General features: G+C 39.9%; 1 protein-coding gene across 1 annotated transcript; it reads right to left on the bottom strand.

Annotated features, from left to right (window-relative positions):
• Positions 1–22236: 22236 nt before the first annotated feature.
• TTC29 (tetratricopeptide repeat domain 29) lies at positions 22237–224185 on the bottom strand. The gene is made up of 10 exons (XM_077816149.1): positions 224094–224185; positions 217924–218007; positions 180910–181133; positions 154221–154406; positions 133421–133633; positions 129582–129667; positions 109651–109742; positions 101984–102107; positions 96213–96444; positions 22237–22358 (listed from the first exon to the last, which is right to left on the bottom strand). The coding sequence occupies exons 1-10, from the start codon at positions 224183–224185 to the stop codon at positions 22237–22239; spliced, it is 1455 nt and encodes a 484-aa protein (XP_077672275.1).
• Between the last annotated feature and the right edge of the window lie 64173 nt (positions 224186–288358).

Consider the following 288358-nt stretch of genomic DNA (forward strand, 5'->3'; position numbering starts at 1 on the left):
CTGGGCTTGCATCGAAGACACTGTTCGTCATACAGAATGTGGCCACAACGCATATCCTGTACTGTACACACTTCCATTGTCTGACACACTCTCCCCTTACGCAAAGATTGGGTCTCGCGTGTGCAGGGGTGATGTCTGTGTTATTGTGTTGTAGAGCAGGGCTTCCTGAGCCAGATACTGCTCATTCCAGCAGGGCAGTCCCTAAGCTTGCACTTTGTCTAGTTATTGAGTTTGGGTTTTGGTTTTTACATCATCTCTTCCCCCCTTCCCTCCCCCCAGTTAATGTGGAGGGATGAAGTGAAGTGAAGCCCTCAGCTGCGGGGAGGGACATACTACGGAGCTGAACCTAATTTGACTGGGGTACAGTAAACCCGCTTAATTATGTACATATTATTACGTTATCTATCAACCACTCCATCAGACGAGCATAAAGACCAATAAATCACCTGTTATTTAGCTAAAAAATCCACATACGCTGTCCTTTTCTTTCTGGAGGAGATTCTGGCAGTGTAACACAATAAAGAAAAACCATTAGCACAGGCAGAAAAGTGTGAGTGCAACGAGCATTTCACTAGCAGGGATAAATAACAAATCTGCATTTGCAGCCGGCTCCCCGGATATGTTTGTATTAATTACAGGGCCTTAGTCCGGCGTTTGGATCGTTTATTTCAGGGACGTAGTGAACTGCAAGAAACTAGGGGTTTGCAAACTTTTCGTCTCTCTCTCTCTCTCTCTATTATACTTTATAAAGGAACGTAAATAAATCGCTATCTTCAATCTGTACATACGCTCTCCCCTGAATTATAGAAGCCAGATGAAGCCTCTTCAAAATTGCTAGACTGAATAGAAAATAGACTAAAAAAAACCTAACCGTTTTAGTTAAGTTTTCTACATTTCCCCCCATTGACAGATGAAAACAGGCGTGTGTGTGTGTGTGTGTGTTGGGGCGGGAGAGGACAGAGGAAATCTGGAATCCACCACAACAAAACTGCAGCTTTTTCTCCAACATTTTGTTGTGATATGATTCAGTTTGTGAAGTCCCCTCTCCCCCACACTCCCTTCCCGGGGCCAAGACAAAGGAATAATCACATCTTCCACATTTGGCTGAATATTCTGGTTTTTAACCACCTGCCCCAAAGAGTTCATTTCAGCAGGGGGAGGGGGGAAAGAGGAAGATATAATAAGATCAATTTAAGGACATATTGAGGTCATATAACAGCACAAATATTCTCAAGTGCTCTGTATAATAGGAGGTGGGGATTTGGGGCAGTTTTATTGTTGGTAGGATCCTCATCTCCACTGTTTTTTACGGGATTCCTCCAGGCTAAAGTAATAAAGCGAGTAATTAGAATGCTAAAGACAGATGTAAATAACAGGAATGAGACAGCGGTGACAGATGAGTGGCTGGGTCCGGAGCCCAGTTGGTAGAAATGACACCGCTCTTTCTGTGCCAGTGGCCTAAGGCGACAAAACTGGGGACAGCCTGGGCAAAATTACATTCAAGAGCAGCAGGGAGAGGGGACCAGACGTGCGCATATTCACCCTGCCCCATTGTTTCAACGCGAAAGCTTTTCTCTCCCATCAGCCCAGGAATTAGAGCAGCGCTTTCCCTTTTATGATCTTTCCGAAGCCATCAGAGAAACGTGTCCTGCTTTGCTGAACAGTTCTCTCGTCTCTACCATCACACGAGGCTGGAGCTGCACAGTTGCACACGACATGCTTCGTCTCTGAGGCCCTTTCATGAGGGGGATCCGCTGCTTAAGGGATGCCTAAGCCACATCCCCATTCCTGAGTGTGGCACTTTGATGTACGGAAAGGATTCTGCAAACGCTGCTTGTCATGTTGCCTCTGTTTCCCCCTGATCTGTTTGCAAAGACATCAGTTCCTAAACGCACTCGAGTTCAAAAAGAGAAAAAGCCAGAGTCGTTGGACTGTGATTTAGCCTAGCCTGGCTTTCCTCAGCTCCCAGCCGCAAAGAGCAATCCCTTGAGGGGAGACGTGGTTTTGGGACCAGAGGTGGGGATGGCGGAGGAATTTTTCCTCCCCAGAAAGAAAGCCAGTCTGGAAAATAATGGGGAATGCGTGTGTGTTGTGGTGGGGTCCTTATCCTCCGAGTGCATCTCAGCAAAACTCCACAAACAGAAAAAATCTACACACAACGCCATCCACACAAGATCAAATGTGTGTTAAACTTAGGGCACAAAGCCGGAAGCAAGGGGATATTCATCATTTGGAACAATCCACGGGACATGGATTGTTAACATTTCTTCTGCCACTAACTAGGGTTTGTTTTGTTAGTAACCAGTCACTATTTTGGGGGGGAGGGGGGGTTGCGACAGAAAGGGGGAAATACAGAATCATTCAAAAGCACCTCCTCGCTGCGGTTAATACAAGAACTGGATCCAGGCCCTTGTTGTAGGTAGGTTACACAGACAAGCCTTATCTTCCTGTCTCTCCACCCTGCTATCCCATGTGCTAAGGTCCCTGAGGTTCTCCCTGCCATTAACTCAGCGCAGAAAGGCCTGCTTTACATGCCTTCCACCAATTGCAAATCACATCAAGATCACCACTTGAATCATTAAAGCAAGCTCTCTGTCCAAAAGTGGCCTGGTCACACTGGACATAGTAGGAGGGAGGGGTCTAGCAGTTAGAAGAGGGGAGTTGCATCAGGAGCATCAGCTTCCATTCTGGGCCTGCCACCCACTTGCTGTGTGACCTCAGTCACATTTCCTAAATTCTCTGGCGTTCAATTTCTTCCTGCGGAACAAGCCAATCACTTTGTAGATGGGGGAGAAGAGAATGCTTTGAGAACATCACATGGAAGATATGCTAGGAAAGTATCATTCTCATAATGGGTGAGCCAGAAACTAAGAGCCACCTTTTCAAAGGATATAGCTTAGATTCCATGCACAAATGTGTAACCACAGTTGTGCATATACTCATTGCCAGGGAGCACAAGTGAGATAAAAGGACAAGCTGGGTGCTTAACTAGAAATTTGCATATACGTGTACTTGACTAGTAGGTCTATGTATCTGATGTGCATGTGCAAATGTGATAATTGGGTATGCAATTATTTTTGCAGGTTTCAGAGTAGCAGCCGTGTTAGTCTGTATCCGCAAAAAGAAAAGGAGTACTTGGGGCACCTTAGAGACTAACAAATTTATTTGAGCATAAGCTTTCGTGAGCTACAGCTGAGCATTGCCTGGCCCTATTTTTGAAAATTTGCCATTAACCTGTGGAAGGCCCTTTTTATTGACGTTTTCTGTGGGAAGTCCTACTACATTACCTTTGCCTTTGGGATGGGATTTTTTTGAGGGGAAGGCTAAGCGAATGAATAGGGGGAAATGTAACAGCATGCACAAAGTGCCTTGCATTTTTATTTTCTATAAAAGTGTCTTTATTTTTATCTAACAAAGACATCAAAAGGTTTCAAGTGTCAGAATTAAAAAACCAGCTGAGCAAGTAAAAAACAAGCCAGATGGTGGTTGAAAGTCTCGTGAAAGGTCTGGTTTAACAACAATTACAACAATTTATAGCAGCAGCACTTTCAACGCTGTCACAATTGATACCAATTCTTTTCATGTCACTAAAGAGCAATTCACTTTTCTGCTCTATTTTGGAGAGTGAAATGGAACTTAAAGTGGCACATAATACTTTCTCTGGAGCCTATACTGTGGTAAATTTAACCCTAGTGAATTTCTTAGGCCTGGTCTACACTAGAAAAATCCACATCCCAGAGTGGTATAGTTAAGCTGACCTCAGTCCATGTGTAGACAGTACTAGATTGACAGGAGAATTCTTCCATCAACCTGCCTCTGGGGGTGATGGATAAGCTATGGCAATTGGAGAACACCTCTCATCAGGGTAATAATGTCCACACTGAAATGCTATAGTGGTGCAGCGACAGGGCTGCAGCTGTGCCACTGTAGTGTATCCATTGTAGACAAGCCCTTACTTATAGTGATAAGAACGACAGGTCTGATCAAACTGGGCATGAAATTAAATTAAACAAGGAGTTGGCTTGGGCTTCCTTTTTAATGGAGGCAAGTTTTATCCCAAATTAAGAGGAGACATCTTTTGAGACAGGAGAAGATATTATAGGGATCATTCTTTTTATGGCATTTAAATTAGATATATCAGTCTTAATTGTAAAATTTACTTTATTTTCTGATTGTTCTTCAGCTTTTCATCTTTAAGAAAATAGATCATCCCTTCCTGTTTATTATTTTTAAATAGGTCTTTTAAAAGATTCTAATAGACATGTTTGGTGCCTTGCCTATTTGAATCTTTCAAGTTTCTTACATTTAGATGCTTTCTATTAAGAAAAATAATAAGACAAACCCTCCTTTATGGCTCTTCCTCAACAAGAACTGAAGTCTTCATGGACAGCAGGCCAGACTAACACAAAAGGAATTATGCAATGGGACTTAGTGTTTGTTTCTCACTATTTAACAAACAAATATCCTTCACTATTTGAATCTCCTTGAATAGTTGCAGGAGGACTACAGCTGAATTTCTATAGTTAACAAAAAGAAATATGTATGCTTCAAATCCATTGCTGAATCCAGAAAAATAGAGAGAAGTTGAAATCATTCCCAGGATGCTGGCCACACTACTTGAGTTCCTTGCATTCTTTTTTCCCTCCAAGATTTTAGAAGTGATTTTGGTGGATTAACAACCCTAGCAATTAAAGTCCTGTACTTATTGACCAAACATGTATGGCATGGGGAGAACCAGATTATCAACACTGACTTGGAAGGATCATATTATGAAGACAGGTGGACAGTACAAGCTCTTTTGCTCATATGATTTAACGCTTTTCAGTTGAGACTGCCAACAAGGGCAAGTGCCACTTTTGTGGTATTGACACGTGCCCTCTAGGAACGGATACTACTATTTCATTTCACATGGATCATCATCTATTCATCATTAAGACTTGTCACTTAGGTGCTGGGCTACATTTGAACAGATGACCTAGATGTGAAAGATACCACAATATGCTGAGCCAGCCAGTCCTCCCTTGAACTAGCTTCAACCCAGATAGCTTGAACAAGAAACACTTGGTGAATAAGTGTTATGAAAATATAGAAATTCAGTAATTATCACCAGAACATTTTGTCAAAAGTAGAAAATTAAAACAATTAACCCCCATTATCTATTAACTCTTATTTTCAAAATTACCCTTTTCTTAACCTTTTAATGAATTTAGACAATTGAAGGTGCTCAGAAATCACAATGATGAGCCCTGTACAAGAACCTAGATACATAGCCCAATATGGCTACTAGAATGTAGTGACAGGATTTTACTTAAACAGTTGGTAAAATGTGTATGTGTAAAAAGCCGCAGTTAAGCAACTGGTATCCTACACGATACTCATGGATGTGTTATTTTGATTCTTACCTTACTGTCTCAGAATTGTCTCATTTTGAACACTTTGATCCACACACTATCATATTGTGGCATATTTATGTAAATGACATTTCCATTTTTTTGCAAAACACATCACTTACAATGTTTTTAATGCCAGCATAGATGTGTTTTATTTAAGGAAAACATGTCCACATTTCAACAGCTGTGCGCATGAAAGCCTCATTTTACTTGTCTTGCAGGCTGTAGTCACAGGTGGTCAGCAAATTATAAAAGAAACAGTGCAAGAGAGGAAAGGAAAAATGTGTCACAGGTAAACAACATTCTATTTAGATATTACACTCATAAGCAATGTGGATCAATTTATACAGCAATGGGCTATTGGAAATGCAATTTGTATTGTTCGGAATTGGCAATTATTTTTGAATTTTCTTGTTTTTACTGTGTTTTTATACTGATTTTATTAACAGTGCTTTAAAAGTCAAAAGTCTCTCTCTCTTCTACTTCCCCTTTCTCCCTTCTTTCCTGTGTCATTTGTATCATCTGCCTAATGGGCTAATTAGCCTCTTAGTTCTCCTCAGCCTATTCCCATCCATCATTTAGACACAGCTCTTCTTAATGAGGTCTACTTTAGAGTAATTCATTAGAGTTGCAGTGATCAGAGTGCTGGCTCTGTTGCTGTTGCCCAGCACTCTGTCACACTTACACTATTTGATGCTATTTTTGATGAAGTGGAAGCTGTAGTACGAAGACAGACACTAAACGCAGTCAGATTTTACATAGCGCAACTGATATTTCATTTTTGTAATAAACATTTTGCTGCTTCTCTCAGGAGTGCCTTATATTCATGAAAAGTCACTTTGTCAAAGCAACAAATAAAAAAAGTGTTTTGTCTTCATCACATTAACATTTTGAGTTTGCTCATTTATATCATAATGGCAACAAGAGTTTTACTAAACTGAAAAGTCACTCAAATCTACTGAATAAACAGTACACACAGAGAAACCCTAATCAGAATTTCCTTTCTCACATAATCAACAAACCTCACCAGGCCTGTTTATAATCATCTCTACAATCATCCAATAGCAATGAATACACCTAATTCCATTTAAATGGACAAGCATTTATTGACCCCTTGCTCACCCATATACTCTTATTTGCTGCTACAAGTGCATTTTCTCTACCACACATGCTAAACACCACTTAGTTAGGATAACTGGGCTTCTCTTCTAGTCCTAGAGACAGATCATCCAACGAACCTTGGGGACAGTTGACCCAGTTTGCAAAGTGGGTATATTTTTCATCTGTGACAAATTTAATCTTTTCTCAGTATTGTTCATGTTATGTAAAGAAAAACAGAACCAATTTTCTTCAAACTGGCACTCTGAAATAGCTAAAGGAAATAAACATCTCAAAGCATGAATAAAATAAGCATGACAATTAACCTAGTGTAGTCTCAAAACCAGTACGTTCTGCTGTGATGAATACATTGGGTACTGCTTTCTTTGAAGCAATTAAAGAGACTAAGCCCTCGATCACATGCATAAGTGGTTTGCTGGATCAAGGCCTAAATGTGAGCAAGTAGAATGGAACAGAAATTGAGAAGTACTTCATTTTGACATAAATATCTCCCAACTTAACTGATGTACAATAATCATGTTTGGTTGGTTTTGGTGTGGCAGAACACATATTCCATGACATAAAGAGCAATATTGCCATATTGCCTAGGAAACTCGCTATAAGCAAAAAGCCGGTGTGCAACATACCTCTGATCTCCTTTAAGTCACGGATTCCTGCAACTCCAGCAGTATCACATTACCATGTCTAACAGCCAGGCTGCATAACAGAGAAACACGCTGATGCTGAAAACACTGACTGGGCAAAAAATTGCAAGTTTGTTACAGATCTTAGTACACAAAGCCATGGTGTCTTGAAATTAATACTGCCATGAGGAGTTCATTATATAACGTTGGATCATGTGAGATATTATGACATTTTTGCTAAATAGTATTAGGGATAATCCATTACTGAACAATATTTTAGATGATTTGGATCTTGATCTTTTAACAGCATAAACATAAATGTTTGTTAAATAATGCTAATTCTTGTTATGGAGGCAATCAGCTTACTTCCAGGGAAGAAAATTATGAGGGAGCCTGTTATGAATGAAATTAGATTAAAAAGAATTAGGTGTTAGTTGAACACTGATCATGTACTTCTGAAATACAGATCTACTAACTTGGCCCACAGCCAGAGCTGCAGTAAGATCAAGGTTTCTGAAAAGCAGAATCTGGTAGGCATTTGGCTGTCCTCATGGTATGCAGAAATCAATGTCATTTTTGGCTTATACATTTTCATTTTTTCCCAGAGGACATAACGTAACTTTTAGGAGCCAACTAAGTTTATACCAAAATGTAATTAGAATTAGTGCATCACGTGCTGATTTTTATTTCAGATATATCTGACATCTACAATCAGTACGTACGCAAGAAATGTGTGACTGTCACTCAGGGATATGAAAAAGCAGTTAGAAATGATAAAGTTATGATATAACAAGGCCACAGGAGTGGATAGTAAAAATTTCAGGTGAGTTTCCTATCCTGACAAATATTAGACAGCCACACATCACTTTGGTAGTAGTAGTTACTGGAGACTGTATCAATACAATCCAAATCTTATTGGCTCAACAGTTTCAGACATTGGAAACCTGTGGAAAAATGGAGTTCTTTGGTAGAAAGGTGAATGTTTCTCATGCAACTATGACCTACCTTTGGCTAACCAAGAGTTTCAGGAAGTCACAGAATTGGCATCGCGCTTCAGAGATGGTCCTAGACTATGCAGAACATGTGATTACACATGACCCCCTTTAGGCAGGTCACATGATGGATGATGTTGATCAGCTTCAGTAGAAGCTAAGCTTAATTAAAAGAAATGAGAGTGAGAGAGGACAGTCTGAGCAAATGAATGAGTGAAAGGGAGTGGATGAGGAGAGGGAAAGATAGAGGGAAGAGCAGAGAGGAAAGAATGTGAATGGGCATAATGACAGAAGAGAAAGTGAATGAATGGAGAAGGAGAAAGAGAGCACAGGAGGAGAGTCAGTCTCAAAGTCTCATCTCTACTCCAGTTTTAGACTCGCTCTGTCTCTCAAATATATTTCAGTACCCACCATAGCACGGTTGGGAGTCTCTAGAGGTTCTGCTTGACTAAAATAACTGTCCATTTGCACTGCACAAACAACAGCTTCCTGAGCATGTTAAAATAAAAAAAGTAAGCAGACAGTGATGCTGCAAACTAAAGAGTGGGACATTATTTGAACTAAATACGGTGTGATTTTGGAGAGTGTGAAACAAGTAGAATGACAAACTTCTGAAAACTTTCCCCAGAAAGAAAAGGAGTACTTGTGGCACCTTAGAGACTAACCAATTTATTTGAGCATGAGCTTTCGTGAGCCACAGCTCACTTCATCGGATGCATACCGTGGAAACTGCAGCAGACTTTATATATACACAGAGAATATGAAACAATACCTCCTCCCACCCCACTGTCCTGCTGGTAATAGCTTATCTAAAGTAATCGTCAGGTTAGGCCATTTCCAGCACAAATCCAGGTTTTCTCACCCTCCACCCCCCCACACAAATTCACTCTCCTGCTGGTGATAGCCCATCCAAAGTGACAACTCTTTACACAATGTGCATGATAATGAAGTTAGGCCATTTCCTGCACAAATCCAGGTTCTCTCACTCCCTCACCCCCCTCCAAAAACCACCCCCATACACACACAAACTCACTCTCCTGCTGGTAATAGCTCATCCAAACTGACCACTCTCCAAGTTTAAATCCAAGTTAAACCAGAACATCTGGTGGGGGGGGGGGGGTAGGAAAAAACAAGAGGAAATAGGCTACCTTGCATAATGACTTAGCCACTCCCAGTCTCTATTTAAGCCTAAATTAATAGTATCCAATTTGCAAATGAATTCCAATTCAGCAGTTTCTCGCTGGAGTCTGGATTTGAAGTTTTTTTGTTTTAAGATAGCGACCTTCATGTCTGTGATTGCGTGACCAGAGAGATTGAAGTGTTCTCCGACTGGTTTATGAATGTTATAATTCTTGACATCTGATTTGTGTCCATTTGTTCTTTTACGTAGAGACTGTCCAGTTTGACCAATGTACATGGCAGAGGGGCATTGCTGGCACATGATGGCATAAATCACATTGGTGGATGTGCAGGTGAACGAGCCTCTGATAGTGTGGCTGATGTTATTAGGCCCTGTGATGGTGTCCCCTAATAACATCAGCCACACTATCAGAGGCTCGTTCACCTGCACATCCACCAATGTGATTTATGCCATCATGTGCCAGCAATGCCCCTCTGCCATGTACATTGGTCAAACTGGACAGTCTCTACGTAAAAGAATAAATGGACACAAATCAGATGTCAAGAATTATAACATTCATAAACCAGTCGGAGAACACTTCAATCTCTCTGGTCACGCAATCACAGACATGAAGGTCGCTATCTTAAAACAAAAAAACTTCAAATCCAGACTCCAGCGAGAAACTGCTGAATTGGAATTCATTTGCAAATTGGATACTATTAATTTAGGCTTAAATAGAGACTGGGAGTGGCTAAGTCATTATGCAAGGTAGCCTATTTCCTCTTGTTTTTTCCTACCCCCCCCACCCCCCCAGATGTTCTGGTTTAACTTGGATTTAAACTTGGAGAGTGGTCAGTTTGGATGAGCTATTACCAGCAGGAGAGTGAGTTTGTGTGTGTATGGGGGTGGTTTTTGGAGGGGGGTGAGGGAGTGAGAGAACCTGGATTTGTGCAGGAAATGGCCTAACTTCATTATCATGCACATTGTGTAAAGAGTTGTCACTTTGGATGGGCTATCACCAGCAGGAGAGTGAATTTGTGTGGGGGGGTGGAGGGTGAGAAAACCTGGATTTGTGCTGGAAATGGCCTAACCTGACGATTACTTTAGATAAGCTATTACCAGCAGGACAGTGGGGTGGGAGGAGGTATTGTTTCATATTCTCTGTGTATATATAAAGTCTGCTGCAGTTTCCACGGTATGCATCTGATGAAGTGAGCTGTGGCTCACGAAAGCTCATGCTCAAATAAATTGGTTAGTCTCTAAGGTGCCACAAGTACTCCTTTTCTTTTTGCGAATACAGACTAACACGGCTGTTACTCTGAAATCTTTCCCCAGAAAATGATCAGTGAAAAAAACAGTCAAGATCATTGAGATTACTTCTGAAGAAATCTGTGGCTGTCACTCAGGGATATGAAAAAGCAGTTAGAAATGATAAAGTTATGATATAAAAACTGAACTATGGAAGAGACTTCATCACCAGGCACAATAATTTTTGTTGTATATTTGTTTTTCATACAAACTGAAAATAACGCATATATACAAATACAAAATTGTACTGAATACAAATAACAGAAACTAGTTGTGTAAAGACATCATATGCAGTGTTGGCAAGTTTCACAATTTTATTGCAAGTCTCGCAATATTTGGGGCTGTTCTTAAAGTCCTAGCTTCTGAAGTCAAGAGGTTACATGAAAATCTCAGCTGATATTTAAAAAGTAAGATTTTAGTTCTTATGGGTAGAAAAAAAAGCTTTAAAATGTGATCTAAGTGCGCCATAGAGGCTTAGAAACTAGAAGGGGAAAAACAAAGACCCACTATTTATTAGGTAAAATTATGTCATGTTTTTTTTAGAAAAAACTCATGATTTTGGGGGACTGAAATGATTTTTGAACACTTTGGGTGGCACTACTGTATATGGCGAATAAGTTAAAAGCACTTACAGGGCTATATCCACCATAAGTTCCCGTTGAGCTATTCTGGCAGTAGAAAAGAGACTTAAAGTTGCCCTACTTGGGGGGGGTGGGAAGGCTGATGATTTAACCAGGATGATGGAATTCTCGGACATCACAAGTTGCAATAGGTGGCTCTATGCCACCTCTGCAGGATGCAGTGAGCTGGCTCTGGAAATCTCCAGCTGGTGTATTTTGGCCCTGAGGCTGCTCTGAACTATGATCGGGACAGGGCTGGTATGGAAATAACCCCGTGAGTGGGCAACTGGAAATATCTTCTTTACAACTTTTCCTATCAGTAGCACCCAGAGTTCACTATGTGCACCAAAGGATGCAGGCCTAGGTTTTATATACTCTTTCAGTTGAAGACCACTATATATTTCCAGCATCTTTTTTTATTAAAAAATAGTTAACTTCACTCTCACTCACAGTCCTGAAGATATTTCACTCGTGTCTGATATTGGGAAATGTACAACAGGGGACTGCAGTACTGAATCAGAGCATATGATGGTGAGATTAAGCCCAACAGATTTCAAAGGAAGTTGTATTGCTGTGCTGATGGAATCTACACAAGAACAGCCAGTGATGTGGTTGAAGCAGATCTGGGTGAATAAGGAAAAAACATTCCTGTGAATAGGAATTCATATTTTTAAACTAACCAGTGTTAGCTACACTCAGACCTGTTTTGTGTTGGCTTTCCATAAACATTTGAGCCACCCAATTTACTGGCATACATGTTCACAGAATGTGAATTTCAAAGCAGATTTCAGCATTTGCACTTACCCAATCAGGAAACAAACAACGTGTGACTTATCTGACCAATCACAACCAGAAACACAGCTCAAATGATTATTGTCAGGATTTTTATTTTTGTACAGCCATAGAAGCACCAGTCAGTGATCAGGACCCCACACTATCAGGCATGGTACACACATTTAACCAAAAAGGTGATCCCTGTACAAAGAGTTTACAATCTACGATCATTGCTCCAAATTTAGAATATTTTCAATCAATCCAAATAATAAAACAGTTAAAAAAGATATTCAACAAATGCATTAAGACAACAAATACATTCATGGAAATAATGCTCTGTTTGCAGATAGTCCATGAGCAGAAAAAGAGACAAATCACTGAATAAACTGCTCATTGTGAATTGTTTGTTTAGCTCCAGGTAGATGCTATCATGATTGTTTCTGTATGGTGTCACTCCATGCTCTGACTTTTATTCACCCTTCTCCCAATCCTTCTCAATACACCACAAATTAATGTGTCAGCAGATTTGAAGTCTTATTCAAATTCAGGTTTCATATTATGGCGCAGGAGAGACTCCCTTCAAGGCTTATCAGGAATACTTATTATTTGGCTGGACTGGTAGCTACTGAGTCATGTGAGACAATTTGTGTCTCGATTGACAATGTTGCTTCTACAGCATTCCACAAGCTTTGGGGTTGGGTCTCATGCACAGCAGTTTAAAGAACTACCCATAGTTTAAAGAACTACCCATAGCTGGCCTACAATTATAATTTTAAGAAAGCACTTGCCTTCTGATTGCTATTATGGAATGCCATACAATCCACATATAAACACTTGAACTTTATAAGTTACCATGAAGGTGCTCCTTGATATGTGCATGTAACTTTTATTATAAATGGGAATTATGTCTGAACATGGACACCTCTCTTAGAGTGCTCCAAGAACTTTAATATAACAGGAAGGATTAGAAATGCTTACCTTTTATGATCTCAAGCAGTTCTCCAGCCACCTCCACCACATGTATGACAAAGTTTGAATGCGCTCGTGATATTGCTCTCCCACAGGGGAGTATGGGAGATGCAAAGTAAAAGCAAAGGTTCCTGATTCCTCAAAATATTCTAAAGTCACAAAGCTCCTGTGAGGAGTTCCATGTCTCACCAGACATGAAGGCTTATTTCAAATTCAGAACATAAAAACTAAAGACATTGCTGTTGCAGAGCTTAGAATCTGGGGTTCGAAACACAGGCCATGTAACACTGTATTACAAACATGGAATATTATTCTGTTGTAATTGTTACTGTGTACCTTTCGTAAGTCTGCAGGGGCAAATTGAGAGGCCAGTGCCTGTCTATGTAGATAGGCTGGGTGCTGAGGTAGAATCGTCCCCTTCGCAGAACATAGCACCCTGTGGGGTAACCTCTGATCTAGATGTACATAATGTGAAATAAATGAGATTAAAATAACTGCCTAGCCTATTACCCTGTAAAAACCTGGGACCCTGGCCATGCAGCCTTCATTCACGCTGGTGAGTATATATGCTATAGTCCAAATGACTTCAGCAAAGCTACTCAAGTTAGTGCTCACCAGCATGGATAGTTAGACCTTGCACCACTAGTTAGGTGTCCACTCAGGCTTTGTCAGAATTGGGGAGTGTGGAAGACCAGGGGTAGTTGTGTGTCCGCCCCTGAAGAAATCCTGATACCAGCTCCATGTTGTTTAACCAAAGGGTCTATGAGCTCAATTGTCCCAACTTGTCTCAGCTGTTGAGGTAAAGCACAAAGAAGGAGGGGTCTTTAAGATACTCAGGTCCTGAACCATAAAGAACTTTATAGTTTGTAACAAACACCACAACTCTGACCTAGAAAGTGCATGACAACATTTCCTGATAGACACAGGGGAAGGGAGGCCTTTTGGAGGTTTATTCTCTGCAACAAATCAAGCTCCGGGAAGCTGAAGGAATACGCTTACAAAATAAAACTGTAGAAAATGGCCAGAGTGCCCTTCATCATTCAGAGAAGATGGAAATCACACAATGCTGGGAGACATCTCTAGAGGCCCTTCTGTGAGCTAATCAAATTCTAAGAAACTTCATATTTTTAAAAAATTGCATCTATAATGAAATAAGAACAATATTCAGCTTTGGTGAATCAGACAGTCCACTACACAGAGGCTGGAGAGACTCATTACAAATAACATGGGGGAGTTGGATGGTTTAGAGGATTACTTAGCTGTGTGGACTGATGCCACATGAGACAGAACTTTACATTTCTAGGGGACTGATCCAGCAAGGTACTGAATGACACTTGTAAGGTGTTACACACCCTCAACTCTCATTTACTTCAGGACCAGGTTTTATGTCTGTAGTTCAGATCTGATGTAGGGCAGCTGTGCCTCAAAACTGCTACAATCTGACAGTTGTTTGCCATTTCTGTGAAATGAACTGACAACGCCACTCTTGACCCTAGTGAACAGACTCCCACAACACTCAAATACTTAATAAATAGTTAGCAGTCTAGGCAGAAGGTCAGGGACTTTATCTGGACACTTAACTACCCTCTCACCTGTGGAGATTAACCCCTCTAGGCTAGGATTGAGGCACATGGGAGTAGAATCTTGTGTTTTCACTACCCATGAAGTAGGATGCAATGGAAAACAATTATGGGATTAAATGGTAGATTTTCACCTAAAGGCACACCAGTGCCCTGTCTCCTCCCTTCCCCCAACCCAATGAAATCTGTATCTCCATTGAACCTTGTCCCTTTCGAAAGTTCATTTGGCGAGAAGTCTTTCTTGCCTTATATATTGTAATATTGAAACTGAATATTACAAATATAAAGAAAGAAATTAATCTTTTAATTACTAAATTCCTGTGAAATCTCTTTTACAATCACGAATGTAGTCTCCTTGACGCCCAGTGTTCTGGATATCACTCTGCAGCAGTACGGTGATGTCAACCAAAGACTTAAACACGAAGACCTTCCTCAAAAATGTTGTTATTTCACCTTCAGACACAACACAAACCTTTCAGTCGATCAATCTATCGATAGGCCAAAACATGTACATATAAAGATACATTAGCAAAACAGATGCAGATTTGCAAATATATTTTATATTCTCATTCTGTTGTTTGTGTTAGGAGTCTTTAGAAATGCTTAAACGAATTTCATGACCAGGTGTAGTCTTTAATGATTCTAAGTTGTGGTAGGCTGATGAATTTTGACCTTGGAGTGTACTGGTATGAGTCTTACCTGACAAATAGCATTGACTGTGACTATAAACCTGTGCTTTGCATTTTATTTACAAATAAGATAATATTGTGTCTTCCATTTGCTTCCTAGCAGTAACATAAAAAGTGATATTAACCACCATCTAATCTATCTATCCCTAGATAATTATATATAGTATTTCTACCACTACACTTATAGCGGACTACATTGAGATGAGTGGATTCCTTCCAGAACAGAATGACCTTTCAGTGACTCAGACAGTATTTTTCAAAATGGCTTTACAAGTAAGTGGTGAAATATTGTATATATCTCAATCTAGAGGATACAACCTATTAACTTACAGTACATTTTATTTTTTTAAATGAGAAACAGAATGATTTCAAACACACACATTTTCTTCCTAGTCATGAACTATTGTTATTTAATGTAAGATGCCATCTGTTTGATCCACAAAAATTTTATTTAAAAACTTATTCAATGAAATGGAGTCATTCCCAGGTCTTACATTATGTAACAAAACTTGCTTTTAAAGACAAAAATTTTACCATTTCAAAAAAAATGATTTGCTGCAATATTTTTGGCTAGTCTTGTTTTTGAAACTACTTTGCACAGCTAGAAACTATGGGCCAAACTCAGCTCTGATGTATCCAAAGTAAATTCCACTCACATCAACTATTATTATATATTCTTGTATAAGCTGCAGTGTCTTTACAATGTGTACTTTGATTGTCCTCAGTTTTATTTCCTGATCTTGATGTTTAGGGACTGTGGATTAGAGGCGTTCTGAAAGAGCTATGATTTTATCAAATCTCATATCATAATTAGGCCCACATCTGGTCAATGTTTGGATGGGAGATCATCAAAGAAAACCCTGATGCTGAAGGAGTTGGTAATTCAGTAGGTGGCACCATCCTTCCAAACTGTACTGAACCAATGCTCCAGCAGAGTGACAGTGGGAACTGTGTTTTTAGACGTGTCATTTTTATATGAGACTTTAAACTGAGTCCTGACCATTATCTATAGACATCAGATACCTCATAGGACTGTTTGCAAGAGTAGGGGTGTTCATCACAGAATCCTGTCAAAATTCCAGTGTAGGGAACTACATTCTGCTTCCTCTGTTTATTTGACCTGGAATACTGAAATTTCATTTCCCCTATTAAAAAAAATCTGTGAATTGTTGCTGGAGTGGGATGGTGGTTGCACTCTACCATAGAGGTGGTTGAATTAGACTGGTGGGTTAATTTTTCTCTGTAAATATGACATCCTACAATGCCTTGATTCTTTTGAAAATCATTACATATATAATATCATACATATATATGAAAATACAATTCATTATTTTCATTCAAAGCTATGTGGGTAAAAAGCATTGGCAAAAATATGTTAAAGCTATTTTCTTATATTTTGAATGTGTGGTCATTTTGTTACAAATACCTATAAAAAGTGACATCTAGTAACTAGTGTAGATTGACAAAAAGTAATGATGCTTATGAATGCTAATTAGCATATTTGCATGTTAAAGTTTGGGAGACAGAAATAAATCACATTCAATTACAAGAGGAAAGTATATCATGTTTTATAATTCTTAACATTTCTGGGAGCTACCACGTAAAAAGTCAGTGTCTGTCTGGTATACTCTTGATAATCTGTTTTTCTAAAGCATGAGTAGGTTTTTTCAACAAAAAAGGACAAATTAAAATGCTCCACTTCTTAGGATAAGTTTTTGTTAACAGCAGAATCAAATATTTGGAAATAGTGCTTTCCATTGCTCCCTTACTTACAAAGTGCAGAGGTTGACAGACCTATATAAAAGTTTTCAAATTAAACTAAAGTGATTTTCATCGATTATCTATAAAATATGTATTTTGCTTTTCTGATATTTTCAGTGTCACATTAATAATATTTATATTGAAATATAAGGGGTGCACTCTGTGGAAACCAGTTCACTTTAGCCTCAAAGGACAACAGTATTATTACTTAGCATTTAATTTATAGTTCTGTGGGTTTTTTTTAACCATTTATTAGAGAGATATATGAGACTGTATGCATATATTTATGTAGGAACAGTCCTATAAAACGTCTCAGACCTCTGAAGTGTATTCTTCTCAGACCTTCAAAATGTATTCAAGTTTTAAAATGAACATTACTGTAACAATCTTTATGCTTACAGTAAAGATTTCTGATTAAACAAATAAAATGTGTGTGTGACGTTGCACTCCATATGTTTTATGGAAATATGCTTATGAGTGTGAATATGATGTTGTGATGGGTTGGATCACAGAAACCCCCTGGGGCCTGCCACCTGATGTGCCAAGACTACTTCTGCCCTTGCTTTCCCTACCCTCCCAGCTCGGGACTTCAGTGCCCTGCCTGGTTTGAGCCAGACCCGCTAGCCTGCTGCAAACCCAGACCCAGGTCTGAACCACGTCCCCTAACAGCTGTAGGCTTAAACTGAAAGCAGCTTAAGAAGTGTTCCTGTCTTTAACGCTCAGATGCCCAACTCCCAATGGGGTCCAAACCCAAAATAAATCCGTTTTACCTTGTATAAAGCTTATACAGGGTAATCTCATAAATTGTTCACCCTCTATAACACTGATAGAGAGATATGCACAGCTGTTTACCACCCCCCCCCAGGTATTAATACTACTCTGGGCTAATTAATAAGTAAAAAGTGATTTTACTAAATACAGAAAGTAGGATTTAAGTGGTTCCAAGTAGTAACAGACAGAACAAAGTGAAATACCAAGCAAAATAAAATAGAACACGCAAGTCTGTGTCTAAGAAAACTGAATACAGATAAAACCTCACCCTCAGAGGAATTCCAGTAAGCTTCCTTTTACAGACTAGTCTCCTTCTAGTCTGGGTCCAGCAATCACTGGTAAACTGTAGTTACTGTCCTTTGTTCCAGTTTCTTTCAGGTATCCCTGGGGGTGGAGAGGCTCTCCTTTTAGCCAGCTGAAGACAAAATGGAGGGGTCTCCCATAGGCTTAAATGGGCTCTCTCTTGTGGGTGCAGACCCCCTCTTCTCTCCTATGCAAAGTCCAGCTTCAAGATGGAGTTTTGGAGTCACATGGGCAAGTCACATGTCCATGCATGACTCAGAACTTACAGGTAGCAGCCATGGCTCACATGCTAGCTTGAACGTCCTCATGTAGACTTCTTATGTGGATTGGAGCCTTCCAAGATCCATTGTCCATTAATTCCTTATTGATTGGGTATTTAACTTGCACATTCCTTTCTCAAGAAGCTGACCAAATGCTTTACTAAGGCTACTTAAAATCAAGCAAGTACACAGCCAATATTCATAACTTTGAATACAAAAATGATACATACATAGAAGTAGGATGAATAGATTCAGTAAATCATAACCTTTACACAGATATGTTACATGGCATATGTAGCATAAAACATATTCCACTTATGTCACATATATATATTCATAAGCATATTTCCATAGAGCCTTATGGGGAGCACCGTCACAGATGTAACTGGAATATGCTTTATGCAAAAGGTCTATTGTAAGGTATCATTACAAAGGTTATAACCTACTGAATATATTCCTCCTATTTGTACATACGTCTTATTCTTGTATCTGAAGCTAGAAATATGAAGTATAACTCCGAGGTCCTACTGTAATTATACGAAGTGTGGGCCATTAATAATGGTTTAGAATCTTCATGGTTCCCATTGACTAGGCAACTGGTTGTAAATGTCTCTGTTTACTTGTAAGCCGTCCTGTGTTCATGTGAGCCAGCCCAGGAAGAATGGAGGCTGGGGTCTCACAGGACATGTGAACATGTCACCTGATACCGGAATCCATCTTAAACCTGGTACGTTTCCATTTAGAAGGAGGGGTGGGGACCCAGAGAGACAAAAGATTCCCGCCTTGTGCCAAAGCTATAAAAGGGGGTGGAACAGAACAAAGGAGTCCCAGTCATGAGAAAACCCCTAGTTTCCACCTAAGATGTCTGCTGAAACTAACAAGGCAGGGAAAATGGGCTCAGAGGTAATCTCAGCACGTCAGGTGACAGTTCCAAGGGGGTCTCTGTGACCGAACTCGTCGCACTGTGTCAGATGTATTATATGTGTGTTGCATATATGCATCCTGATCAAAAATGTGCAGATGGAGTTAGAAATGTTGTATGTATTGCATTGCCTTAATAGAACAAATCCTGTTATCAGATGTTCTTAACCAGTTACACAGATTGCAGCCCTGAAGAGAACAAGTGGACAGGGTTATTGTTATGGCTAAGGCTCTCACTTTCACAGGACTGTCATAAAAACTGACCAAAGGACCTAATGGAGCCTCCTTCAGACTCTGAACCTGGGAGGCTTTGTTGTAAAGAAAAAAAATCGCAATTATTTGGACTCATAAACCTTTGTTTATTTAGATCTGAAAGAACTGGTTTTCTGAGATATGAGATATCATAGAATATCAGGGTTGGAAGGGACCTCAGGTCATCTAGTCCAACTCCTTGCTCAAAGCAGGACCAAGCCCCAGCTAAATCATCCCAGCCAGGGTTTTGTTAAGCCTAATCTTAAAAACCTCTAAGGAAGGAGATTCTACCATCTCCCTAGGTAACGCATTCCAGTGTTTCACCACCCTCCTAGTGAAAAAGATTTTCCTAATATCCAACATAAACCTCCCCCACTGCAACTTGAGACCATTACTCCTTGTTCTGTCATCTTGCTACCACTGAGAACAGTCTAGATCCATCCTCTTTGGAATCCCCTTTCAGGTAGTTGAAAGCAGCTATCAAATCCCCCCTCATTCTTCTCTTTTGCAGACTAAATAATTCCAGTTCCCACAGCCTCTCCTCATAAGTCATGTGCTCCAGCCCCCTAATAATTTTTGTTGCCCTCTGCTGGACTCTTTCCAATTTTTCCACATCCTTCTTGTAGTGTGGGGCCCAAAACTGGACACAGTACTCCAGATGAGGCCTCACCAATGCTGAATAGAGGGAAATGATCACATCCCTCGATCTGATATGTGGTAGATTGCATCAATTTTTCCAAATAAAACTCAAAGGGTCCCCAACAGTCTACTTTTTACTACATTTTCTCAGAAGGACAACCTCAATCTTTTATCCTCCTAGCTTCTATACAGGTCAAGGGTTACAGCAGCCCTGAAAATGGCCTATTGAAGTTTGCCTGCTAAGGATCATGAGGGGAATCTCCTGACAAGAAGAATTTGACCAACTCAAACTAGAATAAAATTCTCCAAGCAGACTTCACTGTACTAAAGGAATCAGAGTTTTAGATTATTAGTGGGTTATTAGCTAAAATCAGTCTCCATTGATTTTAGTTTGTTTGATTACAAGAACAAGCACCAGGTGCACTTTTAAAAGGTGTCTTGTGTAGCTTTAAACATGTCAAATACAGATTTTTAATACAACAAAAAATTTCCATGTTAAATATACCTGTTTCACTGTTATATTGGGTTATTGTTTTACTAGGAACGGTAAACAGCATTTCAAATGCTTTGTTCATATAGGGCTTTCAAGAGAGTTCAATAGTTATGCTTAAACAAACCTAGTTGTGGCTGAAGCTGGTTCGGACCAGACTGTATTATAACCTAGATCTAAACCATGCTATAGTGCACCAACCAGGCTGGATCTTTTCTAACCATGTTAAAATCCATTTGAGACACAGCTATTAAGCACTTTTGTTAAACTCAACTGAAGGCCCTGTGTAAAAGGGGTCAAAATTTAAGTGTACTGTCACAGAAATGGACAAAATGCTAGATTTTGATGTAAAATTAGCATATATGTTTAGAGCCTGATCTTACAAAATTAGCATATATGTTTAGAGCCTGATCTCGCTCAGCAACCTCAACTCCCACTCCCATTGACTTCAATGGGAGTTAAGGGTGCTCAGCACCTCACAGGAGGTACACTGTAGGATAGATTATGTAATAGGTAAATATTTTGGTTTTCCTTTATAATGCTACCATTCCTTTTGTATTTTATTTCAACATGCAGGATAGTTAAGATAAAAACCTTTGTGACACATATTGAACCTGACACCAGTCATACAAGGACCTAACGTTCCTGGGCGCTTGCACAGCAACTCTGTGCTCCTTTTAAAATTACAAACTGAAACACAAACATTTTTCTGCATGTTTTCTAACAAGGATCTTCTTGACTTCATCAAAAGGGTTCAGAACTTTTTCTCTCAGTGAACTGGAATTCTCTGTAATTAAAAATATCAAGTTATATTACTGTAAGTTTCATGTAGTGTAAGTTTGGGATTTTCTTTCCAGACTCAACAGCTTGTTAATAGATTTGTTTGTGCCTCAGAGGTTTATATCCCTGAAGTGAAAGGAGATTAACTGATCAGCAATCAAAAATTGGTTGGATGCTAACAGCAAAAAAAGTCTGAATTTATGTCTTTGTCAGTTTTGTGAGAAGAAAAAATATTGTATTTGGACAGAGCAAAACAAAAAAGACATCCAAACAGCTTGTGGAAAGTCAGAGTAAACTGTTCCCTTTGACATCACTGTGAATTTTGTGAGAGCAAGCACAGCAAATATGGGCCTGTTGACTGATGCTTTGCAGTTATGTTAAGAAAAGGAAAAATACCAGCTTCCCAAGAATTACCGGAAAAGATATGATAATCTTTGCAAGAATTAAAGTCAGGAATACTATTTTTAGCAATGCACTAACATCAACAAGTAACAGATATTTCAGTTAGCAAAATATAAAGTAAAGTAAATAAAATATATTTGATTATGTAACTGGAAAGTTAGGAAAAATACTAAAAATAAGATATGTCTGTCTGTGAAAAAAAGGAAACAATATAAATGAAACTGAAAACAAGTTGCATATAAAAGTGTCAAGCTATAAGCAAATAACAGAACCAGACAGTATCAAAATCAGACTATCGCTAGCTGCAAGGCATTCTCCAGATTGGGGTAACCTATGCCTTTCTGTTACGTTCTGAATAACAATTGCTTAATAAACTCAATCAAGCTGAGTTATCTTAGGTCTCTTTAATTATTAACTAAATTCAAACCCATAAAATATACTTCTTATTATCAATTCTTATCAATTGACTATTATTAGGTAACAGGTCTATAGAGTTTAGAATGGGGGCAAATACTATACCAGAGAGGTTCTTGAACTGGGGTCTGCAGAAATAGTTCATTGGTCTCCAGAATACCACTTGTGTCTTTAGCAAGCTCTGTTAAGAAAAATGTGAATTAATGCTTTAAACATATGACTCGCATAGTAGCATTTAAGCAAAGAAGGCTTCTGTGAACATCCTACAGTACAGTATATAGTAATAGGGGATAAAAATTCTTAGATTGTAACAAGATGGCATGCACATCACTACATGGAATACAGGAAATGCAGAACTAAATTTTTTCCCAAACCAAAGACATTAATGCACCAGCTCCTTAGCATTATAATCATGACGTTTAGAAAAATCATTGAGTCCCATCTCCACATCAGTGCCAGGTTTGGAATTGACTGAAATCAGACAGAACAGCACCTCTGACTCAATAAAAAGAAACTTTCAACATATACACTTTTGCTCACTCTCTCTTCATATTAATACTGTATCCATATCTGTATGCAACTAAAATGGAAATAACTAAATTTATGAAAAATTTTATACTATTAAACCAAACCAGATTGAGCCCCACTTTGCGCCAAGGCTGCATGTGTATTTTAGGAGGTTTGTCCAGTATTATTGAAACAATTTAGTTATTCCAGTTAAAACATTCTCAGATAGACCAGGCCTAAGTTATCAGCTCAGATTCTTTCACCAGCAGGCTGGGAATAAGTAAGCCTAAGGGAATTGTAACTGGGTATAAGGGAGTCTAACTTCACTGCCTTACATATGTAACCCTTCTGCCCATTAGAGTTGGCAGCAACAAGGGCTCGGTTCAGTATGTAGGGGTTCCATTCCAATAACACAATGCAAAACCGGCCCGAGCCCCTACCCAGTGACCTGGGACAAATATACACCACCCCTGCTGGGCGCCTCTAAGAGGCAATACTTCCCCTCTTGCAAGCACAGAATCTGAGTGTAGCAAAAGCCTTTTAATAACAGAGAGAAACAATGTGGCATTATGTTGGGGAAACACCACCAACAGGATTCATAACACAACCTATGAACCAAAACCCACCCCAAGTAAATTGGGCCGTGTCCTTTCCCTTTGGTTCTTGAGTCCAGCAACCCAAAAGTCACCCAAAGTCCCAAAAGTCCAACAACCCAAAAGTCTCTGTCCCTGGTCAGTGCAGCCCCAGAGTTCGAAAGTTTATCTGCAGAGTTTTACCTCCCAACCTGGGTGGAAATGGCGGGGGGGGGGGGTTAAGAGGCACCTTACTTGGTCTGAAGCCGACTACCCAACCTGTCCGTGGAGCTCCTCTCCTCTCTGCTCCACCAGCCACCCCACAAATTGCTCTGCTCTGCCAGCCACTCCGCTCCTCCAGCCATCCCACAAACTGCTCTGCAATACATCTTCAGCCCCCCCGCTACTTAACACAACACTCAGCAATTTCAGCTCTTAGTAATTTTAGCTCTTCAGTGATTTCAGCTTGTAGTAGGGGAGCCTCAGTGCTGGTACACCATTGGCCCAAAGTGAATTCAGCTCAGTAGCCTGCAACTAGACTCGTAGTGAAATCAAAACTAGCTCTGACATTCCACCAGGGAGAGAGGAGAAGGTGCAATTGGCATGTAAAGCCCTCATCAAGGACCCATACCACCAAGTATTACCTTTCCCCAGCCTCTCTCAATTCACTGGGTTTTGGAACCCATGACCCTTGCCTAGCGAGTGCTGCTTAGTTGATGGTGAATCCCTCCATCATTAAAAAAAGGCCAAGTACAGTCCCACTGTCCTTGATTCACATAATCAGGATAACAACAGTTTATTCTTCCTGCCCCAATAACAGAGAAACTGGGGCTCCTTCAGCAGCCAAAGTGACCATCTAGGCAGGGGGGTGTGCCTATGCAAATGAGATCAGCCCCTGAAGTTCTTTTCCATAACCCACAATTTGCCACCAGATGTCAGGATAGAGCTCATCCTAACTCTGCTTATACATTTAATAATTTTATTAAGATGATGTTGAAGTAAAAAGAAAACAGTACAGAGTTTAAGCATAGAAGTTTCTGGTTATCAGGGAATAAGGTACAGATTATCGAGGGGTGCGAAATTCGGTTTAGGAACGGGTGGCGTAAGGAATACATAATCTGCAATCTCCCCAATTGGGGATAAAAGTTTAACGGGTCAAAGTACAGACATTGAAATATGGGGGTATGTTGTTCATATAATGGCTATGTTCAGGTGTGGAGTATAATGAGTGGATACGATGACGAGGATGGATTTACCCTCATTTGGTGGGATTTAATGTTCAGTGAGTTTATGGGTCCAGTTCATATGGTCCAATGGAAAAAGTCTCTCAGTCCCTTTCCCATAGTTGATGCATGATATTGTACTGGCTCACACCTCCTGGTACTGTCAGTGGCCGGTGATGTGTTCGATGTAGATGTCCCTGGACCATCGGATGGTGTCTGAGACCATGAGGCACTGCATGAGCTGTGCATAGCGTCGACCGATCCCACAGGTCCACAGCACATGCTCATTGCAGGGGTCCCAAGCGCCCAGGGCTCAGACGATCAGGGCATCCATCTGCACCTCGTAGCCCTTTGCTCTCAGGGTGTCGGCCAGGGGGGCGTATTTTTCCAGCTTACGAGCTTGGGCTTCGCGGAAGGCTGGGGTCCTGTGCTCAAAGGAGACTATGACGTCAACGAGGATAATCTTTTTCTGGGCCTTGTCGGTGACTACCACGTCAGGTCACAACTGGCTGTCAGTCCTGGGGATGGTGCAGTTCACGGTGACCTCCCCCAGGCGTGGTGCGATGGCTTTCACCAGGCGGTTCTGGATGGCGTTGTGGCGCAGCTGCCAGGCTCAGGAGTGGGGCTTGCAGCTGCACAGGACGTGGGGCAGGGTCTCGTTGGAGTAGCCGCACTTCCTGCAATGCTTGTCTCGGTTCCTGTGGCCGACGGCTCCATTGAGCGGGATGCAGTTGAGCCACGCATGGTGGATAAACCGCCAACCAGTGAAACAGGTGAAGCCACCCCCGGCAAGGAAGTGGTTGCTTGCATCCCACTTGCTGGTCAGTTCAAAGGGTTTACCCTGGTCCAGTTTACGCTTCAGGGTTTCCATGTACAGTGAGTGGATGGCTGCCTTCAGGGTCCTCTCCAGCATGGCCCTGGCACTTGGGGTGATGATGGTGTTGTTGTCGGACCTGATCTGCGGCACCAGGACTCCCAGCTCCTGGTGCTCCTTGCACCACTCCCTGCGGCAGCCGATGTGCTTCCCCAGGCGACGCGTGGCATTGCAAGTGTGGGAATTACCTCTGAATTTGGCCTTTGAAGTCCGTATTCCCATAAGCAGCTGACAACACTGCATTGTAGGATTGAAACCAATAAAGGCCCTGATACATCACCAGGCAATGCCATTTTTATGTTGGCATAGCAGCACCACTGATTTCAATGGAATCACAATGTCGTAAAACTAGTAACAGAGTGGTGACGTGTGTGCATGTGTATATATGTGAAAATATAGATATATAGACACATATATTTACATGTATCTATTTATCTGACATACATGGATACCTACACAAGTGGTGGAGATACCCACAAGAAAAATTATGCAATTTTGTGATAAATTGCATTTTTGTACACCTTTCAAACTTTTGCCTGCATTTGTTCACTAATCTATTTCTGCCATTCTAACATTCTAAACTTCTGAGAAGCTTCAAAATATCACCAAAAAACTCCAGAACAGCCTGTCACAAATATTTGTATTTCCCAACAGCTTATCCCGTTAAACTGGGAAATAGTCAACTCTGGACTATTAACATATTCAAGGTCTTATACTGTATTTTGTGACCCATTAGGACTAGAAATAGGAGCTTTATATTATTGGAAAGCTAGGAATCCCACTGACATAGAGCCATTGTTTCTAGCCCTAGCTGGTCTTGAAATACTAGATATTTAAACTGTGACATTTTAAGTACGAAAAAAGCAATTTTAGATAATTTTTAGATGTTTCTAAAATTCATTAGAATTACAGCTATAACTTTCTTTTTCTTGAAAGCCCATACAGCCTATATGGTCAGTCCCCTGTACAGATGGAGAGATAAGAAATCTGGTAGCAATAAACTTTTAAAATACTTTCTAAAAATAATTTTAAAAACAGTTTTTTCCCCTGTAAAATATGTAACATATATGGAGACACTGATGGTGGGGGTTGGCCTGAATCTTTTACTGGCACATCTATGGGGCAATTTTCTACACAACTCAGCCATGGCTTTCCCATTTGTGAACAATGAGACTCTTTCATACTCATGTCAATAAAACCATACTATCATGTGTCAAGGTTCCTTCCCCACTCTGAACTCTAGGGTACAGATGTGGGGACCTGCATGAAAACCTCCTAAGCTTACTTTTACCAGCTTAGGTTAAAACTTCCCCAAGGTACAAATTATTTTACCCTTTGCCCTTGGACTTCCACTGCCACCACCAAACGTTTATCCGGGTTTATTTTATTAGGAAAGAGCCCGTTTGGAAACGTGTTTCCCCCCAAAAGCCTCCCAACCCTTGCACCCCACTTCCTGGGGAAGGTTTGGTAATAATCCTCACCAATTTGCATAGGTGACCACAGACCCAAACTCTTGGATCTTAAGAACAATGAAAGAAAGCATTCAGTTCTTGAAAAGAAGAATTTTAATAGAAGTAACAATAAAAAGAATTACCTCTGTAAAATCAGGATGGTAAATACCTTACAGGGTAGTTAGATTCAAAACATAGAGAATCCCTCTAGGCAAAACCTTAAGTTACAAAAAGACACACAGACAGGAATATCCATTCTATTCAAGCACAGCTTATTTTCTCAGCCATTTAAAGAAACCATAATCTAACGCATATCTAGCTAGATTACTTACTAAGTTCTAAGACTCCATTCCTGTTCTGTCCCCGGCAAAAGCATCACACAAACAGACAGAGAGAGATTTGTTTTCTCCCTCCCCCCAGCTTTTGAAAGTATCTTGTCTCCTCTGTGGTCATTTTGGTCAGGTGCCAGCGAGGTTATCCTAGCTTCTTAACCCTTTACAGGTGAAAGGATTTTTCCTCTGGCCAGGAGGGATTTTAAAGGTGTTTACCCTTCCCTTTATATTTATGACATCATGCATTCTCTATCAGTCATTGTGTGAGTGTATAAATATGGACAGATAGATATACAGATGGACAGACATGTATTTGTGTGTATGTGCATATATAATATATATAAGGCCCTTTGTTTTCAGATTTTACTGATTTTTACCTAAAATTTCCTGGGTTTTACAAAAGTTATCATTTGGGTTTTTTTAATCTATTTTTACCTAATTTTGGACTACTTAAGTACCTGAAAATACTGATTATGTGAAGCAAATCCAATCCATAACATGAGGTAGATGTGTTTTTAAATTAGTCCAAGTGTTAGTAAGTAGTTAGTCCAAGTGTTAGTAAATTAGTCCAAGTGTATCTGCAAGGCTGTTTGTTAAAGTAAGTCAATGCATTGGAAGATACACACATGTTCATGGATGTCAGTATGTGTATGTCAGTATTTGAGCCCTAAAAAAGGAAATGTGCAGAACTCCCTGGATCAGATTTCCCATTCCGGAAGGAGCAATGGCGTCTTGGTAACCTGTTGCTTTTTTTGGTCCTTCCATCCCCCAATATTAACCCCACTATTTACCCAGAAAACTGTGAAGTTAATGTTTGCACTGATTTTCATCCATTTTTAAAGTTTGTAATAAGCCCAATAAATTTCCAGGAAATTGTAAACAAAATAAAAAACTGGAAAAGAGGGGCCTTCCCTTGCATGTAAAATAAGATGTTTCTGATGTATTATAATTGCTTCTTTACTGGCAATTGTAATTACTGGGAGAAATTTTCAGAGCATCTAAGCTCTCGACAGCTCCCTTTGTCCTCAATGGCAGCTGCTAAGTGCTGAATACTTTTAAGAAATTTAGCTACTTCATTGTGTGTCGAAATGGGAACTAAGCTCTTTTGAAAATATAGCTCCTTATTTGTCTGGCACCATTAGTGTGCATGGAATTTTACAGACACAGGGTGAAATTCTGGCCCCATTGAAGTCAATGGTAAAACTCCAGTTGACTTCAGTGAGAACAAGAGTTCACCCAAACTCCATGCACTCAGAAGTTTTTAATAAAAATGAAATGTATAACATCTGTTTTTTAGACTGTACACTCTGCAGGAAAGTTGGCACTTAATGATAACTAACTAATAATAAAATGAGAACTCTTAACAGCCCTATTGTCTGATGCAGAAATCCTCCCCACAAAAAAGAAGAAAAGACATTTTTGGGGACAGGAGAGGGAGGAGGAGTGCTATTTAAAACAAATTTTATGCAAATGTTTTTATTTCAGCGGACTTGTTTGTAGCTCTACTTATAGGTAAAGAAACAAACCAAACCAAACCCCAAATTAAAAAAACAAGCTAAAAGCAACCCACAATCTGGACTATATTGGAAAGGAAATAAATAGAGGTTACTTGCATTTTGGTAGCTTTTGCTATTAATTTACACGAAGTGCTTAAAATATTCAAGTTAGTATGTCAAATAGAAATAAACAATGGTGCTATTGTATTACCTATATATACACACACACGCACAACAACATATATACATGTGTTGCTCTGTGTGTGTGTGTGTATGAATATATATATATATATATAAACAGCAGATGTTCCTGTTGTTTCTGAGTTCTTACCCCATTGCTGCATGTTATACTTACCAAAGCACTAATATAAGGCAGCATACTGCATTTTCATTATACAAGATTCAGTTTGATACAACATATTCCATATAATTTGACTCAGTATTAGCAAATATGACATTTTCTGTCAGCTATATATGTATTATAGACTCTTCATTAAACTCTTTATAAAACTTATCCATGATAGGCTATAGTATGTATATCATCAAATTGGCTTAATCCAAATGATGAGATATGACCCATTATTCTCATCTAAAAATTACTTGCCTTTTGAAAGTTCAGGAAGCTGTTCTTAGTTATATACTGTAGAATGTCGTGGTGAGGCAGAAATAAAAATACTATACCAAATAATGCCACAATCAGCAAAGTACGTGTGTCCTATACGTGCAAAAGATTTTCCAATTTTTTCCATCCCAATAAATGAAATGTAACTGAATGCTTTCTTTTTAAAAGCAGATTTGGCCTCCTCTTTTATCCATGTACTCTGAGTGGTATACTTAAAATAGAGGCAGTTGTACTTGGTGGTTTTATGAATATAAAGATTAATGAATTTGTATAATTTGGGCATGCAAAGCATTTTTATCAGGAACATTCTATTCAGAGTAAGCAACAAACCGTATATAAGGGTTGTGTCAAAGTTTACTGAATAGGGCCCTTGGTAGCTAATGTAACATTTCTCCAACAAATCAAAGGTATTGTTCTATGCTCACATGAATATACAGTAGCCATTACCTTAAATTTAAAACTCACTATGAGCAGCAAACACACTGTAGGGATATGAAGGCCATATTGTATCAGTGGAGTCTGCAGAGATTTTCCTCGTATGGCTTTGCCTTGTTGAAATATATGTTCCAGTTGAAAGCTAAAGGGATTACTTTTGAATAGTCATCACAAAGGTTGATTATATTCGTATATCATTTAGCTGGACCCTGCAGGCTATTATTCCATTAGCTATGCTGGCCCCGCACTGTCAAAAAGTTGATCATACAATGTAAAAATGCAATACATTCTCTTAAGCTATGTGAAGTGACTGTGACCATACAGCAGTCTGATAAGAGTAGTGTACCCTTATACTGAAGGTAAAGGGTATTTAAAATAAATACCTGAAAAATGGAGGATAACTTGTCATGCTTGAAATAAACACATAATTCTGTTTACCATTTTCAATTGGTGCTATGTAATTTTTATTAGGTTAATCATACCAGAGAAACAATATACAGTTATGAAAATGGTTGAAGTGTATTGTTTTTAATCTTAAAAAAACATATAGCTGACTGGAGGAGTTGTACCATAAATCAGCTGGTTTTGATATAAATATTTGCCCAAAATTGCATTTTTAGTGAAAAATGTTTGCTGATTAGGGTCTCTTTCTCTCTCTTTCATACACACACATACACGCTTTCACTGCTTAATAGAAAGGAGATTTTTATCTGCAGAGTTTCCATTTTGTGAATGCTTTAATTTTATTTTACACTAAAACCTGAACATCACATGAGACTGAAAGCATCTTACTGTTCTGCCATGCACTGTAAGCATGGAGTGTCTCTAGATGCTAACATAGGCAAATGCTTCCATGGGGGAAACAATACAAATGAGCCAGGTTAGTGAATCATAGTATTTATTAATCGTAGGTATTTTTAAGAGCCACATACGATAGAGATGAATTCTGAACATCAGAGATATTACGTGGTAGGGTGAGCAAGGGGATGGGAATTTACCCAGCTGCATTTTAGAATAAGTTTGTGGCTGAATATTTACTTTAATACAGTCAATTGTAGACCTGCCTACACATATTTCAAGCTTGGTGAGCAGGCAGAAAAAGAGAAACATCGGAGTCAGCTCAGTTAACTTAGTTTCAGATCCTCCTAGGCCAATCTGTCAAACGTAAAAATAAATAAATAAATAAATACAAGACCCTTAGGGATTCCGGCCTAGTTAGGAAGGAGACACCTCTACTTTCATTAGACAAAGTTGTTTAATTTAGATTGTAAAAATGCTTCATTTGGTTCTCTTTTGAGATTATGTATTATATGGGGCAATGAATGAGTCTTTATGAGCACCGATGGGAGCCCTAAACAAATTAGGGCAGGTATACTGAACAGGTAGGTTTATTTGATTAAAGGCTTAATAGTTTGGGGCAGGTTTATGAATTGGAAACAGAACTTACTTTATGTTCTGCTAAATGTAGACACTCTTGGGACCACGAAAACTGTAAGGAAAGCACAATTTTTTTTTATTAGGATGGGAAGGCCTAATGGGGTACAAATTTGTCCCTACTTGATAACTTCCTTTCCTCGCTTATGCATATATCCAACAGCAATCAGACAAGTTTCTCTCTTTCATGGTTGGGGCAGACATCAGACTTTTGGGCAACCTTGAAATCTTTCCAGTCCTGTAATCATCCTGAAAACTACACATAAGTGTAGCATATAGTGAGATAACACCTTCACAAAAGCCACCTGTTGAATACTCAACTCTGAATGGGCTCATCCTTAATATAGGTTGGATTGTACAGATAGCCAAAAAAAGGAAATTGTCAGGTAAGAACAAAAGAGAAAGGACAGGAGGACTGTCACTAGTGATCTGTGCAAACATAAATGAATGTTAGTGACATAAACAAGCATTGGTCCTCAAAAACACTGATAGCTTTCTAGAAGGTCCTCCTCCTGGGGGAATTGGTCCTTCCATAAAAAAAGATGCGGACAGTTGACTGTTATTATCCTAATCTTCAACCTCCTGACACTTCACCCAAATTATTCTCCTAAAATTTGAATACAGCATCTTATCTGTGGCTAGAGTCCACTCCTCTCCCCTCCCCTCCCCAAGTTTGGGAGAAGTCAAGAAAGGAATTTTTCAGATGTGATGCTTTGAAAATTTCCCATTCTTTCATTATTTCAACATTTTCCAGCTGCACAAAGCAGTTTGAAAGTCAGCTAAACCAGCTGGTTGGGGACTCCCCATTGTGTAAGGGAATCCCAGGAGGCAAAGAGCTGGCTTATTTTCACCCCCCTTCAATGCTGATGAAAGGGGTGCATCAGAGTAAGGGAGCATGGCTGGAGTGCTCTTATGCTCCCTAGATGGCAAAACAGTCCCTTGGGGGCTGTTACTAGCCAGCACAACTTAAAACAGATCTGAGGTTGCTCTAAATTCCAGTGGAAGCCAAACTGGCTCCTGGCTGGCCCCAGGATTTGGGTGAGGGGGTCAAAAAGGTGGCATAAACCACTTTTTCTCCCTCTCTGAGGACAGCTTGGCCACAGCTGAAGATTTAGCCCAAATCAGAAAGATGCTTTAAAAAAACATTTTTTAAAATAACTTTGCTCAAAGAGATGTCTTAATAATTCTGAAGAGCTTTCTCTTCAAATTTTGAAGATACTTACATTTGTTTTCACATGAATACAAAAGTATAGATGGCCTATACAGATTTTTTACAAATGCATTAATTATGTGTGCATATTTTATGTATGTAATGCATATTTTAAGAAATGTGAATAAAACATACCCATCCCATGAAGAGGCAGAGAAACCATGAGAACTCCAAGAGTTTAGACAATACAATTATCATAGCTAGTGTGGCAAGCATATTCTTGATGAATTCCTATGCAAAAAAACTGTTAATTTATAATTACTATGTATACTGCAAAACAAAACAATACACCTCACATCACCAGTACATAAATAAACTATAACAACATGGAAATCTCAAGCTAAGGTTAGAAATGCAATTCTAGCACTACCATAGCAACTAATTCACACCAATTCCAATAAATAGAAAAAGTCTTGTTCACTGTCCCCGAAATCACCTTAACTCTGGTCCTGTAACAAAACACTCCAAGCTACTGCTAATTGTAAACCAACTTTACGCATTTAATATGCAACTGTGTTTCACAGCTGTGCATGACACCTTTTAATACCTTACTCTTAACTCAAATAAATATTGTACTGAGTCTGGGCTTTTATACAATCATAAACAATTAAAGAAAAACTGATAGAGGAACAATTCAAAATTACATTAACATCTTACAATCACCATCTTTTCCTATGGAGCAAAATAATTAGAGATATATCATTAGACGCAACAAAGATTTTAAAAAATCACTAATGATTTCTGGGGTCAATTTTTGGGTGCCCAGTGTGAGATGTCTTCAAGGTCTCTGATTATCAGCAAGTGCTGAGTACCCATGTTCTGAAAATTGGGGCCTCTCTGGGGTGTCTCAAGATGACGAAGATCGCATTAGTCATTACTAAATCTTTTAACATTTGCTGTTGCTGAATTGTACTTTGTAGTGATAGATCGTCCTGCTTCAACATAAATGTCCTTGATTTGAGCTTTCTTTTGCTTTTTAATCTAGTGCTCTGTGCAGTCCAATGAGAGTTTCCTATTCTGGAAAAATTATTCTATCGTTGTTTTCTAAAATGTGGCTCTGCAGTTTGCTAGCCTCTAAAGGCCGGCCTACTCTTCTGTACAATTATATGTACTTATGCCTTTCAGGATCTTCAGTGACTACTTTGCCCAGTGGCTTCCAAACTGTTTGCCATCTGGGTATTTGGAGGACACTGTAAATTAGTGTTCTGCCTGGGAATTTGTCTTCCAAGATCTTAGCCAAAGGTATCTTCTGGGAACAGAAAACGAAGCCAGTGAAGCAAAGAAGAATTTAGCAATGCATCTGCTACAAAACAGGATGCCAGGGAGATTTTTTTGTAAGCTTTATATCTTTGAAGGAGTCTTACCATGAATGCATCAATTCAGGCTAAGAAGGTATGGAAGAAGTGGATAGAAGACGATGCTATCAAAGCAGAGGCAGAATCCCTACAATTGAACTTTATAGAAGAATCCATTTTCCTGTATCTGAGTTCTTTGCAGGCAAGAAAGTTATCCTCTGCAGTGACCCACCTTTTCCTCTAAGATTCATGCATAGATTTCCCTCCTCCTCTGTAGAAGATGGACTTACCTCCTTCAGAGCACTGGGGAACTGGGCAGCTACTAGTTGTAGAAGTCTTGACAGCAGGGAACAAATAGAACTGTGCTGCCAGGAACCTGAAGGGGAGTACAGGAGAACCTGCCTCAACTCTCCCAGTGATGACAGCCTTCATTGCCTATTTCTTACATTTTCAAACAAGCACCTAGATTCACAGATTTCAAGGCCAGAAGGGATCATTTTGATCATCTAGTCTGACCTCTTGTATAACACAGGCCTTAGAACTTTCCCCCAAATTATCCCTAAAACACATCTTTTAGAAAAACATGCAATCTTGATTTAAAAATTGCCAGTGGTAGTACAGGAGAACCCACCACAACCTTGGTAAATTGTTCCAATGGTTAATTACTCTCATTGTTAAAAATATATGCCTTATTTCCAGTCTGGACTTGTCTAGCTTCAACTTCCAGCCATTGGATCATATTATACCTTTCTCTGTTAGATTGATGAGCCTGTTATTAAATATTTGTTCCCCGTGTAGCCACTTACAGACTGTAATCAAGTCATCCCTTAATTTTCTCTTCGTTAAGCTAAACAGATTGAGTTGTTTCTTCCATGCTGTCCCTTATGTATCAGTGGAGCTCTCTGTAAACATCTGCAAGCTATCTCATTATCTTCCTTCAAATCCCTCCTTAAAACTCTCCTTTGCCTTAAAGCCTACAAAACACTTAACAACAGTTAGGCAGCTAGTGTACTGAGACCACTGCTTATCAGGCACACCAGTATTGTCTCATTGTTTCCTTGTGCTCCCTCTGTCTCCATCTATCTGTTATCTCTTGTCTTACACTTAGATTGTAAATTTCATGTGCCAGAGACTGTCATTTTGTTCTGTCTCTGTACAGTGCCTAGCACAATAAGGTCTTGGTCTATGACTTGGGGTCCTAGGTTCGATGGCAATACACACACACACATAAATAATAATGATAAATGCTGGAGACCAAGAACCATGTTTGTGGGCAGGCCCTGCATCCTCCGCCACCCAGACAGACCAGTAGGTAAGAAACCTCTGCATGGTGAACTTTGTGGGGATTTCTACCTGAAAGATTCCCTGGCTGATTTTCCCACCAGACAGTGAGATTAGACCCAATGCTTTTAATTAGACCTGACATTGCAGCATCTACTTTTAAAAAGATAGGTAAGTCCTTAGTTTAGTCTAATGGTACAGCACAGAATGTTTGGGTTTGTCTATCTAGACTTTGGGATTTAATGGGTCTGGTCTTCCAGATCAGGGTGGAGGTACATTGGTGGGACAGTGTGAGAAAGCTTACATTGTCACAGCCCATTTTTAACTCTTTCTGTGGATAAAGAGAGGACTCCAGCCTTCTGACCAGTCAATCTAGATCTTTTTATGAGAAACAGAGTCACATGAAAAAGAGTACACTGAAAAATGGAAATGGATGCTCTGTTTATTAGCAGTCAGCGTGTGGTTTGTGAGCTACTGTAGAAAGTTACAGTACTATAGAGATTTTTAAGAACATGTAAGCAAACAATAGAATTTAAAAATAAACGCTTTGCCAAAAATGTCCTTTGCTGGTGTAAAATAGTGCAGCTGTACTGAAATCAATGGAATTATATCAAATGAGGATCTGGCCCTCCATATGTTAAATTGTATCAAAAGAATTATTAGCTATTTAAAATGTATTACTCTAACAATTAACATTTTCTTTGGATTATGCCATACAAATTACATTGCTGGCGCTAGAAACATCCAGCAGGTGAATATATTTATTTAATTTAAAAGCAATGCCCACCCCTCACCACCTGTCCCATACTATAGTGAGGACAGCAGTATAGGAACTCATACAGAACACTCTGAGTGTGACAGAGGTCTGATCAGCCTGGCTGAGGAAAGAAAACCCCTGTGGTCCTGAGAGGAAGGGACTGTCTGCACTGGGGCCTTCCTCCCAGCCAGAAGTCGAACAAAAAGTGTACCTGGGTGGACAGGAAATTAGTCGGAGGAGGAGAGACTTCTCCAGCTCTACTTACTACCAGTGACTAGTGGAGGCAGGAAGGGCCTCTTGCCTGACTTGACTTGATTGCCTCCCTTTGGTGTATGTGAAACCTTCAGGGCACGCAGCAGCCATTCTGCTGCAGGTGCTGTCCCAGCCTCCCTGTCCTATATTACTTTGAACTTTATTTCCAAAAAACTGTACATCTGACCAGGTCACCAGTTTTGGGGATCAGGAAGGGATTTCTCCCTTGGGGGCAATACTGGCAAAGCGTATCAGGGCAAGATTGACAGGATTTCTCGTGAGTTTTTTCACCTTCCTTGCAGTATCCTAAAGGCCTGGTTTTAGGTTAATAAAGAGTAAGGACAGGAGTTGTGAGTGAGTTTGTAATTTCCTTGCAACTTGAACCAGTGAGGGCAAGAACCTTACAGGGGCCAATTCCCAGAGGTAAAAATGAGACCCAGGAGATAATTCACAAACTTTCTTTGCCCGAATTTGCTTGAAGAAGGAAGGAAGACCTTAAGTCTTGAAGACCAAAGTACTCCTCTTGTGTACCCTCCCTCCTTTCAGGGAGAGGGCTAGTGGATTCAGAGGTGGGTTGAACTCTAGGGATTAGTTGAAGGGGGCCAACTCTGAATATTTGTTATGTGCTATTCAGCGAACACAGGACTCAAATAAATGCATGGTGTTTTTTTTTTTTTGGGGGGGGGGGGGGGGGTTGGAATAACCCTCTTTGAAGTTAATATAGTTGCATTTTGAACTGGGCAAGGACTGGAGTTTCCGGCCCTTGAAAATTTTCTCATTTCTGGAAAAAAAAAAGAAAAGAATTTAGATTCAGAACAAGTTGTAAATGCAAAATTTCCTATGGAATGTAAACTTTAAAAAATCCTGCTTCTACCTCCTCTGTCTCCCAGGTAAGCTGCTGAGGAGCCTAGGATTCCAGGGTTCCTGGCTAGGTGAGCTGTCATGGGGCTGGGTAGGTTGGGCTGTGGAGCAATGGCAGAGGTAGGTGTGAGCTGACAAGAAACTAGGCAGGTTGCTGTTGGAACTTTGTCTGGCTTCTGTCAAAATTTTGTCATAATCGACATGTTCCTATGGAACATTTAGATTTTCATGAATTAGCATTTTCTGATGGAAAAATGGTCTGTTGGAAAATTTATGATCAGCCTTAGTTGCAGCTTTCTTCTTTAAAATCTATCCTGCGTCTGTTTCATTCTTCATCATGTCCTGATCAAACCATAATTTAACCCCATCCTGAAATTCACAAGGCAAAATAAAGTTTAATTAAAGCTTCTTTCAAATATGTCTGCTTCTGCTTTGAGGTTTGAGTGTCTCCTAGCCAGACTTGTTACAGCAGAAGTATGGATGTTTCACAGAGACAGCACTTGAAACTTACCTGTGTCCCAATTGCAAAGTCCCATTCTGATCTGCAAACACATTTATTAAAAATAAAACTAGCAATCTTACTTCCATTTCTTCTAGGTCCAGTTTGGATTTTACCCAGTGCCAGATTAGGCACCAACTAAAACAAATAGCTCAGAAGCTGTATAACATTGAAGAATTAAAATTGTAATCTCTGACAGTCCTCTTCCCAAGCTGAGTGATGTTCCCTTGTGCTGAACTCTGTGGACTGCTTTAGTGCACGGCCAGGCCAATGTACTCAGTAATATCAACAGCAGTATCTCTTACATGCATCTTAAGCAATCACATAAACTCAGTATGCAAAAAGGGAGCAAGGTGGGTCACAAGCAGGCCTGCCTAGCAGACAGAAGTGAGTTAGCAAGCTTGGAAAGGTTTATTTGCCTGACTCCAACTCTCTCTGGTGAACTGCTTGCTGTGTCTCTATCTAATTCTTAATCTTTGCTTCTCTATTTAATTTCTGGATGCTTTGGAGACCAGTTGTAATGTAGCAGCTAAAAAAAATATCCACATGTACTCATGAGCCTCCCTGAAGACCACTAACTTGACATGTAGGCCACGACAGCTGAGCTTGGACTAGTAAGAAACCTAATCCAGGGTTTCCATCATGTCAGCTGTTGCCTTTATTTCATTACACTTCGGCTCAGCCCCTAATGGATTCAGCTTCATAAAGTCAGAAAAAGAGGAAAAGAAAGCAATTTATTCATGTTTCACTAGAGCTCACTGAAGACATGAAATTTCTCTAAAAATGCAAATCATTTTGTGCCACACAAGTGAGACTGGGCAGCTAAAGCTCTTAGAGGAAGGCTCTTTCCCAGGGCTAATGTTTTTATACCCAGTGATTGAATAAATCGATTCCTTTATTATAACATCTCCTTCACTCTCTTCTCCCCCCTAGAAGAATGTAACCAAGGGTACTAAAGCACCATTTTTTACCATTAAGACAATTGATTATGCTTGTTAATTTTGTTTTTAATCCCAGATATATCAAAATAAACACCATAAACACATGTAGCAGAAATCAATATAGATCTATTCAGCTCAGGTTGGTAAAAGGAAGGATTTAGTAAGAATCCAAGATATAAAATGCTAATGTACAAACTAAGCCTTTACTTATGTAATACGCCTTTATACACGCTCAGTATAAACCTGAAAAAACTATTTCAGAAGAGCAGAAATGGTATACTTGTGCTTCATCAAAAATGACCCCATAAGACCTCCTTTACTGAGACAGTCAAGGTATTTAATGTGAACATATGTTTTTAAAAGATTTCTTGTCTTATGTCCAGTCATTCTTGTTAATTCATGGGATAACATACTGCAGATGGGCTTTTTTATGTTATATGAAGCAAAAATTACATTTAACAAGTGTGAGGCTGGTCATAAAAAATAAATAAAACTACACTCTTAAAAGCCAGGAAATCACAAAGTGAGGCTATCAGTCATCCTTACAGAGCAAGGTGAGGACAATGTGAAATAAAACATACACATCTACACACAGACATTCCTAAAATGCCACTCATAATAGCTCTTGGCCATTACTTCACATACTCTGTGGATACCCTTTAGCACACAATCTTTCTTGCCTAAGGGGAAGCCTCACTTTTGACAAGATGTGGATTTTTTGCCATTGACCTCTATTTTCACAATAATGAAATTAGATATTTTGAAGGTATTTTTAAATTTCTGTGTCTTTTGGAGGAGTGGGAAGCAAGGGTCAATTTTAATGTGTTGCTGTTTTAATTGCAATGACTAGCTCAGAGCAGCAAGAGAGGAGTTCTGACAGCACTGGTGGAGATACAGTGCAGTGACTCAGTCCATCTATTTTAAAATATCAGATCATCATCTTAGAAAGAAAGGGACTAAATTAGGTGATTGAAATTTTAGTCCATTTAGTCACACAACTGGTAAATAGTGAATTTTAGGGTCAGATTCTGCTCCTGGTTACATCTGTCACAATCTGGGTTAATTCCATTGACTTTAATGGAGTTCAAATTGACAAGAGTGTAACTATAGATTTTGTTCTATAATTATTACAAGAGACTTTATTATTAAGAGGTCTAATCACATAATAGTACTGACTGAAGATACTAGTAAAACAGGTACTGAAACAACAAAAATTCATACTATCCCATTTTCAGTAAGTCTGAAGGAGCGATTTTTGAATCAATTTAAATAACTCTTATCACCATGGTGAGCTTCATTGCTCATGGCTCCACAAGAGTCTGGGTCAAGAAATTTCTAAATTAACTTTCTGTGACAGGAAGAAGAGGAACTTTAGTGCTTCACTCTTTCTTAATTAGAATATGGATAGGATATAAACCATTAAGGTTATGACAAACTCAAACCAGATAATACTGTTAGACTCTGGTCAAAACTCTAAAATAGAAAGCAATTTCTTGTGTCAATAGCTGTTTTGTCCTAACTATTATTATAATAGTTTTTCAATGAGAGCTCTTTGTCTCACCACCCACCCTCTTGCATTCTACTTGATCCTGCAGTGAAGTCCCACTCCTTTGATTGTGACAAAATATTCTCTTACCATAGAAAAGGAGGACTTGTGGCACCTTAGAGACTAACTAATTTATTTGAGCACAAGCTTTCGTGAGCTACAGCTCACTTCATCGGATGCATACTGTGGAAAATACAGAGGATGTTTTTATACACACAAACCATGAAAAAATGGGTGTTTATCACTACTAAAGGTTTTCTCTCCCCCCACCCTGCTCTCCTGCTGGTAATAGCTTATCTAAAGTGATCACTCTCCTTACAATGTGTATGATAATCAAGGTGGGCTGTTACTCTGAAATCTTACCATAGAATAATTCCATAGAAATTGTTTTGCAGTTAAGTTTTGAACATGAAAAGTGTTATACAAGTGCTAGTGCTAACTTTTATTACTCAGTGACATATTTAACATAATGCTGCTATCAATGAAATGTCAAGTGGGGATCGCAGATGGACACTTGAGAGACTACTTTTGTTTAAACAATAAATATTTTTGATAATTAATAAAAATGACAAAGTATTACAACATGAATGATGTAATGAAAGATGTACTTGAACATTTTCTGTTCTGTAAGAGTTTTTCTTTAAAACTTTAGATGATATTTTTTACCCTGGATTCAAGCTACCACTAAAATGCAATATAATACACCAACCATATTAAAAGTAGGTTTGTACTTTTCTTCTACAGATGTAATTTTTCAGAAAAAGAAATTGAAAAAACAGCTTAAACAAACCAGGTACACAGAAAATATATGCTAGCAGAATAAATTCCCTCAGTAGTTGTTTTTTCCCAGCAAGAGCACTAGCCTACTTTTTAGCTTGACTTCACAAGAGAAATAAGTCCCAAAGCCCTGAGCATATTTACTCCCTATCTGGATTAGTCAGTGATGTTGCAAGCTATGAACCAAAGCCAGGAAAAAGTCTCACAAACATATAAGGAAAATTTACTCAAGGAGACTGAAGAGATCAAGAGAAAGTTATTAGTAGACTCATCGACACAATTCCGCTTCCAGAGAGCTTTGCCAAGATGATCACATTGAACCAAAGTTATTTGGATCTCATAGTTAACTATGGAAAATTTTTTACCAATAATTTCCTTTTGGCTCAGCATCTCTGATAATCCTAGACATCTGGGCTGCTCCCTGCACTCTGCAGCTCATGAAGGCAGATCAAAGATTTGACACCACACCCTTTTTCCTCCCACTTGCTGCAGGTGAGTTATTTCAAAGGTGTGAAAATACTTGTATAACAATATTAACAAATACTCCAGAGGTAATGAACAAAATGGGCATGTTCACTTAGTATCTGACTTTTGGCTCATAAGACATCTAGGGTGGGTGAATTGTGGGAGATGCTGCTAGCAAAAAGAAATTATCAGAAGGAAATTTTCTGTTCTGCAGACCAGTGTATTCTAGAATTCTGGACTTCTGGGAAGTAGCGAGCAGTGAATAGATGTAAGGAGGATTATGGAAGTTAGCATAGAAAGAGAAAGATTTGATGACTAGGCAGAATGCTAACACTGAAATCAGAGATCTGAAGGGATGTCAAGGCTCTCAATGTGAGCGGCAGCGGAAAGTGGTCTGACCACTGACCTGGCTGGCTGGACTACTCTAAGAAACTTTGTTACTTGGCGGTTTTCTGCCAGCAAGCCTGCAAACAGAACCCTACTAAGAGCAGACACCTGACATGCTATGGAGCTGGGCTGAAGACCTTTCTCAATGCCTTCTTGGATAAAATCCAAAATGGCTGGAATTCTTGGATTTCTGGAATTGGCATCGTGACCTTGGCACCAACTGCTGAATCTGGATCAGATAGAGGAAAACACTTTTAGTATCACCATTATCCTATAGACAAAAGCAAAGTCTTGATGACTTTGGAGTACAGGCTCACCAATACTATGGCTTCCCACTCAATAGCCAGTCTGTTAGTTGAAGTGCTGGATTTGGATGGAGAAAAGGACCTTGCAAGAGAATGTCCAGTCTCCACAGAAGCTGAAGTGGAGGATCCAATTTCAGGTCTATCTGAAAACCAATGTCTCCTTGACCAATGGGGAGTTATCAGTGTTACTGTGGCCTGCTCTCACTTCACTTCCTGGACCACCTTCCCTAGGAGTGGGAAGGGTAAGCGTAACTGAGGTCCTGAAGCCATCTGTGTGATACGACATCTGTCCCCATGGATCTGGATACTGTCTCCCTGGTGAAGTATTTGGTCTCTTTGCATTCATACGATTTGTGAACAGGTCAGTTGGAGGGAGACTGAATGTCTACATGATTAGATGAAGACCTCCTGATTCAGGCACCACTTGGGAGTTGTTGACCTTGTGCCTGCTGAGTCAGTCTGCCTTTTAGTTCAAGTCCCCTTTTATGTGAATCGCTCATAATACCACTTGTTAATGTGCTTCGCTGTGTGTGGTAAGGAAGCTGGGGAATGCCACAAAATCTTTGCAGTGAATGTGGTGAAGAAGATAGAGGGAAGTGAGGCCACTGTGATCTGCTGGGATCCTGCTTGCTCCTGCAATAAAGGCTCAGATTGAACCAGCTCAGAGGAAGCAACTTCACTATGTGTTTCCAGCCTAGTTGAGTGAGGAGGTGAGATAGCGGGAGGGTTTGGTGACTGTGTCTTGGAACGAGCTGGGAATCAAACCCTTGGAGATTGAGGGACATCACCGGGGTACCAGAAATGTCACTGAGGAAACAAATATAATATCTGTGGCCAGTAGGAAGTGGGGCATGAACCTCCTATCTGTACTGCGAGACCAAACCTCCTATCTGTACTGTGAGATCAGTACCAATGGTGATCCCCTGAAGGTCACAAGGACTTTCGAGCTTGATGTCTGGATGAAGAAGGAGAAGTGGAAGATGATGCTGAATTTGAACAGGAGGAACCCTCTAAACAATCCAAAGAAAATGGAGGAGCCATCCCTAGAGGACCTATCATACATCCTGATTAATTAGAAGCCTAGTATGTGGGTCACATTGTTACGTGATTGTGGGTCACATTGATAAACAAAGGCAAACCAGTAGGTGCCTTGGAGTACAGGCAGTGTCATAGAGGCACCACTAACAGTTGGTCCTGGAGTAGATGTTAATACAAAAATAGAGGATGGTGCCTAGGGTGACCAGATGTCCTGATTTTATAGGGACAGTCCTGATATTTGGGACTTTGTCTTATATAGGCACCTATTACCCTCCAACCCCATCCCGATTTTTCATACTTGCTGTCTGGTCACCCTAATGGTACTGTATTTATAGCGCTGTGTCGTCCCAGATCTCAATATGGTCTCCGGGGCTGAAGATGCAACTGGCACCAACAATGGATCGGTACTGACACAGAGAGAGGATTTTTTCTCTACAGCCTGATTTTTAAGTGGTGCCAGAGATAATGCCTGCAGCAGCCCATATTGTGAGGCAATCAACCCAGTTGTTCCAGGGATCGCAGAAGACATCACCACAGGAGAATCCAGCACAGTGAAGCAGAGTACATCTGTAGCTACGTGAAAAGCTGGTAGTGTTGATTTGGTCAATGGTGAGACCAATGTTGTCAGTACTGGACTCAATGGCTTTTCCCACAGATGGTACTGGAGTTGATGGTATGGTGCCTCAAATATCTTGTCTAGGTACCAGAGAACACACAGACAGCCCTGCTCTATCCTGAGTATTTGAGGAATACTGGTACCAGCCAGGACTCCTCCTAGACCTTGTCTACACGACACAGTTTTGTCAACAAAAGTTACCTTTTTTTGACAAAACAGTGGAGGTATACACACTGAAATGCTGCCCCTGGTGATGTAACTCCCCTGCTATGCTGCCATAATAAAACCACCTCAATGAGAGGTGTAGGGCTTATGTCAGTGTAGTTAGGGCAACACAGTGTCTGTGTAGACATTGCGTTCCTTAATTGGCTGTTGGCTGTCATTCTTGTCAATAAAGCTATGAAATTGACAAGAAAGCCGGCTCCCGGGTGTTGCCTGGTCTCTTCTCCAAGCCAGGCTGCCACCCAGGCTACTGGCTTGGCTGCCATCTGGGCTCCCCACTGGGAGTCCTGCTGCTCCCTGGGGTTCTGGCTCCATGCTCCCCATCAGGAGCATGGCAGGTGTCCAGACTCCCGGCATGGATCTCCCTGCCAGAGGCGAGAAGCCCCAGGGGACAGTTGGGTTCCTGGTGGGGAGCTGAGTAGAGCTGAAAGCCCTGGCTCTCAGCCCCCCACACTGCCCCTCTTTAGTTGATGGAAGCGCTCCTGGTGAGGATGTGCACCACTGACAGAAGGAGGGTAGTGTGGACATCAGCCACTGAAGTAATTAATGCGATGGCTGTAAGTTGACCTAATACAGGTCAACTTATCTTTGTAGTGTAGACATAGCCTTAAAAGAGGATGATGAATCTCCCCGAGAGTTAGAGTGACTATGGTCAGTTTTATGAGTCCTTTTTCTCAGGGGATAGAAAACAGTTTCTTCTTGGAGAAGAGTCAGTCTCACGGTGGCACTGAATTGGCCAGGTGATCTGATCTCAATACCAAACGAAGTCTCATGAATTGCAGCATCAGATGCTGCTTCAGACATAAATCTCTAGCCACCTGCATCCTCTTTTGAAGGACTTGGAAATGGAACACTCCCTTTTAATATGCCCCTCTCCCAAGCACAATAAACAACAAGTATGGAGATCACTATTGGAAATGACTACCCTACATGAGGGACAGTGCTTGAAACCTAGTGAAGGCATTATACCAGGCAAAAACAAATAATCAAACTAATGAATCTAACGCTAAGGGTACTACTAAGTATAACTATTATACTATATACAAAAAATAGAGAAAAAACACTCTGAGTTACAAGAAAAGCATGAGCTAAATACCACACAGAATGCTCTGGCTCAAACCACGGGAAGTGAGAATGAACTGAGGGGTGTTGGGGAGGTGCTGCTCTTCAGAGCTTCAGAACCTTTCTTCTGAGGAAGAGCTCTCTATCACTCCAATATTCAGATGATGAGATATTTTGTTCTGGACCAGACTGAACTTTATGGGATCATTGGAGATGGGAGACTGGCTAAAGAATGGATGGGGTATATCAAGTTATCATTTTGGCTCACTAGCTTCCTCACCCACTTGTCCATGGCTGATGTAAACCATTCCATAGATTCATAGATACTAAGGTCAGAAGGGACCATTATGATCATCTAGTCTGACCTCCTGCATAACGCAAGCCACAGAATTTCACCCACCCACTCCTGCAAAAAACCTCTCACCTACGTCTGAGCTATTGAAGTCCTCAATAGCTCTGGGAAATGGGAAAGTCCACCTCCAAACTTCAGCTCTGGATGGAGGCCTATGTGATCTTTGTCATAAACTGTCTTTGGCTGGCAGGTGGGGAGGCAGAACTTCCTCTAGGCTTTCGCCTGAACCTCAGCTACATGCCTTTCCTTTGGAAAATCTGTTGCCCCTTCGCTCTTGCCTCTGTGAGGCTGAGGGCTTAAAGGAAGCATCCCTGTTGCAAGGTAGGTCTGTATTCCCTCCTGAGAGTACTTAGTGCTCATGGGAAGGAGTACATGGATTTTGCTGCATTGTCAGTCACCACATTGTCTAGCTTTTCTCCAAAAAGGAGAGAGCCTGTGAACTTGGCCAAGCACAGGACCTACTTAGAGTGAGTATCCACCTTCTAGGGTCAGCGCCATAGGTGGCATCTGGCTACTCAACTGGAGGCTATGGCCCTGGCTGAGAACCTCATAACATCTATTGAGGTGTTAGCTACAAATGCGGTTACTAGGGAGATTTTATTTAAAATGGAGCCAAAATCAGGACGACCTCTGTTCTTTAGGGCTCTGAGATCTTCTAGCCAGGAGAGAGATGCCATTGCAAAGCAGGTAGCTGCAAGGGATGCCTTGAAGGTGGTCACATCTGCCTCAAAGTCCTTCATGAGAGTGGCCTCCACTTTTCTATCTGTTGGATCCTTATGGCAGAATGCCCCTTCTGAAGGAATGAGCATATCTGTAGCTAACAATGGTACAGTGGCATCTACCTGTGGTACCTCAGAGATAGAGGCCTTTGATTCCTGTATCTTGTAGAAGCTGATGTCATTTTTGTTAATGTACTTGCTCTTACCACTTGTTCTATTTGTCCCTGATCATGTCCTTGAAGGAGTACAGGGGGATTGCAGCTTTAGGGGAGGATTTTGATGGGAGAAATTTACTCTGAGGCTTGCTCTCGAGCACATTTGGGTTGGATTTGAATTGTGGAGACAATCTTTCCACACATGGCCTCCAACTTCTTAGGGGGGAAAAGGTCTCTGTGTTTCCTTCCAGTTTTGTTTGGATTCAGAGTCTGATAGTTTGTCTTCCCCAGTGATGGAAGTGGTAAGGAGAAAGAAGAGTCAGAGGACTCATAACTCTGTATTTTCTGTGCTTTTTCTTCCCCTTTTTACGATTTTTCAACTATTTTTGCGTGCTTTGTGGACATAAGAGCTCTATTGTGGCTTTGGTAAGGTCTTTTGCAACTTACTTTCCATAAGACCTGCAGCCCTTCAGAAAGTTCTACCTGACTCCTCCCCCTCTAGGTCTCATTCCTTCTAGGGGTGGGACTCGTGATCAGAACCCTTCTGGTTGAATTGGGAAGAAGGGTGGCTGTTTAAGAGCATGTCCTTCTTTCCCCAGGGCACTCAGACTCACTTGAAGACTTGTGGTGGGGGTGGGGGGAAGATCTGTGGACCCACAAGCCTTCCCTCTTTGTTCTCCAGGGGTCCCCTGGGATTCACCCCGAGTCAATTGGCTGGAATCCTCCACATCTTTACAGTGTTTTCCTGTAGTACGCTGAGATTCCTGGTCCTTTTCTTCCCACATTGGAAACATGGCTGCTTTGCTGGATAGGGGATCCCACGTGTCTGTCTCACTCATAGCCCCAAGACAGCATTAAGGTTGGCTGGCTGGGTACAGGCTGGGGCACAACGCACCATCTGCTGCACCCAGCAAGGCTGCCTCACAAATGGAGAACCACTTGGATTTGATCTGGTGCTTTCTTGGCTGCTCTGCCATACCTGTATAGGGGCAGAGGAACTGGCAGGTAGACGTTGCAGCAGAGGCTTAGGCTGGATTAAACCACCAGACTGGCTAAGACTGACCCAGGGAGAAGGAAAGAAGCCTGAAATATGAAAACTGCTTATCATTTCCCCCCAAAAGGGAAAAAATAGAAATAGAAGGAGCAGGAGCAGTGTAGTCTCCAACTGCCTGTCGCTGTGGAGGCAGAGAATCACTGCCATTGGTATTTGTGCTAGCTAGAATAAAGCTAGCTCAGGTAGGTCTGCACGTGCTGCAGTCACACCTCTGACTGCAGTGTACATATACCCTCAGAGAAGCCCTACATTCTCTCCCAAGCTTCACTGATGCAAAAAGGCAGTTGCAAGCCACCTTTGCAGTCCCCTCTCTCAAAGCTGCACCAGGCACCAAATGCCCTGAGGACCAGGCTATTACAATAATCAGTTGCCATTGACTTCAGTGGGCTTTGGGGCAGGCCCTAAGTATTTATCTTTTGTTGTACACATATTTTATGCTAACAAATCCAACAGAAAAATCAAAATCTAGATATTTGAAAATGTGTTTGATATTCCATTGCAATACTACTCTAAATCCCAATGATATATCTTTATCAATGTAACCATTTAATTGCTGATAATTTTAGCAGGTGAAAAGGGCACAAAGCCCACAGCACTGGGTTTTGAGAGTCCTTGCAGGGAAGGAAATGCAGAGGAAAGAATAGAGGAGATTCCCAAAGACAGGTAACAGAGGGGATAAAGAAAAAGCACGATAGGGAAGGAAGTGAAACAAAGGGCAGAAACTGATGGACATAAAGGACAGAGGATTTTCTCACTGAGCGATGAATTACACAATAATTTAGTTACTACATAAAGGCCATATTCTACCATTGATCTCTGTGAAAACTTCCCAATGAGGTCAGTGGCATTCCACTGGGCATTGTGGAGGGGACATATTCCTGAATTTATACCCCAGCTCACAGACCACAATGAAACATGGAATTTGGATTTATCCTCTGAATTTGACACCCCTGTCACAACCACTTGTAGTTTAGGTTGTCCAGGTAAGTTTTCTTTCAGCATATTTCTAATAGTGTCTCACTGTTCTCCAGATCTTCTTGCAAGTGCTGCAGTCTACTTAAGTGCCTGTATGTGGTGTGCTAGGCCGTAATCTTGAAAAGTCTGAGACTGTTTTCATTTGCTTTTAGTCAGAATGAAGATTGTTGCTTTTGTCTGGGGGTAGCATAAAGTGGAAATCCTCAAACTTCCCTGTTTTTGAGTGTTCTAAAGTTATTTAAAGGAGATTTTGTTTGTTAGCAAAACAGAGTTCTTCAGATGCTCTGTTTCCTGCTCGCCTACAGCAACTTGTTGAATGCTATTATAATTTAAGAACATCTATCTTACATTATAGCAGGGGTGGACAAACTTTTTGGCCCGACGGCCACATCTGAGTATGGAAATTGTATGGCAGGCTATGAATGCTCATGAAATTGGGGGTTGGGGTGTGGGAGGGCAGGAGGGCTCCGGCTGGAGGTGTGGGCTCTAGGGTGGGGCTGGGGATGAGGGGTTAGGGGTGCAGGAGGATGCTCCGGGCTGGGACCAAGGGATTCAGAGGGTGGGGATTAAAGCTGGGGCAGAGGGTTGGGGCATGGGACTGGGACAGGGGGGCAGGCTCCAGGCAGCACTTACCTCAAGCAGTAGGAGCCAGAGTGGGGGACATGCTGCTGTTTCCAGGAGCCGCATGGAGTGGGGCAAGCCCCTGACTCCGCTCCCTGGTGGGAGCTCAAGGTCCAGATTAAAACGCCTGGAGGGCTGGATGCAGCCCCTGGGCCGTAGTTTGCCTACCCCTGCATTATAGTAACTTCACTCGCAAGCTGCCAATGACAATGAGTTTTTATTCTGAACTCTAGTGGCAACATCTGTAATGTCAAAATCTCAGTGGTATTTTCCCACAATGCAAAGGCTGAAAGAATTCAAGGAATGGACAAGCAAATACATTTGGGCCAAATTCAGGTCTCATTAACCCTAGCTTTGTTTTATTGGGACTGTACAGCTAGAACAGGGTTCATCATAGTATGTAGGACATTTGTTCCTTTGTAGTTTGTGTGTTTAACTAAACAGCATGAGTAACTAGTAACCCTAATTGGTTATGCCTTGAAAAATTAATTTACAGAAAACTGTGACATTTTGTACTATTGTAACAATGAAACACCAAACTGTAGAGATGGGCTCAAGTTAAAACGCTGCATAAGGACCCTTCAAAGTTTGGGTTGTATGAAGTCTGGCGTAACCTCACCTGTCTTAAATGCTGTGAAAAGGTTTTGATTATTGCCTCAATTCTGTGAGTTTGGTAATCTAAAACCATCAAATTAATCTTTATATTTTCAAGGCAATAATGGTTGGTTAACTTTCCTTTAAGAATTATTGAAAAATGACAGTTTTCAAACTGTATTATTTTTTACATGATTGCCCATTTATAATTTCATCCCTAAAACTTTATTATTTTTCTCTGTTGTGCTAATGTGCAGCATCAGGTTTGTTTCATGCAACTATTGTCCACAGTTGAACATGATAGAACAGTCATAGAAGGGCTGGACATTGATCTAGCACAATGCTGTCATTTCCCCCAAGAGATAGGGTATGGGATAACTATTTGAAGAGAGAGCCTCTGCTTTATATACTGAGATTGGGAGCAAACTGCTAGTTACTGTGCTGAAACTCCCAGCCCAACCATTGATGTTAAAAACAGAAGTACAGTTTCCAAGAAAGAATGGTGTTTACAGGCTAGCCTTCAGCTTGCAGATCATGTGCACCAGCCCTGGGGGAGGATAGTTTTTATAAATAAAATATTTGTGAACAGCAGTAGTCACAGCATTATTACAAACGTCAAAAAAAGATATCAAAGGGCACCGTTACATGGGTTGAGCAACAAGTCTGGGTCTTTGTTCCTGAACTGTGGAGTACTTCAATAACATGATTGGAAAAAATGTTTTTAAGGTAACAGAGGAAGTTACATTTGATGCAGAAAATATTTTAGAAATAAAACACAAGTAATATAAGCTTAATGCACACATTGTAATCAGCTTCACATAAATCATTCTTTTCTTTATATATATTTTATATTCCTAGGAGGTGATATTCTGAGTCTTACTCAGGCCAAGACGGTCTCCTCCTGTGGTAGAACCTGAGTGAGAGCACTTTTGGGAAGGAAATCTGCTTGTCTGTCTCTTCCATTGAAAAGAGTGGGATTACATCTCCTTTCCGCAAAGAACAAAGTGCAGGGCTGTTTTCAAACTTGGCAAATCCCCTGGCTGTCCATGCTGCCACACCATTCCCAGCATTGTGGCTCAATGGAACCATGGTAGCAGCCCTCAGAATGGTGTGTTTAGGGAGGGCGAGGGAATCAGTGGGAAAGAATAAAAAGCCAGGCTGTGGAGTCTGTGAATGGCTTCCATCCCCCCTTCCTCCCTGACCCATCCAGTCTCTGTCCCCTTCCCCTGTGCAGACTTTGGATCCATGGGCTAAACTCCATGGGGCCCAGTGTTGGGGGAGCTGCTGTGGAAGCATCTGTCTCCCCTTCTATGTTGGAAAAGCAAGATCTGTATGGAAGGGTTCCCTCTATCAGACATGCGAAACCTGCAAAAAAACTCCACAGAAATTGGGCTTCTTTTTGGCTTAATTGGCTTGTGAGTTGCTTGTTGGCTAGTTTTTAGCTTGTTGCTTATTTGGCTTGTAGCTTGTTGGGCTTGTTGCTTCTTCTTTTTTTTAATCGGCTCTCGGCAAACAGAGGTAAGGGTGGGGAGAGAGTCAAGGGTGCACTGCAGGCCCATCACAGTCCCAGACTGTACGCCGGGGAGGGGGGTGGAGGAGGATCTAGTCACATAGAGTGATGGAGTTCTTAGAGATTGGTTTGTTTTGGCCTTGTTTTGAAATGGGATTAGCTTGATTTTTGGCTTAATGTGAAAGTTGGGGTGCTTATTTACCATGTGAAAGTTGGCAACTTTTGTGCCCTCTATATGCACATAGGAGGAGTGGGGATAGCCTGGCACTCAGTTTTTACTCTCACTTTACTCAGGCACCACTCCTAAGGGCTTCAAGATTTATGAGTTACAACACTGAATTTAGCAAAATTAAACATTCACTCTTTTCTATACTGTCTGCTCCAACCTCTAGCATATTATACTAACAGAAACCTATGTTTCAATGCACATGCAAAGCAATTCTGAAGATCACATATTTCCCTATATTGAAAAAAAGAGGGATGGACTGGAAATACACAGAAAGGTATGCAAAATAAATGTACAGTAATGTACCCCACAGCACTTCAGATACGAGTTCTGACAGAAACAGCAGTGGGAATGATGTGATGTGCAGCCTTAGCCCTCTGTAAACAGCATATTGTAGTGAGCTGTGCTGTGCACTGCTAATGTACAAAGCATGGACAGGCTGAATTGCCCACCATATTGCTATAACAACCACCAAGAGTATGCAGTCGAAGTAAGTATTACTACCAGACCTGCACATCATTCAGTAGTCCCTGGAAGGATTTCCTTTCCTTTCAAGTATTGTTCAATTTCCCAGACCCCAAAGATGCCATAAACACAAACAAAAATGCTCATGCTAGTCTTGCTGTCTCTGATACATAATGGCAATGGCTTGTCCTTGCTGGCAAAAAACACAGCAGAATATAGCTGATACCTGACTGTAAGTGATCACCAGACATGAGCACTATGGGCAGCAGTATCTTGTGATGAAAGTGTTGAGTTAATTTCCTCATTTTCTGAGGATAGCATACCATGTTAATGGTGACCCTTGTGCAAACCTTGTGCAAAGATTTACCCAACTATTTTAAAATTGCCAAGTTCCAAACTAAAGTTAGGCACACAAATTTCTATTTAGGTTTCAGAGTAGCAGCCGTGTTAGTCTGTATTCGCAAAAAGAAAAGGAGTACTTGTAGTACCTTAGAGACTAACCAATTTATTTGAGCCTAAGCTTTCGTGAGCTACAGCTCGCTTCATCGAATGCAATTTCAGTTTAGGCACCTAAATAAAAGTGATCTTACTTTTAAAGCTTCTGAGTACCTGTTGCTCTCATGAATGTCAGTGGAAGCTAGGGTGCCTCTGAAAATTAGGCCAGTTTTATTTAGGTGCCTACCACAACCACTCAAATATGAAAATGTTGGCCTGTATTTATGATTAAAGTGCTAGTATTCTGATGCTATCTTTGCATCATCAATTATATATATATTTAAAAAAAACATGATTATTGCTCAGTCCATCCTCTGGTCATCTTAAAATTTTCTAGCACAAATATATTCAAGTAAGCTTTCAATTCATACTTTTTGTTCATCACATGCATAATCAGTGTTGAAATAAGAGCTGCACAGAACTGGATTATATTATTCGAGGGGTGTGGGTGGGGGAGGCGGGGTCAAAGCTGTCTTGTATTCCTTTGGGTAGGATCTGGGAGTTGCAGGAGACTTTAGTTGAGCATTAGCCCTAAACAGGGTTGGTTTTATTTTTTATAAACTTGTGTCTGTTGTTCCCCTTTCACTTAATCTATTTTTGGTGTAGTGTAATATACATAATTTAAATAACCAGGGAATGTCTCTGGGCTCAAAACCACTTGCTGTCTTATATTAGCTAATTAGTGGTGATTTATCTGAGTTACTAATTTGAGTGCAGCCGATTGCCTTTAGGATTTTTTGTGAACGTTGTAAGAATTTTGATTATAATTATGCTTATTTGATGGGCAGTATACTTAAAATACTTCTTTTAAACAAATATTTGCCTGACAGCACTTTTTTTCTTTTTACTGTGCCAAACAAGTGACCTTGGTTGTTTTCTAGTTCAGATCATGTATTCAGGTAGTATGTTTACTCTGATACTCAATTTTATCTCTGTCTCTCTCATTTTCTCTCTTATATTAGGGTTTATTTGCCTAGCTTCAAAACAATGACTGCTTGAAAAATAGTACTGATCTTGAATCCACAGAGCTTAATCATTTTCACAAAAACTAATATAGTAGATTCATTTTAGCCAAACTTCTCTGTCATGCTGGCCTGATTCCCAGAGCTTGAAAGTGTGAATTTAATGGTGGTACAATGTCTGAGGAAGGAATATAATAGAAACCTCTCAGCAGTATATCTATTGGATCAGTGTAATTTCTTTTTTCTCTATTGGTCTCAATGTCTCTTAAGGCAATCTACTCTGCAGACAGCAAAGGAGGCTAGCCTTCTCTTCACTGTGATCCCAGTGCTACTTACATTAAACAAAGAATCAACTCCCTAGATAAGGTATACTGTTGAATACATAATCCTTGAGGAAAGTTTACTCTATTAACAAGTTTATTCTTTTGCTGCACATTTAAGAGAATACTGTAGATTTTAGTTTGTTGCTCAGAAAATACATCTTTTCAATTCAATTAATTACCTTTTTACTTTGTGGACAAGAAGGTTTTTTTCTTACCTCACTTTCAGGTGTTAATATGAGGATTAACACACACTTTTAAAAGTTACTAATATTAGGACTATTGGTAGATGTGTATGCTTCTGTGCACATTTATAGCGGAGTATCATACTCAGAACTACGGCAATTTACATCTTTGAAGCACTGTATAAACTTTAAGTTACGTATTTAACAAATTCTACTGTGTACCTAATTTTCACCATTACTGAGTCTACTAGCAAGCATTTTTTACATTAATTTCCTTCTATAGCAACTTATGTATCATTGGCAAAGGAAACTGCTAAAATATCCACCCAACATAAATCTCTGCCCTCCTAGATTCTTCTTTGCATAATACCCTTGGACAAAATGTTGTCCACTGGCAACAAAAGACAGAACTGGTCAAAGTTCTTCAAATCTGTGACTGGGATGGACATTACTTGGGAGTCTAAATTCATAACTTAATGCCAACATTTTTTAACTTGGTGCTTACATTTGGGCAGTTAAATCCATATCTAGACACCTATACAATCAGTGTGACTTCAACTGTGGGTGATAGGCACCTCTGAAAATCATGCCACATTAATTTAGGTGCCTACATATGGATTTAAGTACTTAACTGCAGACACCCAAATTCAGAAAATTTGGCCTTAAATTTTCAGTGAGCTCTGGTCTGCTCTTAAGTAATTCATGGTAAAGAACATATAAATAAATAAATACTAAGTTCTTGTAGCATTTCCATCTTTAGACATCAAGGCAGTTTATCAAGAAATGTGTTATTATCTTAATCTAACTAACAGATGGGAAAACAGAGGCATGGAGAGGTGAAGTGACTTGCCTAAAATCACACAGCAAGTCAGTGGCAGAGGCAAGAATAGAGTTCAGGTCTTCTGCTGCACACTCCTCAGTGCCTTCTGACCTGGACCATCTTGCTATGCATGGACTTTTCTGATTGTTGCAAACTCTCAAAACTTTTTTCATAAATCTCACAATATTTGACATTTATCTTAAAGCCCCGGCTCCTGGAGTCATGAGACTATGTGAGAATCTTAGCTTGCATTTAAAAAAACCTCAAAACTTTTATCCCTCATGGTTGCAGCAAAAAATTAGAAATGGGACCCAAGTGCATCCGAAAGGATAAGATTTAAAAAAATGTGGTGGCAAATAAGAAGAACCCAAATTAATTTCTTTTTAAAAAGATCATGGTTTTTAAGACAGACAATCTCATGATTTTTGGGCCCTGACTCAAGATTTTTGAATGTTTGCATTTGGCAATACTGGAACTACTTCTCCATATTCCTCTCAGTCACTCTCAGGATACATATTCATTGCCCAAATAGTTGTTTTTTTGTTTTTTGTTTAAACAGCAAGATAACTAATATGGATTAGTTATCTTGCTGTAAAATTCTAGGAGCTAGGGCTCATGTAGTTTTTGGTGAGGCCAGCACTGTATCTTCCCACTCGTAGTTGAGCCAGCCAAACTACATCATGGAAAAGACTACAGAGCCTTGTCTCCACCAGGATCTTACAGAGAGAAAGTTAACACATGCATTAGTTATCTCACTGTAAAAACTTACATTTTTTGGCAGTAAAGACAAAGCCTTTGTCTCTCTTCAGCTTCTCTAGAGTCTTTGATCTAATTCCTGCCCTCATTCATGTTCTGGTCTCTCTGATCTCTGTTCATCAATCTCATATACCTCTATATAATCTCCACTCATAACAACTCTAAAACAACTAGAACCTCATTCTCCATTTTTGGCAAAACATCTTGTCATAAATATAAAGGGAAGGGTAAACCCCTTTGAAATCCCTCCTGGCCAGGGGAAAGCTCCTCTCACCTGTAAAGGGTTAAGAAGCTAAAGGTAACCTCGCTGGCACCTGACTAAAATGACCAATGAGGAGACAAGATACTTTCAAAAGCTGGGAGGAGGGAGAGAAACAAAGGGTCTGTCTGTCTGTCTGTAGTCTGTCTTTGTCGGGGATAGACCAGGAATGGAGTCTTAGAACTTTTAGTAAGTAATCTAGCTAGGTATGTGTTAGATTATGATTTCTTTAAATGGCTGAGAAAAGAATTGTGCTGAATAGAATAACTATTTCTGTCTGTGTATCTTTTTTGTAACTTAAGGTTTTGCCTAGAGGGGTTCTCTATGTTTTTGAATCTAATTACCCTGTAAGATATCTACCATCCTGATTTTACAGGGGGGATTTCTTCATTTCTATTTACTTCTATTTTTATTAAAAGTCTTCTTGTAAGAAACTGAATGCTTTTTCATTGTTCTCAGATCCAAGGGTTTGGGTCTGTGGTCACCTATGCAAATTGGTGAGGCTTTTTATCCAACATTTCCCAGGAAAGGGGGGGTGCAAGTGTTGGGAGGATTGTTCATTGTTCTTAAGATCCAAGGGTCTGGGTCTGTATCACCTAGGCAAATTGGTGAGGCTTTTTACCAAATCTTGTCCAGGAAGTGGGGTGCAAGGTTTTGGGAAGTATTTTGGGGGGAAAGACGCGTCCAAACAGCTCTTCCCCAGTAACTAGTATTAGTTTGGTGGTGGTAGCGGCCAGTCCAAGGACAACGGGTGGAATATTTTGTACCTTGGGGAAGTTTTGACCTAAGCTGGTAAAGATAAAGCTTAGGAGGTTTTTCATGCAGGTCCCCACATCTGTACCCTAGAGTTCAGAGTGGGGGAGGAACCTTGACACATCTATACTCATGAAAACACAAACTCATAAAAGCTATGAAATAGAAAATGAAAAATACTCTTATTCACCTCATCTTAAGTTTAAGTATTATGTGATTTAGATTGTTCGATCAAAGGCAGCAAGTAACTGAGTTTTGCTTTGGACATTCTAAGTAAGTAATACAATGTGCTGCTGTACTTATCCGATAACTTCCTGATGTGTTTACTTACCTGACAAGTAAAAAGGCTTAACACTTTTAGTGGTTAATTGACTGAGAGGAGAAGCAACAGAAATGTGAAAACTGTGAGATATACAAGATGTCATTTTCTTTTTCTCACCATCACCAAAACTAAAATTTCAACAATTTCCATCCCACCATCAACCTCAGCCTGGACCAGTCTGCACAAGAGATCCACTTCCTGGACACTACGGTGCTCATAAGCGACGGTCACATAAACACCACCCTATACTGGAAACCTACTGACCGCTATGCCTACCTACATGCCTCCAGCTTTCATCCAAACCACACCACACAATACATTGTCTGCAGCCAAGCTCTACGATACAACCGCATTTGCTCCAACCCCTCAGACAGAGACAAACACCTACAAAATCTCTATCAAGCGTTCTTACAACTACAATACCCACCTCCTGAAAGAAGTGAAGAAAGAGATTGACAGAACCAGAAGAGTACCCAGTAGTTACCTACTACAGGACAGGCCCAAAAAGAAAATAACAGAATGCCACTAGCCATCACCTTCAGCCCCCAACTAAAACCTCCTCAACGCATCATCAAGGATCTACAACCTATCCTGAAGGATGACCCAACACTCTCACAGATCTTGGGAGACAGGCCCATCCTTGCTTACAGACAGCCCCCCAACCTGAAGCAAATACTCACCAGCAACCACACACCACACAACAAAAACACTAACTCAGGAACCTATCCTTGCAACAAAGCCCATTGCCAACTGTATCCACATATCTATTCAGGGGACACCATCATAGGGCCTAATCAGATCAGCCACACTATCAGAGGCTCGTTCACCTGCACATCTACCAATGTGATATATGCCATCATGTGCCAGCAATGCCCCTCTGCCAGGTACATTGGCCAAACTGGACAGTCTCTACGTAAAAGAATAAATGGACACAAATCAGATGTCAAGAATTATAACATTCAAAAACCAGTTGGAGAACACTTCGATCTCTTTGATCACTTGATTACAGACCTAAAAGTGGCAATTCTTCAACAAAAAAAACTTTAAAAACAGACTCCAACGAGAGACTGCTGAATTGGAATTAATTTGCAAACTGGATACAATTAACTTAGGCTTGAATAAAGACTGGGAGTGGATGGGTCATTACACAAAGTAAAACTATTTCCCCATGTTTATTTCCCCCCCTCTCCCCTACTGTTCCTCACACGTTCTTGTCAACTGCTGGAAATGGCCCACCGTGATTATCACTACAAAAGGTTCTCCCCCCACCCCTAGCTCTCTTGCTGGTAATAGCTCACCTTACCTGATCACTCTTGTTACAGTGTGTATGGTAACACCCATTGTTTCATGTTCTCTGTGTATATAAAATCTCCCCACAGTATTTTCCACTGCATGCAACCGATAAAGTGAGCTATAGCTCACGAAAGCTTATGCTCAAATAAATTGGTTAGTCTCTAAGGTGCCGCAAGTACTCCTTTTCTTTTTGTGGATTCAGACTAACACGGCTGCTACTCTGAAACAATACTAAAATGAGAACTGAAAGTGGAAGTCATATACAATGACCTCAAAGACTGCTCCACATACAGATTATATATTCAGAAAAGCAATTTTTCAGTGTGCATCTTTATTCTTTCTGAGGTATGGAAGATGAATGTTTATATGTACATTATCTGCTAACTCCCTGTTAAATTTTGTTCTAGAAACGTTACACTAACTATTGAGGTTAAATAGTATTTAGCTAGAGAGAACTGACACTATTAATACATAGCTGACTGGGATGAATTTAACTCCATCTCTCCAACCCCTTCATGACTGGCAACACAAGGGAATTGGGATTCAGAATAGGGAAAAAGGAACTGAGCCAAACTGCCCATCTGTAGAATTTAATTTGTTTAGGCTTTGTTCATCTGAATAAAGCCATACACTAAGACTGTTTGCTAATTTGAACATAGGATGCACCTTAGAAATGAACTATCTGGCATTAGAACTTATTAATCACTATATTTCAAGAGACCTTTTTATGAGAAAACACACTCCAATTCATCGATACTGTCTTGTGCAATGTACTTATTAAAAACAGCATATCCCTGTAGCCCAGAGGGCTGACAGCTTCCTCCAAAGCTGTACTGCTGCTCTAAGCTAACCTCCAGGGGCTACTCAAGAGTGATACAGCCTTCATCCTCTCCCATGGAGTCTGAATGTATCATACCCACAACACGCTCAACCTCAGCTATCCTGAGAAATGTTATTTCTGAGATGGCTACTGAACGTAAGTTCTGAGCCTAGCTGCAGTTTGCTAACCATAAAAAAAAATCACCAATAATTTTTAAAAACTGCATTTTTTTGACAGAATAAACTCATTGATTCAATGTATACAAGAACCCTTTTTCCCTCATGTTCAGACACAGGTATCATTTGCTTCTATTACATCACTTGTACTTGACTTTTTGTCTCCAAATGATAAAAATATTACAAAGAAATAAGACAGCCAGACCCTGAGTCTTATGAGTGAGTCTTATGAAAGCTCGGAGACAGCACTGAAGAACAAAAAAATGTACTGAACAAATTCAGTTCAAACAGGCTGATAATATCCTGAGGTACCACTAGAGCTTTGTTGTTGTTGTTGTTGTCGGTAAAAAGTGGCATAAAATCTGTAGAGATTTCCCCCCCAAAGATGATCTTTCTCTAGTTTACTAGATACACTGTTTTACTTTGCATGAATACCCTCTTTGACATTAAGTTCAGCCTTCAGGCTAGCATCACTTATCTCTCTTTATAAAAATTCTCATATTTGACTCTGTCAGATTTATTATGTCAGATTCTAAACCAACTACCAACGTTCTACAGGACAAAACATACAATCAAAGAATTGAAATGATTTCAGGAAGTGTTTGGGAAATATTGAATTCTATATATTTTTAACCTTAAAGTACAATTAGTGAGTTCTTTCATTTTTCAAATAGTGTGAATTTCAGAACTCTTAAATACTTGCTACCTATAGAGGCAAATAAATATGGAAAAATACTTAAATAACTTCAATATTAATTGAAATAATAAGAAAACAAATGTTTTTGCATTTATGTTAAATGCTTCATTTCTCGGTACACAATCCTTCACTATTGAGCAGAGGCAGAAAACAATGTAAAATGATAGAAGTTGTACAAAACGTATTTGACTTTTTAAATACTGATATCTAATTTCAGAATAAAAATGTGCACAACCCTGTGGCAAACTGGAAAAGTATGGTATAGCAATATACAAAAATCTAATTTTTTTAATGGAAAAACCCTTCTCAATTTTGAACAGTGTTAGCTAAAAAAAAAAAAACCAGTATGCAAATTATATGATATCAAATGATTTAACATAGGGGCTTGTGACGGAATCTCATGAAATGGTGAATCACTAGCCAGTGGAAACAAACATTTCAGTTACGGTATGTTATCATCCTGTGGGTGCCTATTATCAGAAGCTCCTGGGAAGCCAATACCATATTATACTGGTAGATTTTACTTTTACTTATGAACTAGTTTAGAATTATGCAGAGCATTAAAACATATGGTAAAAAATATGAAGACAAGACTGACTTGCAGCAACAGCAGAGTAGGGAAGCTTCCTGAAGTGAACAAAGGACCACACAGTGGGATATAAGAAAAACTAATTCTCATCTCTAAACTACTGTCAATCACAACAGGCTTGCCCTTTAAACAGGATCAGTGTGCCATTTATCCATTGTTTAGTCATTAAAATGACTTGTGCTGGAGCTCTTCCCTGGGATTGTCACAATGATCAGATTTGACGCCATTATCAGAATACCAAGTACATGCTGCCTACTCTATAGACGGGGGGCTTGAATAATTGCTGATGGCACAAGGCAGTGCGGTCTGTAGCCCCTTGCACATGTGTGCCCCAGCCAGGACTCATCTCATGAGAGGGAGATAGTGATTGCATACTGATCTCTCTTTCTCTTGGGGTGAGGATTCTGCTAGGAGAAAGCAGCAGATGCAGAAACACACATTACTCAATGCATGCACCTACGTGTACCTTCAACACATACATGTACCTGCACTGCCCATATGACCCGGGAGAAACCATTCATCTGAGGCTTTCTGAGCAACATGCTGAATCACTGCATTTCCCAGGCACTCGTCCATGTACTCTCTCTGGCCATAGTTTGGGGCACTATTGGTTGCCTTCAGGCCCAGGCAGACAGGGGTGCTGCAGGTGCAGTGTACTGCTGTAACCTCCCTCAGGACAGACTTTGCACCACTGAAGCCTGAAGCACAGGTTCTATTGACAGGGAGTGAATCAACCCAGTATATTCCCCTTGTGTTTATTTGTGTATTTGTATGTGAAAATTTCTGTATTTGCAAAAAAAGAGTGCTTCTAAGGCTATGTCTACCTTACAACGGCACAGCTGTACCAATGCAGCCGCACTGCTGTAAGATCTCTTCTGTAGCTGCTCTATGCCAAGGGGAGAGAGTTCTCCCATTGACATGTGGGGATCTCTGCATTCCCTGCACACTGTGAAGGGGATCTCTGTGCTGGCAACACACAGGCTGGCAAAGGGAAGGAGGGCTGGGCCTGGAGAGAGCTGAAAGGAGCTATGATAATGCATATTCAGTGCATGTAGCATGGAGAGGCTCGTTTGCTATTCCAGCCATAAACTGGAGTAGCAGCCATTTGAGGGGAGGGGAAGTCTGCACAACAGTCTTGAACCCTGCTTGCAGGTGGCAACAGTGAATTTCACATTTCCAATCTCCGTGGCCTTCACTCATATAAAACCTGATTACATGGGCTTTATGCAAGTGAAATAAATTCCATCCATATTGAAAAGATGTGTAAAGTATACTGTAAACACAGTCAGCATTTTTACAGTGTGTCAATGTCAGTCATCAGAGAATTTGCAACCATTTTCCCCTATGTATTTGAATACTTTCTTTTCTGCTTGCCTCAACTAGTTATAATTACAACACCTATCTCTTATACAGAGCTTTTCATCAGTAGTTTTCAAAGTGCTTTACAAAGGAGGTAAGCATCATTATCCCCATTTTACAGCTGGGGAAACTGAGGCACAGAAAAGTGCTGTGACTTGCTGAAGGGAACCCAGGAAGTCAGTGTGGCCAAGCCAGAAATAAACCCAGTCCAGCCTCTGTTCTCTGTCTACTAGGCAACACTGTTTTCTCAGTGGCACCTCAAGTCCCAGCTTTCCAGAATGCTGCTGCCTGCTTTATCACTTATACAGCAAAGTAAAACTGTATTCACTCCCAGACAATGCCACCAACTCCTCTTACAGGTTAGAATGCAGTTTAAAATGGCACCTTTTGGGTTCAATTATTGTTTCAACTGTGTATGCTCAATTCCCTTTGACTTACATGATGGAGTGAGTGGGCCCATGGTATTTTAAGCTATCATGTACTTAGTAGCCTATTGCATTATGCTGAGTGTCTGTCTCTCTTTCTCTCTTACTATTCCTCCCTTCACATAATCTCAACACTATTGTTGTGAGAACCTTCTGAAAAAGACTTCCTGTATCTCTCCGCCACACTGACTCTCATTTCACATCTTATCTGAGAGCATAACTGTTCCCTCTGTCTATATGTTCCAATGTCTCCATCCACTATGATTATTATTTACCGCTGGAAATCAGTTCACACTTCACTTAATGTGAAAAATGTTATAAAAACTAAGTTTTATTGTATATTGGTAACTCAGAATAGATCTACTCTTTTTGGCTGTGTCTACATGTGCATTTTCCCCCCTAAAATTTCCCATTGTTGTAGCTCTTCCAGAAGAAGCATTGGTGGAAGTGCTAATGCAGGCAGATGTTAATGTCCCCATTATTTTAACCAAAGCATTATCTAATCCTGCTAAGATCAGACCTAGGTGACATAATGGTAAAAACATTTCCAGGTGCCACCACATAATCTAAAACTAGTGAGCCCACCATTGCTACTGCTGGAAGAACTGACCCAGTGGAAAACTTTGGGGATAAAAGATTAGTGTATACAAGTCACAATGACCCCAGAATAAAATACATCTGCTTTAACAATCCTTATTTAGCAAGATTTTAAAAATGAACTTTTTGCAACTTCCTCACCAAGGTGAAGTATAGTATTTAAATCCCAGAAACTATTTTTTTCTGCTCCAAAATATTTATGAAAGAAGAAAAACAGTAAGCAAGGATGAAGCAAAAAGAAAGGCTTGAACTTCATAAAACTGATTTAAACACTTTGATTGGTGAAGGCACCAGTGAGTTTGAAAGAGTTAATTACTTACAGAATAAGGGTCCAATCCTTTGACCTGGATTTCAGAGGAAGTATTCATATGAAGAGGAACTACTCATATGAGCCAGAGTTACAGATGAGGCCCTATTAAATATATTGGATAACACATTTATGCTAACACAAATAGGACAGAAAAGTTTTTGTGCACAATTTAGATGTAACATGAAATGATGATGAAAGGCTTCAAAAGTATTATTATTTTCCTCACTGTTTATATCAAGTTAGAACAAACAAATAAATACTTTGCAAACCAAACAGAATTCAGCTGTGAAATGCATCTGATTTTTAATTGGTCCAAGAGAGAAAAAATAAAAAACAAAAGAAAGCAGATTATATTTTAAAATCAAGAAAAAGACAGCTGCTGACAAAAGAAATGTTTGCTTTGTACTGAACACAGATGCTGCTCAAGCAAAATTTTCAATATATTATTACAAACTGTCTGAGAAAATTTGACCTGATTTCATGAGCCCAGCAAAAGCGAAACAAAGGAAAGGATGGTGTTTGTGGGCTTTTTCCTCTAGCACAGCCATGCAAGCTGAGCTGTGAAACTGTGATGGAAATATTAGAGCTGTTGTGCCTGAAAAAAAGCAGTGATCATTTCATTCTTCCTGTCTTTTAATGCTCCAGGGTTTTGGAGACGAATAGGAGCAATAAGTTCACTTTGCAGAATTAATGCTGTAATTCTTTATCATAAGAGTAGAGCATTACCTCAATCTGATTTTTTTACAAAATGGTTCAAAGTCTATTTTTAATGATGGCCCTAATTTGTTAACACCTTTTAAATTATTAATCCCCTTTATATTCAAGTAGTTATTGCATGTCATAACAATGTATCTATGCAGGGAAATTTAATAGTATTTTCTGCATGTCAAGAAAAGGCTTGTTCGGCAAAATGCTATTAAAACTGATAATGAGCTAAATATTTGCCATAGCAAACACTGAAATTACTGTATCAATCAACATTGGGTTCTCTTATTCAATAAACAAAATTTAACCTATTAACTTTGCCTAATTTTAGGCAGCAAAATGCTTGTTTTAAGGCACATCTTGCCCTTCACTTCATATCTTTATCATCTGGTAACTACATTTTGCTGCCCAATTAAATCATTGTTTTTAACCAGATTCAGTAACATAAGCTTCCTAGTCATTTTGGAATGCACCTATATTAGTAGATCCTGAACATGATTTCCATTGCACTGAATTTAGACTACATTTTAAAAACACACATATATCAAAGCAAAATGATAAGCAATTTTCTTGAAGACTCCCTTCACATTAAAGAAAAGAAATGGAATTTATAAAGAAGGCATGATGTAAAATAAAACCTTGTATTGCAAAGTTCTAACTCTTCAAATTTCCAGCATCTCTATGGATTTTTGTACATGGCAGGATACCTGTGTTGATAATTATATTCTATGAAAATAATCTGCAAAATATGAAAACTGTGCAGTAGCATCTCAATTTGACTTCATATTTTCAGACACAGGCACAGGGATGAAGGAGTCTCCTTTTCTGAGCATCTAAAGGAATGCATAAATCTGAATACTGATTTAATACTTAACACACTATTCAGCAACCAAACAGGCAACCTCCATCTCTGAATAGTACAAATAAGCTGAAATGCTTTATTGCATAAGATAAGAGGCTTGCCTCACCAGAGTCTGCTGCTGTATGATGTGTTCATGTGTAAGTTGCTGCATCCACAGCCTCAGTTGCTTTTGTCACAGAAAATTATTGTATGATTAAGAGGGATCAAGTTGCACCCTCTAGAGGCTAAATTCAATTGTGGAGGAGGTGGGCACAATTTCTAGTCACTTCAATCTCACCTCAGCCTGCTTACACCAGTGTTAAATTTGGCCTTAGAACTCCACTTGCTAAAAGAAATTACCATAAATGTTCAGAAGCGGGGTAATTTGGGAAATGTTACAAAAGGGTCGTGGTTATGAAACAACACCCTGTATAAAATTATTGTCTTGGAGCACTGTAGGAGCACAAACATAAATAACAAATGGGATTTTCTTTGCATTGTCCAAAATGAGGGCTGCATCCTCCTCCCACTGGAGTCAATGGGAAAGGTCACATCGACTTCAATGAAACTGAGTCGAGCCCTAAATATATCCCACAAAATGGATCTAAATGGCATGCATCCCCAATGTTGAGAAAAAAAGCTTGGGTATATTTAATATTACAGTACACAGGAGAACTTTTTCAAAAACAATTTATCCTTAAAAACTATTATTGATGTAATGCTGCAGAGATGATTTTCAAATGTGAGTTAGCAGCCCTGTAAATGTCAGTTAAACAAGATAAGGCTGTCTTTAAAGGTTCCTAGTATTGAATTTGTTAATAGGTTTAAACTTTCTTGTCGGCATAGTTCCTAACATTTTAATGAATTTTCTACCTACTTTTCCATGCCATTTCACATTCTGGTACCCTACCCTGCCGTGCAATAAAACATCCAGAAAGTAGAATACTGGTATTTTTTAAATTAGGTGGGAGAGCTGTACTAAGCTATTTTCCCATTTAAATTACATGAAAAGTAGACTAAAGAAAGACAATGCCCCTTTGAATAATCCTGTCGAGTGTCTCATTATTTCAGTTTTCAAGGAGAAAATTACTCATTTAATTATGAGATTTTTTCTGTTGAACTAGATTTTATTCTTCATGGCAATTATTTTTATTAGTAGCACAGATTTTGAAATGCAACTATCTTCCCCTTTAAAAAAGTATGCAACTATACTGAACATACAGGTAACGATCAGTACTGTTTTATGATTTACTTAGATGAACAGTCTAGGACCAATTTTTCAGTTACTAGGATTTCATATACAATTGTTATTGCTCCCTAAAAAATGGGTAGGCCATGAAGGGACCAACCCCCCCCTTTTTTTTTTAAACATTCTGGTAGTTGTGTTTAGGAATAGTTCTTCCTTTCCTTCCATCTTACAAGGCAAGAGTCCTTAAAGCACGCATTATAGCTCCACTATCAGGCAGGCATAGGAGGCATATCAGAGTTATAATCAGGTTTCTCCCCTAAAGCCAACCAAAATCCCAACAGCGCTAACAATACATAGATGCATATTGCAAAGCAAGTATTAGAGAACTTGACTGGAGCCAGATAGGATAGGAGAAAAGGAAGGATTACAAAATACACACCTGCCAGTGCAAAATTTTACCTTGTTATATGTCCCATTTTCTTCCACCCCAAGCACAAGATTCCATACCACAAAAGGAAAGGGAAACAAAGATGCAAGTGACAGTGAATGTAAGAAGATACATTTCCTTAAGTGCAGCTTGGAGAACTCTATGTTCAAAATCAACCTTGTAATATGATAACAAGGGGAAAAAAATTAGGCACCAAGGACTATGTAGCAGCTAGAGCCAATACCAAAATCTGAACATATTTGTTGATTTTTTTTAAATCAAAAATGATTTTTTTGACAATTTTTTTATCCAGCTGGTCAAAAGTTATTGTGTCAAAAAAAGCAAACAAACCAAAACCTGAGCATTTTTCTCTGTAGCTGGTCAACTCCTTCACCACCAAAATTGTGTGGTTTCTTTTCCTGTCAAAAATCAATTTGTAATGAACATTTTCATTAAAATATTAAATGAATTTTTTTAAACCAGCTTGACTAGCAGCCCTGCATGCATCAACTGCACATCTATCAGGTTGGTGTTAGAACATAACTGAATAGCCATTGAAGTGTGTGGAGTGGAATTTTTTTCACCTCTTTGTAGGGCATTGGAGGACACAGTCTTTCAATCTACCAGGTAATGATCACCTTAGAAACTCTTAAACCTTTGTTTTATCCACGGAGGCTGACAGATTTTAAGACAAAAAATCTCAGTCTAGCCTAAATAAAATGCAACAGCCTCCTTAAAAGCTAGACTATGAAGTTGACTATACATTACGCAGGACTTACAAGGTCAGGAAAAAAAATTTTTTTTCTTTATCTAAATCTTATTGCTCATGCTGCAACCATCCAGCAAAGAGAGGATTCAGTGCTGGGTAGGACCACCCTCCCCACATCCTCAGAGACAACTGATTGAGAATTTTGATGGCTGGAGGAGCACCGAAGACCCAAGTGCTGCTGCAGATACTCCAGGAGAATTAATCCAAAACTCAAGCAAAAGGTGGTTAATAATTGACAAAAATATATCATTTCAAGCACAATAGGCAAAAATAGTAACAAAAGGCAGTTGCCTCTGGATTGGTGGATAGCATCATCATGAGACAGCAAAATATTCACTTAAGGAGAAAAAATATCCTCTTTCTCAAGAAAGGATCCATCCATCAATTGACCTGAGGTAAGTGACTGATTCTTTGGGACTGAATATTGTGATTTTTGGTGTAAGGGACCATCTATCAAAAAGGCAAGCTTGCCTAGGTGACAAGATAGACTGAAATACCCAAGGGGACTGTCTGTGACTCCATGGTTGGGCTGTTAAAGTGCCTGAGGAGTTTACATGTGATACTTGGTTGGTGAAATCTCAGTACAGAATTCACCATCAGTTTGGGGTTTGTGCCTTGCTTCTTAACAGTCTGCCCTGAGGTTGATACTCACACTCTTGGGCCACTCCAGACAGTTTGACATCATGCTATGTAATTTAATTCAGGACAGCTGGGGTATTCTTGCAATTGATCTTTTTGGTAAGAAACAACAGTGATTCTGCCAAATTCGTGTTCTGTTAAGCCACCAGCCTCTATTTAAATCCCTCCTGAAACCTCACTTCTTCCTTGAATATTCAAGAATGAGTATTAACCCACTTAACTTCTTTATTTTTAAACATACGGTATTTAGAAATAAAACCTAACCTACTCTGATGCTAAACTCAGTAGTGTTACACTGTATGGCTATAATCCTCAATCTTCCTCCCTAATCCCTCTACTGTCATACAACACTCTACATTTAGGTGATAAGATCTTTGGAACATGTTTTGCTTTGACTTCTGTGTGGTGCCTACCACACTTTTGTAAGTAACAAAATATTTAGTAACAAAAATATTTCACACTGGTTAGTTCTTCCTAGGAAGACCAGCTTATATAGATATTTTTACATCATATCAAAAAATTCCTTTCTTCATGTTTGTATGTTTCACTCTAGGCCATCATATTCCAGGGTGATGGAAAAGAGTAGAAATGATAGTGCCAAGGTGATTCAGGGTATCTCCAAATTAACCCTACAGGCTTTGGCACTCAGAATTGGTAAAACTGCCAGTTGTTCCTCCTATTTCCCCTAGCCTGCCTCAGATTCTCTTAATGGAAGACTGCACTGGCATCCAGTCAAAGTAAGACTGATTTCATAAGTCTGTATTAAAATGAACCATTCAAAGTCTTATGGTTCTTCAGAAACAAATGTTTTAAAACCATTTCTTAAGAAGAGCATTCCTAGGCAGAAACTTTAATTTGGCTTTGACGATCCTATGCCAATATTATTTTATGATGTTAAGAACTCAGCCCCCATTCTCTCCCCCCCCACCTCACGGATTACTATATTGAACCTTTAAATAGCTTGGATTCTTGCATCTGCTGTGATTTAGTTCATTTTAGTTTTCTCTATCAGAAAATTCTATTTCTTCATTTTCACTGTTGTATTGAGGACAGCATCCATATGTTTTGTCAAGACTATTATTAATGTTTATCAAAGCAAACCACAGAACATGGCAGTAGGAGGTGGCTGGATAGACGGTTGCAATTACTTAAAACATTTTGCCATCTACACTTGACTAGAAAGGTGTGACCTTTTCTTTACACAGCAGACCATGCTAACACCATTTTTATTTTTGTCACCTCAACACTAGACTACTGTAATGTGCTCTTCATGAGGCTGCCTATTCAGACTACCCAATGACTGAAGCTAGCATGTGATGAGGCTTCCTACTTGCTGAGCAGTGTATAGCATAGACAACATAGAACACCAATATTCCAAGAGCTGGACTGTCTTCCATTGAGCTTTCAGGTGGAGGTCAAAGTGCTGGTTTTAACATAGTAAAGCCAAGAAAGGTTTGGGACCCAGTTACCAGAGAGATCATCTTTCTCCCCACATCATATTGCCACAGCTGGATATCAGTGGAGCGACATGAGCTGGACCTCCCTTGATATAGGGCATAATCACATCAGCCACACTATCAGAGGCTCGTTCACCTGCACATCTACCAATGTGATATATGGCAACATGTACCAGCAATGCCCCTCTGCCATGTACATTGGCCAAACTGGACAGTATCTACGTAAAAGAATAAATGGACACAAATCAGATGTCAAGAATTATAACATTCATAAACCAGTCGGAGAACACTTCAATCTCTTTGGTCACTCGATTTCTGATCTCAAAGTGACTATCTTTCAACAAAAAAACTTCGAAAACAGACTCCAATGAGAGACTGCTGAATTGGAATTAATTTGCAAATGGATACAATTAACTTAGGCTTGAATAGAGACTGGGAGTGGTTGAGTCATTATATTAAGTAAAACTATTTCCCCTTGTTTATTCCCCCTCCCCCCCAACTGTTCCTCAGATGTTCTTGTTAACTCCTGGAAATGGCCCACCTTGATTATCACTTCAAAAGGTTTTCTCTCCCCCCACCCCACTCTCCTGCTGGTAATAGCTCATCTTAAGTGATCACTCTCCTTACAATGTGTATTTTTTCATGGTCTGTGTGTATATAAAATCTCCTCACTGTACTTTCCACCTTATGCATCCGATGAAGTGAGCTGTAGCTCACGAAAGCTTATGCTCAAATAAATTGGTTAGTCTCTAAGGTGCCACAAGTACTCCTTTTCTTTTTGCGAATACAGACTAACACGGCTGCTACTCTGAAACCTTGATATACAATAAATGAGAGGGTGTTCTCTCTGTGGGGTCTCTTAGGTCTAGAATTCGCTTCCCTCCTTCAGTCACCTGTATGCAGAATTGTTAATCTTCTGCCTCACTGCAAAACCCATCTATTCTCACAAGCATTTATGGTGGTTTGGGGGCTCCATAAGCTAGGGGCACTGGTGCCTGAAAAATGATTTAGGAGGAGGAGAAATATATGATTGAGTAAAGTGTCTTTAGTCATTGTGAGTGTGCCTATGTATTGGTTAAGCAAGTTTCCAATTACAAATTTTTCAAAGCACTGTAGTGAAAAATTTAGATTTTCTAAATGTATTTTAAACTTTGGGAGGTGACTTTAGCTTTGGATTAAGTGCCAGAGAAATAAAATAAACGTCAGTGAAAAATGTTTAGACTTTTTTTTATTAGTAAGATCAAATGGTGAATTTAATTTAAATGATCACACACTTATTTGTTAATAGTAACACAGCTTGAAACCCAAAAGACTTATCAGACGTATTTAACCTGACTAATTATAGTGAGATTGCACAATTTTTAAAAAATATGGCAACTGCAGTTTGGGGAAAGGGAACAATCTAATAACACAATCACAAACTGACAGCTGGATCTCACACTATAGTCACTTGATCTTTTAATCTTAACAGATCCCACATTACTTATCTCCAGGTCCTTATTCAGTTTTTACTCAATTGGAATCAACAGGAATTTGACTGAGAAAGAATCTGAGGATTTGGCCTTATATACATCAAATAATGTAGGCTAACTTAGCGGTACAGGGGAGCAGCTAAGCAGATAGCATACAGCAAGTTGAACAACACAAATATCCTGCCATGTACAAAAATCCACAGAGAAGCTGGAAACAGTTTGGTCAAGAAAACCAGAAAAAACCCTACTCTTACAAATTCTATGAGATAATTTACGTCCAGGAAGAGCAGACAGGATAATAGTTTTTGAAGTTTGTTTTGGAGAGCCACACATACTAAATAGCAATGGTCCAGAGAGTACTGACCTCAAAAGGCTGATGGGCAAAGTTAACCCTGCTGTGATTTGAATCTGTGATTCCTAGGAGCCCAGGTATTCCTGAACTGATACTTAGACCACTACGGAGTCAAAGAGTATTTTTAGGAGGAGAATGGAAGGAGGGAAAGAGGTATTTTTTCAGGGTCCCTGCTCAAGGATTTCCTTCCAGCACTTCCAAAACACATACACTCTAGCCAAGGAGGGTTATCTACAGAGCCTGTCAGATGCTGACAAGAGTTGCTTAAGAGTGACATAAGAAGTACTTCTAGTGTGTGGTATGCACTACTCCACAATGTTCCCAACTTCAGCTGGTTCAGAGTGCAAAGGACTAAGCTTGAAACCTACATGCCGATCCCATGTGTGGCACTCAGCTCAAACTGTAAACTTTAAAGTATAGTTCCCAAAATATGAGTAGGAAATAATTCTGTTTAAACTGAAAAAAAATAATATCCTGACTAAACACTTCCCACAAATAAACTACCATTAATGCTGTTAATGGTTCAAAGTTTTAAAACTTGGGCCCCTTAAAAAAAAAAAGGCATGCTCAGATGCATGTCACATGTATACAATTAAGTATATGTGTGCATATTTTGCAGGTATAACTTAGGATCAGAGTTCAAAAGACCCAATGAAAGACTCAACACCTGAGTATAATAAAATAGGTGTTTTACTGAAGTAGAAAAAAAATAGGAAAATAAGACTTGCTTCATTTCTTGATTTAAAGGTTAAAATAGATTAATCACTGACTCTTTTTCCATTTGTCAATTTCTGACAGCTGTCAATATAGGGATTTGATTTATTTATCTGAGCATCACAAATACTACATTAGTATCTTCAGAGAAAAATCTTGACTGCCAGAGCTGCAGTTTCACTGCCCCAACTCAATTACTGCATTCTTGAACTGCAATGTATTCATTTGTGGGCACTAAGGCAGCCACTGGGAGGGTATTGATTGGAGTATAATGTCATGTGTAGCAGCGAGAGTAAGATGAAAAGTGTTTTCTGCTTAATGGGTTAGTATTAAGTAGGTGGGAATGGCTTCTAATTAGCCAACAATTGCTGTGTTTCCCAGTTTCCCTCCTTTCCCTCCTCCTGTTGGTCACCAGCTGCCAATATCTCTCTCTCTTTTTTTGTGTAGAGTTCATTGCTCACTGCAGTGAAAGCCTTTGTTTAAAAAAAGAGGGCTCCCAGGGTCTCAGCTGCTGGGGTACAGCTTGCTGCCTGTGATGAGTAGCAACTGTCAGTTTATTTTATCTCAACCTTTTCATCATTCTGCTGAAACTGGTCAAGTGAAACCACCTGAGAGACCTGAGGATTCAGTACCTACAAGTCATTAGCCAGGACTGCTCAGTCTCTCCCCACACAGCAAGTCAACTGAATACTGCCTAAAATATAGTCCACTTTAACCCCATGTTTTCCTATGGACATAAAGAACTCTATATGCATCTTTCTGCTTTAGGAGCTTTATTGACAGAAGATCATTCCTTTAATGTACTAGTAATAGACTAGTGAGTAATTTATTTTCGAATATTTCTCAATATCAATGCTCAAAGTAAGCTCTTCTTCAGTGAAAAATGTAATGCAGTAAAAACATATTTATCCAAATCCCTCTAATCTGAAACTCCCTCATATCTGATTATGTCCCCCAGCATGAATCTCATACTCAGTAACTACTGCATTATTTGGACCCCCTACTTATCTGAATGAGGATATATTTTGGATAAAAGGGGTTGGACTATACATACAATATACCACACTGGGTCAAATTCTGCTCGGTTACACCCACAATCCAACTGAAATCAACTGGATTTTGTGTGTGTAACTAAGAACAGAATTTGACCCACTATGTTTTATATATTTGCATTTTTCCCTTTATTATATAGGTAAGCATGTATATACACTGTTTAAGTATACACACAGTTACAGGTATATATTGCATTGCATTACATTCCCACAAACATATCTATAATTATGGTTATGAGAAAGAAATGTTTTTATGTATTTATTTTATTTTACCACAAAATAGTGAAATTATATGAGTCAAACTTCAAGTATCCACTTGAAAACTCTTTTCTGGTGATCATAACTGACCTGTTGCAGTCATAATAATTAACAGTTTTATTAGTACAGGGAAGTTTCACTTGCTCCCATATAAGCACAGTGTTTTCCTGCCACTTCTTCTATGCTTTGGAATGGTAAGAAAACAGTTAAATCGAATGTTTCAATCTGTTGATTAACCTGGGCTTCAGGAGATGTTTCATATTACTATATTAATTTTGTTATGAATGTAGTTTAGAATGTACATATTTTACTATTTATTTCACTCTGTATATGGGAATATATTAAATGAACTATATATTATGTTTAAACAAAACAAATGGACGGGATATACAATATGTGATATCCAACAAAACCTAGTTAAGAAAATATATATTTGTTTTGATATTATTAATCTCAAAAGTCAAGCCACAAAGGGACTGCTAGAGGTACTTGTTAGAGATGATCTGCCCCAGGGGAAGAGCACCATTCAAAATGCTGCTGAGCAGGCTGAATGCAGAGCTGGAGCTCTAGGGTGAAAGCAGTTGATTCCACAACATCTTGAAGTGGCAGTTTCCCAAATGTAGTGGAAGAAAAATGCGGGGGTGAAGCAGTGGGGACTGGGTAAGAGTGGGAGAGATCAGAAGTAGCAGTAGGATGGGGGAAATGAGCAATCATCTCTTTCCCCTACTCCCACTGAGTCCTGACATCTATCAAATATTGCTGATTGTTTTGATTTCTCTCAACTGTTGGGGGTGTGATCTGGCACCTCCATCCTCAAGGCCTTTCAATGAGGTGCATCCCATAAATTGAGAAACACAAATTTATGGGAATATTTTTAAACCTGTCCTCTGTTGTTCAGGTGCAATTTTATGTCTGCAAATAACTATGGGCACAAATACTACCATTTAGATGACTAAAACCTAATTTGTAGGTGTAGATAGTTAGACTTGGCCTACACTAGAAAATTAAGTCTGCTTGACTGCAAAGTCAAGGAATGTGAAAAATTCACCCCCCTGAGTATGGTGTAAGTAAGCCAACATAAGCAGACAGCAGTACGTCAATGGAAGAATTCTTCTGGTGACCTAGTTACAGCCTCTTGGGGAGGTAGACCATCTATGCTGATGGAAGAACCTCTCCTGTTGGTGTAGACAGTGTCTACACTGAAGCAATACAGCGGTAGAGTTGTAGGGTACGCTGTAGCATTTCAAGTGTAGACAAGTCCTTAGATGTCTAAAGGAAAACTCTGGAGCCCACATGAATTGTAGGTGAAAAATTGCATATGCAGAATTGCATGCTCAGCAATGAAGGTCCAGTCTAAAAATAAACCTGCCTATATACAGTATTTTGGTCTAAGAATGATGGGCCTAATCATAGGTGACACTGAGTCCTTGCATCTCCCACTTTCTTCAAGGAGAGTTGCAGGTGCTCAGTACCACTAAAGATTAGGTCCCTTCATCTAAAACCTCTTTGAATAATTTTGGTAATTATTGTATTTTGGGAATTATACAAAATAACAAAATTCATATGAAGATGAATTTCATTAAATATTGTTACAATTGGGGAAGAATAAATGCATACTGTTCAGCCAGTTAAGAACCGTCTTTCTAGTTTAAATCATCCCCTTCCCTTCAGTTACTCTACCTTGTGTTTATTTAATAACCTCTGTGTTGTAGTTTAAGTGGGCCCAGCAGATTTGACATATTTCTGAATCTTTTCTTGAAAAAGGTGCAACCATTCATTCTGAATTCTCCTCTTACTTGCAATTTATGTCCTTTCCCCTATTTTCTATATGACCACTAAAACATTACCTAGAGTTCACATTTTCCACATTTAATATTTTATACTTTTCAATTAAATACTTTGTCTTTTTTCACACTAACTTTTATTTTTAGCTTCTTTGTCTTTCTTTTCATGTGCTTGGCCTACAACTTTTTCCTCAGATGTGGGCTAGTCTTGCAGCCCTTACTCAGTCCACAGAATACAATGGGATTTCTTACCTGAGTCAGTGCTGCAGGAGGTGACTAAGAACTCTGTTTTGCACATTTTTCTACAATGTGAGTAATCTTTACCTACATGACAAGTTTCTAATTCAGTGGGAGTAAAATTCTGAGGAAATGGGTCCTCTGTAAATAAACTGTACTCAGTAGATTACTTTCTCTGACCTCTCCTTCCTTCAATTAACACCATCAAAATCACATACTTAGAACAAGAAAATACCCCTTCCTACAGAATTGGGGAGGAAGACAGAAAGCAATATATTAATTATAATAAAAGATGCCACTAACTATAGATTAATAGTTTTAGAGCTGTATTCTGCTCTTACTCATACATAGTACACCTTTTATTTTTTGTAGTTCCAGTCAAACAGAGGTCAGAAAACATAGGCACCGATCCTGTAGTTGATAGCCTGTGAGCAGACTGCTACATCAATGTGGAGCCCACTGGCTTTCGATAGGGTCCATGCAAACAGAATATAGTCTGTCTGCACTCTACTATCTATTGTATGATAGGAGCCTAAATATTCAAAAAGATGAACTTCTGTTACATGAGTAAAAGAGTTATTTTGTACTGCGGTTATGCTCACATAAGCTTTAAAAATATGTAATGGGGGATGTTTTGTATCAAAGATAATACTACATGCTTAAATAAGTGAATGGGAACAACTAGATGAGCCTGGGGGCGCAGTCATCTATTTTAGTATGCACTTGGATTTTCAACATAATTAGTCATCTAATTGCATACCTAAACTTAGTCAATCCATTTGCACAATTAATTAACATTTATTTAAATACTACTTTAATGCTTTATTTGCAATTTTTATAAAATAAAATTATGGGGAGATTTGATTTTAAAACCAATCTGAATTTTTCTTATGTATCCTACAATTGACATTTTTACAACATTTACAAGATATAGAGAACACTGTCAAAAAACATAAAACAAAATGCACTCAACTGCACTCAACTCTGCACTCAACTCTTAAAGAACTCAGCAACACTACTGCAGGCACAAATGTATGTGCAATCACATATATAATTTGGGTATTTAGCCATTTGTGTGTACATTGAGGCCCTGATTCAGCAAGGCAGTTAAGAATATATCTAAATAAGCCCCTGAATAGTCCTACTGACTTCAGTGGGACTACTTGGGTGCTTAAAGTAAGGGCTTGTCTACATGGGAAATTCACAGGGAAGCTGTTCAAAACAAGGCCCCCTACTGACAGATTCAGAGAAGCAGCTCCTTCCCTGTTTCTACTTTCTCCAGAGTACAGGACCCAAAAGGAAAATCTCCAAGGGGGGGCAAGGGAGTGGAGATGAAGAGAAGCAGGAGAAGGTGAAGAGATTCCTCCAGCGGTGGAGGGAGTACAGAAAGAGGGACAAGAAAGAATCCCTAAAGAGGTGGGTGGGAGAACAGAGAGAGGGAAGAATCCGCAAGGAAGAAGTGGAGAATGGGAGAAGGGGTAAGGAAAAACAAAGAAAAGGGTGGGAAGGAGAACAGAGAGGGAGGGAGGGGAGACAAAAGGATCCCTAAGAAGGGAGAAAGATAAAAGGTGGGAGAGGATCCTAAAAGGGGAAGAACAGAAAAAGGGAAGGGGACAAGAGAAAGGGGATAAAGGATCAGCCAAGTGGGGGAGAACTCAAGAGAGCTGGGATAAGGAAAAATCCCCAGTGGTAGAAGAGTGAAACCCTAAATGGTATGATAGAGTTTGAGCAAAATATTCTAAGGGGTGGAGGAGTTAGAGAGAAAACAGAAAAAATTCACAACATGCTTGGGGTAAGGATGCTCTTGGAGGGGAATAAAAAGAAAGGTAAATTAACAGACAGAGGGAATGAGGTTTCATAAATACAGTCACCTTTTAAAAGAAGTCTTTAATTATCTTTAAAAGTGGTACTTGCCTTTCTCAAAGAGTAGGGTGACCACACATCCGTTTTGGCAAGGACAGTCCCTTTTTTAAGCCCTGTCCCGGCCGTCCCGACTTTTTTGGCAAAAGTGGGCATTTGTCCCGTTTGCTCTTGCCAGCTTGATCAAATGCCCACTTTTGTCAAAAAAGTGGGGTGCGGTGGGAGGAACGTGTGCAGGAGCAAGTGCTGATGCCTGCCCAGCACAGGTGGGGAGGCAGCTCTCTAGCAGGGGGGCAGGCATGGTTTCAGAGTGCAGGGGGCAGACAGGGCTTGAGTGAGTGCCTCACGTGAGGGACAGGCAGGGCTCAAGTGAGTGGCTCGGGCCAGCTCCCATGAGCAGGGCCCTCGGGTCAGCCCCTCACCATGTCCCGTTTTCCCTTTGGGAAATATGTTCATCCTATTAAAAAGGTGCACTCTGTAGTTGGACAAAACATTTGAACTTTTTACTTCCAACCTATGGGCACTTAACAGAAATGGTAATTTGACCCTCAGAACAAGTACAAAACCAGAAGTAAACAGGAATATAAGTTCTGTATCTAAAATAGTAATTACACTGTAGAGTAATTTTGGAGAAAACAGTAGAGAAAGACCCACATCCTTTTGATGGAGATAATTGGGGGACATCACTTTGAGGGTGATGGTGTCTGGCACATTGATAAGCCAGACATATAAAAGGAACCTAAAAAGTATCACGAGGCCTGGAAGGAGTCTCAGAAAAACAAAGGGACTAGTTTTTGATGGAAGTGCTGAGTATATTAAGCTATGGAAAAGGCTCTGATGTACTGTAGTTTGAATACCTCTTCCAACAGCTTTGCCATAAGAAAGAACAGTTTACTTGTTCAGGAAACCATTTTCTGCCGGTCCAGAAATCTTGTCTTAGGACACATGGTTGGAGATCACTGATATTCAACATACTGCCTCTCTAAAGTAAATTTATTGTGAGATCTAAGAGAGAAGTCTCTCTAAAGTATGCAGGAAAACATGCATATCTTCCCTTGGACAGGAAGGGTTTCATATGGATAAGAACATCTACAGTTACATTAGATAAGATAAAAATAAAATTTTATAAAAGTATATAAAGCCATCATGCTTCAGTGCATGTACCAACACTAACTAACAAGGTTTGTGAGGAAAATTCCTCAATGGGTAGGTTATTCCATAATTGCACATTATGAGGTTTCTTGTATCTTCCTCTGAGCATCTGGTAGTTGCCATCGTCAGATATATGGAACTGAACTGGATGAACCACAGGTCTGATCCAGTGTGGTAATTCCTATGTTTATTAAATCTAAACATATCAGGAATCACTGAGAATCCCACAGTGGTTACAACATACAGGTGTAGGAATTTCTTAAAAGTCTAAATAACTAAAAAAATTGGCAGCAATGGTTGCAATAAATCTTCAAACCCATTGTAACCATGACTCCAACTAGCACACCTTTTGCAGTGGTTTTCTGAACCCTGGGGTTCATGCTACAGCACTATTTCTTGAGATGAAAGGAAGGAGGAAAGCAGCTGCCTTCCAGAGACTTGCAATTCCTAAGGTGATAAATTGGAACCAGTCCACCTCCAAACCTTTTAATTCTTCCTATGGATTTTCCTGAACTGATATATTCTGACATTCTTAACTATACTATTTTTGTCCAGAAGTAAGCAATCTACTGGAGTTTCCAAATCAACAAATCCTTTAGAAATGTGTAGAAGCTGTCCTCTGAATTCTAATGGAGAAACCGAAGTATTTGAATTACTTTTGGGAACTTTTGAATAATAACCAAGTCTTAGGTGGCTCTGGCATAGGGACAGTGTTAGAGTTCAGTATTTGGCCAGGCACTTCCTTGTAACCCAACAGTGCAAGTCACTGTATGAGTGCATCATTTCACTGTGCATGAGATTTTTCTCAGAAAGCTGAACACAAAATTGTACCCATCTCTAACATCCTTTCTAATTCGCTTTATTTCTGACCATAGTTGAGCTACATTAAGAAAAATTCTGTACTTTCTCAATTTCTGTAATACCCTCTTTAATATAAAAGCACAATTAATAATTTATAGCTTGAGCTAGCATCCTTTTATGTCAATGGAACCACTGACTTCCATAGGCATTGCATCAGGCCCTTATATTGCATTGTAAACATATACTATACAAAAATACACTTCACAGTAAAAAGACAAGGCTCTGAAGATCTCTTTCTCTCTCTCTCTCACACACACAGTTCAGAATTATCCATAGTATTCCAAAAATCCATACTGTTTTGTAGCTTATGATTACTATGCACTTCTCTTAGTTTTGACTCTAGATTTATCATTGTATATTTCTTAATACTGAGTAGAAAAGGAATCATTTAATACCCAGTTTTTTGTCTGTTCAAGTCAACCCAGTTGTACTGCCATCCACTTCTCCACTGCCAATTCATCTAGTTCTATACCTTTAATGACATTCACACCACTGAATGTTACTTCATGCAGTTCAGTAATATATAATCTATCAAAAGGTGTGTGTTAAAAGGATATATTAAGGCTGCACGGTTAAGCATTCAAGTCAGACAATGTCAAGTTAAGTCTGCGTGTGCAACCTTAAATATGCCCGCTGTGCATATTAATTACAATATAGTTTTGAAATAAGAAACTAATTCTCAAATAATGCAATATATAAATACCATTCTTTTCTGAAATGTTATATACATGTATAAAATCTTGTAGTATTACTTCCAGGACACAGAGTCCATGAAAATAATATATATAACAGGACATTCAGCGAATGAGGCAATGCTTATGCAGACTACCAACCAATCACTAAGTACCATACAAATTGTGTATTTAAATAATGAACACCTTCAAAAAGGTACAGTAAATAAAATAGGACTTATTTATTGGACTTCTGTACATGGCTCATTATCCACTTTCAAGATGCACAGAGATTGATCTTTTTCTCATTCACTAAAAATCTTCAGTAAATGTTTGCATACATAGATAACTTACATGCAAGAGAAATGTATCTTACCTTCTCTCTCAGAGTTAAACAATCACTTTTAAAAATACTGTAATCAGTCATAAATATTTACTACGCATATGTAATGTGTGATTTATAAGGCACGTTATTTGGGCAAATCAAAACCAATTTTCAGTAAAACCCTTATATTTCTGATGGTGTGTTGTGGCATAATGGTTTTATTAGCACTCATTTGAGAGGATGGCCATAATTTATTAATAGAGGGAAAGAAGGAATTTGTAATGTTAGAAGTATTCCTAGAAGAAATGAATTAGTGCACTTTAGAGAAGGCTAGATGGCTAAAGATGCAAATTCTATTGAGTTTATCACATGGTTGTACAAATTAACCCACTGTTGGCTAAATAAAGGAATTTACTACATGGATGCCATCACCAGATAATGGTACATAAATGCCACAATAGCATGGTGGCGTACTGTATAAAGGTTTCCTCAGAGCTCATTTGGGATGAACTTTGATCTGCATGTTTCACTTGTGGCTCTGCCATTCATAAGTAATGAAGTCATGCCAAACAAATTTCAAAGCCATAAATTAGTTATGTAGATAACCTAAATGAAGTCAAATGAAACTCTCATACCATACCACATCAGCTATTTTAAGCCAGGTATTTTAGAGAAAAACTGTTGTAGTGATGTTTTAGAGAATTTTTAAAAAGTGTATTGTTACTTTTTGTGTGTGTTCCTCATTTGCTAAAAATAAAAAGTTACCATAGTACTTTCAACTATGATTCTAAGTATAAAGGCAGTTCAGTTTGGCAAAGTTATAAGCAACTAAAAATAAACAGTTACTTAACATTTTCTGTAACTGTTGTTCTCTGAGAACAGCAACCAAAAAAGCCACTTTCATAGAAAGTTGTAATAGAGAACAACTTCCAGTGACTCAAAGGAGGATCCACCAACTTCGCTAGAACAAAATTTAAGTTGTTTGGGGACATCAGGCTATGTACCTGTAAATAGAATCTGTCCAGACCCTTCAGAAACCTGATGGACAGAACATTGAAAAAAAATGAGTGGTTAGCCACTGAAGGGTGGAAAACTGAGATAGCCACTTGGTGGACTCTGATGGAACTAGTAGTTAACCCTTTTATGCTTCTGAAACATAAGAGTCTAATATATGTTGAATAGGACTCTAAGGGAGTCATCCCTGAAGCATCCAAGCTGCCAGATGGAACGCCTGTAGGTTGCGATGAAGGAGGCAGCCATGGTCCTGGTAGATCACATCTGTGTCCCATGGAAGTGATAGTGAAGGTCTGACTGATAGGGCTAGTAAAGGCAAGAACCAATGCTGATGGGGCCATGCTTGGTTTATAAGTATAAGGTGAGCATGATCTTTTTTGATTTTTGATAAGCCCTTGGGCAGGAGTGGAACTGGAGGGAAGTCATACAGCAGGCTCTTTATCCATGATAGCAAGAAGGCATATGTCAATGAACCTGGGCTGTAACCCACTTGGGAACAAAAGAAATAATATTTTTGTTAGCTCTTGTTGCAAATAGATCCACTCGAGGAGTCTCCAACCCCCAGCTGAAAATGAACTTGGTCACATCTGGACGAAGATAACACTCATGGTGACTTGTGAATGACCTGTTTAGGTGACCTGACAGGGCATTCTGAATCTCTGGAATGTAAGCAGCTTTCAGGCTGATGGGACAGGCAGAAATCCCAAAGCAGATACACTTTTTGGCATAATTTCATTGACTGAGTCCACTTGTTTGTTTATATAAAGCATGGCTGCTGTGTTGCCTGTGAGCACCACCAGATTCTGCCCCTTGATATATGGAAGGAATGCTGTGCAAGCCAAATGGATGGCTTGAAACTCCCTCACATTTATATTGAGCTTTAGATGTTGGATAGACCAAAGACTTTGAGTCTGTAAGGGACCTAAGTTATCTCCCCAGTTTGGAGCTGACACTTCTGTAATAGGGTGAATGTTCATTGTGGAGGAGCAAAGGGAACTCCCATGAAAACATCTGAGGGTTCTGTCCACCAATACAGGGAGGACAAAACCTGAGTAGGTACTTGAACCACCATGTCCATAAGATGATGTGCTGGTGAATACACTGAAGCTGGCCGCCCTTGTAGTTTCCTGAAGTGCAGCTTGGCATGCTGTACCATGTTAAGTGCATTCCACAATGTGCCCTGGAAGCCTGAGGCAGTTTCACTCTGTAGTGACGGGATGTGCCTTTCGATCTAGAGCAATGACTTGCCTTTTTGGAATTTCAACCCCAGCAGGAAAGCCTTGGCCTTTGTAGGATTTTGGGAGAACTGCCCCAATAAATTCTATTTGCTGAACAGGAGTCAGGATAGATTTCTCCATAGTGATTAACAGCCCCAGTGTGTTGATGGTGGACTGTATAATGAGCACACTGCACACTACCAAAGACCTGGACTACTGTCTTACTAGTCAGTCATCTAGGTAAGGTAGGGTGACCATATTTCCCAAAGGGAGAACGGAACATGGTGTGGGGCTGACATGAGGGCCTCCCTCCCCGCCATGGGGGCTGGCCCGAGCCACTCACTACAGCCCTGCCTGCCTCCCTCACAAGGTGCTCCCTCAAGCCTTGTCTGCCCCTCGGTGGAGACCTGCTTCACCACCTGTGTGAGGTGGACATAGCCACTCACTCCCCCACACGTTCCTCCCATAGCACCCACTTTTTTTTTTTGACAAAAGTGGACATTTGATCAAGTCGGCAAGAGCAAATGGGATAAATGCCCACTTTTGCCAAAAAAAAAAAAAAAAAAAAAAAAATGTCGGGATGGCCAGGACAGGGCTTAAAAAAGGGACTGTCCCGGCCAGGAAGGGATGTATGGTCACCCTAAGGTAAGGAACTTACATGGACTCTTGACTTTTGCAGGAATGCTGCTATCATGGTCATGTACTTTGTAAACACAAAAGGAGCTGCTGACAGGCCAAAAGGCGGCACTCTGAATTGGTAATGGGATCCATTGGCAACAAACCTGAGGAATTTTTGGTGGCTCTGGTGAATTGTCACATGAAAATAAGCATCTTTTAAGTTGAGGGCAGCATATCAGTCCCAGGAAAGGTATTATAGAAACTAGAGTGACCATCCAGAATTTTATTTTCTTTAGGAACTTGTTTAGCTCTCTTATATGTAAAATAAGTCTAGGGTGCCCCCCCCTCGCTTTCAGGATTAAGAACTATAGGGAATAAAAATCCCTTTCCTCTGAGCTACATAGGCACTTCTTCCAAGGCCCTGAAGAGGGATGGGAAATGGGAGTGGGAAGGAGGAACAGAAACCAATTGAAGGGTGTATCCCAGTTTCACTGTGCTTAGAACCCACTGATCCATAGTGATGCGGGACCACGCTCTTATGAAGTGGGACAGGTGGTTTGCAAACAGTGGGGTAGAGAAAGATGGAACTCTGGGAAATGGTAGACCACTCTTGACCAACAGACCAAAATGTTTGTTTAGAAGGCCCAGCTTGCCTAGATGAACCAGCAGCTGCAGAAGAGGAGGAGGATGGAGGCCACACTTTATAACATCTGCCCCTTTCTCTGGATAGGTTCTGGGTACAAGGAATGAAAGGTGTGAACAGCGGGGAATCTGTGAGTGGAATGGCTTTCTTTTTGTCACTGTTGTATAAATACAAGAGACTTAAGGGTCTTCCTTAAATCCCTAAGACTCTAGAGCCGCTCATCAGTCTTTATGGGAAAAAAGTGAGGGGCCTTCAAACAGGAGGTTTTGGATCATTTGTTGAACCTCACGGGGAAGACCTGATGACTGCAGCTGATGAGGAGCACTGTATAGTGATAGCTCAAGCCGCAGAGTCCACCACATCTAGACTTGCCTGCAAGGCCATTCTGGCAACTAACTTGCCTCCTCCACTCCTGCTTTACCTCATCCAAAAGCCTGTCCTTAAATTTTAAGATGTTATCCCACAGGCTAAAATCATACCAACCCAGCAGAACCTGCTGGTTTGCAATTCTAAACTGTAAACTTCCTGTGGAATACAGATTCCTTCCAAATAGGTCCAGCTTCTTTCCCTTTGGTGTCAAGATCTGGTGTCCCTGTCTCTCTTTTTTGTTAGCAGCAGAGACTATCAGGGAACCCTGAAGGGGATAGTTAGAGAAACACTCGAACCTCTGCGAAGGGACGCAATATCTTCTCTCTACCCTTTTTTTAGTGGGAGACAGGAAAAACGGGGCCTGCTATACTGCCCTGACAGGCGAGGCCAAAATGTCCACCAGCCTCTGTTACTTTTCCTGTACCTCATTTGGATGGATATCCAGAGCTACAGCAACCTTCTTCAACAAGTCCTGATGAGCTCCAAAATTATCAGGTGGGGAAGAAGCAGACTCTTATCACTGCCTCATCAGGTGACAAAAGAGTAGAGGCCAAGGGTTGCTGAGGTGGCGCCTCCTCCAATTTTTCTATAGGGTAATCCAGAGCATGAACTTCCTTATGTACAGCACCAGTCCTGGTACCAGGGGTGGGCAGATGGTGACCCTGTTGAAGATGTTCCTGACACCTAGCTGAAGGATGGAAGGGAACAGAAATACTCTAGATTGTGGAGGGAAGCCCCAAGAATTCCAAAAGGGCCATTGATATGGAGGTGGGACCCAGTTATGTCCAGAACATTGATGTCTTTGGAATGCTGAGGCTTGGCCAGTTTCACAATGGGCAGGCACCTCACAGATGCTGCTGAACATATCCATGCCAAGACAAGTAAGAGCTGACCTTGGAGTCTGATGAAGACTCTGCTTCTTCCAACTAAGGAGGAGCTGACACCATTGGTACTGGAGAGACTAGTTCTGAGCTTGGAGATGGAGGTACCAGCGAGATCATTCCTGGCTTCCTGCTAGATGGAACCCCTTTGACAGGTAGCATCTGCCAATATCAAATGGTGTGTCAGGATTGGAGCTGGAACAGTAGAAAATTGTACATTAGACATCGATACCAGGTGGGAGTCTTGAACAGCTGGGGGAACCAGAACTGACAGGTTCAACAATTCCTGAGCTGCCTCATTAGTTTTGGGCATAGACAGCACCAGCAAAAGGCTCTTGGCTCTGCAGTACTGAAAGCTGCTGATGATGACGTGGCCAGTACTTGAAGGGACTGGTCTCAAAGGGCCAGTCCTAGGGTGGAGTCAATGACCCTTGTTGGCTTAAGGACTGCGTCTGGGAGTGCCTCTTCTTTGAGTGCACCTCTGTGTCCTTGCCTCTACTTGGTGCCTGCCCTGAAGATTTTGAAAACTGCAGTACTGAGTCTTTAGGAGACTTATATTGTCTCATCTTCATTACTGGCACTGAAGATCTGCCTCTCAACTCAGTCAGATCAGGAGGAGCACTCCTAACAAATGTGGACATGCTCAGTACCCACATCGAGGGGGAAGGCTTTGATGATGGACGAAGTGCAGACTCCATCAGCAGACACTTAAGTCTGGCTGCCCTGCCTTTCTTTGCGTGGGATTTGAACCCCCTATGAATGTAACATTTGTCATTCACATGCTCCTTCCCCAGATACTTCAGGCAGCTGGGGTGCAGGTCACTCATTGGGATAGACTTGCTATAAGAGTAACAGGACCTGAAGCTGGGAGAATGAGGCCTGAGTTTGGTATCTATACCCAAATGGGAACCAATGAATCCAAGGTACTAACTACTAATCTAAACTTAATCTTATATCCAAAACTATGTACAAAAACTCTAAACTAGCCTAAAACTAACAGAACAGATACTATTTACACTAAAGAGGGTAGGACTCGCAAATGCAAGGATAGCATCTCCAACAACCATCACAGATGGTAGGAAGGAACTGGGAGTGTGTGTAAGGGATGGCTCCACCCTTTATAACTATGCACAGTGGCACAAGCCAGCAGAAAGCACTCGTGCCACCCTCCTGGGTACTGCTGAGGGAAAAGCTCCAACAACTGTGCATGAATTGCATGCACACCTCCAGTGGAATGGACGTATGCTATGACTTGAAGAAGGACAGAGTCTTATAAAGGAAAGCGTTAGGCAGCCTTACCCGTAGCATAGTTACCAGCTCGGCCTATAATTTAATCAGTTCAAAAGTATTTATTGAAATTATGACTTTCAAAACATTCTAAAAAGTAATATTAAATTGAGTTATACATTGTTAATTTGTAAAAAGATACAGTAAAACTACATATGTGCCCTTTTGCTTCTTGATATTAACAACACTGACAACCATAATTAGCTTAAAGGATTAAATGAATGTTGTTTTCTTTACATAGAAAAAAGGAAACACTTTATTATTGGAGTATGAACCACTTGGAAATGTTGTGTAACTCTTTTATATCCATACATTTTTTGTTTTAGTTTCTTTTGCATGCTGCAATACCCTTATCATATGGACTTCACCCTATCTACAGGGTCCAAGAGGAATTTTCAGAAGTCTCGCCCAGTCACTATGATCCAAACACTGCATTTCTTTGTCAAGCAAAACTTCTACTGACTTCAGTAAGAAGTTTCCCCAATTAGGGAATGCGGAATTTGGTCCAAAAAGCATTCCTCCAGAGAAAAGAAGGATGCAATATCTGTCTTCTTTACTTGAGTGTGCCAACAAAACCAACAAAAGAAAGAAAATGATATATGTACTTGTAGTTCAGCAAAAAGAGGAAGAAGCAACACTTATAGAACAAGATCTCCTTTAGAGCAAATAACCCAACTATTCCATTTTCTACTTGCTTCTTTAGCTCAGTTAGGTATGCCTATCAAATAGGCACAAATAAAGGAAATGGTTGGACTAAGTCGTCATAATAAGAAAGGTAGGTCTGATAACAACATACAAGTACTGCATATAAACACCATAAGCAGACTTTAGTTTTATCAGTAAATGTCAGTATACATCAATTCACTGTACACACACTCAAACCAATGGAAAAATATTTCTATCAGTAATAGAAATGTACAAATAAGTAAAGTAATAAAAATGCTGCTTGAGAATGTAGAGTTTTATTTAAGGATATTTATTTTGTATATTTTGAGATATGATGTGGATAATTTGTGTTTTAATGGATATAAAATTTACTTTTTTGAATTTCAACATCTATTAAATAATTATTGTCTGACCCCCCTGCTGTCTACCCACACACAATTTCTAGCAACTGAAAATTTACAATCGATAAAATATAAATGCTTTTCACCCATAGTTTCACACAACTGTGAAAATTAAAATCAGTAAAATATTAAAAATGCTTAAATATCAATATTGATAACTGTCCAAATTATAAAAAAAATAAAAATCGATTTCTGCCAAGTTTAACCATAGGGTACGTTTTATAATTACACTTGTCAGAGTTGCTGAGGTCAAAAACTAAATGTATAAAAAAACTGAAATTAATCTCTTGACCTAGCCTGCCCAGCAAGCAAAACCTTCACTAGACTGGCAAAAGAAAAGAATGAAAATTTCTTATTTATCTAGGTGTTAGGCCTTCTCAATACAGTCACTGCCCATTTGGAAGTGCACTTGGAAGTGGGCAGACCTAGTTCTTGTATAAATGGGATAGATAATTTGTTTGAATAACGGCATTTATTAAAAAAAATATTGAAAATGTTACATTATTGCATAGAGAAATAGCTCTAAGGTACAAACCATCAGTCATACTATTAAACTGACTTCATGAGTCAGTTTAAAGATATGACTGATGGCTTGAACTTCAGAGCTACTACTGTATGCTGTAACATAACACACTCTTGAAAATCTGTTTTTGGCCAAACCATTTTAAAAAATATGTTTTACATATTTGCTTCCAATGTCATAAATCAGAGATGAGCAGGTGCCACTAATATACATTATTTGTTTGTTACATTGGATTAATATTCCTTTTTAATATGTTTTTTGCTTATATTAGTTTTTGTTCCGGCAGACATAAATTTTTGTTTTAAATTCATGATTCACTTTACAGTTTCAATGTTATCGTTACAATTTGACGAGCTACCATCTCATTTACATTATCATGTAAAAATCCATGAGAAGACCGTAAATTCTCAGAATCTACTTATTTTCCATGACCAAATGTTAAATGTTTAGAATTTGTAGAAGTTGACGATTTAAATTTACTATGCAGTCTATGGGCCAGATCTCAAATAGGTGTAAATCAGTACAGCTTTATAGATTATTCATAAATAATAGCATTATAAAGCTATTAATTTCTCATTTGTTAGCAAGGATCAGAAATATTCAAATTCAGACCTTAATCTCACATGTCCAAAGGGGTAAGAATTAAAGAAGTAGACAAGAACATAGAGAGTTATGACCATTTCATGACCTCAATGGAACTATGCTGAATTATTCCAACAGAGGATCTGGCCCATACGCTTCATAGTAAATTGCATCTTTCAACTTCTAAAAATTCTAGAAAGTTAAAATCTGATTATTAAAACTAAGCAGAATCTAATGATTATGGATCTTCTCAGAAGTTGCTACAGCTTTTTTCAGAATGGTAATATAAATGAAGTTATTTCTTTCAAGCAGGAAATGGAAAATAGCACCATTGAAACAGATTAGTAGAATAGAAAGAGCTCTTATCATTTGCTTAGTTCACTGTGAAAGATATAAAAATGAGTGAGGATAGTTGGAGAGTCAATGGTTTATGTTACCTAGAGACTAACATGATCTATGTGACATCTACTTGGAAGACCATTGCTGCTTTGTGAGCTAATGGTATGCTTACAGGTCTCTGAAGTGAGCATAAATGCACAGCTTTTACAGCTTGTCTATTTCATTTATTTGATCAGTCTGTTTTAAAATCACATTTATCCTTTCAACAAGACACAAGATGGAAAAGGCAAATCTGGAAATTCCATACTAGTCAGATCTTCTCAGGGTTGCAGCATAAAGATTTTATTTGAAAGGCTATATTGCTATCTGTAGACATCGTTGGTTAGTGTTATACAAGCAGCTTTCCTTTTTCAAAAACAAAAAAGGGGAAATGGCCATGGGTTCAATCAGTGACTGTCCCAGTTCTCTAACTCTGTCCCAGAGCGAACTGTGATATTGAAGTATGAATATGAAAATGTAGCCATATACTATTTATTAATTTTCTGCTAAGAATTCAATAGGATACAGTCAAGTTTGCTGAGGAATTTTTTTGTGTGCAAATCTATAGGGTTGCATACAAAGTTTTCATTATTTCAGAGTACAGCATTTAATTGTAATTATTGTTCTTTCAGGAAGGAAGCAAGTCTGGAGATTACTTTTTAGAAGATCTAAGAAATATTTTATCGTCAGTCATGGTTAGTTCTGCCATGGTATGACACAATGCTAGTTGTAGCACCCTGGTCACTGAAGTTGCTGCAATAGAGAGAAGACTGTAGGCTTAACTGGAATCAATCAACTGTTACTGGTGGGGATTACTGACATTTGGTGGCAACTGATGGGCTAATAAACTGATTGGCTGAACAATGGGAAGATATAGGATTGAGAGTAACTCAGAGAGTGAGCTGGGTGGAGGAAAGGAGAGGAAGCTGTGTGAAAGCTCCTCCTGCTGTTGCTGTATACCTGTGCTATGTCCTGCCATGTTTGGAAACTGAGGATTAAAGACACACATGGTGGAAAAGAAACTGTGTGTGTTTGTGAGCAGACCACAAAATCCAACGAGGCAATGCTGCTCACGGGGTAGCATGAGAAGGACTCTGTGACATGTGGGGACTTGTCTATGATCTTAACCCTCTTGGTGAAGAGAAAGAGGCTTGAGAGGTGACCTCTGTGAGGGCAGGGGAGCAATGGATTAGATGCTGCATTGGTTAATTGAACAACAAAAAGAGAGGTAGAATACCTAGCAGACAGAGGCATGTACTTCTGGGTTGGCAGGTGGAGCAGCAGTGGGCACTGCAGGAGTTTATCAATGAGCAGTCTCAGTGTACAGCAGCAGCTCCTGCAGATTGGTGAGTTCTAGTGAAGGAACTGGAAATCAGGCAGTGGAACTTTGACTATGTAAGATCACCCCAGGCATCACCCTGATGGGTTTTTTTGCTAACTTGTGAGCCGGTGGCTATCAGTGCTGGATGGGACGAGGATGGCTGGGCACTATGGCTAGCCCCTTATCTGACCAACAAGGCTCAAGAGGCTTATATGGCACTGAGAGAGCACCAAGCCAAAGATTATGATATGCTGAAGGCCACTATTCTGGACAGGGTGGGCCGGTCGTCAGAAAAATACTGTCAAAAATCAGAATAACCAGATGGAATGATGGGATATGTCCCAAGGCTTTTGTGCAAAAGTTATCTGACTGGGCCAATTGGTGGTTGAGGTCAGACAGACAGGACACAGAGGCATAAGGGGCTCAATTATATATGAGCAGTTTATGCAGAGCCTCCCCGAAGCTGCGAGAATTTGGGTCCGAAGTCATCAGGAATCACTAAGGGGTCACGTAAAACTAACAAAGGAGTATATGGAAGCAGATTTTCCATGAAAAGAGTTCCGTTCCCCTACACTAGGGACAGGGGAATGGATGGTTGAGGAACCACCTTCATCGAAGCCTAGGAAGGGGATGCAAGAGGCAAACAAGAGTGTCCACAGCACCCGCTTAGTGGCTTGTTACCAATGTGGTGGCAAAGGACATTTAAAGGAAGACTGCCCATACATGGACTGTGGGTTCATGGAGTTTTGGGGGGGGGGGGCATAAAAGGCAGGACTAGGACCATGACAGTTCCTGCCAAAGTAGGCTGGAGAATCACATGGGGTGTGGTGGATTCAGCAGTCACGTGTAACCTTGTATGAAATACCTTGGTTAAACTGCAGTGGCAACAGAATGGGGAGACAATAACAATTCACTGTCTACATGGGAAAAAGAATACTTATGCCCTGGCAGTCGTTCCACTGGAAGGAGAAGGAAAATTTTAAGTGGCAGAGAGTGGGTGTGATAATATTGTTGCCGTGTGCCGTGATGATAGGAACTGACTGGACTCTGTCCCCTTATGTAAAAAGAGCGGAAGACAAAGAGGGAGATCCAAACAATGGGTCTGCATAAGGAAATCTCAATGGTAGGCCCTCCAGGTAATCTACCAGGTGCACTGTGAAATGATTCTAGACAACAAGCTCAGAGAGAATAACATGCTGGAGGACTTGAGAGGAAGAGGGAGGGGGAAGTGGATTCATGGGATGTGGTGTAATCACACACCGGACCAGAGACACATGAATTAGGCCAGGTGGGTCCAATCAACCAATTAAGCAGCAAACAAGGGAGATTTAGGCTGTGTGGAGAGCCTTGATTAGAAAGAAGCTCACCTGTGAGGGAACAAGCAGGAGCTTCTACAAAGCCAGGAAGCTGGCAATAGTGTAGAGAGGCTGCAGGAGTGACAGGGGCAGGGAGGCAGGCATGAGAAAAGCCTGATGCTACTTGAGCAGAAAGACTTTGGAGGACTCTACCCCAGAAGAAGAAACCACTTAGTCACCTAGCCAAAGGGCTGAGTCATGAAGAGAAAGCTGCAGGTCCTGGAGCAAGAGAGGAGCTTCAGAGTGAGAGAAAGACAGAGAGTGACAAAGTGCAACTGCAGGAAGAGGCATTGGCATGGCAGAGCTAATTCCCAGAACGGTCAGGAGGAGGCACTGTCCAGTGGTGAACAGTGTGCCCTTTCACCATCCAAGAGAGAAAGATCAGAGTAACCCAGCACAGGAGAGCAGAGGTTTGGCCAACTGCCAGGAGAAGCAAGCTGGGGAAAGGCCCAGGATGAAAGACATACCAAGGAGGGAGAGAAGGGTCTTGATAAAGCGGCCTTGGCAGGTGAACTTACCTGAGCCTGGGGCAAAGTAAGTCAGGGGAGGAGAGGAATCCTGACACTGAGGCCCTGAAGGGACAACTTACTAGAGTAGATATAAACCAGAAGAAAAGGAAACTAGAGGAAAGGCCCATAGAATGCAACTGGTGTGATGACTTATGGGCAGAGATGGACACAAGGGGGAAATCTCCATTCTCTGAGTTTACGTCTTGTGGATGGAAGGCAGGAGACCCTCACCAGCAGCCCATGGAAGGCCAGTCTGAGAGGGCCCAGGAAACCCCAACAGAACCCCAGACCTGTAAAGAGAGTAGGGCTCAGACTAGAAAGGCCAGAAAAGGTCTCAATTGAAATAAGGGAGGGGGAGCTATGTGACAGAGTGCTAGTTGTAGCATCCTGGTCACAAAGGATGTTACAGGCCTATTTGAAATAAATCAACCTGTTCCTAGTGGAGTTACCGACAATTGGTGGCAATTGTTGGGCTACTGAGATAACTGGCTTAGTAATGGGAGGTTACAGAATTGGGAGGAACAGAAAGTAAAGGGAGAGCTCAGATGGAGGAGAGAAAGCTGTGTGAAAGCTCCTCCTGCTGTATACCGGTGTTATGTCCCGCCATGTTTGGAAACTGAGGATTAAAAGGTACCTGTAGTGTAAGAAGAAACAGACTATGTGTGTCCGTGAATAGGAATCCACAAAAACAGACTAGGCAGTGCTGCTCACAGGGTAGTGTGAGAAGGACCCTGTGATACATGGGTTACCTCTTGGGCTTTAACATGGATCAGATGCAGATCTGAGTGTCTTTTTGCTGCCATCTTGTATTAATAACTTCTTATATATGCCTCTGTTAAAGGTTAGTAAAGACACACTTGGAAATTAGGATGGCATTAAATAACTTTCTTACTGCTTGGGTCAGAAATCAAGGATATTGATATACTAATGAAGGAAACATGTCTCTGTTCTCGGACAATCCCATCTCTGTTGTCCATGAAACTTTGGTCAAAGTATCCATTTTATTCATTAATTTTGAGGAAAGTTCAGTAATTGACGGTTCGTCTTGTTGGGTTCTTGAAATAACTGATGAAGAAAATGAATACAGATTGAAAGTATAGAGAACAGGGAAGAAAGGAAAGGGTGATCTGAAAATTCTTGAGTTTAAGTGTCATAGTTTGTGAACAGAACAACTAATGAGTTCACTCAAGAATACAGAAGCTATTAATTTTTAGCTATAATGATGCATACAAAACAGTTGGAAATGGAAACTTCCAACATGCTTTTAAAGGGCTCACTGCACCCCTGCTTCCTTGTATTATATTTCTATGTGGATAAGGAAGGCCACTAAACGATATCTTTAATTCTCTTATCCTTAATTTGACTGAGAATAGTCTTGCAGAGTATCAATCTGATCTGTTTGCAACATTAACTAGAAGATACTATCATATTAGCCCAGAGAAATTTCCAAAATAAAGTGACAACTGAAAATTCATCAGAGAGTGTATAGATATTACAATTAGAAGATAGGATGATGTCAATGCTTGAAGCAGAAAGCTGGTGAGTCTTAATACTGAATTCATGCCAAAACTATTGCTTTGCCACACAAAGATATTCCAAAACGTAATGCCAGCACCATATACCGATTTGGCAAGAAAAATGCAGAAAATGCTACAGATTGTGTTGACAGCGTGACATGATGTTTTCTTGGATGTAGTCTGGGTATCATGAGAGTAAGCCTGGAGACACTAATGAGAAAAAGAATACAGCACTGGAAGAGCTGCTAAATATGCAGTAGTCACAGGATGCCTGGAGCTTGCTGGAACTAGAGTGGTAATTTTGACATTAAAGGAGCATAGTGTGAATTGGCCAGAGAAGCTTGAAGCAAAGGGATTCAAGAAGGTCGAATTTGTTTCTCATACCACACTTGCAAAGGAGTAAAGGAGTTTTCAAATTCTATGATTTGAATGGAGTTTTCAAATCATATTCTGTTTACAGAAATGGAGTTTTCAAAACATATTCTTGTTATCACCAAGTTCTACATTTAGGAAGCAGGAGGGTCCCAAGCCAGATGGTAAACACAGATCAGAAGTTCAGAGCATTCAAAAAACAAGTTGAATAAACCCAAATTATTGGTTTCCATACTATAAAATGATTGGCTACTACCACTTTTAGTTGGCCCTTAAAAGCAGCCAAAACAAGACCTGAATTTTTAGGTAAACAGTCTGAATCTGGGGAGTTGGCGAAGACAAGATATCTATGTTGCTATTGTGAACTCTCATTATGGAGTTCTTCCTCTTCCATTCTTCCTCTACCGTTTTTGTAGCCGACTTCCTGCATTCCACTGGAAACTGTCCCACATTGTCAGAGCATTGAAGAGCCACATTAAGAGGTGCCAAGATGCATACTCTCAGATGGAATAAGTCTGGATCTCCCTGGGGAATCTGACTTTACCTGTAAGATGAAAGGCCTGGTGATAGAGGAAGAAAGAAAGCTGGGTCTAATGGCATGGTCAGGAGATTGGAAGATCACAATTGAGCAAACTCTCTGATGCTAAGCAAATACCTTTCTCTTGACTGTGGAAATATGTGGAATTGAGGGAAGGAAAATAACTGGTTGTGACTTAAGTCTAGAGGGAACATACAATCAGAGAACCTGGATGCCTACCAGCTCCTACCAATCCCAAGGACATTTGATATTATAGAATCTATATGTGGAAAAGATCTATTAGATCATTCAGTCCATCACTATGAAGATGCAGAATTGTTTCCTATAGTGCATTTTCTTGTGCTTGACCTTGTAGCTAGGCAGATCTACACTGGAGTGCTACAGCGCTGTCTTCAAAGAGCACTTGAGCTGATTGTAAAGTTTTTAGATTGTCTGCAGGAGACTAGCTTCCCCCATCAAATGAATAGCTGTAAGAAAGTTATGAAGGATGCACCAATCCCACAGGGTTCTGTCTTCATAATACAGTTTAAGTGAGAGTCCTGCCCCAAATGGTTGCGAATACATGGCTCTTGAGTTGTACATCTGAGTTTATACTACTGTATCTGAGTATACTGAATTGTGAATCAACTGCCAAATACATGAACCCCGCTCTTAATGCCAGGCACACTGCACTAAGTTACAATACACTGATGCAAACTCTGGGTTTCTCTGGCTTTATACAAAATATTAAGATATTCTCGAGAACTCTCCATTACAGCCCAAATGCCTATCACCACTTCTGGAGAGGTTTAGGGGAAAAAATCCTAAAGAATGTTTGAAGACACTATCCATCAGATGAGGGGATCTTGCATTGAATGATGATCAGCTGCTGACTTCTGGTTTGCCATTTGCACTCAACCAAGACTGTAGGTTTCTCACGATCAGCATGTGTAATGTATTCCCATCAATGCAAGAAGCCATAAGAAAATGAATTATCCTTTCCCCCCCACACCTGACTGAAAATTTATAGAAGCATTATTTCTTTGAATGTTTAATATTTCTTGTGGAGCTAAAAGGCAGTAACCACTGACGCATCTAGACTGGTCCCTATGAGTGTTAATTTCTATGTCTGGGTAAAGATGGACTTTATTGATTCCTGAGCAGGAAGCAAACTTTGTATAGTGAACGAAATGTGGAAGAATGCCTCTCAGGCTGAGAGCACTAAACCAGTCCTGTGAACTGATAAAAGACATGGTGGCTACCAGTGTCACCATACAAAAACTGAACCTTGAAACAAACTTGTTCAATACAGAACAAAGACCCTTTCCCTTTGGAGTGAGAAATTTTCTCATGTAATCAGTGCCTTGAACATTCTGCAATTCCATAGAGTTTGCAGCAGAATCTCCTATTTGCTCACTCCTTGCCAGACAATTGTGTTAAAGCTTTCACTTTAACCACCGCCTCCTGCATCTATCCCACATAGTTGTTTTATAACTTTGAATACGTGGCCCAAGTGTAAATAGATATGCTATTGCCTTCTTGGATCTGCAGACATCCTTAACATAGCTCAGAAGTGTGAACAGCCATAATCAGCTCAGTGAGATATGGAACTCAAACCTAATGATAATTTAATTGTTAACTCTTTCACTGCTGGTCATTTGAGCAGAAATATCCAATTATATCATAGCATCCCACAAATCTCAGTTGCCTCCCATGCTTTCCCAGGTATCAACACCCAACTGTCTCCAATTCAGCTGCCAAAATCTTCAGCAAGAAAACTCCTAACCAATTATTTTCATATGAAAATTACAGTAGAAATTACACTTAGGTGTCCTAATTCTATTAAAGGGAAAAAGAGGACAAACAAGAAAACACAGACAGAATGATCCTTTGCCTATGGGAGTAAAAAAAGAAATTGAGGCACTTTCCTTTGTAAATGGCATTTTTGCAGATTCAAACATTTACTGCAAGGGAGTATTATGCAGTTTGCCACAAATGCCATTCCTTTCTAGATTATTCCAGGTGCATATTCTCCCAAGCACGGGAATCCGCAGAGGAAATTATTTCCTGAGAATACACAGTAGGCTTATCCTCAGGAAAATAGCATTAACACTTTAATGCCTAAATGAGATTACTAGAGATAACAAGGAACTAGACAGCTAGTACTGTATTATCACTCTTCCTTTCATTAAAGAAGACAGAAGGAAATAAGAAAAACTTAAGAAAATTTAAAACAGTGAAGGAAAGATCCATCCCACTTCACCCATTTACCCTATTTGAAACAAGAAATTACACTAGGGAAATGGGAAAAAGCTCTTTTTTTAAGTTCCTTTGGTCAAGTGATATCAGTGGTGTGGGCAAAGATGCCAAAAATGTGCTTGAGTGCTCAGGGTTATAAGAAGGCCACCATGCTAGGGAGAACTAAGAAAGTATTTCTTATTCTTAATAAGAGAGTTTATATTAACCTTGTTCTTGTAAAAACAGACTACAGGAGAAGATTTTTTAAGTTTCAGCTCATCATCATTTGATTAAAGTGACACATCACTCATTTGTCTGTAATTGTGATGATTTGAAAAATAGCATTGTGAATGTTAGAGTTAGCATTTGAAATAGATTACCACTATCTGTTTCTTTTCTATGTATTGTTTAAACCTCTTTTAATTAAATTTTTTAAATAAGTGCACAACGAAGTGCACATCCAACCTCCATACAGTACAAGGGAAATCCAATATGATTAAGCTCAGCAAATAATTTAATAAAACTCTACAAGAAAAATGACTTAACCATTAAGGACAATGCAGCACTAATGCGTTTCATAACCAATGTCTTACCAACTGTAAAAGGGTCAGTGCACATGTCACTTCTGTTCTCCTTCCATGCCAGCAGGTACTCAATGCTGACGTGATCTGCAGCGTCTATATGACTGTTAACTGCCACCATCATGTTATGAGCTTTTGCGATGCCGTAATAAACCTTAGTTTCATTCACCACGGGCAAGTCAGTTAGGGTGTTTGCTGCCTCAAAAGCCTGATTGAAATATTCACAGGCTTTGTAATAGTTCCCCTAATAAGGAAGAGAAAAGCGAAGAAGAGGTTTTTACATTTTTTTTTTAACTAGCACATCTTTAACCTAGTGCTTTGTACTTCCCCCTTCACAACCGTAAAGAAGCCACAGCTGTTATTCCACCCCCAAAATGATTCACTGTGTGATCTTGGAAAAAAATCACACCTCTCTGCCTCAGTTTCCTAATCTGTAAAATGCAGATAATATGACTTACTTACCTGTCTCTCTGGGGAACTGTATTTATTAGTCTCTGTTCATATAGCATTTTGAACATGTAAGCTTCTATATAAATGGTAAATACTATTTCTGATTATAGCTGAGCCACTCAGTAACAGTAACCAGAAATTCAATACATTCAACATCCTTGGAAAAGGATAAAAACTAGCATGGTGACACTAACATTTAGAAACAGGGATTTTTTTTTTTTTTAAGAAACAAGGAAGTTAGTCAAAACTCCTACAGTCAAAAGTACAGAAATTAAAATTTTTGGAAATAATAATAGTGTCTCTGAATGCATGCACTCTATACAAAAAAAAGGGAAACAGGAGGGCAAGATGTAAACTCCTATGGGTAAATGGCAAGGCTAAAGAGGTTATTCAAGCCACAGATTTCCTTCAGAAAATGGAAATCCAACACTAGTGGAGCCAAAATAAAGGAGCATAAACTATAGCAGGCAGTATGTAAGAAGGAATTAGTAGGGCTAAGGTGGAATTTGAAGAGCAAATAGCTAAAAGAAATAAAAACAAATAAGAAGTAATTCTTTAAATACATCAGAAGCAGAAAGACCGAGAGAACCAATGGGTCTGCACCACAGGGCAGTAAAGGGAGCAATTAAATAAAATAAGGACATTGCTGAGAAGGTAAATGATTTCTCTGCATCTATCTTCACCACAAAGCATGTTGGGGAGATGCCTACACTGGACCTATTCCTTTCTGGTAATAAAGACAAACTACAATCTAAGATGGATGTGTCTAAGGAAGAGATGCTGAAACAAGCTGACAATTTAGAAGGCAATATATCACCAGGCCCAGATGGTATACAGCACAGAGTTTCTGAAGGAACCTGAAATTGAAGTGGCTGAGTTGCCAGCAAATATATGGACTCCTCATAAAAATCAGATACTATAATAGAGGGTAGCAAGCGGCACACCGAAAGTTTTAAAAAAATAGGGTACCACAAGATTCTGTACGAGCATCAGTGTTGTTTAATCTGTTTGTTTAGTTATCTGGAAAAGGGGGTGAGTAATAAGGTGGCAAATTTGCAAAGGACACAAAATTATTTCAGTTAGTCAAGACCACGGAAGACTGGGAGGAACTTCAGAAGGACCTAATCAAAGTCGGTGAATGGGCAACACGATGGCAAATGCAATTCAATGTTGAAAAATGCCAAATAATGCACATTGGAAGGTATAATTTGAATTACTTAAACACTTATTGGGCTATAAATTAACTGTATCAGCTCAGGAAAAAGAGCCAGGCATCCATATGAACATCTCAGTGAAGACATCTGCTCAATGTGCAGCAGCCTTAAAAATAAAATATAATATATTAATAAAACCAAACAAAATGTTAGGATGCATAAGGAATGAGATGGAAAAGAATACCCAAACTATTATAATGTGAGATTATATAAATAAATGGTATGCCCTGGCTTGGAATACTGTGTTCAGTTCTATTTACTCCACCTCAAAAAAGATACAGCAGCAATAAATGAGGTTCAGAGATATATCATGAGAATGACTAGGGCCATGAAAAAACTACCCTACGAAGAGAGAGTAAAAAAAATTGAACAGCCTACACTAGACAGGAGATAAGATATGACATGATAAAAGCACACCAAACAACAAATTGTACAGAAAAGATATATTGGTAAGATTCTTTCCCATGATACAAAAAGCAAGGGGGCATTTGATATAACTGAAAGGCAGCAAATTCAAAACTAATTAGAGGAAATATTTTTTCACACCGTGAAGAGTTAGCCTGTGAAACTCATTGCCACAAGATATCATGGAGGCCAAGAGTTTAAGATTTAAAAAAGAGATTGGACATTGATATGAGTAACAAGAATATCCAAATTACAATCGTAAATATTTTAAAAATAGATAAATGTTTTGGAAGGGATATAAAGGATCAAGTGTTAGGGCATAAGCCAAACTTTAACTAGTGGGGTTAGATTGAAACATTCCCGGCGGGCAAATTATCATATAACTGCCTATTACAGGCTTTTTGTGTTTTTGTCTGAAGCAGCTGAAACTGGCCACTGACCAAGAACACGTACTAGATAGACAACTGGTCTGACCCAGTATGGCAATTCCTATGTTCCTATTATTAGCAGCCATAGTGGATCAGTTTCCATTCCTCAAACCCTCATGGAATTCTGTAGCCCTTGATGGGTACATCCTTCCTGACACACAAGTCTTTTTCAGAGATGGCACCTGCTTGACCCCTTTACTTTTAACTTGACTAAGTCCCTCCCTGAAGATTTCAATTCCCCTGTGCAATTGTGGAGTCTGATTAGACTGTTAGAGGTTTTGAGGACTTCCTGGTGGGAAGGAGCTATGGGTAGGATGTGACTTTTTTATGCACACAAAAACTCATGAGCATGGTCAGCACTGTAAAAAGGAAAAGTGTATTTCTGATGTTAAATATGCAGCTTAATGGGATATGATTTAAAAACCACCAATCACTAGAAAAAATTCTTCAGTGACAGAAGTAGCAACCTGGCTTGCATATTGGAGCAGAGAGTTCTTTTCATTCAGATAATCCCGCACTATTTTACTGTGGACAGTTCTTTCCTCAATTTTTGTTGAGACTAACTAGGATTTAGAACCATCAGAATTTGTTTAGTCTTGCAAAATCACTCCTATATTTATGCTAAGAGCTAATACTAGCCTAAGACTAGTTAAACTACATTTATTTGATATATTCCAATAAAATAAAATCTTATTTCCTATCAAGTAGAAATATAATTTGCTATTGATGTTTCAAGTAGTATGATTTCTAAAACTAAACAGTAACAGCAATAACTGTAACAAGAAAAGCAACACATCCCTTAAAAATGAACCAAATGAAGGAAAGAACTCTGCAGAGCAGATATATGCTTTTGCTTTAGTATTTTTAATTTCAGGAGACTTATACACGGTTTCAGAAAGACAATTTGAAAAGAGACGTCATTTAACATAATGCACTGAACTCTCACTATACATGTTCTTAGTTTTAAAGAAATATTGCCATATTTTTAAAGTAATTCATTTTACAAAAATCCCCAAGAATATTAAAAAGTCATCTTCTCTCTCTGTATTTCTTTCTTTTTGTGATATCATGATTCAGTGCTGAGACACCAATCAATTCTGAATTCTGATATCACAAACAGAATTTAAGAAGAACATGTATAGGAGAAGGCTAGTTCTTCCAGAAGATCACTTTGAATGCAGTTGGTAATCAACAATGATGGCAGAAGAATGTAAATGGCAGTTAACCAGAGTCTGAGTTAAATATTTTGCAATACTTGCCTGAACTGTGGAGGGGAAATATTTAACCCTACTGTTGATATAAACCTATTTTATTCTGCCTTCCAAATCCACTAAACTACAATAAAGGTACATTTTAAATATATTTCTTAGATATTTTGCAAATTCTTTGGCTTTCAAGATCATTTTTATAAAGGCAGAGTCTTTTGAATTTGCATTAAGGAGCAAAGCTTTAAGTGAGAATATTGTAAAATTGAAGTCCCAGGTTAATTCAAAGATTACAGCATAGACTTTGTTTCATTGCTTAAGCAACACCACAGGACAGTAACCTTTACATTGGGAATTCTGTATAAGATAAAACATAAAAGTAAGGAGTCACTTGGGGGTTGCAATTTCTAAGGTGGACATGCAGCCTGTAGAATAAATTAAAAGAACATTATTTAGGTCACCAAAACAAGCACTTGAAAGTTAGGAAATACCAGATTTATGGTTGCTGCATACCCATAGAGTTCCCCCACTTTTTCAGCAATATGGTAGCCTTAGCTCAGAAATGGTCTTAGTAATTTAAAACTTCATTTTCAGTATTTATATAGAATTTATTCATGGTGAAAGTGCCTTTCCACCTTCTGCAACTAGCAGGGTTGAGCAAGATGGGTACAATTTTCTTTTATTACTTATTATTTCAACATGATTCCATGTATCATTTCAACTTCAAAAATGTTTTAAAAACAATTGGTATCAAATATTTTTTTTCTGAATACTTGTTTGAGTTTTATTTGTCCCTGTATGGGCAGCTGCACTGGCATGAAAAGAAAGGCAGCTAGTGCCTTCATTTGGGGTTTCACCAGAGGAGGACAGATTTCAGAGCGGTAGCCGTGTTAGTCTATATCAGCAAAAACAATGAGGCATCCCTGTGGCACCTTAGAGACTAACAAATTTATTTGGGCATAAGCTTTCGCGGGTTAAAACCCACTTCATCAGATGCATGGAGTGTAAAATACAGTAGGCAGGTATAAATAGACAGCACAACTCCCATCTTTTCATGTGCTGTGTATTTATACCTGCCTACTATATTTCCTCTCCATGCATCTGATGAAGTGGGTTTTAGCCCACAAAAGCTTATGCCCAAATAAATTTGTTAGTCTCTAAGGTGCCACAAGGACTCCAGAGAAGGACAGTTTTAAGTAACAAGCCTACTTCAAAAAGAAGCTGTCTGGGGGATATGTTAAATCAGCGTATTTCATGGTTACCCCAACCTTGCCTTGTCCAGCATTGTCTATTTTCTGGGTTGCACAGACCAAATCAAGGCCATCAAGTAGAATGGGTATGAGTGTACGCGAGCACGTGTGTGTGGAAAAAGATTTTGAGTTACTGATACACTCTCCCGGAGGACTTTCTCATTCAGGAAGTCACTTCCTGAATTATGCTGGCAGAGCACACATAGCAAATTAGGCTAAAAGGATTAAATCTCCACCAGTGTAGGAGGTTAGAATTTTTATTTGTCCATTTGTTAATTTTCAAAGAGCAGTAGTTATACTGTACAGTAGTATACTATAAGATATTTATTTGTGATTTAATTGTTAATTTGCATAGATGTGGCCAAGCTGCATATCTGGATCCAGACTATTGTCAGAGTTGAAATATAGGGGTGGTTTGGATTTGGGGTTTTGGTTTGACTCATTATAGAATTGCATCCTTATTGTGAAATTTGGATCTGGGTTTAGGAACACATTTTAACGTTACCCAAAAGTGCTCAGATTTAGAGTTCCAGTTCACAACCATACCTAGTCATTTGGCAATATAGGAGAAATTCCTATATGAATCAATACATTCATCGGATTTCTGATGGGACAGTCTCTCATACAAGAACACAGATTTTGACCCTGAATTACAATCAACTCTAGGTTTCAGAGTAACAGCCGTGTTAGTCTGTATTCGCAAAAAGAAAAGGAGTACTTGTGGCACCTTAGAGACTAACCAATTAAAGCTTATGCTCAAATAAATTGGTTAGTCTCTAAGGTGCCACAAGTAATCAACTCTAGGGCATCATCATTATAACTAATACTTACTCTTTCATTGTAAATATCTCCAAGGGATATGCATGCATCCACTAAACTTCGGCTTAGCTGAGCACTCTCGGCAACCGTCACAAACTTTTCCAAGTACTCAATAGCCTCAGTCACTTTTCCCTGACTAAAACAAATGACAAAGGTTGCAATTACATTTTTATTGAGGTTGTTTCTTCATACACTGCAATAGACTATAGTTGAGAATCTGTCATTGCTTCCCTCAGCAGCCTTATTTTGAAGTAGTCTAGAAACTGTATTTACTAACTTGCTTTCGGGTGAAATTTGGAACCCAATTCTGTCCTCATATGCACATCTGCTACCTCTATGGAAGTCTGTAGGGCAGTGATACTCAGACTGAGACTTGCGAGCTGTAAGTGGCTCTTTACTGTGTCTCCTGCAGCTCTTTACAGCACATGATATTAAAACACTGCGTGATTTAATTATTAACCAATCTAAGTTGTTAGTCAATCTGGATGGTTTTACTATGTTATTAACCAATTGTAGCTGACAAGGGGCAGAATTAGGTCCTCTGTACACAAAAAGAAAAAAAAAATACTTTTCCTAAATTGCCAGTATATTGTTGCATTATTTTTAGTATCAAGAATGAAAAAAATAGGTAGGCTATTATTTACAATGCTTGTCTGAGTTTCCAGTACTCTAAAATGATGTTTTATTTAATCAGCATCTGGTCACACATTTTTGTAGATAGGTCAGACCTTGCCTAGTGACCAAATTGAGAGAACATGCCGAGGGAGGGGACTAAGCATATTAGTTTGTCAGTGAGAAACTTGCTTTTATATTTTTCTGCCCCCATCACTCATGGATGCCACTTTTTCTGCCCCCATCACTCATGGATGCCACTTTTTGCTTTAGAATCCTTTCCCTTCTTGTACAGCAGCTGCAATATAATGACACTAACAATGTAGACCATAGAAATGGTAGCCTCCTTCAGGATGTAATGTTGCTGTTTGGCTGCACAGACCAAGGGTTGCTACAGTCATGCAGGCTACCCTATAAACTGTGGATTGCAGGTGTCACCTCCAATTCCCACTGAGACTCAGGCTACTTGAGGTTACTCCCAATCTAGGATGAAAATTGGCTAATGACTTTGATAATAATATTTGCACATATCATTTTTAATAAAGCTGGCTATGTTAACAATATAGTATCTCTGCCCTCTAGGCCAGATGCTCGAGTTTGCTTGCGAGTGAAGCACTGCACTCTTTCTCTTCAAGGCGGAGTGTCACTGCAGCTGACCTCAATATAAGCCATGAACCTGAGTCTCTAATGTAGTAGTGCAGCACGCTATATGTCAACTCACCAAGCCAGCCAAAAAAATCCAGTCCTAATTTAGAATCTCACAAATTTAAGTTCCTGTAAGTGATGAAAAATAGTGATATATTTTCATACTATTTTAAAACACCTTTAAATTATATTCCTGCAACAAATGACTGACTGAGGCTTATTTAAGCGAGGAGTAATGGTCTCAAGTTGCAGTGGGGGAGGTTTAGGTTGGATATTAGGAAAAACTTTTTCACTAAGAGGGTGGTGAAACACTGGAATGCGTTACCCAGGGAGGTGGTGGAATCTCCTTCCTTAGAGGTTTTTAAGGTCAGGCTTGACAAAGCCCTGGCTGGGATGATTTAACTGGGAATTGGTCCTGCTTCGAGCAGGGGGTTGGACTAGATGACCTTCTGGGGTCCCTTCCAACCCTGATATTCTATGATTCTATGATTCTATGATAAGCTAACCCTTTTAATATAAACCATATTAGGGATATGTGTTTCCAGAATTTGATGGTGCTATGTCTGCTATGGTTCCTTAATTGGCTTATGCAAACAGAGTAATCAGAACAGTGAAGTTCCTGCCACTGAACAGGAAAAAACAGTGAAGCTTTGATGAAAATCTTTAATATTGCTGTGACCACTTCTAGATAAGTGGACTCAGCTGCACTATTGCAATCGGCTGCCAAAACATCCAGAATTTAACAGGGTGCTTAAAATGTTCAAGTGTTATGTTACAGTAAAGGACGTATTTTTAAATGAATAGAATTCTATTTATCAAAATTATTAAATGAACATATTTAAACAGCACTAGAATATGAAATGTACTGAACTGTAAACATTTGTCCAATGTCAAAAGGTTTCTGAATTTTAGAATTAGAAACATATTTGGAAACCTACTTTTCTTCCAAAGGGGAGAAAATCAAACATTTCCACACAGAAGCGTGGCACATGATTTATATAAGTTAAAGGACAAGGTTAAAGTGTTAGACAAATATTAATTCCAGTTTTTCTAGTTTTCTATATGCAGTGCACAGGTGCAACTTGAACAGCATATTATATGGTATAATCATTAAATCCATTCAACCAGACCTTAGAGAGTTAAAAACATATATTCTGAGGAAAAGAACTCCTCGGTCCAAAGGATGAGAATGAAACAGTGCAGAATATTTGTGTATCAAGGTGATTCCAGTTTCCAACTGGGAAAACAGGACTGTTAACACCCACATCCCCTGACAACTGTCCAATTATGTATATCACACTTGGCCTACTGTTTGCAGTAGAAGTAATCAATAAAGGATGTGGTTGAGTGAACATAGATTTTGGTTGAACCAATGCATGAAAACTTAATCATTTACTCAGAGTGGAGAAATCAAATAGAACAGAGATGAAACAGCCACTAAGGGGTTTGTTGAATGTGCCACCAAGTTTGTGGGCTAGTGACTGAAAGTAATAAGGCAAATGGAATCAGTGACAGGAGAAAATGTAAAAAGGTTTTCTTAATCTCATGAATTAATAGCAATGTTTTGATGTATTTTTGGTCATTTTTGGATATTTCATATCAAAGACCTTATGTTCCATTTATAGAAAATATAAACATTACTAGGGCATATAATTTCTCTCAGGCAAAAGGAAATTAATTTGATTAATAACAAAAAGGTAATTCTCACAGTTAGAGCTTTATTTATGCCAACTACCAAAGAGCTCTGCTACTAGATGGTAGAATAGTCTTCCAAGGGAAGTTATGGAAGCCTATAGCTTTAGACATTTAAAACTAGTCCAGACAGATCACTAAAATATATTCTGTCAGAAACAACCCTGCACTGGACACTAGGATGCACCTAATAATGTTATAAATAGGTCTTATCCACCTCAATCATCTATAATTTTATGGTTCTTTCAAAAATGCATATTTTTCAAAATTTCTACATGCTTTGTATAACTATACACATTCTGCTTCCTAAGATTTTACCCTCCTATACTTGTGAGATATTCAGCTTTTTTACAGCACTGGCATTCATGACTCCATAGGGCAGTTAAGATTGCGTCAGTAAAAGGCATTACATACCTGTAGTACTCTTGTTTTCTTGATTCAGGCTAAATGAGCCAATGAAATTTTCTCTGCAAGTGTTAGGCATTATGGAGGCCTGAACCTTTTGTGATGTTGCTCAAGCAAGTCGTGCAAGGATGACTGAATCTGATGCACAAACCGAGTGTCCACAACAAGTCACTCGTTACTACAGAGGACACTGTCAGAGGTTATCTTGAAGGTGATGCCCTTATACCAGACTGCTCCTCAAATAATGATAGGCTTAGAAACCTCCAATCAGGCTTCAGTAGCATGGTTAGGATCTTCAAGACTCCATATAAAACTGCAAAATTTACAGGACCACAGGCTGGTTCTCAAGGCTTTTCCAGTCTTCTGGGATCTTTCCTGTCATCCATGACTTTGTAAATACTATTGCAGTCACTCTGAGATTTCTTCTGCTAATTCCTTCAGTACGCTCGGGTGAATAGCATCCAGCCCTGTTGATTTGAATTCATTCAAATTGGTCAGAAGATCTCTGACGTGTTCTTTACTTATCCCATATTTACTGCATTCCTTCCCTTAACTTCATTAGTTGTCCGGTCACCTCTTATTTTTTTGTGAGAAGACTGAAGCAAAGCAGGCATTGAGCAGCTCTGCCTTCCTATCATCTTTTATTATCAGCTCACCTTCTCCACTGAGCAGTGGACCCACACCGTCCTTGATCGTTCTTTTTTTCTGACATATTTGAATAACTCCTTCTTGTTGTCCCTAACATTTCTTGTCAGCTGTAACTCATTCTTTGCCTTGGGCTTTCCTGATTTTGTCCCTACACACTCATGCTATTCCCATGTATACTTCCTTGCTGACATGCCCTTCCTTCCATTTCCTGTATGTAGCCCTTTTGGTTTTTAGATAGTTAGAAGCTCCTTGTGCAGCCACATTGGCCTCCTGTGGCTCTTCTTATCTTTTCTCTCATCAGAATAGCTTGATGTTGACTTTGACTCCTTTTCTTCTTAATTGGTCTTTCCATGGGACCTTGCCTACTATTTTTCTGAGTCGGGAGAAATCTGCTTTTCTGAAGGTTGTGAATCATGATGGGAAGTCATTCAAACCTTCACTGGTTCATCCAGTATTTTCCCAGTGGGGTCATCCAGACACAGGTCAGAACAATAAGCACCCAAAGTTCTGTGTGAGAGTGAACGGGGACATACAATGTGTATCACATGCCCTTTTTCACATTGAGGAAAGCACTCCTTTACACCTGTCTTTCATTTCCCCTCATCCTCGCGAAATTGAGGAAGATTCAACAAAACAGATCCAGAGTGATCTTAGTCATGATCATCTGGGCTGGGCAAAACTGGTTCTTGGAACTTTTGGCTCTCATTTACTCTTACCCAGTCGTGATACCTCGTCTGAGCAGAATAGGGTAATTCTCTCAATTCTTAAGTCACTTCTACTGACAGTATGGCTGCTAGATTTCTAAGGTCAAGTAGACTTACACTTGTCCAAAGAGATCAAGGCTGTTCTGTTAGAGTCCGGAAGCCATCCACTAGGAGGTGTTATATGGCCAAATGGAACCAATTTAAAATGTTGACTTAAGAAAAAGACCTGGACCCACTTTCATGGCCAGTTTCAGTTATTTTAGAATTTCTCTAGTTTCTGATGGTATTAAGAGTGTCGTTAGCTTCCACTAACATCTACTTAGCTGTTATATCTGCCTATATCATGGAATGTAACCATCCCCTCTTAGAATACTTATTAAAGGGATGTTCCAGACTTGTACCTTCCCATTTGGGATTCTGCTGATCCTTGATACTTGTGGCACTACCCAAACTCATAGAAGGGCCCTTTAAGTTTATGGGATCCTGTGGTCTGTACCATCTCTTGCTGAAGTTCTCATTCTTCATGGCCATTAAATCAGCCAGAGGGGCTTGGAATTGCAGGGCCTGATGACCTGTCCACCTTATACTACATTTCATGAAGATAATGGGATATGCAGGCTTTGCCCAAAAATTCTTCAAAAACAGTATCAGAGTTTCACCTCAGTCTATATCAATGTCTGTATTTTCCCCAGAATCCCCATAGCCATGCTGGAAAAGAGAGGGTACATACCACGAATTATAAAAGAGCTTTTTGTTACTACTTAGACAGAACAAAGTTGTTTAGAAAGTCAGAGTACTTGTGGACTTTGGAGAAAAATCTACCAGTGAAGACATCTCAGCTCTAAAGCTGTTTAAGGGGATAAAACCATGCATCCAGTCATGTTATAACCTACCTGATGTTTGTGTACCAAACATCTTGGGACACACTCAGCTAGGGAGGTAGCAGCATCAATGGCAAGAATCCACAATGTGCCATTATCTAAAATCTTGAAATTCAGTTCACACTTTCATGAGTCACTAGTCTCTCAACACTGCATCAAGAACTGATGCTAGTTTCACGAGGGCAATGCCTCAGTCACTGTTCAGTTAGCAGGACTTCTCAGTTAACCTTTGGGAGTCAGTGCTAGCTGGTCTCCTACAATGGAGCTCTGTGGAGACAATGGGTAAAATTTTCAAAAGCACCTAAAAGACTGAAAAGTCTAAGTCTCACTGACTTTCAGTGAGACTAGGGCAGGTCTACACTTAAAATGCTGCAGCGGTGTAGCCACACTGGTGCAACTGTGACCTGTTATGCTTCAGTGAAGATGCTACTACACCAGTGGGAGAGCTTCTTCCATCAGCGTAAATAATCCACCTCTGCAAGAAGTGGTAGCTATTTCGATGGGAGAAGCCCTCCTGTTGACATAGCGCTGTCTACACCGAGGGTTAGGTTGGTATAACTGTGTTGCTCAGGGGTATGGATTTTTCACACCCTTGAGCAACGCAGTTATACCGATGTAAGTTTATAGTGTAGACCTGACCTTAGGCTAAGTGCTTAAGTCACTTTTGAAAATGAGACCTAAGGGCTTAAATTTCTTAGTTGCTTTAATTTCTTTTTAAACCAGGCATCACTAAAAAGATAAAGGAGTTACTTAATAGTAACTCTGTTCTCCAAGTGTATTGACTCCACAGAGCCACAGGATGATACTCTCTCCTCCCCTCTGCCTCAAAGCCCAGCTCTAAAGAGAAAAGGAGTACTTGTGGCACTTTAGAGACTAACCAATTTATTTGAGCATAAGCTTTCGTGAGCTAAGTGAGCTGTAGCTCAAAAAGCTTCTGCTCAAATAAATTGGTTAGTCTCTAAGGTGCCACAAGTACTCCTTTTCTTTTTGCGAATACAGACTAACACGGCTGTTACTCTGAAACCAGCTCTAAAGAGAATCTTTGGAGGTAAAGGGACTGCTAGAGGTAAGTCTGGCTGATGTAAGTCAGGCAGCAAGTTTTCCCCTGCTCAAAGCAGATTTAGATGGCACAGTGGTAAAAGAACCAGTTGTCAGTCAGATCCAGCTCTCCCATTGTTGCTGGCAATGGTGGTACTGCACTGGTGATAGAGAAATAATGGGGGATTTTATGAAAGTGCTCATTGTATACAAAGCTGGGACCTTTTGATGGCACCCAGGATGAGAAAGGAAATGTAAGTTGTGTCTGTCTGGTCAGCCCTCTCTCTCCGTCCCTGCCCTGTACAAGTGCTCTCTTTCCCATAAAGGCTGATTTGTGCAGATATTGCTGGAGTCTTGGAATAGTATGTGTACGTCATATATCCTGCAATACCTATGCACAACAGAATGAGTCAAGGACAATCCATAAACTTTAACTTTGAATTTCCTTGATTTTATTGATCATATGTTAATTGCATTATATCATTTTGTATCCGTGATTTTTGTAAAAGTTCTAATTTCAAACTAATCCACCTGGCAAAGGCTTTTAAGGCTCAAAATGCTATACTGAAACAACAGAGAAGAATTATATTTGCAACAAATTGTTTTACCCAGACGTGCTCAAAACACAAATGTCTCGATGGAAAAAGTGAGGTAGAACAATAAATGGAAACTTCTATTAAGAAGAGTTCTTGAAAGGTCACACTGAGGCACACTTACTGGAGCATACTATACTTTTCTAGGCTTTCTGCTTTCTAACCTGTAAAGTATGACTGGATTTCTATCTTTCAGCAAGGCCTTTACCTAACTTTTTGAAAATATAAAAACAAAACAAACAAACAAACAAACAAAAAAGACAGGAAAAGCTTTGATCATGCACTTTTAAAAAACTGTTCTGGTTTAAAATAACATACGATGAAAGGGTCACTTACTGGAAGAAGGGCACTGCTTAAAATTTAAGCAGTCAGTAATGGGAAGCGACAGACCTCTAACAATTTAAGTCTTTCACAGTTGAATGAATTTGCACGGACAGCAAGACAAGGATGTGCTAACCTACCTTACCAGGACCTTGGCTATAGCTTGATATGCTCTACCTAGGCCAACAAGATCACACAGTTCTGTGGAGATTTCTTTGTAGGTGTTCAGATTCTGTGAGGCAGGAAAAAACAAACAATAAAAACATAACATCAAACACTACTGCTTTTGATTTAGAATCAATTTGTCCATACAAGGAGCTAACATGCCATTTTTATTATCTACAGAGTGCTACTTTTTAATCACTATTTCATTTTTGTATATGTAATAATTACAAGTAATAAACATAAGGATGTCCAATTTCCTTAAATCACTCTTAGCACTGCAGAAAACCAAACAAACATGATTTACAAAAGAATTTGCTTATCTATAATTTAATAGATTTTAGGAGCTGTGCATATTTTTAAAGAAATCTGTGAGTCAATATTTTAAGAGCATTCTGCATTCATATGTGATATATTTTGAGATGGTACACTGAAATGCACATTTTCTTTCTTTAAAACACTAATTTTGAGAACTCTGCTTTTGGTACAGTTCTGAGGCATAAAGGAAATTGAATAAATTGTAGTTTGTATATTTAAGCTAGGGTTAATCAAAAAAGATCATTGTAGATCATTTCATTACATGCGCTACTAATTATTCCAGCACACAAGCAATTTGTTAATACTTGTTTGGAATGTACTCCATTAATGTGACCTCTTCTATAATCAAAGGATTACAGCTGCCACCAAGAAACATATGATCTTAATTTAATTTAACACTGACATCATCTGTATTGCATAATTTCCCTTTTTCATCCATTTTTTTCCAATGGGGATGAGGAAGGAAGGCATATAAAATGAAATCCCATTCTTTCCTCCCTCCCCCTTTGTTCCTTGACCCAACCTATTACACACATGAGGACACAGGAAATCTCCAAAGACTATCTATAGAAATCCTTTTTGCACATTTCCAAGAAAGGATTAGTGAATGTCATTTACCAGACTGAAGGGGGATGGGAGATGTAAAGGGATGTATGACAGCACCTTACCTACCCCATGATGCCTGTCTAGGACAGTTCATGTTGTGGGAAAAGAAAGGGCACTTTGTATTAAGAGCTCATCTCTCTTCATCTGGTAAAGTAGAGGGTTCAAAGAAGAACATCTGTGTGCCAAACATCAGTGAGCATGGATTTCAGCACTCCTATTGCTGCTTCTTCCACTCAGAGATTTCTTGTTGTCTACTGTGCATGTCTGGTATAGGCTTGGGTAGGGTATTTGATCCAACCCTCAGTGGATTCTCATTCTATTTTTGAGTCATCTAAACTATGTCTGCACTGGAAAGCAACATTTGCCAATGTGTATTCTGCACTATTTCCTCTTCATTACCTCATCAACAGAGTTTCAGTCTTCATATTCAGCAGTATTACTTCCTGTGTTTTGAAGGGCATTGTGAATTGAAGTAAATGAGATGTCAAAAAGAGAACAGATGACATTGGTCATAAGACTCATAGCACCAGCTTGGAACTCTCTCTTGACTGAGTACTTGCTCAAATTAAAGTCTTCAATGGTGCAGAATTAAAGAATTTTGGGGTCCTGTGCACTACGGCAATTGGGGACCCTCCCACCTTCCCTGCCCCTTGTGGAATGGGAGGCCCTGGTGAGCTGTTCAGTCTGAGCGCACCCCACATTCATCCCTCAAAAGCTCCTGTCCCGTGGGGCTGTCCTGGCTCCCTGCTCCAGCCTGTTGGCTCTCAACACAATGTGCAAGCAGGGACCTCCTCAAATTATGCTCCACCCCATCCTGCCTCCTTCCATAGATTGTGGTTTTGGAGGTGGGGGAGAGAGGTTTCCCCCTGTGGTCCTCGAGCCCCCTGAGATGGGGGCCCTGTGCAAATGCATTGCATGTACATTGGTTAATCCAGGCCTGGACTTCAAGGCCTCAATAAGTCTTTCTAAGATTCCAGCTTAAGGCACAGTCATGGATAGTATTAAAATCTCCTTACAGCACCAATGTCCAAGATTTAAAGAAATAGTTCGCAATTTTACAATTAACTCAGAGGGCATACAATTCCCCTTGCAATATTTGTGTACACATCAGACATTCTGCCATGTCCATATGGGGACGTTTCCAAAGGCATTCCATACTGGGCTGATATCACTCCTTGTTTAAGCAGGGCCTCATGCGGCCAAAATCTGTCAGGGAAGATTGCTTAGGTGTGAGGAGGCTGCCACTTTCATTCTGACCAAGGGGGTTCAACAGCCAGAAAAGTAGGTAGAATTGGCCAGGGAAGAGGCTTGGACAGAATGCTGGGACAATTAACTGACTTAGTACTCCCTGCAGCTAGGTTCCAGGGTAACTCTCAAAAGAAAGTAAAGCTGCTCCCCATAGGAAGAAATCCTTAGAGAAGGCAGAGGAGGTAACCTCACTTGCACTCCCCAGAGAATGGTTTTCCCACCTGGATTGCTGAAGCCATTGCTTGTACAAGGAGGTGCAAAGGCACTCATAATTCTCAAATGTCCCCCATTTGAGGGACATTACTTATTTTGGTCCCAAAGTTACACAAATCTGGTATGCTGTCACATATATTGTTGAAAACTATTTAAATCTATCTGAAATAAAGACTTGTGCAACCAAGGTTACAAAAAGAGCTATTTACACTAAAGGAAAAAATCCTGTAGAATTTTAATTTTCCTGTCTGAATAAGATTTTTTGTGTCCCTCATTTTGGGTCAAGGTCCCACACTGAGCCAGAGTCTCAGCTGGTGACATAGCTCCACTGAAGCTGATTGGTACCAGCTGAGGATCTGGCCCACTGTGTCCCATATTTAGGACTTGGCAAGTTGAGAAGTATGCCTGGCCTACTCTCTTGTAACTCTTTCTCAGAACAGGATGCTTAGGAGATAGATATTTGTATACACAATCCCAAATTGCACATAAAACATCTGCAGAAAAATAAACCAAATAAATCATGAACATGAAGAGGGGAGCAGACAAGATATACTGTATGTGTCCACCTTAGACTGTTTCCCCAACTTCAGCCACTGCAGATCTACCACATAATGAGGCGAATCCTCAAAGGAAAGGAGATGTGGAATTGTCCCTGTATGCTCTGTGTGCTCAGTGTTCACTCAAGCGGAATATGTGAATGGAGCCTGAGAGCCTCATCTATTGTCAAGGTTTCACTAACAGCTGCTGGGGAGGGAAAACATCAGAAGGTACTGTATACCTAAAGAGACAGTTTAAGATATAGGCACTATAGACCTGTGCCAGAACCCCAGGTCCTGGAGTCATACGATTACATCAAAATTGTAACTTTCATTTTAAAAAAAGCACGTGGCCTCATGGTTTTAAAGACAAGCTTGAAACCATAACTCAAGGTGTTACCAATGCCAGGGTCTTCAGTTAGCCTGAAACAGCCCGCTCTGAGAAGAGCCTCATGTATCTGACAACAGGGTGTTAACTCCAAGACCTACTTTTTTGGTGGGAGGGGTCCTGCCAACACCAACCCAACAGAGTATTTCTGGCAAGAAAATATCATTACAGTAGTCCTAACCCATCCACCCAGATACACTCTGGCTGCTGGAGTAAATACTTGGAAATCTCTGTTGCCTCACCTAGAAAGTGAAGGAGTCCCCATGTGGCTGACCCATGCCACAGGACAGTCCATATCATGGTGTGCCTATAGCACAGACTGCCTTAATCCAGCCCTTGTATACCTCTACAAGGGGACTGGTAGTTTAGTTAGGTGATAGTAAGTTAATAGCACAAGTAGGATGGGAGGGATGTTGATAAAGTGGTCTGGTGGTGCAAGGAGAATGTAGCTGGGTAGAGCCTGGTGGGATCGCATCAGTGAGGGGACCTGAGGCTGAATGTGGTGAGTACTGGGATGCCATAGCTTGGAGAAGACACTGAAGAGTCAAGCAGAGGATGAGGGGGAAAGGGTTGAGCTGGGGTTGGCAAAGCTAGTTGGCTGCTGATAGTGGGCAATCGCGAGGAAGGGTCAAACGTTAGCAAAGGAGCTGGGGTAGGCATTTGGGAGGACAGGGAACATGTTCTCATTGTCTTTAAATGTGTACACGTCTGCTCAGACCAGAGAGAAATTCACACTAACCTTCCTTATACAAATTGATCTGTCACTTGGCAGTAGCTTATTTGTAGGAATCAGGTCAAGGAAGTAATTCCGCTGCTAGCTACTGTTAGGATATAGATATTCAGGCCTGTCTGTAAAGGCCTATACTCTAAGAATTTAGGTGTATTCTTATCACTTAGCTAGTTATAGAGGTATACAAGAAAGAATCAAAATCACTGTCTGCCAGTGTAAGGTCCTTCTCTTACTGTGACAGTCTGAGGCCCTGTGCTTAGGCTAAGATCTTTGGCTAAGCAGCAGAGGCAGCCACAAGCTGGGAAGCGAATGGTCAGATCCTCACATTCCAAACTAGTCACATTGAAAATAAGGTGCTATTGGGCTGTTAGGAACACAATCCTGTCCTGATAATGCCTATCGCCTCCAGAGAAAGGGAAGTGCCTAGAAGATGTAAAAGGAAACGTAGTTTGATAGCATCCTGTCTGGCAAGAACTCACTTATCAATAGCTGGGATGTGAAATCCTCATTTCTTTGTTGTTCTATCACTGTAGTCCCCATTTCCCTATTGTTTGTCTGTATAATCTCTGTCTGGTTCTGTGATTGTTTCTGTCTGCTGTATAATTAATTTTGCCGGGTGTAATACTATTAAGGTGGTGGGATATAATTGGTTAAATAATCAAGTTACAATATGTTAGGATTGGTTAGTTAAATTTCAGTAAAATGATTGGTTAAGATATAGCTAAGCAGAGGCTGTTACTCTGAAACCTATCAAGTTTTACTATATAGTCTGCAGTCAATCAGGAAGTGTGTATGTGTGTGTGTGTGAGGGGGGGAAATGGGAACAAGAGAATGGGGGGTGGGGGGAAATTGGAATCATGTTTGGCTAAGGGCAGGAATGGGAACAGGGCCACAGGTAAGACTCTGTGGTTGTCAGAGCTGGGAAGGGGGACACTAAGGAAGAAAACTGGAATCATGCTTGCTGGAAGTTCACCCCAATAAACATTGAATTGTTTGCACCTTTGGACGGGTGTTGTTGCTCTCTGTTCATGTGAGAAGAACCAGGGAAGTAAGTGGGTGAAGGAATAAGCCCCCTAACAGCTACACTCCTTCTTCTCGGCCAATCTGTGCTGAGGACATGGATGTCTAGAAGAGGATGTTCAGTGGCTATGAAATCACAGCAGTCATGGAGGAGATAAGTCAATAGGGTTGGAACGCCATACAGTAACTGTACATTTGTGTATATCTGCTGCAACGCTGAAATACCCACAGAATTTAGTCAACTACTACAAGTAAGTACAGCAAGACATGGATTTTACTTTATTTTTACTTGAGAGCATGAAATAAAAATGCATTTTATGATAAAATACTATGCATTGCATACTACTCAGCATGACTTTTGGTAATTTCCTTTGCAATGAAAATGCAAGCTATTCTGTTTTCTCACATTTTGTGTTTATATATATATATATATTAATGATATAACAAACTGGACTAGACAGGATAATCTATACTGCTAATGTACATTACAGAGGTTTATTTGGTACCTGCATAGTCTGATTGATGAATTTCCTGCTGACACATCAAAAGAGCAGAAGGAGGGTTTATGAGGTTTAGAGTATTGGAAGGGTTTAAAGTGGGTTTTAAAAATTGTGCTTTGAACAGAAGGTTCTGAGGAAGGCTGACAATTGAAATGCATGAACTTGATGTTGCTAGGTCCATTATAACGATCTTTTCAAATAAAGGTTGATACTTTTGTACTTTTGGAATCTTGTAGAATGAGTTCATATTCTATGTGCAGTTGAACCTGATCAAATTATTGTACAGTTCTCTCAAAATAAGAGGATATAGCTATTTTCACTTTGTTTTGAACCATCGAAAAAGAAAATAATGAATAAAATTAATGAAGAAAAATTATAATTGAAGCACTGATTTTGTCATAGATATCTTCTTGCCTGTGCTGACCAAGTATATTGATGGCTTTATCTCAACCTCCTGCAACTATATGACTCAAAACATTGAGTGCTTTCTTTGAGCAAGAAAAGCAGCCTCATACACAAATACATTTCCTTTCTCAACGTAGATCCCTCTTTTGCCGCCGGTGATATGGTGGACATAATCCCATACTGGATCAGGACAAGAAAGGGTTAGTAATCTGTCCTGCACACCAGGGCTAAAGTCAATGTGACCCACAACCCCTGCCAACAATGAGAGAACATTAGTGGGAGGGAAATCAAAAAGGCAGAGATTTTGGGTCTGAGACACGTGTGCGATGAGTAGCTCTTATCTAGGCACCATAGGAGCAGCCAACTCTGGAGAGAAAGCTTGGACTTGGCTTTAGGTTATCTTCCTATTAATATATTTGTTTGAAGTCAAATTGCATGATGAGTTTTGATCCTACACAGTGCCTGTAAACTGTTTCTTACAACAGGTGGGAAAGTTTCCCACTCATACCTATGTTTTCCATAAACTTGGAATTATCTTTGACCTTGATCTTTCCTTCCCCACATCATTTCCTTCACAACACTGCCTCAAGTGTCAAGCCTCAAGGCTAGGATTTTTTAAAACAGCAGACTGCAAGTGAGTACCAAAACTCCTACCAGGATAATCACTGGACATAGACTTATGTAAAGACACAGGACAGAATGAATATTTGACGTGAACAGCATTTCTGTTTAGAAAGGCTGGTTCTGAGAACAATATCTCTCTCCCTGGGTCTTAGCAGGTCTGTTGTGGCTGAAAGTCACTTTGGAGCAGAAAGCAAGCTCAGAAAGCAAGTCTATATACACCACATAATCCTCAAAATAGGGCTGATGTGGGTCATCCTTTTGTCCTTTGCCAATAAAAAGCTAGTTATGGCTGTACATTTGAGAGAGAGGGAGGCACATCATCTAGTGCATTTGAATCACCTTTTTGACTATCTTTAATTCTGAATCAACATGAAGCTTGTAATTTATAAACAGTTTCTTGCTTGATACTAAAGCACCAAATATAGTAAAACTTTTCAAACATCACACACATCCCCTTATGCTTCAGAGAATAAACCATATCAATTTTATTCACTAAGTATTATATTACTAAAATATGCTCTCCTAAACTTTCAAGTTGTAAGTACATGTAAGTGAATGTTTTAGCAACTTGAATCCTGTTAACATCAATGACAACTGTATGGCTAAAACGCCGTATGATCCTTTGAACATTTAGGAGTTTATGTTTCAGGAACACTAGAGGAAGGTCTCCTCATCCCAATAACAGTCCATAATGATAGGCACTGTGGAATAGATCCATTGCTCAATTACTCTAATTTTACACAAGTGACCCCACTGATTTTAGTAGAGTCCCAACAATATAAAACATATGCATTGCAACACTGGAGAATCTGTCATAATACCTCAATAGGTATACCTTGGTGGTCCTTTCACAAGGAAATAGACAGTATAGGGATATGATAGTAGAAAGACCAAGGTACAAAACAAGATTAAACTAGATAGAGATATAAAGGGTAACAAGAAAACATTCCATAAATACATTAGACACAAGAGGAAGACCAAGGACAGGGAAGGGAATGAGGGGGGGAAATAATAACAGAAAATGTGGAAATGGCAGAAGTGCTAAAAGACTTTTTTTTTTTCAGTTTTTACCAAAAAGTTTAGTAGCGATTGGATGTCTAACACAGTGAACACCAGGAAAATGAGGTAGGATCTGAGGCTAAAATAGGGAAAGAATGAGTTAAAAATTAATTACACAAGTCAATAATCTTCAAGTCACCTGGGCCTGATGAAATACATCCTAGAATACTCAAGGCACTAACTGAGGAGATATCTGAGCCATTAGTGATTATCTTTGAAAAGTCATGGAAGATGGGTGAGATTCCAGAAGACTGGAAAGGGGCAAATATAGTGCCAATCTATAAAAAGGGGAATAAGGATAACCTGGGGAATTATAAACTAGTCAGCTTAATTTCAGTACCCGGAAGGATAATGGGGCATATAATTAAGCAATCAATTTGCTTAAGATTGAAGATAATAAGGTGATAAGTAACAGTCAGCATGGATTTGTCGAGAACAAATCGTGTCAAACCAACCTAATAGCTTTCTTTGACAGGGTAGCAAACCTTGTGGATGGGGGGAAGTAGTAGATGTGGTATATCTTGACTTTACTAAGGCTTTTGATACTGTCTCACATGATCTTCTCGTAAGCAAACTAGGGAAATACAACCTAGATGAAGCTACTATAAGGTGGATGCATACCTGGTTTGTAAACCATTCCCAGAGACTAGTTATCAGTTATTCACAGCCAAGCTGGAAGAGCATATCAAGTGGGGTCCTGCAGGGACTGGTCCTGGGTCCAGTTCTGTTCAATATCTTCATCAATGATTTAGATAATGGCATAGAAGGTACACTTATAAAGCTTGCAGACGATACCAAGCTGGGAGGGGTTACAAGTACTTTGGAGGATGATCTGGAGAAATGGTTTGAAGTAAATAGGAGGAAATTCAGTAAGGACAAATGCAAAATACTCCACTTAGGAAGGAACAATCAATTACACACATACAAAATGGGAAATGACTTCCTAGGAAGGAGTACTGCAGAAAGTACTGGTGGTCATAGTGGATCACAAGCTATATATGAGTCAACAGTGTAACACTATTGCAGAAAAAGCAAACATCATTCTGGGATGTATTAGAAGGAGCGTTGTAAGCAAGACACAAGAAGTAATTCTTCTACTCTATTCTCTGCTGATATGGCCTCAGCTACAATATTGTGTCCAGCTCTAGGCACCACATTTCAGGAAAGATGTGGACAAACTGGAGAAAGTCCAGAGGAGAGTGACAAAAATGATTAAAGGTCTAGAAAACATGACCTATGAGGAAAGATTGAAAAAACTGGATTTGTTTAGTCTGGAGAAGAGAAGACTGTGAGGGGACAGAACAGTTTTCAAGTACATAAAAGATTGCTACAAGGAGAAGGGAGAAAAATCGTTCTCGTTAACCTCTGAGGATAGGACAAGAAGCAATGGGCTTAAATTGCAGAAAGGGAAGTTTTGGTCAGACAATAGGAAAAACTTCTTAATGGTCAGGGTAGTAAAGCACTGGAATAAATTGCCTAGGGAGATTATGGAATCTCCATCACTGGAGATTTTTAAGAGCAGGTTAGATAAACACCTGTCAGGGATGGACTAGAAGATAATACTTAGTCCTGTCTTGACTGCAGGGACTGGACTAGAAGACCTCTTGAGGTCCCTTCCAGTCCTATGATTCTATGATATGAACATATGGTGATAAAGGACACAAAAGTGAGATTCTAAGGTGAGAATTTATGTTGGAAAAATGACTATCCATGTTAACAAAAGATTACTGCTGCTATCAATATTTTATCAATTTGTTCTTGCAAAAAAATGTGACAGGAGGATACTAATTTCTACTACTGTAACTTTAAAAACACAAAATACAGTTCTGCTTCCAAACCTGCACTTTAAATTGTTGTCAAATTTTATTGGAAATACATTTATTTTGATTTCTGACAGTCTAACCCTGTTTAGCCATTTCACAGTCGGTGAGCTGTAAAGATGTTTCTGCCTCATTTACAGTTCTTGAGCATGATTTAGACAATCAACCGCAACATTAGTCAAAGAGATCACTAGCTAATGATTTCTGACAAGCGCTGCAGTAACAGGCTAAGGCCTAGACGGGGTAGCAGCATCTGAGGATATTTTACTGGAGCCAACAATAGGTGCTGGTAGATAGATAGATGATGCAATGTGCACTTAATGCCTCTTATGCACTTCCAGAAAAAGCACATAATTCTGACATGCCAGTAAACAGAATCTTTTTCTAGACATATTATGCAGTTAAAATAAAGACACTGGTGCTACATGGGCATTTTAATCTGCAATTTGGGAAGAGCACTACAAAAGATGTCAAAGAAATTTATATTTTGTTGATTTTTTTAAGGCAGCTCATACTACTACTGTTTTAAAAACATTGGCTCAGAGCACAGGAAGGAAAATTTATCAAAGGATTCCATCCTGGAGTTTCCTTTAATTTCTTCTGTTTTGGGGTGGGGTTTGAACCCCATACAGAAGAAAACGGAGCTGGTCTCTAAACCGTTTGGAGGTGACAGGATCTTCCAAAGGCAATGTCACCAAAACAGAGGACCTATGCTGTCACATTGGCTTTGAGGCTTTCTGCTGCAACTGCTCCTACAACCCCATTAAAGCAGAGGTTCCACACAACAGAAGGTCTCTCTAGGAAAATTACTGCAACCCAAAGCTGCATCAATTTTTTTTTCAGATTTCCAGAGTGTTGGGAGTGGTATGTCTCCTTCTGACCCTGGTTCACTCCGTTTTTATGCATGTATATCGGTTTCATCTATCAGTTTTTAACACTGTTTGGTCAAGTGTCTACATGCCTACAGACCTACCTGAGTAAGGGCGAAGCAAAATCTGAGTATGGGTTTCATGATGCGGCTCCTGCTGCATAATTACATTGCAAAGTGGGAGAAGTCAAATGGCAAACAAAGATTATTTATAACGTGCTTATTATGGTAGAGCCCACAGGCCCCAGTAAGGATCAAGGCCCCATTCCTCTACACACTGTACAAACAAGTATGAAGATACAGTTCCTTCCCCCAAGGAACTTGCAATCTAACACTCAAATCCTGAAAACTTTTATGCATGCGAGTAACATAAAGCATGTGAGTAGACACATTGAAACCATGTGTATCAAGCTATTAATGTGCATATGTCCTTGCAGGATTAATGTCTCGGAAAGAAGAATATTCCACAAATCTCTTGCTGACACACATAATGTATATTACATAATGTATATTTTATATAATGTAATGTATATATTTTGGCAGAATGGATTCAAATTGATAGGATGTAATTACAAGTAATTTAGCACCAAAACTTATTTCAAGGGGTAACATAAATCTCCCACTGACTTCAGTGGAGCCAAGATTTCACCTCATATGCTTAGCATTTTGCTGCATCGGGGCCTTAACGACACAAAACATTTATTAGGTGATTAAATAAAGGTTAATTGTGGTCACTTTTCCCCGCTAATATTTTGTTGTTGATACTCCTTCTTATGCTTCTTTCTTCATCAGTACTACTATTCCTTGTCATGCTTTTCTATGCTGTAATCAGCACTAACAGTAACTCTCAATTCTGATTCTATTTCTGCAATGGATGTATCAGTTCAGAAGCAATGCATATAATCTCCCTTACTGAACCTCATGTAAGGTCTGACTCAATACAAAAATATTCCAACCTGTTCCCTTAGTGCAGAAGCCTATACATGCCTCAAAAAATCCCAGACATTCTAGTATAGTATTTTTGTACAATTTGAAATCTTCATTGCATGTGCCATTACTATAGCAAAGGTGTTTGTAACTCTAATTTAGAACTGGAATGTAATGTTTTCAAAACCAGCCAGTTGGACATATTTCTTCAAAATAAAACATGGTATAACCATCTGGAGAGAAGAAGCTTCATCTGTTATCCTTTAACACTGATATAAGAGGAAAAAACAATTTATGTATCCTTTCCATCCTGACAGATGTGACAATGGGTACAAACACTATGCCTGCCAAGAGCTTTTATCAAGTATGTTATAACAACTAGTAATAAGTGTAAATAATAAATGGCTACGATCTTGTGGGAAACAGTGGCAATACTAAACAATTTTTGGTGCTTGCTGATGGGGGTCTGCTACTCTTGGAATTCCCTGGCTTCCCAGTAGACTTTTGTCCTGACAATAAACAACAGTTTAATACTTTATCTAATCCCAGCCAGGAGGTGAGTTCAACAGCAAGCTTTTGCAGATGTTCACATCCAATAATTTATCCATAATTGATGAAACAGGGAGGTCATATGTAATGCTTGCTACTATTCCAGCAACAAATAAACGGTTATTGACAAAACAAGCCAGTGTGGCGCTGAGTGCTGAGCAGTGACAAGCATGAGACAGAGGTAGTGATAAGAATACAGCCCTTCATCTTGAGAATAGCTGAATATGATGGGTGGCGTAAGGGCCACATAAGCAGATGGAGGTGACTTGTAAAGGAAAAATGAAATTCCTCAAGTACATACAAAGCGAAGTCAGACAGAAGCAGAGAAGGAAACAGTGAGAGGGGGTGGACAAAACTGGGGACTTGGGTAAGTACAAATGCATGAACTGTTCAGAAATGCCTTTGTAGAGCAACACTGTGATCCAGATGTCTGAATTGCTTTTATCACATAGCTGTGTCAACACTAATATACCTGGCTGTCAAATTGCTGCAGCCTCCTAAGACCCTAATATCATAGTGTATGCATGTGCATGCTTCAGTGCCCATAACTTCTTGCCACTGAGTTTCTATCAATATTCTGCTTAACGCTTATTTATATCTTTATTTCTATCCATAAAAATGTGTTTATATAATAAAAATCTTCCTAAATAAAACAAACAAACCAAAAAATAGAAAGCTGCAGTATATAGACAGAAAAAAAAATTGGAGATAAGCTGGGGAAATATTTTATAAAATTTAAAATGCAATTTAAAGAATGTAATTTCTCTGCCTTTAACTTTCATATCTGCACAAAGTTCTAATTCAATAGGAAACCTTACATTTTTGTAAGTCTTAACCTATGTAAGAAATATAGCAAATGGATTAATAGACTATATTTTTATTGACTGAATAAAACTTGAGTCATTTACATGCAAATAAACAGTTTAAATCAATTCTGAGCATCCATTTCAATGCTAAAAGATAATATTTTTACAATGTTCACTGTGTAATGTTCTCCTATGAAAAACAGTAGAATGAAATGGTGGCTATTATTGCTATATGTAGTCATAAAAAGATTTCAGAAAGAAATATTTTAAATATTAATATTACTAAAATCACTTAAAGCACTAAGGATGTTAAATCGATTTATTTAGATGTACAATTTACTTCATACTTTGCTACCAATTCTTTTGATCAGCTCTAAAATAATATAAAAGCTGAAAGTAAAACAGCAAAACAAACTGCGGCTAGCAATGCCACAGCAAGCTCTAGGTTTTATAGTATAAATTGGCATATTGCAATGTTCTAGCTTTTCAAGTTATTCATCTGTCTGTCAAACGACAAATGTTTAAATTCTTTAAGTCTAGACAATAGATCTCCCCCCTCACTCTTATATAACTGTTATGATTCCAATCCAGCAAAAATTTTAAGCATGTGCTTAATTTTAAATACATGAGTAATCCCACTGAAGTCAATGGAACTTCTCACATGCTGAAATTTAAGACCATGCCTAAGTAAATGAATTGCTGGATTGGGGCCTGATTTATAAAATTTAAGAAACTAATCATTATAACAGTTTGTTCATATTCAATTATAATATTCTTTTAAAATGCCTGCTCTTTTCACGTTAACTATATGCGCTATGGAAAATGTTTGAAATCAAACTAAAAAGCCTCTTCAGAATTTAACGATATTTGTATTTCATTAAGAAACTGAACTTTGCCTTATTTTCATGAAAATCCACATACTGTTTTGAAGTTTTTACACAAAAGGTCAATTTCAGTTAAAGTAAGGTGGATTTGCAACAAAAATGTACAAATTCATAGGGTTTGTATGATTTTGGTGCAAATCCTCCATTTCTCAAAACATGTAAAAAGCTTTTGTGAGTATCTAATCACCTGAGAAATGAACTGTACAATTTTTCACAAAAACATTTCCAGATCTTCCACAGCCCTGCACACCAGAGTTCTTACATTTCTGTTTTTTAATAAAAAGATTAAGCACTAAATAACCCATAATGTATACTCACTGTTATATGGTTTTGTATTTAATTTTACTTTTTTATCCTATGAGAATGACACAGATTGAATCAGTGTCTGGAAATGGAAGGGTGGTCATTTTTAACTGGCTGCACCAGAGAACAGTTTCACCATAATTGGCAGAAAATGTCCTTTAATACACCTATTTTGACTCATGGAAGGAAACAATTCAGGTTTCAAAAGCCTCAAATGGGACAAAAGGCCTTAACTGTGGCTTTAAACTGCTACAAGTCTGTGTAAGGGGCATGGTATAAGGGGCACACACAATTTGGTTCCTGGCTCCCACCTTGCTACTAGGGGATGGGGAAAATGTAATCTGCACCAGCCTTATACTTAGCAATGATTACATCATCTGCTGCACCAACTCAGCTGCACTGGCTGACATATAGGATTTGTCTTCCCTGCAAATAAAAGGAAAGTTCTTAACATGGGTTAGCTAAACCGTGTTAGGCAACTTGGGTTGAAATAGCGGTGAAGACATGGCATGGGAATAAGAGTGCTCCATATACTTTCTCACTCCCTTGCATGTCAGAATAGCCGGTGTTATGATTGTGCCTTCAATGATCAAACACTTCAGACAGTTTGAAATTACAGCTATGAGAGCCTTCTGCAAGGAAACTGAAAACCAAGTAAAATTCTGCTAGCTTCATGTTCGAACATGAAAACTAAACCAGCTACATTTTGTGCAAATTATTTAGATTGCAGAGAATCTTTCACTGATTCTCAGGAACAAATTTTTATTATTTATTATTTTCATTTTGGTAGCATGAAGGAATCCAGCCATGGTCCTTTACAGTCTTTGCATAGCCATTAATTCTTAGTGTGCATGTTTTGTAGTTTCATAATAAAACTAGACAATCAAAAATCTTGTGAACAATAACTATGTGAAGTCTAAGCAATCATATGCAATGCATAAACGTAAATGAATCTTGATGGTTTCAATTTGAGTTTCGCCTTTGGAACTCTAGGTTTGGAAACTTAAAGCAAAATTGCACAGATGTGACATTCACAAATAACAAAGCCAGCAAGTTTCACACAACATTATCTGATACAGAGAAATACTCAAAGTTAGTCTTTTAGACTTCCTGACACCGGTTCACAATGCCAATTCCCCTACTGCCTGTGACATAAATTCCCCAACAACAGATTCTGATGGTCATGTAAACATGTTTATGCCGAAAGGTTGATTTATTTTAGATTAATCTATCACGATAGGTAGCCAAGTCTATAGCTCATCATCTTTTTAGTTTTCTGGGGGAGGAGGTGGGGAAATGGGGGCTTAAGTGATAAAAACTGAGAACTAAAAGAGACATGAGTCTCCTACTCTTGAGAAGCAACCCTGAGACAAAAAAGTCAGGCTATTAACTGTAAGAAGGGATGTTTACAAATGCTATTATTTTCTGCTGAATCAAAGCTTTCCAAAAGCATGATAATCTTCTGATCTAGTAACATGCTTTCAGAATATTCTATTTTTCCATGGCATATGATTTTTATGTTAATTCTAATTTTCTTTAACTGAATCACTTTTAAGGGGGTTTCCCCTCAGAGTATATATTTGGGGCATGTTACCCAAGAGAAATCCAGTCCATTAGTAATGGAGCTATTCTGACACCATTATCTGAGCAAACAGGAAAGCATTTTAACCACAGACCCCAAAGGAAAACCACTGATTTGCTCCAAGACAAACAAGGCATCACTAAGATGCAAATTTGGGTGTCACATAGGTGAGCACTGAAGGGAAAAAATGTCATGACATTTTTGAGAAAGGGCACTCTGTTCAGTTCCACTCCATGCTACCTCAATCCTCTATTCCCATCCCTCTTCAGGGATCCCTGTAATGAGAAAATTCTTAGAGATGAAGAGGCTTCTCTAAAACAAAGCAATCAACAAAATCCCTCATGGTACCGGGAAATGCCTAGCACCATACAAATCCAAATTAAAAAGTTATATCTTCTTTCCATATGAAGCTGAACAAATTAACTGAATGTTCAGGTTTCATGTGGTGACGATGGCAACAATCATCCCTTCCCTGAAGTTGTAGGACTGGTTCAAGACTCTCAGCCTGAGAGATTCATAATTACACATTTCACTCAGGGTAACACAGAGAAGATTTTTTGTGGGCAACGATCACTACCAATACAAGTGCCCCCGTCTCCTTTTGCTACGGATCTTCAAATCTTCATCAAATGCCTGGTAATGGTGGCACATCTCATAATTGTGTAAACCTTGAAAACTTATCAATATTTGGACAACTCTCTCATCAACCCCTGATTTACACAAAGAATTCTGACCTATAAGTACTGTGCTCCCTGAGTTCACATCAATCAGAAGTGCTCCTTCACTCAGATGCAAAGTTCTCCTCCCCGCCCCAAAAAAACCAGACAGACTCCAGAGGAGGAACACTATTGCTTTCCCTTAAAGAATTTCCGATATTCAAAAACAATCAGAATACAGAGTCTAGGTATGATCAGATCTTATCTAATGTTTCTAGCCATAAAATCTACATTCAGTTTAAAAAACCATATCAAATATGCAATATACCTTTAAAAAACCATGTCAAATATGCAATACTTTGCCATATACAAGATTTCTAATTATATGAAAATATTTGTAACAAATATTTGGTTAGCAATACAATTTTGGAGAGAAGCATCTATAGCAAGACCTACTGTCGAGTTAGTCTAGACAGCAACCAGCTAACCTCTTAATGGCAAAATCCACAGTAGACTTTTATATTTCAGACATTTATACTTTTTTCCAAACATGGCAAAAGCAATTAGATACAATAATAAAGCGGACCTTGCTTGACACCCAAAAATACCACAAAGATGTTAAATGGAATTAAGTCTCAATCTTGCGAAGACTTACACACATATTTAACTCTACACACTTGAATAGTCCCACTGAACTCAGGCCTGGTTTACATGTAAGACAGCTTACGTCAACCTAACTCTGTTAGTGTCTAAATACACTAAAATATTCTTCCACCTGTGTATCTCTCCCACTACACCGACTTAATAACTCCACCTCTGCCAGAGGTATAGCACTTAGGGAATGTAGTTAGGTCGACGCAGTGTTAGTATAGTCACTGCGTTGCTTACATCGACTGTTGCTGACTTTCAGAAGCCATCTCACAATGCCCCACAGTGACAGTTAAATCGCTGCATGCGCTCCTGGTGAGGACACCCACCGCCGACAAAAGGAGCGTAGTGTGGACATGCAAAAGCAATTTAATTACTATAGTGGCTGTACACCAAGGTAACTTAGGTAAACTTAATTTTATAGTGTAGACTTGCCCCCAGTCTTTGCAAAACTGAGGTTACATGTATCAAATAAATAATTGATCAACAATTAGTCACGTTATATACTACATGCTTAGCAATATATTCTATTCTATATACTACATGCTTAGCAATAAAAATTATATTCACTGAAAATATTCCATTCTCTAGAAAAGAGGCTATATTTTTGATATAACAGATTGTAGCTTAATAATTTCAATCTTTTAATTACTGTGTCAGACAATGAATATTTTGAACATAAGCTTCTCCCCTTTGTTAGAAGAGATAATGAAAGAGAAACAAGTTTATATGCATACTGGTGTGTGTGCATGTTGGGGGGGAGGAAGTGACACACTAAATAGCAAAAGGAACCAAATGGCAACAATTTGAGGAAATGGTATTTGTAACAGCTGCTCCTTTTAGATTCCCCCAGAAGAAGACTGCCTGAGGTGGGCCACAGCACAAAAGGATAAAGAAGATGAAAACTCTGATGCAAAGCAGGAAAATAACTGCTGAGACCCCTGAGTCTACACTCAAATAGTCCCAAGCTGAGTGGCAAGACCTCTTTAGCATGCTACAGAAGCTGGTGATGAACTACACATTACCATGAAGCAAACTGGCTCCTAGCAGTATTGTTTGTATGTTATGTTTAATGATAACCAGTAGTCCTCTGGGAACAGGATGCAATGATTTCATCTCTGTAAGCATCTGAGCTCCCCTTGGATACAGAGACCATTAAATTGAGAACAGAAGGGTAAATTTTAGGCAATGATTTCTAATTGGAGAGTAAAGAAAACTTGTGCTCAGTGGCACTGAAACCATTGATATTTTGCTGTTGTATATATTGATCACAGTTGAGGATGAAAAGAATGCATGAAATAAAATACTACCTATTTCTTTTCTCATTCTCATAATGTGGTACTTTTTTTTTTTAAGTGAAAACTAACCTATTTTTCTAAATGAAAGTCTTCTCAGTTTATGTAAAGAGAGTTGATCTCGCAATTTTATACAACATTCGTAAGTTAAACTCTATTTAATATGTTTATTTTAATTAGCACACAAGTGATGAAAATATTAATAACCTACAGCGTAAGTGAGGATACTTAAACTATTTTATGATCCACCCTAGTGAATCCCATTTACATTCACTACTGTATAGGGAGTGTTTCATATTTAACAAAAAAGGCAAATTTGTTTTCTACCATCTGTCAAGTTGTTTTTATCTGTTGATTAAACATTATTACAAAACACACACTAATATATAAAGCTGAGCATCTTAACTGAAAGAACAAAGGTTCCAGCATTCTCTGAAAAAGAAATTATTTGACCCAGGATCAAAAAGCCACAGGTTAGTAAATGATCACCTGGTTTCTAACCGTCCTGTTTTAAGAAAAAATAATGCAAGAGATGGTGATTAGGAAACTCTGTCTGACAATATCATAATTTCCAGATAATCTTGGGCTGCTTTCAACTATGGTTTTGGCCTTTGAATGGAATGAAGACTGTGCTCATCTTGTTGGTCAAGGAGCTTCTCCTGGTCATGAACAAATCAAGTGTCCATGCCAAATTCTTTATCTCTATTACCGGTCTTTCTGCTCCTCATTCCCATAGGTTCTCAAACACCAGTTAATGCAGCAGCAAGAAGGAAAGAAAACTTGGAGTGTTTGTGGTCAAAAACTTGTGGACATGCAGAAAGATTTCAGCACAAGGAATTATAGTCTAATCTATTATTCCAGAACCCTGGAAAAGGCAAAAATATCCGTATTTCTCCTTTGCCATTGCAACCACTAAATCTCACTCTGTAAAGTATTCTGGATCATAAACTGCTCTCTCAGTCTGAAATGTCTGCATTTAACTTCACAGCCCAGCACCTCTGACTATAAGGATTTATCAGCCTATTCAGACTGATCATCTGCAGCATCAGGGTTGACTTCTCTGAACACCAGAAACCACATGTTTATAACAGGACAAATAACATAACACCCTCTCTTCCACAGTTCAGTAAATCTGCATGGAAGAAAATCCAAGAAGCATTGAAGAATCATGAAAAAGATAATAGAAAGTTTCTGGAACATCAAATTATTAATGTCTCCTTTGAAGAGGGAAATCCATCATCAACTATAAGCATACAGTAAACCAGCTGATACTGAAGAAATCATTGCTCAACTCAACCAACTTCAACTATTATCCGGTTTCCAGGGTTCAATTTTTGAGCAAGTTAATAAAAGAAACTAGTGAAGAGTCCTCTCCATGAAATATGTCCGCTGCTAGAACACTGGATCCCTCCAAACTGAGTTTAAGGCTTGGGCACGCACAGAGATGGCACTGGTTGTTTTGATGAATACCCTTTTGTTTGTCCACGGACAAGGACAAAATACATCCATACTCATACTACTGGATCTCCCCATAACATTGTTACAGTTGATCATAGAATGCTGCCATATTTCCCTAGAGATACAGCAGAAGCATACTGGGATTGGCAGAAGCATACTGGGTTGTCACTGATCTTTCCTCTAAAATTGATCCAAGATGCAGAGATGGACTACTGGTCCTGTCCTTCCGGAATTCTCACATGTAGAACTCTTTCCCATTCTATTCACCATTTATTCCCAGCAGATATTTCATACAGGCTATTGTAGTAAAATCATAAAATAAATGTTAAACAGTAATAAAAACTTTCATCACTAAAAATAGCAGATCAAAATCTACCTTTATTTAAGGCCACTTAATAGTAAAGCCAAGGTAATTGCTTCCAGACAAATTATAAAATGCATGTTAAGAAATGTTAAGTAAACTCACTATTATTGCTGTCTGTTCTTCTCCAGCAGAATGATAGGCTAGCCCTAAGCAATAGGCAGATTCTCCTTCCATCTTCTTATCACCTCCTAAAGGGGAGGAGTTGGGTTATAATTACTCTTAGTTCTAAACAAATTACACTACTACTGACAGCTCTTGAAAATAATGTACATGTCATTTTTTAATAACATATTACATTTTTCCTTATAGCTTGTCATTTATCACTTTCCAAACATTGATGTTTTCCATGTTTATCTAGAGCACTTATACTCAATTAAAAAAAAGCCACAAACATAGGAACTGCAAATGTTTTCATGAGACAGAGCACACAGTTTGTCATGCTATAAGGCTCTCTATTAGGAATTGTTTCACAGCACTGCCATCGCTTCTCCAAAGACAGTCATGAAACACCTTACATTTAGAGGGTCAGTACAATATCTCCATACAGTTATTTAGCTACATATAAACAGAAACTTGGTGCAGCAGAAAGAAGCCAGGAAATCAGTTACAGCTCCCTGATTCTCAGAATAGGTTTCCACACCAGCATAGGCTAGAGCAGCCTGAAAGCTGCTGTAATTTATACTAGCTGGCAATGGTTCCAGGAAACGCTACACAAATGGTGGACCACTGAAGTACAGCACATTCTGGATGTGGCTCTTCCTTATTCCAGAGACTGGGTGTGGCAACTGAGTTAGATAAGCTCATTTGGCCCCACCGAGAGCTCCCAAAAGCAAAGGGAATTCTCAGCTGGCCAAAATGGACTGCTTTCTTGGCTCTTTGCACTGCTCCAGCAAAAGAAAACCTGGTTTGTATATTTAATAGTCTAATTTATATAAAATAATTTATTTACATCATTTTTTCAAAATTCACCAACCCAGAGTTTGGGTATATATACAAAAATTGATAAGTAAAGCAAACAAATTGGAATCCATGTCGAAAATATAAAACCTTCTTTCATCATGCAATACTGCCCATTCAACACATAAAAAGCCTAGAAAATGAGCTTTGAAATGGGTCCTGAAGGTCAACAAATTCCCAACTTCTGCACCAGTATAAACAGATACACATGGAAAAGGAAGGTTATTTACCTCTCATGTTCTCCTAATATATTGTCTCTACAGATCCACACTCATGGAAGTTTGCGTTTAGGCTCCAAGTGTCCTGATATCTTTGAAAGTCACAATTGCTGAGCCCATTAGGACACCCCCCTACCTACAGAATTGAACACACTTGGTAAAATTATAAAAGCAGGCAATCCCAAACCCTTCTGTTCTTTTTCCTAAGATTCCACGGGGGCAGAGAACGAGGTTGAACAAATATGGCTCTACAGAGGAAATACACTCAAAACCTTTCTTTTTCCTTCAAGAACTGTCTCTGTAGAGCCTGAATCTTGAGAGACTGTTTATCAGTTTCTGGTCCAGATTCAGCAAAGCATATAACCACAGGCTTAAGCCCGGTGGAATGGATTGAATGCTGAAGAGAGATGGATTTAAGCACTAGCTTAAACTTAATCATGTACTTAAATATTTTGCTGAATCAGGGCTTCTTTGAGGGAGAGAGCAGGCTTTTGAACAGAGATTGAAGGACTGCCCATCTGAAATGAGCATCTGATCTCGTTTAAATATCTACAGAATAATGGTGAGTAAAGGTGTAACTTGCAGAACTCCCACAAGTTTCAAAGACACACGTCTCAGCAAGCTGTAATAGCTGTCTAGCTCATGTAATAAGAGCTCTAAAGCCATCTGGTAGTGAATAATGGATTTTCAATTTTCTGGCATTCTGAAAAATTGGGGAAAAAAGGTGTTTTGGGTCAGCCCATAAAAAATTTTTTTCAAAAATTTCAGCAAATTGATATATTGAAAAAAGTTTGTTTAGATTTGGAGCATTTTTAAAATTTCTAAATTAAACAAAATTAAAGGAAATTTCAAACCAAAAAGTTGGTTTGGTTTCTTTAACTAGAACAATTTGGTGAAATCAACAAATTTGTGAAATGGTTAGGAATTGCCAAATCTGCATTTTTTTCCAAATAAGTTTTGGTCAGAAATATTTGACCAGCTCTAAATTGGGATAGCTGCCTGGTGGTGTCAATGCAGAGTCAGATCCACTTTGATAATCTCTTAACAATTCTCTTGAATATGTAAACAAATAATAAGAAGCGTGACATAAGAAAGGTTTCATTTTGTGGTAGAATATACGCTTATTTGCAACAGTTATTGCTTTAAATGGTCTTGGAACTCACACTATTGAGTCACATGCTCCCAGGAGTGGGTTCTAAAGAAGCAACTCTCAGAAGAGAACTATTAGCTTCTGTGTTGAAAAAGAAGTAGGACAGAGTGCCTAAGGGCCAAATCCAAAGAAAGAAGGAACCATCCAATCAACATTCAGACAAATGCACTCAAAAAAGACATGTTCAAAAGGACTGTTATGGAATTAACGGAAACCTCAGACCCAGGGTGTAGTAAATTTAAAAAAAAACATTTTGCTTTAATCTCAAAAAATTACAGTGTCGGAGTGCAATATAGATTTTTAAGCTGGTATTTTTACGTATTCAACTTTTTAACAGTATAAAGAAATTTTAATAACATTAGATCTTTAGAAACAATATGACTAAAGAAAACAAACAGAAATAATTCAATATTGTTTTAAATAATGAATAGCACAGTTAATGCTTAATTCTATACATTTTATACTGTTCTGTATATTTCACAGAACAAACTTTATTTTATTTCACTGTAACAAACTTTATTTTACAAGACTAAACACATAAGGAGAATGGGGTTTTTTTTGTTTGTAGCTTGTTTTTTGTGACTCTGGCTGTAGCTTACTCCTTAGGAACTGACTGATTGATAAATACTTGTATATATTTTCTTAACATTTAGATTAAAATTTCTCTACTGATAAATTTCAAATTACTAGTGTGTATTAACCATAATTCTTATGCAAAAACTATTAAAGATGCCACAAAGTTAGCATAACAATGCTAATTGAATAAAGGTGATTATACAATATCTTCCATTCTAATTCTGGGAAACACATACAATCATTTTTTCCCCCTTCAGAACACAGAAAACTGTAGATGTTGGAATCTAATGGCATCTTCCAGCAAATAAGCATTATTAAGATAACCCCAAAACCAGAAAAATAATCTGTACTTTCTTAAAATCAACTGTGATGGTTGACTCTCCCTTTTCTACTCCCTCTCATACATAATAATGCCTCATGAATAAGCAGCTGATTTGTAGCTGTTCAGCATCTGACATCATATATTCAAATGCCATCCTCATTCAAATTTCCATCAGCTTTTGGATCCTTACTACGGATAGTCAAAACACTAAGACTGTCATGTTAGCTGTCATATACAGCATTTCCTGAACTTTAAATTTTAAAACTATTTTCAGTATTTCAGATATACTGGAAAGGCTGCAGAAGGAAAACAAATGGTCTTGTTTCTATAATTATTTATCAGTCATGTAGAATGAAACAGTAGTGATCTGCCTGATAACATTACTAAGGAAATGAAAAATCAACAGTGGCTAACCTACAAAAATCTCAACTTCTGTAAATGACCTTACTTCTGATTATGGGTTCATTGTTTTACAACACTATAGTCCCAGAAGACTGCATTTTTGGAGATAAAGCTTTCAAGAAACTAATGGATTCCTTGCTGTCAGCAAGAAGGCACTTCTGTTTTACAGTGAGATTTGGAAGTATACTGATGGCATTTGTCTTTGAATTTCATAGGAAATAATCATTCAAACCCTTGACGATTTTTACCTTACTCCTGGGAAAATCAGAGCCTGCACATTAAAGAAAGGAATGTGAGAGTGTTATTTTCCACCCACCTTTTTTTGCCATTTCAAAAGCTTTTATTAGAGTTTTGATGGCCTGTTGGTGTTCTGTATTTTCTAGCATTTTGCCTGCTAGTAAAGTGTAAATTCTCCAGAGATGCTCAGAGGCCAGTGAGTTGTAAGTGTGGCCTGTCTCATCCTTCCACATCCGTCCCAGTGTCAATTGATGGAATGTTTCATAATGCTCAGCAGCTTTCATGAACTGACCTGAAAAACACAAGTAATTCATAAATATAAGCAGTATACTTAACAAAATATTCCAAAACATTTTGCATATTATCATTTTCTTACAAAAGAAATTGTTTCTAACTTCACTTCACAAAGGTTTCAATAATCATCAACCCGTAACTTAATAAAAATATGAATAATGGCAAAAATAATTCCACATCTTACAGGTATCAGTAAGTCATCTTTACCTTCAGTTCACAGTTTGTTGACCAAGCTACAAGTTACTTACTAGTAAATGTAGTTTTTGAGTAGGTTGCCTGTATAGATCCACAATGTTAAGAAGCAGAAGTCAGAATCTTCTAGACAGTAGAAGCAATACCTTGTGGGTATGATATTTTAAAATCAAGTGTGTGTAAAGGACCACAGTCCAGATCCTAAGCTGAAAGATTCTGAAGGAGTAAGAAAGGAGTAGAAGGTAGAATTTTTCAAATGTGCTCTAAGATCTTCGGTTACTGAAACGCTGATAAGGTAAACACAAGTTTGAAGATAAAGTCTAATCCATTTCAACAATCTGAGTGGATTTTCTCCCTTACAGGATTTATATACAGATGCAGCCTAGTAGATTTACAATTAATTTAGTCTTCCCAAGATAGTAATTCAAAGCCTCCTTAACTTCTAATTTATGGAGACTAGCTTTCCCTGGGTAAAGAATGGGCTTCCAGAAATGCTAGGAGACAGGTAGATTGGTTCAGAAGGAGCTTTAAGGTAATTTTAGTAAAGAATTTATAGTTTGGACAAAGTACCATTTTATACCAGTGAATGCTGTGTAACAAAGGCCAGTCATCAAGGATTGCTCCTCACTAAATCTTCTGATTGAAGTTATTGCCATGACAACATTGTCTTCAAAGATAGATGGTAAAGGGGACAATCTTCAAGAAGTTTAAATATGAAACAAATTTCATGAGCTTTGTTAAAGCAATTTAAGTCCCACGTAAGCAATGGCTCATACACAGATAGGAAGATATGTACTAGTTCTTTCAAAAACTTCAACTGTTGGATGTATGAAGACTCAAAATCAGAAATTGATACAGTTAAGTTGATACAGCTTCAAAATGAATCTTGACTGTGATTACAGTCAATCCAGGGAAGCGGACCATCTACTGATAGCCTAATATAACAGGTGTTGTGACAAATAGAGGAAGACTTATTAAAGACCCATAACAATATCTATCTTCCATTTCAAAGCATGAGTCTTCCTTGAGGAAACTTTACAACCTCTATCACAGTCTGGTGAACTGCTCAGGGACAGTCAAAATCAAAAGTCAACATGATACCACACTCCAAACTGCTAGGTTCAGAGACTGGAGATTAAGCTGTCCTTGGTTCTGGGACAGACGACTATGAAAATTAATTGGAGACTCTGACTCAACGAGCTGGATATAGAGTTTTATGCACTTGGCTAGTCTCTGACACAACTCACTTCCCTCTTTGTTTTTTCCCCCAAAGTCCATGAACAAATGGCTTGGACTTTTGAAAGGGCTGGAGTCTTTTCAGGTAATAATGCAAAGCTTTTTTTGCCATTCAATTTATGCAACCTAATTTCACCAGATGTATTATGGAGGGAAAAGACTGGCAGACATGTGGTTTCATTCAGGTGAAACTAAAAAGAAAAAAACCACCTTCAGGAGAAACAATTTCTAGGGACAGGAAGAGGTGACAAGCAAGTCATCCAAGGAAGTTTGAAGGTGAATCTAATGTACTTGTTCCTCCTCAGATTCTGAGATGTTATCTCTTAGATGGACAGATTCAGGTGCACGTCCAGATTCAGTATGCTTTTCTATTGTCTGTTTAGGATGCTTGGAGCTACAGGATATGGTGGTTCTGTTCTCCCATGAAATCTCATATTTGAGGGACTCCCTTGAGAGCATTCCTGACAGAGCGGAAATTGAAGTAATATATTCCACATACCCCACTGGCCTTTGAACTAGCCATAAGGGCCCTGTCCTGACATCTTTGTTGCCAGAATTCGATAAGCACCAAAATACAGAGGCAGACTGTGCTTTCTGGTATCATTCAGATGGAATTAGGTGAAAATGCATCTAAGTGTGGTTCCATTACAGACACAAAAAAAGAAGCCAAGATTGAAAACACAAGTAACTCAATCTGGTTACAGAAGAAAAAGAGTGAAGATGCTAAACAGAAAATAAAAAGAAATATAAGTTTAGAAATAGGCTGGGAATTTCCTAAGCAAAGAAAAAGTGAAAGGTTTTGACTTAACAGGCCTGGGATTTGTCTACTTGAGAATCACTTTGCAATACTACCCAGTTGCAATCAGCAGAAGAGTTCAAAGTGAAGTCCTCTTGGATATAAATGGGAAGTTACTGTTAGTAGTACATTTCATTTTTTGGAATTGACTCCTAACTCCAAAATAACCTGAAATTGCTCATCTTCACCTGCAAGGCTTATCCATTCTCTGAAGCATTTCAGTACAGACAGTCAAAAGCTTGGGGAGACTAAAATCTTCAGGGTGATGGGGAATCAATTTATTCATTCTGCCTGGCTAGTTGGTTCAGTTTGAGTTGGTGTATTTAGTTGGATTGGCTCCTGTATTTTAATTTTAAATGTTGTGTTATTTTTGTTTTTTATTATTGTTGTTGTCTATTTTATTTGTTGCACAAGTAGCTAGAGCTTGAATAGGCATTTTTGTAAGAACTCAAAAATAAATAAATAGATAAAAATTATGGAAAGTATTAGGAGGAAAGGAAGCTGGTTACACAGCATCTCTGCATTAAAAGTTAGGATTTATTTTTATATCAATTCAATTACAGGAAGGGTAGCTTAAAAATGATTTTTACTGTCATTTGAGAAAAGAAAGAGATAGAGAAAAGAAGAAGAGGGACAGACAGTGGGAAGGACCCTCAAGAATATTTTGTAGAAGGGAAAGGATATGCCATATATCTACCTCAGATTCCATGAAGAAAAATTATTGCTTCCAGACAATCTATAGCACATATTTTCAAAATGTTACACAGTAAATTATTTAATTAATTTCCATTGTTATTGTTAACAAAAGTAACCACATGTCTAATTTCCCCAAGCAACGTGCTCAGAAATTATCCCCATGTGACTCAAACTTGAATTTTGAGAAATACTGATACTTTCTCTCATTTAACCAAATGAGTCAGAATCACAAATGTAATTCTTATAAAATATATAGAAGTACTACAAAAATGTTATAATTTACTGGGGCCCCAGGACAAGGCATCAAAAAGCTATCAGTAATCAATTCATCTTAATAATTGGAAGGAAGTGGTATAACTACATATCTTTTACAGTAGGAGACCCATTCTAAACAATTATATTCATACAAAGCATCATTCATCCACTAAATAAATTAAATATTATAAATCATTACTATTTTCATTCTAACTAGATATACACACACTAAGGTTTGTGTTATAGTTTTTCAATGGAAGGAAAGTGCACTTTTGAATAAAACTATTTGACCAAAAGCCCACAAAAAAGAGAATCCATCCATTCATTTAAAGAACAAAAGTCAACATGATATAAACTTACAAGCATGGTAGACAAACATTTTATATTTCTGAATATTATCCAAGTCTTCCTTTACAAATCTCCTTCCTACAAAATACTCCAAAAGTTTATATATGTTATATCACAGCAGATATCTTAGATAAATATTAACCAAAGAAGGATGTATATGATCACTACCATTTTCCATTTTTTAAGTAGAAAGATTGACTAGATATTAACACAAATGGGTTTAAATGTGAAGCTACCATAAAAGCAGGCACATAAATGTAATTCTCCCAACCGCTATTTTGATGCACATTTTTGATTCCATGAATATTTTATGAAATGGCCAGACTAAAGCCATATAACATTCCTGCATTACTGATGCTTGCGCCCGTAAGCTACAAACATTAGAGGCATGATTGAGTGCATTAAAATGAACTCATTCAGCAGTGCATTGATTACTTGAAGGAGAAAAAAAAAAAAGGAAGAGTTACTCCCACTTAAGAAAACAGCACAGAAATCTTAAGTTTTCAATACAGAAATTAAAGACAGCAATTTGAATAATATTTAATATATAAATAAAGTGTGAATCTGTCTAGAGGTCTGTACATACAGAGATGACATTAATTAGGTGGGATGTTAATTAGGTCCAAAGATCGCTTCCAGTATTGTTCAGGTAATTTAGTATGTCACAATAAGATGCACTGACTGACCTGTTCCAGCTCCATGCCTCAGCAATATTGAGAGTACCTAATTATTTCCTTTTCTATCAGCTGTATATTTGTACAATGAAAATAATACAGTATAAAAAACTGTATGAAAAAAATTGGCAGGTCTGTAATGCACATTTCTCAGCAATACTAGTACATTTGTTGGGACTTTAGCAAAATATCCACTTTAGTCTAAAACAACCTGTTTAAAGGAACAATAAAACTTTATGTATATTATATTGCATTTTAATCTAAAACCAGTGGGCTTTTGTAATAAATTATTATACTGTACAATGTACACATAAAATCTGCTAGAAGCAATATTTAGTGGTAGCAAAAAAAGAAAAATGTTATTGCCAATTTTAAAAGATATTGGCTTCCATTTCAATTTAACTGCTTGAACTATTGATATTATTTTTAGTTTCATATATACAATTATGATAATTATGGTTGCACTATTCATGCTGAAATAGTTATGGATGTGTCACAGTTTCCAATATAAGCCACTATTTACGGAGGCTTTATAAATCTTCAGTGGAGATTTGTTGGAAGATGAAATAAACAGCATACAAAATGATAAAACAAGGCCCTAATTCAGCAAATAGATAGGCTAGACTGGACTCCTGAGGCAAAGTGGATTGTATTGAAATCAGTGGGACTCCTTACAGGCTCCATAATCCCCAGAGTACAGAAAGAAAAAGGACTTCCTATGGTCAAAGGACATTAATCTCAAGAGAGAGCCAAAGGCTTTGTGAGAGCAGAAGCAGCAGCCTGGAGGCCTGAAAAGTGACTACAGAGGAAAGACTGGGCAGCAAACAGCCTGGAAGCTAGCACTGGAGGGCTGAGACTTACTACCAGGGGAGCAGCAATAGCCACGGCAGGGGGAAGCAGGGCAGCAGCCTGCAAGAAGCATGACGTGGTGGGGTTACAGGACTCTTATAGTTATACCACTGTACTGAACTATCCTTCAGTGCTGGTTTAGGAACTGTTGGTTTAACCTTTTGTGTTGTAATTTAAAGTAATTGTTCCAATGGTATTTGCTAGGCTTGTTGATTAATCGCAGTTAACTCATGCAATCAACTCAAAAAATGTAACTGTGATTAAAAAAATTAATTGCAATGTTAAACAGTAGAATACCAATTGAAATTTATTAAATATTTTGAGTGTTTTTCTACATTTTAAAATATATTGATTTCTATTACCACACAGAATACAAAGTGTACAGTACTCACTTTATATTAGTTTTTATTACAAATATTTGCACTGTAAAAATGATAAAATAAATAGTATTTTTCAATTCACCTCATACAGGCACTGTAGTGAAATCTCTTTATTGTGCAAGTGTAACTTACAAATGTAGATTTTTTTGTTGTTACATAACTGCACTCAAAAAGAAAACAATGTAAAACTTTAGAGCCTGCAAGTCCACTCAGTTCTACTTCTTGTTCAGTCAATCGCTAAGACAAACAAGTTTGTTTACATTGACGGGAGAGGTATTTACGTGCCAGATATGCTAAACATTCATATGCTCCTTCATGCTTGAGCCACCATTCCGGAGGACATGCTTCCATGCTGATGATGTTCATTAAAAAAACAGTGTGTTAATTAAATTTGTGACTGAACTCCTTGGGGGAGAATTGTATGTCTCCTGTTCTGTTTTACCTGCATTCTGCCATATAGTTCATGTTATAGCAGTCTCGGATGATGACCCAGCACATGTTGTTTGATTTACGAACACTGTCACTGCAGATTTGACAAAACGCAAAGAAGGTACCAATGTGAGATTTCTAAAAATAGCTACAGCACTCGACCCAAGGTTTAAGAATCTGAAGTGCCTTCCAAAATCTGAGATGGACAAGGTGTGGAGCATGCTTTCAGAAGTCTTAAAAGAGCAACATTTTGATGCGGAAACTACAGAACCCGAACCACCACAAAAAAAAAAATCAACCTTCTGCTCATGGCATCTGACTCAGATGATGAAAATGAACATGCATCAGTCTGTTCTGCTTTGGACCGTTATCGAGCAGAACCTGTCATGAGCATGGACGCATGTCCTCTGAAATGGTGGTTGAAGCATGAAGGGACATATGAATCTTTAGCACATCTGGCACGTAAATATCTTGCAAGGCCAGTTACAACAGTGCCATGTGAACACCTATTCTCACTTTCAGATGACACTGTAAACAAGAAGTGGGCAGCATTATCTCCTGCAAATGTAACCAAACTTGTCTGCCTGAGCGACTAGTTGAAGTAGGACCAAATGGACTTGTAGGCTCTAAAGTTGTACATTGTTTTATTTTTGAATGCAGGGTTTTTTTGGTACATAATTCTACATTTGTAAGTTCAACTTTCATGATAAAGAGATTGCACTATAGTACTTATATTAGGTGAACTGAAATATACTATTCCTTTTGTTTTTTACAGTGCAAATATTTATAATCAAAAATAAATATAAAGTGAGCACTGTACACTTTGTATTCTGTGTTGTAATTGAAATCAATGTATTTGAAAATGTAGAAAACATCCAAAAATATTTAAATAAATGGTATTCTATTATTGTTTAACAGTGCAATTAATCACACGATTAATCGTGATTAATTTTTTTAATCTCGCAATTAATTTTTTTAATCGCTTGACAGCCCTAGTATTTGCACCTTTTTATTTCTGACACCCCTAGTAAAGGAATCATCTGTTACCAAAAAAAGTGTGTGTTTATGGGAACCCACCAACAGTTTAGGATTGCCACCAGTCCTATATTATGAGGTATGTCCTCTATTTAAATAAAAACTACCCTGTCCCATACTAAATCATGCAGGATGCCTTTTATCCTGTATTTCAACCAAGAAGTGCTGCTGGTTGGCAATTTGACTTGGCATAGAGGGTCGCAACACTGTATAGCACTCAAATTTAACCTGGCTGTCCCTCCATCATGCCTTAGAAGTTGAAAATGAATGATTTTTAGATTTAAGGCAATCTTAGCAACAATGGAAGACTGAGGAAAAAATTATTCAACTGACAGCCAGGCCACTCCCACTGGCCATCAGTCCCATTGAGAAGGCATCTCTAGAAGCAGTGTCTCCCCTGTCAATTACTAGGCGTAAATCCTGCCTCTAGAAAAGTTTATATAATGTGGTGAGAAATGCAGGCCCAGTTGCAGTAGACCAAGACCTTGTGAAGTTTTGAAGCAAAAAAAATCTGTTTCTGAGCATGCAGCTTTGAATGAAGCTTCATCTCATTACTACTCATTAAGCAGTAAATAATTAAAATACCCTGGAAAAGACAGGTAAAATACAAGCAGCAATGTCAGTAATAGACATGAAAGAGAAGAGGGGAAAAATGAATTAAAAAAGCAATGAAATAATTCATATGAAGTTTTAATAAAGTTTCATTTGTGGTCTTGTTTAAAGATATATCAGACTTTAGGGATGTAACCTAATTACATTTTTATTCTGAGTTCTACTCAAAGACCTTGGACTTTGAATCTTTAACATAGATCAAACATAGTTTAATTTACTTGTGACTATCAATATTTTAAAAAGATCTCTTCATTAAATTCTATAGTCTTACAAACATGTACATAAAGCAGAGAGCAATACTTGATGCTACAAAAATGTTAACAATTAACTTATAGAAAAAATAAGGATTATATATTTTAATTCATTTGAATTATAGCAAGTTTTTAAAATATTTAATTCATTTTACCTAAGTTAAAAAAGTTTCTAATAAATTACTTTCTGCAGTTCAATTTAATTTTTAAAATATAAAATAACTAAAGAAGTTTTTGAACTCGTCTCAGGAACTCTGTCTTCAATTAAAAGTTATAACCCCAAATGCCTGAAAAGTCAAAAATAAGACTGTTTATGCGTAGGCCATAAAACTTTTATGGAACATGTAAATTATGATTATTAGAGTTTGCACTAATGCATTACTGTGATTGACTTGAAGAGGTTTTCACTACAATATATGAATAGAATTAGTTTGTCTCCTGCCCCTAAAAATTCTACTAAAACGAAGAGACTCTCTGTAATGTGAAAATCAGATCCGTTTATCTTTTCTTAAGATTAGAACTGTAAAGGATACGCTTACTTTATTGCATTAAAGAAGTATAAACATACAGGGAAGTTAGATTCATTGAAAATAATAGAATGATAAGAGTTTTGAATATTTTTTTTTTTTTACAATAGTCCTTTGGGAGTATCTGCGGGAGCACTTAATTCAAAACATTCACAGTGCCCGCCAGTATTTTTTTCCTCTTACAAGAATAAACATTAATAAGATGTACTATATTTTTCCATCAATTCAATTTGCAATTTTCTCCTCCATGCTGTATGTTCAGGAGTTACTCTCAGATTTTATTAGATTGTATTAATTTGAATTGAAAATACACAATCTCTGTAACATCAATTCAATCTGGTAACTGTCAGTTCAATATCAATAACAATATATTATTTCTATGTAATAATATGCTGTTCTTTATATGGAAACTACATCCTGCATTTGGATGGGGATAGACTCAATTATCTAATAAGCCTTTTCAATCTGTCTAGTCTTCAGATCTGTCAATCTGGATTTATAGGTGCTTCCCTCTGGCCATTGACTGGCAGGGAAAAGCAGCAGCATCTGAAGACCTTTTCTCCTACTGTACTACTTCTTAAGCCTCTGATGCCACACTCTCCAGTCAAGTGCTTCCTTAGCTATCTGACACATTAACTTCTCATGCAACTAGAACAATAAAACAGCTATTGTATAAAATAATGAAGTTGTAGAATAATTTAGAAACAGTGGGTTTTTTTATATGATTACATAAAATCAATGTTTGGTAGGATTCCAAATGATAAGATCTGATGAGCAAAACTCGTTCTTTTACAGGAAGGAAAAGTCAATTTTCTGCCTTTCAGATCCTCTGATGTACATAAAAATCTTTAAATAGCAGTACGCGTATGAACCTAAAGACAGGAGTTAGTGATATTTCTCGACTGACTACCTAAGATAATTGTGGGATCTGACAGGGCCACTACATGAAGCCTATAATGTTTGGAAAGGCATGAAATGGTCTTCAGAACTAACCTACTAATAGTTCTCCTCTTTTTTTGCTCAAAAGGTAGCTTGGACAAATGGGCTTTAATTACTAATCTCAAAAATTTTCCTTCCCAGGAAATGTAATGTAGGAAAATGCACCTGGTAAATCACTGAGTTATGAAATATATGGAAACTCTTTTCCCTGTTTTGCTTTCCTAACCTAACCTGGCCAGCCAAGATAATAGTATCTGGTTCCCAGTGGATATTAATCTTTTTTTAAATAAAGATTAAAAGACTAAAATACATGCTACATGGAAAATTCTCCATAAAAATACAATTACTAGTATATTATGCAATAAATAGATAATGATAAATAAAAATTCAAATAGTCATATTTCTTCATAATCAAATTGTGAGTTACAATAATATTTAAGAACTAAACATATTACATGTGACCTAGACTAGTGTATTTCTTAAAGGCTTACAAATTAGAAAATTTATATTATTTTCCAGTTACAACACCCAAGATTATAAGAACCTGCAAAATACTATACTCACCATCATTTAAAATATTACAAGTGCAATAGTTGCCATTAAAAAGTTAGCATTTGAGTGGTATATGAGATCATCTGTTTTCCTCCTTTATTTAGCAAAGGCGGTATACCTGATAACCAGAACTGGTTGAAACGTTTCTGATGGAACAGTTTTTCATGAGAGAATACTGATTTGATGAAATAGAAGTGTTCTGTCAAAATTTATAGCAGGAAACTGAAATAAAACATTTAATTTCATTAAGGTTGAAATCAATTATTAATTTTGATTTTATAATTGCAATGTTCAAAGTTTATAATATTACATAATATACAAGCCAACTTGTATATTATATTTGAAATTATAATATAACAAAAGTCAAAATGATAAAATCAAAATTAATGTTGAAAAAATAATCCAAAATTTCAACTTTTCATTCCAATTCAGAATGAAACCAAATTTCAAAATCTCAGAATTTCCTGTGGAATGAGAATTCCAGTTTTCAACTGGCTCTACTGATATCTGTGGGCAAATGTTTCTTTTTAATGGCTTATTTTGTATATCAAAAACTTTAATGCCACAGGAAACAGTGTAAAAGTGAATATTTTTGAATAGCTCTTCATTGTTTTAAGACTGAAGACAAAATCATATACCTTCTCAAAGTGAAAGTCCAGAAACTATTTCCCAAGGAATATTCTTTCTGATCCTTTTAAACTTCAGAGTTTAAAACAAAGAGATATTAGAAGTGTTGCTGTGTCCATTTTTTCTTAATAGCAAGATATCCCTTGTAAGTCAATCCAAATCACTACATTGTATAGACATTTTTGAAAAAAGGCATTTTTGCATTCTAAAAAAGTGAAACTAAAACATGCTGTGACAAATAAAGTGTGGGGATAGCTTCCTTTGATGGACACCCAGCCAGCCAGTTAACTGTAAAATCCCTGTTGGTAGCTGTTCTTTACTCGCTTTATTTTTAAAGGGTTAAAAATTCCCCCAGGTAAAGAAAAAGAGCTAGTGAACAGGAGTGGCTAACAGGGGAGTTTGGCGAGGGACTTCTCCAGGTGAAGGAGGAGCGATTGCGGGACCCTTGGGGTAAGTTTGCGTGACTGAAATATACCATGTGGTTTGCTGTTTTGGGGACCATGTGCTGACCGTGTGTGCGCTGAGCCTAGTGGCCTGCTACGCGAGGCTGAGAGCTAGGAGCTTCTTGACGAAGCATCCAATCAACCCTTAACCGGGGGCAGGGCTACTCAGGCAGAGCAGGGCTTTAAAAAGTCTGCTCCTAAGCGACCAGAGGAACTAGCGAAGAAGAGCGGCTAACAGGGGAGTTTGGCGAGGGAGTTTACAGGGGGAGTGTGAGCAGGGGAAGTTTGCACTTAAAGGCAAAAAACACCACTTGATAAAAACAAAGCACCAACAAGGGAACAAGCTTCGGGAGTAAAAAGAGAATGCAGGCAGAAGTCCAGCAACAGAGTGGGAGCTACCCAGTTTATTGTACCCAATGAAGCATGCATGATTACCCGCCCTATGGGGTGGTGGCATATGTATGCATTCGGTGCAAAGAGCTCCTGGCCCTCAGAGACAGTGTACAACTTTGGAGGCCAAGGTGGCTGAACTGGAGGAGCTAAGGGAGACAGAGAGATACATAGATGAGACTTTCCGGGACACAGTAGAATGGTCCCACCCCCTGTCCCACAGCCTCTGTGCTGTTGAGGAGGATGAAAGCCTCAGGGAAGGAGAACATCCAACTGGAGCAGAGGGAAACGATCCCATAGTTGGGACCCTCCTCCCAAATGATGTTGTGGTATCCTCTCACACTGAGGATACTTCTCCAGGGGAGGGAACTCCAGTTATTAGGAAGAGACAGGTATTAGTCATGGGCGATTTGATCATTAGAATCATAGATAGCTGGGTTTGTGATGATTGGGAGAACCACATGGTGACTTGCCCGCCTGATGCGAAGGTTGTGGATCTCTTGAGACATCTAGATAGACTTATGTGTAGTGCTGGGGAGGAGCCTGTGGTCGTGGTATATGGATGTACCAATGACATGGGGAAGGATAAGAGAGCAGTCCTGGAGGCCAAATTTAGGCTGCTAAGTAAGAGATTGAAGTCCAGGACCTCCATGGTAGCATTCTCTGAAATGCTTCCAGTTCCACATGCAGGGCCAGTTAGATAGGCAGAACTGCAGGGTTTCAATGCGTGGATGAGAAGATGTTGTAGGGAGGAGGGGTTTAGATTTATTAGGAACTGGGGAAGCTTTTGGGAGATGGGGAGCCTATACAGGAAGGATGGGCTCCGCCTAAATCAAAACAGAACCCCGATTGCTGCCTCTTAAAATTAAAAAGGTCATAGAACAGTTTTTAAACTAAGGGCTGGAGGAAAGCCGACAGGGGCGGAGGAGCATGTGGGTCGGACATCCCTTAGGGGAGGATCTATAAATGGAGATTCCCTATGTCCAAATAAGGAGGAGAGGATGGAAAATGATAAAATACAGGGAGGATTTGAAGAGAAACAGTCAAATGAAAAAAAGTCCCGTTCAATTACGTCATGCAATAGGGGACAGCCAAAAAATGACAAGTTTTTAAAATCTTATATACCAATGCTAGAAGTCTAAATAATAAGATGGGTGAACTAGAGTGCCTAATATTAAATGAGGATATTGATATAATAGGCATCACAGAAACCTGGTGGAATGAGGATAATCAATGGAACACAGTAATACTGGGGTACAAAATATATCGGAAGGACAGAACAGGTCGGAGGGGGAATGGAACTATATGTGAAAGAAAGCGTAGAATCAAATGAAGTAAAAATCTTAAATGAACTAAATTGTATGATTGATAGTAATTCCATGCTTAAAAAATAAGAATATAGCAGTAGGGCTATATTACAGACCACCTGACCAGGATGGCGTTAGTGACTCTGAAATGCTCAGGGAGATTAGAGAGGCTATTAAAATAAAAGACTCAATAATAATAATAATAATAATAATCGGGGATTTCAACTATCCCCATATTGACTGGGTACATATCACCTCAGGAAGGGATGCTGAGGTAAAGTTTCTTGATACCTTAAATGGCTGCTTCTTGGAGCAGCTAGTCCTGGAATCCACAAGAGGAGAGGCAATTCTTGATTTAGTCCTAAGCGGAGCACAGGATCAGGTCCAAGAGGTGAATATAGCTGGACTGCTTGGTAATAGTGACCACAATATAATTAAATTTAACATCCCTGTGGCGGGGAAAACTGCACAGCGGCCCAACACTGTAGCATTTAATTTCAGAAAGGGGAACTACACAAAAATGAGGTTAGATTTAGATTAAAAGGTATAGTACCAAAAGTAAAATCCCCGCAAGCTGCGTGGAAACTTTTTAAAGACACCATAATAAAGGTTCAACTTAAATGTATACCCCAATTTAAAAAACATAGTAAGAGAACCAGAAAAGAGCCACTATGGTTAAACAAAAAAGTAAAAGTGAGAGACAAAAAGGCATCCTTTAAAAAGTGGAAGGTAAATCCTAATGAGGAAAATAGAAATGAGCATAAACTCTGGCAAATGAAGTGTAAAAATATAATTAGAAAGACCAAAAAAGAATTTGAAGAACAGTTAGCCAAGGACTCCAAAAGTAATAGCAAAATTTTTTAAAAATATATCAGAAGCGGAAAGCCTGCTGAACAACCAGTGGGGCCATTGGATGACCGAGATGCTAAAGGAGCACTCAAAGACAATAAGGCCATTGTGGAGAAACTAAATGAATTCTTTGCATCAGTTTTCACTGTTGAAGCTATGAGGGAGCTTCCCAAACCTGAGCCATTCTTTTTGGGTGACAGATCTGAGGTACTGTCCCAAATTGAAGTGTCATTAGAGGAGGTTTTGGAACAAATTGATAAACAAAACAGCAATAAGTCTCCAGGACCTGATGGTATTGACCCAAGAGTTCTGAAGGAACTCAAATGTGAAATTGCAGGACTACTAACTATCATCTGTAACCTGTCATTTAAATCAGCTTCTGTACCAAATGACTGGAGGATAGCTAATGTGACGCCAATTTTTAAAAGGGCTCCAGAGGTGACCCTGGCAACTACAGGCAGTAAGCCTCACTTTAGTACCGGGCAAATTGGTTGAAGCTATTGTACAGAACAAAATTGTCAGGCACATAGATGAACATAATTTGTTGGGAAATAGTCAACATGGTTTTTGTAAAGGGAAATCATGCCTCACCAATCTACTAGAATCCTTTGAGGAGGTCAACAAGCATGCGGACAAAGCCTTTGACAAGGTCCCTCACCAAAGGCTCTTAAGCAAAATAAACAGTCCTAGGATAAGACAGAAGGTTCTCTCATGGATTGGTAACTGGTTAAAAGATAGCAAACAAAGGGTAGGAATAAATGGTCAGTTTTCAGAATGGAGAGAGGTAAACAGTGTTGTCCCCCAGGGATCTGTGCTGGGCCCAGTCCTATTTAACATTCATAAACGTTCTGGAAAAAGGGGTAAACAGTGAGGTGGCAAAATTTGCAGATGATACAAAACTACTCAAGACAGTTAAGTCCCAGGAAGACTGCGAAGAGCGACAAAAGGATCTCACAAAACTGAGTGACTGGGAAACAAAATGGCAGATGAAATTAATGTTGATAAATGCAAAGTAACGCACATTGGAAAACAATGATGGGGTCTAAATTAGCTGTTACCACTCAAGAAAGAGATCTTGGAGTCATTGTGAATAGTTCTCTGAAATCATCCACTCAATGTGCAGCAGCAGTCAACAAAAAGAACAGAATTAGATAATACGACAGAAAATATCATATTGCCTCTATATAAATCCATGGTACGCCTACACCTTGAATACTGGCTGCAGATGTGGTCGCCCCATCTCAAAAAAGATATATTGGAATTGGAAAAGGTTCAGAAAAGGACAACAAAAATGATTAGGGGTATAGAATGGTTTCCGTATGAGGAGAGATTAATAAGACTGGGACTTTTCAGCTTGGAAAAGAGGCAACTAAGGGTGGATATGATAGAGGTCTATAAAATCATGAGTGGTATAGAGAAAGTAAATAAGGAAGTGTTATTTACTCCTTCTCATAATACAAGAACAAGGGGCTACCAAATGCAATTAACAGGTAGCAGGTTTAAAACAAACACAAGAAAGTATTTTTTCATGCAACACACTGTCAACCTCTGGAACTCCTTGCCAGAGGGTGTTGTGAAGGCCACTACTATAACAAGGTTCAAAAGGGAGCTAGATAGATTAATGGAAGATAGGTCCATCAATGGCTATTAGCCAGGATGGGCAGGAATGGCGTCCCTAGCCTCTGTTTGCCAGAAGCTGGGATTGGGTGACAGGGAATGGATCACTAGATGATAACCTACCTGTCTGTTCATTCCCTTTGGGGCACCTTCCATTGGCCACTGTCAGAGGACAGGATACTGGGCTTGATGGACCTTTGGTCTGACCCAATATGGCCATTCTTATGTAAGAAAAAGTGGGCACCTGACCAAAAGAGCCAATGGGAAGGCTAGAACTTTTTAAAATGGGGAAAGAAACTTTCCCTTTGTCTGTTCTCTCTGGGCTGGAGGGACAGAGCAGCAATGCTGTAAGCAGCTTAAGCCAGGTGTGATCATAAATCATCAGATCATACCTAGAACTACTTATCTGAACTCCACATGTGTAAGTAGATCAGAATGTTTAACTATACGGGATCAGGTTTATTTTCTTTATTTTGGCTTGTGGATCTCCTCTGTGCTAACCCCAGATGCTTTTGTTTGCTTGTAACCTTTAAGCTGAACCCCCAAGAAAGCTGTTTTGGGTGCTTCCATTTTGTCATTGTTTCTTTTAAGATCTAGCAAAAAGCCTAAGTGCCAGATGTATTTTTTCCCTTTTTGTTTTTAATAAAATTTACCTTTTTTAAGAACAGGATTGGATTTTTGGTGTCCTAAGAGGTTTGTGCATGTTGTTTGATTAGCTGATAGGAAATTAGCTGTGACTTTCTCAGCTCTTCCCAGGAGTGTGGGGTGTGAAAGGGCTTGAGGGTACGGGGAGGAATTCTCAAGTGCTCCTTCCTGGGTTCAAAGGTTGGTTTTTTTTGCATTTGGGTGGTGGCAGCATTTACCAAGCCAAGGTCAGAGAAAAGCTGTAACCTTGGGAGTTTAATAGAAGCCTAGAGTGGCAAGTATTAATTTTTAAAATCCTTGCGGGCCCCCACTTCTGCACTCGGAGTGACAGAGTGGGGATTCAGCCTTGACACATGCCATCACGCAGAGATGTACACAGAATAAGGGCCAGATTCTAATACCCAACAGGAGTACTTGGAGAGTAAACTACTACTCATCATGAGGGTTTCAGAATCTGGACCTACGCTACTTTGCAGCAGCACCAGCAGCAGTTCTCTGAATATTATCTATTATTTGTATAGTGGTGGCACCTAGGAACCCCAGCCATGGACCATAACTCCAGGGTGCTAAGTGCAAAAATGATGGTCCCTGTCACAAAGGGCATATTGCCTTCACAACCCCTGGAATTGCTCCACATTGACCTGGAACCATTAAAAGTATTTTACCTAGTTGAGGGTCACATGCTTCATTGGCACCGAGACTTTCTATAAAAAAGCCACATTGATCTTGCCATCTTCAAATCCTTGCCCATCTGTTCAGTACATGGAAATTCCAATTGGAAGTGGAGATGGAAGGAGAGGGACTATGTTCTGCGACAGAATTGTGACCAAGTTTAAAAGGACTCTGGGGCTACCAGTTTCCCATCTGGTGCACTGCTGATCTGGGTAGAATGGTAAAAAGGAAAGGAGAAGCTGATATAGAGGACACTATCACAGAGGATGGGTGTGTCCTCCTTCCTCCCAGAGAGATGAAATTGGACATGAGTGGTTATTACCCAGCTGTTTCACTTGATTTGTTATGATTTTGAGTTTTGTTTTTGGAAATAAAAGCAAGCCCTGAAAAATTGGATCTTTTCTCCAATCGTCCTAAGAGGCTGGAATTTTTGTTTCCTTCTCAACTGACACGTGTACATGCTGGTTTGCAGCAATATATTTGGAAAACTCCAGATACTGGCTAAGCAACCCACTGGGGATCCCTACATCATTACATCCACAGGTTGGATGGTTTGCAGTGATTGAGGTAAATAGTATTTAACAGTTGCTGCATTCAATGCTCTGTGAGTGAAATCTAGCACAAGACTTTAGCACCAAAATCATTTCTTTGTGCTCACCCAATCTGTTCATTTTATTCATCAGCTGTCTCTCATTTTACACTTAGATTGTAAACTTTTCAGGGCAGTGCTCATCTTTTTGTACAATCTCTAGCACAATGGAATCTTGATCTCTAACTGGGGGTTCTAAGCATTACAGATCTACAAATAAAAAATAGGGCAAATTTGCTATATTTTCCCAGTGCTGCCATTCACACTTGGGGGTGAAGTTCACCCTGAATGAATCTAGAGTCCTGCAAGGGAAAAACTGTATGTGACCACTGAATTAAAACATGCCTTATAATGTATATGTACAGAGGGACAACTAGCATGCGTAACTTTAACTTTGATATTTCAGTACTTTTGAGTGCTTCACTTTGCAACATTAACATTCTTCTAATACATTTTTGTATTTGAACATAAATTATTTCTGCCTGCAAGCATAGCAGTTGTGGAGACCCTGTTTAGAAATATGCATATAACTTCCACATAGATACTCAAGACAATCCTCTGAGCGTCTCTCAAAAATTCTTACAATAAAAATGTAATTTTTTATTGACAAAAACTAGCCATAAACAATTCAAACACCAAATGAATCATTTATTATGATGGATTAAATGGGATTCACTGGGAAAAAGATGGCAGAATTTGATTTTAATATGTTACAGAACAACAAGATGTAAGAATCCAATTTTAAATTATTGTTCTATGACCACACCTAGTAATAAGATACTTAAACATAAAGGACTTGATGCAAAGCCAATGGGAATCTTTCCACTGGCTTCAGCAGGCCTTGGATCAAACCACTAAACCAGTTTTAACCTACGTTAGGATAGGATAGATGTAACATACCAATCCTGAGCCTAAATTCAGGTGACCAAGGCTCAATTCCACAGAAAGTTTGACCTAAGTTATGTGACAAGGAGCCTGCATTCTATGACGCTCCAGTCCAGCAGACTGGAGATTTTTCAGCTACTTCAGATAAATAAAACAATTGAGGTTTTTATTGAACTAAATATGAAAATGAGTATAACAGCAACAGCAGCTCCCCTGTTATTAAATTTAATATAAAATCTAATTTATTTGATGGTCTGTCTACATTTTTAGGGAGGAGTTTTCAAAAGTGCACAGAATTGGTCTAATGCTGCTCCCACTGATGTTGATGGGAGTTTTAACATTGTCTTCAGTGGGGACAGAATTAAGACAATACTGAATGCTTTTAAAAGTCCCACCCTAATTTGATGCAGATTTTTGAAAGTGCATAACTGAACTTTAGAAGTTGTCAAGGGGAAACTGGGTAGAGAATAGTTGGGACTTTGAGCATCTGGAAACATGTGAGTTTATGATACAAGCATATTAGTTGGATGTAATAATAATCATCAGCTGTGAGATACTTAACAACAGCTAGGTCATAGAAGATTAGCATTGGAAGAGACCTCAGGAGGTCATTAAGTCCAACCCCCTGCTCAAAGCAAGACCAACCCCAACTAAATCATCGCAGCCAGGGCTTTGTCAAGCAGCGCCTTAAAAACCTCTAAGGATGGAGACTCCACTACTTCCCTAGGTAACCCATTCCAGTGCTTCACCACCCTCCTAATGAAATAGTTTTTCCTAATATCCAACCTAGACCTCCCCCACTGCAACTTGAGACCATTGCTCCTTGTTTGGTCATCTGCCACCACTGAGAACAGCAGAGCTCCATCCTATTTGGAACCCCCCTCCAGATAGCTGAAGGCTGATATCAACCCCCCACCCCACTCTTCTCTTCTGCAGACTAAATAAGCCCAGTTCCCTCAGCCTCTTCTCATCAGTCATGTACCCCAGCCCCCTAATCATTTTCGTTGCCCTCTGCAGATCTCTCTCCAATTTGTCCACATCCTTTTTGTAGTTGGGGGCCCAAAACTGGACGCAATACTCCAGATGTGGCCTCACCAGTGTTGAATAGAGGGGAATAATCACTTCCCTCGATCTGCTGGCAGTGCTCCTAATAATGCAGCCCAACTAATGCAGCCCAATATGCCGTTAGCCTTCTTGGCAACAAGGGCACACTGTTGACTCATATCCAGCTTCTCGTCCACCATAATCCCCAGATAGCAGACACTGATACTGGCATAATTAGATCTTTGTTTGTATACTGTATCCCACTCTCCCTAGCTTTGTCTGTCTCCTGTCTTTTAGGACGTAAAACTCTTCAGGGCAAGGACTTTCTCTTCATTTGTGCTGAACAAGAACCTTTGTGTTGTACCAGAATATAAATTAAAATAATTATTCAAAGGTAACCTCCCATTGAGATGTATGGCATAATTCACACATCTCAGAGCTTCTGTTTCAGATTGTCAGTGGTTTCTGGCACACACAATATTGACTTATACTAGGTATATGTTTGGAAGATTTTCTTTGCTGGACCCAATTGTAATCTGTAGCCAAGGATAAAAGATATCGGGTATATTTAGGATATGGAGGTGAAATATAAGTATTAATTAATGTTGTAATTAGGCCTGTAAGATATTTAGCATTGCCAAATTAGGCCATAGGACAAGTTACCATAAGTACATTAATCATAAACCTGCTGAGCTTGTGTCTATGTTTGTGATACGATGATGTTTCGGAAATAATTGCTGAGTTTGAACAATAATGTCTATGAGAGATCAGCAGATATCACAAGATGACCGTTGATAGCTGGGGTGAAATGTTAGAGACTTCCCTAAGGTAGCCACCTGTTAGCATGGTGACAAGGTGACATAAATGTTAATGAATACAAGGGGAACTAATGAGTTATCCTGTGAAAAACGGGAAATCCAAAAAGTAGTGGGATGTGGCAATTCAAATAAGGAAAAGGGGCTAAAACTTTCATAAATATGTACGAACCCCAGTGGGCGTCAACGTAACATGTTATGACAGCTGTATCCCACCCTGTGTGCCTTTGTTGAGGAGAGATGCCAGGATGACAATTGAGAGGTTTTTCTATAAGGCCTTGGTGTGAGTAATACAAATATTATACTGTCTGTACTGGTGTCTCTCTCCTTTACCAGATTGCAGTATGTGTATTGTTTGGTTGGTTAGTAAAAGTAATTATTACAGAAAAAGCACTATGTAGTCTCATGCACCGTGAGGTCCGCCCTTCTATTGGTAACCTTTCCACTGCAGTCAATCTTGGGGGCTGAATTCTCACAGATTAAAGTAGGTGTAAAACCTCACCTTGGGATGAGTAATTGGTTAACATAACATAACCATAGGCGCACAGTCTGAGACAACATTAGCTAATGAGAAGTTGAACAAACAGCATGTGACAAAAGGAGGTAACCTTAAAGCAAGGGAACATCTTTATTTATAAAGAAATTCTTCTTCTGTTCATATATCTTGTTTTCAGTTGAATGAGAACCTTCAAACTACAACTGGCATGTTAATGGGGTGCAAAATTCTGTCTCTAATGATGAACTGTTCTATTTGTAGATTTGCTGATCTAAAAATTTAAATTATGACAACTTCACAAACCCACAGATATTTTAGCATGAAATAATAGATTATGGTATAATATTGTGCAGAGTAATTAGATATAAACCAACAGAATGTGACTGTGTGAAAATGGAAATACATTTTGATGTAATGATATAAACTGTTACTTACCTTGTTCCTCATTGACAAGGCCCATATTTGCATGCGCTTCAGCCTCTTTTTTCCCACCATCTATTTTGATCAGCTGAGCAGTGCTTAAGCATTGTTCATAAAAGTAATTCCTTAACCATTTGTCCTCAGGATTGTTGAAGCAGTAGGCCAAATTAAGTTGGTTATTGTACACCTCCTCATAGTACTCTTAAAATGTAAAAAAAAATGACAACTCAGTCACAACAATGGAACATTATTAACTTTCAAGATGAAGGCCTCTTTGGTAAAATTAGATTTCTTTTCATATAGTAGTAGTGAACGCATAATAAACATATCAGTTAAAGGGATGTTTACTGTGCCCCATTCATCTACATATAGTTACACTCTCTTAAATAAATACTCGATTAAACAAATATAAACTAAGGAAAAGGGATAAACTTCCAAGTAAAAGCACCACTGAAAAATGAATTGTGGCAGGAATATGAACATGAATAACAGACCAAAATATATTTCATCAAAATATGTGAAAAAGTACCTGTAACAGAAATGGACTTACTAGAAAGCATACTCCTGTGTCAGCACAACACAATGCTATGTGAATGTCAGAGCTTAGAGCAGCACAATCCCACTAAAGAAGGGAGTGCTTTATATGACTCTTAAACAATCTCCACTGATTGAGACTGCAAAGGCATTGACAGGATTCAGAATGGGCATGAGTCTGAAACAGAATCACTGTCTGTATCTAAGGGTATGTATACATTGCAATTAGACACCTGTGGCTGGCCCACGCCAGCTGACTTGGGCTAAGGGGCTGTTTAAGTGCAGTGTAGACATTATGAGGACATCCCACCTTGGAAGGTCCTAGAGCTCAGGCTTCAGCCCGAGCCTGGATATCTATACTGCAATTAAACAGCCCTGAAGACCGAGCCCTATGAGCCTGAGTCAGCTGGCACAGAACAGCTGCGGGTTTTTAATTGCAGTGTAGACATACCTTTAGTGGTTGTAGTGAAGGAGGTAAAGGGAAAACAAGGAAACCAATAATATCTGAAAAAAAAATCCTATATTAAACATATTTATCTAACTAATCTTGACTATTTTCATATCCATTTTACGCATTACAAGTAAAAAGGAATAATGAAAAAGGCTAATAGTATTCATGTACATTTCTGTTTCTAGTTCCTTAAAAACTGTGTTACAAATTAACGGCAAGACTGAAACGTTATATTTTGCTACGAATAAGGGATAGTGCATAGAGGTGCTGCCCACAAAGCAGCTCTGGAAAGTACATGTGACTCAAACCCTAAATCCCTTGGCTTAAAAGGAGAAAACAGTCTGCTCCTGCTCTTTACCAATAGCAGATTACTTCCTAGTGGCATGCTGAGAGAACATAAGAACGTGGCCATACTGGGTCAGATCAAAGGTCCATCAAGCCCAGTATTCTGTCCTCTGACAGTGGCCAATGGCAGGTGCCCCAAAGGGAATGAACAGACAGGTTATCATCAAGTGATCCATTCCCTGTCACCCAATCCCAGCTTCTGGCAAACAGAGGCTAGGGACACCATTCCTGCCATCCTGGCTAATAGCCATTGATGGACCTATCTTCCATGAATCTATCTAGCTCCCTTTTGAACTCTGATATAGTAGTGGCCTTCACAACACCCTCTGGCAAGGAGTTCCAGAGGTTGACAGTGTGTTGCCCTTTTCCAATTCCAATATAACTTTTTTTGAGATGGGGCAACCACATCTGCACGCAGTATTCAAGGTGTGGGTGTACCATGGATTTATATAGAGGCAATATCTATCCCTTTGTTGATGATTCCCAACATTCTGTTCTTTTTGTTGATGGCTGCTGCACATTGAGTGGATGATTTCAGAGAACTATTCACAATGACTCCAAGATTTCTTTCTTGAGTGGTAACAGCTAATTTAGACCCCATCATTGTGTATGTATAGTTAGAATTATGTTTTCCAATGTGCATTACTTTGCATTTATCAACATTACATTTCATCTGCCATTTTGTTGCTCAGTTTTGTGAGATCCTTTTGTAGCTCTTAACTACCTTGAGTAGTTTTGTATCATCTGCAAATTTTGCCACCTCACTGTTTATCTCTTTTTCCAGATAATTTATGAATATGTTAAATAGGACTGGGCCCAGTACAGATCCCTGGGGGACACCACTTTTTACTTTTCAGTAAATTGATTCCATTTATTCCTACTCTTTGTTTCCTATCTTTTAACCAGTTACCAATCCATGAGAGAACCTTCCCTCTTATCCCATGCTTACTTATTTTGCTTAAGAGCCTTTGGTGAGGGACCTTGTCAAAGGCTTTCTGAAAATCAAAATACACTATATCCATTGGATCTCCTTTGTCTGCATGCTTGTTGACCCGCTCAGAGGACCATTCAAGGGCTCCATCCACTCTCCATCCACCTGCGAAAGTAAGGATGAAGTAGCAGCCTCACAGAGTATGCTCTCTCCACATGTACAAACCAACAGTATGTCACAATCTTGCCCTAAAATTTATAAAGATTCTTGAAATGTAATTCATTATTCAGCTTCTCAGCAACCTAAGTAACTGCACATTGGACACCTTATGAAGCTTAATTAAACTGTTGCTAGCTGCAAGTCCAAAATCCAAGGAGTGTTAATATATTATCAAATGTATTATTTATTTCTGTAAGTTACAGCTTATATGAAATAGGAGAGATTTCCTATCAGAAGAGTACAGTTAGAAATCACAGGAGATTATCTCGATGCTCTGCTGAATTAGGTTAATGATCTGGTGTTTAGAAGCATCGGACTGAAGAACTTTGACAATAATTACCACACTGTCTCCTCTTACCATGGGTTTGAATCACCTATTCTCTCAGGGGCTCAGAGGGTCCACAGAATTAATTAGCGGAACATATAACCCTTCTGTCTAATTCACAGATGCAAAAATATCAGGTCAAATTTAATGCTGACATAAGGCAATGAATTTGTCTCCACTTAAGCCAGAGATAAATTTGGACAACTGACTAAAATGCTATTGTAATTTTGATTGATATGTTGTGTATGTGGCTGGTGACTGAGTGGAAGCCCAGGAACATATTCTTAAAGGAATTGAATGTATTTGGGGAGATGGAGGAGTTAAAACAGACATCTCTCTCATCAGGAAGACAAGGTGGGCGAGGTAATATCTTTTATTGGACCAAATTGTGACTGAGACAAGCTTTTGAGCCACACAGAGAAGAGATGTGTAGCTCAAAAGCTTGTCTCACTCACCAACAGAAGTTGGTCCAATAAAACATATTACCACACCCACCTTGTCTCTCTAATATCCTGGGACCAAGACAGATACAATTGCATGCATATCTCACAGCAGGTCAGACAGTGTTTCGTGAGAGAAACTGTTGGCTAGCTGAAGGTGTGAACACAGCTGCTTTGGTGTTCAGGAGTTCTGTGAGTTGTAAGTTTTGCTGTTGTTTTTACAGTTAATTACCTTTTGTGCTCAAAGCAATGACAGGATCTACATGCAGGAATAGGAACAGATACCCTGAACTTGCATCCACTTCTCTCTCAACAAGGAAACCCACTTCTGAGTGAAATCTTGGGCCTCCCAATGTCAATGGAAAAAATCCAATTGATTTCAAAGGGGCCAGGATTTCACTCCTGGAGTGTAAATGTTTCCTTACAGCTTAGAAATCAGGACACCACATCAAAACATTATTAAATTCTATGCTGAAGCCTTCAGATAATAGCTGATCTAACAGGGAAACTCAGGGAAACTCAAGCCTAAATGTACATTTTTCAAAAGAAGTTTTAGGGGGAGCCAAAAAAGTCAAACCTCTGTAAAGAACTAATATAAGGATTGCAAATGATAACTTTCACGTCAGTCACTTCAGCTGTCTGAACAAAAAGATATTAGTAATTACTTCTGCACAAAATTTACAGCTCCTTGCTTCAGTTCTAACCAGGAAAGAGATTTTTTCCACAGCCTCCCCATTTTTATATCTTTCATTTCAAAATCAAAACTTGAATTACATATTTGCTAATATGAAGTACTCTGAGTGCCTTGTACTATCTGCTTACAAGATTAAGTTCTTTATCACCTCAAGTTAATCTTGATGAAGCACTGCAGCAAGTAGCATATAACAGAATTCTTTTTATTCTTCATGTGTGCTATTCCCTGTTCTGACTTTTCCAAGTATCACATACCCGTTCATCTTTCTTGCCATCCTTGACACATTTAGCTAGTGCTTTAACGTCTTTCATTTTTGATCTGATCCTGGCCAATTTGAGTAATGTGAGCTGATTTTTTCCGTTTAATGTTTTCTGAAGCCACTCTGAACTCTCTTTTCTTCCACTCTTCCTGCCCATTTATTTGTTTTCTTTTGACAACTAAACTTACTTCCCTTGTTAAACATTTCTGTCCTCTTGTTAATTCAACCTTTGCCTTCTCCATTCCTGTTTGTTTTCTCAGAGTTATCTTAATTGTTCACGTATCAGAAGGGTAGCAGTGTTAGTCTGGAGCTATAAAAGTGGCAAAGAGTCCTGTGACACCTTATAGACTAACAGACGTATTGGAGCATAAGCTTTCGTGGGTGAATACCACATGCATTCTTACATTCCACAGTTTCCATCCTTTTTAAGATTCCATAATCAGCTTCCTTTAAAATACACAGAATTTTCATTTGAAGACTGTGTTATTTTTTTAGGCCAAAAAATTGTGTGACTCTGAATTATCTTTTCAGCACTTGTAACTCACTGCTACTCCATTTTATTCTTCTGACAGATTCATTTGCTTCTTGGTTACCACAAATAGGCTTCCTGTGTCCTTTGTTGTGTTATCATTCCCAATCATTGCGTTTCCTCAATGAAAATTTTACTCTAATTTTTGTCTCAATAATGTGATGCAAATTCAGTTCCAGTGTTCAGCATTTTCTTCTATTCCCAAACAAACAACTATTAACCTTCATGTAATGGATAAAGATTTTAGTCATTTCAGCTGGAAATGGTCAAGTTGTAATAATTTACTTAATACTGCTCAAAGAGACAGATATTAAAATTTCACAATGCAAGACTGAACTTAATGCTTGCTGAAATTTAGGGATGCAAGGGAACTTGAGGTCATCTAATCCATCCACCTGTACTGGGGCAAGACCTACTATCTCTGAGAGGTCTTTCTCTAACCTGTTCTTAAAAAACCTCCAATGATGTGGATTCCACAACCTCCCTTGGTAATCTATTCCAATACTTAACTATCCTTATAGTTAGAATGTTTTCCCTAATATATAAACCTAAATCTCCCTTATTGCAGATTAAGCCCACTATTTCTTGTTCTACTTTCAGTGGTCATAAGAAGATAAGAATGGCCCTACTGGGTCAGGCCAAAGGTCCATCAAGCCCAGTATCCTGTCTTCTGACAGTGGCCAGTGCCAAGTGCCCCAGAGGGAATGAAGAGAACAGGTAACCATCAAGTGATTCATCCCGTCGCTCATTCCCAGCTTCTGGCAAACAGAGGCTAGGGACACCATTCCTGCCCATCTTGGATAATAGCCATTGACATGGAGACTTGGAGAACAATTGATCATCATCCTCTTTATAAAAGCCCTTCACATATTTGAAGACTGTTATCAGGTCCCTCTCGCAGTCTTTTTTCTCAAGCCTAAATACGCCCAGTTTTTTTAACCTTTCCTCACAGCTTTTCTAAACCTTTTATCATTTTTGTTATTCTCCTCTGGACTCCCTAAAAAACAATTTGGACAAATTCCAAAGTGTGGTGCCCCAAAACTGAACTCAGTACTCCAGCTGGGGCCTCACCAATGCCAAGTAGAGTGGAACAATTATTTCCTATATGTTACATACAATAGTCCTGTTAATTACCCCGTAATTATATTAGTTTTCTTTGCAACTGCATTGCATTGTTGGCACATGTTCAGTTTGTGCAGGCCCATATTATGTGCCACTTGGAACTGGGGTACCACTGAGCCCGTCTGACCCACCAGCCCGGGTTTTCTTCATACTGTATTGCTGAGGCGAGCCAGCTAAGCCCTCCCTCAGGGTTCAGGCTGCACACACACACAGCTGCAGTTTTACACACAGATGCTGAGATGAGCTCTGCATGGGAAGACTCAGCTAAGGAATTGCCCAATACTCAAGTGCACGTCTCCCTCTAAAGGGTACACCCAAAATTGTGTAGTCTTGCACTGCACAGAAAATTGTACAGAATAAGCTTTTGAAATTTGCCCCCTCCCTCAATGTGGAGAGAGATATGCAACAGCTTTTTGCCCCCCCTCCCAGTTATGAATTCCACATACTGGGTTTTAGAAAAACAAAAACAAGTTTATTAACTCCAAAAAATAGATTTTAATTGAGTATAAGGGATAGCAAATAGATCAAAGCAGATTACATTTTTGTTTTATTTGGTGGGTAATCTAAGCATAAGATACTAAAGTAACTGGTTACAAGTAGTAATTTCTCGCCCTAAATGTTGTTTTAGGCAGATTGCAGAGATTCTTGAAAGCCATCTGCACTTGCCTGCAGCTTAAACCTTCAGATATTTCATTCACAGCTCAGACAACCTTCCAGCCTGGGCTCAGTCCTTCTCCCCTCATTCAGTCTTTGTTTCTTAGATGTTGATAGCAGTCATCTTGGGCAGGGATACCATGAAGAAGGACCCCTGATTATGTCATTCCCCTACCTTAAATAGGTTTTACACATGGTGGGAATCCTTTGTCTTCCAGTGTGATTCCCTTCCCCGGTCAGTGGAAAAATACTAATATTATCATGGCGTCCAGTATCAGGTGACTTGATCATGCGACCCTGCAGCCATAACTCAAAGGCTGTTTGTAGCATCACCAGGAAGACTTCTCAGTGGGTGATTAGTATCTTCATAAACCTATTGTTTTCCCTAATGGCTCTTCCCAGCGAGACAGCTAGATTGATTGAATTCTGCCTAGTGGGCTTTTCCCAGGTGTAAGCATATTTACCATAGATGCATAGACAATATTCCTAATGTCAGATACAAAAATGGTACATGCACATAAATATGATAATCATTCAGTAAATCATAACCTTTCCAGTGATCTCACATGCCTTATATTGCATGAAATACGTCATAATTATGCCAAACTCATATTATAATAATATTATCATGACGAATATAGGGTGTAATGCCACAATGGGCTTATTCTCAGATGACTCTAATGCAATCCCTGAGCACCATCCCATCCTGTGCACTGAATGAGGTACCTGGCACCGCAGCAGGCCCTGACTACCAAAATGAGCAACTGCAGGAACAGTCCTTGATACCTGCAGTCCTGTGCAAGACCATGCCCCGTACAGAAAAAATCTTCAAAGAATACAACTGCCAAATTAACAAATCTCTACTGAGCATCTGAAAATCACCATTTTTCAGAGTCTCATAACTGGGACAAATTTATGTGAACTTTCATGGCAGCAGCAAAAGGCAGATCTCTTGTACTTAGAGCAGCCCCCTTGCCAAATTTCAAATGATAGTAAGAATTTTTTTTAACATAGCCAAAACTATGAATTTTATCCAAACTTTGTTCTCAGAAACTACCGAATAGGTTTTGCTGAAACCTTTTCTTTAATTGAGCCTGAGGCTGATACCTTGCATAGATATTTTAAGCCTAAATGTGTCCTACAGTGCGCATATGCTCAGTTCCTGAAGTATTTTGTAGCATCTGTAAGGGAAGAGTGCTAGTATATAAGTTACTGGCATATTAGGGAATCACTCAAAGAGGGCAGAGTAAAGGTTGTGATGTAGCACTGGTATATACCTTAATTCCTCATTTTCAGATGTTTGATCATGGCTGGTAGGGCATGAGGCACCAGTGGCCAATTTTACCTCTGTGTTAAGGGAGGTTTGGGAGCAGTTAATTTCCTTATTTAAAAAAAAAATTCAGTACCCACCTATCCATAGTCCAGTTCTCTCCCTCCACTGCCTCTGGCTCCTTGGCAATGATTAATCTGGACACAGAAAACATTGCTGCATGTTAGTCCTTTCACTGCCCCTGCACTACTCCCTTGTGTCCCATCTCTTCGCTTGTCCAGCACAACTTAGTCTTCCCTTCTCAACCTTACAGGTCGAGGAGCTGGGAAGAGGATGCAGGAATAGTGCAGAGACTGACATGGAGTCACTGGGCGCATAGTTTGAATGTGCCACTGGAGGAGAAGGTGCCTAGCTTCCTCCACTTATAGTTCTGCTCTATTAGTACTTCTAAGCTCCCAGAGAGCAAAGGTTTCTTTGATGACAATCCTTTGTCAGGGGATCATGGAAAAACTATTTTGAAAACCCAATTCTTCATCAAAACTCTCAAAATCATGCCAAATCAACCGAATTTCCTTCTTTGTCAGGGTTACTGGCCTAGTGGATGGGGTGAGGCAGTAGACTTAATATATCTTTATTTTAATGAGACTTTCGACACTGTTCCACATGACACTTCCATAAGCAAACTAGGGAAATGTGATGTACATGGAATTGCTGTAAGGCAGGTGCACAGCTGATTGAAAGATCATACTCAAAGAGCAGTTATCAACGGTTCACTGTCAAACTGGGAGGGTGCATTTAGTGGGGTCAGGTACTATTCAATATTTCCATTAAATGACTGGGACAACAGAATGGAGAGTATGATTATAAAATCTGTGGACAACTCCAAACGGGGATGAGTTGCAAGCACTTTGGAGGCCAGAATTAGAATTCAAAAATTACCTTGACAAATTTGTCTGAAATCAAGAAGGTAAAATTCAATAAAGACAAGTGCAAAGTACCACACATAGGAAGGAAAAATCAAATGCACAACTGAAAATGGGGAATAACTGACTAGGTGGTAATATTACTGAAAAATATCAAGGTTTATAGTGGATCACAAATTGAATGCAAGTCAACAATGTGATGCTGTTGCAAAAAACAGCTAATATCATTCTGGAGTAATTAACAAAAGCATCATATGTAAAACATGGGAAGTAATTGTCCTGCTCTACTCAGCAATGATGAGGCCTCAGCTCAAGCACTGTATCCAGTTCTGGGCGTCACACTTTAGGAAAGATGGGGACAAACGGGAGGGAGTGCAGAGGAGAGCAACAAATGTAATAAAGGGTTAGAAAATTCCACCTATGAAAATAGGGCATGTTTATTCTTAACAAAAGAACACCGAGAAGGGACTAATAATGGTCTTCAAATTTGATAAGGGCTGTTATAAAGAGGACTGTGATGAATTGTTCTCTATGTCCACTGAAAGTAGTACAAGAAGTAATTGGTTCAATCTGCAGCAACAGAGTTCTAGGTTAGATATTAGGAAAAACTTTCTAACTATAAAGGGTAGTAAAACTCTGGAATACACTTCTAAAGTAGGTTGTGGGATCCCCATCACTGGAGGTTTTTAAGAACCAATTGGACAAATACCCATCAGGGATGGTCTAGGTTTACTTGGTCCTGTGTCAATCAGGGCTTCATGACCTCTACAGGTCCCTTCCAGCTCTTTGATTCTAAAATATTATTTAACTTTCATCAGAATTCTCAGAATGCTGCATTTTAGATTAAGGTTATTGTTGGCTGTGTTCTATAATTAACATGATTCATGAACAACAAAAACGGTCTATAATGGGGTTTCTAGATCCTACATATATATGATATTTAGATTTCTATTGTGCTAAATGAAGTATCACCCATCCCAAAATCTGGGTGTCCTTGGCAATCTCCTTAAAAACACTAAAATAGAGAAACCCCAAAATTACTCCCAGATCTCAGTATCTTCAATATGCCTCCAAGGTTTCATTTGTCAGTACACAAGCTCATTTGAAGATGGATGCCCAAGTCTGGTAAGTGGGGAATATTTTAATTAACAGTAAATACATTTATATGTACCCAGGAAGAAGATATTTCATCAAGCCATGATCTGAAAGTCCACAACACACAGTAAACCTCTAAACTATGAAGTTTTAAGATGAAATGGGGTTATCAAAGTAACTTGTGTTCTCTGAAATTTGAATGAATGGTTTCCAAAGAGCTACGCTGACCCTTCCTCTTGCTGCACAGAGTTCAAATTCTAAAGGTTCTGGAGGTAGAGAAGAGACAACAGGCAGTTAGAAGGGATGAGATGTTCATACCATCAATTAGCAAAATGTTGGGCTCAAAGACAGTGTGCACACACCCCTGAAAGTCAAAAAAGTTTCATGGCCAGGCATTCAACTCTTAAAATCTGGTTACATAGGGGCAGTGTCACAAAGGAGAAAAAAAATTACTTAGCATGGTGCCTATAGTACTTTGTGAGGCACCCTGGAGTGGAATTGGACCACCTATCTAAACTGAAAGATGTTGAGTACCCAAGAATTCATAGTAAATCCACAACGAAATGTGTCAAACAAGTGCCCAAACAGTGTGTATAAGAGGGAGAGGTAAAGAGAAGAAATCAGAAGTTAAAACTGGCTTTGGGTTTTCAGCCAATGTATCAAATTTGCATTCTTTTTTTCTGAGAAAGACAAACAGCAGAAGATGAAGCAGCTGTCTTTGTTAGATGTTTTCCATTGCTCTGCCTCTTCTGATATTGAGGCTGAAAGCTAAGGATGGCAAGGAAGATTTCTGATACTACAACAGGAATGTTGAGGTGCTCCTCATCTGACATTACTGAAGGAGTTTCAGTGATCTTGTGGTGAACTTGATGTCTTTCATTCTCTCCTGAGGCTGAAAAAGCACCTCACCCGCAATGCAAATTTTCAACACAGGCCTGAGCTTTAGGAGAAAGGTTCAATGATATAAGCAAGGAGTACTACCTTAAAGAAACATCTGAGCCAGAATGTCTCAAGCCTCAAACTACCTCACAGAATGTTCTTGGTCACTTCTTGTTCCTCAATCACCAGCAATTTTTCTGAATTTTTCTGCTACTCAAGAAGGTGGTCATTTAGGGGGAGCATTGCTCCCAAAGATGAAACTGATGTCTGGCCATACAGAAAGTACACTTTCCTTCCCAAAATGTAAATATTTTGTCATGCTTATCTGATAGGAAGGTCTGACCTGTGCTGGAACTTCTCACCCTTTCATTGGTAACAGACTACCCAGGAATCAGGAGTATAGTAGGTTAAGAACCACAGGATGTAGTAACTTCTCAGATGTGCTTGGGATTGAGGATGTTCTTAACAGAGCCCAGCAGTCTAACAGTAATGGGGCAAGGGAGTTTCTTTCTGTTAGGCTCTACAATGTTGAATAGCCATGAGTGTCTTTTCATGGACTGCTGATATTTCCAATGCCAGAGCCTCTGTCTTATGTCCTAGCAACTCCTGGAACTGTCTTAAATAGTCTAGTGATGAATGAGCTGAAGGGTCCAAATCCTCAGAGAAAGTTGAAGTAGCAGCATTGTGATAACTGGGACTTCAAATTTACCCTAATTGCAAGCTCAATTGTAAAAATTGAGTAAAGTTTATAAATAACCTACAATCACAAATTTTGATGGGAAAAAGGTACAAAATGGAGAAAGAAAGAGTGAATTAGTCCGCACAAAAAGGCCTACTGATATAATTCAAGGATTGCGTTAAGATCATACCTGTTAAATAAGACAGTGAGAGACCAAAAATCAGTGAACTAAAATTGGCCTACTAAAAGAGATCTTCACTATCATAGCTCTACTCAACCCATCTCTTGGTTCCCCAGGCCTTTGTCATTCTGATCCTGAGAAATATCTTCAACAGATTGGCCCATTGAGAGGGGCCCAGATGGCATTGCCATTTCTACTGGCTTCAGTTGAATCTCAACCACCACCTGGGATGTGTGACTTTGCATATATCCTCTCCCCACACCATGTGTCTTTTTCCTTCCCCAATTTATTTCTTCTCTTTCCTATCCCTCTCCTTTTTCCTTCTGTCTAATAAGAGTCTGGCTTAGATGGTCAAGACTTTATATTTTGCAAGACTGATGAAAGCCTATGACCAGGAAGCAGCAACTGAAAGCAATATCCTAAACAGCACAATGCTGGTACAAGTTTTCCAAGTCTCCAAGTGGCTGATAAGACTGTGTGCTGTGCCTGTGCTTCTCCAGCACTGAGGTTGCAAGTGAGAGTCAAAACCAGAAACTGTATTTTCTATTTTTGCTGTTCTTTTCTCTCCCCTTTTGTGTGTATTTTGTTTTGTCTTCCAAAAACAGGATCAGACTTTAACAGCAGCAGCGATGCCAGGTTCAGTCCATCTCAACTAATTTCTTTCCTTTTCCCCATAAGAACATAAAAGTTATTCCCCATCATTAATATCATCTAACAGATTGTTAAAAAGAGTGTTTTTCCTTCTAAAAACTCTCTCCAGCTAAAGGAAAAGGGAACTACGGATGTGTTAAAATGTTATATTTCAAATACTTTAACTGTTTTGCCTTCTTTTCTTTATCTTTAATAAACAGTTAAAATGATGTTTAATGGTGTCTTTGCCACAGTACTAAGCAGTCGGAGGTCTCTGCATACCATATCCTACACTTATTTAACACTATTTAATATTGGACTATGACAGGGTCTTAACATCTTTGACACTTTGAGCCCATATATTCCATCTAAATACAACAGCAAAACTGTTCTTGCTGATCAGAAGAGGGGTTGTTACAAATTTTCCTCCCCTTCTTTTCCTCAATCAGGCAGACTAGAATACTGACAAATAGAAAGGACAAATATTAGCATTGGTCTGGAGGTGGGGAAAACAAACATCCTAGGTGTTCTGGGAGAGTCAGATGGATGAAGAAGAGAAGTAGGTTTTATTGTTGACCTTTATGATGTCCAGACTTCCAAAGGCCAAGACTTCGGACTTCAGCCAAGAGGCTGAAGAAACTGAGAAAGAGTTCCTTTTAGATCCTGAGAGAACAAGACTACAAGGGCACTGAGGCACTCTGAGATGTTAGGTTCACAGCCAACCTGAAAAATTCACAGAACTGGGGCCCTGATTGAGACTCCAATACAATGTACAGCTCCAATGGGACTGGGCTCAATCTTCCCCAGAAAAGTGCATACTCAAGAATAAGACTATTTACTTTGATCATGGTGATAAAGGTCCTTAAAAAACTACAGATGGAGGAAAGGAACCAGGAATCTTAAGTATCAGGAACATTGATAAAGCTAAAAGAAAAGGAGTACTTGTGGCACCTTAGAGACTAACCAATTTATCTGAGCATAAGCTTTCGTGAGCTACAGCTCACTTCATCAGATGCATACTGTGGAAAGTATACTGTGCATCCGATGAAGTGAGCTGTAGCTCGCGAAAGCTTATGCTCAAATAAATTGGCTAGTCTCTAAGGTGCCACAAATACTCCTTTTCTTTATTGATAAAGCTGAAGCCATTGGCACTGGTGGTGCCACGGAAGGCAACTTAAGCTTTATGGTTCCTGGACCTTATGGTTATATCTCTTCCTCTTCAGGGACACTGTTGAGAACTCTGGTACTGAAGGCCCAACAGCACTTCTCTTTCTCTTGCCTTTGTGGAAGGCAGCTGAGAGAGAAACCAAAGCATCCTTGAAAAGAGAACCTGCTTGAGACTGAGCCCATGGTGCCAGAGAACTCTGTATTGACAGTCTCATGTTTTGACACTATCTTACTTGACACCAGGTGAGTACTCACATTGGCTTGCTTCAATTAAATTAATCTCTCCATTCCCAAGGGAATCCGCAGATCCAACACATCAATAGGTATCTGCTTTGTAGCTGGTAGCTTTGTAGCTGCTTTTAGATACCTGAGAAATTCCTGCCACCCTAGTGAAGGGATCCCTAGAAGCCGAATTTGGCCTTGGCACCAGTGAAATTGGCCCTGGATGGTTCACTTCTTTGAGCTGATGTTCTTGATGCCAATGAGACCTTAGTGCCTGTAGAAAACTTAGGTACTAGAGCCCTGGACCTCTATCTGGTACAAACTTCTTTGTTGCCAGGGGTCATCCTCAACTTGCCTGTCTTTGAAGCTGAAGATAACCTGCTATCTCTATTCATAGGAACAGGCAGCTCAATTGATGTTGGATCCAGGGACTGGACTTATAAACCTCTTTAGTGAAGAAGGCATGGATTTCCAGAGCCTCTGATTGCAGGCTCAATATGTGTAGGCCCTCTACTCAAGCACAGTGAGAACAAGCAGCATGTACACACACACACACACACACACCACTGTCACAGAGTGACTGGTCCCTTTAGGCGGAGAGAGACCTCAGGGAGGAGGGGCTGTCTGGCTCCAAACCTCTCTGATGGGCAGTCAGTCATCAGCCCTTCTTAGGCTCTGCTGATTCAGTCTCTCTCCTTGAGGTCAGGGAGTTGTACAGGCCCCCTTGTGGGCCTGTGTTTGCTAGATTCTGAGGCCATTCCTCTAGCAGCTTCCCTATCTGCTTTCTTCTTGAGCCTTTTCAGCAGCAGCTGTCCTCTCTCAGCTTCCCCAGTTGCTATCTCTCCCTTTATAGTGCACAGATATCTTCCCTTAAGCCCAATTGGACAGCAGGTAATCAGTCGCAAGTGCACTGGAACCCATTCCCTCTTAAAGGGGACAATCATCCTGTGGTAGCCAGCCTCTGGTAACAAGTGATAGATTTGATACATACCACTTAAATCTGTCCAAATACTTGAAGGCCTGATCAGCCATGTCTAAATGATCTGAGTACCTAGGTCCAGAACAAAAACTAAATGTCCAACAGTGCAAATGACCTAAAATTTACTAACTATACAACACACTAGAAATGAATGGCACTTTGGCTCAAAATCTCTCAGAATGGCTCTGGGCATAGAAGGTCCCTGCAACTGGCCTTTGAAAGGAAGCAACTCAAGTGGTTGGGACCACACAACCATTTTATAATCAGATACTAACTATTTGCTACTACATGAGGGCATTTGTGTTCCCCAGTGGGCACTGCTTTCCAGATGGCTTCTAAAGATCATTCTGGAAAAAGATACAAGCAGAGGTCACCTTGAAATAGTAGTAATATTCACACACACAAAAATACTGGCTATTAATAGGTTTGGAAGTATAAGAATATAACACTACACATTATAAACTAATTATATCAAAGTAAAAAACCCTGAAACATACCACAATATACATAATATGCACAGACAAAAGAGGCACTACTAGAAGGACAAAAATGGGAAAAGGCAAAGGCGAGTTTGAACTTTCAATTGGGCAAAGAGCCCTAGATATAGATAGGTTGCCTTTAAACTCTTTGTTACAAAATTTCGAGGCAGTAATATTACGTAAAATTATGCAAATAACTTCAGGTAGCTGCCCTACAAATCTCAAGAGATGGAACTGACCTGAGGCTGACTATTGTTACTGCCGCAGCTTTGATTGAATGAACTTTAATTTGACCCTCCAGTGACAATCCTGCCAGTGAATAACAATGAGAAGTGCACAAAGACAACCATTTCTGAATAACTGTCTTGGACAGAAGCTGATCAAATGCATTGGTGTCACAAGAAAGCACATCCAACAAAGACGGACTTTCAAAAGCCTTATTTTCTTCTAGATTAAAAGTCTTGGATTTTCAAATCTAGGAATGTACCGAGGTTAGTTTGACAACAACAAATGACAGCTGATTTAGTCAGAGTGAATTTTTACAATCCCACGAGGAAAAAATATTAGAAATTAGTATGACAAAGCTCTGTCCTTGCCTCCGTGGGTCCCGCGTTTCTTGGCGGATTTCGCTAGCCTCAGAGGCTCACTGTGACCCTCTATGTAACCCTTCTTTCTCTCGAGACAAGGGTCACAGTCTACTGAGCCAGTTTCATCATAAGCCAGCAAGGGCGGTGAGGAGAAGTTATCCTTCCTTGCACAGTCTCTGTTGTCTCCCAGTCTCAGTGATTAATCAGGGTGCAAAGATGGGGGGAGGGGAGCCCGGGCCCACCCTCTACTCCGGGCTCCAGCCCAGGGACCCTAATAGTATCAGCTAGGGTAGCTGACCTTTTAGAAACATGACATGTACAATTCCCTGGGCTACTTCCCCCACAGTAGCCCTTACTTCCTCAAGCTCCACTTCACCCTTACCTCAGGGCCTCCTTCCTTGTGCCTGATATGGTGTGTACTACTCAGCCTCTCCAACAGCGCAACTTCCTTCCACAGCTCCTGACATGCACACCCACCTGACTGACTGGGAGGCTTTTAACTAGTTTCAGCCATCCCCTGATTGGCTTCAGGTGTCCCAATCAACCTAGCATTCTCCCTGCCTTCTGGAAAGTTCTTAATTGGCCCCAGGTGTCTTAATTGACCTGGAGCAGCTTCCATTTCACTTAACCGGATACCAGGGATTTGTTTAGCCTGGAGCTAATATATCTATCTCCCACTACTTTTCTTTAGCCATCTGGCCTTGCCCCGTCACATAAGGTAACTAAGATATAAAATTTCCCATATGGTGGGTCAGTCATTATACCCCTCTATTTTTGTAAAATGTGTTCCTGCCATCAGGAAATATATATTAAATGTTTTATTGTTTATACTAGAATAGAAAACTAATACAATATTACTATTTCTCATCAAAAAACACTTATCAAATGGGTGATAGTACTGACCAAGTAGTGAGATACCATATGAATGGAAACAGAAAGTTGAAAGAGTCAGGTATGTAATTGTGAAACCACTCTTTCAATAAAGATAATGGTTTTGAGTGAGAGACAGTGAAGAGAGCACTTGGATAAGGGTTCAAATGGAGGGTCCCTAGAAGAATTACATTAAGGTCTTAGGATGTCGGAGGCTTCTGCATAGAGTGATAAACATGAACCATATCTTTTAAAAACTGTGACACAGTGGAATTCATGAACACTGTAGGTTTGAACAGGAGGGTGGCAAGTTGAAATGGCAGTTAAATGTAAATGTACTGACAGACCTGCTAGAAGCCTGATAGTTCAAGCTGAGGAAGTAAATGTGCCACTGACAGCATAGCCAGCAGGTGGATGAAGAAATGGCTAAAATAACACGAATAAATGGGCCCCAACTCCGAGTGTACTCTTCTATCAGTTCTACGACACTGGTGGGGAGTTCAGTCAACAAGAGGCTGTCCTGAGACCAAGGGATGAGAAAAGCATCCTAGAGGGACCCTGAGCTGGTACCTGTTCTGGAGCAGAAAAGGATGCATTTGTTCTTGCTGGTGGCTAATAGGCCTGTCACAAGGAAGCCTCATCTGTGGAATACAGGCTTGAGAATAGATTACTTCAGCAACCACTTGTGGTTGGTAGAGTACCTGCCTGCTGAGGTAATTCACAAGATAGTTGTTTGGTCCTCGTAGGTGAAGGGCCATGGGAGTTATCCCATCAAGATGGCACCATTTTTGTTGCTTCTTGACAGGCACCCGCTGCCTCTTGATAGAACATGTTGCAGTGCTGTGGTCTGCCAGTATCTGCACTGTGATTCTTTTCAGGAGCAGCAGGAAGGCTCTGCAGGCCAGTCAAATTGTCTAGAGTTCCAGCACACTGATATGGAGCAACAACCTTTTCCAGAACCACATGCCTTGAATTTGTAGGTGCTTTAGATTGGGCCTCCAATCTGCTGTCGACACATCTGTAATCAGTGTCACAATGGGAAATGGGGTACAAAACTGTACACCTTTGCAACCCATCTGTGGGCTTGTCCATCTATCCAGGGAAGATAATTCAGGAGCTGAGTGTCTATGATGTCTGGGTTGATAAACAGATCTCAGCCAGATTTGGAAAGGGGACATCTGGCAAGAGGTATCACATAAGTGCATGATACCATGTGATATAATAGTTTGAGCCAGAGTTAGTTTTACCAACTTGGAATCCAGAAAAAACCCTTTATTCTATGGGCTAAGAAGGAGTGAGGGATGGCTTGAAATTAATTCTCAGTCTTAAGGAGTGGAACAGGTTGAGGACTGTGAATACTTCCTGTGGGATTTCCCTCTCAGAAGCCACTTGTCCATATATGGGTACACATGTATTCCTTCCTGTCTCAGACAGGCTGCTACCGCTGACATGCGTTTTGTGAATACCCTCAGAGCTGCAGACAGGTCGGAAAGTAGAATCCTGTATTGACAGTGGTCATGTCCCACTATAAAACAGATATTTTCTGTAGGCTAGATGAATCGCTATATGAAAGTAAGCTCTCTGAAGGTCAAGGTTCAGGGAAAGGATTAGAATCAAATAGAACAGCCTTTGGTAATTTCTAATATCCATCAATATGAAGTAATTTTAAAACCATGCCAGAGAAAAATGGAAAAGCAGCAACGAAAAAGAGATAAGGATGGTCTACTGGGATTGGTCCACAGCTCTTGACTAGAATGTCAAACCTCCTACTCAGAAGATGATGCAGAGTGATGGTAATAGAAGAGGGAGGAAAAGTGAGACTTCCCCTTTAGCAGTACAATGAGAAGGCTTCTGTTGCTGAAAGAAAGAAGTTTGCTGACTGAATTGTCCCTGGAAGCAGATGCATAAATCTCAGTGTATCCCCTTTAGGTAGTGTAATGATTCGTGTGTGTGTGTGAGCTTTGAAAGGAAGATCTTAGATAATCATTTGGAGTTCTCTGGTAATCCTTGAGGACTGTAATCAGGATGATCTTTATCATGGTGATAGCTGTAGTCATGGAATGGGCTGCTGTATGAGAGGCACCGAGGGCTGCTTGGAGCAAAGTTGCACTGTTAGTTGTCACTCTGAAATGATGGATCTCTGATCAACCCTTGCGTACTGTGGGAGCTTCTCAAATGGTGCTACTTTGTCCTAGGTCAGGTCGTCATACCAAGTGACTAGCTGGATATTAGAGTTGAAGAGATGCTAAGGAATAGGCCTTTCTGCCTGTGCAGTCAAGACTCTTGAGAGCGTTGTTACTAGAAGTGGTTTTACATGGCCTTGTCTTCTTGGATTTCTCCTGTTCCGCATTTTCCACTAGAGACACAAGAGTCGCATACGATTAGAAGTATTCAAATCTTTTTTGAAGGACTTGGTGTATTTTCTCTGCTCATTTTGATATTGGAGGTACAGAAGCTGGAGTCTGCCATATGCCTTTTGCAGACTCTTAAGACTATTTATTGGCACTGCCAATTTGTCTGGGAAATTAGAACTGGTAATGTTAAATAATGTATGTGCTTTCTCCTTAACACAGATAATTCCAGAGTGCCTGCTAGACTTCCTAGCAACTCCTGAAAAGTCCTGAAATCATCAGGAGGTGGCACTGGAGCAGATATCACTGCCTCACTTGGTGAGGAAGACGACACATCTTTAGGTGTAGTCAGCCAGAAGAGGTTAAAAAGTTTCCTGTGGATCCTGGAGAGAGTCCTCTTCTGATTTTTCCTCCTGACCCTGTGCCTTTTCCTCAAGTTGTTTTCTCCACCATTCCCTTGGGAAGTCTACTTCCCTGAGTGGTTTAGTAAGAGATATAACTGATGAAGGGGATCTAGGTTGTTTGTGGGAAGAGAGCAGCTCCTAGAGGATCTATAAGGGGCCCCAGAATGCCTAGTAAGGATACTGTTGTAAACTAATGAGAAGATTGAGAGGTGCCAAGGGATATCAGTGTGACTTGGAGGTGTTTAGGAGCTCTGGCCTGGAAACCTCCAGGAATTGATCTACTTGGGGAACCCCTGGAAAGAGAAAGTCACCTTGGCACTGAGTGGTAGTCACAAGAAAGGAAAGATTTTAAACTATAAAGGGCTGCCAACAGGACAGAAATTTCTCACTAAACGAAACTCACTAAATTAGGAGTTACAGACTGAGTCAATGAAAGGGCACTATGGCATAGCAGGCAGACAATACCGCGTTCCATTTCACTGCCATGAGTAGTAAAAGAGAATTGAGAGGTAGTCAAGGCAACTAGAACTTTCACTTACTGTTGATCAGTCTCTGTTAACTGTTCATTCTGATATTGTTTCTATGTAACAGTCGAAATTAGGGAGGGACAAACCTGTTTAGAAAAAAAAAGTCCACCATCCACAGCTTCTACAACCAATCCTTTTCTGAAGTTCAGATATCTTCACGTTTTAAATTTATTATTATTTTTGGTTCACACAGTCACTTTCTGGTTTCATCCTAAATACCACAAGCAACATTGTTATTGCAGTATATCTAAATCAGCCAAAGACACAGGTTGAAATTTTATTGGAAAGTTTCTTATTGTATGGTGCCGAAGCCTTTTCAACAGTAAGTCCTTTGTAACTGTTAATATCTTTCCTGGAAGACAGAGGTATAACCTCCCAATAACAATGCATCATGTGCCCACTCTTTCTTCATTCATATACCTCCTGAAAAGGCATTTTGTGAAATCAACAAATACTAACTCATTGGCAAAACCTGTCTCCACACTACTATTGGAGAAAAACTAAGTTTAAGTTAGTATCAACTGCTAAACCTTTGTGTGTGTTGCCTATCTTGCTAGACTGTAAACTCATCAAGGCAGGAACACTGTGATCCTTTACGGTATAATTTGTATAGGACCCTAATAGTAAAATAAAAATTTATGTATTTGTTTATGTACTTAAAAAAATAGATGTGTGATTTGGGGAGTTGATTCAAATGAGTTAGTTAGCCTAAATGGGGCCTACATAGCCCCAAAGCATAAATGAACAAAGATGATAAAAAAAGATAGTAATGTCTGCAGAGCTGTTTACAGGGTCAGCAACATGTACCATGTAAGATCACAGCAACTCTTAAAATCCAGTGTTTTGGGCTCCATTTTCTTTTAAATTATTTATAGTAGGGATGGGTCAGACACTTCGTCACAGAGGTGGGGTGCTCTCCTTAGTATGTTTTAATTGGGTGCTGTTAACAAGTTCTAGATCCAAGCAAAGTAAAAGATTTCTTAAGTAAATGTTGCTTACACACACACACACACACACACACACACACACTAATAGCCAGCCAAATTATGGCAGGCACTATACCAAGGAAAAGAATGCAAGGAACTCTTCTCAATCAGTGCACCTATTTGGGGGTTAGCCATAATTTGACTTGAAGATGTTGGGGACCACAGCTAGCATTGCTGGCAGTACAAGCAGCACCTGAGAAGGCATGGCTGAGAAGGGTGGGACTATGGCCTCATATTCACTGCATACCAGCACAACTCGGGGGTGGGGGAGGAGGGAAGGAGGAGAAAGAGGTGAGAGGGGAAGTCTAGCTGTCCCTCTTCAAAGGCACAACAACAACTGTTTGTCAGCACATCTTGAATGCACTAAGTCTGCCTTTCAAGGACGTATGCCTCCAGATACAATTGTTCAGGTGGTGCACCTTCTACCTATCCTTAGTACTATACCGCTTCTCAACCACAATTTTGCTTTAAGTGAACAGATATTAATAGTATTTTCACAAGCATATCAAACGGCAAAGGTTTACACCAAGTGCTATGTCACACAGAAAGGATAGATGAATGCCAGAGCAACCTATTTATTTATTACAATCTTATATTATAAAAACATAACATGGAGAAGCAGCCCAGACTTTTTGTTTTATTTCTGTAAACAAACCTAGCAAAAAGATGAGGTAGGCCCACAGTAGTTAGGCTGAGGTCAGGAAAATAATTGTAAATTACTTTCAAATTAGCAGCATCTGAAATATCATCATCAATAAAACTTCAAGCCTGCACTTTTACACATATCACCTATAACTCTTCCAGTTTCTCCTGGTGGTTCTTGTTTTAATCCAGGGAAAGATAAATCCCTATCAGCTGTTTTTCCTACAAGCTGCAAGGGACAATAGTATCTCTCTTTTAATTCTATTTTTAAATACTTGGGAGGTACTCAGATATTGTGGTGAAAGGGGCCAGATTCGATAACCAGTCCCTTGCATGATACTGCTTTGGTGGCTGATTTGGAGGAAGCATCTTGCAGTCTTGTAAGATCTGAAGGCCCATCATAATTTGCCAGTAAAAATGAAAACAAAAATTCACTGACTGTGAGCAATGGTAAATGGTACATAACAAATGTAACACTGGCAAAACATGCACTGATACATCTCATTTTTTGATTCATGCAATAGGAATGGTAAAGCATTCTTCAATTTCTTTTGTAATGATATGAAGAACAAACAAGCTTGAGATGTATATTGATATTAACAGGAGCAATATGGAGAAAATGGTGGGTGACTCTTACAATGTCAGGGAACATGTGCCTTTTATTGATGATGGTAACAAAACCAATAGTTTAGAGATATGGCATACTAACAACAGCAACACAAACTGACTAAGCAAAAAGCAGTGAGAAGAACATATGGTGAAAACAGGTGCTAAAAAGAGACCAAAGATCAGTTTGCCAAAAGCTGAAAAGAAAAAAAATGTTCTGCTTCTTCTGATGCCAATATCACAGCTTGTACCTTAACACTGCTTATATATTAGTCCATGTATGAGTAAAATCATAGAATCATAGAATCATAGAATATCAGGGTTGGAAGGGACCCCAGAAGGTCATCTAGTCCAACCCCCTGCTTGAAGCAGGACCAATTCCCAGTTAAATCATCCCAGCCAGGGCTTTGTCAAGCCTGACCTTAAAAACCTCTAAGGAAGGAGATTCTACCACCTCCCTAGGTAACGCATTCCAGTGTTTCACCACCCTCTTAGTGAAAAAGCTTTTCCTAATATCCAATCTAAACCTCCCCCACTGCAACTTGAGACCATTACTCCTCGTTCTGTCATCTGCTACCATTGAGAACAGTCTAGAGCCATCCTCTTTGGAACCCCCTTTCAGGTAGTTGAAAGCAGCTATCAAATCCCCCCTCATTCTTCTCTTCTGCAGGCTAAACAATCCCAGCTCCCTCAGCCTCTCCTCATAAGTCATGTGTTCTAGACCCCTAATCATTTTTGTTGCCCTTCGCTGGACTCTCTCCAATTTATCCACATCCTTCTTGTAGTGTGGGGTCCAAAACTGGACACAGTACTCCAGATGAGGCCTCACCAATGTCGAATAGAGGGGAACGATCACGTCCCTCGATCTGCTCGCTATGCCCCTACTTATACATCCCAAAATGCCATTGGCCTTCTTGGCAACAAGGGCACACTGCTGACTCATATCCAGCTTCTCGTCCACTGTCACCCCTAGGTCCTTTTCCGCAGAACTGCTGCCTAGCCATTCGGTCCCTAGTCTGTAGCGGTGCATTGGATTCTTCCATCCTAAGTGCAGGACCCTGCACTTATCCTTATTGAACCTCATCAGATTTCTTTTGGCCCAATCCTCCAATTTGTCTAAGTCCTTCTGTATCCTATCCCTCCCCTCCAGCGTATCTACCACTCCTCCCAGTTTAGTATCATCCGCAAATTTGCTGAGAGTGCAATCCACACCATCCTCCAGATCATTTATGAAGATATTGAACAAAACCGGCCCCAGGACAGACCCTTGGGGCACTCCACTTGATACCGGCTGCCAACTAGACATGGAGCCATTGATCACTACCCATTGAGCCCGACAATCTAGCCAGCTTTCTACCCACCTTATAGTGCATTCATCCAGCCCATACTTCCTTGACTTGCTGACAAGAATACTGTGGGAGACCGTGTCAAAAGCTTTGCTAAAGTCAAGAAACAATACATCCACTGCTTTCCCTTCATCCACAGAACCAGTAATCTCATCATAAAAGGCGATTAGATTAGTCAGGCATGACCTTCCCTTGGTGAATCCATGCTGGCTGTTCCTGATCACTTTTCTCTCATGCAAGTGCTTCAGGATTGATTCTTTGAGGACCTGCTCCATGATTTTTCCAGGGACTAAGTTGAGGCTGACTGGCCTGTAGTTCCCAGGATCCTCCTTCTTCCCTTTTTTAAAGATTGGCACTACATTAGCCTTTTTCCAGTCATCTGTTACGTCACCAGAATCAGGGAGCTCTCTTCAAAAGGTATCCATTAGCTGTTTGGGATCACTGTTCTCAGAACACTGAGGATCCATGCCACGTAGTCTTGTTCATTTCAAATTGCTAGGTAAAGTAAGAAATTTTGGTAACCGGGACACCACAGTAATGAGGAAACATTTTCACACATATGTTGGGCTTGTGCTTCTTCAGAAGAGCTATGCTATGACTACTGATTAGCAGCACCTCAGACTTGAAATGAAACAAACAGGTAGATGGCAAAGAAGTAGTTTTTCTGGTTTGCGTCAGGCTAGACTCAGTTTTATCTAAACTATATGTCTATCATCAGCAAACATCGCACCAGCCAGAAATACATCACCAGGCAATAGCAATAAAGGACATGAAAAAACTAAACACATATTCTTACAAAACACTAAAGAAAAATCAACCCATCACAATATTCATAACCGAGAAAGCAACAAAAATGATTGCCCTTCCAATGCTGATTTGTACAGCATATTGGTATTTCCCATGCAGAAAATTCTTTCTGAGCAGTATGGTGTCCTGTCCTTATGATAACTTAGTAAAAACAAGAGTAACAAATTCTCCTACTGAGATGTAGAAAGCAGCCAAATGAATACGTAGCTTTTGCTATCAACACAGTAGGTTAGCAATCAATCTGGAGGAGTTATAAACTTCTAAATCTGGCAGCAGCAGCTCTTACTCCATGACCATCATTAAGTAGTAAGATCATATAATACAAAAGTGTCTGAATTCCAAATAGCCCATTTCAGCTCAAACACTGCTAGAGAATTTTTAAAAAGCATCCGGAATGTCTAATAGTGGTTGTGAAGCCAACGGCCTCTTTAATCATGGGTTTATTCATTATTAAGATTTGGGAGGCAAGTTCACTTTCACCGTCCTTGTATTTCATAAAGCAGTATTCACTTATCCCCACCTCTGACCTTCTAAGATATGGTTAGTTAATCCACGGCACTGGAAAATAAACTTCTTGTGCAACTGTTCCTGTTAACCAACAACCTCTTACAGCAACAGAGCAGAAGTTACAACATGCACCATCCATTTATAGATAAGTGGTAAACCATTTAAGAGATATTATCCAAAATGGAACATATAACAAGTCTTATATCCTGTCTCAGCATGGGGTGGGGATGGACTACATGACCTCTTGAATTCCTTCCAGCCCTACATCTCTATGGTTATATGGAAAATATCTAAACAATGTGGCTAAATGGAATTTAATTTATAAATTAAAATTATATTTTCAAATGCAAACTTGCATAAACCTAAAACTAATCCCCCTCCCCGAAATCTTGGTTGGCTCTAGTATTTTTAATTTTAGAAGACAATGTTATGCTTAGCTATGGTCCTTAAATTGTGCAACATTGTATTAACTATAGTAATGCTAAAAGAAAAGGAGTACTAGTGGCACCTTAGAGACTAACCAATTTATTTGAGCATAAGCTTTCTAGCTACAGCTACGGATGCCGATGAAGTGAGCTGTAGCTCATGAAAGCTTATGCTCAAATAAATTGGTTAGTCTCTAAGGTGCCACTAGTACTCCTTTTCTTTTTGTGAATACAGACTACCACGGCTGCTACTCTGAAACCTGTAGTAATGCTAATATTTTGTTATATTTCCTACCTTACCCACCTGCTCTAAGACACAGCCCACACACGCTATAGGGTCACAACTCACTTCCCCTCATGGACTTTGATTTTGTTAATAAACAAATGAACCATAAGTCAACATAAAGTCCAGTCGAAGCCTTTATTTTTAGGCATCATACTCAAAATTCCTGTATCAGGACAGCCCAGGTGAAAAGGCTATTTCTTCTCCTTGTATTCCATCAAAGTGAAGATGGCTTTATCCCCACTCCAAGACAGTCCATTAACTTTTACCCGTCTTAGGAACATAGGAGTGGAAGACTTCCTGGATCATCCAGTCTGATACTATCACAGGCAACCACAATATACAATTTCAATCATAAACTTATCAAGCTCCATCTTACTACTCGTTCGGATGTTTGTTCTCCTACACCATTGGAAGGCTGTTCCAGAACCTTAGCCCATTGTGGAGTTTGTTGGCTATAATTACAATTCAGAATAAATACAATGGCCTAAAATTCAGTTTTTAAAGTAAAAATATTCAACTACAAGAGAAGTCCGTAAAAAAAAAAAGTTTGCCCTGTCTAAAAAGTTGAGATGAAGGATGTTCCTTGTCAAAACCTTGTTTTAAGTTATCCTACCCTAAATGATCAAAAATATAAACTGAAACTAGTGGAGTGTAATGGAAATGTATATAACCTCAGCTCCTGCTATTATGAAGGATAAGAAAGAAACTTATTGCATGATCTAGTATTTACAGTAAAAGAATACTTTAAATAGAATAACAATTTATTTTTAGGCAACAGCAAAAATACAGTAATTCAGAGTTATGACTTCACAAACACCTTTTAATTAAAAAATATGTCACATCAGTGTATCATGTTGTACTGGACATATTTACAATCCATTTTTATTTTTTCAGTTCCAAATGTAACCACATTGAGCAGCATCTATGTTTTAAAATATCAGATTTATAAAATATTGATAGCGTAAATGAATGTTTTAAAAGTTATATTTCTCTAGTAAAGTACAAAAATAGCTGTTAAAATCAATAGATAAAACAAAAAAAATAAAGAAACTATGAACTAGGTTATAACTGAGATGTTATCAAGGCTGTAAATATATCTCAAGATTTCTAGTGACATAATACAGTCTAGATGCTCTTTCCCAGTTATTTCACAGAACCTCTCACTGTATCCGTGGCGTTGAAATTCAGAGTTACCTATCATTTAGTCTATAAATACAGCTCAGATGACTAAGGCTGAAATGTGCTAAGATGCAGTAATGTTTCAAATTCATACATGAAACAATTTAGAATCTTCCCTCAGGCACTCACTGCTGCAGCTCCTGCTGTTCTCTTACCCACAATTCCTCCATTTACCTGCTCGTTGGGCTGCCTCAGCCCTGGTCAGGAAATGGTGAAGCTGATCCAGCTTATCAGGCTGCTCCTCCAGGGACTTCTGCTGCCATATGGCTGACCCAGGCCCTGAAGCCTCCCTCAAGGCATTCCACTTCTGTATCAGAGTGAAGAGCTCAGAGAAGGACTTGTGATAACCCTGTCGCAGCATGTCTATGCAGATGTTCTTCTTGTATGAATTCCTGTAACTGGGAATAAGAAATACTGATTTTAATCCTTTAAATCTGTATTTATGTTCTCTACAATCCTCCCCCACACACATAATTAAAGATACTACAATGGTTTTCAAATGCAGACTTCAGAAACAACAAAGGAGAGGTAATATTTGAATCATTTAATCACAGGATTTTTTACAGAATGGTTTTTAACTAAACCCTATGCTATAGAACAGAATATAGCAATAGTGGTAATCTATAAGTACTTTTATTGGAACTGCATTATAAAATATGCTGGTGTTCCTCAACTGAAATCAATCAGGACAGTCAACTGAGTTAATCTACATAGGGAAAAAAATAAGCACATACTTCATATCAAAACAATGTACATGTTAAATAGTTTTACTGGAGGTAATGGTGGATTAGTATTTGTTAGAAACAGAATCATTACATATTATTTTGCCTCTGTTCAGTGTCTGACTTCATCTGGGACTAGCTAGTGATACAGAAGTTTCATAGTTTCTGCCTAATTTTAAAAGCAAATGACATGTCCACAGAGATACAATGAAGAATTTATATCAAAGTTATTCCACTGATAAACATGGGCAAGATATACATATTAAAAAAAGAGATGCATAATTAAATATTTTCAAGAGGTAATACATCTTTTGAGACATTATTTATGGACATAATCCAAATACTTCTTTCAAGTGGCATGAAACAATCTAGGGCCCAGAATTAACAGTTTCCAGGATTGGGCCTCTAGTGTGGGGTAAAAATTCCATCTCTATCCCACTAAAATGACAAAGCTCTAGCTTTTGTATTATGCTACTGATATTCCCAAACAATTTTTCCCATTAAAAGACTATCTTTTTTACTACAAAATTTTCAGAGCCTATAAACGAAAATAAGGAATTCTGAAAACTGATGTTTACTGTACATTTAACAGGTTTTGAGTGAGGTTCATGTTAAACAATTTAAAAATAAGACTAATTCTAGCCTAGGAACAACTCTTCTTTCTTGCCATTTCCCTATTCAGTATTGGCAACTTTTATAGCCTTCTTCCAAAACTCATGACTAAGGCTACGTTTTAGTCACAGATATTTTTAGTAGAAGTCATGGACAGGTCACAGGCAGTAAACAAAAATTCATGGCCAGTGACCTATACATGACTTGTACTATATACCCCTGACTAAATCTTGGGTTCCTTGCGGGGTGGGGTGGCCAGGGAGTGCTGTGGGTGCTCGGGGGGGAAGAGGTGCGACAGCGCACGTCTGTGACCTTGGCTGGTGCTGGGGGGGATGGGCCGGGGGGGAGTGTGTGGCCCGGGACGCCCACTGCTGCTCGGGGAAGGGGGAGCGGCCCAGGACGCCCACTGCTGCTGGGGGAAGGGGCAGCTCAGCGGCACGAGACCCCTGCTGCTGCTGGTGGGGGGGGCCGCCGGGTCGGCTACATCTGCCGCTGTAGAAGTCACGGAGGTCCCAGAAAGCCATGGAATCTGTGACTTGTGAGGACTTGCAGCCTTACTCATGACTGTATGCCAAGCTGTCATACAGATAGTTATACTGAGTCTTTGGTGTCCCTGTTGGTCGCCTTCCACTGACGATCATTGCAACAGACATCCTACCAACATAGCTCATACCAACCTACCTCAACTTGTCTCCAACTGGAGCAACCTGCAGTATGCCCCTTACAACCTCATTTCATTTCTCAACAAGGAGTGTCCAATCAATCATTTGACCATTACAACATCTTCATTTCCATAGTGGAAAGCATACGGATTTCCTTTTTGTGGCTGGCCCAGTCTCTGTTCCATTCATTACTACTGTAGTTATTTTCCAGTTCTATACTAATGAAAATTATGTAAACACCTTTTTATTTAAGTCAAAATGGAGCAGGCAAGTTTTAAAATAAGCTTTAAGTGTCAATGATCTGTGCTGTTTATATTCCATTAACACAATAAAAATAAAAGCCATTAATAAAGGATCTGTTCTTCCACTGATGCATACTGATCCTGCATAAGTAATTCACCTATGCTTGTGGAGAGTAATTGGGGGGTGGGAGGAAATCCCACTGACTTCAATAACAGTGAATGCTAAATTAGTATAATTGAGCGTAGTGAAAGCTTTGAGGGAAGAGGGGGGAAGAGTAGTGAATGTTAAAAGTAATTTAGGAAGCGGAGATAAAATAACTAGCCATCATTTAACAAATATATAAAATATATTTGTAACTAGTCAAAACATTATTCAGTTCAATTGTAGGTTCCATCATAATTATTGGAACATTATACTAGTATTTGTAGAGTAGCATAAAATTGACGCAGCCAAGTGTGCTAATCTCGTTAGACAAATGCATTTTACTTAAGGTCAAAGCACATTTTCTCAAATGAGAAGTATCATTTGCAAACTAATACATTTACATGCAGGATGAAGACAGTGGTGTAACTACAATTTGTGTCACCAATTTTCTAGCAAAAGGCTATGCCAATTAACTAAAAGAAAAGAAACTAAATTACAGCTGGAGTGACCTCACTGTACTTAATATTTAGTTTTCTCAGGGGAAGATAATTGTAAACTGTATATTGTACCAATAACAAGCCTACCTACAGTAATAACATTTCAACTACAGTATAATAAAAAAGAGCTAGTTTATCTGACAAAGTTACACTTAAAGGACAGAAATTACTGCATGGAGCAGCATAACACTTTTGCCTCTTTAAATTACTGTAAAGTATTTATAAACCACAAGTGATGAATCATGCATGAGTTATAATGGCCTTAAATTCACATTGTGGGGATACATTTTATGAATGTAATCTAAGGGATCATTTGACAATTATACTGAAATTCTTTCAATTATCAACAGGATTCCTGTTGAAAATGTCAGTGTTCTGTAGTAAAGCATGTTAGTTTTTAACATAGATGTAGTGGAGACAAAGAAGGTAATCTTCGGATTGCATTTTAAGATGAATTAAAGATCCCTACCAACATTATTGTTTATATCCAAGCATATGTTTCATTATAACAGTATGTAGTGCACAGGAACAAACAGAGATACTAAATCAAATTGATCATGTTTTCAATAATTGACCATTAGTTATCAATTGACATAAAATATCCTGCACACAGTTCAGTGATTTTTTAAAACTACTTGTGAACTTTTACCTGAATAGTCTGCTTTTTTTTTTAAAACAAACAAATTTATGTTGACCATAGTGAATCTTACTGCATAGCAAGATGTTATTATTTAACTATAAAACTTATTTGTCTACATTCTGTCCATTCTGGTTTGAGGTTTCCTGTCAACATTTAGGCCACTTCGAGACTCACTGAGAGCCAAGTAGGAAAAAAAAAGAAAAGAACTTGGATTGTAACTGTAATAATAATTTGTCAATAGGTTGAATGGTCTCTGGGGGCATCTACTGGAAATCTGGCAAAACTGCAGTCAGATCATGTTAATCAAGCAACTTCCACTGCCACAACATACTATTGCAGAACAAAGAAAAGTACAAATGTTGAGTCAAATACACTGTGTGAATAAATCGGAACAACTCTAATGAAGTCAGTGGAGCTGCACTTCATACACTGATAGTGAATTTGACTACTGTTCTCAATGTCACACAGACAGACTATCAAAACCTGCAAATACTGCATGCACTATTGGGCAAGCTATGATACTATGTGGACTTAGCACAGTATAAGCATGCATTATTCTTTATCAGATGATTCACAAACTATGTTTAATTGCAAAGACTAATATGAAGATAAAACATGGGGTTTTGCTTTCCTGGCAAGTGATCACCATCGAAAATATGTGAAAAAAACCTAAACAAGATTTCAGAAAGCATTTTAAAAACATGAACTTAAAGATTGTTTTTACTAAATTTAGAACATAGAAGAGCATTTAAAAAGTAATTTTCCAAACAATGCTTTTATTTTTAGCCAATGTTGTTTATTTTGATTTTGTTGTTGTTGTTATTCCATGTATAAAGTTCAACAAACTAAGGGCAGAATTCTTAACACAAATCCATATAATTCAGAGTCTACCCTTTATCTGTCCATACATTCTTCGATCTCCCACTGATGGAAGCCTGGTGATGTCAATGGATTGTCCATTTATGTAGGATAAGGAGAATACTGGGATTGAGATCCAGTGGGCAGATCTGATTGGGAATTTTGCCCTTAGCCTGCTCTAGCAGTATTGAAATATAGTATCTCATGGTTTGATTTTCAAAGTGTTGAGCAACTGCAGAAATTACCAGTGACTTCTGAAAATTAGGAGATTACTCTGTAGTAGCTGTTTATTTTGCATTAACAAAAACAATTATATAAGGTTATTTTCATGCACCTTATGTTATCACACGTATGGTACCAGCTACAAAAAACCTGGATATGTAAACTTAAAAGGCACTGCTACTTTTAAAACACAAGGTATTTTAGTAAGATTTCAGATTTACATTTAATGTTATAATCATTTTAACTTTCTTACATTGTATAGCTAGTTTATCTTTTTCTCTGTATAAAAAAATAAAAAGTTTAAAAGCACCTAAGGAAATGCTTGTGTAATGCTCATGTGATGCAGAAGATCTGGCTTAAACCCAAAAGCCTTTACTGATCTGCCTGAACCAGTATAAAATCAGAAGAAACGCCACTGAAGTTATTAAGTTGCACAAATGTTACAAACTCAAGGAAATCTGTATTAAATGGCCCAAAACATGGTATTTCTCTTGTTATTCTGTTGTACTTTTAAAAGAAAAATGTTCTGAATTCAGTTCAATATCATCCCAGATTTTTTGCTTTAACTTTCAGATTTCCTTGCAGTAGATGATGTAAGTTAGGTTGACAAATGTGAAAGAGTCTATTTTTGATTTATTTTACTGTTTGCATTTTAAGAGGCCAAAAGAATTACACTTGTATTAAAATAATCACATTAAAAATATATTGTGGCAGAGCTACTTTTGATGGTCCTGATTTCCCACAGCTCACACCTTGGGTAGTCAATTACACCTCAGCAAAATGGGTGAAAAATACTACCATTCTCATTTGATAGCATTTCCATGTCAGGCCTCATATTTTTAGCTCTTTGGTATTTAATTAAAAAACCTGTCAATTTTTCTAAAGTCTATTGTAGTTAGTAAAACACAGTATTACATGCAGTAAGCAATGATAATATAGTTTACTAAAAAGGCATTATTATAATGTAACATTATTGCACAGTGTATTAATTGTATTGTAAAGTCAGCATAGACAGAAAATACACTGACAAAATAAAATCTTTATCAATCAATAATTGAAGTTTACATATAGGCAAAGAAAAAATGCCTCTTTTGAACTTGTTAGAGTTTAGTTTAAGGTATTTACTTTTCTATATTTTGACATGTGATGTTGACAATTTGTGTTTTAATGGTTATAAAGCTCTAACTTTTTGAATATCAAATCTACTATCATTAAATAATTATCCCCCCTTCATAATTTCCTGTACCTATAGAAATTTAAATAGATAAAATGAACATTGATATTAGCCATCAAAATTATAAAAAAATTAAATCTGAATTCTTCCAAGCCTAATTATATTCCTCAAACCTAAACTGGGTTTCTTTCTTTAGCAAGCAAGTCAACATCTAGCAATAAAGTTATCATACAGATTAATATCCAAAATCCTGAAAAAAAAAATCAAGATATTTTTGCTTCTTAAAAATAAATTGTTAAAAAAAATGACTAAATGTTTCAATACTTAGATATACTGTGAGATTTATGAAGCATAAGGTTTTGTCTGTGTGTTTGAATATATACACAAACATATATACATATAAAAGCAAACATGAGAAAACAGAACCACTCCATTAGCATTTTAGAAATATATAGCTTAAGTAATAATAAAGAATGCTATTTGGAAAGTTCATAAAACCAAAAAATGCTGCATTGTTAAAACCTTCAGGATTCCACTAATAAGAATCAAAATGGAAAATACCTATAAGTCAATTATAGGCAATTCTTCCTAAGAATGAAGCATTCCATAACACAAGGTAGTGAATTGCTGCTAAAATAAAGGTACACTTTTTTGTAGTGCATTCTTGAAGATATCTAAACACTTAACCAAAAAGTAGAATTATTGCTGTGAGTTAGTTTGACTGTCCATACATACGTAAAACTGAAATATTTCACCGATTCAACAAATATCTCAGACTGTAATGCTTAAAGCTATGTCAGACTGGTATAAGACCATGTACACATACCCTTGCAAGTCACAGGACCATTCATTTAGGCCCCAATCCAGCAAAGCACTCAGGTACGAACCTAACTTCAAGCATGCATGTAGTCTCACTGAATTCACTGGGACTGCCCATATGCTTAAAGCTAAACACATTGTAAGTGCTTTGCTGGATTGAGGCTTAAAGGGTCACTGTGTCCCATATATTATCATTGGATGCTGGAATTGGCCCAGTGTTATTTAACTAATACCAGAGACCCTTCCCTTGCTATCCTCATTCATCCTGGCTGCTTAAAATATTTCCCTTTCATTAAATTCTTACTGGATAGTAATACTTTAAATTGTAGAGTATATTAATTGTCATTAAATAGCAGACTTGAAAGTACAGTAGATCCCATTAACTAGCAATAGATAATTAACTTCCAAATCAGATTTTTTTTAGTCAGCAAGGTTGAGAAGTAATTTTGTGTTTTGTTGCAATTCAAATATAAAATTTGAAATATCCCAACGTAAAAATATTAATTCCCTCAACCTAAACACCAAGATTTTGTAAAATGAACATTTTTGTTTTAAACAAGAAGATGGAAATAATTATCTATGTAATTGTACACATAATTAAAGAGAAGGACATTTACATAGAATTAACTCTGAAAGTTGTTAAAGTAATGGTTTAACTCCCCTGCCCCCTTTCTATTAAATAAAAAAGCTTTGTTGGAGCAATTTATCAGAACTCCTACTTAGAAGTTCTGAATAAGTAAGTTGAAAATGAAAAATAAATACACAACCATTTGGGAACAATTTTCAGTGTAGTAATACAGCATCCGTTGTCTTATATTCTCTGCATCTTCATTGGCAAACAACTTTTTTAGCTCAATCATGCAATCAGGTGTGAATTCATAACATGTCAGTAAGGATTCTTTAATCAGGATTCATAACATGTCAGTGAGGATATCTGCCTCTCTTCCTTTTATTTAAAACCAGACTGCCACTTTAACATTACAAGAATAGAACAGTTAATCAATTATAAACATCAAAGGATGACACTGAAGAACTGTTTTCAAATGAATACAATTCCTGTAATAATTAAAAATCATCAGTAATACAGATAAATGGAAATATACATGTAGAAATGTATTTTTGATATATTCTGTCCCTAAATATAAATGCTCTAAAAGCAGAACAATTAAAGATAAAAGTGATAAGCACAGGAAAATATTCTTTGTGCACCACAACATGTAACAGTGATCTTTAGCGAATATTTCAGGCACTGTCAGAGAAAATGTTATTCTCTTTGTTGATTTTCTATGATCTTTGTTGATTTTTAAATGGCAATTAGGAATTCACTGTATCTTACAGTCTTTAGAATATAATGATTTTTTCTCATTTTCCTGGAATTCAGGGATGTTCATTAATCAAAATTAACTCTAACCTGTAGTGTTGCATCCGAATTTTGTTATAGATAGGGGTGGCCAAACTTACTGACCCTCCAAGCCATATATGACAATCTTCAGAAGTTCAAGAGCCGGGGTGTGCAACCAGGGGGTTGAAGCCAGAGGCAATGTTGGAGGGGTCATGTGCCCTTCCAGGTTTTTGCCAGCCCTGCTCAGTCACATGGGGCCACCGGGGACCCTCCCTGCATGGCAGCTGCTGGAACCAACAAGCTGGGAGCTGTGCCTTGGATAGGGGCAGCAGCTAACAGCTGGGAGCTGCAGGAAGAGCCGCTGCTTCTGCTGCTGCCTCTCCCCAGTGAGCTAGAGCGGAGGCCCCTCCCTGCAGCTCCCAGCTATTTGCCGTTGCCTCTCCATGCAGAGCTAACACCTGGGAGCTGAAGGGAGGGGCCGCTGAGGGAAAGAGGGTGTGCGCGCCTGGGGGAGCATGACTCAAGCTGGTGGGGGATCGAACCTTTAAATTGTACCCCCTCACTCTCAGCAGGCACCAGTCATCTCTGGCAGAAGCCCCTAGCCCCGCCACAGGGCAGAAGCCCCGAGTTCCCCATCCCAGTCTGGTAGGCAGAAGGGGCGGGGAGGGTGGCCTCTAGGAGCCACACTTTAAATAGTAACAGAGCCGCATGCAGCTCATGAGCCACAGTTTGGCCACCTCTGTTATAGTCGTTTACCAAAATTAAGGATTTCTTAATTCTTCTATTAATACTGTACTTAATAGACTGAATACAAGGCTGGGAGCCAGGGACTTCCAGGTACTAATCTCAGCTACATCTTTGACATTTTGTGTGGTTTGAGACAGGTCATTTAACCTCCCTGTACTTTTCTTTTACTATATGTAAAACTGTACAGAGCCTGTCATACTCATATTTTCTCACTGTCTCCTTGTACTCCCCCCTTTGTCTGTATCCATCTGTTGTCTTTTGTCTTAGACTTTAAGCTCTTTCAGAAAGACAATATAATAATATGCATGACAACAGGGATAATGGTACTATTACTTACCTACTACACCTCCTCAAGGGGTTCCTGTGGATTAGTTAACTTTTGTAAAATGCTCTGAAAATGGAAAGCACTATATAAGTGCTAAGTATTTATTATCACATAGTTACTATTCAATTCCTATCCCCTGCAGTACATTATATTTGTTTATGATCACACCATTCAAGAAGGAACAGTCCCTGTCCCAAGATGCTCACAGTCTAAGGACCTATAGAAAAGTCAGAAGTTAAAAGGGGAAAACAGAGGAGTCTTATAGAAATCAAAATCACTGAGAATTATTAGAAAGTCGTTATTGTCTCAAAGCAAATTAAATTGTCTTTTTATACTTCACTCTTTTTGTAAATTACAGACCGATGCTTTACCTTTGCACACTGTTTCAAAAATAGAACTCAATTGTGTATACCTTGTATGTTTTCTTCAGCAGAAAATATTGTTGTACTACTGAGAAATAAAAGCTCTTGAAAACCATATGACCAAACTTAGTAAAAACAACAAGTCACGTAAAAAAAAAAGAAAAAAATTCAGCTTACTATGTTTTTTATTAAAGTATGTCATGTATTTTATCTTTGCAAGAGTTTGATGAGTTTTTGCAAGTAAAATTCTGTTTCCTCTACACTCACTAATAGTCATGAGAATCTGTAGTTTGCACCTTCCCATTAAAAATGTATTGTATTTTTTGAAATTATTCACCCCGCCTTTTATCCAGATCATTTCTTTGAAAGGAGGAAGTAGATAATAAATGGAATAATTCATGATTTCCCATTAAATATGAAACTTTCTTTTGCAGAGTTTAGAAAATGAAGTTCTACATAATGTACAGAAGTTGATTAGAACTTTTTTTTAACCTTTTCAAGAAAAACCTTTCACATTACACAACTGCACAGAGAAGTTTCTGCAGGAAAGGTAAACCATTCACTCCCTCCCACAGTTCTATTTTTTAGATCATTGTCTAATTACGCTAATTCACATGTACGCCAGACCTGAATTTCAGAGATCGCATTCATCTGACCAAAAAGAATGTGGTCTCTAGGTATCAAATTCTCTTTTTGAAAGTTATTTAATAAACACTGAATCCTGGTCATGACAAGTAAGATTATGAGGAATTATTCAGACAGAAAAAAATACATATTTAAACAAGCACCACTTCAGAAGGAGGTTTAGGATACAGAGCCTTAAAGTTGAACTTCTTTTAGTTTATTTCAAAAAATACAATAACAGAAAGGATAACTTTTGCTTGCATATTTCCGTTTTTCTGTAAAAAAAATTTCAAAATATACAGATAAAGAAAAAAGCCATGTAAAATGTAAATGAATTTACACAGTAGGCCAACAATTCTCAAACATGGGACACAACCCAAAAGTGGGTCACAAGGAGGCTGGCACAATGGTTCACATGAAATCGCTGACAGCAACAAATCTTGCAGTAGCTTAGACCCAGTAGGGGCTTGGCAGGAGAGGGAAGGAGGAGTTCACACCTGCCCTCTTCTACTGCTATGCCCTCTTCACTCCTCAGGGCTGGCCTTACCATGAGGTGAACTGAGGCGGCCGCCTCAGGTGCCAGACTGTGGGGGGCGCCACTAGGACCCAGAGTGTAGAAAATTGTGTCTGCTGCTGGTGCATATGTATTCTCTCTGCTCTAGATGCACAGAGATGGTGGAGTGTTGTGCTGGAGAAAGGAGGGCACAAGAGACAACAGGCAGGCAGGAGAAAAGGTGAGAGGGAATAACAGAAGGCAGCAGGAGCTGCAGGGAGAGAGAGGAGGAGGAACCTCTTATGTACCTCTCTAGCACCCCCAGAAGCCTGGACCGATTAACACCAGCTTCTCAGGGAGTTTTCTGCTGCTTCCTTGAACCCACTTGAGGAGAACAGGCAGTCAACTGAAGTAGGAGCCAATTAGGCCCTTAAGACACTGATCTCTTCCCCCACTCAGGCCCTGCTACCAGCCTGCTTATTTGTCCCTTTCAATTGAGTTTTGAGAGCCACTATAGCTGGCACAGAACCAGGGCCACCCAGAGGATTTAGGGGGCCTGGGGTCTTCGGGGGACTTCGCCGAAGACATGGAGCTGAAGGACCCCCGCCGCCAAATTGCCACCAAAGACCCCGAGCAGAAGAAGCGGTGGCGGGTCCTTCGCTCCGGGTGTGTTCGATGGCACTGAAGGATCCCCAGCCACTAAAGTATGGCCGAAAACTCTCGTGAGGGCCCCTGAAAGCTCTTGTGGGGGCCCCTGTGGGGTCCGGGGCAAATTGCCCCACTTGCCCACCCCTCTGGGTGGCCCTGCACAGAACAACAGTCATGAGTGAAAGAAAATGCCACTCTGGGACAGCATTCAGAAAAAGAAAAGCTTTCTTTGCTTTCTTATCTAAGCAGGAGGGAGCTCTCCTGAGATACATAGACACAAATGTTCATGGTGAGCCCTCTGGCCCCAGTGAGGATGTGAGTGGTGAGGAGATGCCTGATCTTCCAGTTAGTCAGAGTACAGGTGACCTGGCAGCTACTGCAGCATCCATCTCAAATGGATGTAACCATGCACATTCCTGAAGAAAAGTGTAGATCAGAGAAGACTGTGGTGGAGGCACAAGAAACAGCAGCTGCTGAGTTTAGTTCCTTAAGTCTAGATGATCCAGGACTGTGGACCCACTTGAGCAGTAGCCTGAGGGACTTCCTTGTACCGCATGGGCAACAGCAAGTGAAAAACTTCATGTTCCCCAAAGACAATGAAAATAGAAGTTACCATCCAACACATTACTGGTGTGAAATCCCCAATGGTGACAAAGTGGAGAGGCCATGGCTTATGTACTCAAAAACCCAGAAGAAGGAGGAGGTTACTCACCCTGTGCAGTAACTGACATTCTTCGAGATGGGTGTCCCTGTGGGTGCTCCACTCTAGGTGTTGGTGCAGCCCTGCACCTTCGCTCGGAGGAGATTTTTACAGCACTACTCGTACCAGTTGTGCACGCGCAGAGCTTCCCCCCCCTGCTCCGAGTGTACCTTAATAGTACGCATGCACGACCAGTCCCCTCAGTTCCTTCTCTACAACGGAGGCCACCCCAACTCCGAAGTAGAGGGGATGAGGGTGGCTAGTGGAGCACCCACAGGGACACATCTCGAAGAATGTCAGTTACTGCACAGGGTGAGTAACCTCCTCTTCTTCTTCTTCGAGAGGAGTCCCTGTGGGTGCTCCGTTCTAGGGGACTTAAAAGCAGCGTATCTCAAGGAGGTAGGGACTTTGGATTGGGCAGAAATGCAGTAGATAAAACAGCTCTGCCTAATAGTGTATCTAACAGGGGGCCCTGAGTAAGGACATAGTGCTTAAAAGTGTGTTCAGAAGGCCAAGTGGCTGCTTTACAGATGTCAGTCAGGGGAACTTTGCGTAGAAAAGCCACGGAGGTAGCCATTGATCTAGTGGAGTGGGTTCTGATGTCTGCTGGAGGCGTAACTTTCCATATCTGATAACGGAATCAGATACAGTCAGAAATCCATTTTGAAAGTCTCTGGGTAGAAATAGGTGTCCTTCTGGATTGCTCCACGATGGAGACAAAGTCTAGAATAATTTCTACAGGGCTTGGTTCTATCCAAAGAGAAGGAGGACAAAGCCCTGTGTATGTCTAGAGTATGCACTGTAGATTCAAACGAGTTTGCATGTGGTTTAGGAAAGAAGGTCGGCAGGTGTATTGGTTCATTGATGTGGAATGACAAATGCACCTTTGGAAGAAATTTGGGGTGTAATTGAAGGGTAACTTTGTTCTAAAAAAAAATAGGGTATACGGTGGGTCTGCCACAAGAGCTGTTATTTCTCCTGCCCGTCTGGCAGAAATGATTGCCACTAGAAATGCTGTTTTCATAGAAAGGTGTAAGAGGGAGCAAGTGGCGAGGGGTTCAAATGGTTGTTGAGTTAAGCAAGTAACACTAAGTGAAGGTCCCACGGAGAGGTAGGAGGTCTAACATCTAGGTATAGGGATTGAAGTACTTTGAGAAAACGTTTAGTGATCGGATGAGCAAACACAGAGGTACTGTCAATTTTATTGTGGAAGGTTGCACTAGCAGCTAGGTGGACTTTGATGGAGCTAAAAGAAAGGCCAGATTGTTTGAGGTCCAACAGATAGTCGAGTATAAGATGAATAGGTGCAGACATAGGAGGCAGTTGAGCACCACTGCGTAAATCGCTTCCACTTCTGGAGATAGGTAGTGCGAATAGATTGTGTTCTGCTACGTAGGAGCACTCTTTGGACTTCATCAGAGCATGCTAGTTCGTTTTGGGAGAACCATGTAGGAACCAAGCTTTGAGGTGAAGCATGGACAGGTTGGGGTGGAGAAATCGGCCGTGTTGCTGCAATAGGAGGTTCAGAATGAGAGGCAACGAGATTGATGGTTGAGTTGACATCCTGGTGAGGAATGGGAACCACGGTTGTCTGGGCCATGCTGGGGCAATCAGGATCACTTTGGCACGATCTGTTCGTATTTTTGTCAGAATTCTGTGGAGAATCGGGATTGGGGGAAAAGCATAGAGTAAGTTCTGGTGCCATGGAATCATAAATACATCTCCCAGGGAGTGCTTGACCAGTCCTGCTCTGGAGCAAAATTCAAGGCATTTCATGTTTTTCACAGTTGCAAAGAGGTCTATGGTTGGGTAGCCCCATATGTGGAATATGTTGGTGATGATCATCTCATTTATCTCCCATTCGTGGTCCCAAGGAAAGTGTCTGCTTAATTCGTCCACTGTGGTATTCATAGCCCCAGGAAGGTAAGCGGCTGATATCCGGATATAGTTCGCAAGGCACCAGTTCCAGAGTTTCATAGCTTCTGTGCAAAGTGAATGAGCACAAGCTCCTCCCTGCCTGTTTACATAGAACATGCAGGCGATGTTGTCTGTCATTATCCATACATGTTGGTTCCGGATTAACAGGAGGAAGTGACACCAGGCATTGCTTATAGCTTGAAGTTCCGGGACGTTAATGTGCAGGGAGGTTTCTGATGGAGACCATACCCTGAGTTGTGTGATGTAACACGTGAGCACCCCACCCTGTAAGGGATGCATTGGTAGTCATTATGACGGATGGAGCTTCCTGGAGAAAGGGGACTCTAGAGCAGAGGTTGGGGGGAACTGTCCACCATAGGACCGTCTTTGACTCGGAAAGGCATGGATAGGAATTTGTTTAGGGCATGCACATTGGGTCTGTAAACTGTGGCCAACCAAGCTTGGAAGCACCTCATGTAGAGTTATGCATTTTGGATCACGAAAGTGCACGAGGCCATGTGACCTAGTGGTTGTAAACAGTCTTGAGCAGTAACTTGAGGACTGTTGCAAAGTTTTGTTGCCAGCTGCTTTATGGTGTTGAAGCAATCAGACGGGAGAGATGCTATTCCTGTCCGGGAATTGAGGTGTGTTCCGATGAACTCCAAGTGCTGGGTAGGAATTAATGTGGATTTGTTGTTGTTCATTTGTAGGCTGAGGGATAGGAAACAATCGACTGTGAGTTACGTGAATCGAAGCGCTTGGTCGAGCGTTGAGGCTTTGGGGAGGCAGTCATCTAGGTAAGGAAATATTATGATTCCTTGCTTCCTGAGGTGGGCAGTAACTACAGCCAGGAGCTTGGAAAAAACACAGGGGGGGTGGAATAGGGGCTGTGGATAGGCTGAAGGGTAGCACCCTGTATTGAAAATGTGTCGAGCCGAGGGTGAAACGAAGGAAGCGTCTGTGGGATGGATGTATTGTCATATGAAAATAGGCGTCCTGTAGGTCAAGGGCTGAAAACCAATTGCCCTGCTCCAGCGCTGGGATTATGGTGGCCAGGGTCACCATTTTGAACGTTTGTTTCTTGATAAAATTGTTGAGCCGCCTGAGGTCGAGGATTGGTCACCATCCCCCAGTTTTCTTTTCTGTTAAGAAATAATGGGAGTAAAACCCCTTCCCTCAGTGTCGTTCGGGCACAAGTGGCCACTGCTCCCAATAGAAGGAGATGTTGTACTTCTTGCAGGAGCAGTTGCTCGTGAGAGGGGTCCCTGAAGAGGGATGGGGAGGGTGGGTGGGTAGCAGGCAAGGATAGATAGGGGATGGAATAGCCAAGTGTGACGACCTCTAAAACCCACTTGTCGGTGGTAATGTTCTGCCATTGATGGAAGAATGGTCGTAGGCGGTGTCCAAAAGTAGGGACAGGGAGTGTAAGCGCTGAAGTGGGAACATTGTTTTCTAAACCCTCGACCAAGGCTTCAAATCTGCTTGTTAATCGGAGGGGGTTGAGACACTGATGTGGAATTGGGGCGGCAACGCTGGTATCTGGGTCTCTGGTGTTGTTGGTCGTGTGATCTCTGGAAGTGCTGGGTATATGTGGGGTAGCGTGGATGGTGGTAGGGTTGGTATCTATACTGTCTCCTTCTGGTCATAGGGGTTTGTATTCCTAAGGACTGGAGAGTTGCCCTTGAATCCTTCATAGAGTGAAGGACGTCGTTCATTGTAGAGGCAAAAGAGTTTGTCGCTGTCGAATGGAAGGTATTTAATAGTAGTCTGGACCTCTCGAGGAAAAGGAGAGCCACGACCCTCGGCGCATGATTACTGCTGTAGCGATGGATCTTGCTGCAGTATTGGCCACATTGAGGGCCGCTTGAAGAGCGGTACGTGATATGATTTGTCCCTCAGAGACTAAAGCAGTGAATTGTTGTTTCTTTGCTTCTGGAACATCCTCAAGAAAGTCAATGAATTTGTTGTAATTTTTGTGATCATATTTTGCCAGAACGGCCATATAATTAGCAATTTGAAATTGCAGGGTGGAAGATGCGTATACTTTACGTCCAAGCAGACCTAAACGCTTACTGTCTTTATCAGCTGGGGTGGAGCGGGGATACTGGTGCTTGTTCTTTAGGTTGACTGCATCAACTACCAGCGAATTACGTGCTGGATGAATGAAAAGAAATTCAGAGCCCTTCAAAGGGATGAAGTACTTGTGGTCTGCTTGTTTGCAGGTAGGTAAGCTTGCAGCAAGAGTCTGCCAGATGGCTTTGGCAGGTTCCAGAAGGGCTGGATTGATCGGCAATGCAATCCTAGAAGAAGGCGGCTGCAGGATGTCTGTTAACTCATGCTGTTGTTCAGGAACCTCCTCCAGATTAATTCTTAATTCACTGGCCACTCTCTTGAAAAGGTCTTGAAATTTTGAAAAAAGTCATCTGAAGATGACAGGAGAGGAGGAAGCAGGGCTTCGTCAGGCGTAACAACTGGGTCTACTGGGATAGAGACAGGTTGTGCCTGATTCTGCACTTGTAATGGTGCTGTCTGGTGACTGGCATCAGTGGCAGGTTCGTTAGCTTGTGGTCACTGGGCAGGTGTTGGGCCTGGTTGAGGTGGCATAGTGAGAGTGTGGTCTTGAGGATAGGATACCCACGGGGCCCAATATTGTCACTCTGGTGGGAAGGGCATAGGTGGTGCCATCCATGGGTTTACACACCATGGGGCAGGATCCTGAGAGTAGGACGAGCTGATGTTTCTATGACCTCTATTATTGGAGTCTGAGGATGAGAGACTTCATATGGTGAAAAATCCTTCTGGAGACCAGCTTCCTCCTCACTGGAGGAAGGCTGTTCAGACCCTGGCTGAGCATTTGGTGAAAAGTAGGCATTCAGTAAGGGTGACTGCAGAATGGGTGACACAAGCAGGTCACTTGTCCGAGTAAATTGGAGTGCTGAAGCTCCTCTGTGTGGTGAGGGCTGTGCGAGAGGAATCTGCTGCGATGAAAAGTTCCTCTGCACCAGTGTCTTTAAAGTTGTTTGGCTGCCGGCCAGCTCAGCAGGTGTTGGTGCTGGTGCCGGGAGAGCGGTAATAGCCTGCAGGGGGGTCAGGCACGTCCGCATGTGTAGGCACTGCTTCCACCGCGGTGCCGAAAGGTGCGATCTGAGAGGCGGGCAACTGGAAGCCTGAAGCCTTGGCACCGGAGCTTTGCGCTACTGCCGCAGCCGGGTTTCGCGCGGTGCCAGAGGAGCCCGGCACGTCAAAACTGTTCAGCCGAGGGAGCACAGGGAGGGAGGCGGTAGACCTGCCGGGAGAAGCCTTCTCCCATGAAGTTTGCTTTGCGGATGACAGAAGGTGATGTTTTTTTTGAAGTTTTCTTCATCTTGTTAGAGGCTGGGGGGGTTGTGGTGTGAAGCAGAGCCGGATTCAGCGCCTGGGTCTGAAGCTGACCCTAAGGATTTTTGCAGCAGGAGCAGCTTTAGCCTCAACTCCCTGTCCTTTCGTGCCCTAGATTTAAGTTTGCTGCAGTGGGCACATTTTTGGGGGATGTGGGACTCCCCCAAACATTTTATGCATTTTGAATGGCCATCAGACAGAGGGATGGCATCCTTACAATTAGAGCAGCGCTTAAAGCCTGGGGAGCCAGGCATGTCGGAAGCAGCGGTGCTGACAGGAACTAAGAAAATTTTTTTTAAAAAAAAGTGAAACTAACACACTACTGGTAACACTAATAACTAACACTACAAAAACTAAACTATCTAAAAAGGTAAAAGTAACAAGGGAGAAAGTTTTCTAACGAGTCTGCTGAGCTCAGTCTCAGGCTGGGGACGGTAGAGAAGGAACTGAGGGGACCAGTCGCGCATGCATACTATTAAGATACACTAGGAGCAGGGGGGCAAGCTCTGCGCGTGCGCGACCAGTACGAGTACTGCTGTAAAAATCTCCGAGCGAAGATGCAGGGATGCACCAACACTTAGACTGGAGCACTCACAGGGACAGCTCTCGAAGAAGAATGCTGCGTACTGTTTTTGTTGCAAACTCTTCCAGTCTAATGTTCCAGCCACATTGGGTTCTACAAGAACAAAGGACTGGAAAAATCTGGCTAGAAATTTGGCATGCCATGAGAAGGCAGCAAATCACCAGAGAGCATTCCATAGGTGAAAAGAGCTTGAGAGGAGACTAAGGTTAAAGGCCACCATAGATGATCAGCATCAGTATAGATTGCATCAGAGTCTCTTTACTGGCAAAACGGTCTGAAAAGGCTCATTGCCATTGTGAGAATGCTTGCTACCCAAAACCTAGCACTGTGTGGCACTTCAGATCACCTGTATGTGCCAACCATGGAAACTTCCCTAAAATTGTGGAGCTGATGGCGGAGTTTGATGTTGTACTCCAGGAGCACCTAAGAAGAGTTACCATCCAAATCCGCACAGACACACCCCTGGAACTCCGACCAGGGGTATTCTATCTGCTACCCAAGATCCATAAACCTGGAAATCCTGGGCGCCCCATCATCTTAGGCATTGGCACCCTGACAGCAGGGTTGTCTGGCTATGTAGACTCCCTCCTCAGGCCCTACACTACCAGCACTCCCAGCTATCTTCGAGACACCACTGACTTCCTGAGGAAACTGCAATCCATCGGTGATCTTCCTGAAAACAGCATTCTAGCCACTATGGATGTAGAAGCCCTCTACTCCAACATTCCACACAAAGGTGGACTACAAGCCGTCAGGAACAGTATCCCCAATAACGTCACGGCAAACCTGGTGGCTGAACTTTGAGACTTTGTCCTTACCCATAACTATTTCACATTTGGGGACAATGTATACCTTCAAATCAGCGGCACTGCTATGGGTATCCGCATGGCCCCACAGTATGCCAACATTTTTATGGCTGACTTAGAACTCTTCCTCAGCTCTCGTCCCCTAATGCCCCTCCTCTACTTGCGCTACATTGATGACATCATCATCTGGACCCATGGAAAAGAAGCCTTTGAGGAATTCCACCATGATTTCAACAATTTCCATCTCACCATCAACCTCAGCCTGGACCAGTCCACACAAGAGATCCACTTCCTGGGCACTACGGTGCTAATAAGCGACGGTCACATAAACACCACCCTATACCGGAAACCTACTGACCACTATACTTACCTACATGCCTCCAGCTTCCGTCCAGACCACACCACATGATCCATTGTCTACAGCCAAGCTCTAAGATACAACCGCATTTGCTCCAACCCCTCAGGCACAGACAAACACCGACAAGATCTCTATCAAGCATTCTTACAACTACAATACCCACCTGCTGAAGTGAAGAAACAGATTGACAGAGCCAGAAGAGTACCCAGAAGTCACCTACTACAGGACAGGCCCAACAAAGAAAATAACAGAACGCCACTAGCCGTCACCTTCAGCCCCCAACTAAAACCTCTCCAACGCATCACCAAGGATCTACAACCTATCCTGAAGGATGACCCATCACTCTCTCAGATCTTGGGAGACAGGCCAATCCTTGCTTACAGACAGCCCCCCAACCTGAAGCAAATACTCACCAGCAACCACACACCATACAACAGAATCACTAACCCAGCAACCTATCCTTGCAACAAAGCCCGTTGCCAACTGTGTCCACATATCTATTCAGGGGACATCATCATAGGGCCTAATCACATCAGCCACACTACCAGAGGCTCGTTCACCTGCACATCTACCAATGTGATATATGCCATCATGTGCCAGCAATGCCCCTCTGCCATGTACATTGGCCAAACCGGACAGTCTCTACATACAAGAATAAATGGACACAAATCAGACGTCAAGAATTATAATATTCAAAAACCAGTTGGAGAACACTTCAATCTCTCTGGTAACTCGATTACAGACTTAAAAGTGGCAATACTTCAACAAAAAAACTTCAAAAACAGACTCCAGCGAGAGACTGTTGAATTGGAATTAATTTGCAAACCTGATACAATTACCTTAGGCTTGAATAAAGACTGGGAGTGGATGGGTCATTACACAAAGTAAAGCTATTTCCCCATGTTTATTCCCCTCCCACACTGTTCCTCACATGTTCTTGTCAATTGCTGGCAATGGCCCACCTTGATTATCACTACAAAAGGTTTTCCCCCCCTGCTCTCCTGCTGGTAAGAGCTCAGCTTACCTGATCTCTCTCGTTACAGTGTGTATGGTAACCCCCATTGTTTCACGTTCTCTATGTATATAAACCTCCCCACTGTATTTCCCACTGCATTTATCCGATGAAGTGAGTTGTAGCTCACGAAAGCTTATGCTCAAAGAAATTTGTTAGTCTCTAAGGTGCCACAAGTACTCCTTTTCTTTTTGTGGATACAGACTAACACGGCTGCTACTCTGAAACCACCCAAGAAATGTGCACACACCACTACCTTGGAAAAACATTCAAAATGAGATCACACAGTTACTGGCAACAAAAGTCAAAACAGAAGATTGTGGCAGATCTGAAGTCAGCAAGATATTACTCTGTTATTCTTGACTGCATACCTGAAATCAGCCATACGGAACAAGTGACTTTAATGGTGCATTTTGTAACAGAGCCTAGTGAAAATGTCCCTGCAATGGTGACTGTCAGAGAGCATTTTCTAGAATTTATTGACATTGATGATACTACAGGAGCTGGTATGACAAATGTGCTTCTTAAAAAGCTGGAAGACACAGGAGTTGCGATAGCTGACATGAGAGGTTAGGGTGACGATGATTGTGCCAACATGAGAGGAAAGAACAGAGGAAAGCAGACACGGATCTGAGAGGTTTTTTTGTCCCAGACAGTTCTCAGTCATTGAACTTGGTGGTCAGTGATGTAGCATCAGCTTCTAGTGAGGCTGCTGAATTTTTTAAAGTAATTCAAAGTATTATGTATTTTTCTCTGCATCAACTCATCAATGGCAAATTTTGAAGCAACGTCAGGGAACATCCTCTGAGACTGAAACCACTGATTGCCACACAATGGGAAAGTCAAGTGGAGGTGATAAAGCCTATTAAACACCAAACTGGGCAGACAGATGATGCCATAGTTGCCATTATGGAGGATAATGCTATAACAGAAACCGTTTGTGGGAGAACAGTGGCAGAGGGAAATGGAATCACCAGAAACATACATAACTTCAAATTTCTGTGTGGCTTAGTGTTGTGGCATGACATACTTACAACATTTTGAACAGTAAGAGACTCCAAGGTGTTGACCTTGTGATATATCTGAAGCAATGGAACAACTGGACAAAGCAAAGTCATACCTACAGTCTTACCGGTCAGAAGAGGGATTTCAAAATGTTCTGAAGAGTGCACAGAAGTTGGCAGAGGAACTTCACACTGAAGCTATTTTCCCAGCCATTCAAGAATACAAGAGTCACCGAAGAAGACGACATTTTGATTACGAGGCACAGGATAATCCCATAAGAGACCCCAAAAAACAATTCAAAGTTGAATTCTTTAACCAGGTGCTAGATTGTGCAATACAGTCAGTTGAAGAATGTTTCATGCAGCTCAAGGAACACAGCAGTATATTTGGGATGTTGTATGATATTCCAAAACTCCTCACTATACCTGAAGAAGACCTACACCAGCAATGCAGGGCACTAGAGATAGTGTTGACACATGACGACATGCACAACATTGATGCAAATGGTTTAGGTGATGAACTGAAAGTCTTTTCAAGATACATTTCAGCAGGACCAACTCCAAAGGCTATTCTGGAATCTATGTGCACAAATAAGATGACCACCCTCTTTCCAAATGCTTTTGTTGCTCTGCGCATACTTCTAACACTTCCTGTAACAGTTGCCACTGGAGAACGCAGTTTTTCCAAGCTGAAGTTAATAAAAACACATCTACACTCCACAATGACACAGGAGAGGCTGGTTGGCCTTGCAACCATCTCAACAGAGCATGAGCTGGCCCAGACTGTAGACTTTCAGCAGGAAGCAGTTCAAATCTTTGCAACCAAGAAGGCACGGAAAGCACCACTTTGATTATTCAAACAGATAAAAATGCCAGTGTTTACTATGCAGACAAGAAAAGTTACATTTGTTGTTCAGGCATTTGAAGTTAAGTGTTACTTACAATTTTTGAACAAGACATTTTAAGTTGTTAGTTCTCCTTTATTGGGGTAGGTAGCAGAGCAGTACCATGAGAATGCATCCGATGAAGAGAGCTGTAGCTCACGAAAGCTTATGCTCAAATAAATTTGTAAGTCTCTAGGGTGCCACAAGTACTCCTTTTCTTTTTGCGAATACAGACTAACACGGCTGCTACTCTGGAAAAAAAGTACCATGAGAGGAGTAGAACAGGAAGAAGGCAGAATGGAGACCTTTCAAAGTTTTGGCCCAAGCGAGGGAGCATGGGGGTGTCATTTGAGCTCCCTGGCTCAGGTGCCAAAATGTTGTGGGCTGGCCATGCCGAACCCATCACACTAGTGTTTCTCCATAATATTCTTTCAATTGTTTGACACAAAGGAGTGAAAACCACAGAAATTCCCTTATTTGGGAGGCAGTCAAATCTTGCCCAGGATATACTGATAATTACAGGGAGTATAATTTTAAATGGAAGTGTAATTTAGGAGAGTTTCTCTTCACATAATGATCTCATACATATAAGAGCATCAAGTTGCTTAAAAGGACAATTTCAGTTTAAAAATATGTTGTGTAATCAAACAAATCTCCTTACTTAAGTTACTAACAACACACCTTATCATGATTCTCAGTCTTCCCTATTCTGGATCTCCCTCATGAACATTCTATCTATTTAGAGCTGGCTGTATTTTAAAGAATCCTTATTGAGGTTACAGGGACAAATCCCAATGTATAGAAAGAATCGTAAATATGGCAGGCAACCAGCTTGGCTTAACAGTGAAATCCTTGCTGATCTTAAACACAAAAAAGAAGCTAACAAGAAATGGAAGATTGGACAAATGACCAGGGAAGAATATAAAAATATTGCTCAGGCATGCAGGAGTGAAATCAGGAAGGCCAAATCACACCTGGAGTTGCAGCTAGCAAGAGATGTTAAGAGTAACAAGAAGGGTTTCTTCAGGTATGTGAGCAACAAGAAGTCAGTCAAGAAAAGTGTGGGCCCCTTACTAAATGAGGGAGGCAAACTAGTGACAAAGGATGTGGAAAAAGCTAATGGACTCAATGATTTTTTTGCCTCTGTCTTCACGAACAAGGTCAGCTCCCAGACTACTGCAGAGGTCAGCACAGCATGGGGAGGAGGTGACCAGCCCTCTGTGGAGAAAGAAGTGGTTCGGGACTATTTAGAAAAGCTGGATGAGCACAAGTCCATGGGGCTGGATGCGCTGCATCCGAGAGTGCTAAAGGAGCTGGCTGATGTGATTGCAGAGACATTGGCCATTATCTTTGAAAATTCATGGCGATCGGGGGAGGTCCCGGATGACTGGAAAAAGGCTAATGTACTTCCCTTTTTTAAAGATGGGAACGAGGAGGATCCGGGGAACTACAGGCCAGTCAGCCTCACTTCAGTCCCTGGAAAAATCATGGAGCAGGTCCTCAAGGAATCAATTCTAAAGCATTAAAAGGAGAGGAAAGTGATCAGGAACAGAATCATCATGGATTCACCAGGGGCAAGTCATGCCTGACTAATCTAATTGCCTTCTAGGACGAGATAACTGGCTCTGTGGATGAGGGGAAAGCATTGGACATGTTATTCCTTGACTTTAGCAAAGCTTCTGACACAGTCAGAATTCTTGCCAGCAAGTTAAAGAAGTATGGGCTGGATGAATGGACTATAAGGTGGATAGAAAGCTAGCTAGATTGTCGGGCTCAACGGGCAGTGATCAATGTCTCCATGTCTAGTTGGCAGCCAGTATCAAGTGGAGTGCCCCAAGGGTCGGTCCTGGGGGCGGTTTTGTTCAATATCTTCACTAATGATCTGGAAGATGGCGTGGATTCAACCCTAAGGAAGGTTGCAGATGACACTAAACTGGGAGGAGAGGTAGATACACTGGAGGGTAGGGATAGGATACAGAGGGCCCTAGACAAATTAGAGGATTGGGCCAAAAGAAATCTGATGAGGTTCAACAAGGACAAGTTTAGAGTCCTGCACTTAGGACGGAAGAATCCCATGCACTGCTACAGACTAGGGACTGAATGGCTCGGCAGCAGTTCTGCAGAAAAGCACCTCGGGGTTACAGTGGATGAGCAGCTGGATATGAGTCAACAGTGTGCCCTTGTTGCCAAGAAGGCTAGTGGCATTTTGGGATGCATAAGTAGGGGCACTGCCAGCAGATCGAGGGACGTGATTGTTCCCCTCTATTTGACATTGGTGAGGCCTCATCTGGAGTACTGTGTCCAGTTTTGGGCCCCACACTACAAGAAGGATGTGGAAAAATTGGAAAATGTCTAGTGGAGGGCAACAAAAATGATTAGGGGACTGGAACACATGATTTATGAGGAGAGGCTGAGGGAACTGGGATTCTTCAGTCTGCGGAAGAGAAGAATGAGGGGGGGATTTGATAGCTGCTTTCAACTACCTGAAAAGGGAGTCCCAAAGAGGATGGAACTAGACTGTTCTAAGTGGTAGCAAGATGACAGAACAAGGAGTAATGGTCTCAAGTTGCAGTGGGGGAGGTTTAGGTTGGATATTAGGAAAAACTTTTTCACTAGGAGGATGGTGAAGCACTGGAATGCGTTATCTAGGGAGGTGGTGGAATCTCCTTCCTTAGAAGTTTTTAAGGTCAGGCTTGACAAAGCTCTGGCTGGGATGATTTAGTTGGGGATTGGTCCTTGTCATAAATATAAAGGGAAGGGTAAACCCCTTTAAAATCCCTCCTGGCCAGAAGAAAACTCCTCTCACCTGTAAAGGGTTAAGAAGCTAAAGGTAACCTCGCTGGCACCTGACCAAAATGACCAATGAGGAGACAAGATACTTTCAAAAGCTGGGAGGAGGGAGAGAAACAAAGGGTCTCTGTCTGTCTATATGCTGCTTTTGTCGGAGATAGACCAGGAATGGAGTCTTAGAACTTTTAGTAAGTAATCTTGCTAGGTATGTGTTAGATTATGATTTCTTTAAATGGCTGAGAAAAAAATTGTGCTGAATAGAATAACTATTTCTGTCTGTGTATCTTTTTTGTAACTTAAGGTTTTGCCTAGAGGGATTCTCTATGTTTTGAATCTAATTACCCTGTAAGGTATCTACCATCCTGATTTTACAGAGGGGATTTCTTTACTTCTATTTACTCCTATTTCTATTAAAAGTCTTCTTGTAAGAAAACTGAATGCTTTTTCATTGTTCTTAAGATCCAAGGGTCTGGGTCTGTGGTCACCTAGGCAAATGGGTGAGGCTTTTACCAAACCTTGTCCAGGAAGTGGGGTGCAAGGTTTTTGGGAAGTATTTGGGGGGAAAGACGTTTCCAAACAGCTCTTCCCCAGTAACCAGTATTTGTTTGGTGGTGGTAGCGGCCAATCCAAGGACAAAGGGTGGAATATTTTGTACCTTGGGGAAGTTTTGACCTAAGCTGGTAAAGATAAGCTTAGGAGGTTTTCATGCAGGTCCTCACATCTGTACCCTAGCGTTCAGAGTGAGGGAGGAACCTTGACATGGTGGCAGAGTGGTGGGATTAACCTGAAATCATTTTGAGATCCAGTTGAGATTTTTTTGAACTAGAAATACAGATTTTAAAAAGGAAATATTTTTTTCCTTTGGAAAGGAAGTCCAGAAAGCAGCTGAAACTGAAAGCAGCTTGTTTTTTCTCTGCTTTGTGGCCAAGCAGAGACAAAAGGGGATTATCTTTGTGAATTGCAGGTTTTCTTTGCCTGGAGGCAGGGTACTTAACTCCTGCAGGGAAATTCACAGTCTTCCAAGCCAGAGTTTTTTTTTCCCCCCTAAAAGTAAACGGGGGGGAGGGGTGTTCTACCCATTTGCCTGGAGACAAAAGTGGCAGGGGTGGGTTTTTTTTAGGATTTTGATTTTTTACAAGTTTGAAAAGGAATTTTTTTTCCTTTAGGCTGCTGGTAAGCAGGTTTCCAAGTAGTTGGAGGTTTTTTGCTTTGATTTGGGCCCAGAGCAGAGACAAGGGAATTGTCTTTTTCTGTAGGCTGACAATCACTATCAGAGAATAGGTATTCTATTCCAGCACAGCAAAATTTTACAGCCAAGTTTTGTTTGTTTATTTCTAACCCTCGGGTGTAAAGTTAGTTAAAAACAGAGAGGTTAGAATGACAAAATCCACGGCTCGACAAAAGCTGGAATTAGCCAGATTTCAGGCTGAGGAAAAACAAAGGGAACACGAAAGACAGATAGAACTCATGCGGCTGAAGAAGGAGGAGAAGGAAAAAGAAAGGCAGGCAGCGAAAGAGGCAGAACAACACCAAGCGGCTGCTCACAGGAGAGCTATGGAAGCAAGGGCCAAAGAACTGGAGGAGAAGGAAAAAGAGAGGAAGCATGTGGAGGAGATGGAGAAGATAAAGGCTCAGCAGAATATACCAACAAACCCTAGGAATCCTTCTCCAGGTACCACTCCCCATCCCAGAAAGTTCCCCACCTTTCACAAGGCAGGCGATGATACTGAGGCCTTCCTAGAAAACTTCGAAAGGGCCTGCCTTGGGTACAACATCTCTACTGACCAATACATGGTAGAGCTGAGGCCGCAGCTCAGTGGACCCTTAGTTGAGGTGGCAGCTGAAATGCCTAAAGAACACATGAACAAGTATGAACTGTTTAAATCCAAGGTGAGAGTCAGAATGGGGATAACACCCGAGCAGTCTTGTCGGAGGTTCAGAGCCCTAAGGTGGAAACCAGATGTGTCATTTACCCGACATGCCTACCACACTGTGAAACATTGGGATGCCTGGATATCAGGAGCAAGTGTTGAATCTCCAGAAAATTTGCCCTTCCTAATGCAAATGGAACAATTCTTAGAGGGGGTTCCTGAGGAAATAGAAAGATACATCCTAGATGGGAAGCCCAAAACTGTAATCGAAGCAGGAGAGATTGGAGTCAGATGGGTGGAGGTGGCCGAGAAGAAGAAAACTGGTCGCAGTGGGAGCGGAGACCAGAAGGGACAACCCCAGACCACACCCTATCAGCGGGGGCCACCCAAAGCCCCACCTACTTCCCAAAGAACCCTCCAGACCCCTTATCGTCCCACCACCCCGTTCTCCAGCAACCCACCTCGCCCCAGTGACCCGTCAGCTGGACGATGTTTTAAATGTAATGAGCTGGGGCATATAAAGGCCAACTGCCCCAAGAACCCCAACAGATTACAGTTCATTGCACCGGAATCACACCAGAGGTCCGCAGGCCCAGATACCTCCCAGATACCCTTGGAGCGGAGGGAAACTGTGAGTGTGGGTTGGAAGAGGTCACCGCGTGGAGGGACACCGGAGCACAAGTGTCAGCTATCCATACTTCCTTAGTGGACCCCAATTTAATCAACCCAAAGATCCAAGTGACGATTCAACCCTTCAAGTCCAACTCATTCAATTTGCCTACAGCCAAGTTGCCTGTCCAGTACCAGGGCTGGTCAGGAACGTGGACTTTTGTAGTCTATGATGATTATCCCATCCCCATGCTGTTGGGGGAAGACTTGGCCAATCATGTGAAGCGGGCCAAGAGGGAGGGAATGGTCACCCGTAGCCAGGCTAAACAAGCCGTGAGACCTAGCTCTATTCTGGAAACTTCTATCAGGACCCAGGCAGAGGTGATGGACCCGGACCCCAAGCCAATGTCTGCAACAGCAGTAGTGGATCCAGTCCCAGAGACCCAGACGGAACCAATCCCAGAACCGGAACCAGCCGAACAACCAACACCAGACCCATTGCCAGCACTGAATCCAGTACTTGCAACCTCAGCACCAGAGGGCCCCACCAAACCTGAACTGGCAGCAGCCCATAACCCTACACAAGAGGCTCAGCCGGAGCCTGAATCCCAACATAGTGCACCAGCGGAGAGCGGTTCACAGTCAACGGAAACAGCCCCATCCCCTACATCGCTTCCAGAGGGACCAAGCATAGGTCCACAATCCAATGAGGAACTGATGTCTCCAGCATCAAGGAACAGGAAGCAGATGAAACAGGAAGCAGATGAAAGCCTCCAGAGAGCTTGGACGGCGGCACGGAGCTACCCACCGCCTCTCAGCTCTTCTAATCGATCCAGGTTTGTTGTAGAAAGAGGACTTCTATACAAGGAAACCCTTTCTGGTGGACATCAGGAAGGCCGGCATCCTCAGAGACAGTTGGTAGTTCCAACTAAATACCGGGCCAAACTCTTGAGCTTAGCCCACGATCACCCTAGTGGCCATGCTGGGGTGAACAGGACCAAAGACCATTTGGAGGGGTCATTCCACTGGGAGGGAATGGGCAAGGATGTTTCTACCTATGTCCGGTCTTGTGAAGTATGCCAAAGAGTGAGAAAACCCCAAGATCAGGTCAAAGCCCCTCTCCAGCCACTCCCCATCATTGAGGTTCCATTTCAGCGAGTAGCTGTGGATATTCTGGGTCCTTTTCTGAAAAAGACACCCAGAGGAAAGCAGTACATACTGACTTTCATGGATTTTGCCACCCGGAAGCAGTAGCTCTAAACAACACCAGGGCTAAAAGTATGTGCCAGGCATTAGCAGACATTTTTGCCAGGGTAGCTTGGCCCTCTGACATCCTCACAGATGCAGGGATGAATTTCCTGGCAGGAACTATGGAAAACCTTTGGGAAGCTCATGGGGTAAATCACTTGGTTGCCACTCCTTACCACCATCAAACAAATGGCATGGTGGAGAAGTTTAATGGAACTTTGGGGGCCATGATACGTAAATTCGTAAATGAGCAATCTAATGATTGAGACCTAGTGTTGCAGCAGTTGCTCTTTGCCTACAGAGCTGTACTACACCCCAGTTTAGGGTTTTCCCCATTTGAACTTATATATGGCCACGAGGTTAAGGGGCCATTGCAGTTGGTGAAGCAGCAATGGGAGGGATTTACACCTTCTCCAGGAACTAACATTCTGGACTATGTAACCAACCTACAAAACACCCTCCGAACCTCTTTAGCCCTTGCTAGAGGAAAACTTACAGGATGCTCAAAAAGAGCAAAAAGCCTGGTATGATAAACATGCCAGAGAGTGTTCCTTCAAAGTAGAAAAGGAGTACTTGTGGCACCTTAGAGACTAACCAATCTATGGTCTTAAAGGCGCTCCAGGCCCATAAAATGGAAGCATCGTGGGAAGGGCTATTCACGGTCCAGGAGCACCTGGGAGCTGTTAATTATCTCATAGCATTCCCCACCTCCAACCGAAAGCCTAAGGTGTACCATATTAATTCTCTAAAGCCCTTTTATTCCAGAGAATTAAAGGTTTGTCAGTTTACAGCCCAGGGAGGAGACGACGCTGAGTGGCCTGAAGGTGTCTACTACAAAGGGAAAAGCGCTGGTGGTGTGGAAGAGGTGAACCTCTCCATGACCCTTGGGCGTATGCAGCGACAGCAGATCCAGGAGCTGTGCACTAGGTACGTGCCAACGTTCTCAGCCTCCCCAGGACTGACTGAACAGGCATACCACTCCATTGACACAGGTAATGCTCACCCAATTAGAGTCCAACCTTACCGGGTGTCTCCTCAAGCTAAAACTGCTATAGAACGGGAGAGCCAGGATATGTTACAGATGGGTATAATCCGCCCCTCTGGAAGTGCATGGGCATCTCCAGTGGTTTTAGTTCCCAAACCAGATGGGGAAATATGTTTTTGCGTGGACTACCGTAAGCTAAATGCTGTAACTCGCCCAGACAACTATCCAATGCCACGCACAGATGAACTATTAGAGAAACTGGGACGGGCCCAGTTCATCTCTACCTTGGACTTAACCAAGGGGTACTGGCAGGTACCGCTAGATGAATCTGCCAAGGAAAAGTCAGCCTTCACCACACATCTCGGGCTGTATGAATTTAATGTACTCCCTTTCGGGCTGCGAAATGCACCCGCCACCTTCCAAAGACTTGTAGATGGTCTCCTAGCGGGATTAGGAGAATATGCAGTCGCCTACCTTGACGATGTGGCCATATTTTTGGATTCCTGGGCAGACCACCTGGAACATCTACAAAAAGTCCTTGAGCGCATAAGGGAGGCAGGACTAACTGTTAAGGCTAAGAAGTGTCAAATAGGCCTAAACAGAGTGACTTACCTTGGACACCAGGTGGGTCAAGGAACTATCAGCCCCCTACAGACCAAAGTGGATGCTGTCCAAAAGTGGCCTGTCCCAAAGTCAAAGAAACAGGTTCAATCCTTCTTAGGCTTGGCCGTTTATTACAGACGATTTGTACCGCAATACAGCCAAATCGCCGTCCCACTGACAGACCGAACCAAAAAGAAACAGCCAAATGCTGTTCAGTGGACCGAAAAGTGTCAGACGGCCTTTAACAAGCTTAAAGCGACACTCATGTCTGACCCTGTGCTAAGGGCCCCAGACTTTGACAAACCGTTCCTAGTAACCACAGATGCGTCCGAGCGTGGTGTGGGAGCAGTTTTAATGAAGAAAGGACCTGATCAAGAATTCCACCCTGTAGTGTTTCTCAGCAAAAAACTGTCTGAGAGGGAAAGCAACTGGTCAGTCGGTGAAAAAGAATGTTACGCCATTGTCTACGCTCTGGAAAAGCTATGCCCCTACGTATGGGGACGGCGTTTCCACCTGCAAACCGACCATGCTGCAATGAAGTGGCTTCACACCATCAAAGAAAATAACAAAAAAACTTCTTCGGTGGAGTTTAGCTCTCCAAGATTTTGATTTTGACATCCAACACATCTCAGGAGCTTCTAACAAAGTGACTGATGCACTCTCCCGTAAAAGTTTCCTAGAATCAACTGGTTAAAATCGTCCTTGAGATGTGGAAAATATTGTTAGTCTTTATGTACTTGGTAGTATATTTAGAGATGCATGAGTCTTATTAACTCTGTTTTTCCTAGAGCTCCAGAAAGAAATCCCAGCCAGTGTTTCACCCTAGCTGAGATTTGGGGGGTGTGTCATAAATATAAAGGGAAGGGTAAACCCCTTTAAAATCCCTCCTGGCCAGAAGAAAACTCCTCTCACCTGTAAAAGGGTTAAGAAGCTAAAGGTAACCTCGCTGGCACCTGACCAAAATGACCAATGAGGAGACAAGATACTTTCAAAAGCTGGGAGGAGGGAGAGAAACAAAGGGTCTCTGTCTGTCTATATGCTGCTTTTGTCGGAGATAGACCAGGAATCGAGTCTTAGAACTTTTAGTAAGTAATCTTGCTAGGTATGTGTTAGATTATGATTTCTTTAAATGGCTGAGAAAAAAATTGTGCTGAATAGAATAACTATTTCTGTCTGTGTATCTTTTTTGTAACTTAAGGTTTTGCCTAGAGGGATTCTCTATGTTTTGAATCTAATTACCCTGTAAAGTATCTACCATCCTGATTTTACAGAGGGGATTTCTTTACTTCTATTTACTCCTATTTCTATTAAAAGTCTTCTTGTAAGAAAACTGAATGCTTTTTCATTGTTCTCAGATCCAAGGGTTTGGGTCTGTGGTCACCTAGGCAAATGGGTGAGGCTTTTTATCCAACATTTCCCAGGAAAGGGGCGGGGGTGCAAGTGTTGGGAGGATTGTTCATTGTTCTTAAGATCCAAGGGTCTGGGTCTGTAGTCACCTAGGCAAATTGGTGAGGCTTTTTACCAAATCTTGTCCAGGAAGTGGGGTGCAAGGTTTTTGGGAAGTATTTGGGGGGAAAGACGTTTCCAAACAGCTCTTCCCCAGTAACCAGTATTTGTTTGGTGGTGGTAGCGGCCAATCCAAGGACAAAGGGTGGAATATTTTGTACTTTGGGGAAGTTTTGACCTAAGCTGGTAAAGATAAACTTAGGAGGTTTTCATGCAGGTCCCCACATCTGTACCCTAGCGTTCAGAGTGGGGGAGGAACCTTGACAGTCCTGCTTTGAGCAGGGGGTTGGACTAGATGACCTCCTGAGGTCCCTTCCAACCCTGATATTCTAGGATTCTATGATCTAACCAGGACCTCTTCCCAGTTACCAATATGGAAGGTCAGTGTGACCCTGATGCCCAGGTTGAGAACCCATGCATTAGGACAACCTTGACTCATGATAGCAATACTAATGGAAGTATGTGCTTACCACTGGCACTGGGTATGTCTATACTTTGAGCTGGAGGGAAGAGCTAGCTGCCCAGAGTATGTGCCCATCTGAGACCCTAGGCCCATACTTGGGGTAGCTAGCCCATCCTGCCACAGATACACTTTATGTTTAGCGCACTAGCTCAATGAGAGCTAGCAAAAGTACATCTCCTTGAGTTGAGAATCACACTCGGAGTTCAAAGTGTAAATATATCTGAGTGTTCTCTAGAAGGACTAAAGTGCTAAAGGAACTGGCGGCTGTGATTGCCGAGCCATTGGCCATTATCTTTGAAAACTCATGGCGAACGGGGGAAGTCCCGGATGACTGGAAAAAGGATAATGTAGTGCCAATCTTTAAAAAAAGGAAGGAGGAGGATCCTGGGAACTACAGGCCAGTCAGCCTCACTTCAGTCCCCAGAAAAATCATGGAGCAGGTCCTCAAAGAATCAATCCTGAAACACTTACATGAGAGGAAAGTGATCAGGAACAGTCAGCATGGATTCACCAAGGGAAGGTCATGCCTGACAAATCTAATTGCCTTCTACGATGAGATTACTGGTTCTGTGGATGAAGGGAAAGCAGTGGATGTATTGTATCTTGAGTTTAGCAAAGCTTTTGACATGGTCTCCCACAGTATTCTTGTCAGCAAGTCAAGGAAGTATGGGCTGGATGAATGCACTATAAGGTGGGTAGAAAGTTGGCTAGATTGTCGGGCTCAATGGGTAGTGATCAATGGCTCCATGTCTAGTTGGCAGCTGGTGTCAAGTGGAGTGCCCCAGGGGTCAGTCCTGGGGCCGGTTTTGTTCAATATCTTCATAAATGATCTGGAGGATGGTGTGGATTGCACTCTCAGCAAATTTGCGGATGATACTAAACTGGGAGGAGTGGTAGATATGCTGGAGGGCAGGGATAGGATACAGAGGAACCTAGACAAATTGGAGGATTGGGCCAAAAGAAATCTGATGAGGTTCAATAAGGATAAGTGCAGGGTCCTGCACTTAGGACGGAAGAACCCAATGCACAGCTACAGACTAGGGACCGAATGGCTAGGCAGCAGTTCTGCGGAAAAGGACCTAGGGGTGACAGTGGACAAGAAGCTGGATATGAGTCAGCAGGGTGCCCTTGTTGCCAAGAAGGCCAATGGCATTTTGGGATGTATAAGTAGGGGCATAGCGAGCAGATCGAGGGACGTGATCGTCCCCCTCTATTCGACATTGGTGAGGCCTCATCTGGAGTACTGTGTCCAGTTTTGGGCCCCACACTACAAGAAGGATGTGGATAAATTGGAAAGAGTCCAGCGAAGGGCAACAAAAATGATTAGGGGTCTGGAACACATGACTTATGAGGGGAGGCTGAGGGAACTGGGATTGTTTAGTCTGCAGAAGAGAAGAATGAGGGGGGATTTGATAGCTGCTTTCAACTACCTGAGAGGTGGTTCCAGAGAGGATGGTTCTAGACTATTCTCAGTGGTGGAAGAGGACAGGACATGGAGTAATGGTTTCAAGTTGCAGTGGAGGAGGTTTAGGTTGGATATTAGGAAAAACTTTTTCTCTAGGAGGGTAGTGAAACACTGGAATGCATTGCCTAGGGAGGTGGTGGAATCTCCTTCCTTAGAAGTTTTTAAGGTCAGGCTTGACAAAGCCCTGGCTGGGATGATTTAATTGGGGATGGGTCCTGCTTTTGAGCAGGGGGTTGGACTAGATGACCTCCTGAGGTCCCTTCCAACCCTGATATTCTATGATTCTATGACTATGAGTTCCACAGTTGGGATCTAGTTAATTAGATGTTAAAGAATTTTAAAATTCCAGTTCACTTGTAACTGATTATGCTTTGTTTACTTTTTTGTAATTCTCTCAGTTTGGATGATGAAATTCAAGAGAGTCAATTTCACTTTTTTAATATAAAATAGTATTTCACTTTTAGGTTCTTAGTGTTGCAATGTTGGGGTTGCTAACACAGCAGAACATTTGCTTACAAAAATGTTTTTTTCTTATTTTAATTCTAGCAATATTTCTAACAAGCCTAACTGTTTTGAAAAAGTTTCATTTTACATCACTTAACATCTTTTAAAATAATTTCAAATATGAACACAAGAGAATTGGTGGCAAGTGGATAACATCCTGCCCCTTTATTTCAATATAATATAAGACCCAAAGTAAAATATAATAATCCACGCTTAGGAGAAAAAAAAATTACCCGACAAAACATAAAAGTTTTCCTGCAGCTTCTGTAATAAAAAGTATCTGTAGTCTGAGCAATACAAAGCACAAATTAGGCTCCAGTGAGGCCATTTAGAGATATGACAGCTGACTGACTTTAATTTTACTTTTTAAATAACTAGATAAACTTAATAAATACACCTCAGCTCTTTAGTTGGTGTACTGTGTTAATATTGTTTTGACACTTCCCTGTGGATTGTGACAAAGTTCCTCCTCTACCTTGGTGGGTCTTGCGCTTATTGTCGGATTTGCTCGCCTTGGAGCTTCACACCAGCCCTCAGCTTGGCCATTTTTCTGAACCCACAGTCCAGGTCCATGACTCCTGTGTCTGACCAGGAGTTGGGAGGTTTTGGGGGGAACCCGGGCCCGCCCTCTACTCCGGGTTCCAGCCCAGGGCCCTGTGGAATGTCTAGAGTGCCTCCTGGAACAGCTGTGCGACAGCTACAACTCCCTGGGCTACTTCCCCATGGCCTCCTCCCAACACCTTCTTTATTCTCACCATAGGACCTTCCTCCTGGTGTCTGATAACTCCTCAGACCTCCAACAGTCCGCATTCTCACTCTCAGCTCCTAGTGCCTCTTGATCCCTGCTCCTCACATGTGCACCACAAACTGAAGTGAGCTCCTTTTTAAACCCAGGTGCCCTGATTAGCCTGCCTTAATTGATTCTAACAGCTTCTTCATTGGCTGCAGGTGTTCTAACCAGCCTGTCTGTCTTAATTGTCTCCAGAAGGTTCCTGATTGTTCTGGAACCTTTCCTGTCACCTTACCCAGGGAAAAGGGACCTACTTAACCTGGGGCTAATATATCTGCCTTCTATTACTCTCCTGTAGCCATCTGGCCCGACCTTGTCACAGGATGTACTAAGTAGGTACACAGGACAGCACTGATAAACTGTATGTAGAAGTAAGGTTGTTACTTTCTTCTGAGTTACTATTAGTATTCATTAAAATTCTAAAGATAAGAAAAAAACATAACCTTTTAAAAGAGGTTCACTTCTAACATACGAATAAAGATACACCCAATTACACATATTTCAGTTTTAGTCCATCAAAAGGCTTTCATAACTTTGAAAGCAGCATGTTGTGTTACTGGACCCCAGTGTCCCCCCATACGAAAGGACAGATGGTACATTTCCCATTCCACTGTGGATTTCCTTGCATTTTCCTGTCTTGTAACCTCACTCTTTTAGCACTCATGGTTTACATGTAAAAAAAATCCTACAGAAATATTATGGCTGAAAGTTGATCTCATGAAATTAGAACTCTACAATATAGATGCATGAGAGCTTTCCCAAAGTTGGACAGGAAGACCGTTCTTTCCCTGCATAGGTTGTGTGCTGGGGAGATCCACACGGGGCCAGGCAGAGAAGCAAACTTCCACCATTAAGAAGGAAAACCAGTATGCAACCACTGTTGCAGTTTCAAAGCTGTAGTAGCTCTCCATGGCTAGTGTTCTCCCCTTCCATGTTGCTAGGGGTAATAATGAGTGAATACATGTTTCTTCCTCTGTAGGCTCTCTGTATTCTGCTCCTCCTCCCTCTGCACACTGGAACCACGTTAGCTCCACTTCATTCAGACCATCTGTACCCACAGAGTTGTCCAGGGAGAGATTTGTTACTTAAATAGGTCTTGATTGTGGCTCTGCCAGAACCCCTAAGTAAGGGTAAGCCCCAGCAGCAGACCAGGGATCATACTGTGATTTAAAAAGTGACAGTCTGGTTCCTGGTTTACCCCTCTCCTTGAAGTAATCCAAGCCAGTCCTTACACTGGTTGCAGATTTCTTCACCATCTGTGCTAGCTAGCACAAAGACGCAGCGGAACAGGTTCTGCCCACTCTCTGCTCCTGCTCTCTATCTCACAGTGTGACCCATGATACAGATAATTCACACAGATAAGGAATGGAAGCATCCTTACATCTTTCTTCTCCTTTGTAATATACACAAAGTCATAATCTGCCCCATAATTTGGATCTATTTGAAGTCCATCATCTTCCAGTAATTTCCCAACTCTAAAGTTTATTTTAACAAACTACTTTCTGAACACATCCTTCCCAAGATACATTAGGATCTTTCCTGCTGACACATTAGAGAGCTTGAGCAACTCTTGAATCTGCCACAACTGTGGTAAAGAGAAGCACTCAAGCTGAATCCAGAACATTACAAAAGAAATGGGGGATGCTGGCAGGCCACTCTGTTAGGACTCTTGAACTTGTTACACCCATTTCTTTGGTCAGAAATAGCTTGAACTTGGGAACCTTCAGGGCATGCTGCAAAAGACATGTATTTGCCAGAATATGGAGACAGAGTTGAGGGTACGTTCTTGAAATGTAGAAGAGACAAGTACTTTTTTTTTTTTTCTTATGTGGCTGTCTGGCCAACTCCTGTTGGATCAAGGGATTGTTTTAACACTGACGGGATTATGTTGCAATATTAATAGTTAATTAACTTTCTAGAGGCATCTTTTTATTATTTAAATATTGAAAAAATAAATCCCACTTTAAGCTACCAGTAATTCCAAATTTTTAGGATCCCTTGATTAATCCTGATGGAGCAAAATCCCAGATCTGATAAAGCACTGCAGAAAAAGTAATCAGTGTGTAATCTTTTGTAACTTTTAAATGTAAATATCTCAACAGTAAGAAATAAAAATGTATCTAGTGTGCTTTCATCCATTAGCTTTTTAAAGAATTAATGGTGTATGAAATGCTGCATCTTAAAATCAGCATTTGGGGGTGGGGACTGGCTAAATGTTAATTCAGTATTACAAGAACATTTATTTTTCGTTCACAAAACTTCAGACCCACAGGAGATGTTTTCACACAGGCTTTTTTTTTTTTTTAGGTGATTTCAAATATAATTACTGGCAGAGTCTAGCTATAATGTTTCAAATGTGATACAACCTCAGTAAATGTGAGAATTAATAAAACCATGGGATTAAATGCTTTGATCAATGTAAAATCAGTAGAAGTGAATCATCATTTTTAAGTTCCAAGTTCCACTCAGGAAGGTGTAAGGCCTGGGGAATTTCAGATTTTATTGAATATGATGACTAGAAACAAAGGAAACAATAAACTTACTGTGTGTTAAAATGCCTCAAAAAGGCCATACTTACGCAGCAGCCTCTTGTTTTGACAACCCTTTGATATTCATCGCCAAATAATGATCTATGGCATCTTTGTCTTTGATCAAATGAATCCTAAATTTAAATGAAAAAAAAATTAAAAGAAACACTGAGGTGCTAAAGTAGACGTCTGCAGCATGTATAATGTATCATCATTGCCACTTCGAGACAGATACTTTACTTTGTCAATATTTCAGTATTTATCAGACACATTTTATAAACACCTACAAGTATCATATTAACTTTTTGGTCTGTAGCTATTCAAATCCTTATTTTTGCAGGGAAGCAGAGTTGGCTTTCGTATTTAGGGACCCTGTTATCCAAAGGTTTTATATACACACTACAGAGTTCATTTTTAGGTAAAATCAGTGTTTAGCACCCCGCTACACTCAAACTTTTTTCCAAAATGGAATCATTATGTTTTTGCCTTGACAGCATGGAGTAAGCAGAGCGTCAAATCTGTTTTGTACTAGACTCTTTAGAAACCAAATTTACTCACACACAGATTGTGTAGTGTAATTTAGGCTCAGAGACAATTTTACCTATCTAAAAATCTCAAGAGCATATCCTAATGGTTGACCTTCATTAAAGCCTGACCCAAAGCCCACTGAAGTCACCAAAAAGACTCCCATTGACTTCAGTGTGTTCTGTTCTAGTGGTAAGGTTGGAAATTGGACTGACAGACAATTCAATTTCAGCCAACATTTCAGTTCTTTAATTGTGACTCCAAACTCCACAAAGGCCTGGAGTTGCAAAGGCACTATTTACTCCCAGAAAAGGAATGATGCCTTCTTTTACATACTGAGAGCATCACGTTAGAGGATATTACTTTTATAGCAGTGATGTGAATTAACTTTTATTCAATAAAAAACTATGAGAAAAGAACATTAAGATTGTATGGTTAAGCCTTGTTGCATGTAAATCCATATCTCTGCCCCTTTGTGGATATGTATTACATTGCAGTCTTTAATTACTTAATTAAATCCTCTCCCTCTGATATATTTTTTCCATAATTGTATGGACATCTGGATAACATTTTGTAGCATTGCCTATTACTCTATGAATGCCAGAAAAAGTCCACAAAAATCATTTATGTGTACATAAAACAGTGTTTACAAAATATACCGCACTGAAGTAGTAGGGTTGCCAGGTGTCCGATTTTCTACCAGAACGCCCGGTTGAAAAGGGACTCTGGCAGCTCCAACTGGGCAGTTAAAAGTGCAGTCGGTGGTGCTGCATCCTGGCACTGCACTGTACCGCGGAAGTGGCCAGCAGGTCCTGCTCCTAGGTGCAGGAAGCACGGGGCTCCATGCATTGTGTCCGCTCCGAGCACTGGCACTGCACTCCCATTGGCCAGGACCGCAGCCAATGGGAGCTGGGGGGTGGGGCTGTGCCTGTGGGCGAGAACAGCACACGGAGTCTCCTGGCCCCCCTGCCTAGGAGCCGGACCTGCTGGCTGCTTCCAGGGCGCAGCACGGTGCCAGGATAGGCAGGGAGCCTGCCTTAGCCTCACTGCGCCACTGACTGGGAGCTGCCCGAGGTAATCCTGCACCCCAACCCTGAGCCCCAACCCCCTATCCCAGCCCTGAACCACTCCAAACCTGGAGCCCCCTCCTGCACCCCAAACCCCTCATCCCCAGCCCCAACCCAGAGCTCACACCCCCAGCCCAGAGTCTTTACTCCCTCCCAACACCCTTCCTCAACCCGCAGCCCCCTCCCACATTCCAAATCCCTTGGCCCCATCCCCCAGCCTGGAGCCTCCTCCTGTACCCCAAACGCCTCATCCCAGCCACACCCCAGAGCCCGCACTCCGAGCCCCTGCCCTAGCCTGGAACCCCCTCCTGCACCCTGAACCCCCCATTTCTGGCCCCACCTTGGAGCCCACACCCCTCAATTACAGCCCTCACCCCCCCACACACACACCCCAACCCCCTGCTCCAGCCCACTGAAAGTGAATGAGGGTGTGGGAGAGCAAGCCACCAAGGGAGGGGAAAAGTACTGAGCAGGGGTGTGGCCTTGGGGGAAGGGCGGGGCTAGGGTGTTTCAGTTTTGCGTGATAGAAAGTTAGCAACCCTATGAAGTAGGAAAGAAAAATAAAAACAAAAAAATGAAAAAAAATTGCTGTCATATACAGGCCACTTAAATTCATCTCATACTTAACTATTGCTGCCTTAACTGCACTTAAGGTACATTAGCCTTATAGTACACTATCTCATTCCTCAATTGCACCTAAGAAAGGCCATGCACATAGAACGCACTGCTGGTTACATGAAAATACATACCTTAGGAGAAAAAATGTATCATAATAATCAAATTATAATCTAATTACAATCCAAATCAAAGTCTGCAGACTAAGCCTACAAGCCTAAATCAATGAAGATATTATGGACCATTAGGACAATACAAATAGTGTGCAATAATGTAAAAGATGTATTACACAATACTACATGTTTAGCCAAGAATGTAGATATATTTGAGAAATAGTATATGACTATGTAATTAAAAACAAAAAACTCTTTGGCTAGACACCACCAAAATGATCTGAAACTATGCACTTTAGGAGGTCTGCAAAAGGAACCTCCTGCTCCTTCAGGCATTCCAAATACAAAGAAAAGGCAGAAAATATCTAGAGGTAGCAATGTTCAGCTTCACAATTATCTAACCAACATTTAATTTAAATCACCATTTAAATATAATCTCCAGTGAGATGGACGGAAAGTTTGTCGTCTCACCTCTGCTTCTTGGGAATCTTTATTTATTTATTTATTTTAAACACTACACTCTGTAGACAGCAAAGATGAATCACAAAGCTTAAAGTCGCACTTGTCATGTAGTCCAGGTTTAAAATGATCTAATCTGATGGGGAGGGGCGGGGGAGAAATGTGCTCCAGAGTTAAAAAAAAAAAAAAAATTAAGCATAGCCAAGAATTGAACACACACACACACACACACACCCCTCACAGATAAGCTACTGTTTATAAAAGACCTACAATGTTTTGTGCTGTATTAAAGAGGTTGCCAAGGAAGATATCCATCATAAAGAATTCAAGCTACTTGGAAAAATAAACACTTCTCTTAGACCTGTGCTGACACCATCAATGATGTTTGTGCACAAACAAGAAAGAAAAGACAGAAGAACCATATTAGCTTATTCACCATAAAAACAAAAGAGTCAGTTCTATTACTACCAAATAGGAAAAAGGATAAAGCTCTAACCAGGGTGTTCTAAACAATCAGAATTGAAAGGAACAAAAATTATGAATGTGAAAATTATCTGGCTGCGTTTTATGTCTGTTTCGAGGTGTCATGTGCACTTATTTGGAAATGTCATTTTGTCATAATTGAGAGATGGGGTGGAGGTGAAATAGGGTAAGAATCACTATCCTTTTTCTTCCAGAAGTTGTCACTTGTTTTACCAATCAGTTTCAGCCCCCTATTTCAACGTTGCCATGACTCATCACATTTCATAAATATAGATTATATAAAGAACTTTTCCCTTTAAGTTGATTTCTATTTAGTTTTAAATTGATTTCTTATTTAAGAGAAAAAAAATCAATTTTGTCATCTTCTTACTGATGACCAATCATACTTGCTCGCATTTTGAAGCAGCTGTTTTACAATTGTTTGCCTCCTCAGCTTATAGGGCAAAATTATCCAATTTCTTTTACTGAAAAGATTCTTTATTCATACAACAAAGAAAAAAAATCAGCCTTGTAACATTCACACAAAACAGAACCATGCGAAGATAAAGAGCGATAAATACAATTTAAATCTTACCTTATTCCCACTTCAAAAACTGTTAACTTAGAGTCAAAGTTTCCCAACATTTCAATGCAGACACAAAATATCAAAGAAATCAAGTTACAGTAACATTAACATTCCCATGATTTATCACTCAACCATAATACTCAAACATGCCAACAGATTCCTTACATCCATAACAAACTCCCTTTAATTTCCAAAATAAAATTACCACTTACCCCTATCCAGTTCTTAAAAAAAAAAAAAAAAAAAACCACACACCACAATCACACAAAGGCTTATAAAGCCAACCATGGATTGTTTTTATAGTTAATAGTAACAGACTTTACTCAAAGATTATCTATTGGTAAGCTATATTAATCAGAGTTACCGGCCATGTTAGTATGATTTTGAAGGACCCTTGCAGGAGACACAGAGGGAGCAGGAATATGCCAAGGGAGCATGGGCATAGTGAAAGGAAGAATGTTCAAGGGAAAATGGCAAGACAGGGCTTGCTCAGGGAAGCCTGAGGGGAGTGAGAGATTCAGGGAAGCCTGGGCTACACAGAGTAAATGATCCAGCCCCATTTCTCTGCTCCAGATCCAGCAAGACGTGAACAGGGCTGGATTGCACTGAAAGGTTGCCTCAGTGTGTGGCCAGAGGCTTGGAAGGCCGTACTAAAGTGAACTACTGAAGTACTTAAACTTTTAAACATTTCACCCACCCCTCTGCCCGTTTCAGATCCGGATAGCATAAGTTTGTTGGAGGTTTTGAATAGGGAAAGAAGCTGGCTGCCTGACGTGCAAGGGAACATGGCTAGAACCAGAGAGCAAAGGTTCAACGGGGATGCAGGGAGGAAAGAGAAGTAATTGGGGGAGAGGCTTCAGGAACAGAAGGCAATGGAGGCATCCAACTGATCTGCTATGGAGTCCCAATGCTAGTGGCATAGCAGGTGTACTCCTGTGTCACTCAGACTGTGGTGACATCTTTTGAAGCTTGCACAGAGACCGCTCCAAAGCTGCTGCTAGCATTAGACAGGAGAGGGGCTACTACTGTTAGGACTAAAATACCCTGAAGGGGCTCCTACTCCTACCTTCTGGCACAGAGGGAACTGGGAGTTTGCCTCCCTCAGAAGGAATTCTAAGGGGGACAAACCATTCCAGCAAAGGGATCTATGTGTTTATATGGTGCCCACATCAACATTACTCTGCCAACAAGGGCACCTACTACCCCAGAGGATTCTGTGTATGCGGAGCTCCACTGCCACCATCCCAGAGTACTCTACTAGGGTGTGGCAATAGCAAGGAGCCCGTTGCTAGGATGGCAAGAGGCTGCTTCCATCCCTCCTTCCCCCCCACACCTATCCCATATAGAATTCTCTGCTAAATCTCTGCAAGGACTGTCCCATACAAGAGCTCTCTGCTAAATCAGGCAGGAGTCCTGCCACTGTTGGTCTTCAGGCCAGCTGGAGCATCTCTGCTCCTCAACCCACTACATCCTGTTCTCAGTCTCTAAATGCTGCAGTCTGGTCCAGGAGGTAGAAAAACCCTCAGCCTTGATGCATCTCTCAATGCAGAGAACTCTTTGTTTAGGACTAAAATAAATTGATTTGGGGGAGGTTAAGCAGGGCTGCTTAGCATTAATTTACTGTGACCCAACATTAAACCGATTTATTTGGAGTGGCAAGCAGCATTAATTGGGATCTCAGTACTCAACCAGTGGGAGACTAGGGTCTTCCAACCCAAGCAGTGGGGAGCAACTAACTAATGGCATACCAGGTAGCTGGAGACATGACTTGGTATGGGGTATGAGTTGAGGCACTGGTGTATTTCAGGCTGGTGAGTAGGTTTGGTCCTTGAACTATCAAGTGTTGGGTAATTTTTTCATGCCAATTTGTAAACACCTACTAAGAGGAAAGGACTCTTTTGAAAATTTAGGAGAAAGTGTATACCATGAATAGAGCTCTTTTGAAATCTATCATAATGACAAAGAAAAATGGTGGTACTAATCTCTCCTGCCTTTACTTACTTCACTGATGGTTTGAAAGCTTTTCTTCAGTCTTTAAGCAGCATCTTGAAATTTCATTGAACTTAATTTTACTGAAACTGCAGGCAACTTTGTGGATTAGATGATGCCAATTCAAGTATGGACATGTTCAGTACATAATATATTTTAGATGACAAGAAGATCATTTGGGTTCTATTGTTCTATCTTAAAAAGACAAGTGAGTTTGCACTTCCTATTGCCTTTTATTCATTATGTGCATGTAATTTTGCTAATAGATTATTTTCTTGTCTTAAACTTTTGCTTTAAAATATCCCTACTACTCAAACCATAATTTGTCTTCTCTTTAAGATATCTGATTGAAGCTATTTACAGCAAAAGTGTTAGTCTTCCAAAAGTCAATGAGACACACATACCTTGCAAGTTTTATTGAAGGGCAAACCATCTGCTCTACAAGGCTGCGATGTTCCTTTGGACACTGTATCTGCACAGGAGGCAAAGTACTCATTCTGAACTAAAAAAAAAAAAAATACACATAAAATTTAAAATAGTGTCTTTCCTGTGACCCATGACTTACCCTTACCCTTCCTCAGTCTTTCCCCATTTACTGTTTTTCCCCTTTTGTTTCATAATATGTGAAATTAGGTCCCTCTGCTTTAAAGACTTGCACCTGTGATTAATGTGCATATGTCTTTGCAGGATTGGGTCTTTGGAGTTACTGGATTGGGACATAATGCCTGGGACTGATTCTGATCTCATTTGTAACTGCATTGTGGTACTGCTGATTTAGATGGGTGTAACTGAGATCAGAATCAGGTTTCTTTAAGGGTCTACTGGGCTGTCAAATGTCAAAAGTATCTTATTAAATAGATAGGTAAAATAAAGAAATGATAAAACATTCAATGTGTAATAATGATGCAACAGCAGGCATTGTATTATCCTACAAAATAAATAATAGAAACCACTTAACTTTATAACTAAGTAATGCTGTATGAACACAGGCTTTTACTTATGGAGAACAAAACCAAAAAGTCCCCATCGCTATACAGAGCGGTCTAGTTTGTCTTTTTTGAAGTACATAAATGTTAACAGAACTTTTTTGTCACATACAGCTACTGTGTTCTTTCCTCTCAAGTACTCAGCCTACACTTCCCACCATTAAAGCTTCAGCTGCCAGTTCCTTCATTTTGCATGTTCATGATCTGAGACATTAGCAGCAGGAGCACCCTTACTTTTAATTTTGGTTTAAATGTAGGTATTGCAAGACCTGCTGGCAGGCCCCAAGACATAAACTTTTAATAGGAGTGGGAAACAGGATTTTAAAGGGGGAAAGAAAGTTAGCTATTTGTTACATTTATTGAATGGAAATTTTCTGTTACTTGTCAGGAGCAGTTGATAGATACCAATCAATCAAAAGGTAGCAAAACCTATTTAAATTAGCCTTTCTGAAAAAGCAAAATCCATTTCATTGCAGCTATAGTGAGCAGTAGCACACAAAAAATATTGTGCTAAAATTTCTAAAATGCATATTTGTTCCTCATCACTTAGACTAGCATATGGATAAGGTAATGGAGGGTAAGGAAAGAGATACAGTAGGGCACTACGTTGAGGCGGCTGTGGGGATTAATAGGGATTTAATATTATTGATAACATTTACAATTGTATTTCACAGCACAAGTGAAAGCTAGACATTATACAAACACCCAGATTTACAGTATACAATGACACTTTTCATCTAAACATCTCAAACCACCATGTCATTAAAAAAACAATTAATCTCAGTCAAGAATTATAATTTTTAGAAATTCTAGATTTGTATTTGTGTCTGTGATTAAATAAGTTTTTCTATGAAAGGGAGTTCTGTTTGGCAGTGGTCTATACTGAGAGATGGTCAGTCACTGATTGGTCATTGATATTTTTGTTCCAGTGACAGGAAGGCTAGAGATGGAACAAGACTTTAGAACAAATCCTTCTATAAATCTCATCTCTTACCGCACATCTGCAATTGTATTTTACAGCCCAAGTTAGCTTCATGGCAAGATGCAATATATGTTTTAGTTTAGTGTTTAATTTGTTTTTCATTTATTTTAGTTTTTTTCTTCATAAGTGTATGAAAGTTTTGGTGATTTATTTTATTTCCAAAACTTAAGGACAAACTTTACATATAAATTATAAGTACGCAAAAACAGGAAGGTATTGGTAATACATTTCAGTGAAGCAATTTATGTTAATATCCCTTTAAACTCATTTTGATGTTCATTTAAATGAGTGATAATCTCTCTGTATTTTACTTATTCTGCATGGGTCAAATTGTACTGCATTTACTAATAGCAATCAGACAATCCACAGGATAAACTGATATTCTGTGAAAGAGAGTAGCATAATTCGACTTTAAATAGGGGCCAGATCTATCTCCCACTGAAGTCAATGGGAGTCTTTCCACTGGTTTCAATGAGAGATGGACTAGACACTAAGGGCCTGATCCAAAACCCACCAAAGTCAATAGAAAGGCTTCTATTGATTTTAATGGGCTTTGGAGAAGACCATAAGGCTCTGATTCAGCATATCACTTAAGCATGAAGTACATATTAAAATTAAGCAAGTGATTCAGGGGACATGAAATGAAATTAAAAAGGTGGGAAATTCAAAGCCAATATAAAGGAAATACTTTTTCACACAACATGTGATTAAACTATGAAGCTCACTAACTCAGGAAATTGCTGAACCCATAATTTAACAAGATTCAAAGAGGGACTGGATAGTTATACGGATATGAAAATACACACGGTTATCACTGTCATGTTCTATAAAAAGATCACCATTTATATCATTGTTTGTTACAACTGTTATACAATTGCAATAGATCTTCTATAAAGTATCATTGGAAAATTTGAAATCTGTTGCACAATGTTATCCTGTTTATGTTGTGTGTATTAGCAAAGATTCATAACTTCCTACACATTGATATGTGCTTGGGTAACACCCACAAGATAGATTTATATCCAGACGAGCCAGACATGGTTAAGGAGAATCAACTCTTCTAATAGGCCTCTCTTGAGAATGTCTCAGAGAGCATATGGACAATGGAGGCCCACTGACTTAGCAGGGCATGTAGAACATGTGATGCTTCACTCCATGTTTGAGATAGTAATTCTCCATACACGTGGGCTGCGGGGTATAAATTGGAGAGTGTGATATCATTCTCTTGCCTCTTTCCTGCTCCACATCTCTGGATTATGATTTCTAACAAAGAAGAACTTTGAACAATGACCTGAGGACCCCAGTATCTGGGGAGAATCAGAGAGACTTTTGCAAACTGGCAGATTTAAAAATCACTGCTATTATCCTGATCTACAAACAACTGTAATGCATATGATTCATTTTAACCTCTTAACTCTTCTTTTTTTATACATTAATAAACGTTTAGTTTTGTAATTACTAAAGGATTGGCTACTGGAGTGGGTTTTGGGGAAGAACTGAAATATATTTAATCTGGGTGTGCCTCTGGTTCTTTTGAACTGGAAGAACCTAATATATGGGATTCTTGGTTTTAATAATTTATCATAGAAGTCTGGTTTGGTACATGAGGGGCTAGAGGGCCTGAAAGGGGGCTGTCTTTGGCTTCATTATAACTAGGGTGACCAGATATCACGATTTTAGGGTCTCTCTCTTATGTAGGCTCCTATTACCAGTCACCCCCATCCCAATTTTTCACATTTGCTGTCTGGTCACCCTAATTATAACTAATATAGTATTTTGGAAGCAAACATTTGTTACTGGCTTAGTGAAATTTCATGATAGAATAGACCACCAGTTTGGGGTACATGCCCTCTTTTATGTCAGTCTGACCTGAGACTGGCACTCTTAGCTGTGTCCCCTACCAGGCAGCATGACAATCTTAACTAATGACAACATTTTGGAAGGGATATTAAACCTTGTGCTTCAGGGTTTAAGCCAATCGCTATTAGATAGCGTGATGATTGCTGTGTATGTTGGGGACAGGTTATCCCACATTGCCTAGTATGGCATTCTTATTCCCTCCTCTGAAGCATCTGGTGTTGGCCATTGTAAGAGACAGAATAACAGATTAGACAGACTGGGTCTGATTCATAGAGCCTTGTGAGAATACAAAATTTGTATCTGCATCCGATCAGTGATCCACACACATGGTCAGTGGATATCTGCAGATTTGAAGGGCTCTAGATAGAAAATCTGGATCCTTATCCATCCATGATCTGCAAACATGGTCTGCGGATATTCACTGCATCTGCAGATATCCACAGATATAAAGCTGATATCTGCAGATTTGCAGGGCTCTACTGATCCAGTATGGCAATTCCTGTGTTCCTATGATTAAGGACTTTGCTGCCACAATAGGCATTCTAGAAATCAATAAAGTCAATCTTACAGGGCTTTGGACTGGAGAATGGTAGAGGATAGAGAATATAACTGAACACTTACTGTATAGAAGGCACTTGTTCACTCCTAAGATGGCTAAAAATAAGGATAACAAATTTATAGACTCTATAGAATCCAAATGAAGTTATTAAATTTACTCTATATAATGGCTAATATCATTTTGTTTCATCTACCTCTCTTCTAAAGCATGTTCCAAATCCACACACCATTAAAACCAATCAGCTTTTGCAGTAATAGGGATCAAGACATTTAGTTGCCCTCAAATAGAGTATTGACTTTAAGCTCTCGGAGCAGAGGCCATGTCACTTTTCATCTGCAAAGCACCATAAATGCTTATGGCACTGTACAAAAGCCCTGACTCTGCAACCTGATTCACGCAGCCAAACTCCTAAGTTCATGATGAGTGTGTCAAAAGTTAACGGAACTTTGCATGGGCCCAAATCCTCCCATATGATCCACTTACATGAATGGGTGTCACAGAGATATCTGTATAACCATTTATCTATTATATGACTAACTGTATAAAATTTATACTTATTTATAAAATATTCAAGAATAACAAAATGTCACCTTGACAAAAGACCACCACCGAAGTGTGATGCTTCCATCCCTCTGTGCTGAATCAAGACTTCAAGAAACAACATCCATGAACAGTGTGTGAAGTAAAGCATTTTCAGTCATGTCTATGTTACAGACTTTTAAGGGGAAATTCCCCCTGTGCTACAACTTTCAGCTGCTCAAAATGCTGGATCTCACCAGAGCTTTTCCTACATTAGGGCTCCCAGTAGTGTTAGCACCAGTAGCAATGTTTTCTGAACATTCCCTAGTGAAGAGGCAGCCTTCCTGAGAACTGGTGCTGCTTCACTAACCATGCCATCAGGAAACAGGAAAAGAGAAAGACCAGCAGCAATATGAAGATAGATATGTAGGTAAGAAAAGGATGAAAACAGAAGAGGAGGGATAAGGCTGAAGTGGCTTTGAGAGATGGGAACTAAAAACAAAGAGCTTAAGAATAATGGATAAAAACACAGTTAAAGGAATTCACTGTGTGATGCATCATTTTAATGTACAACATGGAACAACATGTCACACAGTGGAGGATCGAGGACTCTTGCCATTTGCAATTTTTTAGATTTTTGCAAATTAAGTATCTGATGAACTTTGAGGAGGGTAAAGGAAATCTTATATTAACCAACTGCAAATTTGTCTGGGAACACAGTATTCTTTGTGTAACTTAACTGCAGACTCTTAATTGTTTGCTTATTTAATTTTTTAAACATGCTCCAGTTTGCAAGAAGCTAGGGAAAGTATTTTAAACTATTAAGTGTTGAGTGAGCGGTGCTCCTACTGCTCCCCTCAGGATTCTTTTCAATCACTTCTTTCAGCACACTCAGGACTCAGCTCCAGGAGACTGGAACCACGTCATTGTGTTGCATTTACAATAGCAACAGGGCAAATAATATTTTGAAAAGAAAAGCATTTGTGGCACACAACACAGGAGCGAGCCTCCAGCTCAGTGCAAGGGCCCTGACACCGTGGCACCGCCCAAGCAGGCAGCACGAATCGCACCGCGGCTTCTGCGCCTCTTTGGACGTACAGCGCCAGACACACTCTCCAGCTTACTCCCAGTGGAGAGTAAGCCGGTGCTGTGCAGATCTGCTCCGAGCAACAAGATCCCCCCGCCCACACGAAGGGCTGGGTGTATCCTCGCTGTCCTCCCGCACTTCGCACGGCACCACCCCGGGAGGGGGCAAACCGGAAACCCACAGAGGGATTAACACCCCCCACCTCAGAGGCCCGGCAAGCGGGGCCTCACCCGACCAACCCCGCCTCTAGCACCGAACCCCCGCGGGGTGACTGAGCCGGGTAGGGAGCGATACCCACACGGGCCCCGCTCACCCGCCGGTGCGGCTACACCTACCGCAGCTAGGCGAGTCCTAGGACGCGCAGAGTCGTTACCATGGGAACCGCGGCCGTGCCTGCGGGGAGGGGCCGGACCGACAAGTGATGTGAGCATGCGCAGTAACCGCGGCTGAGGTCGGGGCATTCGGTGCTGCCCTTGGTTGGCGTCACCATCTGTTCGCTGCTGTGAACGGGGCGGGGATAGAATTGCGCCAGGTATGAGAGGCAGTTGGGGCGGGGCAGGAGGCTGGAACCGGGTAGAGGCGCTGCCAGGCAGCCGCGGCGGCGGCGGTCCCGGCGTAGGGAGGAGCAGGGGGATTGGAAGGGGACCCCCTTGGGGTGAGCCCGCGGCAGTGGTTGCAGAAATTGGGTGTCGGTGGCCGAGGAGGGTTTGTTTCCCGGCGGGACGGAACGTCTCAGCAGCCGCAGCATGGCCCAGTGCCTCGGCAGGGCAGCTCTTCCCTCTGTAAGATGATGTACCCAGCTGCGAAAGGAGACCGGAGTCTATGAACCCTTAGCGCGCACACAGACTAAACAAGGCCGAACGTACATACTTTTCTGGGGTTTCAAATGCCACCTTGTCAATGCACAGAGCTGTGACATGACTGCATGGAGCCTCAGAACAGTTCACACATTTGTCTAATGGGCTGCTCAGGTGGCTGGAGTAGTACGCCCAGTTCCTGTCATACACTAGAAATTGATAGGTTTCAGAGTAGCAGCCGTGTTAGTCTGTATTCGCAAAAAGAAAAGGACTTGTGGCACCTTAGTGAGTAACCAGTTTATTTGAGCATAAGCTTTCCTGAGCTACAGCTCACTTCATCGGATGCATTCAGTGGAAAAATACAGTGAGGAGATTTATGTACACACAGAACATGAAAAAATGGGTGTTATCATACATATTGTAAGGGGAGTGATCACTTAAGATGAGCTATTACCAGCAAGGGCGGGGGGGTGAAAACCTTTTGTAGTGATAATCAAGGTGGGCCATTGCCAGCAGTTAACAGGAACATCTGATTTGTGTCCATTTATTCTTTTACGTAGAGACCGTCCAGTTTGACCAATGTACATGGCAGAGGGGCATTGCTGGCACATGATGGCATATATCACAGTGGTAGATGTGCAGGTGAACGAGCCTCTGATAGTGTGGCTGATGTGAAAAGAATAAATGGACACAAATCAGATGTCAAGAATTATAACATTCATAAACCAGTTGGAGAACACTTCAATCTCTCTGGTCACTCGATTACAGACCTAAAGGTTGCAATATTACAACAAAAAGACTTCAAAAACAGATTCCACTGAGAGACTGCTGAATTGGAATTAATTTGCAAACTGGATACAATTAACTTAGGCTTGAATAGAGACTGGGTGTGGATGTGTCATTACACAACGTAAAACTATTTCCCCATGTTTATTTCCCCCCAACCCCCCACTGCTCCTCAGACGTTCCTGTTATCTGCCGGCAATGGCCCACCTTGATTATCACTACAAAAGATTTCCCTCCCCCCGCCTGCTTTTAATAGTTCATCTTAAGTGATCACTCTCCTTACAATATGTATGGTAACACCCATTTTTTCATGTTCTGGGTGTATATAAATCTCCTCACTTTTTTTTCCACTGAATGCATCCGATGAAGTGAGCTGTAGCTCACGAAAGCTTATGCTCAAATAATTTGGTTAGTCTGTAAGGTGCCACTAGTACTCCTTTTCTTTTTACTAGAAATTGAGTTTCAGTCCGTTTATTTTATTTTTTAAAAAAAGCAGTATTTTTATGACTCATTGTCCACAAAACATATTCTACCTTGGTTATCATTGTGCACATGGATATCATTGTGCTCCTGCATGTATGACTTGAGTAATAAACTCTTTGAGAATGGTTTCAGAGTAGTAGCAGTGTTAGTCTGTATCAGCAAAAACAAGGAGTACTTGTGGCACCTTAAGACTAACAAATTTATTTGGGCATCAGCTTTCGTGGGATAAAACTCCATGCTTATGCCCAAATAAATGTGTCAGTCTTAAGGTGCTCGTTGTCTTTGAAAATGGTCTTTCAACAAGTTTTGCACTCACCTTATAGTAATGGCATCTAGGCCCTGTTTCCCTCATTTGCTTATAAGAATGTGCCAAAAACCTCTCAAGTCCAGGTATATCCTGCCAACTAATTCCCCCCATCCACTGGGCTGGTTATCCTGTCAAAGGAAGTGAGGTTGGGTTAGCACAATTTGTTCTTGACAAACCGATGCTGGCTTTTACTTATCACCTTATTCTCCATGTTTGAACAATTTGATTAAAAAAAAAAAATCACACAAAAAAACCACCGAGACACAAGGTAGTTTACTGCCCAAAAACTTAATTAAGGGAGAGTTAAAGCTTGTCTAGTGGTGCCTTGTGCCCTTCTGGAATGTGGAGAGTAGTGAAACTTAAGTCTCTGAAAACCAAGAAATTCAAGGGTAATTGTCATAAATATAAAGGGAAGGGTAAACCCCTTTAAAATCCCTCCTGGCCAGAGGAGAAATCCTCTCACCTGTAAAGGGTTAAGAAGCTAAAGGTAACCTCGCTGACACCTGACCAAAATGACCAATGAGGAGACAAGACACTTTCAAAAGCTGGGAGGAGGGAGAGAAACAAAGGGTCTCTGTCTGTCTATATGCTGCTTTTGCCGGGGATAGAACAGGAATGGAGTCTTAGAATTTTTAGTAAGTAATCTAGCTAGGTATGTGTTAGATTAGGATTTCTTTAAATGGCTGAGAAAAGAACTGTACTGAATAGAATGACTATTTCTGTCTGTATGTCTTTTTTGTAACTTAAAGTTTTGCCTAAAGGGATTCTCTATGTTTTGAATCTAATTACCCTGTAAGGTATCTACCATCCTGATTTTACAGGGGTGATTCCTTTACTCCTATTTACTCCTATTTCTATTAAAAGTCTTCTTGTAAGAAAACTGAATGCTTTTTCATTGTTCTCAGATCCAAGGGTTTGGGTCTGTGGTCACCTATGCAAATTGGTGAGGATTTTTACCAAACCTTTCCCAGGAAGTGGGGTGCAAGGGTTGGGAGGATTTTGGGGGGAAAGACGTGTCCAAACTACGTTTCCCAGTAAACCCAGTTAGAGTTTGGTGGTGGCAGTGGATATTCCAAGGACAAAGGATAAAATTAATTTGTACCTTGGGGAAGTTTTAACCTAAGCTGGTAAAAGTAAGCTTAGGGGGTTTTCATGCAGGTCCCCACATCTGTACCCTAGAGTTCAGAGTGGGGGAGGAACCTTGACAGTAATGTACACACAACCCCTGCAATGCAACCTTAGCTCATCTTCTCCCTTTGAGCTTTGACCAACAAATCAGTAAGATACATGGTGGCATTCTACCCTTACAGATGCTACAGAGCACTTTGTTATACAGTACCCATGTGCTCTGTTCCCAAAATAACTTTTTGCTCAAGCAGATCTTTGGTTTAGGTCCAATTTATAGCAAAGAGGAGCTGCCCACATCTGGTCTCCACTCAAAACTGAGCCTACTCTACACTCATCACCCTAGACTTGCAAAATGTTATCTCCCATTTACCCTTGCTCAGAGGATTGCTTCTGAGACATTGTCTTCACTTATCCCTCAGCCCCAGAGATGACCACCATGTTTACCACCTGACTGCTAACAATTCTCATGGCAAGATAATGTCCTTGTGCACCCCCGCCGACACAGCCTATAGACTTAGCACTGAAAGGAGGAATAATTGATCCCTTAAGGCAGTGGCTCTCAACCTTTCCAGACTACTGTACCCCTTTCAGGAGCCTGATATGTCTTGTGTACCCGCAAGTTTTATCTCACATAAAAATTACTTGCTTACAAAATCATATATAAAAGTACATTTCTGTGTATAGTATATAGAGCAATATAAACAAGTTATTTTATGACATTTTAGTTTGTACGACTTCTCTAGTATGTTTTATGTATCCTGTTGTAAAAGTAGGCAAATATCTAGATGAGTTGTTGTATCCCCTGGAAGACTTCTGTGTACCCCTAGTTGAGAACCACTGCCTTGACAATTCTGCCAACCTGGTCCAACTAATCCCTCCACCATTCAGTACAGCTACACTGAACACAGACAATGGCAGTTGCAGTGCATGCAGCTAAATACTTGTGTTCAGGTCTGTGGAATACAACGCAACCAACAGTACAATCTTAATCCCTCCTCAGGTCTACTTATTATAGCAACACTTACAGAACCATCCCCAGTGGCTATTGCCAGCTCCAGGGGGCAGAGTTAAAGCAAATTTAAATCAAAACGGACATTGCAAGGACTAGCAGAGTGGGAAAGAGCAGGGGAGCAAATGCTGACAGGGACTAAAGCTTGCTGCCATAGGACCTGTCAATGGGGAAAGATATGGCATAGCAAATTGTGGCAGGGAAGCAAAACACACTTAGATGTCAGTAGATGCAACGAGTAGCAAATTGTTCTGAAAGTAATTTGTAACTACACTGACAATGCAGTTTCAGGCACCCCATCTCATCCTTGGGGTCCTGACTCCCTGCTGGGGCAGAAGCCACCTGGGGGCCCTCAATGTTAATCATGATAGGTGTATAGGGTTGCCAATTTTGGCTGGCTGAATTCCTGGAGGTTTGATCACAGGAAACAATTTTTAATTAAAGATTAATTAAAGGTGACTCCAGGGCAATCCTGGAGGCTTGGCAACCCCAGGTGTATGGCAGTTGCACACAGAGGGACTGCAATCTTAGTGTGGAGAGCTAATGTCAGTGTTACACCTCTTTCATGGCCTGTCTCCACAGTGGGAGCCTCTCCAAAATCTTGACTTCCACTGGAAAAAAAATTAAATTTCTTTCCCTTATCCTCACCACACAACCATCCCTAGCAAAAATGAGGACAACGTGGTGATAGTGTTGTTCTACCTTTCAAAGTCTGCAGGCAGGCAGCACCAAAACTGTTGCTCCTATTTTTTTCTGGCTGCTTCAACCCCAGAGTGAAATTAACTGGGATTAAGCTCCATGGCTGCTAATTGGACTCCTTAGGCAGGAGTGAAAAAGCCAGTTATGTCAGTTTTATTGCTGTTGTTTTGAGGAGTAAGCAGCAGCAGCTAAAGCAGGCACTGGTGCTATTCCATGGGGGAAGAGAAACCAAATAGCAAGGCTGATGAGCCAAATGCTAAAAGTTTTGGAAAGGAAAATGTTGGATTCAAAGCTGCCAGAGAAGAACCTGACATCATGGTTACAAAACTTCAGACTGAGGAGAACAGTGGATTTTTCAGTAACAGATGAGGTGAAGGCAGCTGGAGTTTGAAGGGGAGAAGATAAATTCAGTTTTTCACTGAGAAAGAGTTATTGGATAAGCACTTGAAGATTCAAGAGTTAAGGGAGAGAAACCACCCAGATGAGATTATGCAGGGTTTAACTGAAAAGAGAACAGATGAGCACAGAGCTTCAAGGGATGCAAATTTGCAGTAAAGACTAAATTCCTATTGTAATATCGGCATCATACAAGAATAGCGGTCTCTCATTGTCCCTTTAATAGGCTGAAATCTCCATTCCCTGCTTTAGTGGGCATTGATCCTGCTAGTAAAGGGATAAAATGGTTCTGCTGCCTTTAGGCAAATTACTCATTGTCCCAATTCCAGTTTAATGTAAGCAAGGTGGGAGTGGCTCTCTGAAGGGAGAGGATCTAGGGTGTACGCTAAGCAGTCCTGGGATCGGTAGCCTCAGAGCACCCAAGTTTGGGGAGAAGCCTGGAGCTGAACTTTTATCTTGTTAATTTTTTGTTGTTCCTAAACTAAACCCCATGAAGGGATAGATTGTTGACTGGACACAGTGAAATGGCTTTGGTTTAGAGAAGGTTGACCAAAGCACCTTCCAGGCGTCCTTGATAAAGAAATTCCCTCCTTAGTTTTACCTGTCTAGATGAGGTATAATAGCAAATCATTTATCAGTCATTGCAAGAGGCTTTGGGCTTTGTATCATTTGCCAAAAGGTGGCCCAATGCAAAACAGAGATCTCCAATATGGTTGCTCTGATACTAAAGTACAGTGCACAGTAACAAGCCTCAGTGTGGAATGCTGCATCTAGATCAGTGCAGTTATCCACTCTTCACTAGACTTTACAGGATATACTTCTGTATTAAAGACAAAGGTGGCTGAAATAGCCTCCAATGCATGCCAGCTTTAGGGAAATCCTGCTTCAAAGCACAAGCAGAGGCCTACATTGCCTTTAGCTGCTCTTCCTCCTTTGATAATGCGGCGCTGGTGACGGAGCAGATATATTATAATTCAGCTTGGCAGAATTCGATCTTTGTTTATATCATTTCAATGGTAAAGGTCAATGTTTATTTTAAAACATTTTAAATGTATCTATTTAACATTTTCACAGTTGTGGGAAATTATGGAGGGGAGGGTTAAAATGATTATTTAATGACAGTAGACTCAAGATTCAAAAAGGTAAAGTTTTATAACTGTTAAAACACAAATCATCAACATCACATGTCAAAATATACAAAATAAATAGCCTTAAACTGAATTCTAATAAGTTCTCAAGCAGCATTTTTCTTATTTTTGCCTGTCAATTTGAATGATCATCAATGAAAATATTTGTTCCTTGGTTTGTGTGTGTACAGTGAAATTGAGGTGCTGACATTTACTGACAAAAATCGAATCCTTCCAAATTTAATTATATAGTAGATTCCACTTATTAGCAACCCCTCATTTGCCAGCATCTGGCAGTTGCCAATAAGTGGAAGGCAGGTTTGCAAGGTCGCAGTCAGGGAAGGAAGCCCTGCAACCTTGATGTGGCCAGGGCAGCAGTGGGGAGGGGAGCTTCAACCTGGATATTGTGGCTTTCTAAGAGGAGTGAAGATGCGAGGGGGTTCACAGAGTTTCATAGTACCTCTCCCCGCACCATCCCGGGATCGCAACTCAGCACACCCCAGCGCTTCGTTCCATGGGTACAATGTCCCAACGGGGCACAGCTTGGAGAGAGCACTGTGCAGCTCCAGTGTCTGGGCACATCCCAGCACTTCCTTCCCTGGCGGCAGGCTCGCAAACCTGCCTGCAGCTGGGGCCTTTCTTACAAAAAGTGTTCTTAATAAGCTGTATAATATTGAGATTCAGCTATTGGCAACAGTAAAGTCAACAAGGCAGAATTGTTTGCCAACAAAATGTTACTAGGAACTGGAAGTTGTTACTATCCAGGTTGCTATTAAATGGAAGCTACTGTAACTTGATGAAAGCTTCTTAGATTGTGGGGAAAACATAGCAAGTGCTTGTAATAGTGGAGTTATAAAATACAGAAAGTACAGCTGAAGAGACATAATTGAATTGAGGGGGTATTTGAGAAGGAAGAATTGGAATCAGATAGAATAATGCATTTGTTCACTGAAATTAAAGAATTAACTGGGAAATCCATGTTTAGTTCTAATGCAATCTAGCAGGGATTAAGAGATGTGAAATAAAAAAAGTGTGAAGCTGGAAATAAAGGGCAAGTATAGAAACTAATTCCTAGTTAGGAATAAATGAATCCCGAGAATACCGGCTGATAGAGAAAGGTCTCACATAATACCCCAGATTAGCTGGTATGAAAAGCAAAAGAGAATCCCACATTTATAGGGAGCACTGCTACTGTATTCCATGTCAAGAGAACCAGAGGCAAACTGGAATAGGGAGCAGTGTGACCAATACAATCCAACATCCAAGATATGCAGACAGTTCTGTTCAATGGACTTTGTCATAGAATTTTCCCTGTTATCTTTTGAAATTTCAGTCTAATGCCACCACAAAAAATAAATATTTCATCCCATAAAGCTCTGGGAAAACAAAATCTAAAAATGACAACATGAAGAGGATGCTGATCTTTGCTAGGACACTTCCCTATTGCTAGTATTTATTATTAATGAATATAACAACACAGAAGGGCCTAGAGGCTCAAGTGAGGATCAGCACGCCATTGTGCTAGGTGTTAAAACACATATAGAAAGAATCCCTGCCCCAAAGAGGTGGGAGACCTGTTCCCACACAGAACCCCACTGAAAATAAAAGATACAGCCATGCAGAGCCTGTATCAGGATGAGAGCCTTAAAGTTATTTATTCTTGGATTTAGAAAATGCTGCCTTCTAACTTGTCTCCTGGCTATTGTCCCCCTTCTAACTTGTCTCCTGGCCACCTTTAAAAAAAGGGAAGAAGAAGAACCCGGGAAACTACAGCCTCACCTCAGTTCCTGGAAAAATCATGGAGCAGGTCCTCAAGGAAACCATTTTGAAGCACTTGGAGGAGAGGAAGGTGATCAGGAACAATCAACATGGATTCAAATCATGCCTGACCAACCTGATTGCCTTCTATGATGAGATAACTGGCTCTGTGGATATGGGGAAAGCAGTGGATCTGATATATCTTGACTTTAGCAAAGCTTTTGATACAGTCTCCCACAGTATTCTTGCCAGCAAGTTAAAAAAGTATGTATTGGATGAATGGACTATAAGGTGGATAGAAAGCTGGCTAGATCGTCAGGCTCAACAGGTAGCGATCAACAGCTCGGTGTCTAGTTGGCAGCCGGTAACAAGCAGAGTGCTGCAGCGGTCGGTCCTGGGGCCGGTTTTGTTCAACATCTTTATTAATGAACTGGACGATGGGATAGATCGCACCCTCAGCAAGTTCACGGAGGACACTAAAATGTGGGGAGAGGTAGATATGCTGGAGGGGAGGGATAGGGTCCAGTGAGCTAGACAAATTGGAGGATTGGGCCAAAAGAAATCTGATGAGGTTCAACAAGGACAAGTGCAGAGTCCTGCACTTAGGAAGGAAGAATCCCATGGACTGCTACAGGCTGGGGACCGACTGGCTAAGCAGCAGTTCTGCAGAAAAGGACCTGGGGATTACAGTGGATGAGAAGCTGGATCTGAGTCAGTAATGTGCCCTTGTTGCCAAGAAGGCTAACAGCATATTGGGCTGCATTAGTAGGAGCATTGCCAGCGGATCAAGGGAAGTGATCATTCCCCTTTTTTCAGCACTGGTGAGGCCACATCTGGAGTATTGTGTCCAGTTTTGGGGCCCCCACTACAGAAAGGATGTGGACAAATTGGAGAGAGTCCAGCAGAGGGCAATGAAAGTGATCTGGGGGTTGGGGCATGTGACTTACGAGGAGAGGCTGAGGGAACTGGGCTTATTTAGTCTGCAGAAGAGAAGAGTGAGGGGGGAATGCGATAGCAGCCTTCAACTATCTGAAGGGCGGTTCTAAAGAGGATGGAGCTCGGCTGTTCTCAGTGGTGGCAGATGACAGAACAAGGAGCAATGGTCTCAAGTTGTAGTGGGGGAGGTTTAGGTTGGATATTAGGAAACACTGTTTCACTAGGAGGGTGATGATGCACTGGAATGGGTTACCTAGGGAGGTGGTGGAATCTCCATCCTTAGAGGTTTTTAAGGCCTGGCTTGACAAAGCCCTAGCTGGGATGATTTAGTTAATGTCCTGCTTTGAGCAGGGGGTTGGACTAGATGACCTTCTGAGGTCTCTTCCAACCCTAATCTTTTATGATTCTTCTATTATAAAACTGCAGCACCAAAGGCTTCACAGAAGTATTGCAAGTACTGTGACTGAGTGTACAGGACCCTGGACTGGAATTTCAAAGATGTGGGTGCAATTACCCAGATCTGCCACTAATCTGACCTCTTTCCCTCGCAGCCTTTGTTGTCACGTCTATTGATATGACAAGAAACAAATCCTGGCCCCAAAAGTTTATTAGGTGTATGTACAGTGTCTAGCACAATGGGGATATAGTCTCAGTGGGGGTCTTTAGGTACTACCATAATACATAGTTTTAATAATTACTGTTATTAGACATTTTACCAAAAGTCTTTGTATAAATTTAAATTGCTGGTTTTATGAAATGATCAGCAATTTTGCAGGATAGGTTTAATTGCTCTGTAAGAATATCTGTTTACATGCACTAGGCTAAATGGAGTGGAGGAATATTGTGACTTGGTCAATGTAGAGATTTAAATGTTACATAGTGTTTAGAAAAGGTTGATTTCTTTGGGGTTGGAGAGGGTGGTGGTTCAGAACTAACTAAGACAAAACCTTGTCCCAGCAAACCTTAAAACTAAAAGGGTCATATATATATATATATATATATATATATATATATATATAAATAATTGTTAGAAACATCAATTTTCATAAATTTTCTGTTCCAAAATTTTATATATATATATATATAAATAAAATAGACAACAATTTATAAAGAGACATGATACATACTGTTTTGTGCTTGAAATGTATGTGAAATGAAGTCTGTATTTTTTAAATGAACCTTTTCCTTCAAAGCTGAGCTGATTCAAGCGCCTCAGTATTGTCAATCTTTTTTGGGTGTTTTGTTTTTATAAACTCAGAAAATTTTTGACATTGGCTCTGATTTCACTTAAACATAGAAGGGTCCTGCTCTAGTTTAAACTGCTGGCATAAGAGTATTTATGCCATCAGAGGATCAGGTGTAGTGGAGTTCAGCTCTGCCACACTCCCTCTTGGTGCCGTCTTATGTCAGGTGGCAGGGCAGACATGTATAGGAGGCAAATGTGTACTGTCTGCCAGCTTTATGCTAACAGAGATTCTTCCTACACAGGCCACTTTGTGCTGCATAATGGAGAATCTAAGCCAATATCTACTTGATTAATCCCCACCATGATGAATTGTATTTTGCACTTTTCATACACAGATATCCTCCTGTAGGAGAAAATACTATCAGCTCTCCACAGTGAAGGATACAACACCAATATTTAAAAAAATCCAAGCTAATAAAATGGGTGACCAAAAACAAACAAAGCTGCTAGACTGCCACTAGCTGACCAGAGGGATGGGTTACATGTACTGTGCACACTTGTGTCTATGATCCCAAATAAATGTGGCATCCTCAGTTTGTTGTTTTCCCTCAGTCTCTGTTTTAGGAAATTTTTTTTTCTTCTAACCAAATTGATATGTAAGACTTTTAGCCTGTCAGTGTTGACAATGCTATTTCAGGCAGACACTAAAGTTGTTTGTAAAAGAGATGGACTATTACCTGTCCAGCATGTCAGAGGAGAACTTGAATGAAAAAACAAGAGCTTGAGGCCTTCACACCTGCTCAGTTACAAAGAAAATTTGTGAGAACTGGAAAAGATTCAAACAGCAGCCTGACATTTATTGGCAACATTCCGGGGGAGGGGGAATCTAGCTAAGCACTGAACAAGCAGTGATTTTACTCCATGTTAGGGTCTCCTGTATTAAACATTTATAAGCCATTTTACTTGAAAGACTAGTAAGAAAAAAAATCTTATGGAGATATTTTAGAAGTTCAAAAGGATCCCTCAACCCAAACAACATACAGGAGGCATGTCTTTAACATACAGAATCAAAGCCAGTCTGTACCTGTGTAGTAATATGGAGAGACAGTAGCCTTTCCATACTGAAGGATGAAACCAGCTTCCATTAAAAAGCTGTATTTTAGCATCCTTGTAACTGGCTTGGAAGTTTGTTTGGCCTGAAAATTGTCAGATTCACTCTGAAGAAAAGAGAGTTCATTTTTGCAAAGTCTGAACAAAAATGTCAAAGTGATTAACATTTTGTGTGTGGATAAGTTTGGGCTCAGTCCTGCTCCCATTCCTTTCAGTGGAAATTATGGGACCAATCCTGTAAATGTTGATGTGAATTGGAGGGGTTCTGTTTGCTTGGATTTTACTACTGTTGATTGAGCAAGGTAAAAACTACCTGAACTTTACACATAAGGTACCTATAAAACACACAAGGCCAAATTTTCAAATTCATTTGCATGAGCAAAAGTATGGTGTCCAGCTATTTGCATGCTTTAATACCTAATCTGGACATGAAAATTTTACAGTATTTGGGGATATATGTGCAGTCATTTACTTACACAAAATGTGGGCACATATTGAAAGGTAAGCGGACAATATGGATGTTAATGTGTCTTGTCTGCAAATGCAATAGTGGTGAGGACTGATCAGAGCCTTACATTTGGATACTCTGAGCGATGCTTCTAATTTAATAGAAAAGTAGACAGGAGCACACTTTATCATTATTAGTTATGATTGTTTTAAAACTTGGAGAGGAGGAAAGCTTTTAGGCTTTAAAGTGCATAACAACCAGTGTCTGTAATGATACTTTCTTGTAGATATTAAAAATTATGGAAGCCCCATCCTAGATGTTCTGTCAGCTGTTAAAGTCTCTCAGAGTCACAGCTGCCAGTCATCACCAGAGTGACTGCATAGCTGTAAGCATATTACTGTATGCTTTGCCTTGTAACAAGGGATTCACCCCTCCAAGGCAGTTAGCAAAACACTCAGCCATCATTTCATTCAGAAACCTCCCACTGACTACAACTGGAATGCTGTCTGGAATGATGGTAAGTTACAGATGAATAGTCACTCCAGTGATGAAAGTCACACCATGCCCAGAGTAACTGTGGCAGCAGTAATGCTTCTTGACACTAAATAAAATGAACATAGAAGAGTAAAGAGTCACTTCCCAGAAACATTTAAAGTGTTTTGCATTCAATCTTTTTACCTGAATTCCATATTCATCATATTAGCTTTCCTTTACAACTATCACAGACTTATTTCACAGAATGGATTTTCTTTCAGTAATTTTTTACATGCGCACACCCCCCTACATCTCTTCCCCACCAACTTTTATGATTAAGTTATTATTTTGGGAACTTAAAATATACTTAAGACAATAAAGAACTTCCATTTGAATCAAGTGGTGACAGCAGAGGGGAGAGTTCACAAGTTTCCACAACATTTGTTTTTCCAGCCAGAATTAGGTATCAGTCACACAAACAGCCCCCTCCCTGTGCACAATGTTCAAAACTCCCTTTTAGTGTTTTGGCAACCTGCATGGCACTTGGAGGGAGGAACACAGTTTGCAGCAGGAAAATTTGTTTGCAGGAGGCACTAGGAAGCCAGTCTATGTGCATCTGGTTTGAATGCTAGCTACAGTTGCAGCACATCTGTAAATAGTTTGATTAATAAAGAGAAATGTGGAGCACTCATATTCTTACCCAGCATGCAGTACATGAAACAAGAGACTCAAAGTCACCAGATACATGCTGTTGCCTCTCTTTTTCCATTAGAAATGTGCAAGAGTTTGTGAACAAAATTGCCAGTAAGGGATTCAGTCCTGCAAGATACTAAGCAGCCTCAACAACCAATGACTTCAGTGGGAGCTGAGCAACTTGCTGAATCAGTCCTAAGGCCAGATGCAGCATGAAGGTAGCACCTCAAGCAACAAGTGGAATGGGAAAAAAAAATAGATTTCACAAATGGAAGGACTTCTCAAAAAGGTAATAATTAGCCATTTTGCCAAGTTAGGTGGCCCCAGTCTTCCAGTCCACCTCAAGGAGGGCTCCATCAGAAATGGCTGTGAACTTTTGATGTACCCAAATGATTGTGGGTTTTTTTGACAGCAGTAAAGTGTAACTTGAATTTAAACGTTTCCTCTACAATAAGAGCTATTTTTAATTTGAAAGACAAACGTGGTGCTTACACTCACCTTGCTGGTTTGCATCTGATTTTTTCTTTCATTGCAATTTTTTGTGAATACATATCTGGATCTGTATAAGCAGCATCTTGCTGATTAAAGATTTCTACTCTTCTAATGTGGCACTTGCACTCTGTTCAACCAACCAGCGTGTCTACATCATGTCTCTCCTTTTTTAACTTTCTGTTTGAATGATGAGATGGAGACAGCAGGCAAAGATCAAAAACCTACAGTGTAGAAACCACTGTCTGGATCTCTAGTCTTGCTGTTCATTATATACATATTATGCTTCAATATACCTGATCAGTGTCAAGTCCCACTGCTGGCATGATAGGCTGAAGGAAGAGCCAAATATTTGTGAAAGAAGTCAAGCCTCCAAAACCTTTAGTTCAGCTTTTCGCTCCTTGTCATATTTCATCTCATCATATCAATAGTTGTTTAGATGGAAGTCTTCCAAAACAGTATTAGAGCAAAAGGATTAGACACCTTAAGATTCTGTTTTTATCAACTTTCCTATTCCTTCTGCTTAAGCCAGTTAAACCACTACAATGCAAAACAAAGAAAATTGGGGCCATGTTAGGCTAGTCTTACACGTGCTGGTGACCACTTATTCACACAAGTTTTTCCCTTGACTTCAATGGAACTACTCATGTGAGTGAAAGCTTGCAAACAATCTAGCCCTAAACACCCACCTCACAGGGCGGGGTGCTGGAACAATTTGTATATAGTGGGTGCTGAGAGCCTTTGAACCAAACTATAAACTCTGTATATGATGGAAACCACTTCAACCCAGGAGGTGCAGTAGCACCCCCCAGCACCCATAGTTCCAGCACCTATGCTCACAGGTTGTTATAGGAAAGAAGATATTTTATTTTCTCTGGTTATTTCAGTAAATGCTTATCTCTATTTCTGAAGACTATCTAGCATGATTTAAAAACTGATAATTATAGTGAAATTAAAGGATGTCTTTTGGGGAAAAAACTCCAAACAATCTGAGATATTGCACTTTAAAATGTGGCTTTTACAAGTAATTCTTTGAGGTATTCTAAATGGATTTGTTATAATTTTCCTCTCCCTTTGAGCCCTACGTAGTTGAATTCATGGTAACTAAGTCATCCCAATACATTTTTCAAAAACTCTCAGGCATTTCCAAAGTAGTTTTTCTATAACCCATGTCACATGCACATGAGGTGGTGGAGTGGTAATGGAAATATTATTAGCACTTACTTGACCTGCTTAACTCACTTGTGGCTCCATTACTCATGAGTAATATAGCCATCCAAAACTCATGCTGATAAAACCTTCATACCATATGTGACAGGGTCAAGACTCACCACCACTGGCGCCTCCTGCTGGTTGCTCTGGAAATTAGCTCTGTCCAGTCATGGAGCACCTCTTGCATGTGGTGCCTTGCCCTTTGTCTGCTCTGCTGCTTTGGGGACCCGTGTTGCTCCCCGCACAGCATCATCCTCTTCAGGACACTGCCCTCCGGCAGTGCCCACTGCTCCAGTCTCACCCCCTTCCGGGTTTTGGTGTTCTCAGCAGTCTTTGATCTACACCAGCTCTAGGGGCTGGCTGCAGCCTCAAAGTCTAGCCCCTTTGTCACAGGGGCCAGCCACAGCCTATATCAGGCCACATTCCTCCTCAGCCAGGTGTAGTACAAGGGGGAAGGGGAGAACCAGGCCCTCCCACTACTCTCAGTCCTGACCCAGGGACCCTCTAGCGGCAGCCTCTTTGCCCTCCTTCTCTCCCCTTGTCAAACTATTGTCCCTGGGCTGCTTCCCCTTCGGCCCTGTGCACCTGCTCAGCCCTTTGTAGCAAGGCCTGCAGCCTGGGGTTTTCCTTCGCCGGAGCTCCCCAGCTCCTTCTGCCCTTCCCCTGCACTGCTCTGTCCAAGGTGCTACTTTTATGCTTAGGAGCCAGTCCACCTCCCTTACCAGTCAGGGAGACACTTCCCTGTTCTTTGCTAGCCAGCCTTTATATAGGGCCTACCCCGGCCCTGATTGGCTGCATCTCCCCCTGCCCTGATTGGCTCGCCCCAGGCCTTCTCTGTTTGGCTGCAAGTTTGCGAAGCCTCTCTGGCCTGGATCAGCCCTTTTTCTCAGGGGGTGGGGCACTGCCCCCGCCACACCATCCCATACCACAGCATTCTATATTTGGTATATACTACTACTTATGTTTACAGATAAACAACTCTAGAAATATTTTAGAGAGTTTTTAAAATATTCATTGGGATATTTTTGTAGCCCTCAACTTGTAAAGCCAGACACCTTCATTATCATGAGTCCAAATATATGAGGCTCAGAAGGAGCCATAAACACTTCTAAAATAACCTAAAATACCTAAAAAAAAAGTTACAATTTTGAAACCAAAGGACGAGACTTTAAAAATAGGAGTTAAGTTTAGGGCTCCCATGTCAAGGACCTAATTTTCTGTTCTCATTAAAAAAATCAGGTCAAAAATTAGGTACCTAAATATGGCTTTGGGAGCCTAACAATGGGATTTTTAAAACTCGTTGAATGAGATCCTTTCAGGGTAAAATGAGTACTGGTCTTCATTGGGAAGCTGGGAATCTCTCCAGTTGGTATAAAGCTTTTGTTTTTAGCCCTGTATGGCTGAAAGATATCAGTATTTAAAACTGCGACTTTTTCTGTTTATAAGACCAGTCCTCAGTGCAGGCAACATTCAGTTCTGCACTGAGGATTGGTCTTGTAAACAGAAGAAAAGGAGGAGGAAACTTTTCTCTGGAAGGCTGATTTAAAGAAAATGATGAGTGCTTGAAGCTGCCCAGGGAATTAGATTTTCAGAATAAGTCAGGTAGAGATGGATTAGTGGGCAAGAGGGCTATAAAACAGTCAAAAGTGCATGATAAATATGTGAATCACATAGCTCTGCAATCTATCACAAGGCTCCACAATTTATCCTGTTGATAGCATCTTTATATATGTGGTATGTGTGTGTGCACCCATGAATGGGTGAATTTGTATAATGTATAGATTTATCTGTGTCATATAGATGTTGACTTACTAAAACATTTCTAATGGGATCACCTTATCTGCTTCAGCGACTTTTAACATTAAAAGTTTATCAGGAAAGATTTACTTATAAAAGTTTATCACTCAGCATCACTGATGCAGCTGGTCAATACTTGGTCCATTTCATTGCTATTTCAGAATCCACATGACATCCAGGTTAGCATAATGAATTATGCAGAAAAGGCTAAATAAAATGTTAAGAAATTAGAAGTCCACAAAGGTGCAGTTTGCTAAAGGATACAAAAGAATAGTGAATTTGTATAGTCAGATGTCTCTCCCCAGAAGAGTGAGTGTTATCTTTCTTTCATGAACACGAAAGACCTGGAGCTCCTGACTGCCTCAGGCAAGTGAGTTTGAAGGTCTCCTTCATGAGTGAATGAAAGGTAATAATCAATATCTAGGTCGAGCTGCTGTTTATTCTATGGAGAGGGTTTTTGGGTTTTTTGAGAAAATGTTTAAAAAACTTGAAGTCAGAATTCATATTAGTAACTGATACTAGCCATTGCAAACTGAGCTAAATTCTGCTCTCTGAGTTACATCACTGGAACTCTGTAGTAGCTCCTTTGACTTCATTTGAGTAGCACAGCATAAAAGTCAGCACAAAAATTTTCTCATTGTAGTTAGTCAGAAATCCCTACTGCATTTTGCTTATTCCAGGACAAAATTCAGCTCCATTTTAAGGGGGCACAACTCCCACTTATGGATGGATAAGTGAATTTGGCCCTCCAAGTTTAACCAATATAGATATTTCAAACTTTGTCCATTTTGGATGGTCTTCAGGCTACACTAAATGGAAACATATCTGAGAAGGCTGTAGACTTCTTGGTAAAGGAGTCTTTCACATTCCTAACAAAAAAATAAGTCACTCTTTAGAAGTGAGATATTCTCATTCTTAAAGGCCCTTACTACACTGGCAAGTTTCTGCACACTAAAGCAGCTTTGAGCGCTGTAACTCCCGAGATGTAAAGCTTTCTGTGCCGCGGCTACAGTGCTGTAATTGGCCTCCAGGAGGTGTAGACACTGTGGTGATTACAGTGCTGCGACTGGCCTCTGGGAGGTGTCCCACAATGTCTGTTCTCACCTCTCTGGTCATTGGTTTGAACTGTACTGCCTTGCCCTTAGGTGACTAACCATCAGCCCCACCCTGTACATTCCTTTGCAAATTTGAAAGTCCCCTTCCTATTTTCTCGGTGATGCATGTAGTGGTCTCAGTGCATCTTTCCAGGTGGCCATCACTGCTCCACGCACCAGGCAATCCCCCACTTGAAGCAATGCCGAGCCGCTGGACCTCTTCAGCATTTGGGGAGAGGAAGCTGTGCAGTCCCAGCTGCGCTCCAGCCACAGGAATTATGATGCCTATGGACAGATTTCATAATGCATGATAGAAAGGGGCCATGACCGGGACACATTGCAGTGAAGGGTAAAAGTAAAGGAGCTGTGGAACGCCTACCACACAGAGCGGGAGGCAAACCGTCACTCCGATGCTGCGCCCACGAGCTGCCACTTCTACAAAGAGCTGGATGCGATATTCACTGATGACCCCACTTCTACTGTGAAGGCCCCTGTGGATACTTTATTGGCTCACATGCCGGTTGAGAGTGGATCGAGCCAGGAGGAGGAAATCTTGGTTAGCGACTGATCAGTAGCAGTCTGGAGTAGCCAGCTTCAACAGTGCTATTGCCACACACTTCTCCAGCTCTCATTCTCCTGTCCTTGCATTGCAGGGCTGGGGGGAGCTCATCACACAGTCCCACGAATGTGGCTTTCCTCCTGCTAAAGTTCTGCAGCCACTGCTCGTCATCCCAGACATGCATCATGATTCAATGCCATTCAGTGCTTGTTTCCCAAGCCCAAAAGCAGAGCTCCACTGTGGTCAGCACCTCCATAATGCCACAAGCAATCTCGTGTCATAGCAACTACGCGTGGTGAGATCAATGTCGCACTCCTCTTGCCTTTGTAGATTAAGGAATAACTCCACTGCCACTTGTGACGTGTTGGTCAGAGCGAGCAGCATATTGGTCAGCAGTTTGGGATCCATTCCTGAAACCCGAAAGAGGCAGGGCGCGCAGTACACAAACCGTTGAAAGATGGCGCCAAATGTGGATGGAAGCACAGGGATTGCTGGGATGCGAAACAATGCATCACGGGGCATTGGGACTGGACCCAGGATGCTTCACGACCCCCTCCGCCTTCTCACAAGTCTTCGCAGTAGAAGAGAAAGAGGTGTTCTGTGGGATAGCTGCCCAGAGTGCACCGCTACGAATGCCGATGCAAGTGTGAACATGCTATTGCGCAGGCAGCTGTCAGTGTGAACACACAACAGCAGTTTCCCTTCTGCGCTCTCTGAGCGGCACTGTATATGCCTGTGCTGTAACTTTGCAAGTGTAGACATGCCCAAAGATTCTTTTATCTCACTATATGAGTTAGTTTGTCACAGAATAACTCTATTTTAAACTATCCTTTTAGCTATAAATTATATTAAAACTGAAAAAAATTATTTATATTACTTAATACATAAATAACCAACATTCTGGATGTGTTCTAAAGAATTAAAAACAAACAGGTCTTTAATTATTTAAACTAATGCAAAAATGAGTGTAGTACAATCCTTTGTGTTCCTCCAAATGTATTGCACAGCACTGCATTTCAGATCGATTTTTTTTAAACATGGTCTTGTGTAGGAACCAGGACCTTAAAGTCAAAACAGACACTATAAAATATATTAAACAAGTGATGACACACAAGTTCTCTCACACAATTCTCTTTGTTTGTTACAATGCACTAAGCCACAGAAAAAAATTCATTTTACATCAGAGAAATTAATAAGTAGGAACAGGGCCAATGAAGATGAATAATATTTATATATTGAAGGATAAATATTTTTCCAGTGATTTGGAACTATGAACCTGTGCATATAGCTCACCTAGATAACTATACATTCTTATTATTGTTAACCTCTTCTTCCTTCTGCTATTCCCTCCTGCTGTTTGTAACTCTTACTGCCTCTTGTTTTAAATTAGACTGTAAGCAATTTGGAGCAGTGATCGTGTCTTATTTGTACATCACTCACAGTGAGAACCCAATCCTGATTGAAACCTTTGGGCACTACTGCAATGCTAATAATAAATAATGTTACCCCTTTCTGGCCAGAGCAGTGAGCCAAAGTTCTGAACCTTGCAAATTGTTTCCATTAGAAGGACAAATTGGTGGAGTCAGGTGTATCTTGGATGCAATCCTGTCTAATTACAAAGAATGTACTACGCCCTGTTTTCCTAAACACAGGAAGCATCTGAACAACAGGAGATAATTTCTTTGCTCACAGCTCCAAGCCTACTTAAGCCCAAAAGGCTGTCTCTAAGGCTTTGCTCGGGGCCAGGCTCCCAGTGCTTGTGTAGGTTGTGTCTGGTGCTTCCTTGCTATCTCCCCTCTCTACTTCTCTGATGTTTTTCTCCTCTCTCTCATGGACACATACACTCCCCTCTACCAAAGAATATCCAGCAAAAACCCTCCTCCCACATAGTTCTCTTTCCTGAGCAGACTCAGATGTGCCTTTGTTTTGGCCAGTGACTGTGCCTGTGTCTGGTTTGAGGCCCTTATTGTTTCTTACATTTATCCTACATGAAGGGCAGCTGTTACACTACCAGTTTCAGTGAGGTTTAACCCAACCTATAATAATAATTATAACTACAGAGGAGAGGTGTCTTGTGCACCTCAAGTGATTTGGAATCCTCTCTCTGACCAACTTCCAGAATGTAATCAGTGACAGGCAACGACTGCCTTTGTTGGCATGAACTTTGTAGATGCCTATGGTTTTATGTAGTATATTAAGCTTGGGGAACAGCTTTTAGTAGTCAGTTATTTACATTTTAAATGTTGACCTGCTAAGCATCAAAAACACTTGCAGCATTATGAAACCTCATGTAGCTTGTGTGAAACAGAACTTGGCAGAACAGTTTGTAGGAATATAATAACCAGTCATCATCCCACCAAAGACATTTAATGCCTTACACCACTGACCCGTACCCTTTCCTTTTCTTCTATTTTGCTAAAATACTGTAGCTCATACCCTTCAATTACAGTGGCTCTGGGGCCTAAGTCAGAGTCCACACCAGAAGTGGAATCTTGCTTCAGCCCAATTTCAGCACAAAGTTCCTTCCCCTCTGAATACTTCAACAATGAGATATAAGCTCCTTTTCTCCAATAAGGCTAAGAGGTACAACGCAGCTCTTTTTCTTAGCACTTTGAAACCTTTAAGATGAAAAGTGCTGAACAAATATATTACAAAAAGTTTCTTATATTTATCTTCACAGTAGCCTATAAAACATAATGTATTGTGATACAAGTGTGGCATGGTATATTTGTGAGATTTTGTTTTAGGTTCCTCAGTGTTATTTTGAGCAAGCATCTGGTATACTAGACTGTTGTTCTCAGCCATCCATAAATAAGATACTGAAATTCTCATGGAGACAATTTCAACATTCCTTATAAGTGACATGAATATAAGCTTCTGTTATTAATTGTAGCTGATTAGCCACAAGGCAAACATTTAATTAAACCTTGAGAGACAATAAAATTGCACATAAATTATCCATTTAAAAGCACATAGGTCTTTACATTTCATTAAACACAGTTTAACAAATAACCACACATCTTAAACTCAATCTGTGTTTGAACAGGTTTGAATTCAAGAAATCCCCCGGCATACTGTTGTTATTTTTTTAGTCATTTATTTCTTGATGCTTTTTGACTCATATTTACTTAGCCACTTGTTCATGCTGCTTTCCTGATTAGTGAGACTGTCAGTCAAGTCACGAATTAACAACTGATTCAAAAAATCTTTTCAAATTGTTATTTTTTAAAATTTTTATCAACATTCAGAAAGGCATTTTAGGTGCTCATGGATTTTTTTTAAAAGCACAAACACAATATTATGTAGCTAAATATTAAAGACTCTGTTTTGATTATTTTTGTCCTCAGATAACTACTTTCTGTTCTATAGATCTTTGCTACAGGAAGATGTGTTTATTGTGGCAAATGTTCACCTGACTACCGGCATCCATATGGATTGGTTTAAACGTATATATGAATATGGTCTTCAAATGTGAGTACCAAGGTTATTCACCCACTGCCCTCACCTGCCTTTCCCCCCCCACCCCCATTGCTTAAGGGAACAATACAAGTTTTAACACCAGGCTCTCCTCTTCACATTGGCTATACACTTTACATTATCATGTGAGTTGGAAGGAAATGTTAGTGTACACCAGTAGTGCACATGGGGGTCCTTGAGGGAATATGGAGTTTACCCACTTCTCATTTGGAGAATAAGGAATTTAGTTTAACTTAGTTTATTCACTTTTTTTTAAAACCACTGGTATGCATGCATGATACATGAACTATTTCATTAAGTAAATGAAGAAGTGGGAACAGCGTGAAAACGCTCATGGTAGTGCATGAGCTCTGTGGACCTGTGGTTTTATATATTATATATTGTTCACTCATCACATTTTTGAGTAATATAAAATGAGGCACAGTTATCACATGAATGGGTGAAAAAATAACTTCAGTGTTAGAACAACTTTTCTGCTGGTGCAGAAAGTCTTTAAACACTGTTACTTGGCTCAGAAGTCTTAAGGAAGAATTCTACAACTATGATTTGATTGGAATAATCTTCTGTATCAGATCACTAACCTAAGATACTGTGTGGGGATAAAGGAAAACAAACATGAACAGGGAATGAGGTTTATTTGCATTTGCACATGTGTTTATTTCCTCTTTATTTAAACAGAAACTGTGTAGCTACTATGAAAAAGTATTTGCGCATACTGCAGATTTTGTCTAAAAAAAAAAAGTAAAAAGCAAAATCATGGAACTACTAAGGCAGGTGCAAAATGTCACTGTTGACCCACATTGCTTTTTGTTGCATTCCATCCCCATCTTTATCTGTACCTTCTCTGTGATAATAATCATATCAGAGCAGGGACATCGCCTTTCTAGTTGCAGATTATCATCTAATTTTCAGAGTACTGAGCAAACAGTTTCACTGACTTGAATGGGAGTTGTGGGAGCTCAGAACCTCTGAAAATCAAGCCACCTACACACTGCTGGAGCTATGCAAATAATAATTTCTACAAATAAGACACTAAAAATAGAGCGGACAGAACTTTCTGCAATATTTTCTGAGAAAATGTTTTTGTCTTCAAAATATCAATATTCTCCAGCCAACTGTAGTTGAAATACTGTTTATCCTTTTGTAAAAACTGACTCATAATGCTACAAGAGTCAGTGACGAAGCCATCTGTCATACCCATAACTGTTAGACACTTGAATCCATGCTGGAGATACTTGAAATTCTGAAAAATGTTCTAAATTTTCCCAGAGCTGGGTGAATAACTGATTTTTCAGTTCACTGGCTGTTGTGAAATATTTAAAAAAAAAATTGGTGCCAATCAAACTGAAACTGATATTTTTCAGAATTTTCAGCTAATTGAAAGAAGTGTGAAAAATGTATTTTGGGTTCAGCTAAACATTTCATTTGACCTTATACAAAATGTTTCCTGTCAGACATTTTTAATAAAAGCAAAGGAATTAAAAGCAGAGGAAGAAGAGGTGATGGTGCTTTTATAATCTTTAGCCCAGTGGCTAGTACACTCACCTAGGATGTGAGAGACCCTGGTTTGAATCCCTTCTCTAGAGCAGGGATTTGAACCTGGTCTCTCCCCACTTTTAGGTGAGTGCCCTAACCATTGGGCTGTTGGGTATTCTGCTGTTGGCCTCTTTCAATGTCTCCTGTAATGGCTGAAGCTGTTCCATTATAGCTATATATTTAAATAGTCATTGGAGCAGGGACTGGAACCCCAGGCAGTGCTGTCCTGCCACTCAAGTGAATGCCCTAACCACCAGGCTATAGAGCCATGCCCAATGACTATTCTAGTATTTTATACAAAGTGGAACACCTTCAGCAGGAGCGATTGAGACAATCCGCCTCCCCCAGTATTCAATAACATAGTTAGGGCATTTACCTAGGAAGAGGGAGACCTAGATTCCAGTCTGTTCCTGAGTGAGGATTTGACCCTTTGTCTCCCATATCCCACATGAGTTCCCTAACCATTGGGAAAATAGTTATAAGGTAAGTCTGAGTTACCCACCACCAGGTTTGTGAATGATGGCTAAAACCCTTTGTGACTCTAGTCAGAAAAGTCAAAATGCTTCATCCGATAATCTCAACATTCTGAATTTTTTTCCCTCTTTTCATTTCAACATGAATAGTATGGAGAATGTGAATAAGGAAGTGTTGTTTATCTTTTCACATAACACACAAACCAGGGGTCACCCAATGAGATTAATAGGCTTAGAATAAACATAAAGAGGTACTTCTTCACACAACAAACAGTTAACATGTGGAACTTGTTGCCAGGGGATGTTGAAGGCCAAAAGCAGAACTGGGTTTAAAAATAATTAGATGAGTTCATGGAGGATAGATCCATCAATGGCTATTAGTTGAGATGATCATGGATACAACCCTATGCTCTGGGTGTCCCTAAACCTCTGACTGCTAGAAGCGGGGACTGGATGGCAGGGGACTGGATCACTCGCTAATTGCCCTGTTGTGTTCACTCCCTCTGAAGCCTGTGGCACCAGCCTCTTCCGGAACAGAGGATAGTGGGCTAGATGGACCACTGGTCTGACCCACTATGGCCATTCCTATGTTTAATACAATTTGCCAAAATCGATGAAAACTTGCAAAATGTTTCAGTTGACCCTAACCTGCATTTTTCAGTGAAAAAAATTTAGTCCAAAAAAACGTTGCCCAGTTCTAGTTTTTACTTTGTGTGGCTTATTGATTTACATCTGGCCTGCTCAGGCATTTGCTTTCTCCTTGCTCTTTTGGAATGACACCTTTCTCCAACATATATCTGATCTGTAATTGTATGTATGTTGCTGCACTGCTTAGGGCTAGATTCTGAAGTCCTTATTCCGACATTTTTGTAAAGAACTCTTTGTGCTGAGGTCTGGAGAGGGCTGCTGCGGGGCATTGAGCCAGTATGGAGCATTTATATGGATGGCCCCGGAATAATCCAGCTTTTGATGAATGTGATTCATTCCCTAGCTAGTTTTTGAAAGAAAATATATATTCCGAAAACAATAAAACTAAGAACCAACTAGAAATCAATTATCAAATAAAAGTAAGCAGACAAAAGCAAAAGCTGAAATACAACAGATTTGCACAAGTGCCTCTGAAGTTAAATATAGGTTACTCCATTCATGTACAAAGAGATTTAGATGGCAAATGGAAACTAGCTACTACTGTGAAGCTCATCACATTCATATATAATTGAAGCACCCGAGAGTAAAATGCTCAGGCACAGTAGATGACAACTGATAAAAACAAGAGAAGTAGTATAAAACAGGATACAAAACTCTGGGGATTATAGAGAATATCTCACACAGGCTGAAAAACGTAAAACAACCGCATCTAAAATTACCAGATAATATAAAAATAAAAACAAGTGAACTGCTGAAGCTGAAGAATTGAGCAGAAGTACTACCCGAATACAGAGCACCAAATACAATTGTGCTATGCAAGCCAGTCATATATCAATAACATTGGCCTGATTTTTCTATTTATTACTGTACAAAGAGAGGCAGCAGATAAGGCCCATTTTGCACCAGCTCTGCAGCATGCTCTCCCCCACCCCCAAGGAACATGTGTCCTGAGGGAGCCATGCTGTTGTGGGAATGGAGGTTGGCTCTGGAAGCTGGGCAGGTGGAGCAGGGCTTTGCACAAATGGCCCATATCCAAGGACCCACAATTTTAGAGGGCCAACCCCTTTCCCAGAGTGAAGCAGGAGCCTGTGTCACTTAATACTGGCACAGAGAGAGAACCCCCCTGGGTTTTAAGGGGGAAGATACTTCAGAGAGTTGAGGTTCATGGCTTTCTGTCTTGCCTGTACAGCCAAACTCCTTATTACTGCAATTGTATGGCCCAAATGCGCAGTTTGTACATGGGGAGTTCCTCAGAATCAGAAAGATGAGGAATGTTGTCTCCCTTGCTCAAGTCTATTATCTTCAAAATAATATTGAGTTTTCATCTCATTACATCCCTGCACCACAAAAAGGGGAGAGGATTATATCAATGTGTGTGTTTTCCTGGCACAGCTCTGTTAGTACAAGAAGTCTTTATAACTGATTTGCCCTTGTTATTTATGTCCTAACAATTTCTGTCTTTATTAGTTCTGTGATGCCCGGTTGCCAGAGATGCATTTTCACATAGGATCATGATATGTTGGAGCAATGTTATTCAGACAGATTCGGCTCACTATTGAACTTCATTCTTTGTCGCAAAAGAACTGAACTGAAATTATATCTCAGTAACATGGCTCATTTGAGAGAGGGACTTCAGGCTAATAGCTTGAGTCTGTTGCCCCAGAAGTGGTAAAGATTTTAAGCTTTATTGAACTTTATTGAAATGAAATAAAATATCTGCTCCTGCAGCACAAAGCAGCTGTAATGCCATCTTACCCAGCCCCCTTTGAATTTGGTTTTGGATTTGTTTGAGGGGAATGAGTTGAGAGGAATTCCTGGCCACATCCCTAGAGCCAGCCATAGGGGCTTTGCCCTGGGAGTGCCTGTGCCTCAGCAAGCGTCAGCTGGCAGATCAGCTCCTGAAAGGCCACTGGCAGCTGGAAGAACGTACAGCAATACTGAGGCTTCTCTAAGTTGCACCCAAGAACCAGCTTGGTGGCCCCAGGATTAAAGTTACCCTTTTTTCTGGCACCAAGGGCTGAATATCTGGTGCAGTGCAGGTTGGTAAACGCCCGTGTATGGGATGGTCACCATCTTGGCTAACAGCAGGAAACGAACCAGGGAAGAAGTGCTTTCTGGCACATCATTGATTTGAACTTTAAAGGGGCTCTGCAGATCTTTTGCTTTATTTATAAGTGAAGATGGTCCAATCACACCTGCCAATCTCGCATGACCATTCTAACTACTTATTTCAAAACCCAGTTTTTGGTTTTTTTATTTAAAAGGGGAAGAGTAATACTGTGTTGCTACAAAGCCACTGAATGGCAAGTTAGAAAAGAAGGCAGTTAAATAAAGAAGGCTGACTAGCCAGAAGTCCACTCTCTCTTCACATTATTAATATTACATGATATTATTTTCAATGATTGACACCAACTTAACTTCACAAATAAGAGGGAAGAGCCTGATTCTGCCACTTTCCTATAATTTAAATGGAACCTACATGTGGTTTATAGTACTAGGAGTTTTCTAAAAAGAGAATTTTCATGTGTTCAAAAATTCAGTAATGGGTATGCAAACTCTATTTACCTGCACAAATCAGCTAATTGCAAAAAGTTCTACAGTATAGTAATGATCCAAAACACTACATCTAACAATATCAACATTACAATTTGGGGCTATTATTGTAGAATACGGTTATATTTTATAAGGGTGGCATTTAACAATCTAATTCACTCACTAAAACACAGTTTTAGCACATTTGAACTAAGATGGCATGTAAAAATGCAGGTGCATGCAAATTATAGGCATGCAAATATAGAAGCTGATTTGAAAATTTGTCTCTAAATATCTAGAAGTTTGACCCTTCATCTACTCTATACTTTTTGCAACTAGATATGTAGTTTTAACACTGCATGGTAACTAGAATAGAGCAAAAAACTGCTTTCTCCTTTTGGGTATACATCCTATTAGCAAGATAACCAGTGACAGATAATCTCTGGGAATGGCTGAACAGCCAGAGCAACATATAACGAAGGTGAGTATATGTGGATATTAATGCCTATTAGTGCAGACCATCGACAGGTGTATTATTGAAGTCTTTTTGCTCCTTGATGAACTTTCACATTATGTTGTCCAATAAACAAACATTAGCTAAAATTGCTTTTGTGTGGCTGACACAACCCACTGACTTCCTTGCTGCACAGCTTTATATTCTTGTACTTTTTTTTTTATTATATATTATAGCAGATGTAATATTAGCCATGGTAAAAGAGAATAATGGATTTTATGTAGGGATGAATTTTTTTATAAACAATTCTATGGGTAAAATCCTGGTCCCACTGCAGTCAGTGGGAGCTTTTACCCTAGATGCTTTTCAAAATCTTATATGGTTTTGGTTCTAGGTCAGATCCAAATCCTGAAAGGCCCTATTTTTTGGTTGGGAGTTGGACACAGCCATAATCTAAGAACATCTGATCTTGTGATCTTTCCATCATTTTGTGTTTAAATCAAACATAAGGAATTACTTCTTCACACTACACATTGTCAACCTGTGGAACTCATTGCCAGAGGATGTTGTGAAAGCCAAAAGTATGACTGGGATCAAAAAAGAATTAGATAAGTTCATGGTAGATATGTCCATCAATGCCTATTAGCCAAGATGGTCAGGGAAGCAAATCCATTCTCTGGGTGTCCCTAAACCTTTGACTGCTAGAAGCTGAGACTGGACAACAGGGAATGGATCATCTGATAAATTGCCCTGTTTTATTCACTCCTTCTGAAGCATCTGGCACCAGCCACTGTTGGAAGACAGAATACTGGGCTAGATAAACCATTGGTCTGACCCAGAATGGGCCATTCTTATGTTCTTATCTACTGTTTTGCAGCCCATGAGTGAGTTAGTCCACGACAGTCCTGAAATGTCTTCACCAGTGATGAGTTCTGCATGAGACTCCGGCCACCTTCACTGTCTGAAAGGCTACTGTTCCATTTCTTCTCTACCACAACTCTACCATCTCTCTCAAAACTAACTTTACATTTAGGTTCCAAGATCTTCCTTCTTTTGTGTGACACTTCTTGGCTACACACACCTCGCCCTTCAATATAGTGATTTGGACTTTTAAGTTGCTCTGCTCCTTTCCTAGCGATATGTATGGTATCTTAACCTATAATTTCTTTTCCATACAAACCGTTCCATTGGATTTATGAAGAAGTGGTGAGAGGTATTGACCTGCAGGTTCTAAAGAATATCAGCAGTTTTTCTTTCCAGGCTTTGTGCTCTAGTTCAGTTATTCAGATTGCTTTAGGCAAAGTCCAGTTTCATCTATCCAACTTCTCATGCTCTGTAGCTGATAAGATTTCATTATGATACCTACTGCTCATCCTGTACAGAATGAGCGTGGCAGTCCTCTGATATGAAATAGGACCTATCATCAGTTATGACGTCTTGTGGTAGCCCATGTGTACATGTTTTTCCCCAGAGAGGCTATGTCTAAAGTTACTTTTCCTAGGATGGTAATTTCATGGCATCATGAAGAGCAGTCAATAATGTCTAGTAAATTGAATGTTATAGGCAAATCAAACAAGACTATAACCAGGATCTCCAAAGTCCCTGTAGCCAACATTATATGCAGTGCTGGTTCTGGTTTTTCAGGTTGACATGCATGATTATCATATCTGGTTGTGGGCGATCTACTCCCCATCCCAAATCCTTATCAATTCTAATCAGTGATGTACAATTATGTAATTGTTATGATCTTGTTTTCTGTATACTGCACTGTTACATTTCTAGGTCTCCGCTGTTTGCAGCACTATCTATAATTTTGTGAGGGAGAGTTGATGCAGCAAGTTACAGTAGGAGAAAAGGTGTCTGTGGGCACATTTCTGCTTCAACAATCCTAGAACTGACAGATAGTGGCTGCTTTAAGTTGTACTGACTAGAGTGCCCTAGAGACAGCTCTGTCAGATGAGAGTCACCCCTTACACCTGCAGAATCCATCCTACATCAGGGAAATCCGCAGACACTGTATTAGGTTCTTTCTCAGTTCCCTTTGTGCCTCTGGTGTGGTACAAAGGCGACAGGAGTCAGAATGCACAACCTGACTCAGATTTTGTTTTCTTGTTTTGTGGGTTTCCCTTAATTTAAAGCAAGTTATTCAGGCTGAAAATATAAGGTTTTTCCATACATAAAGAGCAACCTAAGTCATTCAGTTAAATTATACTCAGTTATATTAGCTGATTTATTTTGTTTTCTATTTTGATTCAGAATGGAACATTTTATTTATTTCGTGGACGTGATTTTCACTCCCAATGCCAGATATTTTGGAATACAGCTGGTAGAAAATCTGAAAAAATATTTACCAAATACATTATTTGACAATTTTTTACCATAGGTAACATGAGGCTGATGGTATCCTGAATGAACTTTATTGAATCAAGTTATTCCTTACTGAATTAGGATTGATATATTTGGGGTATACTGCACTGGAAATGCAATCATTTGTGTACTGTTCTGAGATAGTATGGAACTTCTTTAACAGGAAGATAAGATTAATGCAATCTCTGGAAGGTATGAGGAAGTTCAAAGGTCTTTTTGAAACAATACAAGTAAAGTGGATTTCCTAGGAAGTACCTTGAGGTGAGGGGAAGTTTTCCCCCTTTAAACCAAACTTTTGCAACTATTCCCTGAGGAGAGAGACTCATTTTATGCTAATTACCTGTTTTTGTGAACTTCAGCTCAAAGACCCTGATCTGCACAGAAGGGTGGACTAAACTTGTCATGAATGTGCTTATTCTGACCTGAAGCAGTGATGAAGAGATAATCACAAGACCTCCTTTAGGATCATGGGTTGAAGGATTTTCCTGCCAGAATCCACGTTACGGATGGGCTGATCTCTGGTAAGCTTATTAACATGCATGCACATTCTTTTATTGATTTTAGTATGTTTTCTCTGTAATGCTTTTTAACATAAGAATAAATGTGCTTGCTTTCAAAGAGCTGTGTGGCAACATACATCTGTAGCAATCACTCTGTTATCAGTCTCTGAAGAGAAAGCAAGCAGGTCTGTTTAGACAGACTGTCTTTGCTAGGAAATACATGGTGAAGGCTGGGAACTGTGCAACCTAGAAATATCCCCGTGTGAAGGGAGAGAGACACTGGTCTCCACAAAGAAAGGCAATGGCTGGGGAGCTGAAAGCTGACAGTGGGTGTCCTGGCAGAACCAGTAAGTACAGTAAAGGTGGTAAAGTTTGGTCTTATGTAATTTCATTCAAAAACCCTTTATAAATATGTACATTTTCTAATGACATCTTTGATGAAACAATGCAAATTGCTCCAGGCACACATCCATACAAACCTTGTAATTTGTTTTGCGTTTCTATAATTAAGTATAATGCATATTGCATTTGTGTATGCAGTGTTTATTTCCATAATTGTAACCAGCACTTAAATTAATTACACTATAACCTCTTGAATCTGTAGGCCAACTGTTGAATTTTTTGTTAAAATTTTAAAATCTTCTCCTTTTAATTTTTTTCTCTGTGCCTTTGATATGTTGTTTCTTATCCTCCTTGTTTGGATTCTCTGTGGGATATTCTCAGAATGATCCTGCAGTTTTCTTTTATGACTGAAACTTTGCATTTTAACAGTGGTCTGGAGATAGTTTCTTTCTTGTGAAATACCAGTTTTAATAACAAGAAAGGAAAAATGCCATAAATCTGCACTAACCATATAAACCTGAAGTCTCTGAGAGACTGATTAACACTGAGACTCTACACAGGTTTTTCAATAATTAGAGGATGTGCTTGCATGGAGTCATGACTTCTCTGGCCTTGATGCCATTTCCCAGGGCAGACTGCAATTATTACAGCCTACAGTACATTTCCTACATTCACTGCCTCCAGCCATTGAAGATTTTTTTGGAGTAAAGATCTCTTAATTTCACACAATCTTGTCATCAGGTTGGATTAGCAACATGTTTTGATTATTACTTTCTTCAGTGTGTGCAGGATCAACTGGTAGCTCCTTATTTTCTGTACCAGTTTTTCCACATAGGGTTGAAATGATCACAATCATATCTTTGATTATATTAACATAACCAATGACTGTTTTAGCTTATCAGCAGGGCATCTTACACCGAAGAGTTTCCCCTACTAGTGAGCTCAAGTGACAGTCCTCACTCAGAACTCATAAGCTCTTTTTGCTGTATTAGCATATTTATTTATTGTTCTCAGATTCCTTTTTCTTCCATGTTTCAAAATAGCAAATTAGGTATAGAGGTGGAGGGTTGTTTCTTCTGTATAACATCCTAATCTTACCCATACCATCTGGCCACTTTAGCAACAGTTTATTATATTAGCACAAACTGCATTTGTCAAAAGAGCAGGTCAAATAATCTTAGTATAAAGAAATAAATACATCTTTGTTAATGGCTGTTAAATTGCTCTTTAATTGTGGCAGATGGATTGTGCCAACGCTGCCAGCAAAACAAATCAAAACAATGGACTGGGCTGTGCAAAATTTGTGACCCATTGTAGTGTGCTAGACAGACCAGATCCAGCCAAAATAAACAGACGGTTTAGAGAATTGTCTTACAAGACTTGCTTTGAATGACGGCTATTGTCACAGACATTTCGCAGGGATTTGAGTGCAAGGAATGGACTGTTGGAGTTGGAGAAGAACCTGACAGTGAGGAGTGGAGTATACTGAGTATAGATTAGAGAACTAATTAGTGGTTATTTAGGAAAGGAATTATATGTACAGTGAGAGTGGCTGTTCAGAGATAAAAAAACAAAGCATTTAAGCATGATTGCTGAAGGAGAGAACAGATAGTGAACATCTGCACAGGTTGGGTAGGGAATGAAAAGGAATAGGAATGACTTGAGAGAAGTTAGGGACTATGGATGAAAGAATTGAAAGATGATGGGTTGAATGTCAGAAAAGAGACATAATTAAGAGAGAGGGAGGGAGAGAAATAGCTGAGAGGTGGGCAAAAGGTATATGGAAAAGGAGGAGGAGGAAAATGAAAAGGAAGAGCATGAAGCCAAGTGTTTTGCTGAGAAAAAAGAATGGGAAGGAAATGAAGTACACTTCACTTTCCAGAGGACAGATGTCATCATCATTTACAAATTACAATAACTGGAATTTTGGAAGAACCAGGAGAGAGGTCAAGGACTAAATGGGCATAGGAACTAACCTAACTTTTCACCTGTAGACATAGTCTCTCTAGGATAGGGTTGAGATATCCCGGACAATGTGAGGAGGCTTGCATTGTTCTTGTTCTACCTGCTCACTGAATGAAGATGACGACTTCAGTCCAGCACCATTCAAAGACACTAAAAGTTCACTCAGCATATTAAGATGGAGAATAGATTATCTGTGGGCATATCTGGACTGCTGAATACAGATGAATAATATTGGCTGACACTTGACATATTTGGGTATTAGGATGACCATTCCCTACCAGAAGGAGCTGCTGCCATTTCCACGTCATTCTTTCTAAAAAGACTGGAGGGCAGGAGTAGCTCATAAAGGAAGAAAAGAGATTTTCTTAAAACCTTTTGGGAAGAGGAGAAGCCAGCACTGGGTGAAGAAGAGCCCTTCAGCTCAGCAGTACCTAAGAAGGGCATTGCTTTTGCCTCCTCTGTAGAGACTAGAAAATTTGAGCAGCCAGTGCTAGGTGAAGAGAAAGGTCCCCTGAAATAGCAGTGCTTAGTGCTGGTCTTTCCCACCCTGCATTGCTGGAATTGAGAGAGAGGAGCAGCTGATGTTGTGAAAGAATTCATGGCTGAAGCTGTGAGATGAAGACTCCAAAGGCACCAGCAGCAGCAGCAAGCATCAGAAAGAAGAGGGTGAGGGGTAGGGGGTGGGATAATGAAATTCATGTTTAGGGGTCCAAACAGGAGAATGCTGGAGACAAGTATCACATGAATATGGTCTATTTGCCCTCCCCTATTATTTAGTGACATGCTCAATGTCTTACAGGAGTTGACGTGTCTTTACAAGTATTTGAGGGGTATGAAGACAAGTCCACTTTTCTCTTTTAAATTCTTCATGTATTCACAAATTCTGAAGATCTAATATTTTTCCATTGCAAGCTACGGAGCCTCCTATAAATATGCCAACCAAAATAATGACTCAGGTTGGCAATGGTCCTACTCATGTGAGTAGTCTTATTGAAATCAATGAGTGCTTACATGAGGAGGGATTGGGTCTCTAAGATATTTTACAGGTTTCTAGTCTCTTATTAGTACTGATTAAACCTCCAAAGAATATCAGCAAGAAGCTTCCCATTTTCAAATACATTTCACAGTTTACAGATAGTGACAGTGAAGTACTGCTCACCATGTGAACTTTCAGATGCAATGCAGAGCAAAACTGCTCATTTCCTTTTAATTTAAAAAATCTATTGTAAGATAGCAAATGAACAACATTCAGATACATGGAGCTAGATCCTCAGTGGGCAAAAACCACTGTAGATCCATTTAATAGGCTGACTTATGCCAGCTGAGAATCTGGCCCATGACTTGCTTACATTTGCTTAATCCTATTTTCATCATGTGACCAGATGAAAACCAGAAGATTTTGTAGTTTGGTTCCTAAGTAAAGAAAGTCAGAAAATGAATTGTTTCACAGTTTATGCCTGTTAAAGAACCCTCCTAGGAATAACTTATGATGATTTGTTTCCAAAATGTTCGCAGTACACTTCCTTTCAGTAGTTTTGTAGTTATTCAGCTATTTAATAATAATTAGTTTCTTAAATAATGTCTGTTCCACACTGATTAGTCCCTGTACATCATGTGTTTGTACATACACATAATCTGTGCCACTCATTACCACACTATATTACTGCATCCAAGAGCTTAATAGAAGTTAAAAAAGAAGTATATATTTATATATAGAGAACATCCACTGTTAAATGAGGTAATTAGGATTTTGTTGTGGAATGATTTTAAGATTTAAAAAGGGTTATAAATGCTATAAAACTGCTTCAACACATAGGGCAACCAGAAAGTGATAGGAGTCTGGAGAAGCACTACAATGGGCAGTATATTCCACAATAAACTTTTACTGGTCACTGTCAGAGACAAGCTACCTGACTAGAAGGACCTCTGGCTGGATCTTGTATGTCAGTTACTATAGCTATATTCATTATAACCTTATCATAATCTTAAAATAAACCAGATGCAGTCAATATGTATTACTAAAATGACAGTACAGTTCAATTTTATTTAGTATAGCAAACTATCCCAAAATGTTTTACAACTGTGGATTTAGTTTTCCAGAGGATGGGATGATCTAAAGTGACAAAGACTGCACAGAGGTTAAGAATAATGAGGAAGGAGAGGGGTATCAGCAGCAGCAGCTAAAGATGTTAAATAGATAGAGATGGTTTCTTTCTTTGCTATGGTCAGACCAAGGACCAGACTTAAATTGACTTGGATATTTGAGTGAATTAAAATAATAGAAACAAATACACACTTTATAAATACATTTATTTACACACTGCTAAATGTAAACAGGAATTTACAGTTGGTGGTGTCCATAAAGAGAACAGGGTCTTTGCCTTGAGGAGCTACTGAACTAAAAGCATGAGTGGGTATAGTACAAGCAAGCATAACAAACTGGTGATGAGTAGTCAAAGAGTAGTGTGCAGCCACTGAAGCAAGAATGCTATGCAGAATACATGAGATTTTAAGGAGATTTTTATTTATTGGGGTTTTTGTTTGTTTTTTAAAGTAAAACAAGTAAGGCTGGAGCTTGGTGTGTGTTACTAGACAGAGTATTTCAGGTACATGGGGCAATATAAAAGAAGGTATAAATACACAAGGTTAAGAGTGGCAAAAGGAGCAGTCAAAAGAAGCAATGGATGGATCTATCAGTGGAAGCCTGAAGAAATTTAGAGATAAAAAAGCAAGATCATTGTAGGCTTGAGAAGTGGTTACTTTCTCTAATGCTATTCTGAGTAAAGATGGTTGTTACAGTCAAGAGGATTCTTCCCACTAGAAAGAGGGGTGAGCGGGATCACATTTGAGAAGGCGGCACCAAAAGGAAAGCAGCTACTGATAATGGAACAATAAAAGCAAGGGTGTTACAGGGTGGCTGGCCCTTTAAAGGTAGTTGAGCCCAACCTCACCTGTAACCAATCATCTACCTCCCAGCTAAAAGTGATCAACTATGGATCAGAGGATTATAAAGGACTGCAAATCAAGTGCCTCAGTTGGTGTACAGAGCTGCCACAAGCAAGGAGTATCCAGTGTGAAGCTTCTGGGTCAATGGGGGAAGAGAGTGTTGAACGCTACAGGAAGCGGGTTGGCTTCTGTGGGAGGCCCTGGAGCAGGGTATGACTCTCAGGCAAGGTTAGGGGGAATGGACAATTGATGTGCTGTTCTAGTTTTACATGGAAGAAATAAAGCTGAAGCCCTGAGAAAAGGGTCTGAATCAGATTCTGGGCATGGGATCACTCTTTCCTGAGGACATGGCCAGTGGCCTACAAGGGAAAAGCCAAACAATAGGCAACAAAAAGGAGTCAAGAGAAGAGATGCTTCTTTGCAGGGACTGAATCAAAATATCTGGAAGACCCCAGCTGGGGACAATGGAGAGGAAGAAAAAAATCCCCAGCCTTTCTAAAACGTAAGACAACAGTGTCACAGAAACAGACCAGTTTAGGCCTCTTGTCTTCAAATATAACATTTCATGTTTTGTCTTAGTGCAAAAGTATACCCACTGGAATTTATACTTGTAAATAAAACCTAAAATCCCTCCTGGCTCCCTTCTCTCCCCAACTCCCATTCACTCTCTCTCCAGAAGTCACTTGGCAACAGTCTGACTTTCGCATTGCACAGATATGTTTGCTTTATAACTTCCACCTTATATTTGCTGAGTTTACCAACCAAAACAAGTTTTTGATCATTTCACTACTGTACATCCTAACAGATGCACAGCTATGTTCTTTTGGTTTCAGACATCTGACTCAACAATAGAAAACAAGATTTTTATCCAAGAATGCATTTTGTTAGTGATGCTGTCAGAAGCACAAAGAACATAGTTAGATTCTTGGAAGTGAAGTAACTCTTGTGGTGCTGCTAGCAGTCCACTCTTTTCTAAATTTCCTTTTTTGTGGATTCTCAGTCATCCAGGACTGGCTATCCATCATCCACAAATCTATACTGTATTGAAGTAAAGGAGTGAATATGGTTATGCACCAAAGCCTTCAACATAAGACTGCAGATTACAATGTGAGGGATCTATGATGACTCAGTGTAAGTTACCAAAAGTTGCCTCCCTTTGATTCACTAGTTTTGTGCTTTATGACCCGAGGAACAAAGCTACCATCCCAATTACAACAGATACTTTTGTTGTTGTCTCAGTGGAGAGGTCAACGTGGAGAGGTCAACATTTGCCTCATCCTCAGGAGTGGTCCTTGCAGTACATGGGAATTCTGGGGCTTTTTTTGCTAAGCACCATGGAAAAGCCTATGCATTGGTACCCACTCTGTAACTCTTATATCATGAAGGTTTTCAGTTTCCAATGTAGTCAATCTAGTACTTTTCAAACATAAACAGTTTACTTTAAAAACACTCCATTCTAATCTGTAGAATTCTTTTAGTGTCAACAAATTAGCAGATAAGAGAGAACCAGGTAACACCTTATTTGACTTTCAAAAATCCCTCAGTCCCTCACAATTAGGCTATTTTAAGGAAACCAAATATCATGAGATGAATGGGTAAAGTTCTATCAGGGATTGGACAGAGTTAAAAGACACAAAATAAATAGTAAGAATAAATGGTCACTATTCATCTTGGCAAAAGGTTAACAGAGTGCCACCCAGGATTCTGGACTAAGACTCATTAGTGTTTAATATATTTATACTGATCTGGAATGCAAGGTGGGGGGAGGGAAGAACAATGAAGTAGGAAAATGTGTAGATGATAACATTAGTTAGATTAGTTAAGTCTAGCAGAAATAGTGAGAAACTTCAGAGGCACTTAGGCAAACAGGAAGCATGATGGCAGGAGACAATCATTGGAAAATTGAAGGTAATACACATTTAAAGCAATATTTGAACTACTCATACACATTGCTGGATTCTAAATTAACTGTAACTACTCAGGAAAAACACCTGCACATCATTAAACATCTCAACAAAGGTAGAAGGCGGCTGGCTCAGCAGTTAGAGGACTAAGGAGACCCAGGTTCAATTCCCTACTCTACCACAGGTTTCCTGATAGCATCCAAGTGCAGCAGCAGTGTCTCAGTAGCAATGGAATATGCAAAGAATGGGACAGAAAATAGTATTGAAACTATCAGAAGGCCATTGCATGAAGCAATAGCATGCCCTCATTTGGAATACAATATTCAGTTTTGATTACTCTTATCTCAAAAAGGATACCTGAGAAATACAGGGGGTTTGGAGGCAGGCAAGCAGAATAAGAGTATCTCTGTTGATACTTAGGGCCCCATCACGGTAGTTTCTAAGCACCTCCAAAGTATTTAAAAATAGAACGAACAATCTCTCTCTTCTTTTACAGTAAGTTGGAGAAATAGCTTAATTAGTTTTTAGCTGTGTTTTTATTTGCGAATGGGTGGTGTTGTATGTCTATATGTAGTGGTGTCAACTCATCATTTTATCATTAGTGCTTATTGAAGCCCAGCTCCTTGAGCAACATGGATATGTTAGAATCTCAGCTGTCATTGATGAAAGTTTGTAACCTGCATGGCTGCTGAAAAAAGCTTGAAAATGGAATGAGCATAACCCAAGGATTCAAAAACCAGAAGCAAATAGAAAGAGCTGATAATGGTTTTTTAAAAAATCTGGCAGGCAATGCTGCTCAGTGCTTGGGCTCTGCCGTTTCTCCGAGGAGGAAAAGGAGTCATTTCCCATCCTCTTGTACAGCAAGGAAGAGGTCTCACAAAATGAATTGGGACCATTCCAGGGATTGGGTAGACTCCTCTTAGTCTTCTCAGAGGAGTGCTGACTGGTACCATACTTTCTCCAACACACAGGGTGAAGCAGTCTGTCTAATCACTCCCCCATACCATGCTGAGAGTAGCAAGGGTCCATACCATTGACTACAGTTCTGGCCATGGGGCATCCACTGAATCCAGTACTGATGATGTTGGCACCCTGTGTCAACTGTCTCCATGCCAGCAGCATATCAGGTGGCATCGTACCTGCTTTGCCTCTCAGTCCTGGACTCTCCACTGGTTCAAGAGTTTGCTAGTGAGATGGCTTCTACCATCTCATTCTCTGCTGAGCCCATGGCATCTTCTGGCGACTGCACAAAGCTATCAGGCTTATCAGCACCACAGCTTGCACTGCCAACGCCTCAAACTGAGGAGGGCAACACTGGGCCTGGCACCAAAGGCCCCTTCAGCATTGGTGTGTCCCTCAGTGAAAGGTCTCTTAATCGAGCTTGGTACCACCCTTAACTTGGGTACCAGCACTTCTCCTGGTACCGGGTAGGAGTGTCTCTCATCTGGTACCATTGATGCCAATCCCCCATTCATCTTTGGCACTAATGTTTCCCTGGTATTGACTTTCAGACAAGTCTGACTCTTTGCCCCATTGGGGTTGTCTCCCGCATTGTCACCAAAGAGCCTCTGGGACTCCTCAAGATCCAGGTTGATGTTGTCCTCTGCCTTATTGTTGGATAGGTACCAGAGATCACCCTTAGATCACCATCAGTACTGAGACTGGCATCTGTCCTGCACCAGGACAGGACAGGGGCTCTTGGGCTGGTGCCTACTGACCACCAATGCCTTATCTGTATGCCCATTAGCTTCTGTGGAACCCTTGCAATGCTCCTCAGCCTGTCTATGTGAAGTTTTTGTGGTCAGGGGGTCTACTATATCTAACAAACAGGAACTTTATAAGAAGAGTCAGCTAAGTCTGTAGTATGTTTGGGAAGAACATTCTCCTGCACATGGTAAATATAAATCTTTTCATATTTCAGAGTCTGTTTAATCCAGGCAAACCAATTCTAATGTTGCTATTTTAAAAAAAAATCACAAATCTTGCAATATTTAGTCTTTTTCTTAAAGTTTCCACTCCTATGTCATGTGATAATGTTTCAGCTTTAATTTAAAAAAAATTAAGTTCCTAGCCCTCGTGGTTGCAGAGAAAAACTCGGAAATGTGAACACTACAGGCTCAAAAACCAAAAGGCAAATGAAGAATCCAAAATTTGTCACTTTTTAAAATCTCATGAATTTTGGAGGGCCGGACTCATAATTTCTGAACATTTGGGATAGGCAATGCTGCAATTCCTACACACAAATTTGTATAGCTCTTTGAACCAAACTTGAAATGGTTCATAAAGTTTTAATTGCAAGCTGACATTAAATAGTAGATTGCTAGCATGCAGTCAAATCAAGATGGCCTCTGACAGAGTCCATTGTACCCATAGCTGTATTTCATTACACGAGAGCATAGGACGATTTTTCATTCATTCTTCATATTCTTACCACTGAAACATGTGAATGGTCCATAAATGTGATTTATAATAGAATTATAAATAGACATTTTTCATGCACTTTTTATATACTAGTCATATTTCACCTAATGTAAAATATGCAAATAAGATATCACAGTGATGCTCAATATTTGTTAATTTAATAGGCTCCTAGTTAGCATGAGAAATAAAAAATGAGAGAGCTTTCAGAATGCTCATGAATGCAGGAGTTTTTGTCTCTGGCTGACATTTCCTACAGAACTTCTATATATGTGTCATTTAGGAAAATAATATTTGTCATGATTGTATTAGCATTTGGAAGAAAGGAAAATAATTATTTTTTAACCAAACCAAATTATTCTATAGTTTTCCCCGTCCTATTAAATGTTTTGTTTATTTTTCTCTACCACTATCATCACTTCAAACTGCTACAGAATGAGACCACCTTCATTACAGACCACTTTTGGCAGTATATTGCCTGAGCTTTGACTGAAAAATCAGTGCAATACTAATACTATGCAATTCTGTTAGAGCCTGGCGCTCTGAAAGGAGGACCAGCCACGAAACATAAAGTCCCTTCCCATGCACCATCATCTCACAGATACAGCTTAAATAAAACATTGGTGAACTGAAACACAAGTGGAAATATCTTTGGAGATGGTAAGGAAGAAACCACGTAAGCAAAGAATTGTTGCTTTGGCACCTAGTGGAGCACATAGCTGCCATTCCTTCTGAGCATGGGTAAACAGTTAGTAGAAAGTACATTTATCAGTATGGCAAAGTGCACTGGCTGAAAAGTATCTTGAGCTGAAAAATCTCCACACAGTTCTACAGTGCCTCCATCCCCAGTGCGTCCAGCTAACTTTCCTAGTTCTAACAAACGCAGAAAACACTACTTTTCTCTTTCATTTCCTTCAGCCCAAATGTTATCCCCAGTTACAACCATGTAACACCACCATCTCACTAGGTTTGTGTAAATGAGGGCAAAATTTCTCCCCTTACATTGAATATGTCTGCTTTGTTTCCTCTGCATAGTTGTATGAGGAGAAAATAGGGTGAAATACTTGTAGATGTTTGAGGTTTGCTGAAACATCTGGAAAAATTTCAAAAGGCTTGAGGTATACAAAGAAATATTTCAGATAATTTTTCAACATTTTTTTACCTTAGAAATTACTCAGTATACTGCAATGAATGTTTTGCTAGCAAAATGGAATCATTTCAGGGCCGCGAACAGCAATTCCAGGCCACAGGGCCGTCCCTACGCGGGTGCAGGGCCTGGGGTAGAAGTGATGAATCCGTCACTTCAGGGACCGACAGCACTGGCCAAACACGCTGGCCCGTCGGGCCCCCCAACGTGCAGGGCCCAGAGCAGTCACCACCCCACATGCACCTGGGAGCCCTGAGGCCAGCCCGGGCAATTTAAAAGGGCCCAGGATGCCCAGGCCCTTTTAAATCACCCGCATCCCTGGGCAATTGTCCCCTTTGCCCCGCCGTCGGCGGCCCCGAATCATTTATACCTTGTTATGTTGGAAAAAAAAAAGAAGTTAAAACTTTCAACCTTCCTGGACTAGAAGGAACATCTGAGGTAGGTTTTGTTGGCAATGTCCTTTCTTTCTTGAAGGATCGTCTGACTCTCTGCTTCCAGTGGTCCATGTCTCCTTTTGTCTGTCTTCAGAGCCTAATTACTTTCACTCAACTTCCAGGCAATCATCTTTGTCTTCTTCATTCTTACCTAACTACCTTTCAAGTCCAACACATAGCTTTTCTACCTACTGATGTTTAATTTCACGAATATTAATACCGCTTATGCTACTACTGAGCACTGTGTAGCTCAGAGCTCAGTAATAATCAATACTGTATAACTTGTTCATGGTTTTGGTTGATTTATAGATTACTACTAAGCAACAAGAGAAACTACATTCTTGCTTTAAATCTTCGTGGCACAGTGTCTTTCAATAATAGTGCATATTTTAAAAAAATTCTGTTGTGTGCATATAGGCAGAGCATGTGTATACATTATTTCAATAGGCATGTGTATCAATGACATAATTGGAAGCATTTATGAAAAATGTATTAACTCAGTAAAATACCTAATGAAAACGATATTAACTGTCTTATATGTGATCCTGTTTTTATATTTGAGTAACACTTTCAATATTGCCATATCTCATGTTAGTGCTAAGCATATTTCCAAATAAGAATTTTTTTAAAAAAAATTGTTTTATGGAAAGGAATGAGGAATATATAAAATAGCTATTTGATATTGCAGAAAAGGGCATATCTGCTCTTTGCAGCTTTCCATGATTTTCCTTTCCTACCTTAAAGCTATATTAATATTCTGCAAATCTTTTTCAGGTGGAGTTGCAGAGTGCACTGGATTTTATGTGATATTTAAAAAACATGAACATTATTTTTTGCACCAAATCCTAATACAATTTAGGTTGTTAATTAGAAGACTAATGAAACAATCCATAACCTCTTTCAAGATGTTTAGGCTATAATTTGTTCTATAAATTTGTTCATGATTTAATCAACACTCCCACCTCAGATTAGAATGTTATCAGAACACACACATTTGGAAACCCAATGAAAATACAGTTTAATGCATCCAGTTAAATTACCTGACAGGAAACAGTGCATACAGCTTAGGTTTTTTTTTGTTTTTTTTTTTTTTTTAAAGCCCTTCCCCTCAGGCCATTAACTAAAAAACTGGTTACTAACTGCTGGTAACCACCCATTTAGAAGGGATTGCTATTACCAGTAGTCAGTGGTTTATTGCTACATTTTGTTAAATGTATTAGGAAGTGTAATGTTGATGGACCAACAGTGTTGGAAAAAAATATTCTTTTCCCTTGTGGTTAACAGCCATTTTTTCTTCCAGTCTAAATGTATTGGGTGTGCATTGCTGGGTTTATTATCTGTTATATCTCTTGTTACTGTAAAAATATGCTTTTTATTTACAGTAAGTTTTCAAATCAAGAGTAAAATTATAACATTCACTGTTAGTAAAATATGAATCATGTAGAAAATACTAGACTGGATTTAAGATAGATTTTCCCCATAATTTTAGTTGCCACTGAGCATTGGTTGACAGAGCCACATATATTATTTCTCCTTTCCTGTGATTAACTGTTTGCTGGAGAAGGCTTGAGCATTGCCATATGGAAAATAAGCAAAGTTACAGCTCCTATTTTATGTAACTAATGTAATATGAGTTTGTGCACCAGGAAGAGTTTTAGATCAGTGTGTTTACAGCAATCTTTAGATGGTACCACTTGCTAATGATCACAACTCATAATATATAGAATTAACAAAGATGAGGCTCCCTTGTTCTTAATGGGAATTATAGAATCCTAGAAAGTTTAACTCTGAAATTAAAGAAAAGTTCTGTGGAGTTTCAAACATATCTCTTTTGTTCTTTTTCAACCAAACTCCATCTAAGATATTATTCTGACAGGTTAGCAGTATAAATTATATCACTGAGGTAGAATACAGATTACAAATATGCTATTTGCATGGGAAACATGTTTTTTCACTTCTATTCTATCATTCCCCCCCCCACACACCCCATCTTTTAATTTTTTCAAAAAATAGATCAGAACATATCATTAGCCATGCTTCTTAGTGAACCTGACTTTTCTCAAGAAATTTACATCTTTCTCTCATTTTCTGTTAAGGTTTCTTACCCTGTTTTCTCACCTAAAGAATTATAATGAGGTAGAGTGAATGAGATCTATGGGGAAAGCAGTGGACCTAGAGACTAAAGGTAAAAGGATGATTGATGGTATAAAATTACCATAAAAGTACAATCAGGATCAGATTTTAAAATGAATTTTTAAGCAGCCTAAGAGATACTCTTTGATTTGTAGTCTGGTGGAATGGATAATGTCTCATTCAGTGGATAAAGTTTCTCACTGTGTGACTTGAGCTTTTTCTGATCTTTCTGACTGGGAGTAAAATGGAACCAAAGCCTAACGTGGTTTTTAATGCTGAAAATATCAAACACAATGTTCTTAGTGTCAAAACCTGGGCATAGCAGGTGAGGAAAGAAAAGAAAATTATAGTGTTGATATTATTGTATCAAATAAAGATTCTGTCCTCTCTTCCAGGCTCCCACTTGATCTATATAAAAGGTATCTTAAACTATAATTGAGGAAAGGGTCAGGTCTTCATGTTGATATGCAAGAAAAAAGAATCTTTGAATAAAACTTAGGATTTAAGTATGTGTGAATTTGTAAAAAGACATTGTAAAAGTCCACTGAAAAAATATTCAAACACATATCAGATACTAAAATGTTATTTGTTATATATTTTAAACAAAACATTAAATATAGTACTATTTACTCTATTACAATAAACTAGCAATTTCTACACTCCTTCTGCATTCAGTACCTCAGTGAAAAATATGACATTTAATAGGTATCCAAAAGTGTGAATTACTTTATGAAACTATTGCATGCCGTATGTTCATATATTACTCTATATGTACGCTTATGTAAAACTGCATCAAATATTACAGTAATGTATACAATTTTAAATTAATCATTCTTAATTTGGTACCTCTTTATCATTCAAAATATTAGTTCTTTAGCACTTGTTAATCTTAAACTTGGAAATAATTTATGCTGTTGAGCTTTACTGATATAGAAGTCTGTTAAAAAGAAGTTTTATTCTGTAAATTCATGGATTTTCTTTCTACTATTTTATATAATTTGATCTAGAGAGTTTAAACAAAGGTAATGGATTTAAAAATGGTAATTTCTTGCTTTTTTTAAACAAAAATGCTATTTACAATTCATTTAATTGATTTCCAGTAGCAAGGAAAAATAAGTATACTATTTCCATTATAACTTGAGAGGATTCTATTTATTATTTGGAGTTTTGTTATTTGAACTTTGTATCATAATATTAAAATTACAGTCAATATTTTAAATTAGCTTAACATTAAAAAAAATCTTTAAAATTTCCAACAGTTGCTTCTTTTGACAGTTTTCATTTTCCCTCTCTACTGACAGTTCCCATAATGACTTTAATCATATAGTCTGGCAATGGAGCAGGTTACTGAAAGGCAACAAACTCACTGGTCAATGTCGGTGTCACTTTTCTGGGAGCAGGACTTTTTGAGCATCAAGGAGCTAATTCTATCAGCCTGCTGGAAAAGCGTTAAGTGCATTAACTCCTTGTCAATCACATTTTTAGCATGCTGGCCAAATTATTATTATTTGGCACAAGACATTCTACTGAATCTTATTTGTATGGTATCCTTATCTGTGTACCTTATATGACTAATGACGATTGTTTATGGAGAGATGCCTGTCCAATTATTTTTGAAGGAACACAAGAATGCAGAATGACTGGAAGCATCAGGTTTTTGCCAGAGAATGCCTCAGGTAAGAGGAGAATGGCTAGAGGCTATAAGGAATCACAAGAGACAAGTCAGAGTCGTAAATTGGGAAACTGACATATCTCATCTAATATACTTGCTAACTAGGCCTTTAAAAACCTTGACATTTAACTAAGTTTGTGGAAAAGTTATGGATTTTTGTCCTTTCCTATTGGCTATAACTCATTAATATGGTGAACTGATGTGTTTATAATAATTACCAACATTAGCATACTAACATATGAAACCCCATTTAGAAATACAGTTAAGCACCTAACAACTGAGCAGTTGTTTACATAGGCTGTGCATTTTTCAAAGTCAAGTCAGTCAAAAATGATATTGCAAGTTATTTACCCTTTTGGTACTTCATGAAAGAATCCCCTTATTCAGCTGAGGCATTTAAATAATGCTTTGGAAGTCATGGCCTGCTTGGAAACAGACTGGAATCTTTACTGAAATAAACAGAAGTTTCTGATTTTTTTTAAAGAAAAAAGTATAAAAACAATCTTTACAGTAAATGCTACTGATTAATTCAGTCTGATTTAGAAACTAGTGATCTATGTCAAAATCAACTTTGTCGCTACACACTGATGTGTCAAGGGTTGGTTTTACAGTGTGATTTAAAACTGAGGCCTGATTCTGATCTTATTTACACAGGTTTTTTGCAGGTGATACTCCACTAAGTCCTGTGAAAGGAGAATTAAGCGAAATAATTCCTCAAAATGCAACAAAAGAGAAGCAGCTTAATGTGATATGAAAAGCCTGAGGGTGATTGCAAACAAAAGGTAGGGGGAAGCATTTATAGCACAAGTATAATGACTAAAATGCTTTTACATTTTTTGCTTAAGCTTTGCTGTTATGTAAACAGGTCATTTAAAATGGTGTGATGTGTGAGGAAGATTTTTACATCTATGGAATCTATATAAATATTCCAAAAAGGCAGCAGAGAAAATGAGGAACAAACTATTCAATGAGGAAGAAACTATTCAGATAAGTGTTTCCCAGGGTTACAGGCCAAAATCCAATGAGAAATGGCATTTAGATAACTACTTTCTGTTATTTTTAGTGCAAGGGAATCCTGCCAATTCCTTTAAATAACCCGCACACCACTTATTTGAAACAAAAATCCCACTTTGGTCTCAATTTACTTCTCAGCAACTAATAGCATGATGTCTAAGTTAATTCTCCTATTACTAAGAATTCATTAGTTCCATTAAATATACTTTAGAACATTATTAAATTATACTATGACATCTTGTAGTTGGAGGAACCATGACTGTTTTAGTGAAGATTGTATAATGGTTTCCATTCTAATCTTATTTTCAGTAGCTCTTAACTTTCTGAAGCTTCCAGCCGTCAGACTGAAATTTTCTTACTTTAGGTCTCTGTCTGATGGAAATGGTTTTTGGAAAGTTTGAGCAAATATGGTTTCACCAATTTTGAATGCATGTGAACAAAACTATAGTCCAGTACAAAAATTATTCTTTTATTCTCTGTGCATTTCTACAGCCAAAACGGTTGGGACTGAAAGAAGAAATCTGGCATAAAAGCATTTGAGGAAAAATGCCTTTGAGTATTCCAGAGAAAAGTTATTTTGATTTAATCCCACTATGAGTTTTTGAAAATCTCAACCTAGGAATGTATAGTATATTTTGTATCTTTTTTTTAAATTATGCAATGTGAACAATTAAAGAAGGCTTCCGTGCAAGTGTCTCAGTGTATTTGAATAGTACAATTCATTTTTAAAAGCATGAAAAGCTTAGAGGAATATTGACAATACTTCCATTTTTACCTTGCTAAGTGTGTATCATCACTCCCTAGATCCTTTGCATTTTGAAAAGGTCCTTAAGTCTTAGCTGCTTTTCACTTCAGTATAATCTTCACTGTGAAGCTAAGTTAGACACAAATATTTGCAGTGCAGCCTTGAACTGGTCGCTAACGTTTAATAATTATATAGCAGTATTTTGGTTGGCTATGACCTTATAAAGAGCAGGATCAGTCTACTCAGGACTGAGATGAGTTGGGCCATGGCCAAGTACATATGTACTAAAATACAATCATCATGTTCCCTTAGGTATAGGCTCCTCTTTTAAATGCTTCTCCACAGCTCTGCTCACCTAATAATTCATTAATACAGTCTTTCAGATGGGCTCATGTTCCGGTGATATTAATATTTCTTTCATTACACTTTAGGATATTACCTAGTCAATTAAAAAAATTGTTCAAGCCACCACCACCACCACCACCAGACATTTCCTCTAGGGAATTGAAATAAAAAAGCCTGACATTCCAAATTGTTTCTTCCTCCCTCATCAACTGAGGAATGCTGGAAAAATTTATTTTATTTTTCAATAAAATTAGAGGATAAACATCTGTCTCCATAAGCAGATCGACGAATACCTTAAAATTTTTTGAGAACATTAGCCTGATGCAAATCCAATTTTGTATTCAAGCAAATGCATCTGTGCTCTTTTTATTTTCACTTTCCACAAGTATTCCAGCAAGTAGGTTTGCTGGTAGGAATGTTCACAGAACGAACAAATGCATAAATGTTAGTATTTACACTGGAAATCTCACTACAAGTTATTCCCATCCAATGAAGTAATGGAAAGAGTACAAACTGACCTACTTGTCCATAGGAAAGTGGTCAGCACAACTCAAATTTCAATGAACTGCTTGCAGACAATTTGCAGGCCAAGAATTATTAAAAATAAATTATTTGGTAAAAAGTTTAAAGTAATGCATACATATGAGAAAATTGTAAACTACTCATGAACGTTACAAAAAGAGAAAAAACGGCTGATTTAATTTAAATGTGTTAAATTATTTGCTACAAACTATTTGCTCAGGAGACTATGTCGACAGCAGTAACCACAAACAGTACGCAATAGTGCACACAAACAATGAAGGGGCACAGTAAAACATATTTAGCAATGAACCCACTCGCTACTCAGCAAGTTAATACAAAAGCCTACTCCCTGGAATGAAGGGAAGTCCTATCAGTAGGTAGTACCATTAGTACCTGTTTCAAAGCAGTCTTTCTGTGGGGAACCTTGGATAAAACTGTTATTTATATCCTCAGCTCATTGGCTGCTCATGACTCATTAACTCTGAGCAAGACAACACTCATGTCTCATCAAGACAAATTCAAGGTCTGGGGGCTGGCAACAGAAAGGTGGGAACTGGAAAGGAAGATGGATAGCGGGGAGAAGCTCTCCCTCCTCTTATTTCTATCAGCCACTAGCAAGGAAATGGCTGCTTTTTCACTGCAGGGGAAGGCAACAGTTGTTACAGTGGAGACCAGAGGGGTATACTTACCCTTCCCCTGAACACAGTAGCTGCTGTGTGCAAGCGTGTGCATGGAGGCGGAGGAAAAGCTACTTCCATCTCTCTATGCTGAGTCACTTTTTGATTCTTCAGTGAAAATTTAGCTTCTTGAGGACAGAGCAATTCCTCTCTAAAAGGGAACCCTTCAGTGAAATCTTGTTTGGCCAGAGCCCCTGGCAACAGGGGAGGAGTTTACAATCTGGCTCCCTAAAAAATCATTTGCTGTTGAGGACCACATTGTGACTATAGTACCTCCAATGTTTAAAAAGGCTACTTGAATGTATAAAGACAGGTTTCAGAGTAGCAGCCGTGTTAGTCTGCATCCGCAAAAAGAAAAGGAGGACTTGTGGCACCTTAGTGACCGACAAATTTATTTGAGCATAAACTTTTGTGAGCTACAGCTCACTTCACTGGATGCAAAGCTTATGCTCAAATAAATTTGTTAATCTCTAAGGTGCCACAAGTACTTCTTTTCTTTTTCAATGTATAAAGATCTGCTAGTTCTAAGTGTACTTCACAAAACAATCCATGTTCATGCTGACATATTCTTTAAAGTAGCAATAAAAGGCACAAGCGATTTTAGAGTTTATAAGGATGTCCCCATAATTTTTTCACTCTATTTGACCTTTTACACCAGAAGTAGCAAGACTATCAGGTTCTGACCTATTATCTATTATTTGTTAAAAGCCAACAGTGTCCAGGATGCTGAATATAACAAAAGACAAGGTTCCTGCCACAAGAGATTATTATCTAAACAGTCAAGACAAACAACAGACAAAGCAGACAGCAGCATATGACTGTGACCAAATTCACCGCTGTATTCACACCCTATGGACTACTGTAATAATCTTTGAACAATATATGCCATGTGAGGTATCATTTGAAAACTAATAACTCACCGGTCAATAATATCATGGTGAAATGTGTGTAGCAAGATTATATGTAACTGAAATGTGCTTACCAGATAAGTCTGGAGAGGGGGTAAAGACAATGGACAAGCTAATGCATCTAGCCAGGTGACAAAGTTGATTGGCACTCACTTGTCAAGTGGCCATTCTTTGGCAATGAAAGTGGGGCAGGAACAGATCCATCTGCATTTTAGCAAATAACAACGTGGAACTTCTTTCACCATGAGACTCCATGTCTCTGTCCTCAAAGTGGGAAGGAACTTTATCTAGGGGTAACTCTCAGAAAAATGCATTTCAAAGGGTGACTGGACTATAAAAGTGAGGGGCAAATACACCCTAGGTGTTCTCTCTTTCACTCAAGAGGACAAAGGAATCAGCCCTATGACTTTGGGAGAAAATCCTGGCCAGAGAATTTGGTCAGCCTTGTTGCTGGGCACATGTGATAAGGATTTTACCTTGAACCAGTTTTTAGTTACTAGAAAGCATTTTATCTTTATTTCTCTTGTAACCATTTCTGACTTCAGACCCTTGTACTCTTACTCACTTAAAATCTCTCTTTGTAGTCAAGTAAACATTTTTATTTTTTTAATCAAAAATAATCCAATGTTGTTTTTAAACTGAATTGTTTGGTAATTCCAATTAAAGTGGCAAACTGTTCTATCTTGACCCCTTGCAGGGGCAACAGACTTCTAATATCTGAACTGTCCAGGAGAGGGCTGGAACAAACATTTTTGGGAAATTTAGAGGTTGGGAGTGTGTTGGAGTCACCATGTAAGTGGTACCCAAGGCTGGTAGAAGCCAGAGTGTGACTGAGGTGTAGCTGACAGGCTGAAGCTACAAACAGACACTCATGGAGTGACCTGCATGCTGTTTGTGAGGGGCCAGATTGCAGGGCAGATGCAACCACCTCACTGGTCTGGATTGCACCCCATTATGTGACAATATGTGTTTGTGTGTGTCACTCAGCGTTAATGTTCCCTTTACATTTTTTGTGAATAGAACCATAAGTGGTGTGTGAAGGCACTCTTGAAACCTTTAGGCAATTTATTGCTCTAAAATCCACAAGCACCATTCCTTTGAACAGCAATAGGAGTTCTATTATGGATTAAGGACAATATGTATCCATAAATGTAAAATGTACATGCCCTCAAAACACTCTCATGCCCTCCTGACTGCTAAAATTAAATTATCACCAATAAGGAGCTCAAACTCCCTGCCTTTTTTTCCTGGCGTACGGATGGTGAGATTCTGTGCATTAAAAAAGGTAACCATTTATATCACTGTTGTTACCACTGTTACAAAATTACCATAAATCTCGTACAAAGTGTCATCTTCTTAGTGTACATGCAACATGCCTCCCATGGCACATGACCAGGATACATAATCGAATTTGGTCCACTTTTTGGATCATTAGCTTCCCCAGCCTGGGCTGGGAACTGACAGGGAGCATGACATGAATGCTGATCCATGCCCCACAAAATGTGTCATGTAAGGTATTGATGGAAAAGTGATGAATTGCTAAGTATGATTATCTTGTGTATATGTATGTATCATCTTTGTATCTGAAGTGATGAGTATTGGCTATGGACTTGTAGCTTAAGCATGTGTTGAATTTCTGGGTGACACCCCCCAGACAGACAGTGATGTGTTGATGGCCCAGTAGGACACTCCACTCTCATAATGGGCCACTGAAAAATCTTATCCCATGCAGTAGGTCTTCCTACAGATACTTCAGACAGCAAGGAGCCAATGGCTACTCCCCGTGATTCAGCAAAACATGTAAGGACATGTGATATGCTCATGTGACCCTGAACTCCATCTTGGGCCAGCAACTTTCCATACACAGGTGCTGTGAGCTTTATTTGGGACAGTAAATTTCCAGACACATGGCAGAGGATATAAAAGTCATCTGAGATGCCTTCATTTTGCCTCTTTCCTGCTCTAATTCTCTGGACTGTGGATTTACAACTGAAAGGAGTATCTTGAACTCTGACTGAGGACCTTCCAATTTTTTGGAAGTTATCAGAGCGACTTTGCAAGCCAGCAGTGTATTCAGTCACTCCTACAAAGCTGATATAAGGACTTTGCAGGCATTTGTATGTATATGTTCTATTAACTATTTATAACTCTCTTCTTTTATTAATAAATCTTTAGTTAGTTACTGAAGATTGGCTGACAGCATGATATTTGGATAAGATCTGAGATACATATTGAACTGGGATAAGTGTCTGATCCTTTGGCATTAGAAATAACGCCACACATGGTGTGCCTGCTCTGTTTCCTGCAGTCTTCTCTGAGTGTGGCATTCTCGGGGTGGTCCATCCCAGGTATCTAGTCACAGATGGATGCATTTGTTTTTCCTGTTTGTCCCGCATATTTGGTGACACTGTCATGCTCTCCAGTTTCTCATGCTCTCTCTTCCTTCATTTTCTGCTGTGGAGAAGGAAGCCTTATCCTTAGAGAAGGGGCCAAAGACAGGTGGTTGGGTGAAGGGGCTGCTGCAGCCCTTAGGAAAACCTGCATTTATGAGGGAGCTTATCTTTCTCCCAGAAAGGGAAGAAGGAAAAGGGTCTCTTTCTTCTCTCTCTACATCCCACCAGCCCTTAAGGGTAGTGGGGTGTAAATTCCAAGTTCTTCTCCCCTCGTGGTTGGCTGGTATGAGCACAAAAGTATTTTGACAGAAGATTCAAGGGGGAAACAAAATTTCAGCTGTGGTCTAGCACGTTTTCAGCATTTTGATTTACTTTGCAAAGTGCCTCCTATGAATGTTCATGGACCATTATCTCTACTCTTATAAATTTGTTTAAACCAAACACACCCAAATTAAGAGCAAGTTTTGATCCTAATCTCTATTTTGCTGTTGGCCTTTCCCCCTAGGATGGATTAAATCAAAACTGCAGATCTGAACACCCCCAAAACTTTGGATCCAGCACCACACTTGGTTACATCATTTCTTGTGTCAATATTGTCTTACATCTCTTTTCGAACCTGATAAACTAGTAGGACACAACAGCGCAGAAGAAAAGGATATGTAGTGATAGCAGCAGTGAAGTAAAAAACAGATGACTGTCTAGGTGTTTGTGCTGGAATGGGATATGTCCAAGTCTTGCACCATAAAGTATGGTTAATAAACCAGTAGCACTACATGCATATCCTATGACCGTCTAAGTGTACAAACTGGGATGGGCTGCCTGTGTTGTTTTCAGATTGGTCATTCTGTTCAATATGAGTGCTTAGCACCATACACGGAACAGCTGCTGACTTCAATGGGCCCTTTAATCATATGCATGAATGTATCCCTTTGTACTGTAAATTCCAAGATTTATTTAATCAGATCTGCGACACATGCATCATGAGACACGAATGGAATAATTTTAGAGAATTTTAATAAACTAACACTTATATGTGTGTTTTATAGCAAATACTTAAAGTTCAGCTTTCTTGGGTCATTTGTGTTTATGACAGTAAGGTAACAGAGCATACCTTGTACTGTAGGGAACAATCATACATGGGCAGGGAGATCAACAGAATGACCCAATGGGTCTTTTTCCATTTCAAAGTTCTATGATTCTAGGTTTTGCTTATGGTGTCCTTTAGATGTGCAGATACAATGGTTACTATTAAAGGGACTGATCCTGCCCCATTTAAATCAATGGGCCTCTTGCATAAAACTGACTGAAATAGGTTACAAATACAAATATAATAGGTTACAATATTATCTGACCAACTGAGCCCTTTCTTCTGTTTGAAAATTGATCCTAATTTCTACAAACATACTAGTTATTCACAGATGGTCTGTGTTTGAGGGAAAGGAAAGAGCAAAAACAGGTGCAAGTTAAACCCACTTAGCGCCCCCTGCCTCACCGCCCTCCCCACCAAAGTACTTACTCACCTCTGAATTTGGCCTTGAACCTCTCAGAAAATCAATACATTATTTCATTTTTACGTGGTTCACAACTTTTTGCTTTCTCTATTGTTTTTATACATATCTTAAACATAAAACAGGTTCTTTTAAACCAGTTTGGAGTGCCTGAATTTTTTAATGTATATGTTCCTTACTTTAGGAGGCAGTGTGGCCTAGTGGAGTCCCATAGTACTGGACTGGGACTCAGAAGGTCTGGGTTCTATTCCTAGCTCTGTTGCTGGTGGACCTGGACGAAATCACATCACCTTTCTGAGACTCCATTTATCTATCTGTAAAATGGGGATGATAATACTGACCTCTTTTGTAAAGCACATTGAGATCTGATGACAAACACGACACAAGAGCTAGGTATTATTCGTTATTATTATTATTTATTATGAAAGGAATCAGAATCAAACTAAATTTTGAGGTTCTTGCAAGGCTGGGATCATCCTCCACTGCAGTTAAACTCATGGGATGAGACTCTGAAGAAGGAAATCTCTGCAACGATTTTCTCATGGAGACTTCATGTGTCATTGGAGATAGAGGCCCTCCATACTCACAGGTGCCTATTCTCAAAGGTATTTAGGCACCTGACTCCCACTGACTTTGAGGATCTGGGCCACAGCCCTTTATCTCAATACTGCCTCTGATCTTTGACTCCTACCTACCCTGGCTTCATGGGGGATGCACTACCAGAGATGCCCCCTTAGCTGTCTCCATCATCATCAAGGGACAGTTTCACAGATAAGGTTATACAGACATAGACTTATCTTTTTTTATTATTAGTGGCATAGTAGCACCCCATTGTGCTAGGTGCTATACCAACATCTAGTCAGACAGTGCCTGCTGCAAAGAGCCTGCAATATAATTTGAAGACAAGACTGGAACTCACCATGGGGCTGGAGAAGGAGGAGGATTTTTCCCCTCCAGCCCACCCACACTTCCCCCCAGCCTACCCAGTTTCCACTCACTGTCCTGCACAAACTCCTGATCTGGAAAGCATCCTCTGTGGGATTGGAGGTGGGGTTGATGGTGCTGTGCTAGCATTTGACTTTCCTCAAAAACCCCTTCCATGTGGGTAGAAGAAAATAGCCACATGCAGAGGGTCCCTGTGCCATGCATGGATCTTTACAGGACAATCTGATTACCACTGCTTTGATTTCATTGGAGTAGCATTGACTTTCACCAGCTGAGGATTGTTCCCGTAGACTTTTGGATGGGTGAGAAAGAAATCATATTGCTATGTGAGATAGGTAAAAGAGGGCTCTGGTTGGACTACAACCCTCTAACTAATTCATCTCCCCACCCGCATTGTCTCTCCCCATCGGGATGTCACCTCCATCAGCATAGACTTGTCTGAGAAAGGAATGTGTATTAGTTGAGTTGTCAGATAACCCTAACTGGTTGGGCCATAAGGCCAATCATCTGCAACCATATTGCAATACTGGGGACAATATGGAGCAGCTTCCCTTCCCACAACCAATAGCATCTTTGTCAGGGGTAGTGCCTGCTGCAGGTCACGTTGGAGAACAGAAAACAACCAGCTCTGCTCCTCATTCCCAGTCCACATGGTGTCCTCTTGCTCATAATTCTGAGGGTCCAACTCTCCCCTTCATTGATTTCTCATCCTTGCTGTCAATACTGGGAGATTTCCCTATGGTCACGCAGCAAATATGTACAATCAAGATCCACTAACTCAAGACTGTGGCATATTCTGGCACCATTGCATTCGCTGGCCATTGAGCAGTGGAGTAGCACAAGAGCTACTATAGAAGCTCTTTTCCAGCCAAGGATCTCCCAGTGCTTTACACTGCAGGAGCAACTCAAAGCCTCCAATAGCATGGGAAGATTTAGCCATCATCTTTTTGGCTTGTAAGTTTTGGAGTATCCCTCTTCTGAATCTACCAATTAAACACCTAAACTCCTATTGACTGCATTGGGCATTGCATTAGGCTTTAAGGAATCCAAGTTTCAGGATAGTCTTTTTCTTGTTGTCAGCTGATGTACAACACTTGTTTCATGATTAGTATGTCCCCATATTCTGTTCTTCCACCATTAGCATTGGGCTGTTCCAGCTCTTTCCATGGGGCTGCTATAGCACATCATGCAGCACCAGCAGTCAAGGAATCAGTTTACCCCCTCAATCAGTAATACTTGAATAAATATAGAATACAGGATCACGTGAGTCAGAAAGTCATACTGAAGATAATACGACTACTTACAAGCTTAAAGTTATGCATGTGCTTAAATACTTCCTGAATCAGGGCCAGAATCAGGATATTAGACTAGATGAACCAGTGGTCTGATGGAAATTTATATCTTGAGTCCATCTGGACAAGCAATTTACTTGATTTCATGGTTTTGTATCTTCCTCATTTTCTTTTTCAGGAACTGTCTCCTTCTAAAACTGCACATCTGGCAATGCTATTTTGGGGGTGAGGGATGCAAGCTAAGAGATTTTTCCCACTGTCTGGGTAACAAGTATCTTGGGTGGTATTCAGTTGTTTATAACCTACAACTGTGTTTGCAACCTTCAAGAGATAATAAACCAATTCTCTCCCATACATTTTTATTGATCTTTTTTGTTTTGTTCCTGAGTTAACCCTATCTCTTCTGCATTCATAGCCCATATCCTAATAATTTGTCATGTTAACCTTCCTTTTCAAAGAATATCTGTTTATGGACAGATATCTCCTATTGTAGTAGTGGATACATGATTAATAAACTCCCCTTTTTCTAGAACTGTGACATCTCCATGACTATTTTCCTGAACTGGTAATTCTTTCAACAGTCTCCCTCCTTTCTCATTCCTTGCTAATAAAGCAACCAGCAAGCCACTTTAGTTGTGTCCCAAATTATATCTTTAATTGCATCAAGAGTTCAAAGTAGCTTAATTACTTGTGCAATTTAATTTTTATCTGTAATTAAGTGGTTAATAAAAAGGCAGTTAAGTCTTCACAACTTTCTCCCTGTAGTAAATATGTTGGTTTTGAGATACCATCATTTGATTTTATTTATACCTGCCAGTAGAATATGGAATTTGAACACACTATCTATTAAGACAGGTTTCAGAGTAACAGCCGTGTTAGTCTGTATTCGCAAAAAGAAAAGGAGTACTTGTGGCACCTTAGAGACTAACCAATTTATTTGAGCATGAGCTTTCGTGAGCTACAGCTCACTTCATCGGATGCATCTATTAAGAGTGACTCAAGTCAACCTCTGGAGTGAACATCTTTCCATAAGGTGTTGCCAGCACTAGGCATCAATGAGATTAGTGTTACTTAACATATTTTAGAGTTTTTTGCCCATTGACTGTCCTTCTGTTCTGGGTTTAATTATACCAATCACTCTCACTGGATTTATAGATATTAAAATCCCCTCCTATTATTCGACCCTTTCTGAATTCAGTTACATTAGAATAAACTCCTCAAAGAACAATGTTTGGCTGATATTAGGGACCATGGATCAATCCCAGGGAAGCAGTTCACTCCCAGTATCTCTCTGATTAGATTACATTTATATGTCAAGCCCTTTAAACATTTTGTTAGTTTGTTAGTATATAGGCTTTTTCATAGTTATAAGCAGGTTCCTATCGCAATTTGCTTTACGAACACAGTTTACTCACTCCTTAGAGTCCAAACTTACCTCCTTACCCTTTGACTTCATTAAAGAAAACAAGAATAAAAGTTCAGCTCAAACTTCCCCAAATTTGGTATTACTAGCAGAACTCCCTCAGGACTATTCAGTTCACACCCTATCCCCATACTTCCATTATATCCAGATAGGAGTAACAAGTCATCTGCCAAATGAGGGCTTGTCTACACTTAAAACATTGCAGCTGTGCCGCTGTAGCTTTTCAGTGAAGATGCTACTTAGCAGGGTTCTCCCATCAGTATAGGTCATCCACCTCCCTGAGAGGTGATAACGAGGTCAACAGGAGACTTCTCCCATCAACCTGGTGCTGTCTACACTGGGGTTTACGTTGGTTTAACTATCACTCAGGGGTGTGACTTTTTCACACAATGTAATTATCCAAACCTAATTTCCTAGTGTAGGCCAGGCCTGAGTTAGCAGAACCCACTTAAACATTTTCCCAGGAACATAAACACCTGCTAATAGCATAGGCATTTAAAGCAGACACTGCTAGCCTATTATAGGAGTTCATCTGTGGGCTGGTCTACACTACAAAGTTAGGTTAACCTAGCTATGTTGCTCAGGAAAGTGACAAATTTACTCCCTGAGAGACATAGTTAAGCCACCCTAAGCCCCAGTGTAGACACAGCTAGGTCGACAGAAGAATTCTTCCATCGACCTAGCAACTGCCTCTTGGAAAGGTGGATTTACTACATCAACAGAAGAACCGCCTCTGTCTCTGTAGTAAGCATCTACTAAAGCTGCAGCACTGCAGCTATGCCGCAGTTGTATTTCTAGTGTACACATACTCCCTATCTGTGTAACTTACATACACTAATTTATCCTCAACAGAAAAACAAAATGACTTCCCCAAAGTCATGCAGACCAGTTGTGGTAAAGCCAGGAAAGAATCCTGATAACCTGAGGCTTGGTCCAGTGCCTTTAACCACATACCACCCAAATATTCTAATTGAAATGAAGCGGAGTTGGCAAATAAAATAACAATCCCTCTTCTACAGTATTAGCTAAGGTGAAGGAAGGCTTGTCTTATCCATTTATCACTTACCACCCTACCGATTTTGAAAAAACTCTCAAATCACAGATATTTTGGGGATGGATGACAGTATTTGTTGGATTTGATTTTTTTGTAGGGATATGGGAAAGGTGGTTACCTGAATGTTCAGGGGGTTACTAGAAATGGGATTTCACCTAATTAGTGGTGATGGTGTTGGGAGGGTCTGTGAATCTGCATCATGTGGAGAGTCTGTCTATTGCTCTTGCTGGCAGTCTAAACTGTTTTAAATCAGCAGTTTGTAGTTACATTATAAGCCAGAGGTGGGAGGAAAAAAAGTCTTTGATAAGCTGTTAGACTCATCTGATGGATTCTTTCAGGGTGGGATGATGCTTTCCCCTACTACTGTTGCTGTGAGGCCCCTCCACTAGATTCTTGCGATTGTGTCTAATTAAC

Source organism: Eretmochelys imbricata, chromosome 4 (genome assembly GCF_965152235.1).
Source record: "Eretmochelys imbricata isolate rEreImb1 chromosome 4, rEreImb1.hap1, whole genome shotgun sequence".
NCBI classification, from domain to species: Eukaryota; Metazoa; Chordata; order Testudines; family Cheloniidae; genus Eretmochelys; species Eretmochelys imbricata.

What these genes read in the sequence shown, in the direction of transcription:
- TTC29 (XM_077816149.1), bottom strand. Translation starts at nt 224,185, where the DNA reads ATGAGTACTTTGCCTCCTGTGCAGATACAGTGTCCAAAGGAACATCGC. An exon ending in CCTTGTCAATGAGGAACAAG is followed by an intron (nt 133,634 to 154,220) that starts GTAAGTAACAGT and finishes TGTGTTTTTCAG; the next exon opens with GTCAGTTCATGAAAGCTGCT. An exon ending in AAGAACAGACAGCAATAATA is followed by an intron (nt 109,743 to 129,581) that starts GTGAGTTTACTT and finishes CCTGCCTCACAG; the next exon opens with AATCTGAACACCTACAAAGA.